The sequence below is a fragment of the Acipenser ruthenus genome, chromosome 17 (genome assembly GCF_902713425.1).
Source record: "Acipenser ruthenus chromosome 17, fAciRut3.2 maternal haplotype, whole genome shotgun sequence".
NCBI lineage: Eukaryota > Metazoa > Chordata > Actinopteri > Acipenseriformes > Acipenseridae > Acipenser > Acipenser ruthenus.
The window spans coordinates 3,340,952-3,629,309 of NC_081205.1; the positions used below are offsets into that span (position 1 = coordinate 3,340,952).

General features: G+C 41.5%; 7 protein-coding genes and 1 long non-coding RNA gene across 21 annotated transcripts in view; 5 read left to right on the forward strand and 3 right to left on the reverse strand.

Moving 5' to 3' along the window:
- Positions 1 to 69,854: 69,854 nt before the first annotated feature.
- LOC117423550 (protein sidekick-2-like) lies at positions 69,855 to 206,801 on the forward strand. 7 transcript variants are annotated; one of them, XM_058989809.1, is made up of 46 exons: positions 69,855 to 70,771; positions 158,010 to 158,169; positions 164,530 to 164,636; positions 165,644 to 165,791; positions 171,073 to 171,206; positions 173,461 to 173,572; positions 173,919 to 174,109; positions 174,432 to 174,515; positions 174,790 to 174,984; positions 175,086 to 175,202; positions 176,860 to 177,027; positions 177,475 to 177,577; positions 177,690 to 177,866; positions 178,132 to 178,268; positions 178,741 to 178,888; positions 179,262 to 179,402; positions 179,894 to 180,075; positions 180,535 to 180,650; positions 181,314 to 181,509; positions 181,806 to 181,904; positions 181,985 to 182,176; positions 184,209 to 184,330; positions 184,550 to 184,659; positions 185,060 to 185,210; positions 185,421 to 185,658; positions 186,558 to 186,673; positions 187,003 to 187,192; positions 187,384 to 187,482; positions 187,762 to 187,956; positions 188,325 to 188,526; positions 188,743 to 188,846; positions 188,941 to 189,011; positions 189,231 to 189,366; positions 189,741 to 189,797; positions 190,233 to 190,334; positions 190,478 to 190,593; positions 191,004 to 191,190; positions 191,950 to 192,087; positions 192,399 to 192,560; positions 192,679 to 192,861; positions 193,802 to 193,966; positions 194,218 to 194,358; positions 197,155 to 197,293; positions 198,704 to 198,833; positions 203,964 to 204,017; positions 204,864 to 206,801. In XM_058989809.1, the coding sequence occupies exons 1-46, from the start codon at positions 70,636 to 70,638 to the stop codon at positions 205,263 to 205,265; spliced, it is 6,753 nt and encodes a 2,250-aa protein (XP_058845792.1). In that variant the 5' UTR covers positions 69,855 to 70,635; the 3' UTR covers positions 205,266 to 206,801. The 7 variants fall into 7 exon arrangements, with proteins under 7 accessions (XP_058845792.1, XP_033895420.3, XP_058845793.1 ...); XM_034039529.3 differs by having other exon boundaries at positions 192,679 to 192,804; XM_058989810.1 differs by lacking the exon at positions 203,964 to 204,017.
- Positions 206,802 to 211,533: 4,732 nt separating this feature from the next.
- Positions 211,534 to 227,833, forward strand: LOC117423739 (cdc42 effector protein 4-like). Of its 2 annotated transcripts, none has more exons than XM_034039865.3 (2): positions 211,534 to 211,856; positions 223,710 to 227,833. In XM_034039865.3, exon 2 carries the CDS (start codon positions 223,907 to 223,909, stop codon positions 224,933 to 224,935), a length of 1,029 nt encoding a protein of 342 aa, XP_033895756.3. In that variant the 5' UTR covers positions 211,534 to 211,856; positions 223,710 to 223,906; the 3' UTR covers positions 224,936 to 227,833. The 2 variants fall into 2 exon arrangements, with proteins under 2 accessions (XP_033895756.3, XP_033895757.3); XM_034039866.3 differs by lacking the exon at positions 211,534 to 211,856 and adding an exon at positions 218,754 to 219,025.
- A 3,686-nt stretch (positions 227,834 to 231,519) lies between these two features.
- Positions 231,520 to 236,901, forward strand: LOC117423607 (cleavage and polyadenylation specificity factor subunit 4-like). Of its 2 annotated transcripts, XM_058989816.1 has the most exons (8): positions 231,522 to 231,807; positions 233,266 to 233,316; positions 233,928 to 234,080; positions 234,482 to 234,577; positions 234,904 to 234,997; positions 235,265 to 235,307; positions 235,919 to 236,134; positions 236,511 to 236,901. In XM_058989816.1, exons 1-8 carry the CDS (start codon positions 231,705 to 231,707, stop codon positions 236,577 to 236,579), a joined length of 825 nt encoding a protein of 274 aa, XP_058845799.1. In that variant the 5' UTR covers positions 231,522 to 231,704; the 3' UTR covers positions 236,580 to 236,901. The 2 variants fall into 2 exon arrangements, with proteins under 2 accessions (XP_058845800.1, XP_058845799.1); XM_058989817.1 differs by lacking the exon at positions 233,266 to 233,316 and having other exon boundaries at positions 231,520 to 231,807.
- LOC117423160 (uncharacterized protein C17orf80-like) lies at positions 236,856 to 240,949 on the reverse strand. Of its 3 annotated transcripts, XM_058989815.1 has the most exons (6): positions 240,675 to 240,949; positions 240,354 to 240,491; positions 238,638 to 239,825; positions 238,168 to 238,275; positions 237,521 to 237,637; positions 236,856 to 237,276 (listed from the first exon to the last, which is right to left on the reverse strand). In XM_058989815.1, exons 2-6 carry the CDS (start codon positions 240,361 to 240,363, stop codon positions 237,248 to 237,250), a joined length of 1,452 nt encoding a protein of 483 aa, XP_058845798.1. In that variant the 5' UTR covers positions 240,364 to 240,491; positions 240,675 to 240,949; the 3' UTR covers positions 236,856 to 237,247. The 3 variants fall into 3 exon arrangements, 2 of the variants coding, with proteins under 2 accessions (XP_058845798.1, XP_033894529.3); XM_034038638.3 differs by lacking the exons at positions 240,354 to 240,491; positions 240,675 to 240,949 and adding an exon at positions 240,008 to 240,343; XR_004547748.3 differs by lacking the exons at positions 236,856 to 237,276; positions 240,354 to 240,491; positions 240,675 to 240,949 and adding exons at positions 237,812 to 237,897; positions 240,008 to 240,343 and having other exon boundaries at positions 237,579 to 237,637.
- Positions 240,950 to 241,026: 77 nt separating this feature from the next.
- Positions 241,027 to 245,033, forward strand: LOC117423002 (protein FAM104A-like). Its single transcript, XM_034038312.3, has 3 exons — positions 241,027 to 241,867; positions 242,505 to 242,619; positions 243,228 to 245,033. The coding sequence occupies exons 1-3, from the start codon at positions 241,851 to 241,853 to the stop codon at positions 243,468 to 243,470; spliced, it is 375 nt and encodes a 124-aa protein (XP_033894203.1). The 5' UTR covers positions 241,027 to 241,850; the 3' UTR covers positions 243,471 to 245,033.
- A 1,127-nt stretch (positions 245,034 to 246,160) lies between these two features.
- LOC117423001 (AP-4 complex accessory subunit Tepsin-like) lies at positions 246,161 to 253,342 on the reverse strand. Of its 4 annotated transcripts, none has more exons than XM_058989814.1 (13): positions 252,962 to 253,342; positions 251,181 to 251,253; positions 250,561 to 250,652; positions 250,240 to 250,333; positions 249,929 to 249,996; positions 249,717 to 249,795; positions 249,283 to 249,354; positions 248,858 to 249,046; positions 248,596 to 248,776; positions 248,225 to 248,383; positions 248,045 to 248,123; positions 247,582 to 247,716; positions 246,161 to 247,400 (listed from the first exon to the last, which is right to left on the reverse strand). In XM_058989814.1, exons 2-13 carry the CDS (start codon positions 251,239 to 251,241, stop codon positions 246,744 to 246,746), a joined length of 1,866 nt encoding a protein of 621 aa, XP_058845797.1. In that variant the 5' UTR covers positions 251,242 to 251,253; positions 252,962 to 253,342; the 3' UTR covers positions 246,161 to 246,743. The 4 variants fall into 4 exon arrangements, with proteins under 4 accessions (XP_058845797.1, XP_058845796.1, XP_033894197.3 ...); XM_058989813.1 differs by lacking the exon at positions 252,962 to 253,342 and adding an exon at positions 251,875 to 251,964 and having other exon boundaries at positions 248,858 to 249,043; XM_034038306.3 differs by lacking the exon at positions 252,962 to 253,342 and adding an exon at positions 251,875 to 251,964 and having other exon boundaries at positions 248,270 to 248,383.
- Positions 252,150 to 253,912, forward strand: ndufaf8 (NADH:ubiquinone oxidoreductase complex assembly factor 8). The gene is made up of 3 exons (XM_034038313.3): positions 252,150 to 252,520; positions 252,701 to 252,811; positions 253,472 to 253,912. Exons 1-3 carry the CDS (start codon positions 252,440 to 252,442, stop codon positions 253,490 to 253,492), a joined length of 213 nt encoding a protein of 70 aa, XP_033894204.1. The 5' UTR covers positions 252,150 to 252,439; the 3' UTR covers positions 253,493 to 253,912.
- Positions 253,913 to 284,989: 31,077 nt separating this feature from the next.
- LOC117423551 (uncharacterized) overlaps positions 284,990 to 288,358 on the reverse strand; it is a 4,034-nt gene continuing 665 nt past the window's right edge. The window contains exons 1-2 of the long non-coding RNA XR_004547806.3: positions 288,045 to 288,358; positions 284,990 to 285,476 (exon numbers count right to left, since the gene is read on the reverse strand). The exon at positions 288,045 to 288,358 is cut by the window's right edge and continues 665 nt beyond it. This is a non-coding gene — a long non-coding RNA (uncharacterized LOC117423551). The remainder of the gene's footprint in view (positions 285,477 to 288,044) is intronic.

A 288,358-nucleotide genomic window follows, 5' to 3' on the forward strand; every position in this document is an offset into this window, starting at 1 on the left:
AAATATTTACAAGCGATTTAAAAAGGCATTGTGAAGAAGCCGTTTTTATGTTTGAAGGCAGTTAATTCCAAAGATGAGATGTCTGATGTACAAAGGCACGTTGACCCATATTGGAGCTCAATGTAGGGATTTTCATAGATACACATACAATAGCTTATACTCTCTACTCTGAGACACATGATTATTGGATTCATTCAAGATTCCACAGACCAGCAAAATATACAAACACAACAAACACTGTCCATGGCTGGAGAGGAAGTTTATGATACATTTGACTTTGAAAGTACCTATACTGCACTGTAGACTTGAACTAATCTTTTTCTCTATGTTAACTAAAGTTGACTGCAGAAACCTCCAATTATTTATTTTCTTCTGTTTTCTTTTTCCCTTGGACATCATCCTCTATCTCCTCCTGACAAGAACACAGAGCACAACGTGGAATGTTGCAGTAAAACATCCATAACATCCTGTTACATTAGGGAAACATAATCCTTTTATGTTGTACCAGTGTTCCCTTCACTGCTCTAATGACCCTCCTGGGGTATGTGTTTCTAACAAAAGAAAAACCATTAGTTATAAACTAAACAAATAAAGAACTAATTCCAGGAGTGTGTGTGTGTGTGTGTGTGTGTGTGTGTGTGTGTGTGTTTGTGTGTGCTTAGCGATAACCTTACAGCACCCTAGCAATGTGTGGGTGTGTATGAGTCTAGCTGCATGGTTTCTGTGTGTCTGTGTTGATCGAGGTATCAATTCAGTTCTCCCAATCTAATGCACTGACACCAGAATTAATGGTGCCCTTGATGTGGAATATGAAGAAGTATCCGTCAGGTGGATATATGGACCTGAGCTGAATTGAAATAAAATACAGGGGCTTTTTAATCATGGACAGCCTCTGCTGTATTGTGCAGTTATTCAATCCAGTGCTGTGGATTTATTCATAAACTTGGTAAGCAGGTGGCGAGCTGTGAGGGGTAGAAGAGAGGTAACTGGTAAGTGTTAATGACCAACGAATATGTACCCAGAAATGAACTGAAAGAATGAAACACAAGACAAGCTAACAGCACAATTCCAATAGTTTGTGTGGGTGGCCAATACAGTTCATGTTAGAATATACAAATGGTATGAGTGTTTGTTGGTACCACCGGAGTGCTGGCTGAATTTTTTTCTATTGTTCATGCAGGAAGAGATCAGTGAAAAAGAAAAAGAAAAAAAACGCATTGAGGAAAACAAACATTATATCAATAAAGATTTGACCGGAGGCCCTGTATTTCAGTGAGCTGATATTTCAAAGAGCCATTGCCGGGGGGTTTTGAGCTTCCTTTATAGTGATTTCAGCACCACTGCAGCTGGACAGCTCCTACTCCTCTGGGGGAAGTCAGCTTACAGTTCAGGCTGCGAAGAGCTTGCTGCTGGCAATCAGAGGAGAGACATGTTCCTGATTTTACAAGCAGTGGATTTTGAATTTAAACATTTTAAATATCTCAGATCAATGGGGAAGCATGCTGAGGAATACATATACATAGTATGATATTTATAGGATCTAAACCCAAAACGGGCGATTCAGAAAGTGACACTGTACAAATAAGTGGTAACAATGCTTTCATATAAGCATGTGTGGAACTGGTCATGAATTGAAATCCAATAGTAAATAATCATTAATAAGTTATAGCATTTTAATTTCTGCCGCTTTTAGTAATGTATAGTGTGCATACACATGATGATTACAAAGTAAGCCGGCGACAGGAAAAGCAAAAAATAGTTTGCAAACTATTTTATTTTTAAAGATCATTTTTATATGCATACTTATGATAACTTTCAATCCCAGTTAGGGTGTGCTTTTGTAGTTGTATGGGGGTGGGGCTGGGGAAAGGGGATTGGACAGATGAGCACAGGATCAGGTAGTTCAAAGATCTTAGCAGTTGTCAAAGAAGGGGGGGGGTGATGGCTGATGATGAGGGGATCATCTATGACTTAAAAATGCTCAATCAGTTTCAAAATGCTAATTTCTCAAGTCAGACAAAAGGAACTAAGTTACAAATACTAAGTGGCAATACAAAACACTCACATGTCCTTACCTTCTGAGACCTGACCTGACCTTACCAGATGGCAAGGCGCTTCCAATGCCATGAGATCCATTTCTGTATAGGAAGGGGCTGCTTCTATTCCTGCTAAATGCAGACTGCATGACTTCACAGATTTTAGCAGGGAATATCCCAGCAGCTGCTTTGACAAAGTGATAAGTGTAACGCCAACAGTCATTTGACAGCTTCACATTTGATTTGAAATTTGTATTTCTCGATAAAGAAACCCCAGCCAGTGTTTAAAGATTCTAATTGCCAGAGTATGCATGGCTCAGTACCTGCAGTTCCTTTCAAGCAGGGTTATCAAAACTGCTCGTCATGAAAAATGACTCAGGCTTAAAATATTAGCGTTACAACATTATCTTTCACAGTACTAAAGGAATATGAGCTGATAATAACGTTCAGTTTTAAACGTTATTCATCAAAGTATTAGAGGACTAAAGAGCTGACAAATGTGGTTTAATGGCAGTGCTACACTAGCAACAGTCAACGAATTCAAACGCCTCTGTAATAGGGTAAGAGTCACCTTCACAACACTAGGCAGGGCTCCAGCACTAGGCAGGGCTCCAGCCATTAGGGCTGTTTTTGGAAATTAACCAACAGCAATGAAAACACCACACCTTACACTACTGTTGACTTGTTATCTTATACATTATAGACATGCCATGTGTTTCACTGCTAACTGGTGGCATTTCAAATGCAAAAAAAGGGTTGGAGACAAATATGCTATTTGGTTCGGAGAAAATTATACAAAATACTAGTTCAAATTTTACTATTGTTACTTGTAACACTACACCATTGGAGAGAGTTGACACTTTTAAATATCTAGGTGTTTATATTGACACATCTCTTAAATTTGAAAAACAAATTAAAGATGTATGTAGTAAAATTGGAAGGAAGCTCAGAGTATTGTATGGTCAGCGACATTGTTTAAATTTTACAGCACGGTTTAAATCAGCTCAACAACTTTTATTCCCTATTATAGACTACAATGATGTGATCTACAGGAATGCTAGTAAGGAGTCTCTGAAGATCGATACAGTGTATAATAGGATCTGTAGATTTGTTCTTTGGTGCACTCCTCTAGAACATCATTGTACCTTGTACTCTAAATCTGTTATCACCTGCTAATAGAAGGAACTATCAATGGAACCAGATTATTTTTAAAGAGGCATATAGCACATTACCTGTTTACTTAAACAGTTTGTTTCAGCAGTGAGTATGTCTGTGACACAAAATATTTAATAACACCTGCTGTAAAAAGTGTCTCTGACTGGAACCGTTTACCTGCTGCACTTAGATCAGAGACCTCACAGTGTTATTTAAAAAAAACTCATTTTTCTTGATAATGCATTATATTCCCTAACGGCTAATAGATGACATTCATACAACCTACATTACCATACAGCCCCCTTTGACAAGTACCTGGCAGATAAAAACAGTTTCAATAAATAGAAAGTCTTTAGCTCACCTAATTTTCTTAGCTGTTTTAAAATGTGCTGCTATCCTTCGGTGAGCTTTAATTACAGGGAATGGTAAGTAGTTTTTTGTGTTTAAAAGGTGATGAATTGTATAATTAAAGAGCTAACAATGTAAATCAATGAGGTGGAAAGACAGTGGGTAATTAAACAAGAGTCATCTCAGAGAAATAAAATACAAATGCATAGGATTCAAATAAAAGAAAGTAATTATTAGAGAGAGCCAGGCAATGGGATCTAATCAAAGTCAGGCTGAAAAGCATTGCACCACATTCTTAAATCACAGAGCTGTGGGCGGTGGAATTAAAGCATTTCACAAGATCAAGAAAGCGCCCAGCGATCTAAATGAGTCGACAGATTGTTGTAGGCAAGGGTGCAGTTTAGTGGCTGCAAATGAAAGAATAAAAGAAATCAATTCGACACATTCTAATCCTATTACACTGTCAACCTTCGCCCCCAGCACAGCTAGTATTCTCATTGCTAGACCCATACAGAAATGAATGAAAATAGTAAATTAAGTTCTGTACTCAATTGACCAAACACTGCATCATATTTTTAACGTCACCTGACAAATGTTTTATCAAGACAACGACCTCCCAAGCAGACAAGTGTTCCAGCTAATGCCTTGCTAATCGGTGTTATGACTTGCTGTTAAGTGGCCTATGCGCTATACAAACCACAAAACAGACTGCAGATACAAGCCAAGCCGGTAGTCTCATAAGGGAAACTCACGCCCTATACATGTAACATAAAAATCACATTTATTTTTCTGATGCAAGTGATAGAATTAGCATGACATTGCTGCAGAAAATAACAGTTATTAGTATTGTAATGTTTTAATCCAGCCATGGGTTGGGTGTGGATCATAAGTACGATCACGTTAGTGTAACGGGCAGTGTTGTGTGATACACTGCCGTCACAGAGGTTAAAAAATGTTAAAAAAAACATGGATGCACATGAGCCCGCCTCTTTAAGTGGTTAAGACCCTCATGCCCAGTCTCCACCCTATTACATTAACCCTTGTGGGAAAGTGTATAAAAGAATAAGGTTTGGCCACAGTTTCAGCTCAGCTTTTATACCATGACCAATCAGTCCAACAAGCTACTCCCTAATGAGTAACTAGTGCTGCCTGTTCAAACTTTGCAATTAACTCCAGTTACCAGATCGAGTCCAGGCTATTCCTTTGTCGACCGAGGACGGGAGCTCCCAGGGGGCAGCACTCAATTGGCTCACCACGCACCAGCGACCCCTGTGGTCTGGCTGGGCGCCTGCGGGCTTGCCCGTAAGCTGCCCAGGGCTGCATTGTCCTCCGACGCTGTAGCTCTGTGTGGCTGCATGGTGAGTCTGCAGTGTGTAAAAAAACGGTCGGTTGATGGCACACGCTTCGGAGGACAGCGTGTGCTCGTCTTCACCCCTCCCGAGTCAGCGTAATAATTGGACATTACTAAATTGGGAAGAAAACAATAAAAATAATTGGCGACCACTACATTTTTATAAAAAAAAAACTTTGCAATTAACCAATGAAGTCTCCAGAAGACCTAATCCCTGTGATTTTATCATGGAACCCTAACCAGGACCTCTGCACCAGGCTGGGCTTGCTAAGCCAATTAAGTCTGAAGAGCTTGTAGAGAGAGGCATAGGGAAAAGCAACAGAAATCAGCACTACACATACAAATAGTACTGCTAGGGAGTCAGGGGACAGGGTCCTTTAGTTTAGAGGAGGTATCCTGGTGATACATTTAGGGGTGACACTGGAAGACACCTGCTGAAACGTTTGTCAAAGTACAATAAGAGGTTTCCTTAGATTTGCTCTGATTTTACGATTGTGTGTTTAAGTTGTGTTTTTTTTTTTTAACTTTGATAAACATGGGCACCAAAACAGAAGCAGCCCAAACTATAAATATAAAGGAGGTCTTCGAAAATCAATCCTGGAGGAAACTGTATCAAAGTGACGTTGAGATAGAAAGTATAGCCTGGGTAATGTGCAGGCTTGATTTAGTATGGGCTGAGACTACAGGCTGCTGCAATTTAGATAGCGAGCTAACAGATGGAAGGCCAGCAATCAGGGGATTGCAGTAATCCATTCAGCCAGACACAATGACATGAAGCAGTATCTCTCAGTCACAAAGAGCCAGGAAAGGCCAGTGCCTGGCAATATATCTAAGACAGTAATAGCAAACCTACTTCTTCACTGTCTAGCTAATATTCCTCTCTAACCCAGTCTGTGCACCCAGCAAACATTGTCTCTCCTTTTATCTCTTTCTTTCTTTTTTTTGGTTACTAATGAGCAAAGGTTGTACTGGCTATTCTTGTGATATGCATACTGATTCAAATCGAGAGCATTGTTACAAGAGGAATGTTACACCAGCTGGCGCCAAGCTCAAAGTAAAAAAAAAAAAAAAAAATCCATTAAAAAAGGTAAACAACATGACCTTAAAGTGGAATTGATTTATTTATACCAACGTTATCACAAACTTATTACTCACACTATGCCCAAACCTCCAACTTTCAGTGGGACATTTTTTCAACAAAATAATTTACTAAAAGATATATTACTTTCTCAGCTGACCCTCATTATGAAATATTTTACTTTGTAGATGCTTCCACTCTTTCATACGATAATGCAATCTGTGAGTACTGTACTGTAACACTCATACGCTCATGCACACTAACAGGCCCCTACTGCTAAACTTGCCATGACATGAATCAATTTCTTTGAAGAATATTCAGTTCCTTCAATGACAGAATGCACTGGCTTTTATGTGTTGAAATGGCATTATTATTTCATCATAGCTCTCAATGTATTTCTGCTGTGAGCTGAATGTGACGATGAATGCTGATATCTGTATGGTATTGTCCAGGCATATAAAGACAAAGCTTTCCAATGTGCCCTTACCAAATGATCTGCCGTGACAATGCAGTGACAGTAGCTATGTATTTGTACTAAGTAAATACACAACTTTAGTTTAAGGGTCTGTTATAAACAATCAACAATGCATTGCTACATGTGTTATAAAGGGTGTTATAAGCAGCATTAACAGTTATTACGAACAATAACAGAACATAGCAATACAATATAATTACTTGACAAAATGGTTTAGTAATGTGTCATTAAAATGTAATACTCCTTTTAAAAATATTATCATCAATGGTTTTAATCAGATTTAAAAAGTACCTAATGATGTTCTTATATGAGGCAAATGTCTAATAGACAAAATATTTGAAAGAGTGAGCAAGGGTGAACGCACAAGGAGACTGAGAGAAAGGGTGAACGCACAAGGAGACTGAGAGAGAAAGGATGAACGCACATGGACACTGAGTGAGAGAAAGGGTGAACGCACTAGGAGACTGAGAGAGCGAAAGGGTGAACGCACAAGGAGACTGAGAGAGAGAAAGGGTGAATGCACTAGGAGACTGAGAGAGAAAGGGTGAATGCACAAGGAGACTGAGAGAGAGAAAGGGTGAATGCACAAGGAGACTGAGAGAGAGAAAGGGTGAATGCACAAGGAGACTGAGAGAGAGAAAGGGTGAACGTACAAGGAGACTGGTGCCTGGGTCGACAGTGAATTATTAATGATATTCAGAGCATTTCTGTGCATTCATCATCCCAGCATTGTCCTGCCACCTCCATTCCCTTGCAGTGAAGAACGACACTGTCCTCGCAGGAGTGGATAAATCACCGCTGGTCAAGACATGCAGCGGCAGATGGACAATAATGAATTGAAATGCTATTTCACAGGTTCTTAGTGAATGGCTCTGGAGACTGCAGCCCCACAGTTACACACAAGATGTGTCTGGAGCTTGGGGCAGTGCTGGATTTATGCATAGGGTCTATCTCACTGCTGGAGCGCTATAGTGGTTCAGCATTAAATATCTCAAGAAGGGAGGGCACTTCTTTGCAACCATTTATCTCTGCATGACCCTCGTAAGAGCATCTGAATTGTTTTATGGGAAGAGAATATTTTGGCATATTTGCAATATTTCATACACAAATCCCCTTCAATTTTTTAACGATTGCAAATTTTGCTCTTTGAACTCCTTACAAATAAATAAACAAATTATTTTAGCTGTCCGGAAAATAAAGGATCTTCTGAAGTATTCGTTCTCTGGAGGAATTGTATGCTCAGTTATTCATATTAACTGTTCCTATTCCATGTTTTCCTGCATAAGTGCAAGTGTTGTTTCCAAATGTATGCATATACTATCTAAACATATGTTATTACATATTCTGATGTTTACTAACAAGGAACAACATTTAGTAAAATAATATTTTAAAATAATATAATATTTTAATGACACATTACTAGTGTAAATCTTCATGTCATGTTATCATTAGTAATCATTAGTAAGTTTTTTTTTTATTTTATTTTAATGTAAGATTCCATAACACTATATTGCTTTGGCCTGTTATAATTTATAATAATGTAATGTGTAACACATTTATTAATGCACTATTGATTTTTTTTTGTCATCAAACATTTTAACAAATCTGTCTTAAAACAAGGCATTGAAAATGTCTCTTTTGTCTAAATGTTTTTCTAAATTATTTTTTTGAAAAGTGAAGGAGACAAACATTTTGGCTACTGCCTTCATCATTCATTTTATTTTTACACGCTGTCCCCTCACAGCTGGGTGAAGCCCTTTGCCTTCCTCTTCCTCCATTTATCTCAATGCATTGACAGTGTTGCACTGCAGAGAGTAACCTGGGAGCACGAAGGCATGACTCTTTATTACTGCTCTTCCAAAGCGCTCAGATTCTCAAGCAGGCGCGGGAGACCAGTGGATTCACAATGTGAAGACACCAAAACAACCATGACAATTCCTTAGAGATGTCAAGCCCAAACCGTAGATGAAGTACCTGAGCAGACAATATGCAGCAGCACTTCATAGCCCCAGCAATACAAAACCAGGAGGACACACCTTGGAGCAGAGTGGGAGCCTAGTGCTTAGAGCTGTGGGACTAGGAGGGAAGCAGTTTGAGTAGAGCTGAGCGACTGGGAGAGAAGCAGGGTGTGAGTCAAGGGTCTGGAGGGTAAATTCTGTGGCCTTGTGGTTAGAATTGAGGGACTGGGAGGGAAGGCTTCGGGATAGGGTTAGGGCTAGTAATTCAAATCATTTACTGCAATAAATGGAGCTGACGTAGAGTCCCAGCTAATCTCCTGACAGTGCTGGTGTCTTCCTCTCCCTGTCCTGCGACTCATTACTATTCCAGTCCTGTAAAGTGGCAGCTGGTTGGTGCTGTATTGGATTGACAGCTGTTGACAGGCAGTGGTGGTTGGTGAGTTGGAATATCAGTGTGGGTTTGGGTGGCATGTAGAGAGGGGGGTTGTGGGAGTCAAGGAGAACGGTGGAGCTGGAATAACATTCCTATTTAACTGTTTCCTGTCTCCTGCCATTCCTCCAACAATAGGGCAAAGACCATTCTCAGATGACTCAGAGAGACATGGGGCTGGATTTTCATCCTCTAATGATTAGCATTATAGAACAGACAGGAGGAATAAAAACAAATACAACGACGTCTCGGATTTCAGTAATTTTTCAAGGTATGTGTCTGAGAGGGGTGGATAATGTGCAGAAATGTCTTTTTGTGTTTTTCTGTAGCATTTACAAACCGCTAAAAATACATTATTTTAAGTGACAAAGTCGGGTGTCTGAGTATAAAGACAGTGATTTAAAAAAATTTTTTTTTGCTGTCTTCCAGTTCGTTTGATTGTTCTTCATCCAAATCGGCATGTCTACTCACTACTTTGGGATTTTTTGCAGGAAATTGGTCACTCAGTTTCATAGTTACAGCTGTACATCTGTAACTGTAGAAGCAAGATGGCTACTGTCCGATACTTTAAATTCTGTGAAGCAGCGCAGTGATTTAGAATATTTGACAAGGCTCCAACTGTCCGTATCCATCCAATATACAGACAGCTGGAACGTCGCTCGACCAATCACATTGCTTGTTTCACGTTCTATTGCCAGCCCTGGATTATAAGACTGCATAACTACATTACAGCATTATTTTAAGCCCCTTACTGCATACCAATAAGTATTACCATTACTCGACTCCAAAGGTTTGTGGGGTTCCAAGAGAGGTTTTGGGGGGGTGTTAAGACCCCACTACCCCCCTGTGAGGGAGGTAGAAACACATCATTGAGGTCAAGTCTCCTGTGAGTGTCTTTGGCAGCGGGGGATTATGTAGAACAGCACACGCCTTGCAAATTCCATTGCGAGGCAATATTCACGAACCCCTACTGCTTCCTAGCGGAGTCAGACCCAGTATGATGCATTTAATCATCTTTCTTTTTGTTAAAGGTTGTGTGTAAATATGTGTGTGTGCATGCATTGGGAGTTTTAAATCAAGCCAGGCATATGCAATGAAGCAACACAAAAAAAAAGAAAGAAAAATGATGTTTCTTACAGCAAGCAAGCAAGCAGGCAAAGCAGTAGGTCCCATTGGAAACCATTATTTCTGACAGTGTAATAGTGTTAACATGTATGCATAGGATGAGGCTCAATTTCCTGGAAATGGAATGCGTGATGTGGCAGCTGCTGCTAGTGGAAAGGACTGGTAATGAATTCTCCCTGCCTGCCTGGCTGCCTGTTTTACATTTCTCTATGAATCTACATTTGATTATTAAATGGTGTCATACCCCGAGTTCACTACAATGAATCCTCTATGAATGTTAGGATGAATTATCTACAGGAGCCAGCCTAGGGATGGAAAGTTGAACTGACTGAAAAGAGAATTTGACTCCTGGCGAAACAAGGGAAGAGAGACAGAGCAAAAGTAACAAAAAAAAAAAAAAAAAGTTTTGCAATTACAATCCGGCTCCCCCAAGGCATCTGGGATCAAACTCGGAATTCAGGATTCTGTGACGACTGCAGGTGCTGTGTTTAAGCGCCTGATAAATCCCATTCTGTTTTCTGATTGTTGTCTGCTCCAGTTTAAGAAAAAAAATATTCAGGCTACATAAATAAAATAAAAAAACAGGGCTGGCAAATCATTCTTAAACAACACAGCCCTGATTCTAATATTTTTTTTATCTTTAAGTTATTTTTATCAGCATGGAAATTCAGGTTGCCAGAATGTTAGTGTTTCCACTAATGCCTTCATGTCCTTACACCTAAAATCAAATCAGAAAACAAACTTGTAACTGACCAAAGAACAGTCCCTGGAATGCTGTGGTATAATATGTTTTAAAAGCACCAGATATATCTCATACAGGTTTCATAGCGTATATCTGTAACTTAATCAAACACAGTAGCATACTACCCTGGTGTACTTATATTATAAGTATAACCCTAACCCTAACCTGTGTAAGTACACAGGTATTTACCAAGTAACTACTATGTAAATACACAGTAATTAGAGACACAAAGTGTTACTCTAATCCAAACCTTAAATCACAATTTTACCTCAAACCTTTAATTGAGCCACTTTAGAGTATGCTGTTAATTACAAAATGTTTCTGTGTTATTACACGTTTAAGTTTTAAAGAATTGTACAATCTATATCAAACAAAAATGAGAGAGAGAGAGAGAAGTTACAAAAAAGCCGGCTACAAAAAAGCCGGAAGAAAAGTCATTAGAATTGTTTAACTGCAGAAAGAGTTCTGTGTTTCTTTCAGTCAAAGCTAACTCACATACCTTCCCTATACTCTGGACAATAGATCGCCCAGCTGGAACAGCACTTAGAAGTGGCATGAGAGGATATGCTGTATCCAGCGGTACTGTTTGATTACAGAGAGATAAATGAGCAAACACAGAGATCTGGAATAGTTCTGGCCAGCTCATTAGCTGCAAAACAACAAAAAAAAAAAGAGGGTTCCATTTGGGTTTGACACAAACTCTCCCCCAAACCTCTGAGCAAGCCTGATAACCCTGAGCAAATGCGAAGCCTTGGTTCTATTCTAAAATAACAATGCATTATGGAGACAGACCCGGCCGGCTCCTCAGGTTACGTAGAAAAGGCTTGCTGGAGGAAAGGCAGTACAGTGGTAAACAAGTAGATGGACTTATTGGAAGATAGGTAGAAACAACTCTGTAATCATTAGCCTGCTGTGTGTCTGCGCTAATGCAGTGGCGGCCAAGCAGGCAACAGATCTTCAACGTGAGACCAGAGGCTGCATTCACAATCAGGCAAGCCAGGGAGAACAAGAAATTGGATGCTATTAAGAAAGAGGAGCATCACAAAAGGAGTTGTACATCGTTGCAGCTCGCATGCAAAAAGGCTGTGATCAGAAGACATTAACCGCTTGACTGCCGCTTGAATGCACCAGGTACTGCACGTGCTCAAATGAAAAGAGGATAATCTCCTCTACTGTAAAATGTATTGATTCCTTTGGAGGCACATGGGATGTTTTTAAATGTCTCTTTCAGAGGCAGTTAACTGCAATCTCAGATTACAGAGAGCCAGTTTCCCTTTACCTTGTCAGATCAGAGTATGATAATGAAGTGAAAGGGTCTCTCACTCCACCTGCCAATGGCGCAGCAGGTAACCGTAGCGTCAATAGAGAAACTGAGACGATGCTCTCTTTTGATTAATAAACCTCTCCCTGCCAGTGAGTGAGGAAATGATCAGAAGGGTCGCAGGCTCGTTTATCACTGTCGGCAGACACGGTGTGTGCTTTGTTAGCACTGCCGAGTCAGGCTAGCCCAGCACAGATAGCTCCCCCAGTCCCTGAGATAGGGGAGGGGAGGGTGGATGGGGAACAAAGAGGTTTCAATGCCTGTGCTGGTGTGTGTCAAGGTTCTCCTGCACAACTGTCTCTGAATATCCATTCCAGTCCAGGGAAGTCTTACATTAGGAAATGAGGAAGTTAATTGTTTTGAAATCCCCTTCATGAATCACATTTATAAATGGGTGTGATCTAATACCTGCTGCCGACAAACACTTCATAAAGGAATTTACTCCAGAAAATTCCTCTGAGCTCTTCATTTGTGAGTGTGACGATATCAGCTTCAAACAGATCCTCTTCTGCCTTCATACAGTTTCTGTTTGACAACAGAAAAAAATACTGTTCTGTTTCCTGAGAGATGAGCCCATAGGGCTTACAAATGACAGGCTTTCAGAAATTGCCTCCAACAAAGCCTTTAATGTTCAGATCCACAAGGGTGATGTCTTTGACAACCATCATCTTTATTTTCTTTCCTACAGATGAATCTATCTATCTATCTATCTATCTATCTATCTATCTATCTATCTATCTATCTATCTATCTATCTATCTATCTATCTACTGGCTTACTGCTGCCTTGCTGAACTGCATCAGTCTGGATGTACATCACTAGCACTGCTAACACCCAAATAGAAGAACTATATTTCTGGAGATGAAGAGACTGATCTAGCAGGTGGAGGGCATTGTCAGTCTCTGTGTGGTTCTGTCCAGATCAACATACTGTACACAAACACGCTCAATGCCTCTTGACCCATCGGCTATACACTGCTTCTGGCAAAACGCAGACACACCCAAGGCCAAACATTTAGGGCAAGCTAATTCAGCCAAATGTTCTCAAGCAAACAGATTTCTAGTGACAGAAGGCACTTGGCTACATCATTATAATAACCCAGGTTGGAGTTTATTGTACTAAGAGATGTCATCTTGTGCAGTCTGGGGTTCTATCTACTCAAACAGCAGAATGATTTCTGTTACAATAAGAGACACCTAAGCTACATATAAACTTATTATACATTTTGAACTATGATGTATCTTCTATGCACAGGATATATACTGGAATTTCATTGCCTAATTTGCTACCCCTCTTGGTATTTTTTATAAAGGCACAAATAGCTTTTCTGAAGCTGACTTGAACCCCTGACACCCCCCCCTGCCCTGTACAAGCGACTACAGCAAAAAAAAAAAAAACATTTTTAAACAAAGGTGTTCAAATGATAGTATTCTGTCAAGGTTTGGTAAAAGGGTTAGCTTTCGCTTCTTCAAAGTGAGACACACATACTTGGTTTTAATAAATCATCTTCTTTCAGCTGTGCAATAACCTGTAATTGCACAATGCTTTCCTAAGCATCCCAGTAGCAATCTGTCCACCATTATCATCAGCCCTGTTAGGAACAAAATATCTACCTGTCACACCCAGGGATAGGGAGAGCGAGATAGAGAGACAGGGTGGAGAGGAGAGCTCCTGTAATTGTGTGTCACACCGTCAACGGATCCCCTGCCACGCTGGGCCAGCTCATTCATTTTGAAGCAGTGCTTGAGTACTAATTTAGCTATTACCAATGGCAGCTCACTTTATCTTAGAAACCAGAAGTGTGGGGATGCAGTTACAGCAAGAGCTTAACGCAGGGAAACTGTGCTTAATAATATTGCAAGAAGACCTTCTCGTCTGGAGAAAACAAAAACGAAACATGGATCGATGCGTTAAAGAACAAGGCAGTTCTGCTGAGAAACCTTTATCAGACTTACTGTGGTGTTGCTGTAAACTGTAGTAAAGTATGAAAAACATATTTTCTCAATAATTCAGTGTGGCAAAGTGGTTTGTAGTATGCAGGTGCAGGAGTGATGCAGTGATCAATAACAGACAGACAACAATAATCTAGGTGCAATGGTTACTTGACAATGGTAAATAATAATGAATGGTAGTACACAAAGCTGTGTACTACCCAGTTTAACCCAGGGGTTCAGTCCCGAAACAATAAACACAGTCTTTAATACATCCACAATATAGTCCAAAGTGAGTGCTGTAGTGCAAAAATAGTGTATGTAAAAATAATGTGTAAAAAAATAATGTAATTGTATGTAAAAATAATGTGATATCTTGTAACAATTGTAAGTCGCCCTGGATAAGGGCGTCTGCTAAGAAATAAATAAATAAATAAATAAATAAATAAATAAATAAATAATAATAATAATAATAATAATAATAATAATAATAATAATAAATACAATTTATCATGATACAAGTGTAGTGCTGTCTGGGTTTTGTGCTGGCCTGTAGCGACAGCTCTGGATCATGTTAGCCATCTAAACAACAAACAAGTACAATTATTGTTATTTATTTCTTATCAGATGTCCTTATCCAGGGCGACTTACAACTGGTACAAGTTATCACATTATTTTGAGTTGGGTTTTTACTGGAGCAATCTAGGTAAAGTACCTTGCTCAAGGGTACAGCAGCAGTGTCCCCCACCTGGGATTGAACCCACGACCCTCCGATCAAGAGTCCAGAGCCCTAACAACTACTCCACACTGCTGCCCTCCCTAATCCCTTAGTTCTAATAATAGGCCAAATCGTTTTCTTCTTTCCCTGCCCCTCAGCTCAAAATCACTAGGCCACACTAATTTACATTCTCTACTTGTAATGTGGAATCAAATAAACACAATTAAAAGATCTGTCAAGCTGTGTAAACCAACTCTAATTCCATGGGTGTATCAGTAATGGGCAATGAAACGATAGTCACTGTTTGGCAAGTTACTTTAAAAAAGTAATCCTAAACACTGACTATGGTATACTGCAAGGCAAGCGGTAGTGATAATTAATGCACAACTGACTCTAACTATAATACTGTATACTGTATGGAACTATGTATATAAAAATGTTGGGTAATTGTGAATATGTTTTGGATGCACTCTATAACACTGTATAATGTCATCTTTTTGGTTCTGCTGTACAATATATAAGTACTGGCAGCCAAATAGTTAATATAGGATTTTGGTTACGTTGGTGAGGACATCTATAAACATTAAAGCAATAAAAAGATGATGTTTCTGTTGAGCTCAGCCTTTTCTCCCTCTTCACTTATAATTTAATGGATTCAAAACAAAAAGGAGCAAAAAACAAATTGCATTTGTAGGAAATGGCGTTTGAAAACAAATGCAATCAGAGGCTGCTCACAAAGTGAAAATGTGAGCTGGGAGTAAGGAAAAGAATGGGAATCCAATTAGTGACGGATTTCAAAAAGCGCTGATGTTGAGAGAGGCTGGAGTCAGGACGTGTTGAAAGGGTTATTAGTCATCTGCAGCACAGTTAGGTAAGGTCTAATACCTCTTTTCCACTGCAGAGCCCCAGCCACACTCATTGAACGCGTGGAGCCGCATGTAGGTGACGCTGTGTGTTCGAGTTGAGAATGGCGGATCCAGGGGTTATGGTTGTGTTTGTCTTCGTTTTCGTCATTTGTACTTTTCTCTCCTCTCACTCGCTGCACTCCATGTTGTTCCTCTTCTTTGAGTGCACTGACTGACACAACGTACTGACGAGAATCATTAAACCCGCCCCCTGGCTTTGCTCAGCTGCGAGACAGATTCAGGTGTTATGTGAGGCCAGAGTTTCATGGTTTGGTCCTTACTCGACTCGACAAATCGCCAGTGGAGAACCACCCGTATCAGGTGTCAGTGGAAAAGGGGTATACATGTCCTCTCATTGACCAGGAGGGGGAGATGTCTAGTCTAGGTGTCCCCCACTGATCAGGAGGGGGAGATGTCTAGTCTAGGTGTCCCCCACTGATCAGGAGTGGGAGAGAGGCAATGTCCCATGACTGAATCCATATGAATCTTACTGCAGAATTATAAGCATTTAAACACAAAAAGCCAGCCACCAAATAATCAGCCAATATTCATTTTTCAATAATAATATAAAATGTTATATTCGGTGTTGAATTTATTTTTTCTATTTTAGTTATAGTTAGTTGTAGTTATTAGTTCAATTTTATTTATAGTTATTATTACAGTTAACTAAATATAATTTTAGTTATTATTATAGTTTACAAGAGTGGTGATGAACTTGAAATCTGTCGAGGTAAAAATAACTAATAAAATTAATGCCAGGCTCTACACCTCTTCACAGTACACTCCTTAGGATAGCCAGCCACAAAAATGTATTGATCAGAGATTACCATTTACTAGCCAAGTCTTGCTGTACAGCCCTCCACACACTTTAATACTAGTCAAATAGTATTTCTAAATTATTATTTTTGGTAAGAAAATAAAAAATAGCGAGTGGTTTTACACACTTTTATCCAATATAAATGTATTTTTTAGTTACTAGTTTGTTATTGTTTTACATTATTATTAGTTATAGTGATAGTTACTATTAACACATTATTATATTAAATGGAATTAATGCAATGCAAGTATCCCCAATAACTTTGACAATAAATCATATTTCTTTGCTAATGAAAATATGTTAATTTTGGCCAGCTCGCTTCTAAACTGCCCTGCACATTGAAGGGTCCCAGTGCATGTATGTGTCCAATGAATCCTGTGTAATTTCCTGGAATCAGCTGCTATTAGCGGTTTGGTTCCTGAGATCCCAAGGTCCCCTGGCCCCTTGTACCTGTGCACTCGCAAAACTGATTGTGACAGACTCATTAAAATGCAAATTCCTGCCCTCTTCATTGCCATTTCGTCACTTTGCATTGTTGTGCAGTCTGGAGGAGAAATTAGAGAAATAGCCCTGAGGGTGAATATTTAAACAGGGCCATTGGTCGGAGACACAGATAGCCCACATGGGACATTCCCGCTTTCTTTCTTTCTTTCTTTCTTTCTTTCTTTCTTTCTTTCTTTCTTTATGCTTTTTTCTGAAATGATATCACCTTCGTTCAGTGCATGTATAATTGAACCACATACGTCTTGGCAAGATACCATAAGTCTTGACATGCCAGGACCCAGACCTCTGGAAATGACAGGCGTGGAAGGCTACTGTAGAATCCTGCATCACCAGCTAACCTCCTTGCAACAGTATTATAACCAGCTTAGTTTGCTCTCTCGGGGTCGGTAATGTTAGGCAAATGGGTACATCTCTCTTAACAACGAGATGTCACGAAATGCACATAATGTACAAGATATGGTGAATAGAATCTGACTGCTGTTCCATATCACTCCCCCCTCTATCCCCTCTCTCCTGCCCTCTCCCTCCCATCATATAGCTCTCTATTTTGAAGTGCAAAACAACTTAGTTGCATGAGGCTGCATTTGTTACTCGTCTAGGAGTTATTGGAGTAGTTTAGTGCTAGTCTTAGATGTTAAAACTGTTTTCTTCTTCTCTGAATATTTGCATTTTATTACAAACAGGGCCCTCTTTCTATTCCCGATTCCCTTTCTCCTTCTCTCTTTCCATCCCTCCTTCCTTCTTGGGAATGCATTCACACCTGGTAAAATGGATACATCCCCCATGTAACTCTCTTACCTGCTTTACGCACTGTACCATCAAATCCGTAAAAACACACACGCAGCACAAAGACATTCTCCCTGTGGGGGAGACGCACCGCTGACACTTGTCAACAGGATTTAAACTGCAGGCAAAAAACATTTGGTTTCAAGCTGGTGCCAGTGTACCAGCCTGAAAGAGTGGGCTCTGTCTCGGACTTGGCAGGGAGGGAAGCTGGCAGCTGGTGTGTGCCCGTTCCTTGCACCAGTAACAGCAGGGAGAGCTGCAGTGTTTAGCAAAAATCGAAACACAGGGAAGGTAAATTTTGAAATACAAAAAAACAAGCCTCTTCTGCTAGTAACAGTGTTTTCCACATTTGTAAGAAGCTCATAAACTATGTTCTATAGGTATTTTCAATATATTTATAGTATAAGAAAATAGTAAATCTCTCTGTTCATTTAGTTTTGATTTTGAATGTTTAATAAAACGTATTACATATAAAACGATCCTTGTGTGATGGCAAAATTATTGCCTTTAGGTTACAAAGTCACCTCAATTATGCAAAGATTTGCTTATTACAAGTGATTTTTGTAGCCCCAGAAGGAATAGATGACAGCTGTAATCAGTCTCAACAGCAGCTGCTATTTGTATAATATTTTCACATTTAAAGAACATTTTCAATTTTAATTTTGAAACAGAATATTTCTCCCATGTATTGAAATTGCAGTGCCAGTTTAATACCACAGACTGCCCTTCTTGAACTTACTGCTTAATGTATTTGAAAGAAGCCCCAAATCTGATTACTTTTAAACGGAGTCTAATGGGCTATCTAGACATGCATTATTAATGCACCCACATTGACTACCAAATGCCTGTTTATGCTTTTTGGTGCTATTTCTGTTCTTCATTGATTCGTTTTTAAGTAATCAGTTTTTCACTGATGACTTTGTTTTCAATCAGACTTCTGCTGCGCACTGTACCAATGAGTCACTGTTTCTCAGAGGAATTCCTTGGGAATTAGGACCCCCAGATAGAGAGACTGCACACTAACAAAAAAAAAATACCCTAATCGGCCCATCAACTGCGTATTGTCGTAGATATTGCATCCGTAACTTTAACACTTTCAGTTGTGATCAATTTAGAAACCCAAAAAGAAACACAACAAATGCAATGACTAACATTTCACCCAAAAGTCATGTGCAATGTCTTGAAGTCTATCTCATTGTCTTTAAACAACTGTGCAGTCGCAGAGTGATCCTCAAAGGGCTTATACAATCATCTATAATTTTCAATAATTTAAAAACATATACTTACATGCTGTTGTAAAACCATAAGAAACTATGTTGAGTAGAGAGCATGTTCATGTTTAACATTGCTTTAAATTACTTAAATATATGTTCACTATTTGTACAAAGTCCCCAACACACCACATATTGGCAGAAGGCAAAGTTTACATGTAACATGCAAAATCAATTCAAAGCATTCATTTGTAATGTTCTGGGGGTGACCCTGCTTCTGAGCCCAGTTTAATTGCAGTTCGTTTTCATTTGGAGACCCATGCTTCAGAGATTACAGACACTTCCATCCATTGATCAATCCATTAATCACTAGACTTTCTAATGAGCAAAGTCCTCTAGCTACACCACCTCACCCTCTTTTCCAAAGCTTTTCTTTTCCTGGAATAGTTAGTAAACCTGGCAAACAATGACCTAACGAACACAGCAGCAGAGAATCATGCAGAACACTCCTAGTAGGATATTAAACAGGGAAGAATTGAAATATCACAAACATGTGCATGATTTACATGGCTCTCAGCCCTGGTGAATATACATGCAGCACCCTGGAAAAAGAAACTTCAATCTTGGGGAAAATGAAAAAGATTGCTTTATTGAAGTACAAGGGAACAGCTTTCTTTTCTATTAAACATGAAGGGAGATCAAAGGCAGGTGGAGAGTGGAGGATATTCAGGTGTATTGGCTAACCTTAAATCGGGTCCTTTCAGGATAGGAGTCCTAGGGGCTTGCCTGTCTAGGAAAAGCAATTGATTAAATCAGTGGCCCGCTCTCTCTCTCTGTTTGTCTCGCTCTGCTTTCTCTGTTTCTTTATTTCACAGCAATTTTTTGCTGCGAGTGTGCAATCCAAATCGAATGGGAAGGTGGGAGGACGGGGACGGGGGACGGGGGACAGGGGACGGGGGATGCAGAGTGCAACAGATACAGAGAGGTAGAGAGAATCCTTATAGGAGCTGCTAATACAGGTGCCTCTTTGACTGGTTGAACTGGCTTGACCTTCAGCTGGCAAGACAATCTCTACATACTGATGCCTGGTACCAACTCCTTCCTGCTTCAGTAGATTCTCTATGGAAAACAACTACTGGAAAATTGTTGATTAGTCCAATGTTACACTATGACTTCAGTAGGCATCTACGACACTATAATGAGAATGTTATAACATAGTAACGACACATAGTCCTACACAACTACAGTGCTTGTTCAAGTGCCATTTTATTAATGGAATGATCTTAAAACGGGGAAAAAAAATGCTTTTGAAGTTAAATGCAGATCTGCAGATTTTTCAAGTTCCACTCTGTAGTTGTAGAACGCTACACAATCTGAAACAATGTCTCCAGCATAGAGATAAGGGAATCAGTAATAATGTTGCTTATGTTCCTTAAACTATTTTTCCTAGAGCTGGAAACCTCTAATTGGACACCCCTGCAGGGAACTAATTTGATGGAAAACCAACAACAAAAGAAAAGTTTGATAATCGGATTTCCTTTCTCTACAAATCCTCAGCACTAACCTTCAGTTCACCCTTGGTCCTTCACACAACACTCACACAATCCTGAAGAATAAGTGACAGAACACCACCGAGAAGCATTAGCGGACGTGATAGAGCTGCACAGCGGTTGTCCATCAAAAGAGTCCTGGTGTTTCATTTACAGAATAGAGAATGTATTGCAGCCAGATCATTAAAAAAGAGGAAGGAAAAAAAAGCTTGTCCTTGAAACTAGACTCTCTCTCTGTACCTCAGCCTCTCGGCAGCACATTGATTCATCTACTTTTTCATGCTGTTCTACGGTTGCCAAACTATGCTCTGGGAGCAGCTATACTAACTGGTGGGTTAGGCCTTACTGCTTGAGGCACACATCCCTGTATCTCTTTCTCTCTTTCTATGGTCCCTTATACTGTTGAAGGATCCTCTTCTCTCCCATACGAGAGCCCTATTCAGTGAACTTTGCTCCAGCAAAGGTTATACTATCTGCTAACACAGCCGGTTGGTTTAAAGCAGTCACAACTGTTCCAAAACAATAAATAAATACAAATTAAAATGAAAGCAAGGCTGTCAGCTCTGGGTTTTCTCTGCTCTGGGTGAAAGGGAATTAGATCAGTGTGACTCATTGTTTTAATCTGCCCTTTAATATGGAAGCTTTAATGGTAGCAAAATCTTCTGACAAAGCCGGAAGAGCTGTCTCCAGCGTCCCTGTCAGCCCCGATGCATCGCCTCTCTCCTGGCTTGTCTCGACTCTCAATCCCAGTTTGCTCTTACAAGATATGGCTGCCCAGCCACTAGGAGGGTTATACTTTTCCAATGTAGTTACAGGGCTTATCTGTATTATGAACTTGTTGTCTATCCCAAAGTGAAAGCTAGACGATTCCAATAATGGCTGCTGCTGTTATGTTTACTAACCTGTTGAATAAATGTTACTGCAACTCACCTTCCCAGAAGCGTATTACCTACTAAAACAACCTAGTAAACCTGCAGGAAAACCAAACCGTTTCTGATTCAGACACCTAAAGAATACGCCGGGTCTGGCTGCCATGCTTATGATAAATGTGTGCTAAGTAGTAAGATGGTCCTGAATTGTAATTGTCTATAAGTAACTTTTGCAGCTAAATGCACAACTATCACTTGCCAGTTAAGTGCCTAAGCTCTTTAAAGTACTCATTTTAAAATGTCATGCGATTCTACTACAGAGAGAATGTAAAATAAAATTCCAGCCATTACCAAATAATATTCACTTGCAATGCAGTGGCAGTACAATGGCAGAGTTACAGTTTTGTACTGCGGTATGTACTGGTAGAATTTGACCACAGTGGTAACACATGCTGGTAATCCATGGTAGCATCACAGTGCCATGTCAGAACCAGACATTATTGTTAGTATCAGGACCACTGTCCAATATCTGTTCAAATGTCTGGTGTGCTTCCATTGCTGTTCTGGGCTAAACTGGTATTGCAATGGTATCCCCTTCAGTGGCGGCTTGTCACAAGAGGCTACCTAGGCTAAGCCTACGTGTAATTTTGTAAAAGTAAAAAAAAATCTTTACTTACACCATGCTTTCCAAGGTCTACTGCATTGCTATTGTAGCCACAACATGGGTGGGATTCTGTGTGTCTTCAACCTGCAATCACCCTCTGTCTGTCAAGTTTTACTGTATTTGTATTGGCTACACGATGCAAGCTTGCGGCTAGCTTTTACCACTCATAATTAGACTTAATCTTGACGTATCTGTTGACAGGCAGGATTTGGGTCATGTGTGGTGACGCCCTTAAGTTTTCCTGAAGATTTCCATACAGTAAGTTTTTTGTTTTTAATTCATACGCCATTTTCCTCACTTTCAATTGAGGAAAAAATAAGAATGAAAAATAACAATAAAAGCATGTCCAAAGCCTGAATAGGACCTTCGTCAACATGGAGGACCAAAACAAAATTGCCTTTTTAATTGGGCGTGGTACAAAAAAAACAAAATAGTATTCGCAGTTTGGTTTTTCAAACGAAATATTCATCTTCCGAATATTTTTTCTACAAATCACTCAGTATTCATCAATCAAGTAAGTCCACAATGTTTTTGTTATAGTCAGTTGCTTGCCTTATGTGCTGCGTATACTATATTACTATATATTGCATTTCTTACTAAATTACGAAGTACCTTTTGAAACTTGCAACGTTTTTATTGCATATAATAAAACATATATATACGTATTAAAGTCAGGGGCCACTACTGATGCCCATAGTATTTCTCAAAACTATTGTCTTCCATTGCTATGTACTTGTGCGGCTAGTTTCTGAAGAAAGCAAGCCTGCTCCTCAATGCAGTGATTGCGAGCCCCCCTACTGAAGTTGCCCTGTCTGTCTCCAGTGAACAGCATCTATTTTCCTGTTGTTATCAGCCTGGGGAACATAAAACTGTCAGCCCAGGCTGCAATCCTGGAAGCGGGTCTCTGTAAAACCTGATGAACAGGAAATAAGCCTCTTTCAGTACCTGAGAGGTGAAAGGAGCAGAGGGAGAGAGGGAGAGGGATTGAGAGAAATGACCTACCTTCAAACTCTCACCTGTCTTCCTCTTCACACTACAGCTGCTACAGCACACCCTGCTCATGTAGCTTCTGAAACTCTCCACTGTGTCCACATGGGGGCATCATGAGAAATCTGGAAACGTGGCGGATGTTATACAGCCCAAGCCTGCAGAGATCTGGAAAAAAACAAAAAATAAAACTCGAGACTTGTTTTTATGTGTTTTTAGCCTGTGAGCGCACCTGAGCCCTTACCTGAACACCTCAATCCTGCCCTGCAGTTAGTGCCAAATTTTGTGCTGGCTTTGTGATGCTGACTGATGTTCACAAACTGATTACCGCTTCTATCCGATTTTCCACCTGCCTGAAGTACAAGTTTTACTTTCTTGAAAAAAGCCCATTAATTGATAAATGAAATGTTATGCTTTTCAATTGGTAGGGTTTAAAAAATATATGTATCTAAAAACACTATGTGGATCAATTAAGAAACCTCTGGGGATCCTTAATTGAATTCCACAGTATCGGTGTTGTAATTTTCAGAGCACACTGCCATTATGTCTCATTTGCATACAATCTATTACTTGAATTGGTGCAGAAATAAATGAATCCAATCTCTCAGGACGAGCAGGAGGTGGCTCCTAGGATTACTGACTCAGACACTGGCAATGTTTTACCTTCTAGGCTTCACAAGGCGATATTCAAGGATAATTCTCTTATCTTTAGGCGGTAGTAACTTATTCAAAGACCATCTAATCCACAGTAATGAACAGCCTTCAGTATGCAGGAAAGTCTGCCTTCCTCGCCTTTACCTCTCAGCTTAGTGGGTTAATGCCCACAACTGGCATTGTATGCTGCCAAAACTCATAAGGTGGATTTCAAGTTTCCTTAATGAGCAAACCTTTTTGAGATACAAGCACATTTTCCCTGGCTTGTTCCTTGTCATTACCAAAATGCTGCACTATTTGTCAGCAAGATAAGCCACACAGCATGTGTTGATGTACCTCAAGCCAAGTGACCTCCAGCCTGGAGTATATTTACATTTTATGCAAATCCCTCAGATCTGTATTAGCAATTTTCTTTTTAATAAGAGCATCTTGGTTTAATCATTTCCTCAAGCCTTGCTTTGGCTAATGAAGATGTTGGAAGCAGATATGAAATGACAAGGATGTAATTACTTGCAAAACTAAGAGAAGAACGCAGTGCAAACTCTACCAGTATCCTCAAAGAGGCTGAACATTACCCTTCAGAATCAGTGAACCAGGAAGCCCTGTGTCTATAGAGATCTGTATGCAAGCGAGGAATGTGGTAGAAAAACTCTGACCAAGAAGGTATTCCTTTGAGCTAAGAGTTATTTGTGAGCTCAAGATATCCAGGCAGTGATTTATTATCTTATACAGGAAATAATTATAAAATAACCTTTTGTGTCATTCCATATTTATTCCTCTTGGGAGTCTGGTTTTTCATAAATAATACTCTGTGAGTGACTTGGTATTTCTTGGGGACGAGCAGCTTGACGCTCTTATCAGACCAGAAAACAGATGTTAATGCAGTTCTGCTCCGAAAGGTGAACTTTTGTGTTTCACTGCGGCGATGAAAGGACCCCTTAATGAGGTATTCTCACTAATCAAATGGAGAGTGCAGAGAGAGCTGTGTGTGTGTGTGCTCTGTGTGTCTTTAGATGAATGTCTTTTCAGGTTGTTGCTGATAAGACGTGTCTGTCTGAGGGGAGCAGGTGCTTGAGACTCATTTGTGCAGAAATGTATTTGATTTTCTTTCTGTGGGACCCCACAACCCCCCCATTAACACCCACATGAAGTTTTATTTATACATTCTTTATAAACTCTTTATAGATCAACTTCAAGCAAAATGCATGAAAACAGAATTGCAAAGCAAGTTAGGAACTGTGGTAGCATGGGGTCACATTGGACAGATTTTACAAAGCTTTACAGTAGCGTTTTGGCACCTCTGAAATCGCCATGACTATTTTTGCTCCTCTATATACTGTATTGATGTAGATTTGATTTATATATGAACACCATGTTGGGTCATTAGTTACGGTCTGCTCCACACAAAATATGTCCCTTACTGAGCAACCAGTATTACTGCAAATAAAGTCAGTAGCTGACTTAATATATAGAGGTGTCTGTCTGCTCCACTAAATGACCTACCTGTATGTGATGTTAAGGACCTGAAAGTACTTTCCCAGCACATCATTAAACACTGTAAACTTTTATAGTGGCAGTCATCAGAGTTGTGCCCAGGTCTTCTTTATAAACACCATCTGACTTTCCCATTAAAATCTGAAAGACCTCAGTACTTTTTGAGAAGCTTATTCACAGAGTGCAACAGATGTACCTGACCCTGGAACAGCAGAACACAAGATGCTTTCCAAGAGGAACAGCTTGAGATCCTGCTGTCTGGAACGCTGGCGGCCACATAGGGAAGATTCAGATGTTTCCTGGCTTGTGAGCTGCTCTGTATGCCTCTCATCCCCATGTATACCACCTGCCCTGCTCCCATACCGTGCCAGTACTCACCAGCATCGTATCCCACAAGCCGCGCTGGTGCTTTTCAGCCACTGAAACTAATACATCTCCTTCGTTTATCTAGATGGTTTGTTTAATAGACTCTGCATGTGGGTTCAATTTTAGACCAGTGGGGAGCTTATTATAATTCAGTTAGAGTCGCATCATTGCCAAATGTACAGATCATAACTTCCAGCTCCAACTACTTTTTACAAAGTAGTCCTGGGACTAAGCAACAAAAATCAATCTGCCAAGCCTCCTGCTCCTTCACTGCATTTTGTAAATATTAATGACGTGCATATATTACAGAGGTTTCAAAGGGACAAGATATCAGAAACACCTGATTCCTTTGCTACACACTTTCTTGAGCCAGGGAAACATACCACACAGTGTCCAAGCCTCTCAACCCTAACTACTGTAGGCCACACTGCTTCCCCACTAGTCCATCAGTTCTTACCACTTGGCCACACTGTATCCCTCCCAGTCCCTTAGCTCTAACCACTTGACCACACTGCCTCTCTCCCAGTCCCTTAGCTCTAACCACTTGACCACACTGCCTTTCTCCCAGTCCCTCAGCTCTAACCACTAGGCCACACTGGTTCTCTCCCAGTCCCTCAGCTCTAACCACTAGGCCACACTGCTACCCTCCCAGTCCGTCAGCTCTAACCACTAGGCCACAATGCCTGTCTCCCAGTCATTCAGCTTTGAACACTGGGCTGTACCTCTTAACAGAGCTGTAAAGTAGTTAAAAAGTTCATATAAATTAATTGAAAATGCAGATGGTGGTCTCGCGGATCACAGATCTCAGATTGTCTTGCCCTGCCCTGTCACCAAGTCAGTGCTGGGTTAACATATTGGCATTTCTGAACTGGTTTGTGCTAATCGTCACCCACGTGTTGGCATCTCTTTGGTTTTGCTGACATTTGCTTCATTTGAGTGTGTATTTAACAAGCAAACCAAAATTAATTGGAGCAAGGCCCAATCTATCTGAAATGTCACCCTACTATCACAGCTGCACATTAACAGAGAGGGGGAGGGAAAGACTAGGGGTTTCTTTCTTTCTTTCTTTCTTTCTTTCTTTCTTTCTTTCTTTCTTTCTTTCTTTCTGTTGAAAATCAGTTTGGTTGTCAAATCATAGACAGATATTTTTCTAGTTCATTTTCAAATGAATAAATAGCAGCAGCAGCAGCAGCTCCTAATCTTTTTGCTATGCTGCTCAGCATCACTGCAGGGAGAAAGTATGCAAACAGGACAGATCACGGTCCTGCTTCAGGCTATTTATTCTGTTGTCTGTCTGTCCTGAAGGGAGCCTTTGGCCCCTGGTGAGGAGAAGGGGAGACAGTTCGAATAGTTCCTCAGTAATGAGTGCTAGCTGTTCTTCCAAAACCAATTTGTACGGCAGGGAGCGTGGCTGGGTAAACTGTAGTGGCTGGGGGTGATCGGGTCTCTGCCAGCTCCAGAGACGCTTGGCTACCCTCTCGTTAATTACTCCTGCCATAGAGCAAAGAGAGGGGCACCTCTGCCTGTCAGCCTCTGGGCTTACCCAGCGTGCTGCCCCTGCAGGTCAACATGGGAAGTGCTGCTGAGGGGAAAACTGGCTCCAGCTTTGCATAATTAATTTCATGTCATACCTGTATTCAGGATTAAATGTTAAGAATTTCTTGGTCAACATGTAATTCCAAAGTAAAATGTTATACTCGATGGAAATAAAAATGAGAATGTATTAAAATGTTCCTGGCATGGGACTGCACATTTTTTTGCTCAATGTATTCTTATTTTATAGCTCATTCAGTAACATGACTGATAACTACTGTTACTTATGTAAAAGAAACACACGATTCTATGTAGTAAAGAGCAGACATTTTAGCTGCCTGGGAAATGTGTGCTGTACTGTAAACCACTCCCAAAACCAGAAGCAAAAGTGAAATCTAACTTGTGTAAGTACAGTCACAGCAAGAAGGACACAAAGAGGACAGTCAGGCAGTATGGCTGCTGAAAGCACAAAGAGCTTACATACCCAGTCTTTCGTGAACTGTTTAAGGAGCCAGTTATTTTGGACTCTGGTCTCCAGTTCTGTCAGTCCAGCTGTCTCTCCAATAACTCTGGATCTAGATTATTATTATTATTTATTTCTTAGCAGACTACCTTATCCAGGGCGACTTACAATTGTTACAAGATATCACATTATTTTTACATACAATTACCCATTTATACAGTTGGGTTTTTACTGGAGCAATCTAGGTAAAGTACCTTGCTCATGGGTACAGCAGCAGTGTCCCCCACCTGGGATTGAACCCACGACCCTCCGGTCACGAGTCCAGAGCCCTAACCACTACACCACACTGCTGCCCTGGATACTGCAAACACACAGTGTGAGAGAGGAAGGAATCAAACAGGATCTCCCTGACAATCCAGAGGGGTTTGAACCAGTCCTGTCTGTTCCGGGCTCTGAGGGGTTCACCTTAGGGAAGCACTACTGGGAGGTGGAGGTGGGGACATGGCTGATTACAACTTAGTGTGGGTGGAATCTCTCAACAGAAAAGGTCTGATGAAATACTTACAGTACCTTACTGTATGTGGACTCTGATTCTGAAGAATGGGGATGGGTCTTAGCTCATACCTAATGGCACTGAAAGTTAAACCTATGAAAATTGGAGAGTACTTGGAAGATGAGATAGGTTCTAGCCTTACTTTTCTGCATGCAATGATATGCTTTTCGTTTGGTGAATTCCTTGGAATTATTTATAAATTAGAATAAATTCAACAATTTGCCTCTGCTGCATGTCTGCAGATAATAGCGGCTACTGCTGAGCTGGGAGACAGCTGAAACCTAGAAAAAATAAAGAGATGTCATCCTAATGGACTTTCTCATAATGCTTCTTGTTGAATGCAGTGCCATCAACACACCTTAATAAACTATTGAAAGAGAAAGCGAGGGAAAGAGAGAAAGAGTTGAGCTAGGGCTGCATTCAAAAGAAAAAATATCTATCTCCACCATTTATTTTTTACAAAAATCTATATTTTTTGTTGCAGCTGAGCACCAGACTGTTGTATATCTGTTTGTACAATTATATCTAAATAGATAGAGAGAGAGGGAGGGAGGTCACACTGCAGTTCCTGCATGAAGTCCAGGTCTCTACTTAAGCTGTGGAAATAATGGCTTTCCCACATCTCCAGGAGGGCTTTGTCAGCTGCTACTGTGACAAAAGGGTGATTTTGAGCCATGGCTGTATCCCACTCAGCAAAAAAATGATGGGACTGGAAAGTAAGCAGTGTGGTGGATATGAGGGGCTGGGAGGGAGGCAGTGTGGCCTAATAGTTAGGACTGAAGGACTGGGAGAGAAGCACTGTGGTCTAGTGGTTAGCGCTGAGGAACAGTGAGCAGTGTTGTCTATGTTTTTTAATGGATAACTGGGATTGGGGAGACTGAGAATGCCCTATGCCCTCCCAGCATCTTTTTTTTATCTTGCTCTTCATCTCTCACTCTCAAGTCAATGATAACTAGGAAAGACTGTATAGGCATGGCAATTGGTCATCATTATTCAAATTTTGCTGAGGCAAACCCTTTAACAAATAACTCTCTGCTCATCACAGAGATGCACTTAAACCTGTGGGATGACAGGGAGGCTGGCCTAAGGCGCTGGAGTTTCATAGAGACACACATACACAATATTTTATTTTTGTGAATGTGTGTAAATGTGTCTCTATATGTTTGTAAGTGTGATATGTGTCTTAATTTGTTAGTGGTAGAGAGATTGCATGGATTGTCTATCATGAAAACAAGAACAGGGTAAGCTAACTTTTTATAAATTGAAGGCAATTAAGTTTAATTCGTTACAAGCTAATGAAGTCACATGTGTCAATTAACTTTCATTCATCTCAGTAATAAAGTCTTTGGGGATTCTAAACTAAAAGATACTTCACACCAAAGTTAATTGAACACAACAATATTGTCGTGTTATTGGGTTTAAAAGTTAAAATCTCATTTAAAACTACTGGCAATATTTCTATCAAACAATGATACCATATTGTTAGAACTGAATTTAGCTAAAGCTTAACCATAAGCATACTGCAGCATTGCCTGCAATGGCAACACCATGCATTTGGAAAAATGATCACCTAGTACTAGCTCCCTTTCAGCCAGCTTCTATAGTGGAACCTTCATGGTGTATTCGCTCGTTATACCATTGAGATAGCATTGGTACATTATAGCACTGTTGTACCACCCCATTGTAGCTGCCCAATATACCTTGGTGCACAAACATTGCATTGCCATTGTAGTGCCATGCAGCAATGGTAAAAACATGTATGTGCAAAATGTGTCTGGGGGAAATAAAATCTGACCAGCAGTGTAATAAGACCATTAAACATCCAGCTTTGATTCCTCGACTCATTGATTATACTGTCTCATAAAGAGAGATTTTTTTTATTTCTGTGATTTTTCTGTCAATGTCACCTCTGTTGCTATCTTCCCTTCTTCAAGATCTGACACATGACAGCAATATTGATTAGACCTATGTACAGTTCAAGTCTCATTTATGTGTTAGATATAAATAATACAGTTTGCATGTGGTTTACATACAGTACAGAGCCTCTGGTATGTATTTATAGGAGTGCAAGGCCCTTATCCCCGCTTACCCAATGAATAACAGTTTATACTATAAAAGAGCACAAGATTTACCACTCCTGCCTCCATGAGTACAGGACTCTAGGTGAAATATGGCAGTGGGGAGGGTTCAGTGTTACAAGCCACTCTAACTTTTAATTTGGAGTGGCAACAGCCTGCCAAGAGGCTGATATTTTATAGTTTATTTCTGAGGCTTTTCACTTCTGTGCTGAGTGGCTTTCAATCATTCACTTTGGAGAGCTCTGACAAATCATTAGAGAGAAAGGGGGGGAGGAGGGGGCCCTTCGAAGGGGTTGGACACCATAGAGATTTATAGCGATGTTGCATATTTTTCGATGGGCTGCTCAGAATGGAAGCTTAATGCTCAGGCCGGGTTCTGCTTTTAGAGTTGAACTCTGTTATGGGAGGTTATCAGGGGGCACTCATTACATGTGGCTGAACGATGACTTGACGTGACTGATGATGACGTGGATGCGTATTTGCTGCTTGATTGACAGGAGACGGACACTCGAAGGTTGGGATTGACACGGCACGCAGGTTTATTTACGTATGAACATACAAGAACCCCATGTGATGCTACCAGCAATGGTAGCTTACGTGGGACATACTAAACACTGTACAAAAACTACAAACAAAAGGTGCTGTGAAGACGGCTCACGTTACTCTGCTAACAAATGGAGGTCCCGCTTCCACACCTGTCTGCTATACTGGATGGGATCAACTATCCCAAAACTAACTCCCTGTCCCTCGGGCAGTGCACCCAACAATATATACATGGGGTCGTTGGTTCATTGCATTTTCCTTCTCCTGGGACAAACCCAGACCACCTCGGAATGTACACACGATCGCCATGAGGGGGTCGCTTTGTTTCTTGAACCCAGTCGTTCAGCAGCACAGATGGACCGATGCTTTGCCAGCAGCAGTGCTCTGACCCCTATGGCTTACAGCAGCCCTGATCTGTGTAATCGGGCCCCTTTCATTCCGGGCACTTTGCTGCACCACGCCCACCTGCTGATTAATAGCTCGTAGCTGGTAAACACACACACACGCTGCTCGTTCCCGCAAACACAGCAGGCAGGCTGCTACACTCAGAGCGTCAGGTTCCCCATTAAAACCAATCCCATTCTTACTTATACGTTCACAACACTCGTATTTACAAAAACCTGTCACAGAAGCCCCCTCTTTATGCGCATGGCCCCAGTCCTGCTACAGAGGCAATACAATGTTTCTGAGGTCTTGATTTTGATCCATTTAACCTTTTCAGTGCCTATGATGATATTTCTTGTCTCTTATGTAGCCACCAGTGACAAACAGCATTGGAATGATTATATTGTTAAACAATCACACACTGTTACAGGGAGCATTGGGTCCCATTTTGATCTTAAAATCTCATGATATGTTACAGGAAATCGGAGCCAATGGAGGCAGAAGGGAACTGTAATGGCTCATCTCAGGATGATTTATCAGTGACCTGCTTCAGAAACAGACGGTTATAATTGAAGTTAAAGATGCATTTTTAAAATGATTTTTCTAACGATATATTTACTGTAAGTATACTAACTAATAGTACATATATTAACTGACAAAACTCTATGATTTCCCATATGAAATATATAGTTCATCATAAGTGTTTTCTCGAGGTTTATAACAGTAATTTAATGTTATGTGGCAGCCGTAAGGGTAATGTAGGATTGCATAGTAGGTCGAAATGAACAGGTATGTGTTAAATGCATTCAAATGAACAAGTATGTGTTAAATGCATTAAAATGAACAGGTTTGTGTTAAATGCATTCAAATGATCTTAATACATGTAATTCATTCTTAATTTGATACTTATTCAACAGCACCTTTTGTGAAGTGCTGACCCATTATTATGTAAGCCTGATTACATCATTGAAACGTGTGTTCTCATTAACAATGCCCATTATAAAGATCCCTCATCTTTAATGATCTTTATTGTGAAGCTTTTGAGTGTCAGAATCTCACAGTACATTACCTGTAGTACGTTCAGTGCAATTTCCCAGTAATCGCTAGGCAACGATAACATCTGTTCTGATAGAATTAATCAGCTGCAGAATATATATGGAGCTGCCACTTAAAATAAAAAGCTACACAGACTCTGGATCGACAAAAGCTATCTTGCCCCGCCATGGCAGTTCACAAAATGTTCCAGTCATTTGTAACTGTTCTTCCCCCCTGTGTAAACCATCTATTCCTTCCCTGGCTTTTCACTTTGTGGCACAGCGGGTCTGCAATTGTTTAACAAGCCAGTTTCTCCTCAGGGCAGAAGTAGGAGTAAACTGAGGACAGCAATCTGCATGGGCTTATTTCAGGCTGGCATGTTGAGCTGAAACGTATTTGCTTAATTGGTGCCAGGTACACTAATTAGCGTACCGGTGTGTGCAAATCCAAATTGTTTGTTAATGCTGACAGCTGGCACACATACCATTTACAAGTAACCCTTTTCAGGTTCTTAGACTGGCTTCCAAACTCAGATGCCTTCATCTACCCCTCACACTTCTGCCCTACTCCCTCTCTCACTCCATCCTGCTCTGTGAGCTTCTCCAACACCAGAGGGGAGTGGGTTCAACTATAACACCTACAAGGATCAGATTAACATTGGGGTTCATCTAAGCAATATGGCATGGTGCGTTATGAGCCAAGTGCCCTCAACCTCCCGAGAAGCTGTTTTCCTCAATGCCACACACTACTGTGCCATATTGCGATTATACTAGTAAGTTTTTATTTATTTTTTACGGTTATTATGGATTACATAATGCTGCGTTACCCAATGTTGCGTAATATATATTTCCATGTGAAAATCCCCATTTCGGTAAGAATAGTGTTTTTATACACATATTTGTTAGCACAGCAAACATTTGTTTTACTGACGCATTGCCTGTCACATTCAGCATCCTGGCAGCCAGTTTAGTTTCCATAGTTTCCACATTGCATGGAACTGCTTGATTTCTTTAAAATGTCTTCAACGAAAAAGGCACCAGCTGCATCTAAGATCGGAAATATTTCTGATAAAGATCGCTCTGTCCAGAACAAGAACGGGACATGTCACATGTCTGGTGAAATTCGCATTAGTATTGAAGTTTATTTTTTATTTTGTTTGATAATTTGGTGAAAAAGTCTTTAAAAGGTAGACATACAAATGAAATATTCTGGAATTTAGCATTTCCTGTTGTTCAAGTCAGTATTTGTGAATATTTGTGGAATAACAGTTGTAAAGAAAAATAGTCAAATTTGAATTTTACATATAATCTATTTTTAAACTGTGAAGCGCCGTAAAATAAGGAACTGGTTACAGTGAAAAAAATACAGCCCAGGCTATGAATTTGAAATTGTGATGGCATTGTGGTTCTGTACCATGGCTATGACATGACATAGCTCATTGAAATGAATGGGAGGACGATCTCAGACATTGTATAACATAGCTTTTCAAACTGAATTGGAAAGAAAAAGCTCAACTGCACAATGCAATGGAAGCAGGGAAAACTGCCCAGAGGACAACAAATGGGAGGAAAATACATTGTATCACGTTTAGGGGCTACCTACAGTAAAACTAGTATTAACAGAACCCTTAAACTAAGCAGTCCCCTTCCCAGACAGCCAATGTTCAGTCCCCTTTGCCAAGGTTTTCCTGTAGAGACAACAGAATGTAAACTTAATAGCAGAGCAAAAGAATACAGAACGACTAAGAACAGCAGCAAATCATTTCAAGAACAACTAACTACAGGTAAATAAATGTCTTTTTACAGTAGGGTCTCACTCACGCACACACACACTCGCACACACACACACACACACACACACACACACTAGTCTATCAGCTCTCCATCTGTTCCCTGATTACATGTATTGGCGAGCTCTCTCAGCACCACCTGCCTGGACAATCTCCAGCACTCTGATTGTATCAGCGACTGGAACATCAAACCTGCTGCACAAATGTTCCTATCGATCACAGCCTCCCTCTCAGGGCGCTTTTCAATTGCTGTTTTCTGGCGATTGGAAGCCTTCTTCTTTAACATGACTGATGTTTGCCTGGGTAACTGACTGGTGTGGGTTAGTGTGAGCTGTGCAGGGTGTGATGGACTGGACTGGAAGCTCGGGGGCCCAGTATGGAGTCTCTTGAGTAACATCAAGCCCTGGTTTTGTGATTCTGGAGACCTTTGTTTCTTACAAGCCTGCGAGAGAGAGAGAGAGAGAGAGAGAGAGAGAGAGAGAGAGAGAGAGAGAGAGAGAGAGAGAGAGAGAGAGAGAGAGAAAACACTTATATGATGCACTAGATGCACAAGGTAATAGCACAAATTCCATGAATATATTCACAAGCCCTGCTGGCCTAAAGACTCCTGTATCGGTGAGGCTTTAGTAGTGAGTGAATGGAATAATTAGTGACATCATTGCATACTTGGCAGCCTTTGGATATCAAAGAGTGAAATAAGCAAAATCATTTAAGGGAGGGCTGAGGCAGGTGGTCCATTATGAAAAGTGGTGTCAAACGGGATGCAAAATACGACGCACAGATGTTGTTGAACAGCAGCAACGCACAAGCACGCACACACCCACGCACATGAACACAGGAACCCCCACCCCTGCAATGATCTAGAAAGGGTATAGTCCAATTATTTACAGCTACAGTGCCCGCTAACAAAATGAGTTCATCCTTCTGCTCATTCTGAAGACCTGACTGGTTTTCCAAACTCACCAAGTTAGCACTACATCCTATTGACAAGGCTGCTGTTTCTACCTTTCTGTGCCACCATTTATCATCAACCTCTTAGTTTTAATCAAACCTCCACATACAAAGCAAGCACTAATTGTTGTTATTAGAGCCGGCTGAAGAATTCTCTTGTGGGGGGAAGTGTTTAAGAGTGGAAACAGTTTGTTATCAGTAAGGATGGCAGTCCCCAGGCAAAGTAATTTTTCTAATTGTTGATGAGGATATGGAACATGACAGGAGCTGGCAGCTCAGTCTCTGAGGCTGCTCTGTCCTCAGGCACCACTACACACTCTGTGATAGAAAAAAGGATGTTCTCATCAAGTATTAGAATGCTAGGACATGCATAGGACTTTAACTGCAATACACTCTCTGAAACAATGAACCCTTTTATCCTGGACGCCCCTAGAGCTGAAGCTGAAGTACCTTCATCTTCCCAAATATAGCAGCAGCCTCATCTTGAGTTGGAGTGGAACTACTCAAGTGGAACCAGACATTCCGGAACTCTCAAGCTACAGCTGATTCAGCATCCAGGGCCAAAAGAGTTATTATAAATGGTTTGCTCTTTAGGGTAACCCCCTGCAGTGTTAAAGCATCAAACCAAAGCAACTCGGCATGAAGTATCCAAGCATTTTAATTACACAGCAGCTTTCATTACCGTGAGTGCAACGCTCACCGATTAATGAATAATTACATGCTAAGTAATGGACACTTCAAAATCAAGTGTCACCTTTTTAATGAAGCTGCTCTTCTTCATCAAAGCTCTGGTCAAAGATTGAGCTGTTAATTCAGTGGCCACAGATGCGTTTCCAAACTTAAAATGAAAACCCTTAGAAGCTGTCTGACTGTGGTACTGTGATTTTTATGAGCAATCCCTCTCATAAGTGCAAAATAACTAGAATAATCTTTTCCTTATTTTAGACTTCCCCTTGCTTTCTAAATATTGTGGCATCCATGCTTGGATAATCATCCTCTCTTCAAATGCAAAACAGTTAAATGAACCAGCCATCCAACAAGTGCAATGCAGAATAAATGGGTTTTCATTTCAAACAACAAAAATAGCGTTCTCTGTTGAATACCATTTGAAGTGGCCTCATTTCTAATAGATTTAAATTAGATCAACTCATAAAAGTGTTTATCAGCTTCACTTTGTGTAGGAGTTGTGCAATCCTAGCACAGCGACTTCTCACCTGCACAGATGCGCCTTGCAGAAATCCCTGAAGTTGTAATTGCTGTGGAGAGAACAGGCAAGGCAAACACAAGAACATTTATCATCCACAAGCCAAGTTGGCTGTTGTAGATTTTTTTAGAGGGCTCTGCGTTTGACAGCAAACAGCGCCTAATGATCACTCACAGTTTGTTTATAACCAGACTCTTCCTACAGCCAGCTAACCCTCCCCACTAACCTTCAGCAAAATCTCAGGCAGGCAGAATTTGTGATTTGTGAGCACAGTTCCAAAAGCAGAATTCACAAACTTATTGAAAACAGAGGCTGCAGTTTGCCTGTTCAGTATATAACAGTAGATTCATCTCCTGCTGATCTTTAGTCCTTCTGATTGGTGAGTGGTTTGCAGCAGCCATGTGGTGTTCAAATTAGGCATATATATATATATATATATATATATATATATATATATATATATATATATATATATATAGACACAGTCTCGTGACTTGTGTTACTAATTTGCTCTTTGTCCAGAACAATTGTATAACAGCAGAATAACATCTGTTAAATTTACAAACTGCTGCAAAGCCCAAAACCATTTTGTCACAGTGAAGATAAATACTTAAATGCATATAAGTGCCATTGTTTTTTTTTTTTTTTAAATAGCATCTCCGACATCGCTGATTTCAGCAGAGTGATGGACGGGAGCAGAGTTGGAAGTGGATTTTCTCCTGGTAAATATCACCTGCCGATCTTTAATCTGTCGCTGGTATTAATAGCAGCCATTCCTGATTATTGTATTCCTGTCAACAAATTCCTCAGCCATCGAGGCTGCTCGCAGACGTGTTTCTGCGAGCAGAATGTGGGATGTCATCAAGATCAGACAGTGATTCACTCCAGGTTTGTGAAAAATACATTACAGACACTACTTTTTTTAAAATGCTGTCAATAAAGCAGTTTGGTGATTTACGGCCTGGATGCTGTGCTGACTGCATGGAGTTGCATTGTATACTCGGGCGCTTTCTGAGCAGTGGCTGCTGTATAAGAAGTCTCATTTCTCCGTTACACAGTCGCTCACTTGTTGCCGGTATTATTGAACAATGTACAATATGCTCTGTTCATTCATACATAAAGGTGGCAGAGCTGTATGAGTTATCGCAGCACCATCACTGCAGTTAGAGTATCGTTTTAGTTTAGGTTCATTCTGTGACTGCTAAAGTACAGCATTTTCAAACTTCCCACTGGAAACGGTTGAGGTCTTTTGTTAATGATTCTAAACAGTGGCAGATCTAAGTTTATTGGGATTTATTGACCAAGTTATTATAATTTCCCTAAAAACAAAAAATACAGTCAAACAGTCTGCGAAAAACAGGAGGTTTGAATATTTTAAGATACACCATGGAATATCATTAGTCTTTTACAAATTATTAAGTGATCTACAAGAGCTGACTCCTGGTCTCCCCCTATGCATACGGTAAGGTAAGAGAGAAGCTCTTCAGTAATCATGGAAATTAGAAGAGACATCGCCAACAAGGGCTGTGACTGGCATCACAGCTTCATCAGGAAACAGCTGATTATTATTGCAGCTCATCAGCAATTACAAAGCACTGGGTTTCAAACTTCATTAAAGAATGCATTCGACCTGCTCTTAATCACGTCCCTTGCCCTCCTTTCCCACGCGATGGCATGTTAATGCAGTGTTCTTCCCGGACTCTAAACCGCTTTAAAACAGATTCGCTCCATCAACAGCAGCTGCACGCGTTGCATTGTGAACAGAGTGAGGCCAAACATGCTTTGTTTGTTTGTTTGTTTGTTTGTTCTTTTAATACATGTTAACTTAACTAGATGCTTTTATTACTCAGGTATGTCTTTCATTTATTATTGATACAGCAGTGATTAATGATTCTCAAACTGTTTCCAATAAAACCTTTTGGGTTTCAGCCCCTCAGGAGTCAAGTACCCGAAACGGTTAAATATTCCTGCTTGCTTTCTACCCTCTGTTGTCTGTGATGCTGCATTAGGTCAGAGCATAAGGTGATTTTAAGAGACGTCAGAGAAAAGTGAAAAAGCAGGAAGTTGTATTGTTTTAGGTCCCAAAGCTGCTGAAGACTAAACCTATCAGAACCAAGATCCTTAAACCCAAAGACCCAATGCACTTTTTGAAGAAGTGTTGTATTGGGGAGAGCTGATGTGATGTGCGCCGGATCCATTATATCCGCCTGCTCGTTGATTGGGAAGCACTATGAGGCACTATGTGGTTTCTGAGAAACGTCGTATACAAATGTATGTACCTCTCCTGAGGCTTATAAAAATGTATTAAAATACATATTTGAAATTCCTTTGAAACGTTGCACACTCTTTCCTCTATATCTACAGCTGTGCAGCAGAGAAAGCTGCAGTTGCTAGATCAATATAGAGCTTACACAGTGAGTCAACAGGATTGTTGATAGAGCTGATCTGAGGTGTATAGACAAGACTTTGCACTCTGTCTTCAAGCATTTCCATCATTGTATCTGCACCTAACAGACTTGTTTAACTAACAAGAAATGCTGCCCATCAAGGGGCTGTTCATTTAGGACACTGAATGGCTAATTCCAAGGTATGCAACAAAATGCACTAAGAATAGTGTAGGGGGCTATGCTGTGCTAGATAGGGCTAATGGTTAGATCTGAGCTACTGGGAGGGAAGCAGTGTGGCTTGGTGATTAGAGCATATGGACTGGGAGGGAGGCAGTGTGGCCTGGGGGTTAGAGGTGAGGGACTGGGAGGGAGGGAAGCAGTGAGGTGAAGGGGTTGCAAAGGGGGGAGGGTCAGTGTGGAAAATGAATAGCAGCCCTTTGAAACTAAAGGACTCCATTGTCCTTTGAGATGGAAAATTGCTATTCCCTGAGTTTAGGAGTTTGGCAAAGCATTCGCTGTGCAGTGAGCTGGGGAGCTGGGTAATGGGACATTTGCATGGCAGAACAAGGGTAGTTGTATGCAGTGTTCATCTTACAAACAAGAATCTGAGTAATTCCAGCCTATCATGATTAGAAGCTCTTTGGCAGGGCAAAAGGAGGTTACAATTAACACAACATCCTCACTAAGCTTCACATCGGAGAGCAGAAAATGGGACAAGAAGTTGTGTTAATTAAAAAATCTCTGCATAATGATGGTGGCATCAGGCATCCAACTAAATCACTTGTAATGTTTTCCTTCCATGGCCATTAGTAGTTAGGGCAGAGTACTGGAATTCAGGGGATACCATTTCCAAACTATTCTAATTAAAGTGCGCGGGTCTCTTCTGTTTGCATTATACACATACAGTAATATCAACATTGAGCCACTGGGTGGCACTGTGTGCTGTGCAAAAATCCCATACATCAGCATTCTCTAAAACTAGACTGCTGCAGGTGTGTTCAAAATGTTTGTAATATTGCCATAACCCTTTATGAGGTAACACTAAATTCAGACACTTAATTTCCCAGGGCTGAGGTCATTTGTAAATGGAAAATAAGACCAACACAGACTGTGAATCTCCAAACAGAACTAGTTGCTGTTGAAGTGAGCAGCTCCCCCATCCCTCTGACCATACAACAGGCAGCATGATCTTTATTATTTTTAACAAGCTTATTGAAACATATGGCTGTGCTAATTTTTCGGAACTTTGTCTCTTTGTAAAACTTTTTTTTTGCTGTTATTTAAAATGCATTTGCTGCCAACCCACCTCTGGGTGCCAACTGCAGTCTGTGCCAACGTAAATGGGATTTGCTTCTCTAATCAGATGCTCAAAGTGTATAAATGCATCATTCATGAGAGTGGGAGCATGCAATGAAGGTGGTAGCAAGATTAAATTAGACTGTACAACTTATTTCTAGCAATCTCCTTGGGAGAGAAGGTGTGGGTGAGGCTGGAGGAGGGGATTGTAGTAGCCTCTTGTTATGTGAGTGTTTGAGGGATGTCAGGTGCCTGCTCAATGTACAGTAAATGTTTGGTAGGTTGCTGTTTTAACTGGTTGAAAAGGGTTGGGATGAAAGGTTAGGGTTCGGGTTGGGGTGAAAGGTTAGTGTTCAGGTTAGGGTTAGAGTTGGCTGGTGTAAAGCTGCTGCAAAGAGATGAAAGTGTTTCATGTGGGATGTGTACATCTCTGATTATTAAATCAGTTCAAATCTAGGTAGGTAAACTAGGATTATATCTGGGATATAAATGTTTCTAAGACTTTGTTTTCTCCTGCTCATTGGTAAAAAGCTTTGTGAAAAGTCAACTCACACATATTTCTTTGTCATGAAGATTTATATTATAACAGTGTACTTTTCAGTTTACCAGAGATTATTATGGTTTAGCTTGCTTTGTCACATACACTGTACACAGTAAACTTATGTTGGCAGGTATGGTTTAGTGGTCTGGCACCAGCATTGTAGACACCTGCGGCTTGTCCTTGTCAGCGTGTTCCGAAATGTCAGGCTGCGGAGGGCGAGCGCGCTGCTCAAATTAGCATTTTTATCCGGCTAATGTGCAAACGCAGCAATTGGCATTCTGAGAGGCAGTGGACCCGGTGTGACGAGACTGACGCCTCACTCCTACCTCCACGCTCGCCTGTGTCACAGCACAGCATCGTTAGCATTGAAATGTGTCACCCTGCTCCCGCTACCTGCTCTGGCTTTTCTCGTTCATATTTTCATTATTTTTTTTCTGAGATACAGGTTAAGTGGCTGATGTCTCAATTCAAGAATAAAAGTTGTTTTGCACATATATATCATTTTCCCTTTTTTCTTTTCTTTTCATACAGTCCCTTTACATTTTTAGGATGTTTCTCCGGGGCTTTGACCTGAGATCGGAAGCTGCTCTTCAATTTCCAGCCACAAGCATATGTAACATAGGCTCGATCTGTCAAAGTGTCTTTATAAAAGTAGTAGTCTTCTAGTGCACAGCTAGGAGTTTTGCCAGCAGTAAAAAAATGACTCTTGATCTGCAGTAGCTGTTCACAAGATGGAGCTGTTGCTTAATGTCTGTCACTGATCCAGCCCTTGTTACATGCGTGTTTGGTTGGTTAGCATCAGAACCCAAAGGCACACACTGCAATTAATTTGGTGCAATGCTAGTGCAATGGTATTCAAATGGCTATGGAATGTAAAACCATTCCACTGATTGCTCCTACTACTAGAAAGAGAGAGAGAGAGAGGGAGAGAGCAAGAGAGAGAGAAAGAGAAAGAGAGAGCAAGAGAGAGAGAGGGAGAGAGAGAGAGCAAGAGAGAGAGAGGGAGAGAGAGAGAAAGAGAAAGAGAGAGGGAGAGAGAGAGGCTGGGGTGGAGTGAGAGATAAGAACAAGAGAGCAGTTTTCTTTTCTTCTGTGAGTCTCTCAGGGTTTGCTTCCACCCAGGATTCTATGATACAAAAGTATTACAGGCTAATCCTTAAATCCAAGCCTAGTAAAATATGGATGGATTTGTAAATGGTGCCCTGTACAAATCTGCTTGAACTTGTTTTTTTCTTTCCTTTCTCCCTCTCTCTCTCTCTCTCTCTCTCTCTCTCTCTCTCTCTCTCTCTCTCTCTCTCTCTCTCTCTCTCTCTGTTCCTTTTCACCTTCTGGTGCATAGTTTATCATTGTTTATGTTTGTGCTTTAAAAGCAGAAATTATTGTCTTCATTTTAATTATAAAAAAAAAAAGGTCTGGGATTATTTTAATTCCCTCGAATTCTGCCAACCCCACCCCCCGTTTTTTTTAAAAGGTTTCTGGATAGGATTAGACCCCAGTACATGCAAGAGCTGAAGGGTTTTGACACCTCCACGTCTGTCTCTGTTAATCCCTCAATTGTTTGCCAGTAGCTGTGTTCAGGAGCCCTGGCGTGCTGTAGAACAGCAGAGGTTGTACCGATAAGCAGCTTTTCTTTAATATTACTAATTCATTTTCTCTGCAGGTGTTTCCTGTACTATTCAAGCATAATCACAGGACATTGAAGGTACTCAATTAAAGAAGGTGCCATTACAGCATGTGGCCACCGGGTGGCACTATCTTTGTGTGAAACGCATCATAATTAAAATTTTGGAAATATATTGTGGCCCAGTTGTTGCATGTTTATTTATTTATTTATTTTTTTTAACAGTGTCCTCAGTGAATACATTAAAATAAAATATCCTGAAAGAAAGACGTATTAGTCGACAGGAATGCTTCCTGCCTAAGTAAATGTGTCTTGCTTGGGTATTGATTGGGTAGATTAGCTGGTCGAAAGGTAATTAATGTTGAAATCAGCTCTTGTTTAAAGAACGAGCCCAGCGCTGTGACGTTTTAGTTTTTTTTAACCCAAGTATTTAACCAAAGTAAGTATTTCCACGCTGTCTAGACCAGGGGTTTGTACTTGCCAACCCCTTGGCACAAAGTCACCACAATCAGGGACCCCCACTCAAAGGGGTTAATGTCTGACCTGGAAAAGTTATTATTGGTAACTACTGTATATCATATAAAAAAACACACCTGACAAATAAGTAAAAAAAAAAAATACTTAAATGACTGTTACTACTACACACTTTCCACAGCAATTATATCATAAAAAATCATTAACTTACATTAACGTGATGATTGAGGTATGTTGAGCATAAATCTCCAATCCTCGGAGATACAACTTAGAGACTCAGTCTGAGGTTCCTTTCTGGTTGAAGTTGTGAATGGTCCATGGTCAATTTAGAACTTTTCATTTTTGCAAGCCTCCTGGTTGCTGCCTAATCATAACTGTGCATGGTGCGAATTCTGTTTCCCTGGCAACGGCCATTTCCTTAGTTTTAACTATTATTTAACCTATTAAAAGTAAATGAACACAATGTTTTGCTATTCATGTTATGTTTTTTGAACTTGCTTTGCAGACCCCCAGTAACGTGGTCACGGACCCCCAAGGTTTTGCAGACCCCCTGTTGAAAAATGCTGTTCTAGACTATTCCACACACCACAACACCCCCTTACAAAAACACTACCAGAATAGGAAATCATCCATTGACCGGAGAATCACAAACAATGTCATTTTTCTCATTTGAAAAATGCCTGAGACTTTTTGTAATGGAGATTTTATTGGCTCTAGATTAATTTTGCTCCAGCGAGGGCTGATATAGCTGTATTTCTAATCAACTGCTGTCTGGGGAGCAGCCTGAGTCTGAGCTGGATTAATGTTTACTTGGGAGTCTCTTTTATCCCAGAGAACCCTATTTCAATTAGTTCCGATTGCTTCATACGACACTAGTAATTTGACCTCATAGTGAAGGACAAAGACCGGATCTCTCACAGACTCTACCTCGCCCCCTCCTGGTCAGTATGGGACACACACACAGACTGGACCTCTCTCAAGCTGAGACTGTCACATTATGTGGTGGTTTTGTGATGACCCTGGGCTGAGACCACCTTACTCGTTTCACTTGTGATCTGAGCTGGATATAAACCCAGGACAATGGCTTGGGTATCAACCGATAACAGTTTTATCTTAAAGGATGGCATGAAAGAACAAACCTAAGCCTAGGCCACACTCCATCCCTCCCTGTCCCTCAGCTCAACCACTAGGCCAAACTGCATCTCTCCCTGGACGTTTAAATCTGTGTTTTTTCTACACTGCTCAGCCAATCACCTCTTCTCATCTAATCCTAAACAGCGGATGTTGCCAAGCTACAGAAGCTACCTGAGAGGAGAGAGTTCACCGTGTCTGGCACCTTGGTTTACTTCACTATGTTTCCTATTGCTTTCCCTGCGAGCAGTGCCCGGAAAGACCTCTATCTGCAGGTGTGTCTATACATACATGTCCTAAATCTAAACACACACGAGGAAAGAAAAATCGTCTTGCAAATGCACTTAAATACACAAGTAAGGCTTTTAGTCTTGATCGAGGAGGGAAAAACATCAAAGCAGATATTACTGGTTAAAAAAAAAGGAGTACAACTGCATGCTGGCTTTGATGGCACGTTGGCACCCACTCCGAGGCAGTAGGTGTTGTGAGGAGCACTTTGCATATTGTCTTAATTGGATTGAGCTGGGAGTGCTCTCTGAGAGCTCTCTTATTGTTTTTGAAAGGTGGGTAAATTCAGTTAGTGCTGTGGACTGACAGTGCTGGAGATTGAATGCGCAGGGCAGTATTCACAGGGCACGAGCAGGAATAAATCAATGTGGAGGAATGACAGAATCGGTGTGTCTGTCTCTGTCTAGCTCACTATTGAAAAGCCAGGTAGGCAGGAGCTGACAGCATGCTTTGGATCAATACTGTGGCACAGCGGCACTGAGTATTGAGGCTTTTACCTTAACTGCCATGATACTGTCAATGCTGGACTAGCATTAGCTGGCAGGAGCCCTGAGACCTTTAGTGGAGGAGGAAATCTGCAGCAATGTCTGGTCTCTGCCTCTATTAACCCTCTCTGCAAATGTGTCAGGTTGTGACTGGAGCGGACTTGCAACAGGGAGATGCAGCTTTTATATATTGCAGCCTATCAGTGACAAATACGTCTTGTGAGGGATAGAAGCTGAGAAGTGCTTTTTTTTTAGCTTGGTAAAGTCAACAGCTAAAACATTCCCATGCAGTGGGACGTACCGGTAATATTCTGACAGAGCCAGTAATTACCTTGGGGATCAGTCAGTACCAACTCATTTTGGTCTACATAACACAGCACATAATGACACATAAACTGAGCTGACCCTGCCAAACAAGGGCTACTGGTTCCCCTTTAAAGAGAGAGCAACCAATTAGCACGGCCATGCTGTCATAAAGAATCCTCTAATTACAGTGTGACTATCAAGATTATGGAAATGAAAGGGGGGGGGGGGGGGAGTTGTTGTGACCTTTTATGGAATGGTAGGCAATCGGCTTACAGTAAACAGACATTCTGTCTCAAAAGCAATCTCTCCATCTCTCCCCTTCTCTCTCCCCCCTTTCTCTCTCTGGTTCGAGACTGTGAGAAAATTCTTCAAAGACGAGTAACAATAATGCCTGGCCTTCTGAAGGCTGTTTGCCGTCTATTAGCCCAGTCTTGTGCTTTCAGGCTGGAGTGTTATTGAACCCACTGACGACAGCACCATATTATTATCCACAATAAAAGCAGAACATCTACATATCTTACATTGGTTTGGACCAGCACTCATTATGAAAGACCAAGGAAACCCAAAATGTGCATTGCAGACGGGTGAGATGCAGATGTACGGCATTCAGAGACATTCAAAAAGTGTATTCTTTTTAAAATGTTGGTTAGGTAGGTAAGTTTAATGAATGCACGGTTTGAATTATATATTGTGATGTACATTAGGTCTTTATGTTTGTATACAACAGCATAACATGCATTAAAACACAAACCAGCGCCATGTGACTTGAGCAAAGTGCCTATTTTACAAGCCTGTGTGGAATAACCTAGGAAGCGCTGAGTCATTTTAACGCCTGCTTTCTATTTCCAACAGCAGCTCCTACAAAACCTGAGCACGCTCTGAAATGCCTTTATAACGACAAGGCATGCTTTGATTCGAGCAATCCAGCCCAATGAGCTCACATAGACACAATTAACAAACAGAAATCCGTGCTGCAGCTTTGCTGTCTTGTTTTGGCTTTTGATATTGCATTCTCAAATATCATCCAAAATCCCGCGCTGCACTGAAATGGTGTGTAACGGGCTCCCAGAGGCATGCTGATGGTTAATTATAGCCTAATCACTTCAATAACTGGGGTCAGGGAGGTTCTTGGCGTGGGACTGGAGGTGGAAGCTGTTTGGGGATCACAGGGGATGGAACCCGTGCAGGCATGCATAGAATATACATCAGCCAGGGAGCCAAGACAAGCCTTTAAATGAGTTTAAACTAAGGGGAGGAAAGTTAAAAACGTGGTTAGCACTCCTCTTACTACAGGTGCTATTACAGGCAGGTATGTTAGTTGTAGTAGTAGTAGCAGTTGTCATAGTAGTATTTATTTATTAACAAGGCTATTGAAAACAGAGTTTAAAAACCATTTCAGTAATTCGGTTCACGGTAACACCATTATCGATAACACTTTATATTAAGGTGATGCTTATTAACGTTTTTTAAATATATAATAGATACTTAATAACTATGCTATAGAGTGTTAATACAGCATTGTAGATGGCTTATAACCATGCAATAGCCATAGACAGAATTACGTATAAACATCCCAAAATAGAATAGGTGGCTAGAAACTGTCCCCTTTATAAAACAGTTAAATAAAACAGTTAAAGTAGTTTAACTGACAAAGAGCATAATTGGTCTCATTAACAACAAACACAAAACAAAATGTAGCAGTTTAAACAAACACACTGTAGTATATTGTAAAAATACAACCATAATTAGTTACGCCTCTCTATATGTGTCAATATTAAGAATACATGTGTTCTATTGGTTAATAACTAAATCACATTGATGCTGACTGGACTGCAGGTAAGTCTGTCAAAGCATAAGCAGAGCGGTTTGTGGCAGTTTAGCAGGGTTACTAAAATGTACAAAACCTGTAACAGTTCTATGGAGCTAACTGTTTTTAAAGAGACAGTTGTGTTAAAGCACTTCCATCTCCAGCCCTAGATAGAAAGCTGCAGATCTTTTTAAGAACAACTACATAGCCTGGAGCCAACACACACACACACACACACACACACACACACACACACACACACACACGCATTACGCACAAGTACACGCACACACACATAACCACACAGACACACACACACACTTCAAATGTACAGGCTTGCAGTCCTACAGAAGATGGCACAGTGAGGTAATTCGGTAAACTAACTGCTAGTTACTTGTTGGACAATCATTCTCATGCCTTTAAGCATACTTGATTCCATCTAATAAAAGTCAATAATCGTCATCTGTACCATCTGCATTTTTTCTACCTGACAAGTCAAAGAGCAAGCTGCATTTGTTAGGTGACTTACTGCCAGCATATTCACTAATGGTGTTTGGAGCCCTGAGGTGAGATACATCAGTGTGAATCAAACAGAAGTGGGACTTTAACACCTAAAGACTGAATATTGTGACAGATATTACCCCCAGTGCCGTGTACAGTACGATACAGTATGATGGGTTTACAAACTGACACCGTACCGCACTGTCAGAAGAAAGTCTGTCCAGCCCCGCTCTGCAGTCCATCCAGCACTGTCCTTTCCACTTGTCTGACTCATGCTTTTTAAGCTGGCACAGAAACCTCAGTCCAGTCCGTGGGGGGCTGGCAGAGGGCGGGAGGGTGAGTAAACTGAATGGAAGAGAATTTTCTAAATGAAGGAGCTCAGAACTTTTTAAAGGCCTCAGGGAGCTTTGTGTTTAATAAACACAGGGAGGAACTTGACACAGTTTTAACAGCCTCGATTCCTCACTGTGGTTACCTCTTTAAATACCAGTGCGGAGAAAATGCTTTATAGTAACTCAAGGCAACAAAGCTATGAAGAAACAAGAAACACAACAAACAAACTGACATGGCAATAGAGTGCTGTAGAGAGCCACTTAATACCTGCAGTACAGGTTGGAGAGAAACTGTGTTGAATGCTCCTGGCACTGATCCCTGGACAAGGAAACCCCAAGGATGACTTTGTCTCCAGGTACAACAGATCAGAACACTTTTGTCATTAATACGATAGTAATTACCCATTTATTACAATGTAATTACATAGCTGTTCATGACCTGTAAATTAAATTGCCACTAAAGTGTCTTTAAGCTTTATTAGATTTTTAAATGAAATTGTCTTTGTAATAGAAAAAAACAAAATAGTACATCAATACATTCCCCTTTCAAACATTCTGCAGAACAGACAATACAATTGATACGCTGCAATGTATGATGGATTGCTTAAAAGCTTATCAGCATTATCAAGTCATTTTGATTTTGTTTTGACTGCCTAGGGTCAGACATTAACCTGGTTTTATCGTTTGATACATTTCACATGTTGCAAGGGCTCTTTATTCAGGTGAATTTTCCTTATCATTGATCCCAATCCCAAGGGGCTTAAAGGTATGGATAAACTGCTACCATGCTTTGAGTGTGCTGTACATAACAACCCACTTAGCTGCAGGTTAACTGTCATGCAAGCACACATAAATTATTTATGCTGGGAATCATGGACATGCATGAGTCCATGAATGGGCTGCATTGTATATCCTGTGCTCTGTTTTTGGTCGCTGATGAAGGGGGGGGGGGGGGAGGGGGGGGCGTTTTTATTAGTGTGGGGATTGAGAGTGTCCAAGGACCCTGCAGTAAAATGTTGAACCCCACAGTAGGTTTGGCCAGATGTGATTGTGTCACGTAATAAGAGAAACAAACACTTTGTCAGGTTTGTTTTCAACACAGCCTTTGCTTACATTGTTCAAAAGTGTCTCTTTGGCACATGCCTTTCCAGTAACAAGCTTCAACACCACGCAGTTTGGCCCTGGGGAAAGCAGTGGAAACTATTCATAGAAGTTGAGTGATTAATTAGAGTATTTTAGGCACTGCTCAATAATAAAACCCGAAAATCACAACACTTATTTATAATTCAAATTCCAGCTCTTTTCTCTCTTGGTGGTACTCAAGTGGGAATTTCAATGTAGTTTAGCGGCCTCTTGTTTTGAAAAGGAAGCTGCTGTTTGCCTGTGTTCAGTTTGAGTCATGCCCCAGGCTCTGAGTCTCAGATTAAAGATGTCTGTTGGGTACTGGCATCCAAACAAGAGCCTGCTGGGGGGCACAAACCTGATAAATAGAATCTAAATGAGGTTAGCACTGCACCCCCGAGACACAGCGACCTCGCTGGAGACCCTCGCTGCCAGGGCAGATCACGTCCAGTCTTAGCCAGTCTTGACAGTGGCCTTATGTTCTGACAGCCCTCCATCCACACACGTCCCATTTTATCAGACAGAACGCTGGAATTCATTCCCCTGGTGTGTTAGATATGGCCTCCTTCAGGCACAATGAACAACTGAATGCACCTCTTGAACAAAATCTGCCTGCCAGCATATGCTTATTTCTGTTTACTGACATTCAGCCATCTAGTTTTGCAGAGCGTCATCACTCACGTGTAACATTAGGTATAGGTAAGCGAAAGCCCGGAGAAAAGAAAATGCAAAAGAACAGAAAAGTATTCACCCATTCAGGACTGGGATTCAATACACTACCTTCCAGCAGTATTGGGACAGCTGCAAGATATGTTTAGTGGAGGTTTACTCACAAACTGGGAAGGAACGCAAAGGCTAATGTAGTGACCCCTGTGAGTCCCTGCACATGCATGAATCAGAGCCAGGGGAGTCCAATCCCGGTGATTAAACTCCTTAAACTCCAGTCCTCAATTTTATTATTATTATTATTATTATTATTATTATTATTATTATTATTATTATTATTATTAGTGGTAGTATAGTATGATTATCATTATCATTATTACTATTAGTAGTAGTAGTAGTAGTAGTAGTAGTAGTAGTAGTAGTAGTAGTAGTAGTAGTATTGTTATAAAAATAATAGCTTACTGCCCTAGGCATTATATACATTTTGATATGATAAGTGATTATGGATGAGATGTAAAACCAAGGTCCTATTGTAGGACTCTGCAGCAGTTGTTGATGCATAGTTCACCCCCTAATCTCTGTAAATTGCTATGGATAAAAGCGTCTGCTAAATGACTAATTAAAATATATATATATATATATATATATTTTAAGGTTTGCAAGTAAACTTATAACTTGTTTGGTATATACATGTGGGGTTTTAAAAAAAAAAGAAAGAAATACTAACATATAAAAGTTTCCAATTTTGTTGAGTAGTAGAAAACTAGTTTCTTGTGATTTACTTTTGAAAAGTGCACCTGCTCTAGCCTCCAGTCCATGCTGACAGATTGGAATGGGAGGGAGACTTGCTCCATCACTGCTACTGGAGCTCTGCTGCTTTTCAACAGCCACCAAGGTGTCAAATAAAATGGTATGCTTTTAAAAAATAACATTCATTTTCTCTTTCAGAAATGAGGAACAGAAAAAATTGAAAGAAGGAACACTCTCTCTCCTGCTGTAATCTTGCCGGAGCAGATTTTCCATTTATAAAGATTTTCTTGTCAGAACTCAGTAACTGGAATGATTCTGGGCAGGAAATAACAAGCGCTGTGATGGTGGGAGGATCTGTTTCATCACTGAATTACTGCAATCTGATTCCCAGGGACACTCCGTCACTGTCACCAACAGCCAGCTAACAACATTGACAGGGACTTGGAGCATTGGTTTAACCAGTGCAGCACTAGTTTAATCCCAGTTCATTACCCCAAAGAAACTGAAGCAGAACTGCTGGCAGAGTGATGGCAGCACATTGGCTTTGGAACACAGTGGCTTTGATACAGTAGCATTGTGGATTGGGTTTGGAACACAGTGGCCATGATACAGTAGCATTGTGGATTGGATTTGGAACACAGTGGCTGTGATACAGTAGCATTGTGGATTGGGTTTGGAACACAGTGGCTGTGATACAGTAGCATTGTGGATTGGATTTGGAACACAGTGGCTGTGATACAGTAGCATTGTGGATTGGGTTTGGAACACAGTGGCCATGATACAGTAGCATTGTGGATTGGATTTGGAACACAGTGGCTGTGATACAGTAGCATTGTGGATTGGGTTTGGAACACAGTGGCTGTGATACTGTAGCATTGTGGATTGGATTTGGAACACAGTGGCTGTGATACAGTAGCACTGCAGTACTGATATGGTACTATAATGGTGTGTAGTGGTTTTTACCACTGGGATACCATTTAAATGTCAAAATAAAAAAGACATAAGCAGAAACATAAGCATTATCATTGCTCCATTTTGCATGTTTCATTGCTATATGCTTTGTAAAAGTTTCCCATAGTAAATCCTATTACAAAACATGGCAAACCAGGTTCATCTATGGTCATTTTATGAGTCTATTTCTACCTGCTTTTCAAAAGCATAGTATACCATGGGAAAAGCATGACAGAAGTGCAAAAATACTGTGCAGAAATACCGTGGTAAACTTTTCTAAGGGATCTTTTAGACTTTTCCATGTGTTTCCCTAAGGTTCATTTTTTCCTGTAAGGAGGATCCCCTGAACTTGAATCAATGTGAGGGTTTTGATTTACTAAGTTTGTCTGAACTTGCAGGGAGCTCCCCAGGCGAATATTAGAACTGCGAGTGTAGCCATGTATAATTCATGCACATTTCCACGGATTTTCAGCATAAATGAAGAGGGACTTATGTACTTACTGTACTGTTAAATGTTTCCGTTTACTGTGACATGAACCACAGTGCTGAGTTGCCCCTGCTGTGGAACAGCAGGTTTTGGAGAGCCATTGTCGCCACCCTTGTGTTACCATTGCCTCATAGCACAGAACAATGTTATTGCCATCCCAAAAAGGACATTGTGTGCCTGGAGCAACGAGCATAATCCCAGGGTTAAAAGGGATGAGTTGTGAAGAAATGTGGAGGGAACTGAATCTAGCATTTGGTAAGGGTTCAGGGAGACTTTAATCAAAGTCTTTCAATCCTAGAAGGAGTTGACAAGTGCAGCATAGAGACCAAAGGACAATTGCAATCTGAGTAGAACAGGGTGTCGGAGACTCACTTACAAGGAGCGGTGAGTGTACGGAATGGGTAACTTTAAAAACCGCCTATACGAAGCTCTGGGATCAATCAACAACTAGGAACTCGATGAGCACTGATGGGCACTGACCAAATCGAAATGCAAAATGAAACATGCAATATTCCCAGCCACGATTATATAAAATATAGCAGCCACTCAATTACAGAACCCTATCCACATTTAAATAAGAGCTTTAATAATGTAATTGCCAGTGAACCCTGTTCTGTCTGTATTGTTCTCAGAAGTTTGCATCCTAGTGACGCTTGATGAGATTTTAATTGTGCAGGCTCTTCAGACCTTAATTACTGTTTTACACCCTAACTGTCTCTCCGTTGAGCAGCACCTTAGTCACCGCTCCAAGGAGATTCTGCTCTCATCTGTCTGTTGAAGATTCTGATAAGAAGTGGGTCTGGGTGCCGCAGTGTGCTAATGCACTAACCGTTCATCCCTATTGTCTGGGTATGGATCCAGCCAAGCTCTCTGGTTTGGTAGTGTCAACGCAGCCCTTGGAAATGTCATGAACACACAAATAAAGGATACACCGTTCAGCCCAATTGTCTGGGTTGCTTGGGAGAAACCAGGAAGGCTTGGTTCATTCAGGTCAGGGTAGAGGCTAGTCCCCATAAGAGAAAAGGAGCTAGGGGAGAGATGAGGGTGTGGTTGGATAAAATGAATCACATTCTGGAATCTTTTTAGACTCCTCGGCTTGTCGTTTAAAGTCCCTAGGACCTAGGTGGACCAGAGAAGTCAATGTTGTCTCAGGGTTGGTTATATTAAGTATGGGGGGTTGGGAGGTTGTTTGGGTGGGAGGGGATATGTTTAAAAAAACATAAATCGCTGGTATCACAGTAAGGAATCTTTCATGAATTAAGTTTGAGGATTAGGACTATAATATTTATGCAAAAACTGAGACTGACACATTCCTTTGTTAATATACTTCATCAATGCAACAAAAAAATCCTAAAACATTACACTGAAAGCACTTTTACTCTATATACTGTATTATTGCTTGCAAATATCTGCATCGGCAAATACTGTACCATAACTTTTTTTTCCGACATAAGATTCTGGCAAATGGCAAAGTTTAATAAAAAACAGTAGTTCAAGCAGAAACCTATTAAAAGAGAACAGGACAAACTTCTGAAGCTGTGATGCTGGAGGTACTGCTAAAACCTAAAGTGATTAAAAAGTCCTCATCACAAATGCTGTAGAAATGAATCCCCTGGTATGGTCTAGTAATTTACAAACCAGAATTCTCCAGGAAAAAAAAAAAAAAAAGATTTGTGTTGAGTGTTTATACTCCTGTATGATTTTTAAAATTACTAAAACAAGAAAAAAAAAAGATGAATTATCTTAGTTCGCATATCATTTCCTTAAACAATTTGATTTAAAGACAATATTCTGGGATACAGCACCTATACGAGCAAACCTTGCATAATTATAAAGGATATTAAAGAATTTCTATGGCAAAACAAATCACACAATTACCATTCCCAGTTTCACCTCAGTTCCCTTGGTGAACGGTAACACGCAGCCTCTTAAACATCATTTTATACAGAACATGGTGATTTAAAAGATCTTTTAGCGTCTTTGAACAGACTAAACTAAAGTATTAAATAATTGTGATTTGTTAAATTGTTCACTTGGATTCCCCAGTTTTTGCCCCTTTTTTAAACGTAGTGGAGAAAGAGGTTTTGAAATGCATTCATTTAAATAATTATCATCATTAGCTATTTTTGCAGTTCCCCCGATATGCACATCATTTTCTTACAAAACTGTTTTCCAGAAAAGAAAAGAAAAGCCTTAATTTTCAGAATATATATTTTTTAATTCTCTGCAGGATTCAGACCTTTTATATCCTGATTTGGTGTTAAGGAACCCTAGCGAGTGGCACTGGCTTGGGTTATGCTGCCCATCTTTAACTATTATTTTATTATTATTTATTTCTTAGCTGACGCCCTTATCCAGGGCGACTTACAATTGTAACAAGATATCACATTATTTTTACATACAATTACCCATTTATACAGTTGGGTTTTTTTTTTACTGGAGCAATCTAGGTAAAGTACCTTGCTCAAGGGTACAGCAGCAGTGTCCCCACCGGGATATGAACCCACGACCCTCCGGTCAAGAGTCCAGAGCCCTAACCACTACTCCACACTGCTGCCCCAGTGTGGAGTAGTGGTTAGGGGAAAAACGTCTCTTAGTATTTTAGGGGAAAAACGTCTTTCCCCTAAAATACAGATACTTGAGCAAGTTCAGTTTTGTAATAAAATTCAATCTTCTGTTGTTGTACATTTATAAGATCTTCAGTACTTTGCCCTGTTCCATTAAACAGAATGAAGACGTAGACTGTCCAGTGTGTGTATGTTCCTGCTTACCACTGAGAACTAACATCTGCAGTAGTAGAAGTAAGGAATGTCATCTACACCTTTGGATACACTGTAACTAAGGAAACACAACAGAAATGAATGAAACATAATTCAAAGCCACCGCATAGTAAAGGTTACATAAGTTACATACACATTGCTTCCCTCCCAATCCCCAAGCTCTAAACATCAGGACACACTGCTTCACTCCCTGTCCCATAGCTCAAACCATTAAGTCTCACTGCCTCCCTCCCAGTCCATCAGCTCTAACCACTAGGCCACACTGCCTCTCTCCCAGTCTCTCATCTCTAACCACTAGGCCACACTGCTTGCCTCCCAGTCCCTCAGCTTAAGCCACTAGGCCCCGCTGCGTCCCTCCCAGTCCCACAGCTCTAACCACTAGGCCCCGCTGCGTCCCTCCCAGTCCTTCAGCTCTAACCATTAGGTCTCACTGCCTGCCTCCCAGGCCCTCAGCTCTAACCATTAGGTCTTACTGCCTTCCCCACAATCCCTCAGACATTGAATTTCACTGAGGCAGATTTTCAAGGAGGTAGGAACACTGGGTCAGACGGAATGAGCAACACAGCAGGGTGCAGTGAACTGATGAAAGAGTTTCTGCTACAGCATCCCAGAGGGTAATAGAACTGTGTGAAGTGGGGAGAATTATTTCTCCCAGCAGGGAATGTATTCAGAGGTAGACTGGCACTGCCAGGGCAGCCTGTCTTGTTCGTTACAATGCTGAGTCGCTGCCTTATTTGACTTTATTTTATTTTATTTATTTATTTAGTTATTTATTTTTGAAGCTCAAATACCTTTTGATTCCCCTGAAGCCACCAAGAGGCGGGTTTCTGCACTTGAGATAAGGGAATCAAACCTTTTGTACTTCAAAACCTGTCAAAAAAAACATCTCAGCTAGAAGCACACCGTTTGATTTTCAATGGGAGAGGAAAGACTTTTCCAAAGACGGAAAGTAAACTTCTTTTTTTTTTAAACCTGAGCTGTGAATTATCATTTAAGTTGCTTGTACACGGTGCAGGTTCTGGAAATGTAAATTCAGGAAGCTTTGTTACCGGTACTGTACTCAAATAGCCCTTCTTTAGCTGAGCTCGTAGATTCTCTTTTCACCCTTAACTCCAAACACTATTATTCATTCTATAAGCTGAGAAAATAAAAAAAATAAATCTAAGAAAAAAGTTCCAGCTACTGCCTTATTCATTTGCATTGGTTTTTTTAGGCCCACTTGTGCAATTTTGCAAATTTTAAGGTCATACTATAAATCCATTTTGTAATGTGAGTGCCATATTTCAACAATATAATCTTTTAATATTCATCACATCTCATGATTCTAAACAACACCAATTAAAAATATTATGTGAAGTAGGAAAAAAAGACCTTAAACTGAGCAACATTGCCTGCACAGAATGTAATACACATGGGAAGAATAAGAATGTGTCAAAGTGTAATAAAGCATAGTGAAAGCATGGTAAAGATGCCGTAGTAGAAGTTATAGAAAGTCTAGTTTCTGCAGATACACCCTATGGTAGTCCAAAGGGGAAACGACAAGCAGTTCATTGTTGGGGGTCAATTGTAACATTCCATTCCTATAGCGCCTTGTCCTTCGCCACCCCAAGTCTTTCTGCACTCCTAGAAACTGGATAACATTTTGGGGTACCATGCATACTGCTTGCACAATAACATCTTTTTGGAGCGGGCTACTGATACTTCTCAGGGATACTGAATAAGGGGGCAAAAAAGGGAAACAACTGTGCCACCCCCACATCTGAAAAGACGAGTGAGCCTCTTGAATCAATCTGAATGATTTATTCAGTCTCTACGTAGAGATGAAGGTATCACCACTTACATACAAAATGCAATTAGTCAGAGGATCCCGTTTGCGCCAAGGGGATAAATTCACAGCAGGGCCTCGCGACTGCAGGCCACAAAAGTTAAAGGAACTAATAAAAATAATTAAGAAATTATAAAAAAGGACAGCTTAATTAATAAAAAAAAAAACTAATTAAAATACTTTTGATTCAGCTAATGATTAAATTTACAGGCACTTAAAAAAATTAGTGGCAGCAGCAGCAGCAGAAGCAAATGAAGCCCAGAAACAGCCGTGCTCCCCTGTGATTTAATACTGCAGGGAGCCGAGCACAATTGGCAGCAGAGAATAACTAGGAATGTTTCCGTCAGAAACTTATCCCTGTTGGCTTTCATCATATTTTGTCCAGGGCCATTCAATGTGGTGAAAATAAGCAGAGAGCAACATTGGCATGCCCCGTCCACCATGAGAGAAGCTGGCCTGCAATGGGGAGATGCAGCTTGTATGTAGGACACATAATCAAGGAGTTATCCACTATGTGATCTGTATAAAAACCAGCCAGAATGGAGCAGAGAACATATTACAGTACAGTATTTAGGGTGTGAGAGAGAATGACTGATAATTCCAGTATCAATAAAAATGCCACTAAAATCCTTCATGTTATTTTAATGACTTTCATTAAACACAGATAGATTTCCCCCGTCATACAGCCTTCCGATTTATAGCGCGTCGCTTATATTTCTATTGATCATTCTTGAACACCCTCCCCCTACACGCACACCGGTCTAATGACCTGTCAATAATGAAACTATAGTAGTACAAGTTCAGAATTTCAGAAAAACAACACACAGAATCAGAAGCAAACAGAAACAGGCTTTTTTTTCTTCTTCCTGGAAAACAGAATGTATGACTATGAGTTGGCTTCCCGGTGAAGCTGCCAGCAAGGAATCTCTTTATTCACATGTCAATTACTGCACTGCGTCTTCACTTTGGCTTTTATGTTGTCTGTGAGTTTCTCCCCATGAGCCAGCCTTTAATTAAGAGCTTTCTGCTGACATTTCGGGGTCGAGCAATGCACAGAGCTCACACACTCTTCAATTAGTCAACAGAGAGGCATGGAGATGAAGAGGTCATCCCATTGTGGAGGCACCCCCTGCCTAATGCTGTGACCTCCAGGGCACTCGCTCTCAAAGTCGGGGGCCACTTACTGTACTGTGCTTTTATAGTTGCAATGCCTTGCATCATTCTTTCAGAGTTAAGCCTTGTCCTGCACTCTCTTTTCTACCAGGATGATAACAAAGCAATCTCCTCAAGTCCCCTCAAGTCCTTCACTTGGTGCCCAAGCTTGTAGAATATGTAGTCAGGATCACGAGAAAGGTGAAAAACAGATAGCTGATATCACTTCTGCACTATTAGTGTAACGTCACTGGGAATCTAACCTTACAGGATTTTATAGTTACTCAAGAGCTAGAAGAAGAAGAAAAAAAACATCCAGTAAAATTCAGTGGGAAAAAGTTGTTTCCCAAAGGTTTCCAAAATATAGCTTTCAAAAGTGAAACCCATGTGGTGCCACCACTAAAATGAATCATCACGTGTAATTATCATGAAAAGTGTCATTAAATGAATAGGTTAATATACCAAGCCTACAGGTGTGAACCACCCTGCTGCCTGAGTTTGTGGAGGCTCTGTTGAGAAACACAGCTCTACATCAGTGACTTGTTTGTTTGCGTTGGCAAGAAGCGGCAATTAGGGCTTCAAAGCAGTTCGGAGCAGGACTTTCTCTTTCTCTCCTCTCTGCCAGTCCCCCAAAGAAGGGGCATTGTACTCTACAGAGATCTGAGCTAGCAGGAGAGCACAATATCTACCGTATAAGAAAATGAAATACAAACAGTGAGATCTCAGCAAAAGAACGGAGCCAAAGACTGAGAACTACTCTAAATCTATCATGCGTCTATTTGTGACAGAATGCCATTATCTGTTATGAAGTGAAAAAAAATCTCTCTCCACATGCCATTAAATATGACAGGGGCAGAGCATAAATTAATTTAAAAAGGTAATATACTCTTATTGGTAAACCCGGCACACACACACACCACAGCTGCCACCTCCAGAGAATATTAGTCTTGGAGATGCACTGAGATGGAATGGCGACGTTTACAATTTTAAACTGTAAATATGTGGTGCTTTATTTTTTTTAATGTGTCTTAGCTTGCTTTCTGTTGAGATCACATGGCAGGAATGGGTGGCAAGGGTTGAGGCCCAGTTAGTTAAAATCGATATTGGCACAATTCAGTGCCATTAAACATGTATAGGGATGACATTAAAAGCTTTAGTGCAGAGATACCCGTTTTAATCGAATTAAAAGCCAGAAAGGATCAATCTTCTTCTTTTCCTGTTCTATCTATTTATTTGCAGACAGTTGTTGGGGTGGGGGTTGGATCTGATAGCATATTTATGTCACCTCTAAAGGTGTGGTTTTGACCTTCTCCCTGCAAGAGCGCTGGGTCAAGACCCTAAAACATGTGAGAGTTAAGCTCTTAATGCCTGTTGTAGCCACTCCCATTATCTGGTACAAAACTCTCTGGTACCAAAAAAAATCAGGGACCTCAGAATGGAAGGGGGGGGGGGGGGGTTGGTAAAAGTTTAAACTCTCTTTAGAAATCCTCTACTCATCCAATAGGAAACACTGATAATATGACTACTATAGTATTGACAACCAATTCATATTGTGTGTCTATTGCAGTAATATTGTATCCTGATTGATCTAACACTTATGGACAGAGTGCTCTATTCATAAGCTGGCAGAGGCTATAGCCCATTCCTCAGCACCGCACAGGGAGAGTGTTTGCTGGAATAAGACTGCTCCATGCAGGATGACAATCCGAAATCACCCACACAAAGCTTATTGCACTCATTTCAATCAGTTCCAAAATAAGATGCTCAATTTCAGCTTTAAGGGAGAGCTGTATTTGTTTTCTCTTGCCGCTGTGGATATATCAGTACATGCTGGTGCTGTAGCTTGTGCAGCAGGTAATTGTGTAGTGGACCTGTTTGCAAGTGGGAATACATGTGGACGGTGAATGACACGTATGTATCTGGCTGTATGTACACATATGAATGTGTATGTGTGTCATGTCTGATATGGAGGTGTAAGGAATCATTCTTGCTTTTTATTTTGCTTTTTATTGTGTTGTCTACCACTTACAGAGGTTGTTATAAACTGTAACAATAGCATTTCACTGTTGGGTCACATTTGTCGACTGTGGGGTTCAATATTTAACAGTGATGGTTTTTTACCCCAGAACCCCATGCTGATGGAGTCCCTGGTCTCGGCAATCACACTTACTGGCAGATTCTTCTCTTTCCATTCCAGAACCTGCTTTCTTTCTACACTTTTGCACAGCGTTCTCCCTTTCTTTATTCAGATGTTGAATGGAAGCAGGGGTTCTTTTATATCACCTACTGTTTGCACTTAATAAGTCAGGTGACATTTACCAGACAAAAGGACCGGATGGATATCTTTTATCCCAACACTTTTTGTACTCACGGCAGTTTTCAGCAGTTATATTGCAGACTGATTCTTTAAGATTTATATTTAGATCCAGATTTTTTCTAGCCCATACGTATTAGGTGTTTCCCTATGTAAGCTATAATCACACATTAGGGCTGTGCGGATGCTTATTTGGAATTGCCTTTAAGAAGTATTTCTCGGCAGGTATTCAATAAATCCATTCATTAACATGCTGTCCTTCCCTCACGTTTACAATTGAGTACCAAGCACAAGTAACAGCACACCCCTATCAGATGGAGCAGCAAGCAGCATGTTTGAAATGGAGGGGGTTGTCTTTACAGCTAAAGCAACCTTTAGGGAACATAAACCACATCGGGCGTCTACAAGGCCTGTTGAAAGGGAATGGACAGGTGGCTTAGTGTATACAGGACAACACAAGCTAACGGACAGGGAGGGATCATATTATAATACATAATGTTGAGCACAACTGTGAAACGCCGCAGTTTAAAAAGGACATTTTCACTAACACGTTGCACCACAACCTGCTTTGTGCACCGTGAGCAGCATGTCTATGCAAATATGTGGGTATGTGGGTGCTTGCATGTTTGTGTTTCTTGCATGTGTAGGTTGGTGGAGGGAGTCACCATTGTTTGTCTTATGAATAGAAGCAGTTACCTTTTGAGAAACACATCTTTGCACTCTCTGCACATCTCTTTTAAATGGGGTTCATATAATCCTGTGCCACAGACCAATACATCCAGGGGATCACAAAAGAGCTTAAACAACACTTCTATTCTTATCCAGGCTATATATTTATGCCAGAGAGAGACATTCAGCAGACGTGTGCCACATAATTGTAGAACATTATTATCTGGGAAGAAAATCCTGCACAAGCATAAAAAAGATGAAAACATTTTATCATGGGGTTTAGTGGAACGCTGTACTGCACACAAAGAGAATGACAGGGTATTGTGACATCAGATGACACGTAATTGATTATATTTTACTGTAGATGAAATACCCATATACAGCACGGCATATATCCCTAAAAATGCTGAACTCTGATCTTGCATAATTCATGCAAACTTACTATAGTTCCCCTATTAATAGATGCAGGAAGCAGTGAAAAATGATTCCAATTCAATACTGAGCAAGAAAACTCAGAACAACCACTCAGAATGGCTGGAAACATAACGGATGAAGAAACAAACAGAAGAACATTTGAAGTTAGTTATACAGCTCAGAGTAGATATTTTCCATAGCATGAGTGTAGCAATATACATACTGTATATATACATAGATACACTGAACATCAATGTATAACTTATATTTGAGCATCAAAAGAAACGTAGCACTTATATTTGGATAAAATTCACTAGATGTGATCGAAAAATGACAAACTCTGTTTTTTGAGCAGGTGCACTGACTTTTTATTGTGTTGATAACAATTGACATCACGAAGATGCTGCAAAATGATCTGTCGATCTTGGGCAGGTGTTGTGACTCTTAGTCTCCCAGTTCGTGGCCTGCCATTGACAGAGTGTGTCTGGTTATACTGTCTCGCCAGGATTGCTGGCTGTGAGCACCCAAGACGGCGAGCCACAGTACGCTGCCCTAGTCCAGCCTCCAACATGCCGATTGCACAAAGGCGCTGCTCTCTCGACAGATGTGGCATATTGGGGTTTTTTTCTGTGATTTTTTTTATTGCTTGCAATTCAACAGCTGAAATCACTCCATATCCAGCGTCCAATCAACTGTCTCACTAATGAGGTGATTAAGTGCATATGCTTCAGTCATAGTCACTCAAGCGTGTCATGGTCAAGGATGAATGATCGAGTCATTAAAAAGGAACCAAAAACATTTCGTCAATGTCCATCATTTATATACCTTATTTTTTCCTGAAAATAAATGTGTTAAAATAGTGATAAGTTTATTTTGATGCTCGGTATATATAGGATTTCAAAAGCAGATGCAAAGCTTCATAAAAACTATTCTTCAAAATACTCAGGTAACACTTTACATTAAGCATCTCTCATTACTGTGTATTTACTTAGCATGTGTATTCATAATGTCACAAAGACGGCCAGAGTGGGTGGCGTCAGACCAGAAGCAGGAAGTAAATAAACAGAGAGATGGGGTTTTGGTAAAGCTGAGCGCGTGATTGCGCTCAGCATTTAATAACAGACAGAAAATAAAAGGTTTGAACAATGGAATACAAAACACAGGACACGGCACTACACGCCAAAATAAAAAGACAAACAAAACGGACTAACATTAAACAAACGGTGCACGGAGACAAACAAACACGGTGAGTACACACACTTATCTTTACGTTTAATGATTTTACGTTCTAGTTTCTCCTCTCTCTCTCACCCGTTCTCCTCTTCCGAACACCCAACCCTCACTGAGTGAAAATGTGCATCTATATATACTGTTGTGCTGGGATTCAATTACTAATTAATTATTCACTTGAATCCCAGCACGTGAATTAATTCTGTGCAACCCCGTGCTCACATATTACATTTAACCAGCACGTGAAGTGATTTGTGCTCTCCTCGTGCCTAAATACAAATCTACACTTTAAATATACGTGAAACACAGACCCGTTTATATCCCGTGTACCAATCTATACACCAACATTAATACACGCAACATACACACAAATGCACACAGGGACGGGGCACATTGCCACATATACCCCCCCTTGTGCGCAGCACACATGGCCTCAACGGCCACCTCCCCCCTTAAAAACCCAGCAGTCCAGGACAAAGTCTCGGGCTGGGAAGGGAGGCTTCAGTGGGCCCATGGCTGGCCATGCTGTCAGCACCCCTGCCGGTAGTGGCACGGCTGACAGCCTGTTGGTCCCGTCCTGCAGCGAAAAAGCTGCGGGGGCAGGTGGTCCCCCGACCTCCCCCTTCTTCGTAGCCGGCAGCTCCCTCCTGTGGGGCTCCGGCCACAAGAACTCCTGCAGCGAAAAAGCTGCAGTGGGAGCAGGTCTCCGGACCTCCCCCACGATCTCCGGCAGCGAAACTGCTGCTGGGGTTGGTGGTCTCCAGACCTCCTCCCCCTTCGTGGCCGGCAGCTCCCCTTTCTGGGGCTCCGGCCACCGTACTCCCTGCGGAGGTACGGGCAGCAGAGGCAGCTCCTGCTCCTCTGCTCCGGGCGGTGGTGGGGGCAGAGGCAGCTCCTGCTCCTCTGCTCCTTGCGGTGGTGGTGGCGGAGGCAGAGGCAGCTCCTGCTCCTCGCGGTGATGGTGGCGGAGGCAGAGGCAGCTCCTGCTCCTCTGCTCCTTGCGGTGGTGGTGGCGGAGGCAGAGGCAGCTCCTGCTCCTCTGCTCCTGGAGGTGGTGGAGGCAGAGGCAGCTCCAGCTCCTCTGCTCCTGGCGGTGCTGGCTCCCTCTGCTGTGGCGGCTGGGCATGTGCACGCCGTGCTGCCTTCAGCAGCATAGCGAGAGGCTGCTGGGGGACACCAGCATCCTGCCCTTCTCCCCCCCAAAAATTTTCAGGGGGTTGAGCCTGTAACCCCTCCCCTTCCGGCTCTTGGGGCTGAACCAGCAGGCATTTCCCCTCTGCTGGTGGCTTGGGTCCCAGAGCTGTGGAAGCCCCGACTTGCCTCCCTTTGGGCTGTGGACGCACCGACTCCTCCCTTTTGGGCTGTGGACGCACCGACTCCTCCCTTTTGGGCTGTGGACGCACCGACTCCTCCCTTTTGGGCTGTGGACGCACCGACTCCTCCCTTTTGGGCTGTGGACGCACCGGCTCCCCCCTCTTGGGCTGTGGACGTTCGGGCTCCTCCCACTCAGGCGTAGGACGTTCGGGCTCCTCCCACTCAGGCGTAGGACGTTCGGGCTCCTCCCACTCAGGCGTAGGACGTTCGGGCTCCTCCCACTCAGGCGTAGGACGTTCGGGCTCCTCCCACTCAGGCGTAGGACGTTCGGGCTCCTCCCACTCAGGCGTAGGACGTTCGGGCTCCTCCCACTCAGGCGTAGGACGTTCGGGCTCCTCCCACTCAGGCGTAGGACGTTCGGGCTCCTTCCGCTTGGGCTGTGGACGCTCAGGCTCCTCCCATTTGGGCTGTGGACGCTCAGGCTCCTCCCATTTGGGCTGTGGACGCTCAGGCTCCTCCCATTTGGGCTGTGGACGCTCAGGCTCCTCCCATTTGGGCTGTGGACGCTCAGGCTCCTCCCGCTCGGGCTGTGGACGCTCAGGCTCCTCCCGCTCGGGCTGTGGAGGCAAAACCAGCAGGCATTCACCCTCTGCTGGTGGAGATGGGGACAGCAGGTACTCACCCTCTGCTGGTGGAGATGGGGACAGCAGGTACTCCTCTGCTGGTGGTCCTGCTACCTGGGCTGCTGTTCCATTTATGGTTGCCTCCAGGTAGCTGAGGACAAACTCCACACCTTCCTCCAAGGTGTTTGGGGTGTGTTCCTCCTGATATGCCTCCCATCTCTCACAGTCCATCATCCACAGAGCCCGGACGACCATGGGCAGAGACTGGGCCTCCAGCCCAGCATTCTCCAGGAACCAGCCCCGCAGTTTGATGGCGTCTTCTGCCATTGACTCTCTTTTTTTTCCCCCAAAAACAATATTTGTAATCCTTTTTTTTTTTTTTTTTTTTTTTTTTTTTTTTTAAACAAAACCCCTCCTGGTCTGACGCTTGGAGGCGCGGCTATCCCACGATGACACCACGTGTCACAAAGACGGCCAGAGTGGGTGGCGTCAGACCAGAAGCAGGAAGTAAATAAACAGAGAGATGGGGTTTTGGTAAAGCTGAGCGCGTGATTGCGCTCAGCATTTAATAACAGACAGAAAATAAAAGGTTTGAACAATGGAATACAAAACACAGGACACGGCACTACACGCCAAAATAAAAAGACAAACAAAACGGACTAACATTAAACAAACGGTGCACGGAGACAAACAAACACGGTGAGTACACACACTTATCTTTACGTTTAATGATTTTACGTTCTAGTTTCGCCTCTCTCTCTCACCCGTTCTCCTCTTCCGAACACCCAACCCTCACTGAGTGAAAATGTGCATCTATATATACTGTTGTGCTGGGATTCAATTACTAATTAATTATTCACTTGAATCCCAGCACGTGAATTAATTCTGTGCAACCCCGTGCTCACATATTACATTTAACCAGCACGTGAAGTGATTTGTGCTCTCCTCGTGCCTAAATACAAATCTACACTTTAAATATACGTGAAACACAGACCCGTTTATATCCCGTGTACCAATCTATACACCAACATTAATACACGCAACATACACACAAATGCACACAGGGACGGGGCACATTGCCACAATAATTACAATGTTATTATGCATAGTTACAATGTACTTAATGTGTACATCTTTTTGCACGATATATGTAAGTGAACAATTGTATCAGAAAAGGGTTGGGGTTAGAGTTAGAGTTAGGGTTAGGGTTAGAGTTAGGATTAAGGTTATGGTTATATCGTGCAAAAAGATTTACACATTAAGTACATTGTAACTATGCATAATAACATTGTAATTATGTGTAAGTACACATTTATTTACTAAGTATCTACTTTGTAAATACACAATAATTAGAGACACTTAATGTAAAGTGTTACCAATACTCAAACAACTACAAATAATAATAATAATAATAATAATAATAATAATAATAATAATAATACAAGCAACTACAGTATTATGAGTTTATTCCTATACAGTATACTTGTAGAACTGCGGACCACTGTACTCTCAGGCTGAGAACTACAACAATCAATTTACTTGTTAGTTTCCTAGGCAGATTTAATCCAGGGCCCAAATATAATGGCAGACATTGTCTGAGGAAAGCAAGGCCAGGCCACTGTGCCATCCAGTCACTGGCATGCTTTACACTCACACACACACACACACACACACACACACACACACACACACACACACACACACAACACACACACAACACACGCACACACACACACACACACACACTCCCTGAAGCTCACAGAATTAGAGCTGAAAGCTTCTGAAAGTGACACCTGTCTGCTGTCACTGTTCATTTTTGTCAGAACCCATTTCTCCTCTGGAGCTCTCACTGAATGAACTCTTTGGTTTTTCCTCACCTGCCAAAACAGGCCGCGATTAAAGAATCTTACGCAAATTGAACTGCCTATCAGCCTTTTACAACCTTCACTTTGCTAATTTGTGCCTAGAAGGAGATGGCTGACATTGCAGTGCCCTGCTCTGCTGAAAGTGAGCTGGCTTCTTCACAGGGATGCAAACCTACCTCACCCACACCTTCCCACCTCGCCTCTTCCCAGGCTGGGGGCATGCTCATAATTGCCTTTAAGAAGTATTTATGGGAAGGTATTAAATAAATCTATGAATGAATGAGTTGATTTCAAATCAAAAAAAGCCTCAGAGCGGCAGTACGACAATAAAAATGTCTGCGCCCCGGAAATTTGGCTTCCAATTGGCTTTTAAACACTCTGTGAGGAGAGTTATTACAGTTGCTTTTACACTGGATTGTAAAGGTGAGGGAAGGACGGCTTTTCTTGTCTTGAAATCAACACATTAATGAATAATTTATTTAATACCTGACAATAAACACGTCTTCAAGACAATTCAGAGTGTGAGTATCAGCACACCCCTCCATACCTTTTACAGTAAGAGAATAATGGAAACACTTACCAATAAGCTGCCTTGTTCTGACCATGAGGCTACAGACATATACAGCTGTTAAGAATTCAATGATCACTTTACTGTATGCGGCGGGCATGTAGTGCAGCTATCAGTGCAATGCCATCACTGTACACACCTGTTTAGTACCCACTCTTCACATAAACTATGGGCCAAAGCAAGCTTACCGTTTAAGTCCTTCCTCTAAAATCAATGTGTTTTTCCCCTTCATTTTATTAAGTAGCTACTGTGAAACCGTGTTTTTTTTTTTGCCTAATTGATAGTGGAATGTGAAAGATGTTTAATAAATAGCAGGAGGTTTCACCTAATTAAAATTAGGGCTTTGCTTTGTTCATAAAATTCTCCACAAGGTGTAATTAGAAAGGATTTACGCAGGATAGCTAACTGAGTTACAGCTTCTCATGTATAGCGAGAGAGGGACTCTGCTTTGACTCAGTCCTCCTATAGCAGGAGTGGGATGGAGGACAGGTGTCTGCTAAAACTCAGAGTTGACTTTTCCCTTAAGATCACCTCAGTAATTACAACAGTTAGCCACCAGGTGGCAGTGTGTGACATGCAAAAATCTATCCATAACTAAAATCTACCCATAACTCAATACTGAAAGGATCTAAATAAATGGTCTATTGGTTCAAACCATTGTAATACCATAGTACCCATTCTCACCAGTACTGTCTCAATAGTTGTTGGTGGGTAGTGCGCATTTAATAATAATAATAATAATAATAATAATAATAATAATAATAATAATAATAATAATAATAATAATGCATATACTGTGTCTAATTGCCAGTGCATATAATGCAAAGACATTTTTCAAAAACACAGCTGATAAACAAACCATATGCTGTGACTTTCTGCTTAGCCTCCCCCTCTTCATGCATGCAGGTGCGTTTTCACTGTGCTGTACTGTGTGAAATACACAAGCTATGTTTTAAGAGCGGAGAGTGTTCCCGGCTATTGATCAGCCTGCTGTCAGCGAGTGTCTCCACTGATTTCCCAGACTGATGCCCTTTGTTGTACAAAGCAGAGGGGTTTTATTTTATTTTTTTCTGCCTCAAGAGCTTTTCCTGTGAATGCTGTGCCTCAAAGCAGTTCACAGAGCTCATTCATTTTAATAGCAGGAAGACAGGAGCCAGTTCAGAGTGTTTCAGCTTAAGACAATGGACAGCTTTTAGGAGCTGGGTGAGTGTAGACTCAGGCAAACTTGTTTAATCACCCAGGTAGGGCTGCGCTGATTCTCGTAATTGCCTTTAAGAAGTATTTATCAGCAGGTATGAAATAAATCCATTCTTCAATGCATTGATTTCAGTACGACAGTAAAAAATGTCAGGCTCCAGATGACAGGGAAATATGCTTCTAATCGGCTTTTAAAACACTCAGTGCGGAAGCTGGTGGGCATTGATTGTTACTAAATTGTAAAGGTGGGGGAAGGACAGATTCAGAGTATTAGCACACCCCTACACCCAAGCATGAAAGCACGGTCTACCCAGGTGACATCGTTTTACTTTTACAAACACGATCTTAAAGGTTGAGGCTAGATGCAATGCTTCTGCATTCAAAGGGTGAATTTACACCAGTACCTTTATTTCAAAACTGGTGAGTACCTCATTTTGCAGGTATATTTACATCAATATGAGAAGTGAGATCCTACAGTACTTAACCTCTCACAATATTACAGGTTGTAGCACTGCTCAACAGAAATCACATAATAAAGATTTTTAAAAAAAACAGTAATTGTGTTTGGCCACGCGGTGGCACTGTCTGCTATATATATAAAAAAAAAGTTGAGTCCCCCCCCCCCCCCCACACACACTTTTTTTTAATCTGCATTAGCTTTTCTTCTATATTGTGGTCACTGGTAATACCGTTCCCTTCTTTCATCCGTTATGCTTTCAGAGATCCGAAGTTTGAAATATTTCTAAGTTTGTTTATTTGTTTGTTTTTAACGACCAGGAAAAAAAAAAAGCTTCATAAATCAAATACCGGTACTTGTTTCCCTTCGGGGTGGGAAACTCCACGATTTGTCTACATTTCCTTGACGTTAACTCGCTTATTATAAACGTGTTTGCGAGTTACTGTTCAAATGTAGGGCTTACACTCGAGAAAAAAACAGACATCAGAATTGTAATACTGTAACAATTACGGAGTCCTGCCTGTGTGGATGTGTTCAACACGGAGCGGGGGTGGGAGAGGGGTACGGATGAGATATATGGGGATGCGTTCACACAATGCTGGGGCCGCCGCTCAGGGAAGGCATGTTAATTAAGCACTAGGGTATTTCTCGCTATACTCACTGCCTAGCACAATTATGATAGAACAAAGGTACTCTGAATTTACACTTACAGGGTCTAGTTTGTCAGCCTAAGATTAAAATCATATATTTAATTATTTTGCCACAGGCTACCGGTATTTCAATCTCCTCTCTTGCATGTGCGCTCTGAGCTGTTTGCATATTTAAAGCAATCTGTGTATGTCATCACTTGTAATATGCGTGTGGTTTTAAATGGGATCGAACGGTTTTATTAAGATGAACCATGTGAGGACTAATATTAATCTGCGTTGTAATCGTGAAGTTTGCCATAGGTTTCCCATGCCTGTAGTTTGCATGCACTCTTATTAACATGGTTATCTATAGGTTTTACAATGTTCGTCATGCTTCATGATTAGCTATGTATCCCTGTGCTACATGCAATGCTAAATGTTTTAGATTAGGCTACAGTATAATAATAATAATAATAATAATAATAATAATAATAATAATAATAATAATAATAATAAACGAAATAAGCAATGCATTCAGTTGTATCGTTTTTTGTGAAATATAATGCACATATATCCCATATCAAACGAAAGCACTGTTGATGGGGAAACGAACTGACTACTCGAACGTTTTTTAATACTTATTTTGTTTCTTTGTCCTGATGTGTTTATTACATTTTATGGATGCATTTGTGCACTTTATCAGAAGCCAGACGTTATCTGTTATCCAGCTGGGTTACATTTCCCTAAAGACAAAGATTTATCTGCATATACAAAACCAGCTTGTATCTACCCACTCACTTACTACTACTACTATTATTATTATTATTATTATTATTATTATTATTATTATTATTATTATTATTACTATTATTATTATTATTATTATTATTATTATTATTATTATTATTACTATTATTATTATTATTATTATTATTATTATTATTATTATTATTATTATTATTATTCCAGAACTAAATTACTCGTCTATTTTGCCATTGATTTGTATAATGTTATTTCTTGCCGCTTTCTCCTGCTAGGATCCCATTGAAATGTGATGTATATCCTGGCTAAATAAATACATTTGAAATGTAAAGTGTTTGAATTAATCGATTGCTTTGTGAAACATGAAAAAATAAATACACACGCACATTTATAAAGCTGGCGCAGAGTGTAGTTAAAACGAGGAGGACGATTATAAACCATCCAGATTCTTCCGCGTGGTGGCACCATGCTACTCTCCGTCAAACCGCTTCCACTCTCGCAGTTACCGTTCAAAACTGGCTGCGATACTTTGAACACACTCGTAAGGGCTAGCTCTGCTGCAACCACCCGGTGACAGCTTGATTCTCTCCCGCCTCTTTTTTTTTTTTTTTTTGCAAAGTCCGATTACACGATTTCATAGGCGGAGCATCCGTGGATGTGAAACTTACCAACACTCGGACAGTGTTCTATAGTCAGCCAGAAATGCGTTTAGGGTCCTGGTGTGTGCTGGACTGAAGCGAAGAGGATCATTTCTGTACCAACGGGCTCTTGTTTTGGATCCAGACAACAAAAACCCGGCGCTAAAATAATAAAAAAATTATAAAATAATATATATATATATATATATATATATATATATATATATATATATATATATATATATATATATATATAATAAGAACACACACACAAAACGAATGCTGCCTAAAACTGAAGAAAAATAAACTTTTGCAACTGGATTTAATAAGTACTATTATTATCAGCTAGGTTTGAATTAAACACCATAACTGAAAACAAACAACTTGTTGCGTGTCTTTGCTTTGGATTGTGGAAAATTAAAAAAGGGACCTAAATGACTTGACATGCAGACATGATGCATATTGCTCTTGCTTGGGGAGATTTAATAATGTTTCTGCTTTGGTGTTGAGAATTTTAATCGCCAGAATAATTACTCGACGTAAAGCGGCGTGCTTCGGCAGAATTCAGATCAATTCAGTGCAATTAATAGGGGGGAAATATATGTTTGGGTGAGGAAAAAAAACAAACATAATGCTTGTTAAAATTCGATACAAACATTCCTGAAGCTGATTGTGTGTTTCTTTAGTTCAAATCAAAGGAAACATCCATATGCACAGATGGACTCTACAAACCGTTTGGAATAAATTGGAAAGTTATTACGATTGTGCTCTTTTGGTTTTATGGTGGTGCTTTGTTTTCAATACAGATAGCTCTGAAGTTTAACATACCATACGAAGTAGTTCTATTAGCTTTTTATTCGCGGCGACAGAAAGAAAACCTCACATAGAAATCACCCCCAGCACCGACTCATCTGTTCAACGGAGCAGGGTTCGCTCGTCTGCCTAGTTGGTGGATCTGTAACCCCGCAGAAGCGCTCAGAGACTCGCCGGCGAGCTACAGCACTACGTTCCCCCTACTAATCCAGTGGGGACCGAGGCAGTGCAACATGTCTCCAGCGTGCCGGACACATGCTGCTGGCTTCGCCCGGCTCTGGGCAGTGTTTGGGTATTCTGCCTGGCTGAAGTCGAGTACGAACTGGATTCTGTGGTTTTCCTTGCTGTTCTCCACCACAAGCGCTCAAGGTAGGAAAATGACAACAAGCATTTATATTTTGCATGCTAGTTACATTTTCTTGTGTTGAAACCAACACCTCAATGATGGTGTCTTCGTATGGGGTTTTGATTTGCTTTGGATATTTTATTTTTATTTTTCTGTGTGCGTTATAGTGCCGGCTGGGGTTATACAGAAGCGTAATTATGCGTCTGTATTGCTTGGCTATTCTGTTTTCAGATATTTTGAAAAGATTTGCGTCGGGTTTTGTCTTACCCTGTGTTATCTGGATAAAATTATATATATATATATATATATATATATATATATATATATATATATATATATATACATTAGATAATGGTTTGCTATTGCCAAGGGGAGTCATGGACACCAATGAGGCAGAGGAAGACTGGCACAGCCTATGAACTATTTGAAGTAAACGGGTTTTTGAAAGGTTCATATGCTAGGTGGCAGTGCCCGACCGATGCTAACCACGACACAAAGTCCTAACATCACGCACTGTATATAGTTTGAATAGAAATCTCCCCAGTTCACTCGTCCTCGTTTAGTTTATCTACCTAACTGGATTATTGTCAGTGACCTGTAAGTTATTAATACACTGCACGAGCCCTTCGCTACACTGGGCTCGTCGAATGTGAGTGCATTACACACGTCCACTTGACTGAGCGTTGGTTTTTATTATTGTTATTATTTTTATTTAGTGAAATAAAATCAAAAATCACTTTATAAGCCTCAATTTAACCTCCAAGTTAACTTCAACATGGACTGCATTTGTTTGACAACTAATGAACTGCAGTCGTTGAGAATTGCGTCTTAATGATATATTGTATTAGCATTTGAAGTACAGCGTTATTTAGAATTGGTATTTGTTAAAGGGTTTTTAATTAGGCCGATCATGCATTTGTATTGTGTTTACCCCTGAAATTTGCCATCACAGCCGAAGTGTTCACGGTTCATAGTGATTGAAATTCATTTGGACTTGCCAGCAGTTGCAGGGAGTATGTAAAATGTGTTCTGGTGGTCTTAGCCACAGGACTCAAAATCAAGGTTGCTGGTAATTGTCAGTCTCCGTCTGCATAGGTAACTACCTCCTATCAAACTAGGCAGGTATACCCTTCAGAGCATGCTTGTTAGGCACAGACAGCTATTTTCACTGCTGGGATAAACACTTATTTGAATACTCTTTCATTTAGTTGCTAAACAAAAGTCTAAATCTACCATGTTATGCACTGAAATTCTCTCGGGAGTAAAACAAACCTGCATACACACTCTTCCGTACAGTAGAATGTGTGTTCTCTATTTCAGATGTCATTTATGCATTGGTTCCCTTTGCATGATATATTTTTCATTGTCATTTATAAATACTGTTTAAACGAACGTGGTCATTCGAATACGTTGCCAGCGAATACATTTCAAGCAGCGTCGGTTTGAATATTTTAATAAGTCAATGCATGCTCAGAAAAGGGTGAAAAAAACCCACATTTGATCAGGATTTGTGATGAGCCATATTTTTGGCATAGGTCCTCATCAAGACAGACAGACAGACAGACTTACTGTCAGGAAAGATATAAGTTGCGTAATAATATCTTACTTCACATCTAACTCCACTCCACTTACATCTAACTCCACTGGCATAGTGGCCAGGCAGGAAATATACTGTAAATGACATTGAAACAATTACAGTGCTTATAAGAAAGACATTACAATCTGTTGTTTATACTGGTTTAAAAGAAGATGACAGATGAGTACCAGGAGATAAAATACTACTGTCAGAAAGAAGTATCTTTGAAAGCAGGAGATGTTCCAGTGAAGTCATTCTTCATTTGAGGATTCTGTACATTAGGAGAATGCAATTTGGTAGGCTCAATTGTTGTAAATATACCTGTCATTCATGTACAGCCTGCTTTATAAGGTTAAATCAATCTGATAAGTCCTTTCTGTCCATGATACAAAGTCAAAAGCCTGATCAGGCATAACTTGTCAAATCATGCTCAACTTTACAGAAAAAATGGGAAGGTCAGTCAATGAGAATCCTCCATCAGTGGTCTTTCTCTCTGTAAGATTAGTCTGATAAGAGTCACGTCTCACTGATCAGACATGACGTATCAGAGTAATCTGATTGGGCAAGCCTGGCTTGGATAACCATTTTGTGTTAAATTAACATGGCCCACAAAATAAATAGCTGTCACGTCATGTGAATATTGTTGTTTGTAACTGTTTCTTTATATCGATTGAATTTTGGTTCTGTCAGCCTGCTTGCATTCTTTGTATCGCACCCTGAATGCACTTGAAAAGGGGCACTTTTTTCCACCTTTCATAAGAAGATGTCTTTTTGATAAATGCTCTGTTTGTGCAGACTTGAAGACTTTGACGTGGGTTAATCAGATAAGCAGAGTTTTTTTTTTCTTCAGTTTTTCCCTGTTTGATCCTAGCTGTCACACAAACACCAGAAATGTCACGGCTTGGTGGAGCGAATCCACAAACTGAGTCATGAGAAAGCGGCTGATGGAATTCATTGGGAGTTCTGTTAAACCAGGTCTGTTCCTGGAAAACTGTTAAAAGGATTCACACACACTCGTTAACTCCCTCACCCACTCACTCACACATACACACAGCTTCTACATAACCATCGCCTGGACTAGATCTGGCATGCTTTTGGTCGGTTGGCAGTTATCAGCTGTGCCAAGCAAGCAGAAAAAAAAAACTAATACAGAAATATCAGCACTTTTATGCTGATGTATATAGCATATAAAGTGTAGCATTTTCAAAATTCATTTTAATTCATTTTCTTATATTTTTGCCTGTATATGCAATCAGTGGGACTAATCTCTATATAGTATCAAGCTGCCGAAGCTGCATTTTCTTCATCTTAAGCTGTAATATACAGCCTTGCAATATGCAGCCCTTTCCCTATCTGTATGTTGTATGATTATAATGGATAATCTTCTCGCTTACCAAAAAAGACCCCTTGTTAAAAATGAACAGATCAATCCCTTTATGATTAAAACTCCCAGATCCTCAAGCATAAGTGATATACTAATTGCATGTACAGTATTAGCATGCCGAACACTCAGGCAGGTAATGCACTTACACTGAGATGACAGTGGCTGGGCTGTATTACTGAAGTCGCTGTGTGGGCTGATGCCTTCACATGCATTATAAAGTACCGCCTGCCAAGTCATGGAATCTACAGCAGTGGCTTAACATATGGTTTAAAGTGGAAGCACTCCAACAGTCTCTGCTCCTGCACTGTGTAGGCTGTGCAGCCAGTCTGCACAGAGATGTCTTTATCCCAGCAACGTACACATTTAAATGTTCCTTGGAGGGACGGTCAGATACTTTATTCATTTAACTAAACACTAACCCAACACAATGTCGTAATGATCCGGCCAGCAACACGAAACATGAAACACATGCTGCACTGTGCAGTATACTAGGGGAGGTGTAAACACTGAAGTCTGCAGAAGGCTACAAGGAGATGCATTTGTTGCAGGAGCATAGCGTTTTATGAAGTAGATAGCAATTTAAAGGTGGGCTTTTATTATTTAATTTTTTTAAAGTTTTTTTTTGCTTGTTAATTTAGAGTTTCTGGAAGGTACGGGCAATGGTACAGGTTACTTTTAAGCACAGTGGCGGGCAGTCACACCTCAATACTGACATAGCCTTAAGCTCTGGGTTTCTCTAAAGCAAAGTCTGCCCATAATAGTGCCACGTTTTATTTAATTATGAACTGGTTCTGTGATGTAGACCAACCAAGTCTTGTCACGATCACAACTTTTCTGAAGATAAAGACCAGAAGGTAGCTGTGATTTAATGCTGACAACATTAGAGCTCATTGGACCTAACTCTCACAACTCCTACTCTGTAATCATTCTCTTGAGAAGCAGAAGAAGAAGAAAAAAAAGCATGAATACTATTTTATCAATCTTCTTGTAAAGCTTGGTGCTGGTGGTCTGAATGCTGGCAGGGAACAGCAGGGTATTCCCTGGAGGTCAAGGTCAATGCTGGCAGGGCTGACCACACATCACATGCTGTTCTGGGCTTCTGGAGAGAGAGAGGCCAGATGCTGTCTTAGCAGGAGTCTGGTCCTGACCTTCTGAGCGGTAAGGTAAGCTGACCACCCACTGAGAGCATTGTAACAGGATTTCATTGCTTAGTCTGCCGGTCTGTGCTACGGACAATTTACATATAATAAACACTAAAGTGATGTCTGTAAGTCTTTAAATCTGATGTGTTTGGGTGGACCGTCACTACAAAGAAAGCGTCTCTATTAAGTACTGGCGTAGTGTCTGCATCTCTTTAGATTTTCAGTTTTGAAACGTGGTGCAAAGTTTGCACTGAAGCAAAGAAAATGAGACCAGAATTTTTTTTGCACAAGAAGTTCATACTGTGCTTTGCAATTCTGCTGGCTGTAAATGTACTCTGAACCAGACAGCTGCAGATTAGTATTCACAAGGGCAGTCAGGCTGAATGGCGTTATGGGAATGCAATCTGATTGCCGGGGAATTTGGTAGCCTGTCTCCAACTCGGAGCCCTCTAATGGGAGCCTTTTAAGGGACTGGTAATGAGGCAGTGGAGGACAGGAGGTGTGGAATGTCATTCTTACCAAGAACCCTAACAATGGAACTTTTCCATGTGCTAACGCAGCATCACTAAGCCTTTGGCATTCAAAGCCTTAAAAAAGACTTGAGAGCCATTTACTTGTGTGGCTTAGAGAGCACTTGAAAAGTGCTCATAGTAAAATCTGGAATGGGTGAAACTGCTATGCAATAGGAGCCTTATTTCCATCCCTGCCCAGAACCCTTTTCTCCATCACTTGTGATGAATGCGTCATGAACCACAAGTGGTGGAAACACACCCCCAGGATTTGGTTCACTTAAACAGGGCCTTATTTAAACAAGTCTACCACTGTACAAGGTGCCTGGGCCAATGAGAGATCTGGCAATATTTGTTTTGTTAGATTTAATAAGATGTAAAAAAAAATGGCAATGTTGGATACAGTATCACGAACATTTTAATTCATACGGTAAAATTGAATTAAAAGCTTATCTAATGTAGCATGAAAAAAGAAGAATGGTTTAACCTTGAACTCATTTTAAAGAGATTTCCGTCCCATGCAATTTAATAGCCAGTCACGCTCTTGCACCCTTAAAATCTGATTTTATTTTCTTCTTCACTGGTGAGTACATTGTTAATGCAGCTCGATATTTCTGTGGGGATAGCTGGGGAACTTGAAAAAAAAAAAGCTAATTGTGAGATTAGTATATTTTAATAGGGAGATTTTTTCTTTATGTTTTAATTAGAAGTCAATTGAACTTTTATCTGAACAGAAGCTATGGCTTGGAATAATGCCTTTTAAATCTTTAAATTATTCATAATACTGCACTGTAGGCAGATTTGTATATATATACAAAAGATCGATGGGGGACACAATACAGTGTAGGAAACTGTGGGAAAGAGATTAGGTTAAAGCCCACGGCTTGTCATTTGGATATATATATATATATATATATATATATATATATATATATATATATATATAATTAACAGTTGTTTTCACAGATTCCAATCAGCACTGATCTCGGACTGCCTCACCTAAAGTAACATTGGATAGTCCAAGATTAGTGCTAGCCGACGGTCTTTGAAACCAGCTGTAAAACTTTTAAGTAGGCAAGAAACATCATTAAGAAGCTGTCATTTTGTGAATTGACCTGTCTATATCAACAGAATCAACTAAAAGGTAACGTTGGGTCACATTTTAAAATACTGGCTTCAGATTCATATGGAATATGGAACATCATAACATTATATTGTAGGAATACTATGGCATTGCCTGCAGGTTCAATTAAGCCCGGAATGGCTCAAACTCCCATGTAATGCGTTCTGTGTGAGTTATTTTTCAAAATGCTATGTATTTTTTATGATTCATGATATGTAAAGTTATGCAAAAAAAACCTCATAACTCACATGTGTAACATTTGTGTACATAATTCTAGTTTCCTGGTAGCTGGTGTATGTAGCTTGACATAACTGACTGCTCTGTAACGTATGCTTATTGGCAGCGGACCAGAGACCTTCAAACTTCACTTGTTTGTATCTGGGTTTTTTTTTTGTTGTTTTTTATGGATGGGAAAACAAAACTAAACATGTGTAATACCCTGGACTGTGAGAGATAAAGAAAGATACAGCAGACCATACCGGCCAGGTGTCTAGTACGCTCGAGTGGACACCGGCAGGGCTGACCTTTGTCCTCCAGAGGCCGGTAGTTGGCTGACATCTACTGTCAAGTTCCTGGGTATAAGATTTCAGGTTAGTCCTGGAATCTTCCGTTCTCCTGAGCTATGTGGGGAATTGTTGTGGTGGGCGGGGGGGGGGGGGGACATTCTAAGAAAAAAAAGGAAAGATATAATAAATATAACTAAAGAAGAAATTAGAGATGTAAATAAAGAGCAATATTGAAAATAAACATAAAGGAAGAATGAAAAACCTTTATTTTGGTAAAAACAAATAAAGATACACACATGTTTTTGTTGACACAAGTGTAAAACTATTTTAACAGTGGAATGTGGTAATGGAGGTGATTAACACATTCCCTCACCTCCCTGGCAGGCTTGGCCATTAGTGGCCCTTTCCAGACAGAACCAGCCCCAGCGTAGCCCTGAGAGGTCCTGGGGGACCACAGAGCCCAGCGCAAGCCCCCCTCCCATCCCTCATTCCAGGTAGAAAGAGAGAGAGAGACAGAGAGACACATACACATTCATCTTGATTTGCCGATAGTTACAATTTTAATTACACCTGAGCTCTGTCGGCCTGTCACATTGGGTGGGGGGTGGGGGGGGTGGGGGTTATTGATTGGCTGCAGCGAATTGATTAATTGCCAAGTTTATGGGAGCCGACTTGTTTTCCTGGCCCCTTTCAGGACTAATGAGCTGCCCAGTCACCATGGCAATCAAGAGGAGATTTAAAGGGAAAGGGAAACCTTATATTTTCCTTCTGACAGCAAGGTGTTATTTAAAGGGATGGGAAATAGACAGGCCCTTTGTTTATTTATTGTGTCAGAAAAGAGGATGTTGTTCTGAATATTGAACTTCGATAACAAGGGGACATTTAAAAGGACCTACAAACTTCACTGTAAGGACAAGCAGACGTGTAATTTAACAGGAATTTAACCCTTTCAGACTTTATGTTAACATATGCTATCGGAAATCACATTGCTCTTTAAGGTTATCTGGGAGGTAACACTTCAATGTTCAGTAACAATATTCCTCTGAATTCACTGTGGAGGTTCGATACAGAGGAGACAAGATGTAAAGCCACAGAGTGCTTCATCATTTACCAACCGTAAGTCACCTTAACAGCCAGTCCTTTCATAATTTAAAGCAGAGGCCAGATTGTCATTACCCTTGTTTACAACCAGGAATGGAAGGCCTTGGTATAGGAAAGGTGGGCCTGGGTTTAATGGTCAAAACTAAGGGGGGGTTGAAAATACTTTCATTAACTCAGGGCCTTTGTGTACCAATGAAAACTAGGATCTACATCCAACTCTAGTCATGAAGGCATTCTACCCCAGGTTAACCAGATTGAATTCAATAACTGCTTTTGGTCCTGGATTGACTTAAACCATTAAGAACGTGGATGGAACACAGTCCTGGTCTGGAAGCGGCAGAGATGCCCATCCCAGATCTATAGATATCTAAATATCTGTCTGTGATGTTTAAGTCGCATCTGTCAAGCTGCTGTATGTATTAATCTACCATAGTACATTGAAACTGATTGAAATGAAGAATAAACATTTACAAGATTTCTAACCTGGGCATGTACGTCTCTTTGGTGTGTTTTAATGTGTAAAACACAAGGCTCTATTCAGAACCGTATCTGTTAGACAGTAAGCAGAGTGCTCAGGTTCCCTGCATGTGTATGGGCTGTCGATGCCCCAGGTAGGCAAAGTGGTTAAATTTGTTAAAAGCATTAGATTTGTGAAGCCTATCGTTTTATTAAACTCTTTACACTGAACACACATTTCTCCTGGAGGAAAAATCCAATCCAGGCTAATACACTTTAAATTCATCCAGATCATTTCAGGAACATAGCACTTCAAAGGGAATTTCCTATGGAACTTGTTTTTTTTATCGTTAATGTGGCTTCATATGTTATATTTGCAGAAATGAACATATTAAAAGATTATATTGTTTAAAGAGGAGTAACCTACTAGTCTCCTCATGGTTGAGGGCTGGACATACCAACCTGTGTTACTGAATGGATCAAATTAATCTGTTAGAAATCTGAGCAATCTGCCTGGCGCTGAAGAAAGAGGTTGTTTTTCTATGCTGATCTTCATGCACGGTCAAGTATGTTGTGTACAAAAGCCTACCCATTCTAAAAGGTATAACTACTTTAATTTAAGATCTTTGTTAGAGGACCTGTGCACCCCCTAGGAACCCCCGGTCGGCAATGACATAGCCTGGATTTAAACCTGTGATCTCCAGGTTATAGGGTGCATCCTATACTCCACGGGGAGCGCCTTTACTGGATGCGCCACTTGGGAGCCCGGTATTGCCCTTTTAACTGTACAGTGTCAGTTGAGATGAGTTTTTCCAGAAGGGTGACCTTCAGAATGTAACAGTAGTGTGAGGTCTTAAAGGGGCAATGACCCTGAGTCTGTAGCAGTGGGAACATGAGCTGTATTGACTGGACGTTAACTTCTATGCTAACAACTAGCATTCCTTAAATCTAGCATTCCTTAAATGCCACCCATGTTAGCCACAACAGTTAGTAATGGGCTTGTAAATGCATGTTTTAGTCAACTAAATATTTAAACATTTGGATTAAATATTAAAAATACAAAACAACACTGTCAACTTGTATTTATATTTAACTTTTATATTCATAACACATTTTGCATTTCACATCTAGTGTACAGTATACACTTATGATTACACCTATGCAATATGAACAGCAATGTCAAAATCACAAAACGGTTTAACATTAATAACATCTTGGAACTAGAGTAGGGATGCATAAAAAGTTGAATGATTGGTAAAATCCATTCTGTTTATTTATTTATTTGTCCTTCTAATGGGATTTTTGTGTTGAACACAGTGCCACCTGGTGCCCCGATGTTGTAATTCACCCCTCTTTCCACATATCTTTACGTACCTGTCAACACTAATTTGTGGTTAATGTGAGCCTCATCCCAGGAATGGCAAGCCTGTTATTAACACTGGCAGTGACTCAGATAATGGAAGTGTTTGGACCAGATAATGGAAGTGAGATTTACAGCACTTCCAAAAGAGACCTTGACTTCTCTGTATTCAATATAAATCAATCAATAATAATAATAATACAAAAAAATGAAGAGCAGGAGATACATTTTCTACTGCAATCTGTTCTGTTTTGCTTGTTGTTGAGAATGAAAAGTTAACCCCAAAGCTTCCATTTCAGTTCCATTTAAATGTAATGCATTCTCCCTTCAGGTAATGCATTTATATAGGAAAATGAATAGAGTGGAATTGCCGTACATATAAATACATGTGTCACATTATGTTTATATCTTGTGAACCTCGCGTCTAATTGTGATGAAACCTGGTACAGGCAGTCGTTAAAATAAGCTCCTTAAAATAATGGCATCTTGGTCATGATGACCCCGTTTTGCAGGATTCTGGATTGCTTGTGTTACGCAGCGTTTGCAGAACTGCTGTCCCATATTTGATGGAGCCTTGCAGGGGTATTTGCTGTGTCATATCTTGGGAACGGCTCTCTAGAATTGGAAGAAGATCTGCATGACATTTGTTATGAGACTCCACGTGCTGTGACTGATCGTTAACTCTTGATTGACAAGAAAGAAGACGTGTGCCAGGCGTATTGAACTTTACCTGTCACAGGCATTGAACAGACAGACAGACTGACAGATTACTTCTGGGCAGGGAGAGGTAGGACACATCACAGCAAAACAGGAGATGAATCCGGCCTATTTATATGTAACTCGATTTCAACTAAAGTACGTTTCTAAGATTTCTGTTTCGCACAAACTCCCCAGCCGATTTCCACCTGCACTGGGGAAGATTGCTGTGTATAATTCTAATCTGCGAATCCAGTATTACACATAGCTGGCAGCGTGCCCGCATCACTTGGGCCTCCCTGGCACTGCGCTTCTCAGTGCCTGGTGTTCAATATTGATTAGGATGGCAGCTCAACCCAGCCCTGCTCAGCTGCGGCCGAGATTCTGTTTGATGTCAATTCTGTTTTGTGTGATACTCTTCTCCAGGCTTCTCATTTGAAAGTTTGAAGGCTGAAGGAGCCTCCCTCATGTTCCCCTCTTTTCTCTTCAGTAGCTGTACTAGGGGAATTCGCTCTTGGAACAGTTTTTGGAGACGGATCTCTATTGAAATTTCAATCGTGTGCACACGTGTGTGTGTGTGTGTGTTTATTTTGCTAGCGCCTGTCTGTTTGCGTGGGACACTCTCCTGGGGAAACGTGCTGTTCTGTGCTTCACTGTACATGGCGACACAAGGTCGGACCAAAAACTAGAAAACTCTGCGGTACGTCCCTCAGATATATGAAAGCAGACAATTGTATCAGAAATGGGTTAAGATTAGGGTCATATCGTGCAAAAATGCAAATAGTACATTAATTACACATTGTAATTATGTGTAAGTACACATGTGTTTACTAACTACTATGTAAATACACAGTAATTCGAGACACTTAATGTAAAATGTTACCTGCTTCTGTATACAAAACTGCACAAATTACAGCGAACAAAATTCACAGCACATTTCCACACCTAACTTCCTTGAAGGAGTTGGTAATCATTGGGGAATATCCAGGTAACCCTCCAGAAAGAAAAGTAAATTCCATGCAGACTCTATGAAACACCCATGAACACCAATAGGGTGTAGGGCTACCATGGACAGACAGACAGTACCATAGCCCTACACCCTATCGAAAGTGTTCATGGGTGTTGCTGACAGAGGGCAGTTTGGATAATACATCTTCTCACAGCTGCTACAGCTCTTGGCTGTCTAATAAAAGTTATATGTACAGTCTGAACTGCAGAGCACCCTGAAGATGACTAAAATAGCACCAACTAATCTGTGTCTCTGTTTGGAAAGAAGTGTCCATTCTCAATGTGAGAAGTGTGAGTGTGTGTGAATTGTATACATTACTGTATGCGACATGGGTTTGGAATGTAACTATATTGGGCTTACGTGTAAGTATTTATAGTGAGTCTGTAAAAGGAAATTGGTTGGTTTATTAAAACCCCCATTTTTTAACCCATTGATTTAACCCCACCCTAACATTTTTTTGATGAAAAAAATTTATTTTTATTCAATCAAAGAAACGGTAATTAAAGATGCAAGCAGAAACAGCAATGCTAGAGAACACATAATAGGATAAGAAACAGAATATTAAGATATTGTAGATGGTATGTTATCAGTTTTAGTAGCATATTGTCTGTTAATACTGCTGGTTATTATCAAGTTTATCACTGTTTCATTTTAGCTCATTAATTGCCTTTTCAGTGTTTTACCTTCGGAGTGTTGGTAGTACTTGGATCTGCAGAGAAGCTGAAACTAAGCAGTAATTTAGTGGCGTATTTTTTCTTGGGGTGGAGTCATTCAAAGGCTAGAAAAGAGACGGTATGAATCACAGTGTCTCTTTTTCTTCTTAATGACTACCAGCAATGTCAGACTGCTCTGAGAAAGGTATTTCTCTAGTTGGCACTGGTGTTTGGATGGCTGTTTAACTGCGTCACCCTTTATGTTAAGTGTCTCTAATTACTGTGTTTGTATTTACATGGTAAATATGTTGTTATGCATAGTTGCAATGTACTTCATGTGTAAATCTTTTTGCACGATTAACCCGAACTCCCCTAACCATATCATGCAAAAAAGATTTACACATTCAGTACATTGTAACTAGGCATAATAACATTGTAATGATATAATGACGTGCACATGTAAGTACACAGTGATTAGAGACACTTAATGTAAAGTGTTACCCTAGCTGGTCATGGTGTTTTAAAGTTGAGGTGGGCACGGTCTGAAAATCTCAAACTGCCTTGAAAAATTATACTGTACCATGCAATCTGAAGAAGCCAGAAGCGGAAGCTTTGTAGCTAATTATTGAAATAGTGAGTTTTCAGTTTATCGATTACTTTTCTTTTTCAACAAGTATTTCTAGTGATTGATGAGTATGCTGTTGGAATCTCCTTTGCTATAGAGCTGTTGGCTGATTTTGAATATATATATATATATATATATATATATATATATATATATATATATATATATATATATATATATATATATATATTTTATTTTTTTTTCTCAAGTGCTGTTTTACAAATATATATGTATTCTATATGTGGGTACTGATGCTGTGCAGTAATTGATTCTTTTCACTCCTTGGAGTAGGATACATAGTTATTGCATTAGCGTAGGTACAGTATTCCCATCCATCTGGAGTTGCTAGTTTACAAAAGCAAGCCGTAGAGTAAAAATGTAATTATCCAATTTGTGTTGTATTGTAGCGGCTGCTAAGTGCTGCTGCAGTAAGCTGTTTCTTACTATACGTAACAAGGTTTTGTAACATTATTGGATTGTTTTCCTTTCAAAAACTAAATGTGATGAAAGCATCTCCCTGTTGGTGCAAAAGCTTTGTTAAGGTCTAAGATCATTTAGTGGAGCTGAGATATAGATTTCAGTTGGCTGGAAGAGATAATACTTGTTTTCTGTATAAGGTAGATGAAAATAACTAAACTCTTCTGGGAGCAGATTCTTGCTTGACGGAAATATACTTTACACATCCATTTTTTCAGTTGAGCTGCATATATGTAGATTGACTGATTAATTGATCAACTTATTGATTATAAATAGATTCCTCAAGCTGATCGCTGGTAATTGATGTATGGTAATTGTGATGGCAGTGCCCCACACAATCTGCCTCGATCCTCAGTTCTGCCTTCAGAGACCTAACCTCAGTGGGAGTCATTCCGACAGACCCACCCACAAGTGTAGTTGATCGATGGATACTCTGAAAGCTGTTTTGTGTTATGGTGGCAGTCTGGGTTCAAAGGTCACCAGAAAGCACGTCTCCTGCTCACCAGCTGTGAAACAGCTGGTCATTAACAATGATGTGTCCCTCACCATCTCCTCCCCATCGCTGTGTTCTCATGGTTAACTGTTTGTGACCGGGATAGAAAGAGCTCTATTCCAGCTTGGTTTGTTCAGGACTCTGCAGTGAATAATAAGAATTGAGGTAACTCATCCCTGTCAGGATACCCCTGCTTCTTTCAGCAAACCCATGAGGTTAGCGCTTCGGAGCACACAGTGCCAGCAGATAGACATCTTGTTTTGGTTGCTTAATGTCATTAAGGATACACACTGACTCCCAGTCCCTTAGCTTTAGCCACTAGGCCACACAGCTTCTCCCTAAACTCTTCTTACTCCCATGTCTAACCCTAGGCCTTCTGAATTCCTCCCAATCCCTTTGTTCTAACCACTAGGCCATCTGCATTCCTCCCAGTCCCTTTGCTCTAACCACTAGGCCCCTTTGCACCCTCCCAGTCTCTGCTAGAACTACAAGGCCACACTGCTCACCCCCTGCATCCCCCTCAGTCCCTCGTTTGTAACCACTAGGCCGTTCTGCCTCAATGTCACTGTTAATGTCATGTTACTCCTTGTGGGAGAGGTTGCTGCTTTTTTACGGTTATCTGAGCCTGTTGTTTACTGCTTGCTAGTTTTTCAGTAACAGCAAATTTGTCACCTCATAAAAAGGGCATCACCGCCAAATTGCACCGCAGAGAGAGAGAGGAGGCAAGTGACCGACGTTGGCAGAAAAATGGAAAGAGAAACGGTTCTTGGGTCGACCCGGAGGATGAGCTAAGAGATCGGAGAGTGTGAAGACAGCAGACAATGCAAAAACGCGCCTCAGTTTTAACTTCCTTGCTTGTTTGTTTTTCTGTAGTGTTTCTCTGTTTACATGGTCCACCGTCACTCGAGGGGGGTGGGGTGTGTGGATTGAGTCCTCATTAGTGGTCCTTTGGGCTTATTAAGAAGCCTTGCATGGTTGGGTTTATAAAGGTCAGCAATTGGACTGCAATAAATATGCTTCTATCAGACTGTGATGAAATCGCAGTAATGAAGGAGGGCTCTCAGAAAGGGGTATTTTATAATGCTTGGTGGAGCTAAAGTGTGTAGCGTGATTTAATTTCTGTTCATAGAGAACCCTCTCAAGTAATTGCTTTTAAGATTACTCTGCTTTTGGGTTTTGTTCCAATCTGTTCGACTAAAAGGTAGAAGCAGGGTGTGAGTCTGAAAAGAATGAGCTGCAGGTTAGCTGGGGAGCTTCTATTGTCACTCTGTAGTTTATTTGCTTTTCCAAGGCAGTGTACTTCAGTATAAAGGCCATATTGATTCACCACAACATGGCAGAAAGGGAATGTACAACCAAATATTTTTTTTTAAAGAAAGAAAAGACAAAGAAATAAAAGCAAGCAAGATATATATAAAGGCCCTTTTAGTATTTAATCAATTGACCAGGATTGAATTCAAGAAACTGCATCTGTTAAAACTCATGTGTTGTTAATTGAAATCAGAGACCACTGGCAGAACCGAGGAGGGATTTTAATGAACCAGACAGGCGGTTTACCATACACTTTCTCTGAGAACAATGGCACAGAACAATATGGGGGTCTAGAGCATTTTTCTAAATCCTATGTTCATTTATTTGATGTCATTTAACAGAGAGAACAATCTGTGTTTGAAGTATTCTTGTGCTTAATTAATAGAAGAGCTTTAATAAATATTAAGCGGTTCCTTGTAAGTAAAGCCTTTTTTTTTTTGTTCATGCATTTAACTCCTTCTGCTTCAGATCTGTCTACTGTTAAACTGTTAAACCAACTTCAATTACTAACAGAATCAAAGGTGCAATTTAAAGCCAATTCAAAATCAATACATTTATTTTTACAAATAGTAACACCTGTGGCACACCTTGTGTGTAAACCGTCTGGCTCTGACATGAATACTTTATTCTAGGAATTGAGATGAGGTCTATTCTGTAATGTATAAATGCTGCATCTCCCTGCTGCAGATCCGTTTTAGCTGATCTGACGGACCTTGATTAAAGTTTGGCTGATAGTTGGAGTTCAGTTAGAAGGCCCCTCTGCACCCAAGACAAACTAACTTCTTTAAATGCCTCTTTTCCGCTGTACAACCGAGCCACTCCAGAGCCGTACCGAGCCCTCACGGTGCCTGGGTTGTTTTTCCACTGCAGAGCCGAGCCCTGCTACTCAATTTGCCAAAAGTTGCGCAAACAAATGGTGTTCAAAAATTAATAGACCAACGCTACAGCTGTATCTGGTATCGCTGTATTTTGTAAATATATTTCGGAATGTCTTTATAATCCACACATTTTACTGATTATATTGACTTACTATAGTTCAGTTTAGTTTTGTTGAAGGGGAAAAAGGTTTTAAAAATATGATTTGCCAAAGATATCCCGTTTAAGAATCGTTGTTGTGTTTTGTACACAAGAAGAAGCGACGCGAACGCAACGAGAGCCGTAGTTGTATGTATGGTACAGCTGTACAGTATTTTGTTTTTACTATATTTTTGTAAATAAGTTTAGAATTGTTTTATTTTCCGCATTCTTTTTCTTTATATTAATATAATAAAGGTCAAGGATGGGAAATTTGATAAAATGTTGCATTAACTTTCTCATTTCTGACGCACGACTCCAGATCTTCCTGAACACTTCTATCTGCCCACAGAGAAACTAGAGCCTGCACTTCATCAGCGTCCCAAGGCTGGACTTTTCTCTCATCACACTCGCTGCCTGCCATGTTCGTTGTTTTTCTTTGTGGAGCGTACTGACTGATGAACGTAATGACGAAAATCCTTAACCCCGCCCTGGCTCGGCTCGCATATGTCTTGCGAGGCTAGAGTTTCACTGGATGGTTCTCACTCGGCTCAACAAATAGCCAGTGGAGAACAACCACCCGTACCCGTACCGTACCGAGCCCTCATGGGTTGGATGTGCCAGTGGATAAGGGGTATTAGTCGGACTAAAACATCAATACATACGCCAATAAGGCTCCCATTGCGCTGCAGTTTGAGCCATTCCCGATTTTGCTATGAGCTGAGGTTGTTAGCTATCAATAAGCTGATAGTAAAAGCTGGAATTGCTAAATCTGCTATGCAATAGTGGTCCTATTATACTGGCCCTATTTTCATCCCTCTAGTACTGACTTCACTGCTGCCTATTACACTCTGCAGTTTACTGTAAAATAAATAAAAGTTCACAAATAATAATAATGATGACACTGAAGCAAATCCCTGCGCCTCTGAGGAGGAAGGAGGGAGGGAGCTGCATGGCACTGTGCCTGCTGTGCCTGTCGTCATCTCTGCTCATCCTGGTTGGTGGCTGTCCAGCTGCTTCTTCGCTGCCTATTAAAGCATGGCCCGTGGACTTCCTCCTGGCTTCCACTCTCCACCTCTGTTTGCTTCCTTCTCTCTCTTTTCCACCTCTCTCCTTTGCCGGGACTTCTCTCTCTTTTTCCACCTTTTCCAACCCCTTCCTTCTGTAATATTTTTCTCACCACTGTTTTTTCTTTCTGAGACCAAACTTTACACATAATTATTGATAGTGCCATATTCACAAATAAGCACAGCCTGTAGGAGACTAATCTTCCAAATCATTTTTAAAAATATTTTTGACAGTAAATTTACACAGCAAAAAGGTAAATCTATCATACTCTAAAGCAGCTTTCAAACAACAAAAAAATGTCCTTTAAAGTGTTGTGAATAGGCCCTTTGTCTCTCCCCGTCTCTCAGTCGAAGCCTGGATATTAACCCTAATACCTTGCAATAGCCCTGGAGTGTGAGCGATATCACCAGCTAATTGGCCTTATCTTGAGCTGCTCTCCTCCTGAAGCTCGTCAGAGATGGATTTGTACCAGCTTTTGTGCATTCCGGTCATGTGCGACGGATTATCAGAGACATTGAGCTGTGTTCCCAGGTGGGTGCACAGAGTTACCTCAAATCTGGATGTTTTGTAGGGTCGCTCGGGGTGAGCAAGACTAGTGCTTAAAAAGACAAAAACTATTGATGCATTTAACTCTAAATATGTGTCCCCTGAATAGCATTCAATAGTGTTGATTTTGATTTGTAACACAGAGGTTACTGATTATCTCTTAGTTCTGAATATACCCCAAGTGAAGAGAAACACACAGTCTTTGTATTTGTTGAGAATGGTAAACACCTGTACAACTTATGAAAGGTGTTTTTTATTTTATAAAGATATGCTGTGCTAAGCGTAATATGGTTATTTTTTTTTGTATTTTTAATAACTAATAAAAGTGCTTTTGGATAGCTAAATTATTTGATATGTCCATATTCAGAAATCACAATTGATCCTCACTTGAGTGTGCTCATATCAATAAATCTCTTAAAGCATCACTCAAGTGAAACTGCGGGGTGTCATTTTTATGGGCACCACGTTAGCTAGTCAACAATAGTTTTTTTAAATTCAAGTTCTATTTGTAGTACCGCTGCTAATCAGACTCACCCTGAAGGCCAAAGCTGTCTGGTGCTTGAAGGGTTAAGAGCGCAGTGTCGGAGCAGCAGCTGGTGGTGCTCAGAGTCTGACGGAGACCACCTGTCCCCCCAGATCGGAGGAATGCTGCTTCTCCAAAACTGCCTCCCACTGCCAGAGAGACCCAGGGGGCAGAGCAAGAGACGCTGTGTGTGTGTGTGTGTGTGTGTGTGTGCATGTCTCTGTGTGTATCTCTCTTTGGGTGTGTGTCTCTGTGTGTCTCTTTTGTTAAATAAACTGTGGGACACTGCAGCTTTAAGGGATGCTAGTTTCATTGTAATTCTAATACTATGGGTTTCTATGGCAGGTCATTGCTATTTGTGTGTGAGTGCATGTCTATGTGTGTGGCTTGCTGTCTGGCTGGTGGAGCGTTTATAGAGGAGCTCCAGACATTCAGCAATCACCCCGCCCCCCCCCCCCCCGCCCCCCCCCGCCCCCCTCGCCCCCCCCGCCCCCCTCGCCAGGCAGAGAAAATCTCTGAAGGTTTCTGTTGAAGATTTTATGTATTTATTGCCACCTAATTTTTTTTGTGTGACAGTAAGAGCGATGGGACTGGGAGAGAAGCAGTGTGGCCTAGTGGTTAGCCAAGGGACTGGGGAAAAAGTGGTTAGAGCTGAAAGACTGGGAGGGATGCAGTGCAGCATAATGGTTAGAGCTGAGGGACTGGGAAGAGGCAGTTTGGCATAGTGGTCAGAGATGAGGACTGGGAGAGAGACAGTGTGGCCTGGTAGTTAGAGAGAGGGCTGGGAGAGAGGGAGAGGGAGAGGGAGGGGAGAGTCATCACAGTTTGTGATTGAGAGCAGGGGGTGTGCTGAGACAGGGGGGGATAAAGCCTTGCCTCTATCTGACTGCGCTGATCCTGTCAGGGAAACAGCTGACAGCTCTGAAAAAGGGGGATCAGCGGGATTAGGGGGCTTTTTTAGTGTGGAGAATGGAGTCAGACAGGCTACAATACAGAGCCACCACATCACCTACTAGACTGTGGAAAACAGCTATGTGTTTAATTGTTAGAAATGCTTACTCCTGTTTACAACATCTGTCTATGTGTCGATTTTTATTTATTTGATCAGGAGAGACCTGTTTCCAAAGGTGTCAAGGGGGCAGTGCTGAGCCTCCTTTAAATAATGTGATTTTCATGAATTTATGAATAGAAAATAAGTTTAATATTCATGAAACCATCTGCAATCTGATCCATTCATAATATCCATATCTATATCTACAAAATATCAATAAATCATTCTGTCTATAAATGTCTAGCTGCTTCTCGTCAATATTTATAAGCCCATAAATCCTCTGATACGCAGGGGAGTAGTCTCGCTGCACTATAAAGATGACTAAAGATATCAGTGTCAGTGTTGTTTTGAAAACTTTCGTCCTGGAGGTTCAGAAATCTGACATGGTGTCTGTCCATTTACTTGTGGTTAAAAAAAAAAAATTGTCTGATGGATTTAGCTTATAGAGAAGTGTGTGCAATGTATAGATCGGAAGAAGTCGTCTAGACAAGTTTTCACCTGCTACTTGTTTTAGCAAAGGATTTACTGTTAGATGTTGGATAAAAACCACAAGGATTGTTTACTGGAATGAGAGTGTGGGAGAATCATAAGAGGGCTCCCCTAGGACTGTCAATAACATTCTTTATCCAGGCTTGACATTTAAGAGACTGCCATCTCAATAGGCAGCTCACTGTAGAAGGCAGCTACTTTGGAAAAGTGCAGGGCTGAAGCGAGGAAGGTAGCTGGTTTGAAGAATTCAGTTTCGGTGTGGAATACAGCAGGAGTAAATTAGCTCATTTGGGTATGGAACAGGGTATTAGATTTTACGTATTCCTGCAGTGATGTTTGTCAATGCAGTGACCTCGCTGGTCACTGGTTCTGCAGTTCCAGCCACCCCCCCAGCAGGGGTCCCTATAACGGCGAGTGTACAGAGCACCCCCTGGTGGAAGCTCATGGGATTACAGGGGGCGGTCCAAGTTTACATTTGTTTTAATTAAAACAAAGAGATTAGTCTGCAGCAGATCCTGGGGATTTCCACTGATGGGAGGTTATAATCCTATTTAATGAAACACACACATGCTAAATTGAAGGGGGCAGGGAGGGGTCAGACCTGAGAGATGAATTAAGGAGCTGGAGCGATGCAGGGAGGAGGATCTGAGCTCAGAGCAGGTAATCAATGGGTGCAGATTTCCGATACCCTTTACAAAAACACATCTGCATTATTTAGTTACTTTGCGGTAAATGCCCATACTGTACGTAGTGTGTAAAAAGTGTCAATTACTGCATTATTCAGCACGTCAATAACACTAAAGCACAAACAAAACATCTTCCTAGTCTGGTAGGTAAAGCGCAGTCCAGTAAGTGCCTTGTCTTATACTTTCCTTAAGAATCAATGAATACATTACTGGACAGGAAATGCATCAATATAACTCTTGTATTGTTAGTTTGTGTTGGAATTAAGACATGTTTAGGGTACAGATAAGGCTACACACACATGTTTGTTTATAGTGTTAATGGGAACTTTGTAATTAACTCACATAAACGAGCCCACTGTCTCCATGAGGCCTTTGTAAGGATCCCGATTGCACCAGCCTCTGTAATCCCCTGTCCTCAGGATCTCAAGCTTCTTAAGACACTGAAGAGGGATATTTCTCAGGGAAAATAATTGGTCCTCTAATTGCTGGGGGCGTGGCTTAAGGGTTGACTAACAGCAGGGTTCTTCTCAAGCCCTGCCTCCTTTCACCTCGGTGACCTAGCAACAGAGTGAGCTCCACTGAGAAACCAACACATCTACACTTCATTGGAGCCTCCCGCCAGCACGGATTTATAAAATTACTGGAGTTTCAAAGTGGAGCCTTTGGTAGAATGGTACCACAGCTGGAGTGCTTTGACATATCAATGGTATCCCAATGATAGGAACCAACACTGGTTGTTCATTGCAGTACCATGTTAACATATGGGTACCGGACAGAGTGCGCGACAGGATCACTGTGTAATTGGTTCCAAAACCCATTGTGTAGTCACTTGTTTCAAACTATGGGTACTGTTTATTTCCCCCAGTTTATTTATTCATAGTTGGAAATCATTAGTTGCTAGAGCAAATGTTTGATATGCGTTAGAAACAATTCAGCAGAATCTTCTTTAAATCTTTTTTTGTCCTTTGCACTTTTTTTTTAATGAAACGAATAGAACGATGATGTTGTCTTTTTTTATTGTTATTTATTGTTGTGAAGAGGCCCTGCCCCTATGCTCAGGTGTGGAAATGAATATATTTATCTGGGATAACTCTTGTGAGCTTTCGCTTGGATTGTCTACAAAGCTAAGGCTGGGTAACGACGTTGAGCGATTGCACAGCTTCTCAAACTAAACATCTTGTACAGTACCACTGTGCACCACAGATTAGTCAGAGCTCTGCACAACAAGGCAACGTGTGAACCCTGGGCCCCGCAATTAGTGAGAGCTTTGGAGCTGAGAATTAAAGATAACGAGTCCCTAAACGCCACAATTAATGAGGCTAAATATACAAAGATCTAAGCACCAAAGCACTGAGCTTTTGCTTTGTAGTTAAAACCTGACGCTCTAGCCTCTGGCCTCCAGATCACTGGGTTAGGGTCAAGACTTTAGTACGACTGGTCAGGATTGCCTGGTAGAACTTGCCTCACAGACAATGTGCCTTTGAAAGTCCTTTAGGATAGCATTATAATTGCAAAGTATTCCCTAGCAACCATCAGCAGTTCACAGCCAAGTCAGCACTTCAATCAAACACCTTACTGTAAATTGGTTTTAAAATTCTGAATGCATTTTCTTGAAACAGATGCCTATCCTGGTATATTAGGAGCTTGATTTAAATGTAAAAGTTTCTCATTTTCTTAAATGTTTTGGAGGTGGGTAGGCTGTTACTACCAATCACTTACTTAATAGATTGAAAAGAAAAAACGTCAAGCTTTCAAATCGACTGTCAAATCGACTATAAAGCACTTCACTGTAATTGTGCGACAGTGTTAGAGAGGAGGTGTGAGGGTCTACACCCCCCTCCTCTAAGCTAAGGTCAGCAGAGCAGAGAGTGTGACGAGAGAGAGTACCCCAGGAGCTCTGAATGTGGGTTTAATGAAGCCTCCTGAGCTAGCTGCTCAGCTAGCCTCTCTCCTCTGCTCACTCGCTCTCCCAGGACCTTGTCAGGGAGACAGGCAGCTGTTTGTTTACAAGAAACAAGACACAAGGCTTCATTTCTCACTCCGGCACTGACAGCTTCCAGCCTGACTACACCTCAGAAAAAGGGTTCCTCTACCTTTTTCCTGTCCTTATTTTTTCTCTGGAACCCTAGTTTTGTTTAGACTCTCTAAAGAGAACTATTCTTATATTGTAAACAACAGCCGCTTCCATATATTCAATATGGAACAAAGGATTTTGAATAGAGCAATTCCAAAATTCTGAATGCCTAATAGGTTTGCGTTGGATGTAAATGTTCCATTTGGAACCCACTGAATAGGTTCTAGAGAAAGACTGATTGAACCGTTTGATTCTAGAACACCCAGGCCCCCACTTTTCTCAGAGGAAATACTATGTTTAACTTGAACTTTTAACCATTAGCAAAGACATTCACATACAGTTGAAAAACATGTGACCTTTTTATTTCATCCTGGGTCGTTTTCATTTTTTTCACTTGTTAAATTTCCAAGCATTTTGATGATCAGTTTGCGGTATCATGTAAACGGTTGGCAAATCTTCTTATATAGGAATTCATACACCTATCTCGGACACAGATGTGGAGTGACAAGCACATTTGCCAAACTCTGTTAATGTTAAGAACCCCCCCCCCTTTGGCATGTTGCAGCAGAGAGAGAGAGCGAGAGAGAGAAGGGTCATGAGAGAGAGGAGCCTGTCTGTATGTTGATTGAGTGTGTTCAGGGGACACGGTCTGTCTGAGCCCCAGAGAACTGAACCAGCTGTTAGAGATGGAGAGTGCGAGAGAAAGACGGGAGAGAACGTAATATGCTAGATGAATGCAAAACCTCTTCAAATCTGATCCAGCGTTGCGAGTTCCCAAGTCGGTTCTGTCAATGTAGGTATATTTTCTGAGTGTAAGGTAAGTGTCCCAAAGAGGTTTTACAAAGTCAGTAGTTTAAGAAGTTTGAATCTCTGTATGTTTTGGATTATGGCAAAAGGTTTTGCTTTGCAGACTACAACAGAGAGGGATGATATCCCCTACAGCTAAACCACCTCTAGGTTGTACTATGGAAAATGTAGGCCGTGTCCGATGCTGGAGCCAACAGAAGTTGGACAAGCTTCATATAATGGAACAAAAAACATCATGTCTCTAATGCTTCCAATTTTCTTGGACTACCCTGTAGAGAGATTGGAGCCAAGGTGATGAAACACACTTACAACTTCTAGACGCAGTTTCCCAGCCTCCTCGGGTTTGCTGCATAAACATTGCTAGCGGCTGATGTTCTGCATGTCTGGCCAGGGAGACGAAGGACATTGATATCCTTGAGGTGGGGTGTCAGTGTTTTGGGTGAGGGACTGAAGAACAGCTTGAATGGCTCAGATCAACAGCTTCTGTACTGGCGACAGCTGGCCAGAATTCAATGTTTGTGTTTCCAGGGAGTGTGTGAGTAATTTCCCCTGATGTTTTGACGTGGTCTCTGTGTATAAAACATGGCTTTCATGAGACACACAGTACAGATCGCTGTTCCACTCCCCACCAGGCTTCTGTAATCTTCAATGGCTCAATGTCAAACATTTACTATAAAGGTACTGTATTGTACACAAACTCAACCCACAGCTTTTTACCCCTACATGGTTTGGATATGATTTTAAATTGGACATTCACCATGCCTGGAAGAAAGCGCCCATTGAACCCTGCCTGATGAACAGGGTGTATAGTTTATATTAATAGAAGTTGTGCTCTTACATTTTGCAGTATGAGTCAATGCACACTGGCAGTCTATAGTTGTACCATTGAACCACATTCTATCAGTCTAATCTACTGTATAAGGAGATTGTATTCCAAATCCAGTATGTTGCCAATGCTGTGGTCAGCTAATGATTCTGATTGGGTTTATTCTGGCTAATACACTGGGATTAAAGGGCATCCACTTTTTCTGACATTAACAAATGTGTATTTCTATGGAAACGATATGAATTTGACCTCTTTACAGTACCTTAATTTTATGAAAATAAATGCCTAGACTTAAATTATTCTCCTTTGCTAATTTATTTTCCATACGTGTTTTAAATAAAAACGACTCTCAGAGTTCAAAATTCCTAGCTGTAAAAGGAATTGGTTTACTTCATTTCAGATTCTGTGAGCACTTTATGAAGTTGCGTGATTTCATGATCGATGTGCTTTAGAGACAGCTCTGCAGCAATTAATACGTTCACGTAAATTAGTACATCCCGTGCAAATGAGAAGGATTTATCATGCTGACGGTTTCCTAATTAAATCGTTTTAATTGATACAACATTTTAAGAGACAATTACAAGAACAACATATTCCATTTTAAGTGTCTTTTGTGTGTATTGTATACATCTCAAGACACACCACTGTAGCATAAAGGCATATCTACAATACATGGCTCATTCTAATATGAATGATAGCTTCAAGCTGTAGTTTTGAGGCTAGGGACGGCTCAATTCTCAAAACCAACACACAGCTCAGCTCAGTTTGCAATGTGTGCTTCAGAGAGACACAGGGCTGAATGGGGTTGTGTCGGACTGTAGCCCCTCCCTTTCACCAAGTCCTAATATTCATCTGTCTGGCATTTTTAGTAGCTGGCGGTTGCTGTTCTGTAAACAAAAACAACATTCTTTCTGGGGTTTATGAGCAAACAGGCTGAAGTGACTGTAAAGATGTGGATTTTTCTCTATATGTAAGTCCGTCTTTCCATCTGTCTGTCATTTTTCCTTGGAGTGAGTCATTGCTTTGCACTGGGTGTGGCGCCGACCAGGCTGTAGGTTCTCAAAGTATCATTTCTATCTCTCTCTGCAAAGGATAACTGTTTCTTTATTGTCTTTGTTTTCCGTGTTTTGATTGCTTTAGAAAAAAACACATTTAGCTTTCAGAAGAGAGAGAGAGAGTGTGCAGTCTGGTTTTCTAAGACTCGGCGCTAGCAAAACTAATAGCAACGTGGGGCTGGGAGTAATTAGACACAAACTGTCTTAATTATCGGGCTCAGAGAAAATGCTTGAATTTAATTAGTGCAGGACACTGTTCTCTCCATGCTCACGATACTGTCTAGGTGCGCAGGTTCTGGGAGGAAAATAGCTGAAATTTGAAGATCCTCTTATTTGTTTTCCAAGTTATCTAATCAGGTCCCAAGTACACCAAAAAGGCTGCACAGAAGTGATTAGGCATAACTACAAATTATGGATTTGAATGGGTTTTACCAACCATAGACCAATAACACACCCTGGTTTTCAAATCCTAAAATCTTTGTGCGTTACTAACGCACCACCCCACCCCACCAACGGAGAGTGTGTACTACACCCCCCACCCCCTGTGTTCGCTGTTAAAGAAAATAAAGCCTAGTTATTTTATCCTCCCCTCCTGTCACCATATTTTCCTGTCTAAGCCATCAGCAGTAGCTGCCGCAGTCCTGTGAGTCTAGCTGTGCGAGTGATTGCAGTCTGAAGTGCTTTTAATATATAAATAATAAATAATATATAAATATATTGAGTCGGTGTTGGGTTGCATTAGCATAAAGGACGTTAATAAAGGGCAGAGCTTGTTCCCAGTAATTCAGTCTATATGTAAAACACCGACTCCTACAATGAAGGACACAAGGCAGACAGGAGATACTTTGCACCTGTGCACCCATAATTAAAATTGCCTTTTCTTCCTTTGGGCTGCTGTGTAAATCGTTCACCTCTGCATAAGGTACATGTTGTATAATGTAGTGCTTTAAAAAGCAACTACAACAGCACTGGAATTGAAATGCGCTACCTTTTCTAATCCCTCAGTCATGGTGTCTGCATTAGGCTTCTATCCAAGGGTATGTCCCTGCTGCCACAATGAACTGGAATAAAACTATTTCTTTTTTTCTTGTAGAGGTCTCTTCAAATAAATCATCCCCATTGGGGAATGCATAGCCCTTGCGACAGAGATCTAGGGGAAATGTTTGCGGGTTAGATTTATCTAGAACATCTGACTGCGATCTAAACTAGGCGTATACTTAGCACATTTCTTCCAAGAAGTTATTGAACATACTGTGAATGCACTTACTTTTGCCTGTATGCTTTATTGCCCCCCTGCTGGGGATTCATTTCCCAAGCGACAGGGATATTCTGGAGACGCCAATAGTGAGGACATTATTTAGAAACCTATGGAGGAGGAACCTGTTATTTTATAACATGTGTCTGTCCATATCTCCCGGTTCTACTTTTAAATAGATTTTAATGTTCGTCTGTATTTTATTCTAGGTGTTCTTTTCTTTTATGGGTGTGGTGGATCACTATTCTTTTTTCTGAATACTAATCATTTAGCGTTTAGAGTTTTTTGCTCTAATTCTCCTGTAACTCTATATAGAACTATGCTGCTTGGAAATTGTTATGCTAGGTTTAGGACAAAGCACCTCTTATGCTGTAGTTCTTCAGAGAGGGATGACTTAGTCAACAATACTATTCATTCTCAGATTCCTAAGTAGAGGACTGGACCTTTCCCAACCCCTTCCCAGCATTCACTGTGAGAATCCCAGCTCCAACTGCAGTCCAGTGGGGGGGGGGGGGGGGGCATGTGACCTGCTGATTGACCACTGACCGGTGCTCGTTGACCTTGAAGAGGAGGACAATGAGAGAACCCCCACCTCCCTTACTCTGGGCCGTTTCAGGCATTTCAGGAATCTCACACCTGGGGAGGGGGAAGCTAGTGATCAATCAGACAGGACTTGGTGCAAGACACATTCGTTTCTGAGATCAGAATCCAAGGTGGCAAGCCGCAAGCTTTTGAATACATTGTACTGACTGTTTTCTTCTGTGAGTTATTGTGAAAAAGAAAACACTGGGAATCCTACTGGGACCATATTGTCATCTTCCAGGACTCCTAATGAAATGATGTGCAAATCCCAAAAGAATATCTCAGAGTGTTTTATTTAAATCACAGGGTATCTGGTGTGTATTCGAAAGACGATTTTGCTTTGTTTTGTCTGTTCTGACAAATTATAATGATGTTTCTGCTGGCTTCTTTAACAACAGACTAGATTAACAAACATTATTTTCTTTCACCAAAGCAGAAGTGTGATAGAGTTAAGTTTGTGAAGCAACCCTACTGTGTCACGGTACTGTATATGGAGCATGAAGCATGCGGTGCAGATGACAGTGTGTGCCCGATTCAGACTGCTATTGTGAGGGTAGCGGACGCCTCGTGCCTCGTCAAGGCTGAGTGGAGAGGAGTGATTGGAGCACGATGCTCAAAGCTTTCTAAGTCACCCCATTAGGAGTGTCAGCTCAGCTTATATAACATAAGACCCGAGGAGCCCTGATCTCCGTTCCTGTTTGCTTTAGTTAATACTGCATTATGCATGTTGGGGGTTAAAAGAAGACAGTTGGAATTGATTTCTACAACCCTTACATATCTGCACACACAATTGAATTATGTTATTCATCAGTCAGGTGATAGGATGGGTTGAACCGGTGTGAATCCGTGTGTCTCATGATTTCTCTGGAATCAAGAAGCACAGACACATGGGCGAGCAACAAGGCATGGGTGAAAATATAAAGGAAAATGAATGCTGGTAAATCTTGATCGCAACTGATCTAGTGCAAACATCATAAAATAGAAACATGACATTTACCAACTCCATACCCTTTAGGTATTCAAATGCAGGTTGAAAGATGGTGTCATTCATTGCTAATAAGATTTCCCACGGGTGAGATGTATAATCAATTATTACCTAAACAATACCCTTGCCGCGTGTGGTTTGAGTAATACTAACCAACCTAGATGCACTCATTCTTGTTGGCTCCGTCTCTAATTAAAAATGGGAATGTCATCTTTTATTAATGGCGTTGTTAATGAAACAGAGACTTCCTTTCCTTTTATCAGTGCCAATGTCTCCTGCAATTAATTCTCCCTAATTTAGTTTTCTAAGCCTCTTTGTAAAATCCTTTGTTTTTCTGGCACTCTTTGTTTTTTTTTTTTCTTCCATGTACATTTCTTCACAAATCACACCTTAGCTCAGCAACATTTTCCCCTTTTGATACTGCATTTTCCATTGATATCACTTTACCACCATCATGCAATACCAATACATTCCTACTGTGATCTTATACATTCCTGTACACACGCTGCAGAGCTGAGAATGGAATGTTTTATTGCTTATCATTAAGGTGCAGGATAATGACAGCCCTAGAGAGATCCGAGATTAGTGTGGATTATATATAACAGTGCTGGAGAGCTGGCGATGGAGTGTTTTGGTGCAAAAGGTTTGACTGCATGTGGTGTTGTAGTTAATCTATTAAAGGCACAGTGGTCTAGAGGTTGGACTCAAGCCTGCAGGAAATCCTGGGTTCAAATCTCCTCTCAGAGAGGTGCTCTCAAAGAGTCAGCATGGGTGTCCCAGGTTCAATGCATTTCCAAAGGGGGAGAGGGGACAGCTAGATAACTAACTTGACCTCTTTGATGCTCCATCACAATAAGCTCTGAAACTAGACTGACCTGCATGACCCCCGGCTGTAAGAGAATAAAATAGTAGAATAAATGAAAAGCGAAATCAATCAATGGAAGCATATCCGCTGGTGATGAATGCATTGGTGTTTGTGTGAAAGCAGACAGCCCGAAAAAATAGGCAAGTTGCCCCTAAGGAAGGTAATAGCCTGGGGCCCCACAGAAAAAAAAATCATTGGACCTCTGCAATTGAATTATTAACAATCTAAAATCCCATGCTTGTGGGTGGAAGCATACACAACTAGTGTGAGGGTAAACTCTGCGTTCTTTCAGCTCAGAAGTGATTTTCTGTGAAGGTCCTGGGTCAAAAATAAATGTCTGTTCCCTGCCCAATTTGGGGGTATTCATTATGAATTTAAAAAAGTGTCACCTCAAAGTCCCACTCTCTATGAAACGTGAGCAGTTAAAATAGCATTTTCATATCTGTATGCCAACTACCTTTCAGCTCTGTTCGCCCAGGGTATAGTATAGAAGCAGATAGACCAACAAAATTAACAAAATGTCAGGTGATGACCCCTTAAACATGGGTGATGCAATTCCCACTCCGAAAAAGCCCGTTCCAGGTGCCCTTATACGTGCCTGATTTAGAGATCTGCTTCTTTCAGTCTGGCAAGACATGGAGTAAAAATCCTTTTTAAATTCTCCTAGCATATTGCCAGTGAATTTGAAAATCCTTCCTTAAATAACTTGCTTATTTCTGTTGGCTCTTTGTAAGAGGTACTTTACTTCACCACCCCCAGAAACCTTCTGTGTAATCCTGTTAAAGCCACAATCAGATTACGAGATGTAAGGGAAAAATAAAATAAATAAATAGATAAACACCCTGGGACTATACCATGCTGAAGTATCACAAAGGGGTGTAGGATAAACCCTGGGACTATACCATGCTGAAGTTTCACAAAGGGGGTGCAGGGTGTATGGGACACAAAAATAGTTTTAAATACATATCTATCAATTCCTTTAAATGCCAATCTATCCATTCCTTTCAATGCATATCTATCAATTCCTTTAAATGCATATCTATCAATTCCTTTAAATGCCTATCAATCAATTCCTTTCCTTTACATTTGTATGGCACAATGGTGAAGTTCATCAAATACATTTTTTTCAAAGGGCTTTGCTTTTTCTTTTTCTTCACTTAGTTACCTCCTTGAGGTTCTAACAGAGCAGTTTGGTGTTTTCCTCAACCTTACCTGTTAGCAGTAAATATCACTGCAGCTGCTGAACTGGTTCTCCAGAAGCATCTGGAAATTGTTTGAAATGTTCATTCTTCACGGTGTCAGAAGCAGTTTGTGTTTGAAGCTTGTCTTATTTTCCCTGATTGGAAGCGCTTGCTTGGATGAGCAGTATGGTTTTGGAGGAGGGGGTTCTTTTGTTTAGAACCGTTTATAATGTTCAGTGATTTCTGATGTTGACTCATAATCTTCAGAAAAAAAAAAAACAAGATTGAAGCTCATATTATTAGTGTGGTCTAGTGGTCAGAGCTGAGGGACTGGGAGGGAGGCAGCGTGGTCTAGTTTTAAAAATACAGTAATTGTAATCAGTAAAAAATTACAAAAACCACTCGTTTCAGTACAACAGATACTAACGAGCAATAATATCACTCCAGTCAGAGTAAAATTGCAGCAGAGAAAAAATTATAATTACAGGAGAGTGAGAACAGAGAAAACAGCATGAAGCTTACACATATATGAGAAAACTGTGAAAAACTGGAAAACGATAATAAAAAAGTAAGCATAATACTTCGGTCTCACTTTGATGTAGTAGTTGTAATAATTGAGCTGTGTGCGATGACCTACCTTTTGATGATTTTGATGATGCTAAACGATGGTGTCGGCCTTTGCTGTGTGTCTTTTTGTTGTGGGCAAATATTGTTGGCATCACGTCAGGTTTTAGCCTGGTCTTGCTTTCATACCCCAGATGCTCTGCCTGCATGTTCCTTTCATAGGATTCAGGTTCAAAGTGGTCCTCACACACGAAAGAATTTCGACCAAATGGAAAGGTTTTCAGGGTATGCCTCGTTCTCAAATAATGTAGTCATTTTTTTTTTGCTATGATCGCCCGTTCTGAATTAATAGGCTTTGGCACACAAAATAACTTTTTCGTCTTGTTTTTACACTTATTATTCAAGCACCTGAAAGTTTTGCACTCCCCATGTTGCACGTTATGGGTTTTCACCGATGTATCCCATAAACCCATGTGCGCAACTTTTGGCCTATCAGGGAAATCAATGACTTGACGTCAAGTCGCTGCCTGAAAGGCTCCAATATGTCAGCTGCCTCAAGTGTTACTTGACCCAGAAAGTGGACAAAGAAATTGAAAACATCGCTAAACACGCAACTTGTTGACCAAATTGGTGCAGCAAGAAGCATTTATTGGATATGGAGAGCACAAAGAGAGCTTTGTTAAGGTGCAGGATAATGACTGTTTTTGGGTACAGGTACCCTTTAAGGACTGTGCTGGGATTTGAACCCAAGACCACAAACCACAAGATCACATTACCTTCAGGTCATGCTGTTTTGAGCACAGGATATTCTAGCCCAACTACTTGAGCCTGCTGCCTCCCTCGATATAGCAGCATTTAATTGAAATGTTACCGAGGACTGGAAGCACACACTAACAGTGGCTGTTTCTAACTCCCAGTCGTCACAATGGGAGCTGTAGCCTCCGTTTGGAGGACTGGCATTCCAATTTGCTTCTGCCAGGGTGTTGGGAATGTAAGCGAGCCGGGGTGAAAGCTGTGATAACCAAAGGGAGCTGGTTAACCCCTGCAGGACTCTAGCAAAAAGCTGGCTTGTGTGTTTGTGGTTCAGAAAGCAAGGTCTAACCTTGAAAAGTTTTTTTTTTTTTGTATTTGTTTTATTACCTTGTATAAGATGGATTTGTATTTTTCAATGTGTAGGAATAGTTTTTCAATGTATTGTATTCATGCATTGTGAAATGAACAGATTTTTTTTTCTCCTTGAGTGAAAAATATGAATGAGTAATAGTATTTAATGCTTTCAGAATAGGACTTCCTATTGTCAACACTTTATATAACGCAAGAGCAAGGTTTAAGTAGGGTCATGTTACTGGAAACGCAGGAAGTAAACATATTGCATAGTTAGAAAGCTTTTAAATAATGGCTGCAAATTCACAATAAATGTTGGCTGAATACCACAGGAATAACACCTGACTATCATATGCATTCATTTTGACTAAAGCCCTGTTAATTCATGCAGATTTAATTATGCATATTCATTCCATGTTTCTTTGTAACAATTGATGTTGATCACATAAGGCATGCATTCACGCATGAATTAGCACTTCTCACAATCCCTTGAATGCATGCCTTAAACATGTGATCAACGTCATTTGTTACAAAGAAACATGGAATTAATCTGGGTAATTAAATTCACATGAATTTACTGGGACTGAATTCAAAGTGGATTCAGAACTCGGAGGAAGTGCATGAGATATTCAGGTGTCATTCCTTTGGTATTCAGCCGGAATTCATTTTGAATTTGCAGCCATTGTTTTAAAGTGTTACCGTTACCTTTTAATTTGTTTTCTCTTTCACTGCCTTCCTCATCATTGTTTAGTTCAAATGTATACAGCGACTAAATAAGTTAAAGACAGCGGCATTTTCTGTTCCTGTCTGCAGAAACAAATCAAGATTGTAGCGCCTGTAAGCCCTGCTGATGATGTTGTGTCATTTTTCATTTCCTGTTCCGCTAACTTTAAATAAGATATTGTGATTATAAATGGCTAGTTTGGCAAGAAACATATTCCTATTGTAATTTGAAATATTTAATAAGCAAAGATTGTTTAGTTTGCATGCTGCAAAGGTTCACGTAAAGCACGCACAAGCTTATGACATGAGCTACTGAATACAACAGTGCAAAATACAAATGTAATACAGCATTTATTAGTTGGCTAAGATTTACTAGGCTTTCGCTCGTTTAAAAAAAAAAGAAAAAAACTGCTTTTTTATGCATAGCACTTATTGTTGGTTATGGAATCTGCAAGTTATTATTGATCAAGGCTATTCATTCCTGGTCATCTTCTTAAATAGTGCACAGTTATTTGTTCATATATTCTCTATCTAGGCGAACGCAGACTGCATGTGTGTGCACAGGAGCTGACATTAATGGCATGATATGAATTTTACATGGCAGTCTATAAAAATGGCTATTATTATCCTTTTGGAGTATGCTAAATATTTATCATGGAAAATTTCAACTTATCTATGCATCATCTAATGCCTTCCCATGTGGTAGTTAATCTGTATTGTTCAATGCAAGACGGCCATGCCTTACTAAACATTTATGAGGCATTATAATGGAAGTAAGTTTTATCTGCTCCCTGGAATCTATTTTATTTATATACCCTCTTATTCCACAGCTAAAATTGAAAAGCACTTACAAAAGATCCTCACATAACTTTTGCAGAGGCTTAGATTAGTATCTATGAAACCATTTAGGGCCACATGGTGATGATATAAACAATTTTTATTTCCTATTACAGAAATCACTGACTGTTGCCTGAAACCACTCCTAGAGCAGTCACTTAGGTCATAAATGCTTCCAATTTTGTAGTCTGGTCAAGTGGCTGCTGTTGTGGCACACTGAAACTACAGCAAGTGTACTTGGGGATAGCAGGGGACCACACCCTGGGTCCCCAAGGGACACCTACAGTAGTGTACTTTGAGGACCATAGTAGCTCTTAGTATTAGTGTTTTGGTGCATGACTCAATATAATGAAGCTAGACTCCTATAGTATCTTACTATATTATAGTAAATCCATAGGAGGTTAAGTCCTTTATGATTATTAGTTAGTCATGCACAAAAAAGTACACCTCTTAAACATTGATCACAGTTGAAGCTGGGCTCATGTAGTCACATTGATAAAGGGCAGCATTTTTAACTCTATCGTTGCATATAAAAGGTTACTGTGGTATACCATGGTAAATGCTTAGCAAAGTGATGTCAAGCACATTAAAAACATATTCAAGTGTGGCCAACCATACAAAAAGCACAGTGGAACTACAGTGGTAAACTATCGCTGCAGTGTGAGCAGGGTTGCCCTCATATTCAGTAGGAAGCCCCTGGCAAGTGCTGCTGCCTGGTACCTAAACCTGTGAAGTAAAGTCACCAGCCTTGGAGATCCCTACCAGCCAGGGTCAGTGAGTCAGCCAGCCTTTACTGATCAAGCCTGCCAGACTCCAGCGTGTTTTGTTGTGTGTGTATATGTGTGTGTTTATTCCTTTCCTTCCAGCTTCTGAGAAGAGTTTTCTTGAGTTCTAAATCCTTCAGGCTATTAATTAAAAGCAAGCCTTTCACTTATCAGGAGAGCACTTTGCCATAAATTAATAGCGGCCCCCTTAATCAAATCTCATCTTCTTCTCTTGGCTAGGAGCACGTTGTGCAGTTTGTATCTGATACCCGACAGCGCATAAAATTTAATTAAACACGCCTCACTACGTTTCGCAGGTTTTTCTTCTCCTTTTTGATTCTCCCCCCCACCATTCTCCTTGTTACTGTACCTTGATTCATTTTGTTTTTGTAGAAAAAAGAAATATTATAACTAAGCTTAGTGCCTGTTGGGGTTGCAGTGCCTTTGTTTACCCGTGCTCATGTACTGTGAAATCACTCTTAAATGCAGGCTACTCCAGGGACTGCAGGGTGATTGGTGGGCTTTTCAAGCCTGGGAACGGCAGCCAGCCAGCGGTAGGTTACAGTAATGGAAGGAGCTGGCTCAATCACAACAGCTGCAGGAGGGTTGAGAAAGACCATCACTGTGGAGCTGAATGATCGCTATCTATCTATCTATCTATCTATCTATCTATCTATCTATCTATCTATCTATCTATCTATCTATACAGGGGTGCCCATAAGTGTTGATACACTGTATGTACTGCAATATTATTTCCATTTAAATTTTGGTTAAATGCTATGGGGTCAAGGATTTTGGTCCTAAGCCCACCTCCAGTTCGGAATCAAATCAAACATTACTGCATCAGTATAGCAGGGACCCTTTTGACTAAACTGAATGTAAGGACCGTCGAATATAAAACACATATAGTAAACCCCTTTTAGAGCCCTCTCTTTTTTAACTTCTAGAATTGCTTGCTACTTGTTAGGGCACGTTAACAATGCATGTTCACATATGCATCAGGGATGGAAATAAGACTCCCATTGCATAGCAATTTGATCTGTTCCTGGTTTTACTATGAGTTTAATCAGAAACACCTGAGATTGTTACCTATACACACTGTGGCTAATCAAGCTCATAGTAAAACCTGGAATGGGGGAAACTGCTATGCAATAGGAGCCTTATTTCCATCCCTGACATGCATCATACATTGTGTGAAATACATATACTATGAATGCCATACCGTCTTGCATGCATGTTCTGCACTAAAAATCTGTGTCATGAATGCTATGTTTTAAAAACCCAGCTCATCCTGTCAATCCAGTCATTTGCTGTTTTTTGCACATGTAAGAAGCCTGATCTTATTGGGAGGACAGTATTCCTCACCCACCACCACCTCCTCCCCTCCGCACTTGAACATGTGATAAGATTTAAAATCGCTCAGTTTGATAGCTTTGACATCCCAGTGTGCCCCCTCTTCAGACCTTGCCCTTTATTATGCTTCTATCATCAGCTGCCTTTGACACTGTTGATCACTCTATTCTACTATCATCTCTTGCTGACCTGGGGATCTCTGGCACTGCTCTGGCCTGGTTCTCCTCCTACCTCTCCAACCGCACTTACCAGGTAACCTGGCGTGGAGCAACCTCCACACCTCACCCTCTCTTGACTGGAGTCCCCCAAGGGTCAGTCTTGGGTCCTCTCCTGTTCTCTCTCTACACCCGCTCCCTGGGCCCCCTCATCGCATCCTATGGTTTCTCATACCATTTCTATGCTGATGATGCTCAGATTTTCCTCTCCTTCCCCACCTCTGACTCCACCATCTCCTCCCGTATCTCTACCTGTCTGTCTGCTATTTCCTCCTGGATGCACTCGCATCACCTCAAACTCAACCTCTCTAAATCTGACCTCCTTTTCTTTCCCTCCTCCTCCCCCTCCTCTGATCTCTCTATCTCTGTTCCTCTGGAATCTACCACACTCTCTCCCTCTTCCTCAGCTAAAAACCTTGGAGTCACCCTGGACCCCTGCCTCTCTTATTCCCAGCACATCTCCACTCTGGCACGCACTTGCAGATTCTTCCTGAGCAACATCCGAAGAATCCGACCCTTCCTCACCAACTATGCTACCCAGCTCCTGGTCCAGGCCCTGGTACTCTCCCGCCTAGACTACTGCAACTCCCTCCTGGCTGGCCTCCCTGCGTCCGCCACCCGTCCGCTCCAGCTCATCCAGAACTCTGCTGCTCGCCTGGTGTTCTCTCTACCTCGCTTCGCCCACGCTACTCCACTACTCCGCTCGCTCCACTGGCTCCCGATCACCGCTCGCATCCAGTTCAAGACTCTTGTACTAGCCTACAGATGCCTTGATCAGACTGCACCCAGCTACCTCCAGACCCTCATCTCTCCCTACACCCCCACTCGACCTCTCCGCTCCGCCTGCACTAGAAGACTGGCTCTACCTCCGCTACGCTCCCCTGCCTCCCGAGCCCGCTCCTTCTCCACCCTTGCTCCGCAGTGGTGGAACGACCTTCCTACAGATGTCAGGACTGCCCAGTCCCTGACCACATTCCGGCGCCTCCTTAAGACTCACCTCTTCAAACAGCACCTGTAGAACTCCTCTGTTGTATCCTGGGACACTATCACCCTTCATTTAAATATGCTTTATTTTGCTCTTATCTGCCCCCTATTTTACTGCATTTAATCCTGTACCTCAGAATATTGTAATCTCCCAAGTGTTTAATCTGTAGTATTTTGTACTTAATCATATCCTGATGTAACTATCACTACTTAATCATATCCTGATGTAACTTTCACTATTATCTGCTGTATTATTGAATTGTGGTTTGTCACACTTGAGAATTATTGTATTTCTTGTTCTTATTGTATGACTTATATTGTAACACTTGAATGTATTTGTATTTGCTTGCGATTGTAAGTCGCCCTGGATAAGGGCGTCTGCTAAGAAATAAATAATAATAATAATAATAATTGCCTTCCTACTGTGCGCGAGTAAGCTGCTTACCTCTCAAACACACCAATGCATTCACAGTGGCGCTCCAAGCTAGGGAGTTCACCCGCCTCAGATAGGCTGTGCTCTGTTAGTCCTGCCCGCTAGCAAGTCTTTAAAATACTATTGAAGAAACAGACCCCAGAAACATCCACTGCAAACACCATAAAATAGTCGGGGGAAATGTATCATACTTCATCTTTAAGCTGCTACTTCCTGTTCGCAACAAGAGTGAGTCTGGGACCATGGAGTGAGATTGACCTACAGTACAGGAAGTTATACCATGTGTCTTAAGAATCCACACATGTCCCTGAGGTTTCACTTTGTGAATGAAAACAATATCCTTGAGCTGTAACTTGTTGTCCAGTAGTACTATAATGAAACATGGTTGCAAAGGTCAATTCTGTTCCGATTTTGAATTATAGCATGTTAAGTTTCTTGTAGGTACTGCTAAATATCTTGAGAGTAAATGATAATTGTTATAATGTCGACTCCCTACAGCAGAACTTGTGTGATGTCTATAATGACAAGAAGATAATCCTTCAGGTCTATGAGGGGGCGAGGGACACTGGTACATAAACATCAATGGCATTCAAGGTCCAACTTTATTTGCAGTCTTTGGTTTTCCTAGTTATTTTCTTATACAGTTACTTGCTTTCAAGCGATGGCTTCTTTGTCATGAAAGTAAATTCAAGTAAGTCCATTGTAGTTCGCTCCATTCTCTCTGCTTTGCTTTGTTGCAATTTTATCCACGATGGAACATGCTGCAGATCACTTTGCTCAGCTCTGTAATCCGGTTTATATATAGGTCACTTGTTAGAAGTCATTAATCCACCCTCTCCAAAATAAAACCAGATTGTGTCAACCACGATTTGCTTACACAGCACCACGCTGCACCATGGTCTTGGAACAAGTTACTGGATATCTACAAGACTGAGAGGTCTTCAAACGATCCCTCATAAAATATTCAAGCCTGCTTTGCAAATGTTTTTTTGGGTTTGTTTTTAAGTGATGTGGGCATGACGCTGTTTTATCCTTTGTTGTTGCATCCTGTGGCCTTTTGCCTGGAGAAAAAAAAATAATTTAATATGTAATCTATAAAAAAAATAAAAAAACGCATTCAATTACAGAGATAGACACAAGGACTGGCCTTTGAGACATTACAAATAAAAATAATCCCATTCGTCTTTTCCAATTTCTGGAGGTTTGAGAATAACACTCTTTATGGAAGACACATGTTTAAAACTTAAATGGTATTGATCAAGTGAACTCAAGCCACTGTATCACAAGTAGGAAGAGAGGGTACAAATGGAAGCTGAGTAAGAGCAAGTTCAGAAGGTACAGTAGGAGGCATTTTTTTGTAAGTAGATTCCATTAAATACAATTCTCTGTCATTATAAGATGGCCAGAGAACAGGTTATAATGGCATTATGGTCAGGGCTCCCCTTTGCCCCATAATGCATCACAGTAGCACTTGTATTGTTATTATAAGGCGGAACACAAATTGCATGATCTCTTATGTATGGCTCTCGACTACAGCATTATAAAGAGGAAGCACTGTAGCGTGTTGGAAAGGGACAAGCTCTGATGGGCAGAACAGCCGCTTCTCATTTCCAACACTTCTTAGGAAACTTGAGGGCATTGTTGCGTTCCATTAAGAAAGTGGAACCCAATACGTCCAAGTCTGCTTAGAAACACATAAAGGGTTTTGTTAGTAACTTATTCCTATATTTCTTTAATGCATGAAGTAACCCTGCCCCTTTTTATCCAATTGTCAGTCAAACAATGTCACTGAATGAAAGAGGAGCCCATAAATAACTTTATTCAGGTCGTGAGAAATAGGAGTTTTATAGGAAAGGAAAAAGGATTGGACAATACGCCTTCAGATATCGCCTGTGCCTCTCATAAAGAGTCAAAGCACAGCTCCTTGAGCTGATCGTGAGATATGAAATTGAAGCGTGTCATTGTTTCTGGGAACTTCGCTGTTAAGCCACATTAGTGAGGACGGCAAGGAACTAGAAACATCTGGAAGCTTCTATATGGTGACGATAACTTTCATGGTGAGAGGCGAGGGGTATTTCAGGAATTCAGAAAAAAACAAGTGTTTTGTGAAGATTGATATCTGATAATTTGTGACTGGAGGGGAGTGAAAAGAAGGAGCAGCTGGTGTAGAGGACGGAGAAGGGCTGCTTGGTGGCAGTAGCGCGAGAGGAAGGAGGGGGGCTGGCTGGACCTGGCCAGCTGGCCCTCGGCATGGATCTCTGTCTCTCCCTCTCTTTCCCTCTCTGTCTATCAGCGTGTGCCCTGTGTCACACTACCTGCCTGGAGGGATGAGCCAAGCCAACATCACAAACACATACACACCAGCACAGGGCATTGCTGGTGCCAATAGATTTCTTAATTCTTAATATAATTCTCAGCAGGAGGGTGAAAGTCTACTTTTTCTAAATAATTGGAAGTGCAAAGACACATTGTCGGACAGGAAAAAAATGACTGTATAAATCTAAAAAGAAAAACATTAGTGATTCATCGTTTATTTGCCCAAAACAAGCCAGTGTCTTAACCACAATGCAAAAGAGCTGGGCAGAACAGAATCTGTAACGGCAGCGTATCACACGCTTGTGTACACGTCTGTAGTTTCTCTGATGTTCCGGAGCTGCCGATGGCTAAGAGGGAATTATATAAAACATATCTTTTATATATCTATTTTTTTCTTGTATACATTTCTTATTTTCTTTTGTTGTTTTTTTGTTTTTTTATTAACCCAGTTTTGCCCTTCCCAGGAGTCCACATTAAAGCAGCTTTGTGCTTCAGGAGCTAATCGTGGAAGTTAGTGTGCTGATCGATGGGGATTTGAGTCCCCTAATAAACATCTCTCATTGCTATCAGGACGCTTATCGCTTGTGTTCTTTATTTCATATGTATTTTAATAAAAACAACAAGTGGGTTGGGGGATGCTTGAAAGCGATTTTGCATTGTAGCATTTAACGGCCAAACATGATTCACTGGCAAAAGTGTATTAGAATTTGTGAAAAATGTGATATAGGCTCAGTGACTGGGCTTAGTAGTTAGAGACGATGGACTGGGAGGGTGGAAATGTGACCTAGTGATTAGAGCTGAGAGACTAGGAGGGAGGCACTGTGGCCTAGTGATTAGGACTGCTGAGCTTCTAATGTGGTCTGTCTGTTGGACATTTAGAGATTGTAACACACATACATACATACATGCACACATACGTACATACAGGATTACATGATCATTAGGTACACCTGTAGGTTAGGCGATATTTGTGAAAGAAAAATGATTGCTGCCTTCAACCAAACTTCCACTACAATTCTCCTCATGCTAAATTTGTCAGGAACATAAATGTATTTAAGCAGATTGAGCTGTGAAAAGCACTGGGGGGTTTTCTAAAGCATGAAACTTTATTCTTTCTCTGTTTTTCAATAAAGCCGCTGTGCGGGTGGCAGGCAGGCAGGCAGGTATCTGTATGGCATGCAGCCGGCTCCCTGCCCCAGGCTCAGAGCACGCTTGTCGACAGCGCTTGCTACTAATAAATTAATATTGATTACAGGGAACATTTAAAAATGCCACCCGTATTTATGAAGGCAGAAAAGGAAAATGGATGATGGCAAAGCACGCACGCAAAGAACAAGAGGAAATCTCTGCTCTCAGTCTTGTGCTGTGATTTTTTTTACATTTGGTGTTTGTTTTTTTTTAACTAATTTATAGATCCCAGTTTTAATATAAACCTGTACTGAATGTCTCTGCATTGGAAATGTTGAGTTCCATTCAGGTCTTTGATTGGCCTATCTGTCTGTCTATATATTTAATGAAAGAAAAAACACACAGGACCATACAGTATAAGAACGATAAATGTTGTAACTGCTTTTAGAAGGTTGCCTTTGTTGTCTCTAAGTTGCTGCAGTGACATTGTAGGTGCTATACCTGTAAATGAGATACTGTTTTAGAAGACAGATTTCATTCAGTAAACATGTATTTGAATGTTTTTTTAAATTAAAAGTATAAATGCAAAAATGTGAGGCATTTTAATTTGTGAACATGCTAAATGAAAAAACACCAATTCAAGTCAAAATCCACTAAGATAACAAATCTGAGAAATTTAATACCAGCCAACATTTCCCTTCATACGGGTATTTGATATTGGTTTTGTTAATGGTTTCATTTCAGAAAACGTGGCTTTAATGATGTTTCTCATTTTAACTTGAGTTAGTACGGTAAGTCTTCTACTTAGTCTAAAGAGCTTGGTGGTTTAATTTAGTGCCATATATCAGGAACATCTAGAGGGCTGCAGTCATCATCTGGAGTTCTGCAATTGGGAACATTTTTAATCTGCATCTGGGGACTAACTGGAAGTTCTTGGTTCGTTGCAATTGGTGCTAATTAACTGATAAATAATTAAGGTTTTATTTTAATGGGGGGGGGGGGGGTGCAGGTATACATTTATGGATTTATAATTATTTTTATAATATATTTTACACATACTTTTTTTAGCGTGCCATCATATAAAAGCTTTTTTTCAATAAAAGCTGCTAAAATTGTTTCTTGATTATTAAGTTTTATACAAATAAACGAGTTACTTATAAGGTTGCAATTTTCCAGCTAAAAAGTTGTTCATTGCATAATCTGCCATATTGTTCATACAAAAATATTTTATCACCGTTATAGTTAACTGATGCAACAGCTGTTACTAATCTTCAGTACAATAAAAAAACGACACACATCGACTATGCTGAAGTATGCATTACTATAATATAGGAAACATTTCCCATGGTACACACATCGACTATGCTGAAATATTCATTACTATGGTAAATAACATTATATTACAATATTTACCACATTTCAAAAAGAAGCACATTGTACCATAGATCAGATTACCATAGTAAACTATATTAAATACCATGGTATTCTATATAACCATTATATTTACCACAAAAGCAAACATTTTCTGTGGTAAAGTGGTGAGCGCCAGGATAAACCATGGTAAAATACCATGAAAATTGTCCAGTACCACCATGGTGTTTACTGTAATATACCCGAGTTTACCATCGTTTACTACAGTTTATTATAGTATACCATGGTGATTGCTGTAGTGCTTTTTCACCTGGCCACAGACCGATGCCCAGTACTTTGCATATACTTTTTTACAGCACAATTCATTTTACAACATCTTCTACAAATCAATGCAGACACTTTACAGGTTTGTTTTTTTTTTAAACTTTTTTTTTCTGTTTGACCAATCAGGTGACAGCAAATAAGTGACAGTGCTGAAGTTGCCCATGAAGCAAGACAATATTTTTTTTCTTTTCCTTTATTTATTTTTTATTTTTTTACTGCTGAGTATTATAGAGTTTTTTTTAGTTTCAGTCTTTAAATGCATGGGGAAAACATGGTCATCTGAAAATTGCTGTTTCTTCAATTGTTTCATATGTAATGGTCAATTGACCCAATCAACACCAATGGCCCTCAGCTGTGCAGAGCTTCATGCAGCTCTAGTTATACTGAATACCATAATGTACCCAATGTATTGAGTGCTCTCCTAGAGCAGCCATTAAGGACTGTGTGCTGTCAATGCTGTTGGCTGTTATGCTGATAAAGACCGCGCACAAATATTATACACTGTACATCCTGCTCATTGGGAGCAGCAGCAGTGTGCACCAGGGACTGACAACACAAACATTTTTATGAAGACTGAAATGCCACTTGGTATTGATTAGGCAGCAGCAGTGGGGTATGGAAGTAATTTGTCTCCTGCTTGATAGCAGCACATCAGGAGAGTGACAGGTCCCCGTGCAAAGGGGCCCTGGCATGATTAGTGACTGCTGTTCGATACAAACTGAGAAGAAGAGACAAACCAGCTAGTGAGATCAGATTAGAGTGACCCACTCTGCCTCTCGGGGCCACTCTTGGCATGACTCACTGAGAGGGGTTAGACAAAAAATCAGAAACACGATCTTTACAGACGCATGTCCTTTTTCTGAGTAAAAGACAATTCCTCACATGACTGAAACTGAAAAATAACCTGTGTGGGACAGCCGATTTTACATAATAGTGTGTGCTACATATTGCAAGTGTTCAGCAATACTAATAGAAAATAACTTATGGTATGTGGTTTTATATAAACTGGGGTCTTAAAAGTGTTGTTAAAGAGTGGATTGGGATGGGCACCACTGGGTTTATACAGAGCTCAGCCACTATTTAGATCATTTAAACAGATCCTGCTATAGCATCCTGCTGACAGCTGAATGACTGTGGTTTGTGTTTCTATTTCTAGTCAGATTACAGGCAAAGTGCTCCCGGAAGACAGAGCATCTCCTGCTGTAGTCCAGTGTGAGGGAGTGTGAGTGAATGGATGAATGGATGTAGGGAGGAGGAGGAGGAGGAGGAGGAGGAGGAGGGGAGGGGGGATGTTTTTGTTGTTGTTTCCCGTAAAGCGATACCTTTGCCGGGCAGCGCACAGTGGGGCTGTAATGCCATCCTGCTGGTGGTGTTTACACTAAGTGACCTGTAATGGCTCGGAATGGGCATTGTGGTGCGCCAGAGAGAGAGAGTACATTAACCAGGGCTAGGCTGGGCATCAGGGATAACGGTATCGATCAATCCAGCGAAGACAGACCGGAGGCGGGCAGCAGGAACCGAACTCCAGGCCAGAGAAGGATTAAATTAACCTGGGATTCTCACACACATGCACACGTGTGTGTGTGTGAGCATGTGCATGTGCGTGTGCATGTGCGTGCACACGTGTGTGTTGTGTGTATGCTTGTATGTGTGTTGCGGATACGTCTTGTTTCGTGAATGGCACTCATAGTGGGCTGCCCTATTTATGTTGTGATTTAGTTGAAACCGTCTGGTTTCCAAACGCGGTACTGTTAACACACCTTGAGACATTTAGTAAAGGTACCGCGCTTAAGTGAATATGGTTAGTATAACAAACACCTCCCCCGCGGTCTAAGGGGAAACCATTTAAATACATGTCCATGCATTAACATTATTCACTGTATTTAAGTGACTCGCACGCGGTACCTTTTTCCACGCGATTCATTGTGTGTGCAAGGTTGCCTGCTACTCCTTAGAGATTCCAGCAAATGTACAAAGCATGCAGTAAAGGGGCTTACTGCATGGAAAACACATTACCGCTGTTGAGGCCCTTAGTTTAGCCAAACCCATGACGGAAGTTTAGCTACAATAACATAATATTTGAGGTTGCTGACATCAGTCAATACAGTATATAGACCTAGATTACACAATAAACACTGGAACATTCTCTGCTCTCATTACCCTTATGTTGGATCATGAGAACTAGTCTTAAACACTCATCAGCGATGTCGCCGAATGAGAACAAGGAAAAACGACTGGAAAGTACCACAACTAGGTTGCTCCTTAGTTTTCCCATTCTTTTGACTAATGTAATTTATGCAATGCAGAAAAAAAATTATTAATAGCATATCAATACCAGGAAACTATTCCTGGCTCACATTTAATGCTGCTTAGCTGTCAGCCTAAGTAGGTCGCCTATGTACAAGGTGCTGGTGAGAAAGCCTGTCTGTGAAACAAGGACAGTGTCTCAGAGCACTGCCCCACACAGACTGCAGCACACAACTTCCTTTCTGTAATTCTTCCTACTGTATGAAACTCATTTCTTTAACGCACTTTGCATGCTGTGTTCCCTCGCCCATGTGTTACATTCATTGTTTTTTCAAACAGCATAAATAAATCTGTGCTCACATGAGTGGGTTATAGTATCATATACCTCGGAACATATTGGCTGATGATATACCTGGGCTTGCTGCATCGTGGGTCCCATGGACTTTCCTGTGTGATATGGGGTCCATGTGACTCATGCACAAAGAGCATTTGTCTGTACAGTATATTATTATTTGTTTATTTAGCATTTATACTTCAGTATATATGTCATATTACTATATATCTAGGGGGCGCAGTATAGATAAATAATACACATGCCACTAACTGACTTTTAACAAACACTGAATCTTTTTATGAATGTGACTCACAGCATTTGAAGCGTATGCTTGTTCTGTTATAATCAAGCCTGTGTTTGTTTGTTTGTTTCAGTGTGTCTGGTGTACTGTCTTGACATGGCTCGTCAAACACTAGTTCCAATAGAGAGGGTCAGGAAGTACTTTTATTAACAACAAGAAAATCCCTACGGACTTGTCTATTCATGATTACTACGACTAGGATTATTCTTCTTATTATTCTGACTGTTGTGTTGTTTACTCTGGGAGCTTAGCTTAATCCCTTATATAATTAGGCAGGTAATGTAATGTAATGTGCGAGGGTTCCAGGCTACCTTCGAGCCCTTTCCAATTAAGCCCCAGCTTAGTGAGAAGATCAGAGATCCAACATGAAATGGCAAGCTGTGTAAATAAAGCGACTTCTTTCAGTAGCTTTTTAAGAAAAGAAAGAGGGGTCTTGAGGCTGTTGGTATTGAAGTCCCGCAGGGCTGGTGCTTGTTAATGTGCAGTGGCACTACAATAGAACAACACAAGGCATTCAGGATTCCTTAGCTGGTGGATGGGTTTCTGGGGTCACGGGAAGCTGAGTGGTGGCGTAGTTAACCCCTTATGTGCTGGGCATGGATTTAATACAGATCGATCCTGTATACAGCATTTAGATCTTAGAAAAGGATGAGTACAGATGTGTAAAAAACAACATAACCATTGAGTAACAGAACCTGATTTTTTTTTTTTTTTACTTTTTCAACACTGCAGACCTGTATACATAGTCAAGGAATGATAACTCAAAACTTCAGGCTGCTCCATATGCAAATGTGTAAATCTATGCCCTTGATTAGTTTGATCTTTAAAATTACTTGGTGCGAAAAAGAGTTAAAAAAAAAAAAAAAAAAGTACTTCCAACCTAACTTTACATGGTCTGAGAGTCGTGTGACTCTGTCAGCGGGTTTGTAATGAGTTGGTGGCGGGTCTTTTCCGGGTGACTGAGCCCATTAATACAGTCAAAGCCAGGGGCTGGCCTCAGAACCTTCTTTGTGTGTTAGGGAGGGGGTATAGTGAGGGAATGGGGGCTGGAATTCGCTGAGTCGGGGGGGGGCTGTGACTCTCCCTGCCCGCTCAAACATTGGCATCCCCAAGGCTCCACTAGGAGAGGTCTTAAAGTTCCAGGCTAAGCTCTATTTCTATAAGGTACACTTAAATAAGCAATCCACAAGGCTTTAAAATAATTTTTCTTATGTCCAAATAGCAAACCAGGATCCCGGTAACTCAAAGTGTGTGAAAAATTAACAATCTGCATTATAGCAAAAAAAAAAAAACAGCACTTTTCTTACAGTTTTTCAGTGCTGTGATTTCCCCATGCAAAGCTCAGATTTTACATTTTTTGGTTTCAGGTAGAAATGCAAGGCACTAATGTTTCAGGCTTCATGTCCACCACAACAGTACACATCTCACTCCAATACTAATTTACACCAGTAACTCCAGGTAAGTCCAGGTAACTCAAAGTGTGTGAAATGCCTCTTCAAACCAGAACTGAATTTAGCCATGAATCCTGAAAGCTTAGCCTCAAGCACATCTCTGTTATACTATAAGTGCTAAAAATGGACTTGCCTTTTAAATATAATAAGTTTATGTAATGATCTTTTGAATGCAGATTGTCCTGTGCTTTTCCCATACTATAAACTCCTTTATACAGTCCTTGTTTCCCATTGTAATCCATTTTTTTAAAGATGCGCCGTCTCTTTAAGAGTGTGTGTGATTGATGTCAGCTGGTTTGCGGAGTGCGGTTGCCGTGGGAGGTTGCCGATGCTGGAATGTGCTGAGTCGAGGCTCTGTGTAGCCTGTCTCAGAAAGACATCAATCCATTCTCAGTCGATTTTAGTCAATGGATTTTTATACACCCCAACCAGGGGTCAATGTACCAGCTGTTTACTATGTCCTTCAGCCATCATACAGGTGTCAGGTTAGTTTATATATCACATTAAAACCAGAGCTTTATTTGACACAACCTGTTAAGTTTGATTTATGAACTCTGGTCAGAATTAATACCGGCTTGGATGGAACAGTCAATAGGAGTTTGTTGGCTTTGACTAGGTAGCCCTCAGTGGATCACAGAACATCACTAAACCACCTCACTCAGCTTGGAATTGACACAGGAGGGAAAGAATAGCAAGGTCAGGATAATCAAGTAACATTAGAGCCGTGTGGGAAAGATCACATTGAAAGATAATAGAGAAGGCACTAGAAAGGAGCAGTGTGCTGCTTAGAGAGGCGTTATTTGTTTTGCATGGGGTGCTGGTTAGTGGTTTACTCAATCTGTTCCCGACACAGCAAGACAACACCAGCCGTCGTGATACCATCACCGCACCTCCTCCAAGGCCACAATTAAAGCACTGAGTTAATGTATCCAGACACAGCTACTGCCCCTGCCTGCTCATACTTCCAGGGATGAATAATTAATAAAGTAATCTACATTACATTGTCTGTAGCCACCCCTTAATTATCCTCTTTCTGGAGTTTTGTTAGGCACCGTCTGCAAAGCCTCCTGCATGTGGGAAGAAGGAAGAGACAATGAAAGGACAAAGCAACTGATATTTAACTTCATGGGAAATACAATGAAAGTTAGAAAATAAGGGTGTGCATACATACTTACTGTGGATAACTTATTTAAAAGTCGGTTTGCTTGGTTTTTTTCATTTAACGTTTTTTTTACTGTTTCCCCTAAGTCAAACCCAATTTGTGTTTTCATTGGAATAGTTTTTCACACTGACTGAACTGTAAGTGTTAAAGTGTGATGAAATGGCTGAATGGGGGGGTTGGTTCATGTTTACTGTGGTGGACTCACTGCAGTACCGCAGTATTCCTGTAGTAGTTCCTTATCGCCGCTCGGCATTGCCTTAAATTGAGCAGTTTGAGATATTTTGTAGAGGGGCCAACAATCTCTAAACTGACACCTGTGTGAATGAAGAACTTACAAAGAAGTCATCTTATAAAAAAATGTATTTCAAAAGAGACGCTTAGGGAAAGAGAAGAAGGAGAGTGCGGTAGCTTTCATTGGAGGCTCCCCTATCCAAGAACTAACTATTATTATTACTATTATTTATTTATTTATTTCTTAGCAGACTGTGCCCAGCCTTAGCTTTTGAGAGCTGATGAGACCAAAGCCAAGCTGGTTATGCCCATAGTTTGGCCCCAGATAAAGGGACAGTGTCCAGTTTGGTGCCCGTGCTGTCGGAGTGTGCCTGGTGACAGAGGGAGTGATTTCGTGAGCAGCTCGCTGACAGACAAGTATAATCATTGCGATATTTGCATCTATTTTATTATTTCTTTTTTGTGGTGCATTTTGAATGGCGTGGGGTTTTCGTTCTTTTCTTTTTGAAAGGGAGGCTTTTAGGAGAGGAAAAGGGCTGATCTCTAATGAAGTTCTTTTTGTGTGCGCTTCGGCTAAGAGCTGTGTGTTTATGGAGCGCTCAGATCTCACTCTTTGAATATCCCCAGGTGCATTTCAAATCAGCTGAGAGGTTTTGTACAAAGAGAGAGATGGAGAGAGATTGGTTATAAGGGATGGAGAGAGGGAGAGGGGCAGAGGTGTAGGGATACAAAGAAGGGAATGGAGAGATGGGATAATGAGGGGTACATGGAGAAGGGTAGAGACAGAGAAGGATAGCGCAGCAGAGATAAAGGGCTATAAAGAGGCAGAGGAAGAGATGGAGTGAAAAAAGCTGATGGAGGGGAAAATAGAGAGGGGAAGAGTGATAGGTGGAGAGAGATGGAGAGGATGATGGAAAGATGGTGGAGGGACAATATATTTATAAACAGAGGAAGATGTAGCTGGAGAAATGAGGATATATAGTTGGGAAGGAAAGACAGATGGAAAATGATGAGAGAATGGAATAGAGAGAATAAAGGAAAGGCGAAAGAAGAGAGGAAAAGTTTACCAGGGAATGATGGAGACATAATTTGATGCAAAGGGGATGTAAAGAGAGAGAGAGTGGGAGGGAGGGAGCAGAAAGAGAGATGGGTCTCCGCTCCTGTGGAGTCACTAATTCCCTCCACCTGCTGTACAGATCGCATGCTGAGCACACTCAGGTGTCTACCACAGGGTCGGGATGGAAAACAGCCTTTCTAATGTTTTTGTGTTCCACTGAATGCACGCTGAATACAATAAAGGGCAGGTGTAAATATAATCAGAAGCCGACTACCTCAATCACATCGGTAGAACCTGGTGTGAAAACATATCTATTAATCTACCCACTGCATTTCTACAGGTCTCTCTTTGTTTGTGTATAAGTGTCTATCTGTTGAGTGTTGTGTCCCTAGAGCTGTCTTAACCCTGACCTCTTTAGTGCTGCCAAGACCTCATTCCACACAGCTCTCTCTATGAAATCCTCGTGTTTATTTTCTCTCTCCCACTTCACTATCTCTTTACCTCCCTCTCTTTCTCTCTTCCTCTCTCTTCCCTCTCTCAATCCTTCTGCTTATCTTCTCCCTCCCATCACCTTTCCTTCTCTCTCGCCCTCTTTTTCATTCTGTCCTCCCTCCCACCTTCTTTCTCTCCCTTCTTTCTCTTTCTGATCTATTCTCCCTCCCTCATTTTCTCTTTCTCTCTCTGTCTCTCCCCTCTCTCAGTTGAAACCCCACACCCAGCTGCAGTCTGTTTCTCCCTCTCTATCCATCCTTGCTACATGGCCAGCATTTAATCAGAGCGATTATCTTACCAACAGGCAATGAAAAATTAATGCATTCTAACCACATTCTGACATTTAACAAGCACAAAATGTAACTTACACAACGCAGAGCCTCTCTTTTTTTCTGCTGCAGAGCCTGGTGAAAACACCCCTAATCAGCTCCTATCTGCTCTCTTTCCGACATTCCCAGAGCCACACTTTCACACACGACAGGCAGCTGACAGATGACCCCTAAACCCACAAAAAGCCTTGGTTCCTTGATCAACTACTGTGCCCCTGTGTAGGCAAGATAGCAGTGATGTGCAGAAAAGCATTAGAGAGTCGTAGTTCATGTAAAGAAAGGCTGGTAGAAGTCCATCCATATGAATCACTCATAACTGTTTACACTCAATGAGAACGTCAAGGGAAAACTAGAAGTCAAGTCAACAAATGACTGGACCCAATGTCTTTGTCAGTCTATTTCTACCTGTGTGTTGTTGTTTTTTTTTGTTGTTGTTGTTGACATACATAAGGTAGTTTTACATTTTAAAATTGAACTGTCTTATTTTCAGCTGCAGGCTTCGATATGTTTTTTGTTTCTTTTCTGAAATACGAAATGAGTGGACTTATTAAAGAAATAATGATGAACTGGGAGGGAAGCAGTGTAGCCTAGTGGTTAGAGCTGATGGATGGAGGGAAGGGCTACAAGCATTACCTTAAAATAGAAATAATAATAATAATAATAATAATAATAATAATAATAATAATAATAATAATAATAATAATAATAATAATGTTCTATATGCTGTGCAGCTGGGGGCTGAGCTCAACGCAATGCCGCAGTCTGATAAATCCCATTTTCTTTTCTTGTGGGTCTCTGCCTAGGATAAGATTTCCACTCCGTTGAAACTCAATGCTTTTGTATTCTGTTATTTCAATAAAACCTATTTCAGGCCTGGCAATCTGAGGGCTCTCTCTTTGAAAACAAAATCCTGTGAACGGTGGGGAGAGCGAGTGGTTAAGTGGAGGAGAGGCAGCGTTGTTTCCCCCCTGGGGTGCCTGAGAGAGGAAATATGCAGACCTTCATATTCTCAGCAATGATCCATAATCTGATTTCTCGTGGAAAGGCACCTCCAGGGACAGACCTGGACCAAACGTAGCTTAAACAATGTATTTAAAAACGCAGTGCCATCCATGCTCGAGTGTATTTATTGTCGTTGTTATGTTGATTTTTGTATTATACTTTGCAGACAGGCTGAAAGATTAAAATAGGTACATAAAGCACATTAAAAAATATCTGAATATTATAGCTGACAAATATATACATACAGTGCCATCAGGTGGTGGAAAGTTGTGTTTCCTTTAAATAAATGAAAGGCAAGTCACACGCTATTTTTTGTTCAACCCATCTGACTGCAGTAAATCCATACATTTGCAGTGAGGCACAGACAGACAGACAGACTGACTGACTGGCAGGGGGCTCCACAGTCCCTCTTGCGGTAATCACAGCTAGATCACAGACAGAGAGCTCTCTCATTCAGGGCCAGAGTGTTTAAGCACTGTCACTCTGGGAGCTGCTATCATTTTTCACCCGGGTGAAACTGATTACAGCAGTGTGATTCTGGACAGCTTGCAGTGATCAGCTCCCTTCACCCAATTACCTCGCTCCCCAAAGAACCTCCCAGTGATTAATGAAGAGGGACCAGGAGGTCCTGAGGCTGGTAAAGGCTGCAGAAGGGACAGGCAGAAAGACAAGCAGACAGGTACAATACAGAAGGACTGAGATACAGGCACACTTGAGTACTCAGATCAGCAAGGTTAATACATCGGGAAGACCAGGGTTCACATTCAGCTGATGTAGTGACAAAAAAACATTTGTTCATGGAATCCCTCGGTCATTATAAGTCCACACCACTAAACCGACACATGACTCGGGACATTTCAAGGCATCAGATCAAGTGAAAGCCATCTTGAGTTATCAAAGTTGGTAAATGGCTTAAACGTTAGGCACACAACTGTCGTTACAGTACATGTGTTAGTGCAGTATTTATGGTACTGTTTATGTTGTCAAAGGAAGAACCTGTTCAGTCCCATTACAGTCACAAGCTGTCTGGGTTTCATGTACAGGACATGTAAGATTTCAGATTTCTTATTAAACATCACATTTAGGAAGCATGGTTCTTGTCTGACCAAGAAATTGAGAAATGACGAGCGAATAGCACTGCATTAAAGGTATGGTTTGCTTAATTCATTTGTTGGATTGAAGTCCTTTCAAGTTTCTGTTTTGGTGACACTCTCATCTTCTCCCTTTGGTCGATCTGACTTCTACAGTAACTTTATTTTATTTTTTTCAAAATGAAATTTCCAGTCTATCCGCGACTAAAACTCGCTTTCAAGTCTCTCTTGTCAAATCGCGCGCTTCCAGTTTTTGGTTTCAGATTGCATTATTTATTTTTACTCTTCCACCCTGTATTTTCAGCTGATACTTCTGTTCCAATATTTCAACAGACAGATTTGATTTTTTTTAACCCAATTCTAATACTTGGACACTGCCATCAAAAATACTATCATCATATTATTCTATTCAATACCCTGAATGCTTAGAGGTTCACTATATTATAATACTTATATAAATATCGCTGTATAGCCTATGAGAGCTGTTAGAAGGGGTGTACTAAAATAACTAGGTGGAAAAAGAAGGTGGCTACCAAACCAACAGAATACATAACACTTCCCAGCTAATTCAGAATATAAGCTATTTACAAATTATCCGGGAATCATCGAGGCAGTGTTATTATGCAAAGGAGGCTTGACAAGTGATCGGCTGTCTTGAGCAGTTAGACGCTTTTTATTTGTTAAATGGGTGTGGCAAAGTGGCTAGTGAAGGGGAACAGGTGTAGCGGTGATGCGATGCAGGAGTGACAGGCAGACAACGGTATACAGTGGAAAAGGTGCTTTATTTATAATCCAGGTCTGGTGACCGTCAAATAATAAACCCCCGGCTATACACACCAATGTGTAAAGCACGGGGATAACGAAACAGGGCACAGTCCCGAACAAAAATGAACACACGGTCACTGGTCCTGGGTGAGTGCAGTCGTGCTGGTGCTTAGTGCAAACACAAGTATTTTTTGTGACGGTAGTGCAGTGGTGTTCCGGATTGTGCTGACCCTCTGCGACAGCTCCGGAGATGTGTTCTAACTGTCTGGTGATGTAAAAACACAAACAATTACAACACAGACAAACACAACACAAAAACACATAACACGTCTCTATCTCTTTATTATTGAGAGCTCCTCTCTCAGTCCTTCTCTCTCTCGAGCTTTACCCAAACGAAGGAAAAGATCAGCGTTACCCTGGCCCCTATATGTAATCCCGCATGATATCTAGGTAAACGGTTGCAGCTGCCTTATTACTTGCAGCTGCCCCTCGTTTACCTGTCAAATTAATACGGTCTTACAACAGAGTCTCGCTTCTTTCCAGGCTGACCCACTTCCTGGTCCCGGAAACAAACTGTCAGGCCAGCCCTTCCAGATACTTCTCCTCCCGTTCTTTAGCGCCCTCACAGGTCGGGAGGAAGATTTATCACCAGAACTCATTGTATTTCTGTCACAATGGGTGAACAGAGATTTACTGCAACTGCAAACAGGAAAGCGCGAGGAGGTCCTGAGTGCAACTAACGAATGGCCAGTAAGAAGACAGCTACAGAGGCAGCGCTGGCCAAAGTTGGCCCTTCCACACCTGGTCTTTGTTCCAAAGATCATGAACTACTTTTACCTGTGAAACCTGGAGTGGATTGGCTCTCCAGGACCACGATTGGACACCCCTGATCTGGTGCACAAAGACCCAGTCACTGACTGCAGGTGTTGAGCAAGCTGTAGTAACAAGAACAGCAAACTCACTCAGGATGGACTTCACCAAGGACTAAAGATTACCCCCTGCTCTGACTCACTCCACAAAACAATACCCCATCCCATGCCCTCCCCTACACAGACAGAGGGGGTTCCCAGCCCCCCACGCCCACTCCTGTGCTTCTCGTCCTCCCTCTGTCCACATGAAACGCGGTAATGATAATGGGGCCCATATTGAAGCCATTTGCGCTACACCAGGAAATTGTATAATTTGTTCATCTGTTTTGATTTAAAGGTAGCAATTTTCTATTTCTGTAGTTATGTATTGTATAATTATGGACTCCACATAGTTGATGGCTCAACTACTGGGCAGCGGGACTGTGAGTGCTGGCGGAGTTAACCCTTTCCTGTTCAAAAGATAAGAGAGGGGCAGAAAAGTCTTTCAGGTATTTTTTAACATCCCCTATAACTACCTTCAACCGAAAACACCCTAAAACTGGTAACCCTGACGCTTTTTATGGCATTATTAGTGAACCCTTTGGCTCTAAGATGGATGAAACCACACATACTGTAGCACGCTGGCACTCCTAGGCTGTGGTTACTGTCTTTTTGGGCAGTGGAAAGAAATTCAGATTTAATATTAATATTTAGGGATCTGGGTAGAAGAAAAACACTGGATCATTTACAGGCCATCAGGAACTGAAGAGAAGAGAGAGAAAGAAGAGAGAAGGAGCTTAGAATTAACTTTCTGTTCGTTCAGAGGGGCAATAGTCTAGGAGGGCTGGAGGAAATTAGTCGTTTTATAGTCTCATATTAAACTCAGCCAAAATGTGCTGTAAAAGTTCATCTGGAGCACAAACTTAGTAAATCAAGCCCATATGAGGAGGCCCGTTGAATGGTAAAGGACTTTGCTAAATTAGCCGTGTTTTTGCATAGAGAGATGGTCCTCCCTAATGTGTAATACAGGAGAGCACGGTTAATAAGTCTTTAGTTTAATCTCACGTGCAGCTGTGCACCACAAGGCATCCTCTGTCGATCATTACAGCAGACCCAATCTTTGTTGTTTAGCAAGCTCCATTAAATTATTAGAATGTATGATAGAAACTCCCAGTAATGTATACCTGTCATTGCACAGCATTTTTCTCTCATTCATGTAAGGGTAGATTTACAGTTCCAAACCCAGCATGGATCGTCACAATCTCAAAAGCTGGGACTAAATGAAATAGGCTGTCATTGAAAGATTTCAAAGGAATAGTACATTTTGATTTCTCACATACAGTACTGTAGGTAATGCTCACACACACATGCACACACACATACGCACAAACACACGCACACACACACACAATATCACAGAGCAGGTGAAATTCAAACTCTGTGCTGGCAGGTTTATTAATTCCCCCCTTTTCCTTGCTGGATCACTGCCTCTCATTCCTGCTAACTTAATTTAACCAGGGAACGAATAAAGAAAAAAACAATAACAAGCCGGAAAAGCATGTCACTAAATTGATTAGCCTTCATTAAAATTCCACATGAATTACAAACATCACCTCCTGCAAGCAACAGGAACTAGACTGTGGGATGGGAGCGTTCAGGACTGGAGAGGGGTGGCACTCTTAAAAGCGCCTGTCAATAGCAATGAGTGAAAATGCTAGGGCTTAAAACAATCTAGAGTGGCAGGGGGGTGTAATGCCCACAGTCCTCCCCCCCCATACAGACCTTGTCATTGGAAAATCAATGTGCCCTGTTTTTTAATTCCAACCGTCTCTTCCACTTAATTAGAGAGTGTGTGTGTGGGGGGGGCTGTCTGTTTGTTTTTATGTTGCAGTTGACTTTGTGTGGTAATTACATCTTTTCACTCAGCCTGCACCAATCGACTCACTATCCAGAGGTAAATACATCTCGTTAAAAAGCTATCACCTGCCTCGATGACAGTAATTTGGAGTGGCAGTAATGGGGTACCCCCCCCCCCCCCCCCCCTTCGCTGACTTTCAAAGACTAAAATAGACAGTCTAGTAAAGAAAGTCCTGATCATGAGCACCGACCCCCATTTACCCATCTTTCTCTATATACTGTGCATGTATTTGGTATGACCTCTGTTAGGTTTGACACAGCTTCTGGTCAACGTGTCATATTATGTGCATGCTTTTTGTGCAAGTCTGAGGGATGTCTTTGCCTCTCTTCTCAATGGTTCAATACATGAAGGCTGTCATTTTGGTCACCTGCAAATCTTTTCACCCCGATCCAACACTACTCGATTGGATTCAGGACAAAGAGCCTTGATGTCTCCACTCCAGTGTTAAATCTACATGTATTGCTACACTACTGAGAGGAATCACCCTGAAATGAATAGAGGGCTTCAGCACTTACACCACTGTATACAGCAAGGCTATATTTGCCAAAGTCTTTACAGTACTTCGAAATGCAATTCACACCATTTGTTGTAAAAGGAACATAAAAAAAAAACTGATAAGGAATGTCACAAAATTTAATTTAAGAATTTGTCCATAAGATCAAAAACACTACTTCATAAATTAAAAGGTAAAGCTCTGTTTTTTTCCAGTACTGTTTTCCTTTCACGAATAAGGTGTGACCTCGATCGTACCAGCCCGCAGACCCCTATTTATCAAATCTGTTGACACCACCATGCGATTTTCCACCTTTATTTTGTGAAAGAAATGCAGACTAAGATACCAAACGTTGGGATACTTCTTTTTTGTTGTGTTATTTTGCTTTCCACAAAAACATTGTGCAGATTTCAAAGCTAGAGTAAACAGCTTCATTGAAACTAGGCCACAATACAGTAGCTCCTAAATGAGCCCTGAGGGGAGGTGAGTCCTGCTGGATCAGAGTACTGGCATGTGGAGCACAGCGAGCAGCACGGCTCTCTATTCCAGTCCAAACATAGATGTACTAGGATATTGCTCCAAAGCGACCTTACCCTCCAAATGGATCACTGTAATGAAAACATGAAACTCCTTTACAGCTCACTGCGTGATTCGAAGTTGTTTGTTGCTGTTTACTTGTCACATTAACGGAAGCAACATGAAGCCGAAAACTGAGTCGAGAATCGAATTAATCTAAATAAATGAAATGTCAGGGTTTCTAATAGGGATTGACTGACACTTGTGTTTCTAATAGGGATTGGAACCAGATTCCCATTGCAAAACAGTTTGAGCCACCCCAGTTTGCTTCTGCACACCTCAGCTTGACCCCTGTAAAACATCTCTAATTAATGGCACACCCAAAAGGTATCAAAGGTGAAGCACAGGATGACTGTAAAAAGTGAGGGACTGACAGTTCTTTAGACGCAAGCCGTGATGAGGCTAGAGGGGCAGAGTTTCATAGAAATGAACAGCCAGCCTCTAAAGGGTTAACCCCCATGTTAAATAGCTTCACTCCTTCTTCTGAAATAAGTGATCCAGATCAATGGGCTTCCCTGTGTTAATATCCTCAGATCATTGTAATCTGTGGGATTTAGACACCTGGGCTGTCTAGCACCTTGACTAATGACAACAGGGCTGTCCTAATGCCGTGTTCATTTCCATGTAAAATGTAGAGATTACAGCCATTCAACCTGGCAGCAGTGGATTAGAGGGAGTCCAGTAATCCTCCTGTGACAGGTGACCTGGATAATACTGAGGAGGAGGAGCAGCAGAGTCCAGTCCCAGCCTGTTTTCTACAGGCAGCAGTAGTGTAGTCAAGCCAGGACTCGCATAACAGGCAAGCTGAGTCACATGGCTCTCATCTCCCACACAACTGTCTGATTCAGTAAGTCAATAGTCCTCATGATGCAATGAAACGAGCATTATCATATGTGGTAAATGTGTTTGCCCTTATTAAAAATACACAGGGAGCTTCACAAGAAAAAAAAAAAACACGTATAATTTGTGCTTCATTGTGCATTTATATCACAGCCTTATATCACAGATTTACTATTTTTTCTGTCCTGAAACTATAACTTACGGCTTTTACACTAATGATCTACTACAGTACAGTGAGCTACAAAGTACTACCTATCCTACTTGAAATGTCAAACATTATAGTGCAGAATTGAGACTGAAAACCACACATTCTGCTACAGTACTCTAATAAATTGCTCTGCTTTTACAATCGCTGGCAATCCCTCTCCTAAATCCCAGCCCTACTGTTTAACACTCTTAAAGGTGAGGCTCTAGGGTTGGGTTTACAGGCCAAGGAGCTCCTGACAGACCGCATGTCCATGAGGTGTCTTAACCCCAGATTACGGTGATCGGAGGACATTACACTGTGGAGCCCCGTTAATCCTGAGCACTCATTTCCAGATAGGGTGGACAGGGATTTAAACAGTTTAGTTCAGCCCCTTTCATACAGAGATCACACATGGCTAATTACACAACCGAGCTTCAAGCAGACCTCGACACTGCTTCCCCAGGTTGTATTTGTATGTCTTATTACTTTAACATGATACAGGACAGCTTTATTGAAACAGGGCCATGGTAAATGAACAGTTAAGGGTATGGTAGAGTATATTATATATTAATTCAAATGTTCAAATGTAATTATGTATGAACTATGAACCATCATATTTCCCATCAGATTCATATGAGGTAAGCATAAATTCTGGACACATTCAATGCCATTTTGTTTTTAGATATGTGCTTATTTATGATTAAATGTTGGTGTCAGTGTTATAGTTATTGTTTGCATTTGCATTTTAATAGTAAATGATATGCTTTTTAATAGCAAATGATATGCTTTTTCATATAATTTAATTACATTTGAATTAAAAACACTTATTATAAAGTGTTGCCCAATTGAAAACAAAGGTTAACACTTAGAAGGAACTATAAGTAGACAAACTGTAGTGTTTTCCATAAAGATCATTTCTCATAGAATAATACATACAGCACAGTATGTTTTGTTGATTTTAGTGTATTCATGTATTTGAGTGTTGTGTGTGTAGGGGGAGTTGAGCAATTTCAAATTATATTTATTCAAATGGATTTTTAAAAAATCTTAAAACATAAGTTTTTTGTCTGTTTTAAAAAGCAAATAGAGGTACCTATATTTTGGACGAGCACTGAGTGGGATGGGTGCGAGTGGTATGGGTGCAATTTACAAGTGGGATGGGTGCAATTTCAATTGATGTTAGTTTATGCTGAAGCGCAGATACCCACATCGGATGGTAACACAGTCAGGTGGCCCCACTCTGTCTCTGGAAACCTTTCCACAGGCAGCAGTCGTTTAATGAAACAGAGCTGCCAGCTCGTCGTGGTGATTGATTAGGGATGCATTGTAGCGCAGAAGTATTTTTTTGATACCCACTCAGTATGTAAATAAGAATCTAGATTTATCTCACTCATGGGGAAAGACCATTATATTAGAACCCCTTGAAAGTCATACAGCTTTTTTTGAGTTCAGTAATAAATCTTTATAACACAAATTCACAGCCCAAAGCTAAGAGAAGAGTCAAGTTTTCTAACATTTAAATTGTCTTATTATAACATGCTTTTTAAACCTTTTTTCTAGTGGAGTGTGACTTAAAAAAGGCGGGGGTAGTTAATTCTGCTAGTTATAGTAATTCCACAATTCAGAGAGGGGGGGGAGCACGACCATCAGTGCCGGGGGGGGGGGGGGGCAGGTCAGTCTGCTTTACTAATGAGCAGCAATTAGTGACTGCTAATCAGGACATGCAAACCCTTCTGCCCTCGCCCCCACCTGCCCTGTAGCCATGGAGACGGCAGTGCAGGGCGCAGTCACAGGGTCACAGAGCTGTGTGGGTAGCATTGGACTCAGACCTCGCTGGCACAGCAGTGTCATGAGCCACCTGTCAGTGTGTGTGCTTGTGTCAAGAGAGCCACGAAAATTACAAATCTTTAAAAAAAAACACGCTCCCTGCAGGTCTCTGCGTGGTAATCACAATGTTAATGGACTTCTGTTCTTTCCTGCAGCACCCCTACGTCTCTTGCTGCATTGCTTATGAAGTTAATTACCAGGCACCCTCACCCTCCTCTCTCCCACTCCAAAGACCTGTCAAGGAATCCCTAAATACCAGTCCCCCGCCCCCCCACTCGCATGTCCTGAAAACCGCTAAAGACAGACATATATCTATATACCCTGCTTCAAATTTACTTAGGATTATAATAAGGATTTAGTCCTCTATACTTCTCTGAGCATCACCTACACTTTTTTTTTTATTTAGTGTTCATGAAAGGAGAGGGACAATAGTGCTAGCTACATTCACAAGAATCCTATTTGAACTGTCCCTGACATTCAGTCCTGGGCCTCTCTAGCTATACCACTAACCCATTCATCAACATTTATGTCTAACAATTGATTTACAAATTGAACATGTGTAATACACATCTGAGCTGCTGACATAACTGTTTGAAAATACACACACACACAGACACACACACACACACACACACACACAAACAGGCCCACACACAATTAAACAGGGCTGTGTGGTGGGTTCTGTGAATTATTGATGGCAAATTGAAAAACCTTTTTTTCACAAAGTGAATCAGCCTATTAAAAATCCATTTCACTGAGTAAAAAATAAAGAAAAAATAGGTTAAATCGATTTTGAAAAGGAGCAACTGGAAATTGGAACATTAATGACTGGCAATCTGGTATTTTTAACTATTACACCCCGTGGTCCAATGACGACAAGCACACCAATAGCATTCAATTAGCAGGACTGCAGCTGCTGTCTCTACAAGGACAATTCTCTCAAAGTCTCACTCACCTCTGGCTACCAGGAAGACAAATTGAAGTCTTCTAGCTGGTCATCATTAACTTTATCTGAAGACCAACAGTATTCGCTATAACACTTTACATTGTGTCTCTAATTACTGTGTATTTACATAGAAGTTACTTAGTAAGTACACATGTACCTACACATCATTACAATGTTATTATGCAGAGTTACAATGTACTTAATGTGTAAATCTTTTTGCACAATATATGTAAGTACACAATGGCATCAGAAAAAAAGGTTAGGGATAGGGAAAGGGTTTGGGTTATATCATGCTACAAAATGTACACATTAAGTGCATTGTAACTGCATAATACCATTGTAATAGTGTGTAAGTACACATATATTTACTAAGTAGCTACTATGTAAATATATAGTAATTAGAGACACTTAATGTAAAGTGTTACCCAGTGTTCCTTAGGGTACCTATAAAACATATGTCAGTGTTTGTGAAGATTAGAGTTTGTTATGCAGTAGATCAGAAATGTTTACTGAGAGAATGTCTCTCATATTTTCAGATTTTCTTAAGTCTTTAGACCCTACCAACATACGGTGTACAAAGTGACGTTCAGCGATTTTGTGACATGCAGCCTCAATATGATTTGCTGGAGGTCTAATGCACGCAATATTGTATTCTGATTGGCTGACACTGTCCTGCACTGACCTCCGATTGGCTGAACACATAAGTATATAATCAATGGGTCTATTTTCTCATGAAAATATGTCTGACCAAAAAAAAAGTTTTTTAAGGTGTGGCTTTGCAGGATTCAACAGAAATACAAAAAAATACAAAAAAAGACAAAATGCTATTTTATAAATTCTTGCTCAATATTTCTGTGGTCTTTTGTAGCTCTGTGTACAAAGCTTTTTTTTAAAGGAAAATCAGAGTCTTTTCTGTAGTTTTTTGGGTGATCTACATTTTTTGTGACCATTCTAAAATGAAATATGGTAGTGGTGTGTTTTTTTATGTAGCTTTTTCAAGTGCTTTTGCTTGAGATGAACCGTTTTGGGGATGGAAATACAATGGTAGTTGGACGACAGATTGAGTATGTCAGTACTCTTCTTTTCCACAATTCAACTGAGATTCTCCAGACCATGTTCTGCAAACTGCAGTTCATATTAGGCAATGTCAGGTCAACTTGATGTTTACCTCTGCTTGTGCAACTGCGTTAATTTCAGTGGTTTTGCATAAGACTCGAAAAGAATGACATATTTACAAGGACGGATTGCAAAATTGTTTTGAAAAACAAATGATAAACTCACCAGTAAACTCAAGTCGAATGGCTCAAAGCCAAATTCAGTGGGATTATTATTTGCAGTACACCAGGTCCAAAGTTTAGTTTGAATGCAGTGGGCTTTCGTGAGTCAAGAGTTTTATATCAGCTTTTAAAAACGCAATAAATTGCTGATATTCATTCACATTAACAATTGATATTGGTATTTATTACTTTTAACACTTTGTTTTTACATACACTTGTGATTTATGCATAGCACACGTTGCAACAAGGTGGTCGATGGATTTAATTGCAGTTTCTTTCATTGCTTTTGTTGTTTTTTTAACTTCCACTGTTTTGAGTAGGAATAGGAAGTAGAAAATATTGACACAGTGTCAGTTTATGAAGCTTTTTTAAGTTCTTGGGGGAAATCAAACATTTTGAAAATGAATTATTTATTGCACAGTGTATTGAATTGTGTTAACAACACTGACATTAAGTTTAAAGCTGGGAATTCAGATCATTTTGTAATTCAAAAGAGCAAAGATTGATGCAAACATTTGAGACATCCCTCTGATGTTAATTGAGCTGGTCTTTGCACTGAGGTGGTCACAAATAGGGAGTCTCACTGGTGTGGGTTTTCATTTGCAGTTTGCTGTGTGCTTTGTACAAATAGGAAACATCCAAAGTGGTTCTGGAAGGTTACACTTCCTATTGTGATATTATTATATGTGTTAATTAGGGTGTTTCGCATTCAATTAAAATATTAAACACTAACGTCAAAGTAGATCAAAGACAGGCTTGGTGGAGAACAGGACATTACTGTACATTACAGCCCCCGCAGGCCATGCAGTGAACTGCGCCCTGGCTCAAAATTCCACAGAATTATCCTCCCTTGTTTAACATTCCAACGATGAATGACCTTTGTCTTCAGTTAGACAAAAACCTGCAAGATTCTTAAAACACATTGAAAAAGACAATAACCCTTGTCAACAGGCTGGTACGGAAGGAAGTGATATCAACACTTTAGTCACTGGCATGGTCCTTTTGTAGCTTTGTAACCCCCACACGGAAAACCAGTAAATGTGCATTCCAAATCCCAGTGATTATTGCATCAAACAGCAGCTGTCAGGATATATCCAGAAGGGTCTGCTATACTTGTTGTTTTTTGTGTTTGTTTGTTAATGGATTTTCTTTTTTTGATCTCAGTCTAATGAAGTCAGATTACAATGAGCAGTGCACATATGGTTGCAATGGGGTCCCATTCTGTTGTTTTTAATAACTGGGGACTAATCCCTTCCTCATCTGTTCAGTGCTAATGAAAGCCAGCCTGGGATTCCTCTGCTTTAGCCCATTCAATGAATTTGCATCACCCATGGTGTGTAGAGCTACACTAAATCCCATATGGAAAAAATATATATACAAAAAAATAAATGTGAATATATATGAGACATACTGCAAATGGATTTGATTCCTGTATGGGACATAGTTATTCGTTTTACCCCCTGCAACATAGAAAGATTTGAGTGATACTGCATTGATTGGTATACCAGTAATCCCATTGTATTTTTAAGGAAGAACACAAATAATGATGCATTTATTAATCTAACACAGATAAAAGAAATTGCAGATGCCATGTATTCTTGACCCCACACACACATCAGGAATTACACAATATATGGAACTTCTGCGGCCGGGGCGTGATTTGCTTTTTTAAATAATGTTTAAATATCGAAATATGCACCCAAGCATTCAGCAATGATCGTTTGTCTTTAAATCACCCCTATCTTAACACAAATGAAATATACAAGTTTTTATTCCAGGTTTGTCAGCATCCCCCAGCGTTTGAGTTGCTAACTGACAAGGACGGTCGTTAATTTACTGACAAAGCAAAAGTGCTTCTGAATCTGCAGAGCGCTGGCTTTCTTAACAGCTCTGTGCTGGGAGATTCACAATGGCACGGCTTCTATTCATTCTCCAAGTCTCCAGTGTGGGAGCATGTGATTGATCGAACTGTTTACTTGGCTTCACTTGTTGCAAAGGTGATGAAACACAAGGCAACTGTTGAAGAAATTGTTCCACAAAACCATAATCCCGGCACCTGTCTAATCTGTCAACATTACAGACCTCGCTTTATCAAAGATAAGCCTTCTAATCAGGCTCGGGTGACAAGAGAAAAGAGTTTGGCAGCCCAGCCCCCAGTGGACATTAGTTACAAACCTGCAACACAATTCAACACAATTGGCAGTCCCTACTTGAGAGAGGCCCAGGATTAATGACAGGCAGGCAGGCAGGGGGTGTTTACAAAACCAAACATCTGATTTCTGATGGTTAAATTCCTCCTGCATTTGCTAATCAACACTGATAAATCACAATCCTTTATTAATACCCTGTATCAATCTCCTCAAAGAAAAAAGACTGAGAAATGGCAGTCTGTCCATATTTCCTCGCTGCCTGCTTACAGCGACAGCCCCTCGGTTATAGATGTTCTTGACCGATGTGTGTTATCGGGGTCCTGCTGGGAAGTCCCAGGGCAGTTTGGTTGGTTATTCTGGGTGTCTGTCTCTAGCTGGCACAGTGCCCGGGCCTTGCGGATCAGTGTCTGCGTGGTGGCAGCTGTTGCCTTGTACCCCCCTACTGCTCCGTTCACAGGGCTGCAGGGACCAGCTGTGTAAGGCACCTGTGCCAGCGCTGGGGTGAGGTGACAGATAGCCAATCCTGCCATGGAGGGATCCCGTTGCGGATGGTTGCTTTCCTCTCTGTTAAAAACCACAGGAATGCTGTGTTTTCTTCTTCAATCGTCATTTCAAGTATGTGCAGTATGTCATCTCAATGCCTTTAGTGGCAGGCCCTGATCCTTCCCTCTGTCAAAATATCTCTCCAAGGATCATCGTACCTTGTCCCATGGAGAACCTGCTCACCACTAATACAGTAACAGGATGGCAGAAACTTCAGTTGCAGTTTTTAGGTTTAAAAATACTAACCAAGTTTAGTGATGGCTTCAATTGTCTGTCAGGGCGATCCTGCACAATATCTACAGTGTCTGAGTCTGAATGCTGATAGGTCAGTATCTTCAAAGATGTTGAACGTTTCAATTTAAAAGACTACTTCAGGCAAAGCCATTGTTTTTGGAGCAGCTACATCATGGAATCAACTGGACAAGGTTGCAGAAAACATCTTTTTAATAACCTATTGGAAATTCGAAGTCTTGCTGAACCTCAGCACTGTTTAAATTAATTCATCAATAATATTTGTTTTCCCACTGCCTGTAAGCTTAATTAATTAATCAGAAAGCAGAACAGTGGTAAACGTGAAGCCATTTGATTATTGGATTGCTCTGTATAATTGGATTGCTTGCACAATTAGCCCTCCACCGTTCAGGGCAGCAGTATGGGGTAGTGGTTAGGGCTCTGGACTCTTGACTCGGTGGGTCATGGGTTCAATCCCAGGTGGGGGACACTTCTGCTGTACCCTTGAGCAAGGTACTTTACCTAGATTGCTCCAGTAAAAACCCAACTCTGTATAAATGGGTAATTGTGTGTAAAAATAATGTGTAAAAAATAATGTAATTGTATGTAAAAATAATGTGATATCTTGTAAAAATTGTAAGTCACCCTGGATAAGGGTCTGCTAAGAAATAATAATATATAAATGGAATAAGACCCTTCTTAGCGTTCTTAAATTTATACAGGAAAAAATACATTAAAGAGACGCTCACACATTTTGAGGTAAAAGTATTTTTGTGGAGTCAAATTATGTGGTGTCAAACTATGTAAAAAATCATGAGCCCATTACCTGTGTCTGATTGCTTCACAGCTCCACTAACTTCACAGCCAATTCTCACATTGCGTTCTGTAGGTCCTGCCTCTTTCATCTCTCTCCTCGTTTTTTTCTCTTTCACTTTCACTCTCTGCTTAATTAGTTTTGCATCGTTCTCTTGCTCTCCGTTCTCATTCTGTCTCTATTCCTTTTCACCTTTTTTCTCTCTGTAACAGGGCGGAGGCTGGGCTTGAACTGGCAACCTTGCGCATCGCAAGCAAGTGTCTTACCCACAATGCAAAAGAGCTGGGCTTTTAGAGCTTTTAACCTCATCTCTCTAACAGGAGACAGGACAGAATCCCTTACAGCAGTGTATCACACAACACTGCCCATTACATCTCTCTACCCCAATACCTGTCCATCTCTCTCTTTCTCTAGCTGTCTCCCCATCTATCTTTCCCCTTTTCTCCACACCCCTTCTTCTTGTCCCCTTTTCCCTCTCTGCTGCCAAAAACAAACATATTTTAGGTTAAAATAAAGTCTGGAAAACCTTAGTAAAATGGTTCAGGGCTTGTTTGTACAGTGTGCTGTTTTACTAATCCTGGACAATGACTCATATTTGTTTTATAACATTAACAGTATCTTTTTGATTTAGGAAAAATCAGAGCAAGCATGTCTGATCCTTTAAGTTGTTTGTGCAACTTAAAACATTTCTACTGAATTAAAATCCCATTAGAAATCACTGTGCTGCCCTTAACTGAACATCAAAAATAGCCTGCAACTTTAATGGACTGTCTTCCTGCTGGAAAACATTTAATTAAACCGTTGGCTACAGTGGATTGGACTACTGTGGTTTCTGTGGCGAAGCTGCAGTTTTCTCCCTATCTCTCTCTCCAAATCAGGAATGCCTTTTAAAAGCATTGTAAAGTAGCATCTGATTCTCCACTGTTTTGTTTCCCAGTTCTGGCACCTGTCTGTGTAGAGCACAAGTGTGAGCGTTTCCAATCACTGCACGACTGAGCCCCTTTATTCCCAAACACTGCAAATCACTCGCTCGCCCACTCACACACATACACACACACACTGGTCCACTGATTACTGCAATTCCACCATGGTATGGCGCAGTGTGGGGAGTGTATACTGGCTGGCATCTTATTTATAGATGCAACCTTTGAACTAATTCCTTGAGAGACAACCAACATCTGCTGACTACACGAGGGAAATAACAGCCGAAATCCTGTAGAAAATTGATTACAGCTGACATTAATTCCCCTTTAGCTTTGATTTCACTGACATTCACTTCTACTTTCAGCACACTGCGCCCCCTGTGGCTGACGGTGGTAATTGCTTTGATTGAGGGGATAGCATATCAGATAATGGCGATGCAATGGATCTGTACTAGGTGGCGAGAGGCGGTTACAATGGTTTGAGGCATTTGTGGAATAGGACCACAGTAGTAGCTGACCACAGCAATGCCAAAAGCAATTGGTTTCACGCTGGCAATCCATTGTAGTACCAGTATAAGTACCAACTTGATCAGGACCGCTGTGCAACATATGATCCAAATCCATCGCGTGTTCTGGGAATGGTTCTGGGTGCAGAGATAGATAACTCGGCAGCTGGAGGAAGAGGGATTGCGCTGTTAGTTTCTCTCCAATTCCAGTGGGCTCCTGGGATGCAGAAGGATCTCTGATGAAAGGCGCCGCTCTGAGCAATTAAATTTCACGCAACACTTGCCGATTGTGACCATGACGTCCCCTTCGAGCTGTAACCAGGCAAAGGCAGGGTTTACAACAGCATGCCCAGATACAGGGTTTACAGGCAGCACGCTCACTCAGATCACTACAGCGCCATGATCAAATGCAGCAGTGCTCACAATGCCATGCTCAAGCAATAATTTGATTATTTATTGATCTATAAGCATTGGCAATACTTGTCAGTAAAGACCTTCTGAATTGAATTGAGAGAAAGGGAAATATGAGATCAGAGGCTGTTCTAAAACGCTGCTCAGTTGTATTTTGTTTGAACTTGTGTTATGGCTATGTACTGTGTATAGTGTGTCGTCTTGTATGTTTATTTCTGTCTATCTAATGTTTTTACTTTGAAAATACTTGTATAAATTGTCAAGTCAATTAAGAACCTATTGAATTTAATATTGAGAGAATGAGAATAGAAGGACAGTGTAAATGACACTGCCAAAATGTGTTTCTTGCTTAGAAAAAAAATAAAAATACTCCTATAAGAAAAATTAAAGAATAATTCTCTTAAGATATATTAAAATAAAATATAATTTCTTACATGACTCCGAAGCCAAGATAATCCTTTACTTAGGGCAAGGTAAGATTGTACGTTCGTTTATATATTTGTTCGGTGTGAAATTCTCATTGCTATTGAAAATGTTTTCTTAATGAGAAAAGCAGTTTGGGATGTGAGGTGGACAGTAGGAAGAAGAGGCTGTCGAGGTAGAAAGGGTGAACAAAAAGCAGCATGAGGGGATTAGAGAGTCTGAGAGAATGACAGGTCAGGAGACGGCCACTCATTAACAGTCTGCTATTCGGAGCTGAATTTATTTTATTTTTTTGTGCAGCGTGTGAACAGGGAGCACATCTGCTGTTAGCCAGGGTGCGCAGTCGTCAGTGCCCGTGTACTCTGTTATTCCCTGGCGCGCGGAGACCAGCTGCTACATGCTAAACCAGTCTACGCCAACACTGTTACCAAGGGCATGGACACTTCTCAATCTCACTTTATGATTTGTTCCAGTTTTTTTTTTTTATTATTATTATTATTATTATTTCATAGCAGCTGAATTTGTAGATCACAGCGATGGAACCACTCCAGAATGTCCCCATGCTGGATGGTAGATGGGGCAGGTAGATTGAACAAATCCTGCCTAGCAGTGCTTATTAAACACAAAAATCTCTGTCAATCTGAAAGGTCCTTGTTTGTACAGGGCTGAGCCAGGTTATCCTAGGTAACACTGTCAATGTTGCCGCAGGATAACCTGTCAGTTAAAAAGAAAAAATAATAGCTAGCTTCAGGCTAAAACCACTTGGCTGTTGTTGAACTTCCATTCACTTTGTCTCAGACTCCCTGCTTGGCCATGTCCAGAGGTCAGGAGATATATTCTAATGTTTGTTAATGATGAGGGTCAGTAGCTATAGACTGATGTAGTGTGGGTGGCCAGAACTATCTTTGTTTCCCCACTAATATCTAATCAATCTGAATACTCCTGTTCTGAACAACCATCCCTCCCTGCCATTCTGCCCTGGCTGTGTCTCAAACGGGCTGTCAAGCTTTCACTTGTGACCCAAACTGGAGTTGAACCAGAGGTGTTTTACTTCAGTAGGCAGAGCTCGTTAAACACTTATCCAAGTTGCCACATGTAACTAAAGTGGGGGCTTGTGTTTCACCGTGTGTTGGAGGGATTGTTTTGTGGCACTACGATCTCAGTTCAGTAGAAATTAATGAAAAACCGTGTGATTAAAGAAAGTGCAGAGAATAGTCAAACTAGTGGTGTCACCTGTCTATCTATTATTTTTCATTTGCTACACAAATAATGAATGCAATGTGAAAAGGTTCTCGGATTGATACATGCCTGCACAATGTGTGAGGCAAGCTGTCACATTGATAGGTGCACGAGTGTCCTTGTGTGTGTGTGTGCGTCAGTGTGCATGCGTGCGTGTGTGTGTGCATGCGAGTGCATGCGTGTGTGCATGTGAGTGCATGCATGCGTGTGTGTGTGAGTGTGTGTGCGTGCGGGGGTGCGTGCGTGTGTGTGTGAGTGTGTGTGTGTGCGTACGTGCGTGCTTGTGTGTTGATAAGCAGCCACACCCTGAACTGGATCCCCTGTTCCCTAGCAGTGTAAATGTGGTTAAGTATGGATGGTAAGGGTGGGATACAGCAGCCCTCAGAGACAGAGGGAGGCTTTTAGGAGGGAGTGTACAGTCAAGATAATGGGTTTTATTGTCTGGAGGTTGCCCCATATAGTCGTTAGCTGAGCTCCCAACTTCTCCACCTCCCCTCCAAAATGTACATGCGATGTGAGCTATTGTCATCTTCCGTGCTTTCAATAGCCAGACCTGTCACTATTAATATCTCTGGCAGATCTTTGGAGAAATACCTTTCCTTACTTTTTTTGTATCTTTCTTTTTTTCTGCTCTTCTTCATAAAAGACAATTAAATAAAGAGGTATGTTATGCTCTGGAGCAGACTGCTGCTCCCCAGAGCTGTGCTGACGCAGCAGGCTTGAGCGGCACATTGTGAATAACTTTACCCTCCATTTCTAATGAACTGATTATCCTAGAACAGACAGATGCCTCTTTCTAGCACCAGCTAGAGTCAGTGGTTTTACTCTAAGGGCAAATATGGTTTTATTAATTTCAAAGAAAATACAATAAATACATTATATATAAAATCTAAACAAGACTACATTAGTTAATTTAACCCTGATAACTTTGTTCTTATACAGAATGGCCCTCAACTGATCTTCCACCACTTCTATGCACTCTATACAAGTCCACCACAATGCTTTTGCGCCTTTATCATGCTTTTTCACCATAGAAAAACACTGGGCGTTCACTTATGTTATTACCATGGTACACCGCAGTAACTATTTAGGAAAGGAACCAGGGTTCCTCCCATCCAAATCCTTCCCCAGCCAAACCCTGCTTCGCATCTTAGAGCTGCAGTCCATGTTGTTGTGGTTGCAATCAATCCTCTGAATATTCTCTTGTTCTGGTTTGGCTGAGCTCTTGTCTTCTCAGGCAGTTTTTGCTGGGCTGTGCGGAATGTCTTCTGGGGTCAGCAAAGACATTGCAACTTTCCAATTGAAGCCAGTACTGAGAATACTTTTCAGAAGCAGTATTGAAACAGTCACCACCGCACTATTGTTTTAGAAGGGGAAAGCTATTTTCAGAAAGAATCCGCTGTGGATTTTGAAGTGGAAGTGCATTTAAGAGCCCTTATTATTTTCTCATCAGATGTGGTGTAGTCGAGTTTTTAGATATAGTGGACTGATCCAGGAGATTTGACCCCTGGATGGGAATGGGAACCCCATTTTGTGCATAAATCCTGTCCGTCTATAAAATGATTGAAGTGGTTTTGAAGACGATAACCCTTACAGAAAGGTCAGATAAACCCCATTGAGATACCTTCATAATACCAGTGTATTACCCTATGGAGACTGCTGCAGTACCATTATCAGAGTGGAAACAATGGATTTGGAGCAAAGATTGAACAGGTGATGTACAAGTAAGACCCGTATTGAGGGATTGAGTCGTCTTGTTTTAAAAAGACAGTAATTGCATTGCAAAGGCCTGCAAAAAGCATGAGAAATCGCAAAAAAATAACTTGGCAAACTTGGCTTTCTAAACTCGTGTGGGGGTTAATACGCCCAGAGATTTAAAAAAAGGTCATTAATAGTTCTGTTTTTTGCCTTCTCTGACAGAAGTTTGAGTCTGCTTTTAAAAAGCTCTCTCTCTCTCTCTCTCTCTCTCTCTCTCTCTCTCTCTCTCTCTCTCTCTCTCTCTCTCTCTCTCTCTCTCTCTCTCTCTCTCTCTCTTGTTTTTTTTAATTCCCTGTTTGATTTCCACCCCCTCTGCCTTTACTTAAAATAAAAGCTGTCACTTCCAGCAGTTACCAAATGCAGAAGATTATTTAGCAATAACTCCAGTTGTAAGCCCATGCATTATCTCTGTATTAGGCCCCATTACTTACAGCTGTGCTACCATGTTTAAGTGCTTATAATACAATTCTTAAGTGCTGAGGGGCGTTTTTAAAACTCTAAAGGCACTCAGAATGAAACATCCCCTAATGCCTGCTATGTAAATAACACTTTTCTTACAGTTTTATCTAACTGCGTATATAAGGATAAGGATTAACATCAACTCAGAACACACTGACAGTCCCAGTCAGAGACATAGTGGGCAGCACTATAAAATAAACCTCCCTTCTGTACATGCATTATAATAATAATCCGACCTGATGAGATTTTATCCTAGTATAGTAGCATCTGATTGATTTTCTTTTGCCCTATGCAAAAAATTCAAATGAATTGGAATATCAGAATATGGCATTGTCGTATTAATTTAGTTGGCTGTGACCTCAATTGAAAATGAGGCTTGACATGTGTAGTGCAGCAATGTGCAACAGTGTACCAAATTCTGACATGTACAATACCAGAAGACAACGGTACTGAGCCTTGCATAGTCACTTCTGCGTTGGCATCAGTGATGATGGAGATCACTCAATAAGGAACGAGTAGTTAGTAGGCTGTAGTTTAGCTGCACCAAAGCCTTTGAGATTATTTAAATTAAATTGCAGTCGCTGTAGCTGTTTTTTTTATTTATTTTTGTTATGTGGGTATAGTAAATCCCCTGTGATTTCTAGCTTAGTGTTTATGTTTTATCTAATTATATGAAACTCTTCTGTTAAGCTTCTGTTTTATCCTTCACTGAAACCCCTTAAGCCCAGAGGCTTTTGTCAGGATCCTTGGTTTAAGTTCTCCCATTTTTCTTGTGGTTTTTTTTTTTGCAATCCCGTACACTCGAAAAGTGAGAGATTGTTAAGCTGAGGGAAGACGAAGCCGCTTGGTATCAGGAGACTAGTTTCAGGCCACTGCATGGCACACCACCTCCTCATGAAAATAAAACATCAATACATACTTGGTGATTTTTATTTACTTGAAATAAATGCTCAGAAATATGAATCCATATCTTTGTTACCGTTCAAAGGACACCTGATTTGCAGTGTTGTTTTGTCATGTTTCCATGAATGCCACAGAGGTCGATGGAAATGAAATCATCTTCTGATGGTATGCTGTTCTTTTGTAATTGTAAAATAAATGTGTAATGTCTTATTAAAATTATTCGATTGTAATTCATCAGCCCAGATATACTGCATGTGGATTCCGCCCTGAATACTAATCATTCCTTTTGAAATATTTAACTTAACGGATCATGTAGGTGTTTAAGCCAATTTGTACTTGGGGACTGGGGGAGTTGAAATGAAACGCAGGAGCAAGCAAGTAAACTGAATCACATATCAAAAGCACACTGCAGGAAATTGGTACAAACAACACTGGTGTAGTTTATTTTTATTTTTGCAATTCTCTTTCAATAACTACAGGTACATCGCAAGTGACATGTAATTGTTGCAACATTGCTATTGTTAATACATTTACACAGAAGCCTGGGGCAATGCATTGTTCAAATAGGAAACCAGATATTTTCTATAAAAACAGTCCAAGCTGTGTGTAAGCTAATTACTTTAGTACAATTACCAATTTGGTGTATTAATGATTTAGGACGAGTGTGTGTATATATATACATATATTATATGTGTTACGTATTACACACTGTTATAACAGTTCATTGAGGACAGTAGGTAGCAAGTCACACTACACTATGGGCTTGATTCAACCTAAACTACAGTGGTTGCAATCAAGCTTCTGGCACCTATATATTCACAGACAATGGACCCTTTTAGGATTGGAACTCCACCTCAGAACTGTCACAGTGTTCTCAGAACATTATTATGTAAGTCACTGTGCAGCTTTCAAACTTTCAAACCTTCAGCTTCGGGTCTTATAGGCCCATTTCAGAAAGACTGATTGAATAGCGCCAAATAACAATATGGCGCCTGCTGTATTTTTATAGCGGGAGCCATAGAGCACAACTGTATTTTTTGATTATTATCTCTTAGTAGATTAGTTGTTTGCAGTGCCTGGTACAGTGTACTTCACTACAGGATCTAGGCTTTCTTGCTACATGCTTGTTTTGCTACAGGGATGCACAACAGACCCAGTGATCAGCCCTGAAACAAGGCTTATGGTACGATGAGATATGTTTACTCACTCCGATGCCAGCTGTAATCTATTATCTCAAGGCTACATCTTCTCTTAAAGTCCCCAAGATTAAAGCACCCATGTCCTTATCAGATCCCCTCGAAATAACTGCCTGCAGACTGCCAACACTCAATATAAACTCCACCCCCACCTCTCTGCAATGCTCTGAGTCTGAGAAATCAGGTTAATCAGGAGTTCTGGCTGATGCATTGATAATTGCTTCTTTTGAGTTTGGATTGTGTTTTTGAATGAGAGAGAGAGAGATGAATCTGGCTAGGAGAGTGACAAAATAGAGCAGAAATCACAGATCAATATGTAGCTATACCTGTCTCAGTCTAAAAGTTAAAATACACGTTTAAATTTATTATTATTATTATTATTATTATTATTATTATTATTATTATTATTATAGATGGTGAAGGATAATTTTCCTGTGTAATTACATGTTTTAGAGGCAGAGACGTAAAAGTGTCACCATTCATTAATGTTATAATTGTTGAAATATCAGAATGAATTCTTGCATTGTTAAAGTTAACCAGCCTTGTGTGCCCAAGAATTTGCAATTAAAAGGCTTTATATATTTCTTACTTCTTCTCATTTTATTTTAACAATGACCTATAGTTTACAGTTGAGCAAAATATTGTTTTCCTTTTTGTATTATAAAATCCATGTCTAAGGGATGCACTTAGAAGACACAGGAATAGAAATAAGCCTCCCAGTGCATAGCAGTTTGATCTATTCCTGAACTTGTTACCTATACACTGTAGCTAATCAAGCTCATAGTACAGTAAAACCTGGAATGGGTGAAACTGCTATGCAATAGGAGTCTTATTTCCACCCCTGAGACAGCAGTGTAATCCAAAACATGTTGTACACCACACAATGCAGCAGAATTGGCATCGAGAAGGCAGTCTGCAAAAGAGCAGGCAATTACTTCCTCATTTTTACTGCCATACTGCAGTAAAAATGTCAGTGCCATGGATGAGAGGAAAATTCACTTCCAATCAGCTTTTAATACTTAATGCCGAAGTTGCCATTGATTGGTACTTAGATATAAAGGTGAGCGAAGGATAATTAGAATAACAAATACCCCCAACAGGAAGGGTGTTTGAGACACATTGACAGGGGGGAAAGCCGTGTGGGGAGCTCCCATAGTCTCTTTCTGCGACTTGTGGTTAAATCAAAGACCAGCGTTATCATGTCTTTCACGGCCACTAAAATTCATCACAAATGAGGAAAAAAAAAAGACTCCTGGCCAGCGATAATTGACCTTGTCAGCTCATTAACTTCCCATCGTTTCACCTCAGGACGTTAACTCCTCACTGCAGTCAATTATAAGCTCATAATGCCCACTTCGGCAGGTCTTATTGCTCAATTCTCTTTCACTGGCTCCCTGGGAAGAGTTAGCTGCATCTGCTAAGACAGCCTTGTAATTGAGGTAGCAAACACAAAGGTTACCCTTACAGAAATGTGTGTTTGCTTGCAGCTAGTTTAACTCCTATATTATAGGGGTTGAGGCTGTTGCTTGTTGTAGTTATAACGATGTCTTCTACTGTCTGAATGATATCCGAATCCAGGCTGACATCTCTGAGAAATGATGCACTGGCTGAGTTGTAACTTGAAGTTATATCCCTGGTATAACTGTAATCACTGTGTTGTAAAATTCGTTTTTCATCATGTTATATCACAGCTCCAGAGCTGGGCTACACAGGGAGTCCTAATACCTGTTGGAGGGTTGCAGTGATTTCAAATTTATATTCATATGATGGGATTCTAATAAATACAATGTTTTTTAAATATGGTCTAAATAATAAAGAGAAGTTTGTGGGTGACTTTGTGTGAAGGACGAGATCCAAGTAGGTTTTTACAACAGAAAGAGAGAGGCAAGGAGCAGACAGCTTGCTTGCCACAAGCTTGTCACACAAATGGATAGCTGCGATTGATGTACCCCGTCTTCATTGTACTCCATTCCATTGTGTTCCAGTCACTGAACTGGCTCGGCTGAAAGCCTTGGCACAGAGGCTGGGCATGTGATCCCTGTGAGAGAGACCGAGTGAGAGGGAGAGAGAGAGAGAGAGAGGTCCTAGGGGGTGGGAAAGGGCACGCGGCTCGGCAGAGCGTCGCGTCCAGAGGTCACATTGCTATAGAGTCATTTTACACTGCAGCACACAACTTGCTCCGGTGGGAAAGGGCTGTTAACAAACTGCTGTGAATGTGCAATCATATGGGAAAAGTGCAGCTAGTTAGACTGCAGCAGATATCAGCTGTACAACCGGTACTACAGTAATAATAATTTCTCTTGCGAATGACAGCGAATGAAGCTTGCCTTACTGTCTGCCACACCAGGTCATCTCCAGCCTCACTTCCACCATCTGCTTGCTGTATTTGGCGGCTCTGTTCCTGGCTCAGCAGCGAGCTAATAAAACACAAATGAAATAGTGGTGTGAGCTAGCTGCAGCATCGTCGGGAGCGCCTCCCTCTGCCAGCTGTGCAGATGTTCGGATAATGCACCTCTTGCACCGGTATGTGTCTGGAAAGCTGAGAATTCTTCAGCGTCAACTAATTAGAAACAAACTAGCTAGCGGAGTGTAAACAATCACAGCTGGCAAAAAGCGATGAATTAATGATAATGACCTTCAGCTCGGGCCGCTGGGATTGCATTGCAGATGTGTTTCTTTTATAACATGTTTTCTCATACCATGAGCGTACCTCTTGCAATCCATATGGGGTCAGGGTATGGAGCTTCTCTTTCTTCCTCTATTAGAATTGCAGATTCCAGGGAAAAATAAACAGAACATGTTTTGCTGGAAGCTGCCAAACAACAGTGTGGATTTGAAGGCAGAGGTCATTCTTTTTTTTTTTTTTTTTTAATTCTCTGCTGGTTTGCTAGCTGACTACAAACGTACCTGCATAAAAAGCTTGTCAGCACTGTATGAGATGAAGTACAGAAAATTTGAGTAAACAGACTTTAGTCTGCAGCGTATCTGAATTGGGACTGAAAGTGAGCTGCTGCTCTTGCACTGATCTCACTTTCCAGGTGCTGTGTAGTTATTCAGTGAGTAGCTAAACTGCATTCCCTATCCATCAGTTAAACAGCAGTCTCAATACACTACTCATACTGCTGTCTTTAACGTTTAGCTGCAATTGTTCAATATATTGTCAAACAGATGTGAATGCTTGTTTCATGATCAAACTAGGGATGCCAGTCTTTCTGCCACTATCCATCTATCTAACTATCCATCTATCCATCTATCTATTTATATATTTTTTCTAACCATCTAAAAATGAGAGGTTGTAGTGGCCCCATTTATTTCTTAGCAGACGCCCTTATCCAGGGCAAAGATATCACATTATTTTTACATACAATTACCCATTTATACAGTTGGGTTTTTACTGGAGCAATCTAGGTAAAGTACCTTGCTCAAGGGTACAGCAGCAGTGTCCCCCACCTAGGATTGAACCCACAACCCTCCGCTCAAGAGTCCAGAGCCCCATGTTGAAGAATGGAAATAGAGTCAACCCTATTTTATGAATGTATGCAGTGTTGCAATCATTAGTAAATAAAAACAAGAGTTCTTTGTGTAGGTGTGTGTGTGTGTGTGTGTGTGTGTGTGTTCCTAATTAACTCCAGCGCTGCTCCCAGAACAATCCTCCAGGTGCTGATAATTCAGTCCGGAGGCTAATGGCTCCCTGCGCACTCTTCACTCCAGATTCATTTCTTCATTTGTTGGCTCATTGATGCCTTTAATTGTTTTTAAGTTATTGTATTGGCTGCCCACAAATCAGCAGTGGTGGAGGCGGCAGAACGATTCCTCTTGGGTCTTTTTTTTTCTCCATTCTTGCAATGCCTTTTTCTCCAATAAATCCTTGCATGTGATTAGTCTTCTCAAGCAGAAGGGCTCTTCAAAGACTAGCCGTGCTCTCAGGCAGCGCTTCCTGGAGTCACACTTAAGGAGGCAGCTTTCTACAACTGTCTACAAGAGACAAGCCCAACTTCTGATCATTCAAGCCCAAAACATGGTGATTCAAGACTAAGTCCCAATGACTGGAAACCTGGTCTACCTGATTCAAACTCAAGTCTGCATTAGTCAAGGCAAGTCTACATCATTCAACCCCATGTGCTAATAAACTGAGCCATCAAGAGCAACACAATGGATCAGTAAACCCATACCAAGGATTCATATTATTATTAGTTTATTTTGCAGATGCCTTTATCCAAGGCAACTTACAGAGACTAGGGTGTGTGAACTATGCATCAGCTGCAGAGTCACTTACAATTACGTCTCACCCAAAAGACGGAGCACAAGGAGGTTAAGTGACTTGCTCAGGGTCACACAATGAGTCAGTGGCTGAGGTGGGATTTGAACCGGGGACCTCCTAGTTACAAGCCCTTGTCTTTAACCACTCGACCACACAGCCTCCTTAATCTTATGAATCCCCTTCCCTCTCCAGAAGTCTCTGATTCCTACCAGTATCACAGTAATACACGAGACAAACCTTGAACTTCACACTATTGCTTTAGAAACACATTCTTGATTGGGTACCACTTTACATTAAGTGTCTCTAAATACTGTGTATTTGCATATTAGTTACGTAGAAAATGCATGTGTACTTACACATTATAATTACAATGTTATTATGCATAGTTATAATGTACTTAATGTGTAAATATTTTTGACCGATATATATATATATATATATATATATATATAAGTACACAATTTGTATCAGAAAAGGGTTAGGGTTAGGTTTAGAGTTAGGGTTAGGGCTAGGGTTAGGGTTATATGGTGCAAAAATATTTATACATTAAGTACATTGTAACAATGCATAATAGCATTGTAATTATGTGTAAGCACACATATTTACTAAGTAACTATATAGATACACAGTAATTAGAGACACTTAATGTAAAGTGTTACTCGTGATTACTCACACAAGTCCAGCTAAATCCATAAACAGCTGATCTGCATTCTTAAAAAACTCCCTAACTCCAGACAGCTGAAACGGTCTGAGGTTTCAAGTCTGCGCTGAAGACGTGCTTGTTTAGCAGAGCGTGTTTTTAGCAGTAGCGTGTTCTCGCAGTGCTGTGAAGCTCCCAGGGAAGCATGTACTGCACTCTCCAACTCTGTGGAAATCAAAAGTGCTATGTTCCCTTGCAATCCAACAGTGCTGCTGGCACTTTGAAATCCAAAGACGGGTTTGTGGAGGGTCAGTAGATACCAAATAAGGGTTATGGACTAGATTCTCAAAGCCATTTGCTCCTAATTGTCGTTAGCACAATTTTTATATAGTAGAAACGTACCCACTACAGTTCCCAACTAAACAACTCCAATATGAATTTAGGGGCTTGTGAGTAGTTTAGAAGTGCTGATTATTAATTTTTGAAAAGCAATTGAGAATGTAGCACTATATGTTAATATTAAGAATTCAGTTATGGCTCCATTTTTACACTGGATAGTCTTCAGTTGACAAGCACCTATGGGTTCATTTTTGCAGTTTTCAAATCCTTCACATTAATATTGGGTTCTGCTGTTTTTTTTAGTTCTATTCTTGGGTCAAGTGTGAAAATCTTCAGATGCAAACATAAGCAAAATAACTGTCAAAGATCTTAAAAGATATGCAGATATTTAATTTCGCCCAACCCCCACCGGTAATCATTAAGGGGTGGCTACATAAAACATTCAGACTTTGTCCCATCTATGCTGTGCCATCCTGGCTGCAATGTTAGTCCTACACCTTGTAGGAAGAATTAACAAGTACATAAATGTGCAATCAAGAGCAACTAGCTGATACGTGTAATGATTTTAATTAATTAGCACTCTTAATTATTAATTACTTCCAACCACACTCAAGATCCAGAAAACGAAACCCAGTCAAACAATAACAACACAGCACGGTTATACAGTCTATACATTTTAACAAAGTGAGTTCAGTAATACGGTGCAACAGTAAGAAAGTTAATTAGCGTCAAAATAATCAGTTCATTAAGTTTAGCACTGGATAATATTCAATGTGACATGTCAATTAGAAGTAAAAACATTTATATTTGTCTTTCTATAATAATAGCAAGGTTCTTACATCAGTAATCAAGTAGCATGAATATAAAATGTAAATCAGAGAACTGTTTGAATATATATATATATATATATATATATATATATATATATATATATATATATATATATATATATATATATATAGGAAAATGATCTAAATACAAACTCATTAAATCCTAACTAACAGGATATTACAAAACTTAATCAATCATTAGCAATCTGTTGTGTATATATACTGTATACGACACCAGAATGTAACATCTATTATATTTATTCTTATTCATTCTATATTTATTCTAGCATTAATTTCAATTAAGTAGATCGCTTCAATTAATTTCACTCTGTAATTGTTACATTATTTCCATCAGCTATTACACTGGCCCCTGGCTTATACAGTACAGTGACACATGGCCACACTTTGTTATACTTTATAACTCTCTCTCTCTCTCTGCTTATACATTTATTACATTCCCACATATCACTTCTGTCTAATCTCTTTTAGTTGAACTGGGAATGCTCAATGTTTGTCTTGCCGAGTCAATACAGGGTATGATTCAGTTGTCTGTGGTTTTACTTGCGTCAGAGGTGGGCTTGCTGTAAGATTGCCTGTGCTCCTGGTTAGGCAACCCAGTCTCGCTCAGTATATAGGAAATCTTGCTGTAATCGACCAGTGCCAGCAGGCCAAGTCAGTTTATTAATTTATTAGTTTAACGTTCGTGGACCTTTCTTCTGTCTTCGATGGCGATCCAGTTGCTCAAGTTCTCTTTATGTCCTTTTTGTATGATTTTAGTTTCAAATTCTGGGCTGTTCTTTTTGAGTATTGCGAAGGGCTAATAGTCGCGCTCTTCTTTCCTGACTTTACTTGCTAGATGCTGATAGCACGCTTCTTTTTTTCTGACATTCATTGCTTGATGTTGAAAGCAGCGTTGCAGTTCAACATGTTACACCTGCTCTTACCTTTCTCTGACTTTCAAAAACTAGACAAAGGCTGTCTCCCAGCGCACAGCACTATTCTCACAGAACATTCAACCTTGAGAACCAGGTGCACGCAGGCTCGGCTAAATCTTGCTTATTCAGGGCACTTTTAAGGTTAAGGAATCCGTGAGTCTGTCTCCCCCAAAACTTATTGGATGTTACTATGGTGACCAGGGACCTATTTCTTTCCAAGCTACACATACAAATTGTGCATTACAGCAAATGGTTGATTTTTCTAATTTTGTGTTGAAACACCTGTAACTAACTACCTAAACAATGAGTAGCCCATGTCAAAGCAATGTCTTTCCTGGGCATTGCTATGCCACCTCTGCATGTAAATATCTACTAAACTCAGTAATGAGTTTATTTTAAAAAAGGACACGATGTTCCGTCTCTAATCTGTAATCACGTTGAAATTATGACGCCTATTAGAAAGTGTCAGAGGTACCAGCAACACTTTTTAATAAGTGTTATTAAGCCACCAACCTTTCATAGGCAGTCTGCATGTATTGCAATGTATTGGCCCTCCATCCCTCCAACTGACTGTGCTGTTGGAGGCTGGAGGACTGGCGCAGTGTCTCCTGTCCCATGGGGCCGAGGGGCTGATTGAGTGCCGGGGCGGCGGTTGTCGTGGAGACGATTGTGGTGACAGGGTGACTGATTCGCTGCTCCACGAGCCTGAAAGCTTTGACCTTCAGGTGGAGTGGAGAATTGAGAACAAGATTAGTGTGGCCAGTCAGAGAAGGCAAAGATTGATCTGTCACCCTCGCGCTCTGCGGATCTCAAAGAGCTAGGGCAGAGGGGGGCCCAGAGGAGGCAGAGTGAGCTAGGAGGGGATCTTCAAATACCCAGGTACCAACCAGGCCCTGTAAAGTGACTCTTATTGTTCAGTGATGTGCAAAATAAATACATACCATTGATGAGCAGATTCATAAATAACAAATTAAACAAAGTGCAGTTACATCATCTGGCCATTTGGTGGCACTGTGTGTGAGAAAATCACGATCCAAGACACTGCAGTTACTTCATTTGACCTTCTTGTGTTATGCAACAAATAAATATTTTAGCCGTAATGAACATTAAAATAAGGTGCCCCTAATAACAATACATCTTAGTAATTGGAGGTAATTTAATAGAAATGCCTTTAATTTCTAAATGTAAACTAATTACTTTCCTCATTTCCACTAAGTAATTCAATTGGTAGAATTCGTTGTTAGTAATGTTTCGTAATTTGTTGAATTCATTACAAATTCAGGTAATTTCATGTAATTGGTATTTGTTTTGGGATTTTATTTCAGTACGCATGTTGGTATAAACGTACACTTCATTAGGTTACTAGAGTGGTTTTGAATGTATATAGTGTGCCTCTGAATGGAGTTCTTCCCTAGTCTGATTATAGAAACAATTGAAAATCCACACTCCATAACCATTTTTCACTCAACATCGCAGCATGCGTGCAGACCTCATTCACAGTAAAGTTGGATTCCGAAATTGATTTGGATTTCTGTGGAAATGATTTTGCAGACCTGAGACCTCCTGAAAACTAGTAATACACAGTCAGAACAAAGTCCATCACAGAATGGAGTGGAATAAAACTCCATTGGAGTTAACCCCTCCTTTCACTCGCCTGTCCTTCATTTCACCTCTGGAGGCCTGGGTTTGAATACTGTAATTTAAGCTGTAAAACAGCACTGATGTGCGCAGACTAATTGCCTGCTTAGTGATGACCGGGCACCCTGCTGTGGCACGTTCATTTACACTGTGTCGTTTCTACAGGGTCTGGGGTGATGTGAGCATTACAAAATCACACTATAGATAATCTTCATTTACAGCTGAGAGATGGGAGAAGAGGGAGGAGGGAGTGAGAGATTGTGGCTTCAGGGCTCCTGCCGCCCTCCTAATTGTATTCCATTCCTACCTTATCTGCTGTATATAGTTGGATTTTCCAAACTTGGGTTATTAGCACTTAGGAAATGATTTGGAAATTCTTTAGGAAATACTTTTCATTCATATCACAGTAAATGCAGCAATTCTTTTTTGGCTGCAAAAAAGAAAGAAAGAAAGAAAGCTAGACGGAATGAATGAATGAAAAAAGAATGAAACGTTTTTTGAAAAAGAAAAGTAAGAAAGAGAGAAGCTGTTTTCAAAAAGTAAGAACATTAAAACAGAAACTGCTTCAGAGAAGGAAAGAAAGAACTTTGACATTTGGCTGTAGAAAGAAATAAGTAAGTGTGTTCGAGAAGAAAGAAACATCCCTCCATCTTCAGACGCTGAAGAAGAATTTAAGTTTCTTTTAGTAGTGAAAGAAAGAAATAAAGATAAAGAAAGAAAGCATTATATTTATTTCTTAAAAGAAGAAAATATACTCGGAAAAACTGCCACTCCAGGCCTCTTCAATGGCTAAGGGTTTGATCCTGGACTCTGATCAGTTAATAAAGTCCATTACTGAGGACCCAGTCAGCTCCATGGACAGACGAGCTGCCAATCAGCCACGGCGCTCTCGCGCCTGCAAATAATGACATCGTCAGTCAGCGATCGTCAGCCCCTCGAAACCAGGGATGTGAAGGGGGACACCTATCGCTGAGATAACAAGTCATTTCAATGACCAGCGCTGGTAATATATAAACAATGTGATGCTTGTGAGGGATGAAAGGTAGCTTGAGTGGAAACATTTCACAATCAGGGATTCTTCATCATCATCGGCTTGCCATTGGCAGTCAATCCAGCACTGCAGTTGATTGCTCAAAGCAGGCAGGGAGACGTGGAGGGTATGTTGCTATTGCATTCTAATTTTGCAGTCTCCTGTGCATCATCACCACAATAAGTAATTATGCTGTCTAATGCTCCGTGCTTTCTTTGTTAGTCCCTCGTAGTGGTTTGTATTTTTTTGTTGCTCCAAGCAAATAAGCCATTGATCTTCAGTGTAACTAGAAGGAGAGCCAGTGCATGATAATATTGCTTATGCTAATAAGTGGATTGGAAAGCCTGGGTTATATCACTCCTTTTTGAAGAAACCATTGCAGATTACGTTGGCTGGAATTTCAAAGTGAGCTTGCCCTTTCCTACTGGAGCTTTGCTCCCCTGAGAAGATTCACCAGGCGATGAGCTCCCCTGATCGCTCCAGTCTTGGAGCTTTGCCCTCCTGAGAAGACTCACCAGTGAATCAGCTCCCCTGATCTCTCCAATCTTGTGGCCCCAGTGTGCCAGCTGCATTGTTGCATTGTTGCTTTGGAGAAGATTTCTATTCAGATCTTTTCAGAACTAAATCATTGTTACTTTAGTTTCTAAGCAGCAGGTGAGAGTACAGTACCATCACAGTGGCTAGCTTTGTTCTGAGTTACTGTAGTGCTTATACAGCAAAGGGTACTAGTCTCACTCTGACATGTGATTGGTTCACATTACTGTCAGTCCCTCCTCTTTTCAAAGGAACGCCCTTCATTTTCATTCCTCACAACAAGAGAAGATGGCTGGATGTGAAAAAACTGCTGAACAGCGATTCTGTGATTTAACATAAATTTAATTACAAAACATACTACAAAAATAAAGATGCTCCAAACACTAAAATGGTGGTTAAAACTTCACTGTGACTGTTTTCTGACTTTCTGAAATTCAAACAAATTCAACTTGACCATGTAAACAAATATGACAGCCAGGATTTAGTCAGCAAGCCAGACGGAGAGCTGTACGCCAAAAACACTTCGATAACTATGCAGTATGAACTTCAAAAACATTTTCTGTTGTTTATTTATGTTGTATATTTATTTATGGATGCTGTATCAGCTATATTTAAACACAATATATAAAGTCATATTTACTATCCAGCTTATATACCACAGGAGACACGGGTATTCACAGGAGTTTGTGAAAAGAAAAAGTTTACTTCAGTCCCACTAATAATAATAATAATAATAATATATAATTAGAATTAGAATTAATGATGTCTTGAAAATAGGGATGTGCTGATAATGATAATGCTAAACAAAAACTCCCCTTTAACTTATCACCACTTAGCAGCTGAATGTAGTAATTGTGTATCCAGGGATGGAAACAAGACTCCTATTGCATGGCAGTTTCACCCAGTTTCCTGGTTTTACTACAAACTTGATTAACCCCAGTGTATAGGTAGCAAGCTCAGGTATGTCTTATTAAACTCGAAGTAAAACCAGGAAAGGAGAATCTATTATGCAATGGGAGTCTTGTTTCCAACCCTGGTTTTCTTTGAATGTGATTTTTGCATGGCACACAGTGCAACCCTGTGTCTAAATAGTGCAATTACAGAGAGGGTGAATTCTTAAGTAAAAAAAAAAAAAACACATCTTGCTATGAACACTTTTTAAAACGTGTGCTGAAATGTATTTCTGGCTTCCTGGATTGTTCAGTACGCTGGATGAAATTAAACAAAGGGTCAACACTGCCGTCCTTTAACTGGAATAGACCTGCTGGTATTTTTCCCCAAGCTGATTATTTTAGCCCCAAGGGGATGATGAAGCATGGTTATATTCAGTTTAGATCAGGGCTGGCCAAAGTTGGCTCTTCCACCCCTGGTCTTTGTTCCAACCCTGTTCTAAATTGTTTAATTAAACTAATTAAACCACCATCCAGATCCTGAAGTAGTTCATTGTATAATTGTACCTGTTAAACCTGGAGTGGAATGGCCCTCCAGGACTGTGATTGGACCCCCCTGATTTAGATGAGCAGAATGGATCTTTCATCCCTTTTCTGTATACTTAAAGGTTTTCTGTTCATTTCAAAATTTTGACTGAAAGGCTGAAACAGAACAAAGCGACTTTGAAATGTGATCGTACCACAGCGTGTACACAGGCACTGGAAAGATTAAACACACAAGACTCAAATCAGGATGGCTCATTTTTCAAAGACGCTCAACATGTTAAAGGTCAGGCTGGCAGTAAGTTTGCTCTAAGTAGGCTCTTCATAAAGATAGGTCTTACAGTTTGAGCTCATTGATAGCTACAGCAAAGACAGCGTCTGTGTTTAGTATTTATGCCAGGAGGGACTGGCACAGGGCCTGTGGGCGAGTTGAGCCTGTGGATATTTAGAAAGCTTTCAATGAAAATATATATGTAGGAGCAGTCCGGGTGGCAGGACAAGCCATTTGTTTCAGGAGGATGGCTGTGTGTGTACTGGGCTGTACAGAGCCCTCACTCCTTCAGCAGTGACACTAACCCGAAAGCACTCCACAGAGAGGGGGGCAATCACTCTTGATTCCCGCTACACAGACAGCTCTTTGTTTCTAGATCATTAACCACAGGACCCCCGCTCTCGTCCCTCTTTCTCCCTCTCTGTGTTTGTTTGCTGTACCGGATTTCTCTCCCGAGTTGTTTTTGTTTAGTCTTGATCTCTTTAACTCGTAATATTTATTTTACTTCTAGATGTGCCTGTCTGCCTGGGCCTGTTACATTTGCCACCCCCTTCACATTTCCCATAGAGAGAGAGAGAAAGTTGCCCATGGTAAATGTGCACAGGAATTCTGTGCATTTACCATAGTTTATCATGGTTTGATTTTAATATGCTTTACCAAAACCTCTCTGGGCTTTACCATGCTTGCCTATGCCTAGGGGCTTTGTTTTCAGTTTTTATTTTTGGTCATGTGATGTCCCTTTAAAGTTATACTGAACCGACTCTGTTTCTTAATTAAACTCTTGGAAAAGCGTGGATTGTGGAACCAGATCACTTTTGTTTTTTCTCCCGTAACTTGAATGAGGCGATGATTCTGTTACATTGATAGTGTTTTTAAAAAAAAAGGCAGCTCCTTATTTTTTATTTAAACCGAACACAAAAATGCGAGTTCAGTTAAATAGTTTTTTCCGGATTTAAAACCTTAATGACTCGTTGCAAAAATGTTATAACCTGTTTTGCAAATATTAGTTTCCTCTTAATTACGATTTAATGAAATCAGTTTAACTTCACTCGCTGTTGGCGTTCGGTTTGAATTAAAAATAAGGAGCTGCCTTTTTTTTTTTTACATTATCAATGAAACAGAATCATAATCTCAATCAAGTTACGGGATTAAAAACTAAAGGAAACAAAGAGCCATACCTATGCTTTATTATACTTTGCTGTGCTGTTACTATGGTAAACCTTTATAGGGGGTGTTAGAAGACAGTATACCATGGAATTCATCACTCACTATTATAATGTACTGTATGCTGACATGTGCATGACATCACGAGTTATTGTAAGTTATTAAGTTTATCTGTTTTTGCGCAAAACAGTTCTTGGTTTTCACAGCAGTCTCGATCAGTTATTAACTTTATTAAATCCATCAGAGCAGACTTTAAAAAGACATTCACAAAGCTCTGTGGATAGGACCCTACAATGCAGCAAGAAACCTTTGCTGCACTTAACATGATGTGTCTCTTTTCACAATGATATCTGAAAATACCAGTATTATATATAAGGTTGTAATATAGAGAATTCAAAAACAGCAAACAGCTCTATATCCAAGGAAAATCAGGAACAGGATACTCATCAATCACTAGAAATAGTTCATGAAGAAGAACAGTCATTGCTAAAACTAAAAACGCTCTATTTTATACTACATCCTTAATGAATAATTATTAAATATATCCAACGCCCTCCAGAAAGTATTGGGACAGTATCCCTGAACTGACCCTCCAAGTTGCCGTTTCTCAGCACTAACCATTTAGAGAACAGCTTCCCAGGATTCTGTGTGTGTGTTGCCCTCGGGGCACCAAGACTCCCGTATGAAATATAAATGGAATTCCTTCAAGCACATTGCTCCCAGGCTTCTGCGCTCAGCCTTGCCCATTGGCAGAGTATTTAGGCGTAGAGAATTCAATTGGTCTCTGGGGGGCGACTGCACATCATGCTGTGGTTGCTGGGTGACTGAGTGGGTTAATACACTCACTAAGCTTTCGCTTCTGTGGGTTCAAATCTGGCTTAGGTCACAAGTGGGATCTGAAAGAGTGTTTTAGTGCTCATTTTTAAGGTCGGCAGTGCTGGAGAGCTGAAAGGGGGCTATTGCAGGGTAACGACAATATTGGAGTGCTTAGACTAGTGCTCATTATTGAGGTGCAGGGGGGCAGTGCTGGAGAGCTGAGAATGGAGTGTTTATACTGGAGCTCATTGCTCAGGTACAGGTTAATGACCCTGTTGGAGAGCTGACAATGGAGTGTTTCGCTCTCAATACAGAGCCGGAGGGAAGAAACCTTTAAAACGAGACAGAGTTTAATAATTTAAGCAAACCGAAAGGTTAGTATTTATACCTGGCTGATGAAGACATGATTTAATAAAAAGATGTAATTGACTGCATAGTATGTGTTTAAGAATAGACTGCTTTACTGGAGGTATTTTCCATGGAATTGAATAGGTGAATTAGTAATAGAAAATGCTTCTTCAGCTGGTAATTGCAGCGTACATTTTTTGGCGCGTACCGGTAAATGTACTGCAGGGCCCATTGCTTCCAGCCATTTTTATAGCAGTGTTGAGATGTAATTAGAGAGAATTACATGAAAGTGGACGGAGCATTTGGGAACACAACCAGTGCACGATACTGCGTGCCGTGGCAGACTGGGGTTCCAGCCTTTTTAGTGCAGCTGTTTTTGAGGTGAAAATTACCTGACATTAAAATGGGGCTTTCTGCAGAGCAAATTGTGAGTGATCTATTGTTTTAAGAAGCTGGCATTCGTTACCCCACAAGAATCAGGGGTATTATTAAGTCCTCATTGCCGTTGTTGTTTTCTCTAACCCGCGCCCCTCTCTTCTCTCTTCCAGATGACGTGCCTCCCTATTTCAAGACGGAGCCTGTGCGCGCTCAGCTGCACTTGGAGAGAAACAGGCTGGTCCTCACCTGCATGGCGGAGGGCAGCTGGCCGCTGGAGTTCAAGTGGATCCACAACAACACAGAGATCACCCGCTTCTCCCTGGAGTACAGGTGCACGGAGGGGTCCTATTAGCAAAGCTAGAACACTGTCACTCATGCATTACTATCGCGTCACCTTACATTTTACACACTGCAGTATATATTTATATAAGCAAGAAAACTACCTCCTCAATCGGCCTCTCTGGTCTGTCTCTGCCAGAGGTCTGCTTTCCATTCCACCATCAGCCGGTATATGCTGTTGGATGTTTGAAATAAGGCTAATGTTTGTTTTTGATTTGATTTTTGTACTATTTGCTCCTGACTAAATCGTACTGACGTGTGTTATCTGAGATCAATTGCTAAACTTGAGAGCTCAGATAAGGCTGTTTAACTCAAAGGGGGAAGATTTAATCTCCCTGCTAATGTTGCATGAAATGGCTTTATCTTGCATTGGTATTAAAATGTGTCAACCGAAGGATCTGCCCTGGAGCACTGTGCCTAACGGTTTCATTCATTGTTTTTGATTGAAAGGCTATAGCGTTGCGCTGTAGTGTCCCAACCCTGGGGTCTCAATTAAAAGCCTTGTCTCCATTAGAACCTGCAGGGATTGGACAATAAACACCTGCACTCTGTAATGCAGCTGGGCTGTCCTGCATATATGACTGGATAATGTATATATTTTGTAATATATGTAACAAGGCTGGGCAGAACTGGTGATCCCGTGCTCTTCAAGCAAACATCTAAAGCACAATGCATTCATGGTTTTAGAGCTTTTAACCTCATCTCATCTCACCGACAGGGGACAGAATCCGTACCGGTGGTGTATCACACAACACTGCACGTTACATATAGAACAGCAGCATCTCTCGGTTTCAGTTATAAATCTTAGATCTTAGTAGACATTTGGCAGGTGCTTCCTTGTTCGAGACTTCCTTTTAGAGGAATGGTGATGCATCACTCCATATCAATTTAAACGTTTTCACATGGAATCAGTGCTGTCCTGGCTGCCCATGGTAGCCCTATTAACAGTGTTATGGCAGGTTTTCATATGTGTTTATCCAGCCCTGTACAGACTCAGAAATCCAACTTCACACCCCATTACCGACACAGTTCCTAAAACTTCGGTGTCAGCATCTTCAATTATTAACATTAATTTGCAAGCACTTAAATCGCGACTTTTAATACATTTATACAACCTCCCTGCCTGCCTCTATTGCTTGCAGAACGCACAAGGAGCCACTCTCATAATGATGAGGCAGGTGGCGAGCGTGTATAAGCTGACGTTACATTGACACACATTAGATTCCTATACAGAAGTGTTCAGAATGCAGTTCGCCTTGAGCTATTCATTCAGATAGCTGAGCTGAGGAACAAGGTCTATTCACAAAGAAATATTCAATTCTTTCAGTCTAATAGAGAAACCCCCTCCAGTGGCTCAGCAGCACTGGCTGCAGACCACCTGACACTGTCTGGAGACTACACTGAGACCATCAAGCTCATTTCACTAGCTCCAGATTCAAACCTAGTTCTCCAAAGTTGAAAGACAAGAAAGCCTAGTGAATTAGCCTGCTATTTCTCTGCTAGTGCCTCAGACCGGTGTAAAGCAGCAGTTGTATAAGATTGCTGTCTATCTGTAATGCTGCTCCACTGTTCTTTTCAATTCCACTGCACTCTTACAGCAGGAAGCAAAACTACTCCAGGTCATTTTCATTGAGGTCATTCCTCTTAATATATAATCACAAGTTATAAGAAGCTCTCTAATACCTCTTGTCAGGCAGGCCTGAGATCTGACTTAAACAAATAACAGACTTTGAAAGTGGTCTCGGTATTAAGTACTTGCAATTGTTTTTATTAGCAGATATAATTTCATGCTGGCTCTGTACAAATTATCACAATCCACTAATCTTCGTTGTCGACAGAATGATGACAGTGGACTCACTTGCAAACTAGATTTGCTATCAATTCTTACATAATTTATTATTTTTTTTTAATTTAAGCGTCTTGATGTTATCTTATCCATTAGTCATGCTAGGGATTAGGACTGGGAGGGAGGCAGTGTGGCCTAGTGGTTAGAGATGAGGGACTGGGAGAGAAGCAGTGGTTAGAGTTGAGGGACTGGGAGGGAAGCAGTGTGGCCTAGTGGTTAGAGATAAGGGACTGGGAGGGAAGCAGTGTGGCCTAGTGGTTAGAGCTAAGGGACTGGGAGGGAGGCAGTGTGGCTTAGTGGTTAGAGCTGAGAGGTAGGCAAGCTGTGTGTCCTGTACTGGTTAGAGGACTTGGTGGGAAACAGTATGTCAGTAAGAAAAGGTGAAGAATATCCTTTATAATAATTCAAACAATGTGCTCTATTTGCAGTATACTGACGGCATGCTTGGATACACTGTGTTGTTTCTCGATCCAGTCGAAGAGCTTTCACTTACACTTGCCACAGAGATTCGCATGCTGGCCTGGCTTGTCAAAAAAGCCCTAGGATGCTATTCTGCCACAGTTTCAAGCAGCCGTATGTGTTTGAGATGCATCCCTGACACATATATGCTGCTCTCTGTTTTTAACTACTGACAATCCAAGCGATTCACTTTTTTTGTTTGTTTTCTTACTCTCCCTCACTAAAACTCAGCAGGGTTTTGTTACCTGTGGGTCCAACAAACCAATTAGCCCACTGCTCCCCAGTGAGACTGAGGCCTGTCTACAGACTTGTGTTTTTACTGAAAATCCATTTGCAGGCCTTAGAGGCGCCCTTCTCATCACTACTGTCTGTGTGTCTGCGTATGTCAAAATGTACATCATGTTTTCTAAAAGAAGGAAAGAAATGGGTGGGTGGTGACTGGCTGGAAATGAAACATAAAGGTTTACAGCATAGAATAGAGTCAAGACAACAGTTGACTCAGAACATTACAGTAAATAGATTACTAAAACCAGCAATCCAGTAATGACCACCAGGACCTTTCCCCCTCGAATCTGAAAATCCCATGAGCATCGTACCCCCTCCCCGCAGACAAACACCATTCCTTCCCATCAAGTCATTCAGGCGAACGTCAGGGATGCAGAGCAGCAGCTGACAGCAGCTGTGGGTGCCAGGCTGAGGCCACCACACAGGCCTATCATCTCCATAGCAACAGCAGGGACTTGCTCTGCCTTGGCAGCACTGAGGACCAGGCCTGGCAGACAGACAGACAGACAGACAGACAGACAGACAGGCAGCATTCCAGCCAGCATTTATATCCCAATCAATGTGAGATGCATATCCCTGGCAGCAGACAAATCGTCTTCCCCCTTCCTTCTAGTTATGTCATACATTTTTGGATACATCTAGAGAGTCGGTGATCAAACTGTGATTTTGCTTGAGGTGAGGGCGATATCTTGGGAGCCTTCCTCTTGAATTTGATCAAAAGTGGCATAGACATTTGTTCCAATAAGTTACTGTCCACGTACAGTGGATCTCCCTGTATGAGAATACCATTCATGGAATTGAATATTTGTAATGTGTACACATGTACACACGTATGTCACTATGTATAAGTGTGCAAATTTGGAGCCATGCTGGCAAAATCACAGAGCCCACACATTCCGGTGCTGTTAATTATGCCATTAACACTAATCGACTTCACACAAGAAGTAATTTACCACACTTGGCTGCCTGTGTAGCCTGCTAACCCTCTGCTAATATTATTTGATACTTCATTATCAGGTTGTTAATGGCAGTATCATGGGAATTCCACTCGGAACAAGACTGCACAATTCCAGACCGCCCATCGACCAGGACTGATCTCCTTCAGCCCCCCCCCCCCCCCCCCACCCCGTTCACTTCATTCTTCTCTCCCCTCTGCATCTTCCACGATCTGTCTGGATCCACTTTAGTTTCAGTCTACAGGGTGAAAGAATAAACCTCTTCAGCAAGTGCCACTCTAATGGCTGAAATAGTTTCATTCATTTACCTTCTAAACCGCCTTTCAGGTCAATTCAGTGCTGCTGTGGCATGCTAGCTTGCCCGTTGATTAGATTCCTTCATTCCAAAGGTCACAGTAGACTGATGTTAAGAGCTGGACGGAACCTGAGACCAGCATCCCGTCTCCTTCCTTACCCTCCAAACCAGCCCCCCTCCCGTATCTCTCTCCCTTGGTCCCTATTGATCTCTCAGTCTGAGGTCAATAGCTATTTAAAACAACTGGGATCGAACCTGAGACCGGAGCGCCGCAGGCCTGAGTGAATTCTCATATCAGTGACCTTGTCATCCAAGACAGGAGGGAGGAGGAGAGAGGACAGTGTTGAATAGTCATTAACCCAGCTGTCTTTCTGGAATGAGGAAACAAAAGCATTCCACAGCACTGATGCACTACTTCACAGTCAGCTGTAGGGGGCGAAATGGATAAAACGCAATTTGTGCAACAGAACTCGGGAAGATTGCAAACATAATGAAAAGTGCAAGGGAAATGTCAAGTAAAAACGTTTACTTTACACGTCAGTATTTTCAGCACACCTCTATCAATTTTCATGTTTTTTGTTTTTTTTTTGTCAGATCCTTCCTGTGTGAGAATTCTCTGTTGCTATAGCACGGCCCCTTCTCTTCATCTGACTCATAAGCACTTGAAAGCGATAATGAAGTGTTCCTGCAGCACGCAGGAAACAAAGACCATGTAGAACGGCGCCGATCAGCTTCAGAGATAAGCAAATGGACTTTGTCACGGGCCGAGTGTTCTGACAGCTATTTCAAATCCCCTCTCCCTTCGTTCTCATTGCATGTTCTATAATTGCCTTAACCTGGTGAGCTTTGATGCATCTGGAAGGTGCTGCTGGATTGACAGCTAATGTTGCAAGACATTGACACCTGGGTAGCTGAAAGCCCTCCTCTATATATATATATATATATATATATATATATATATATATATATATATATATATATATATATATATACACACAATGTGGTGCCTAAAAATATCTTTTAAATGCAAAATGATCTAATTCACGTTTGTATTATTACCACTTACTGTGACGTTATTTCAAATTTTAAAATGAAATAAAATGTGAAAAGATTAAGACAAATGAACATGATTCTCTAGGCACTACACAGTCCGTACATACGGTATATCAGCCCCATGTATAATTTAACATGAAGTTAAATATATTCACCTTGTAAAATGGTCAAATATATAAATGCATTATAAAGCAAACAATTAGAATCAAATAATATGAATACAAATTAAAAGAAATCAATGATAAATATATTAAAGTCAGAGTGTAGGCTATAACATACATTAATGTATAATCACTCATTATGTATTATGGAATCATTCAAAGTAATTACTGAACCGTTTTATTAAATAATCAATAAAGTAGCCAAGGGCAAGGGATTTTAGCGAGACCAAGCTATTTCTTTTAGCTAGGTTGACTAGAATTGAACTGACATTCTCCATCCACTTTAATAAAGAAGACAAAGATGGGGGCTTTTTTCCTGCAAGAAAGGGTTTAATCTTCGTAACCGGTGGTAACCTTTTTCTTCAGGCACAGAAGTTTTGACCCGGTCCCTAAAAATAATCACTTATAGTGGCTGTACAGTGATAGAGTGTCTTCGACTGCCACCTAGGGGAGAAAAGTGGAGCTGCAGGCTTTATTGTGAGTGTTGGAGCTGCTTCTGCTGCTGTATTCGCTACAGGAATTTCAAGGTCGTAGCCGGAGAGGGAGGGGGGTATTTGAGAAACAACAAGACTGATTTTTTGGGAGAGCTGTAGAATTATTTTTCTGGCAGACAATGTTTGATAGGATTACATTCAAGTTTTATAAAGACCTAAAGTGCAAATACTGGAGTGGTAGGACAAGGTGCTTGAAAGAATTTCAGTTGGGAGATTTGAGCCCATTCCTTTTCATGCGTCACAGTCTTGTTAATATCCGCAGAGTGTACTAAAGAACAGCATTTGTAACAACACACCACACTGGGGGCAATGCTGGGAACACATTTTAAGGAATAGGTTTGAGATATGGTTGAATCTCTGAAGTCATTGGATACTAATGGATAACAAATACAACATAACATATCACTTGTCTTTATATGTATAAGATCCCTTATAAAAGAGGTAAGACACTGTAACATCCAGCACATAAACAAATATGGCAAACCATGGTCAAATATGCTAAATGCACAGAATAACCAAGGGAAAGGCATGGGAAAACGGCTAAAGTAAGATGAATACAAATGTGCTTGAACTTTAGTATCAGATCTCAATACCACCACCACTAAGTCATTGAGAACAAGTCACTCAGACAGTGCAAGTGAGTGGGTTTTGTATTGATTTGAATGGTATTAAGAGTTGCTACTGTTCAAATCAGCTCAATAGACCCAAGGTTGTCTGAGCTTCCCGTTGATATACTCAGATTCACAATGTCCCTCTCCCCTCCTACCCCTCTCTCCTCTCCCTTCTCTGTCTCCTCTCTCAGGTATATGATCCCCTCGCTGGACCGCGCACATGCCGGCTTCTACCGATGCATCGTACGAAACCGCGTGGGCGCCCTCATGCAGAGGAGGACTGAAGTGCAGGTGGCTTGTGAGTACCGCTGTCTATAACAAATCATAGATGTGTGTGTCATGCATACTGCATATACTTTATAGGGGTTCTCAAAGTAACAAGTGCAAGGAAAATATAGGTGTTAGTTATCTACATCAGGGATTGAAATAAGACCCCAATTGCGTAGCAATTTGATCCACTCCTGGTTTTACTATGAGTCTATATATTTAACACCTACATACAGTGTGTGTATATATATATATATATATATATATATATATATATATATATATATATATATATATATATATATATATATATATATAGGGTACTCATAATGGGGCTACAGTACTCTCCACATGATAACTTCAAAAAGTTGAAATGTGATTCTAAGTTCTAATTCCAAGTTCTGGGTTCTAAGTAAAAGCAGGTTAAGTGATTTCAGACACTGCAGTGGATTGTGATGCCTTACTGTTGAGAAAAGGCATTTTCTTTATTCAGTCTGGAATCAATAGTGTATGCTAATCATAAAAAAAGCCCATGCCTGTAGATTTAAAGCTACTGGTCACACATCATACCTACATATCCCTGGCTGGTAATCCCAGCAACGGGTGTCTTTGTCAGGGGAATGTGTGTGTGGCAGGCTTGTTCTCTGGTCCCTGTTGTACTAGGTATTGAATTTGGGGGGGGCGGGGGGGGATAAGAATGTGAGCAGCCATCAGATTGAAAGCTCTTAATTAAGTAGGTAATGAGAAATTAATAAGGCTGAACCTTTAATGACTAGCAATAACAGGGAGAGTTATTAATGATTCTGTCTGTGTTTTAATTACTGTAGTTAAAAGCAGTCAATTAGAAATAGACTTTTTTTCCTTTTCCCTTTCTTTTTAACAGATTTAGAAAGTTTCACTGTACTGAAAACCGGGAGCCAGTTTGTTTTTTTATTCCTGATTAAACGTCTCATGGTTTCTAGAGATCTGGTATTAATGTGGAGTGATGTGATGAATGAATGTTGACCGTTTCCGCTGCTCTTGTTTTAAATGTTTCAGACATGGGTAACTTTGAGGATGGGGAGCGATCTCAGAGCGTGTCCCAGGGGGAGGGTGCGGTCATCCCTGCCCCGCGGATACAAAGCCTCCCCCAACCGCAGGTCACCTGGTTCCGGGACGGACGCAAGATACCGCCCAGCAGCCGCATGTAAGTGCAGTCCACCTACAGGATCAGAGGAGCTCTATGCGTGTGTTTATCAGTATGTATGTATGTATGTGTGTGTTTTTATTCATTTCAAAGACAATACAACAAATACATTATATATATATATATATATATATATATATATATATATATATATATATATATATATATATATATACAGTACTGTGCAAAAGTTTTAGACAGGTGTGAAAAAATGCTGTAAAGTAAGAATGCTTTCAAAAATAGACATATTAATAGATTATATTTATCAATTAACTAAATGCAAAGTGAGTGAACAGAAGAAAAATCTAAATCAAATCCATATTTGGTGTGACCACCCTTTGCCTTCAAAGCACCATTAAATACAATGCATAAATAAATAAATTAAAAATGTAGACATTACATCCAATTGAATTCATATTGGCCCACCTTTTACTTGAACGCATTACAATTCATGGCAATATCGAGTTACTATCTTTATATTTATGCTGTCTGTATATTTGTATTTACTTGTAATAAACCATCTACAATTTAAAACATTAATCCTAATATCTGTCTAGTAGACGAACATTGCAACAAAAAAGGCCTTTTTCAACAACCTTATACTGTATCTGTTGTCTCTTTATCAGGAATTTACACTGTGTAAATTTTAACACTGAAGGACAAACAGTAGATTGATTGCATGGTGTAAAATGAAGCATGCTGGGCAACCAGCCCCAAATTAGCAATAAAATGATAATCTCTGATCTGGCTCAAATGTCTGGCACACAAAGAGAACAGAGGTGTACAGTAATCACTACCAGTGTTTAGCATGCTGTCCTGTGGCTGGGAGGCTAGCAGCGTTAACACCGTACATTGAACATAGTTAATCTCAGTCACTGCACCTGCATTGTGAAGTGTGTCCAGACTAGGAGAGTGAAGCAGGAGCGGCTACACAGGCGCTGTGCTCTGATAGCACAGGGTCCCTCAGGGGCAGGGAATCCCAGGTTGCTAATTGATCGCTGTGCCTCTGCTGCTCCTGCTATCTCTAATGCTCCATAAAGGGCATATCAAATGGTTTTCTCCCCACTCAGTTTTACTGCTCTCATCACAGCCATTAGAGTGCATTAATATTAATTGGTGAGGGAGGTAGTGAGTGAGCCGGGGCTGGGCAGCGAGGTGAAATGCTCCGTCTGTCCCTGTCTGTCTGTCTGTCTGTCTGTCTGTGTGTCTGCCTGCCTGCCTGTGTGTCTGTCTGTCTGTCTGCCTGTCTGCCTGCCTGTCTGTCTGTCTGTCTGTCTGTCTGTGTCTGTCTTAACCATTCTGCCCTGGTATTGACCTCCAGAGACTGACCTCTCAGTTAAATCGAGCTGCATACATATCCTTTCGCTGACATACTTACAGTGAACCTCTGGAATATACCTGAACTATGTAGGTCACAAATACTCAAATAAGTAGCAAAGTAGCAAAATCAGTGCAAAGTCATTAGGCGTTTTACTTGAAGTGGGGCCGTGATTTCAAAGCGACTACTAAAATTTAGTAATTTTACTAAACGAAAGTAACTTAGGGTGGTGCACCGCGTGAATTCACACGCCTCTTGTGACTTTCACCTCTGGAATGAAGTCATATAATTTGAGGTCTAGTAGTTATAACTGCAGTTCATTAACGACTGGAGTGAATTTCTTCATATAACTGTGAAGACACTTGGTTTATAAGGAGGTTTTTTCAAGGAGATGTGTTAATGTCTTCTGATGCTAATAGGTTTGCGGCTAGCCTCATAACGGCACTATAATGGCGGAAGACGCATAGGATCCTGTCACCCTAATACTTCTGCTTGTGTCTATATTGCCCCCCCCCCCCCCAGTCACTAACTCTCAGTTTAGCAAAAAGCAGCAGCTTTTGTGCGTGTGTGCGTGCGTGCGTGTGTGTGTGCGTGTGTTGGGGAAGGGGGTTGTGTGTGTGTGTGTGTGTGTGTGGTGGGGTGTGTGTTGGGTTGTGTGTGTGTGCGTGTGTGTGTGTGTGTGTGTTGGGGTGTGTGTGTGTGTGTGTGCGTGTGTGTGTATGTTGGGGTGTGTGTTGGGTTGTGTGTGTGTGTGTGTGTGTGTGTGTTGGGGTGTGTGTTGGGTTGTGTGTGTGTGCATGTGTGTGTGTGTGTGTTGGGTTGTGTGTGTGTGTGTGTGCATGTGCGTGTGCATGTGTGTGTGTGTGTGTACGAGGGGGTCTATATTACGAGCCTCAGCTCTTTATCAGGGATATGCAGGAGCAGCAGAGATCTCTGCCTCAGTGCGCTGATATATTTATCCCTCATTCAGACCGTCTCTCTCTGTTAGCGCTTTGCCTCTCTCATCCACTCCGGGGGCTGTGTGCGGAGGCTTGGTTTCGTTCTCCTCGGGGGGAATTATTGAGTGTTGTCATATTTTCACAGGGGGACCCTTGCTTTAAGTAAGTAAGCAAGCATGTCGGTTGACAGATTCTTCTCTGCTGTTTGGGGGGTGAGGGATTTAAAGCTACTGTGTTTGCACAGGATAGGTCTTTTAACATCAAATGCCAAACGGTGCATAGTTAAACAAGTGTTGTGCAAGCAAGGTGACCTGACAGTGTCTGTACTATACTCTCACCTCAAACACAGAAACTCCAGCAGCTCCACTACCAAGTACATACTGTACCCACAATGCTAAGAGATGCAATGTTCAAACCTCCACATGGTCATGGATCACCAGGGACCGCTACCATAAGCTTAATATTCGTTCATTAAAAGCTATTCCCCCAGGTACAATGTAACACTGTATTACATAGCTTTGGTTCTTACTGTTGCTAAGCCGATTCACCCTGTGAAGGCTTTGCTCAAATGGGATTGTTCCAGCTACTAGCAAAAAGTACCCAGTCTCTCTTTCAATAATGGAGTTTACTGTGCTTGAGAGAGTGCAATAAATGGATGAATAAATCTGAGAGACCAGAGGCTTCAAGATGCAGTACTAGATGACTGCATAGGGGACTAGATGACTGCATAGGGGTCTAGATGACTGCATAGGGGACTAGGTGACTGGTGGATAGAACCAGAAGAAACCCAAGCTTTGAACCACGTTGAGCTTACTATGGTCTGACCCGATGACAGTAATGAAATATGCTGACTAGATTTCTTACTTTAACTTGATTAAACCTGCTACTTTAAACTTTGTGAAAACAGTCTGGGTTCACAATATAAAAAGTATTAATCAATCCTCCTGACCTTGTTGCTTAGCTATTGAGTTCTGACCAGCTGACAATCCAATAAGCACTGACCAGCCTTGAGACTGCTGTTTACTTTTGAGGTTTGAGAAGATCAAACGTGAAGCAGTGATAGACAGGCTCTCAGTGTGTGTGCTGACTGGGGGAGAGACAGAGGCCAAGTTCTGGTAAACTCTGTATGTTTTTATGTTTTGTAGGCTAACCAATTACCATTATCTTAAATCATGGTTCCCATTAATTGCACATTTCTCCTTAGTTACTTTTTTCTCTCTGGATCGTTTTATCAGTCTGCATTTTGCTCGTTGGCTTTTTAAAATGAAGCCTCACCACTGTTTTCTGCCACAATAGAGGGTTAACTGATTTCAAGTATTTATTTTCCAATTCCCAGTTGATTTACATGACACTAACAACCCTCTTCCTAGCATTTCTTTATGGACAAATCAGATCTACAGAAAGAGGAATAAAATGGCTTAGCAATGGTGCCGATCCTTTTTAGCTTTAGATGAACTATGATTTATTGTTGATAAGATTCTTGCTAATCATATTTCAGTGCAATAAGAAATCAAGACTAAGTAATTATCACTACTATCACAATAATCAATTATTATTATTATTATTTTATTATTTATTTCTTAGCAGACGCCCTTATCCAGGGCGACTTACAATTGTTACAAGATATCACATTATACATTATTTCACATTATACAGATATCACACTATTTTTACATACAATTACCCATTTATACAGTTGGGTTTTTACTGGAGCAATCTAGGTAAAGCACCTTGCTCAAGGGTACAACAGCAGTGTCCCCCACTGTGGATTGAACCCACAACCCTCCGGTCAGGAGTCCAGAGCCCTAACCACTACTCCACACTGCTGCCCACAGTGCTGCCCACACTGCCCCATTATTCCATCCGTCCACCTGAATCCCTCTATAGCCACTGTAATAGTCAGGAAACTATGTCTCAGGTGACACTAATGGAAACATATGTAAAGATTCTAAAGCAAACATATGTAGACAATTCTGTTTCTTCTCCCCAGATGACGATTCCAAAAAGCTTTACACTTCATAAAATTGGTCCAAAAAATAAATAAACCTGGCATTCAGTACTGAAAAGTGGGCCAGCGGGACATATTCTCAAATCATTTTGCTCAGTGTGGAGACACTGAAAGATAGAAAGTGTTTACTCATTGACGCATGAAAGATCAAATGAACAGTTAGCAGCATCACACGTCTATTGATGGTTATTATGGAGCAATGAACCATCAAGCAATTGAAGGCTGATGCAGTGAAATCACCATGAAATCATTACAATGGACAACTCGAATAACCTAGAATCTGGATACATCTTTTGCAGTGATTTTATCATGAAAAAACGAGTTATGTTTTGGGCCACTGTATCTGTGCCAGCCCCACATGCTGTACACCCTCCTAAACCAGCCCCTGCATGTTTAATTGGTATTCTTCACCAACCTGGAGTTGCTGGAGATTTGCATCTCATTTCCATGCGGCAGCATCTCTCGGGCAGCCAGTGGGAAAGACCGGGGCATCCATTCAGAACACACGATCGAAATCCAGATTGTTAAACACACGGTAATAATAATACATTGATTGGAAACACAGCCAATCTCTCAATGCTGACATCCTGTTTGGAGTTCCGCTCCACTGCTCTCGAGAGGAGAAGCAGGGCTCTCTCTGTGGCTGCTGGCTTGCGCTTGAGCTTTGACCTGCCCTCGCGGAGCCATCGAAGATGTTAGAGGAGGCTGTAATCTGAGGGTCACTTCTGGGCATTATTTAAGAACCCTTTCCTTCTAGGCAGCATGGTACACAAACACTGAAACGTAATATGAATCATCCTTAACTTAAACAGTCAGTTGCCTGAAAGACTTTTTATCCTGAGGGAGTTAACCTTTGTGCCAGTTGTCCTTTGTCAAAAAGGGTTTTCAGACTAACCCCAAGATTGCATTTGATTTATGGTGGTGCTGTGAAACACTAACCGTGATCAACATAACGCATAGGTCCACGGCACCTACTGTAAAACTTAACTGTTACTGATGCCCCTCTTCTCTCCTCAGAGCGATCACGCTGGACAACACGCTGGTCATCCTGTCCACAGTGGCTCCGGACGCCGGTCGCTACTACGTTCAAGCAGTCAACGACAAGAATGGAGAGAACAAGACAAGCCAGCCAATCACGCTCTCCGTGGAGAGTAAGACACGCCTCCTAGTGGTTCTGTATTGTCTGTACCTTGTAGAAAGCTGCCATTCTGAGCAGTCCAGTGCTGTTTGTGAGCTTACTTGGAGAAAGCCTTGGACTTGACCTTGTGTCTTTTCTTCCTGATTCCCAGAATAATCGTTAGACGGTGTGACCTTTGAAACGTTGGCTCCACTTGAAGTCAAGAGGTTAAATCTCACAATGTCACACATTATTTCTCTGGAATCAGGAAGCACAGATAAATTCCCAGGCAACAGGGAGAAAATGGAATACATTTTAATATTTGAGCATCAGAACACTCCAACTGCACATGTCATAAAAAGGGCATGTGATTATGCTATATATCCTTCTCGGAACACCATGCAATTCACTGAACTATACAAAATGCACACCAGAGGGTCCTCAGCTTATATGAGCCTCTGTCTTTACCCACCCCTTGCCTGCTCTGCACCTCCTCACCCTGCTGATCATTGCTGATTCAGTGCACTTGGGCAGCTGGTGGCTGGTTCCTTAGTTTAAGACCTGCCAGAGCCAGCATTCTGCTGGTCACAGGCGACAAATGGCTTTTTAATACACTCCCCGCAGCCCTTCTCAAGGTGAATTGTACCAGCGGCAGCCCTAATCCGATTGCTTGCCCTGTCACAGCTCTGTCCACTTAGGGCTAAACGCGGCTCTATGAAGCAGCCATTTGTTACGCACGCAGACATTTCTTATTTGCTTGAAGATAATTGAATTGCTTATTATTTCGTTTATTGGAAACCATTTGTTCAGAGGCTGCGTCCTTTTAGCGGGCAGGGAGACAAGCAGACTCCATTCCAGAGAGAGGACCCGTCCCTGCGCTGGGGAATTAAAGATATTTATCAAGAGAGGCTTTAATCTACAGAGAGAGGCCCCTGTGCTGCAGAACTCAAGGTGCTGATACAGTAAGGGATGGGTAGAAAAGGACCCTTCCCTTGTCTATTTGAGAAATAATTAAAATTATAATTATTATTATATTTGAATTAGGCATATGCACAAAGAAACCAGAAATTCCCCTTCCTGGTGATTTTGTACCTTTGTGATTTTTTTTTATTTTTTGAGAGGGGGGCAATTGAAATCCTGCTATATGTAGCGCCCACTTTTGTTATGCAAATGAAATTGATGACATGCATTTTGTGCTGTATGAAAGCTGCATCTCCCATTTGCACTTTAACAGAATGCTGAGGTTTAGAATCATCTCAAAACTAGCCAATCTGAACAACAGGCTTTGCTATCAAATTGCCACCAATTTCTCCTGGTCAGTTTTAAGATTTTGCATGCTTCAGATTGAATCAGTACCATCCTGGCTGCCTGTGGTGTTACAGCAGCTGTTGGTTAAAAAAAAAGGCATCAGTAGGTGATGTTGTGAACAAGAGGGGACTAACTCATCGATGTCTGCAGGAAGCAATGCAGTTTCTTCTACAGTCCCTTCTTATTAATCCATTAAGAAGCGGAGGCGCTGATAAACCCCAAGCTGGGCTGTCGATGTAAGCTTGCTGTGAAAGGTGACTCCTGTCTACAAGACGGGGAGTGTGTAATCAAAGTCTCTCTCTCCCTCCCCGCTGCGGCGTCGCCCACAGACTTATTAGGACAAGCAGAGGGCAATGCAGTCAGGGACCAGGGAGGGAGAGACAGATACGGGCCACAGTGTGAGAAGGCAAGGGTGCCAGGGAGATAGAAGGATCCCCCCACCCGCCCTCCTTCTATGTGCGTCTTGAGTCACAGCACCAGACATGAGATTATAAACTGCTAAGTGCCTCTATAAAGTTAGCACCTTTGTGACTGTACATTCCAATCCCTGTTGCACACCACAGTAAAAGCACAGAAGCATTGTAAATGCGTGGTCAAGGGTAGGTGAGCATGTTAAAGAGAGATGTGATAATAAACCACAGTAAATGCGTATTGTAAAGACTACCACACATACGTTTGGAGTATCCAGAGTTCAACCCTGTCTCTGCTGGAATTGTCTGTTTCTCAAGGCTTCAGTGTGTCAGGAACCATCTGTTTCAATAACACAGTATAGAGTAGGGTGGTACAGATCATGGTGATGCAGAATAAGCAGCACTGTAACTAAGTAATCTGAGGAATACTTGTCCAATGGAACAAATCACATACAGGGGAGCCCTCTAGTGGCCCTTTTGTTCCTTATTCTCTGTGATATAAATGCTAAGGTATTGAAGTGCTGGTGATCCTCTCAGTGTCTGATCCCTGTGCTTGTTTCTCTCTGTTAGACGTGGGCGGCCCTGCTGATCCCATCGCCCCAACCATCATCATTCCCCCCCGCAACACCAGCGTGGCCTCGGGGACCTCAGAGGTGACCATGGAGTGCGTCGCTAATGCCAGGTCAGGAATCCCTCCTCTGCTCCATTCTGACTGGACTGAAACAGCAGGAGAGAGCAGTGTAGAGATTGCAGCTGAGACACTGGGGGGGAGACAGTGGCTTAGAGATTACAGCTGAGGGACTTTGAGGGAGACAGTGGCTTAGAGATTGGAGCAGAGAGACTGGGAGGGAGACAGTGGCTTAGTGGTTAGAGCTGAGGGATTGGGAGGGAGAGAGTGTGACCTAGAGATTAGAGGAGAGGGCCTTGGAGGGAGGCAGTGTGGCCTAATATTTAGTTGAGGATCTGGAAGGGAAGCAGCGTGGCCTAGTTAGAAATTCTGTCCCACTTAAGATATTATTTTCCCCCAGGCCCCTTATCAAGCTGAGTATCGTATGGCGGAAGGATGGAGTCCTGGTGACCAATGGTCTGAGTGACTTTAACCGCCGGCTGACCATCCTGAACCCAACAGTGCACCAGTCTGGACGCTACGAGTGCGAGGCTGTCCTGCGCAGCAGCAGCGTGCCCTCGGTCAGCGCCGGAGCCTACCTCCACGTTCTAGGTACTGTCACTTTCGGTTCTGTTTCTTTTTTAACTCATTTTATTTGCCTACATTATTGCTAGTGTACCATTTCTATGTATCTTTGCTGTTCTAGGTAATAGGCTTCCTCTGTCCTAGGCAATTCACCCTTTCTAGTCTAGATAAAATACCATCTGTTTTAGGTCATTTATTTCTCTATGTGTTCTAGGTAATGAGCTGTCTTCAATTATATAATCAGAAGAAGTCTGTTGTCCTCTTTGTTCCATTTCCTCTGTCCAAGAGGAAGGATAAATCAGCTGTTTCTCACCTCCACTGACTGCCTGTCTTGTCTCCCCTCCTCCAGAGCCGCCCCAGTTTGTGAAGGAGCCTGAGAGACACATCACTGCAGAGATGGAGAAGGTGGTGGACATCCCCTGCCAGGCCCGAGGTGAGGCCTTCACGCTCCTGACAGACCATTACCTCTGGCTCTCACTACCAGAGACACACTGACATTGTTTTTTAGAAATAAAGAAGACCCAATGTAAACACAAAATCCCATTGCAAAAGGTTTTAGCCACAGTATTCACAATAAAATAAAAACAATAGATCAGGAAAATGTTATCCGACTGTTTCTTTCTCTTCTATCTCCCTCTCCCTTTTCTCTCTCTCCACCTCTCTCCCCCCTCTCTCCTCTCTCCTCTCTCTACTCTCTCTCTCTGTAGGTGTGCCGAAACCAGAGATCCTCTGGTTCAAGGACGCGGTCCCTATCAGCTCATTGAAGATTCCTCGATACCGCGTGTTGCCGGGCGGCACTCTGCAGGTGAACGGGCTCCTGCCTGACGACACCGGAATGTTCCAGTGCTTCGCGAGTAACCAGGCCGGAGAATTGCAGACCAACACCTACCTCGCCGTCACCAGTACGTGGAAACTTTACTTATTTCAGTGTTGACGTCACTTTTCTGTCTGACCGGCGGGTTCAATACTAAGGGCTGCGGTAACGTTGTGCTTTCCCATGCAGGCATCTCCCCGAACATCACGGCGGGTCCTGCTGACAGCACAGTGATCGATGGCATGTCAGTGATTCTGCACTGCGAGACCTCGGGAGCACCCCGGCCAGCCATCACCTGGCAGAAAGGTGAGGAGCATCTCAGCATACTATGTGTGTGCAGTACAACCCGTCACCTCCGAGTTCATCGGACATGAGAAAATATCGTTACACTACAGTGTAGTTGCTTTATTAACATTAGGGCATTAGAATTGAACACTGTCAGGCACATCAGTCTAAAACACTCAAGTACGGCACTGCGTGTGTGCTATACAAAGAAAATCGGTACAAATTATTGCAAAACACTGTTATACATTCATTTACAAAGCAGCACCGTGTATGTTAACCTGACAGAAAAGGCATTTAAAAAAAAAACTAGAACACAAGCACAAACTAGTTTTGGAGGTCGAAAAAAATCTTATTTCAGCTTATTTCAGAAAATAGGAGGCACTATTTTACACAGAGAATTGTGAGGGTCTGGAACCAACTCCCCAGTAATGTTGTTGAAGCTGACACCCTGGGATCCTTCAAGAAGCTGCTTGATGAGATTCTGGGATCAATAAGCTACTAACAACCAAACAAGCAAGATGGGCTGAATGGCCTCCTCTCGTTTGTAAACTTTCTTATGTTCTTATGTTTTAAATTTCAGCTTTATAGTAATTGTATCAACCCCTTGCTGTCTTGTTATCTTTCTGTTGCTATTGAACATGTTTAAACAGGGAATTTTTTTTTTTACGTGAAGTTACAACAGGTAAAAAGTGAAGCTGAATTCCCGAAACACTCGTTTCTTTTTTTTTTATTTATCTGCAAATTTTTCTGTCCTAAATGTACCGTTTTAGACCAATGATAAAAAATGTTCATTGATCAGTTTCCATCTGTACTGTTCATTTGGTACAAGCATGTGTAAATGGCACAAGCTAGAGGTCTTTAGGTTAGGCTATTGTATCTTACAGGATCGGATATGACAGGTTCTACTGTACATATAAGGACACCCACATGACATTTTTATTAGGGGTAGCTCAGTTTTCAAGAGGGTTCATTAGTGCTTACCACCTGAAATTCCTTCAGCAATCTGGTTGAAAACGTTACTAGCTAATAGCTCTAAACGCTTTCTTTCTGAGGATTTTATATGCGATTGCCAGCTAAATCATAAAAGAATGCAATCTTTTTTTTTTTTTTACCGGACTGGCAGCCTGTATCAAAATGCACATACGCTTTGATGATGTTTGATGATGATGAAGATGTAACAAGTTTCACACTTGGAAGGAGGTCTCATGCTCTGAGCGGCAGTGCAGATTCTGCTTTTGAAATCGTCTCAGTCTGATGAAAGTTTCACTCCTTTCATTGTTTTTCCAGTGACAATCTTATTTCAGAAGTGTCAATAGAAGTGAGAAGCACATTTCCAGAGTGTGTTTTGTGTGTGCATACAGTACCGGTGTATACATATATAAACACTTGTCTTCAAGTTGTATTGGGACAGTGCAGAGAAGAACCCCTTGCTTAACACATGTCTTGGTATCCCTGAATTAGGTCATTGTGGAACCATTTTACCCAGACCCCTTGCTTCCTAAATATCTTCAAATCCATGCAAAATATTTTGATGAGCAATTCATAATGCAAGTGCAGTAATAGGTACCCCAAATATAATCCATTCACTGAGGGGCATTTTGTCTTGTTTTTATCCCTCTGCAATGGGGGTGGCCAGGACTACCTGTTTATTTTTCTCTTCTTGACCCTCCCCCCGCAGGAGAGAGGATCCTTGCCAGTGGTTCAGTCCAGCTCCCCCGCTTCACTCTGCTGGAGTCGGGCAGTCTGCTCATTAGCCCCTCCCACATCTCCGATGCTGGCACCTACAGCTGCCTAGCAACCAACTCGCGAGGCATCGACGAGGCGAACGCTGACCTCATCGTCTGGGGTAAGACCCGCACAGGGAGAGCGTAAGAGCTTGATAACCAAGCCTTGGTGCAAATACATGCAATGGACTCCAAGTGTTATCCATTAAACCCCATTTACTATACCAGATGACTGAGCACACCACAATTCAGTTGATAGCATGTTTTTTACCAAAGGAAAATAAAACAAATGGGGCTCTGTGCATTGTAACTGTAAAAATATGCTTTGAAATTTAAGTTTAAGGACTCAAAAGTGCATCCAAGCTGTTTTTTACTTGCTTTGGAACATTAACAGTTTTTTTCTCTTTAACCTGTTGGAATTGATAAGCCTGCATGTCAGGTGATAGCATTACAAGCTTGATTTTGTGCAGGCTTGTCTCTGGTAAAGCCCTCAGTATAGACTGTAGTTAAGCAGGGCAACATTCCCATGGTTCAGCTATTCCTGTTGTAACCAGTTTATTTTTTTTCAGCACGAACCCGGATCACGAGCCCCCCCCAGGACCAGAGTGTCATCAAGGGAACCAAAGCCACCATGGCGTGCGGAGTGACCCACGACCCCAGCATCACTGTCAGGTGCGCAGATTTGAACCAATGTTCTTGTCATTCCGTCACTGTTGAGCCGTGCATGAATGTGAATGGCAGATCAGCCTCCTGCAGCGTGTGCGACTGTGTTTTCTCTACGCAGGTACGTGTGGGAGAAGGAAGGCTCAGTGCTCCACACCAACTCCAACCCACGCATCCGCCTGGACCCCGACGGGACCCTGCACATCTCCCAGACCTGGTCCGGAGACATCGGCACCTACACCTGCCACGTCACCTCCGTGGGAGGCAACGACTCCCGCAGTGCACACCTCCGAGTCAGGTCAGCCCCTCCCTCACTCCCCTCTCTCCCAGTCTCTCCCATGCTCTTATTTGAGGGTGTGTTAGCAAGGGCAGCACGGCCTCTTCAACAAGGCTTCTAAATCCGGTCTTTCAATCTCCCTTTTCCCACTCTCTCTGTGCTCTCTCTTTGTTCTCCCTCCCATTCTCTCTGTATTACAAGGAGTAGCCCTGTACCAGTGCAGCAGAGTGCGATCGACCCCCTTGGCCTCTCTCACTCCTCTCCCCCTCCCTCTCGTGTGTTTCAGGCAGCTCCCTCACGCTCCTGAGAACCCTGTAGCAGTGCTGAGCTTGGTGGAGCGGAGAGCCATCAACCTGACCTGGGCCAAGCCCTTTGACGGGAACAGCCCCCTCATCCGCTACATCCTGGAGGTGTCCGAGAATAGTGAGTGCCCCCAGACGGGGGGGGGGGGGAATCATTACAGTAAAGCTAATGACGTCTATTCAATTGATCTAAACAGTTGCAGAGCTAAACACTGTTATTGTTTAAGCATTAAAAATAGAAGCAAACCTGCCATAGGAATAGAACTGAAGTCTTATGTGTCAAGATAGCAAATTCCTTTTACACTCACAGCTGGTTTCAAAAAGTGCTACTTATCAAGCATTTGCATTATATCCCTCTCTCTAACTCTCTCCTCCGAAGAGTCTTTGATCACGTAGAGGGTTACTTGGTAAGTGGGTGTTGAATATACTCTTTATCCTTCTTGCTTTTTTTACAGTATTATGTTCTGTGTTTCTGGGTTTATGATTGTTTATGTTCCTGGATTTCATCTCAAGGTGTAGCTCCCCCCTGCGCAGGGGCGCGGGACAAACTCATTCTGAACTATTCCCTGAGTCTCTGTCTGTTTGCTCTTCAGATGCTCCCTGGACTGTGCTGCTGGCCAATATCGAACCCGAGTCCTCTGCAGTAACGGTCAGCGGCCTCATCCCGGCCCGCTCGTACCAGTTCAGGATCTGTGCGGTCAACGACGTGGGGAAGGGTCAGTTCAGCAAGGAGACCGAAAGGTGGGGCTTCACATAGTGAATTGATTCAGCTGCTGTGTTCCAGTGCTTGGTAAGGACAGGCAGGAGAGTCAGCATGTTAAACACGTAGCCTTGTGGTTCACAAAAACACATTTATTTTTCACATAAAAGTATTTAACGAATGTAAAGCCAAGGGATGTATGCTGTAGGAGCTACTAACCTTGGTAGAGCTTATTGATACTACAACTTAGTAGCTCTTCCTTGGTATAAAGGTCTGTATTTTCGCGTGCTTGACCTATTGCTTTTGAAAAACCCAGATAAATCTAAATAAAATGTAAAGTTATATATCCCCTCCACCGCCCTCACTCTCAGGCTCTCTGATCTAATATAAGGCTGTTGTCGAATCTCTTTCCAGACTGTCCCTCCCGGAGGAGCCCCCCAGCGCCCCCCCGCAGAACGTCATCGCCAGCGGACGCACCAACCAGTCCATCATGATCCAGTGGCAGCCGCCGGCCGAGAGCCACCAGAACGGCATTATCCGTGGATACGTGATACGGTAGGGAGGCAGCCGTGGCACCGAACACACACTACACTGAAACCTGGATTAGTCTGTCTATGTGAGGTGCTTCAAACGTCATTCATGTGTAAGGAAAGAAAAGAAGAACTCTTAATTCAATTGACTGAAAATATCGGTTCTACTGGACTACAAATTTTGTACCATTTTTCTGTAGTGCTTTTTTATACAGAGTGTGTCAGGGGGTGCAAAGCCTGTACTAATTCCTTACCCTCATTTTACGCATCCTTTGACAAATTTTTACGTGTTAGATACAGGGTGCATGTTGTACCCAACAGTTTGGGTATTATCAAGATCATTAGACCAAAAAGTACATGACATTTTTGGAAGAAAAATAAGACTAGCATTGTTGAATAACTAGCTATAGTGTTGTTGGCGATTGCCAGTGAACTATAGTCGTGTCTGTGCCTCTTCTAGTATCCTGCCCAATCCAGTATGCTCACCCATCTCTCCCTCCCTCCCTCCCTCCTCAGGTACTGTCTGTCTGGGTTGCCGGTGGGCTATCAGTATAAGAACATCACCAACCCTGATGTGAACAACCTGCTGCTGGAGGATCTGATCATCTGGACCAACTACGAGATTGAGGTTGCAGCCTACAACGAGGCTGGACTGGGGGTCCACAGCCACACTGTGACCGAGTGGACCCTGCAGGGAGGTGAGACTCAGGGCAGCGCTGCTTTCCAACTCTGCTAAAGCTGCGGTGAAGGGGCACGTACACTGATACAGTGACTACTAGATAATACACTGAGTGTAGGGTAGCGTGTCTCTTATTGATATAAGAAATGTCATCTTCAAAATGTTATAAGAGACATATTATACACTTATCATCAGAGGGACACTAATCAGACTGCCAGGAACTACTGGTAAGCATAAAATAAGTGTAAGATGTAATGGAATTTTGACAGATCCTTAACTGTGATTGGTTGATTTATCATATAATGCTGTTTAAATTCAGAAAGCAATGTCTCCTTTTGTTTTTTTACAGTACTATAACCTCTGCATAGACAACATATATTTTCCCAGTCTACATTCTGTACGCTGTATTAGGTGGCACTGAAAGGGTGGTAGGAAGATCAGATCTTTGTCATTTTACCTTTGTTTCTGTGACTGGCAGTGCCCACAGTGGCCCCGGGGAACGTCCATGCCGAGGCTGTGAATTCCACCACCATCCGCTTCAGCTGGACTGCGCCCAGCCCGCAGTTCATCAACGGTATCAACCAGGGCTACAAGGTGAGCGCCAGCCTGGACACCAAGGCAACGCACGCACGCACACACATACTGGCACACACACACACACCCACACACAGCGAGGTGCCCTCTGGTCGCTGGAATTAGGACTGCGCAGTAAAATAAAAACTTTAGCAATACAGAAACAATAAATCCAATGTTCAGCCACCAGGTCTCATTTCCTGCTTCCTACTGCCACAAATCCTAACCCGAAGCCTGAACCTGAACCCTAACCATAACTTTTCACAGCCTGCTGTGTGTCGCCACACCACTAGATGGCACACACCCCTTCCCCTTTCCACTTCCGTTTCCTAGTGACTCCCTCCCAGTGCGAGCTTGACTGAGTGTCAATGTTTGTGTGTGTGTTATTTTCTGCTCAGGGAGGATGGAAAACTGTCAGGGACAAATGCAAGGCTCATACACAAAGCTCATTGGATGTCACAATAGACAAGGAAAATAATAGTGTAAATTGTCACGCTTTATAACCATATAGATAAATACTATTAGAAATATGTCAAAGCATGTTAAGTCTGTTTGCACAGATAAATAGTAGAGAAAAAAGTATCTTACCGGAAGGACCAAAAATCAGGTCCCTGCATGCTGTCTTGTGTGATTGTGGACTGTCTTCAACTACTCCTCTGCTCTGTTTGCTCCTCCCCCTTGCAGCTGTTGGCATGGGAACCAGGTCAGGAGGAGGAGGTTACCGTGGTGACAGTGAGGCCTAACTTCCAGGACAGCATCCACGTGGGGTACATCAAAGGGCTGAAGAAGTTCACCGAGTATTCCACCTCCGTGCTGTGCTTCACCACTCCGGGGGACGGGCCTCGCAGCACTGCCCAGGTCCTGCGCACGCACGAGGACAGTAAGTCACCCCAGTGCAACACACTGAAGCTAGGGGGGTAGCCTCATGGTGTGCAATAAAACACATGGATTTTCCTGATATAAAGATCTGTATTACCAATGCTAGACCTAATGTTTTTGGATTTAAAAATACAGTTCTCCCAAAGTTATTCAGGGGTAAAATAATTGCATCAAAACATTCAATCAATGCATAAGAAACTTTTCATCCAGTGCCTTCATCGTTGCACAGTAAGTGCTGCTGCATTCTGCTGGTGATTGAAGGCGAGGTTCTTGAAGAGTGTGTTTTTATTTTTGCAGTCCCTGGTCCGGTCGGTCACCTGAGCTTCACTGAGATTCTGGACACTTCTCTGAAAGTGAGCTGGAGGGAGCCAATCGAGAAGAACGGCATCCTCACAGGTATGGAGCTCCCAGCTCTATCGGCACAGACAGATATGATCTCCATCCCTGCACCCTCACCTTCTCTGTTTGAATTGCAGGATACCGCATCTCCTGGGAGGAGTACAACCGCACCAACACGCGCGTGACACACTACCTGCCCAACGTGACGCTGCAGTACCGCGTGACGGGCCTCACCGCCCTCACCACCTACACCATCGAGGTGGCAGCCATGACCTCCCAGGGCCAGGGGCAGCTCTCCTCCTCCACCATCTCCTCAGGGGTCCCTCCGGGTGAGTCCCGCTCCCACAGACACGCCACCTGCCTGAGTCCAATTTATTATGATCCTCTCCTCTAGCGAAGGGGAAGATAGCTGAGGCACCATTGTGTGTCGTTATTACGTATGCAGAACCGAATATCCAATAAGGATAATACTTAGGTTGTGCATTCTTTAGTATTTCAATTTGATGTTAGAAGGCGCCTCACCGACCTCCTTTAAGTACATACAGTATTCATGTCACACATGCATTTTTACACATATCTTGTCGCTTTGATTTATTTGTTTGATGTAATGTCTTTTATTTAATTGTTATTTCCTGGTTTCAAATGTTTTCCATGGACCTCTGTTTTATTCTATCTGCTCTGTCTGCTGATATTTTCTCTACTCTCTTCTCTGCCTAGTATCCTTAATTTCCATTCATCCACCGTCCACCTTGCATCTGTGTTATATTAAATGACAGTAACATCATTGACTCTAGTGACACAATCCTTACTCCTGCCAGTAGTGCTTTGCGAGGAACTCCCTTATAAACCTCACATTAAAACACACAATGTTTCCCCTTAGAAAGTCTCATAGGTTCCAAACACTTCCTTTAAGGGGTGACAATCGAATATGATGGTTTAGGATCCTTGTTATTTGTTATTTATTTAATGTCAATTAAGTTCCGTGACACTTTACTGCAGAACTATATATTTACACACACATGCTATTTATTAAGAGTATTGAACATGCAAGAAGTGACAAGGTAAGCATGAGGGATCTTTGGGAACTATGAGACGTTTCAACCAGAATACTAAGTTATGAAGTCGTAATTTGCAGATGCTCCCTTAACAAGCTGCGTTGTTTTCTCCCTGCTCTCTGATTGTATTTCTTTTTAGCTTTTTGCTTTTGCTGTGCTGTTCACACAGGTAATGAGCGCAGCTTTTCTTCCTAAATCTACTAAAATTAGTTTTCCAATAGATCACTAAGTGGGAGCTGACCTCTAGTAGTTACACAGTACAGCACCTTGTTTGGTTTCAATGCAAATTCCACTGGAGACTGTACATTTAGATTAAGGGGAGGAAGAGTACTGGGGGTGTATTGCACACTCTTAAGGGCGGTACATTGTGACAGCTAACTTTGTCTACACACGGGCAGATTCACATTTACAATGCTCAAAGGTTGAGCTGATTTTCCTAATAAAGTGGCCACTCTATCCATGCTTGGTTAAAATCCCTTCTGCCCAGCTCCCTGCGTGCTGTCCCGGTAGATACACTTCACTTGCAACCTTCAGTCTGTGTTTTTTTCTGTACCAATTGATGCCTTCCAGATGTATCAGTCCTCTGCAGCCATCATCTTCCCCCTGAGTAACCATCAGTCCTGTGTGTTGGCTATAAACAAGCTGTCCCAATGCACCCCACTCTCCCCTGTGTATTTTAGAATTGTTCTGGTGTTTGTTTGTCCAGTGTGGCAGCCTAAGTGAATTCCTCGGTGTTGATGTAATCTGTGCGAAACGCATTGATGTTGGACACTGGTCTGGGTTGTGATCTCTGAGTAGGGGCCATTCAGCCAGTGCACAGCATGGTGTTGCTATAGGGGGCGCTGTGCTGCATGAGGGGATACTTTAAAAATGGGGAAAAGGCATCACTCAAAAATAAATATCTGCCAAAATGCACAACACCTTTAATATAATAACTGAAACCATTAGTCAAGTATGTGTCATCTGAAAGTCTGGCTAATACAAACGCTATAGTATTCTATAGTAGCAACCAAAACACTGTAGAATGCTATTACAGTCCATACGGTATACTGTGATAAACTGTGTACTGAGTGTTTTTTTTTTTTCAGATGGGTTAAATAATAGGCATAGAACTAGTCAGAGCAAGAAGCCGTGTTTTTCTTGTCAAGACTTTTGACTGCTTACTTGCGGGTGTGCATTGCAGTAGTGTACTTTGTTTCGGACTGCAGTACCACATTTTGAACACCAGGGGGCTGTACAACATTAAACCAGTCTGGGAGAACCCAGCCAGATCTTTAGTTCTGTCCCGTGTGTTTTCTCTCCACAGAGCTGCCGGGCCCCCCCACCAACATGGCAATCTCCAACATCGGCCCCCGATCGGTCACCCTGCAGTTCAAACCGGGCTACGACGGCAAGACCTCTATCTCCAGGTGGCAGGTTGAGGCTCAGGTACGCTACTCTGTACCTGCACTGTGAATACACAGAGCCTTCACTGCTCTTAACTGCACAGCAACTACACTGCATACTTCAGAATGTTATTATTACCTCACCTGACTAATACTGTGCAACAATACCATGTAAACATTAGAAGGGATATTATATTTGTGTTCTCTCTCTCTCTCACTCTCGCTCTCTCTCTCTGTCTCTCTCGCTCTCTCTCTCTCTCAGATCGGTGTCATCGGTGAGAATGAAGAATGGGTCTTGCTGCACCAGCTTCCCAATGAGCCGGACGCCCGCTCCCTCGAGGTGCCGAACCTCAACCCGTACACCTTCTACAGGTGAGCAGACAGCAGGAGCCCCAGCCCTCCGCTCCCTCACTCCCCTTCCAGGATTCCAGTACTCGAGAGCTGAGAGACTGGCAGGGCGTCTTGTATTTCACTGTGTTATTAACCATATCCCCAGCCATCGAGGCACCTGTAAATGCTGGATGGCTGTATGTATGTCACGCAGCATTTGTTAGGTATCTCTAGAGAATTGCCCATCCAGCTGTGATGAAACATCTTAAGGATGCTCTTTAGCACAAGTTATTGAGAGTAGCAGAATCTGGGGTTATCTGAAGGTCTTTTCTGTCAGCCTGACTCTTAGTACATCACGTTTGGCACCCTCACATTGTTACATAGATGTAGGTCATGGCCATCAGTGCTGTAACAGCCCCCCTTTCCCCCCCCTTCCCGACAGGTTTCGAATGCGGCAGGTGAACATCGTGGGCACCAGCCCCTCCAGCCAGCCCTCCCGCAAGATCCAGACCCTGCAGGCTCCCCCTGATATTGCCCCTGCCAACGTGACCCTGCGCACGGCCAGTGAGACCAGCCTCTGGCTCCGATGGGTGGTGAGTCCCTGAGTCAATTTTTCATGCATGAAAGGGTTCGTTTAAACTCTAATCCTAATACATATTTAGCAAAACATATAAGAAGCAAATCTGTGTGCCCCTTAGGCACTGTGACAGAAAGATGCTCCTAGATGCACACTGCAGTGCAGTGGAGCTAGCAGAGGAGTCTGGTGTCGCTGACCTCCTCTACCCTCTCTCTCCTCTACCCAGCCCCTGCCGGAGTGGGAGTACAACGGGAACCCCGAGTTTGTTGGGTACCGGGTGCAGTACTCCCGCACGGGGACTGAGGGCCGAGCGCTGACCCACGGGATCCCAGACCGGCTGGAGAGGGAGTTCACCATCGAGGACCTGGAGGAGTGGGCGGAGTACGAGGTGCGCGTGCAGGCGGTCAACGGCATTGGAGCGGGGCCCTGGAGCCAGCCAGTGCGGGGCCGCACTCGGGAGTCTGGTAATGACACGCTCTTCACTCTGGCTCTCAGCAGCCCAAGAGCCATGCCTGATTCAATATGCTTTCCAGTGCTTTAATAGACAGGCTGCTCCAAAGCTAAATCATTTTCCATGAATCGTTATCCATTTATAAAACGGCTGTTACCTGAAAACGATATGAGGAGGCAGCAGGCAGTCTTGTTTTAGTCTATCTCTCCCTGAAATGAAGCCAACACATTTATCCCTGGAACCTTTCCATTATCTGCTGTTTGGCTAGTCTGGTTTCCAAGGTAACTAGATTAAAATGAAGGTAACAGGAAATCTGAAACACATGTCTATTAAGATGGTTACATGTGCTTTTGATTATTTTTTGTCAATTTCTCAAATTCCTGGAATTTAGCTCAGGAGTTCTATGCCAGCGATACCCTTTCTGTAATGTAATGGATCTGTGTATCCTGTTAAATTGAATTGAACAAAAAAAAAAGTCAGCATTTAACAGCAGCATTCATTTTCTGCCCTCAGCTCACACTGATTCCCTCACCTCTAACCAGTATGCCACACTCCTACTGAATCCTTCAGCTATAACCAAAGACCACACTGCCAACCTCCCAGTCCCTTAGCTCTAACCACTAGGCCACACTGCCTCCCTCCCAGTCCCTTAACTCTAACCTCTAGGCCACACTGCCTCCCTCCCAGTTTCCCAGCTCTAACCACTAGGCCACACTGCCTCCCTCCCAGTCCCTTAACTCTAACCACTAGGCCACACTGCTTCCCAGTCCCTCAGCTCTAATCACAAAGACCACACAGCATCCCAATACTATTTTACCAACCTGAAGTTATTTGAGAAACAGCAAACACCTGAAAGCTTTTGTTCAATGGTATTGACTCCTTTGTCATGTATATACTTGATCTTTTTTAAAGTTCCCTCCTCTGGCCCCACCAACATCTCTGCCTTCGCCACCACCTCCAGCAGCATCCTGGTTCGCTGGTCTGAGGTCCCGGAACCCGACAGGAACGGACTCGTTCTCGGATACAAGGTACCAGGCACATCTGGCACACATTTGTAGACACAGTTGAGAGAAGCTTTTGTTACTGCGCTGTTACAGTGGGGCTGATGTAACTACACGTGTGATGTGCAGAGACCAGCTACACTGCTTCCCCCCCAGCCTCTCAGTCCTCTAACCACTAGAGCACACTGATCCCAACCCCTCAGGGCTAACCCTGGACTGCATTGCCTCCTAGACCCTCAGCTTGTTGGTGTGCAGTTGCAATGTATCTGTGTGACTGCAGTGTTTTGTACACCGCCCACATGGTCTGATCTCTGTGCTGATCTGTAGTGACCGGTGTCTGATCTGCTTGCTGCCAGGTTGTGTACAAGGAGAAGGACTCTGACTCGGCTCTGCAGTTCTGGACAGCCGAGGGGAACGCCACCCACAGCCTCCTGCTCAGCGACCTGGGGAAGTACGTCCTGTACGAGATCAAGGTGCTGGCGTTCACGCGGATAGGAGACGGGGTACCCAGCAACCCGCCCATACTGGAGAGGACCCTGGACGACGGTACAGCGACACAATTTAAAACTGCTAAAAATCAATCCAGAAATGAGACAAACGTTTCAGCGCCAAGTCAATGTCCAACAAAAGCTGGACCGCAAAAAAAAAGTATTTGCAGTATTTAAGCTAAGCTAATTCCCGTTACAGTCACAAACTGGTGGGTGAGGATTTGACTCGGATTTCCTGTCTCCCCGCAGTGCCCGGTCCCCCAGTGGGGATTCTGTTCCCCGAGGTCCGGACCACCTCTGTGAGGCTCATCTGGCAGTCCCCGGCCCAGCCCAACGGCATCATCCTGGGTGAGTGTCCCTTCTCCTACCCCTCTCCCCAAACCAGGGAGCCTTCACAGCAAACCATCCCTCTTCAGCTGGTAAACAACAAAAGCAGCTCAATTGTTGTTCTGCTAGTTTTAGGAAGTTTAAATTATTCCATTGTTGAATAACACATTTGAATTAATACTGTTTATTAGATTAACGATGATGTACAAACACTTTACGTGTATTCCTTCGGGTGATATTAAACCTGCTTTTAACCATGTCTCTTCATTCTTCTCATTCTCTGTTCATCCTTTCATTTAGCCTACCAGATAACTTACCGGCTAAATTCAACCAATAGCAACACAGCAACAGTGGATGTGCTGAACCCCAGTGCGCGGCAGTACACAGCGACCGGGCTCAAACCAGAGCTGGTGTATGTGTTCCGCATCACAGCTCAGACGCGGAAAGGCTGGGGGGAGGCGGCTGAGGCACTGGTAGTCACCACTGAGAAGAGAGGTACTGTACTGATCCCTGATGATCCCACTCAGTCTCCCAGTCCCACCTGACCACACTGCTTCCAATCCCCTCTAACAAGTTTACCATGGTACATTTTTTGTTGGCTCTTGTAAATGTACACATTACAATTTGCCCATGGTTTGTCATTTTTTTAATATGTTTTACCATATCTCTCTGGACTTTACAATGCTTATCTATGCTTTAGCATGCTTTTACTATACTTTATAACATTTTGCCTCCTAGTCCCTTGGCTTGTTGTGCGGTTACAGTGTGAGATACAATGTAACTGATCACACTGTCCTTCTCTGCAGCTTGCCCCTGTCCTGTGTTTGTGCTGCTCAGCTAACCCCCCAGCCATTTCTCCTCAGACCGGCCCCAGCCCACCAGCTTGCCCACAGTCAGACAGGAGGATGTGCAGGCCCGAAAGGTGCTGTTGTCGTGGGAACCAGGCAGCGACGGCCTCTCCCCGGTCCGCTACTACACCGTCCAGTACCGAGAGCTGCCGGACAGCAACTGGACTGTCCACTCAGCCTCAGTTAACCATGAGGCCAGCTCTTACATCGTGGACAGGTAATCCAGGAGCAAACCGTGCTGTAACGGTTTCCTGTGACTATGATCTCTTCATCACCGTACAACCTTTGACAATCAAAATAGTTGAAGTACAAAGCTGAGTAATGGACGATACCGTATTGTAAATACCAGACAGAGGGCTTTTTGTTTTCAGTGTGTAAGAGTATTGCAAACAGCATGACAGCAATTTCATCCTCCCTCTGTCGCCTCCTGCAGGCTGAAGCCCTTCACTTCATACCAGTTCCGGGTGAAATCGACCAATGACATCGGAGACAGCGAGTTCAGCGAGGAGAGCGAGGCAATCACCACGCTACAGGACGGTGAGTCTGGGCTCTCCTGAATTCAGTGTGTTTGAAGTTCTGGATTATGCAGTGCAATTATATTTACCCCTCGTTGTATTCTCTTTTTCTTTAGCCCCGGATGAAGCCCCAGTAATACTGTCTGTGACACCGCACACTACAACCTCCGTGCTGATTCGCTGGCAGGTAAAACTCACTGAATTACACCAATTATTAAATGCAATGATTACCTGGGGGAAAGAAATGGCGATAATAATAATAATAATAATAATAATAATAATAATAATAATAATAATAATAATAATAATAATAGCGTTTCTTGTGTTCAGCCCCAGTGAGCATATAGAGCAGAGCTGGGTATCCGTTTCCAGAATAACTTTGTGTGTGCCCACCCTTCCCCCCCAGCCTCCCTCGGAGGAGCACGTCAACGGGATCCTGCTGGGGTTCCAGATCCGATACCGTGAGCTGCTGTACGATGGCCTGCGCAGCTTCACCGTGAGGACGGTGAACAGCCCCACCGCGACCTGGGCGGAGCTGACCTGTGAGTGACCCGCTTTGTACCTCACTTCAAGCTGTCTGTCTCTCCACACTGCTGCGCTTTGTACCCTTTATACCTCACCTCGTGCCCTCTCTCTTACTGATCACTACCTAGCCTCCCCTCTTTAACACCGGGGGTCCATTGATTCTCCCCTGACAGCCTGTAACTAAACCCCCTCCCTCCCCCCTCCACGGTAACCAAGAAACCAGAGATTTGACAGCCCTGATACCTTGTAACCAGATGGTGTGTGTGTGTGCAGTGATTTGCGCACTAACTCACTAACTACTCTCTCTATCTCTCTTCCCCTATCTCCTTCCCTCCCCCCTTCAATCTCTCTCTCTCCTCTCCTCTCGGCTGTCTCTTCCCTCCTCTTGCAGCCCCTTACAGTGTGCGGAACCTGACCGAATCCTCACTCACACAATACGAGCTGGACAGTAAGTCCTCCAGATCTGTATTTGTTCAGTACTATTATGGATGATTAGGATATGACTGGGTCGAAGGTTACAAACTCAGTATGCCAAGGATTCAAAAGAGTTGATCATTATGGAAATAATACATAACTACCCTTGAACAAGAACTGAAACAGCAGGGATGGAAATAAGACTCCTATTGCAGAGCCCCAGTGTATAGGTAACAAGCTCAGGTGGATCTTATTTCTATCTCTGCTGTTCTAGTACTTGTTCAAAGATAGTGATGTATTATGTAGATTAGCATGCAATAGTCTCTGGGAATTGGTCAGAAGTTATGCATTGGCTGTGGGATATAATGTTAAATCTGCCACACTGTATAGCACATGTGGGCTGTGGTGTTAGAGCAGATACAGGTGAAGTGTAGCGGCTCACCTGACCTGCTTGTGTTGTGTTCGGCAGACCTGAGTAAACACAAGCGCTACGAGATCCGACTGAGCGTGTACAACGCCGTGGGGGAGGGTCCGACCAGCGCACCGCAGGAAGTCTTCGTGGGAGAGGCGGGTACGTGAAACCGACTGTGTTTTATCGCTTTGTACTTCCATGGTACTGGAAGAAAGGCTCCCCAGCCATCTCCAGCATCTCCATCTGCAGGGCTCTGGCTGTGATGAAGGTCCAATGTGATCTTGATTTTTTTTCCCATTCAGTTCCCACTGGTCCACCGCAGAATGTAGCCATCCAATCGGCAACCGCGACCCAGCTTGACGTCACCTGGGACCCGCCCCCTGTTGAGGCGCAGAACGGAGATATCCAGGGGTACAAGGTAGGTCACCCCTACAGACTATTGGCACATAACCCTGAGTTACATATCCAGCAGCCAAACCATTTTTGCAATCTTCTCTTCTAGCTGTGCTGTGGGTAATTGTATTGGTTCTCTATATGGCAATCCAGGGATGAAACATTTCTGCAAAGGTACATTTTGCATTGCCTACTCTGTGATACACAGTGCTGATGTGACTTTTTGCACACCAGCAAAGTTTTGCTTTCGGTGCTAAATTGAAACTGCCTCTGCTGTCCTAAGACTCCCAACTACATCTCTACAATAAAGGGGTAGTAGTGTGCAGCATCCTGGACATTTTGTCAGTGAAGATCCTACGACAGGACAATGAAGTAATACCCTTGCAATACTAAGAGCTCTCCTTGTAGACTCTGCCGATTTCCTCTTCCTGTCAGATCTTCTACTGGGAGTTCCAGCGGCAGAATGAGACGGAGCGTCTGCGGACCCTCTTCCTGCCGGAGGGCGGGGTGAAGCTGAAGAACCTGACAGGGTACACCACCTACATGATCAGCGTGGGGGCCTTCAACGCGGCAGGGGACGGCCCGCGCAGCCCGGCCACACGGGGGCGCACTCAGCAAGCAGGTGAGAATAGAGAGCACGTATCTGCGGGGGCCTCAGTGGAAGGCTTGTCCAGCTCATTCGGAAGACGCAAAGGTCAGGCCCGCTCTCCAGGCCCATTATCTGCCAGCTGAATGACCCTTTGGTCAGTTTTCTTTAATTGTGCTCACACTGTGAGTCCATAGACTCTGCTAGGACTGGAAATGGTAAAACAAAAGATTTAAAAAAAATGGTTTTGAAGAAATCTGTTTTTCATTTCTTATAATAAAAAAAAGGTTTTTTTTATATTTTGGGATGGCGGATGTTCCCAGTGTTATATTGGCACCTATCTAAGCTGGGTTGCCTGGGCAACGGAAGCATATGACAGCCTCACAGAGGGAAAGGGAAGATGTGCCGAACACATTTTTGGCCAAGAAGGACAATGGAGGCTCTGTTCTGCAGCTGAGCCCTCCTCAATATCTACAAAAAAAATAAGATTTTCTTTAAAAAAAAATCATTTTGAGCACAAATGTTCTTTGTGCAGCCTGATTTTTTTTTGAACACCAAAACTGTGAAATAGAATACCGACAGGAAAGGTAACTCGCTGGTATTGATGAAAGCCTGCCTTCCCACTCCTCCAGCCTCTCTCTCAGGATCAATGTTCCAAGACAACCTCTCATACCTGGGAATAATATCAATCCAGACATCCTTTACTAAGCCTTGCCAGCGAGGCCACTATGAACGGCAGTGGCAAACCTGTACGCCCACACTGACTCCCCCTCTCCCCCTCTCCCCCTCGTTTAGCTCCCAGTGCTTCCAGTTTCATCCACTTCGGAGAGCTCACCACCACCTCGGTCAACGTGTCCTGGGGGGAGCCCGTCTACCCCAACGGCATCATCGAGGGTTATCGACTCATCTACGAACCCTGCACCCCCGTCGATGGTACGTTCCTCCAGTGAGCATCAACAATAAGCCATATAGTCCTGGGCAAAATATTGTGGTGCTTTTTTCCTGCTAGAATGCTGTGTTTTAGACTTGCTAATCCAAACATCAGTAGTCTATACCAACCTGTAATCTGAAAAGCACTATGCATGCTGAAATTAGCTGTGGAAAGCAACAAGGAATTTTCAGTATGATGAATGATACGATCTGTACTCCCATCATAAGATTTATGGTTTAGATTAACATATCTCTACTGTCATTCCTGGCTGGTAGTAGGCTGTGGTCCTGATGAACTCCTCTTTCCCCTCTAGGAGTCAGTAAGATCGTGACGGTGGATGTCAAGGGGAACTCTCCCCGGTGGATGAAGATCAAGGACCTGGCGGACGGGGTAACCTACAACTTCCGCATCCGGGCCAAGACCTTCGCATATGGACCAGAGGTGGAGGCCAACATCACCACTGGACCAGGAGAGGGTGTGTCTTCTGCCCTCCTGTCTGCCTGTCTGTCTGTGTCTCTATGAATTTATTTCAATAAACTGTTTATCTGCTCATCTGCCCTATTTCCACTCACCTCTCTCCCCTTCCCCCCCAGGTGCCCCTGGCCCTCCCGGGGAGCCCTTCATCTCTCGCTACGGCTCGGCTCTCACTATCCACTGGGCGAGCGGAGACCCCGGAAGAGGCCCCATCAGCCGCTACGTCATTGAGGCCAGACCCTCAGGTACCACCCCCAGGGACCACTCACAACCAGAAACACTTAGAAACAGCATTATAGAAGGTATGGGGCCCTATTCTTACATGCGTTTTTATATCACTAAACTCGCTCATCTACAGGAGAGAGTTCATTTCAACCAGTAGTAGCCAACTTCTAGCCACTGTCCATTCCCAACCCATCATCAGGTACCAGGAACAACTAGTAAGCGCTTACAAACAGATAGAGATATAGTGGCAACTTACTGGTAATCAGCCATGATACCAGCAGTACCAGACCAGTGAATAGCAAATAACTATACTGGTTCCAATAGCGTATATAGACCATGTTCTTTAAAACCTGTCATTTGATCAGAAAAGAAATTGGCATCTGGAGTTTGATGGAAGATCAGTCTCGAAAGGATAATGCCTTCATGGATGATCGCAGGTGAGATATTCATTGTAGAGAGCAAAGGTGATTCCCTGCAGTGCCATCACTCACAGTGCTCCATTCTGCTGCACAGCTCAGCCATCTGTCTGCTCACATGGAGTATTGATTGGCACCCAACAGGGGAGAACAGAGCTTCACCAGGTTTCACAGGTTGGCCGAAAGAAAGTGACAGGGAGGATAGAGAGACTTGAGTATCACCAGTTATAGACAGGGGATAAGTCGCCCAGAAGGAAGAGAGCAGAAGAAAGAAAGGGGGGTAGAGAAGCGATCAGTGACTGACAGGTCTGCTGAATGTGTAAGTGGGAGTGGAAGAGAGAGACTTGGGATCAATACACATTTACTGTGACTGTGTTGGGGGGAGTGTAGCATGGTAACAGATTTTGAGACTGAAACATCAGACACCAGGGCTAGACTGCCAAAGCTTCATACTCCAAATGCGAATTATTTCAGAAAGGAATACCACACCCAATAAAGTCATAGCACTCAGACATTTGATTAAGGGGGCTTACGGTAGTGATACTAAAAGAAACTTAGTAAAAGGTTTTTCTCAATGCCTTCAAACTCTACCTCCATTCAGATGAGGGACTGTGGGATATCCTGATCAAGGACATCCCGAAGGAAGTGACATCATACACCTTCAGCATGGACATTCTGAAGCAGGGGGTGAGCTACGACTTCCGGGTCATTGGGGTCAACGACTATGGCTACGGCTCCCCCAGCGCCCCCTCCCCCTCCATCTCCGGTGAGCCTGTCTGTCTTTCTGTGTGTCAGTCTGCGCGTCAGTAAGTCCTTCTGTGTGTTTGTTTGTCTTTTTGCGTCTATCCACTATTCTGTCTTGCAGTCCCCTCCACCTCCTGTGTCTCTTCACAGCCGTCTGTCTGTCTGTCCACTTGTCTGCATCTGTTTGTCAGTCTATGGTGAAAGTTTGTACGACCAAATAAATCATAATACTTTTGTGTTCTAATCTTATTTGTTTGCTTATTTACCCTCCAGCCCAGAAGGTGGCACCCTTCTATGAGGAGTGGTGGTTCCTGGTGGTGGTGGCTCTGGTGGGGCTCATCTTTATCCTGCTGCTCGTATTCATCCTGATCATCCGCGGGCAGAGCAAGAAGTACGCCAAGAAATCGGACTCAGGTGGGCTGGGGGCTTTGCTGTGAGTCTGAGCAATCACACCTGAGCATAGGAAAAGATTGCAGATTATGATGTCTGTAATGATGTAATGCATTACACATTATTATTCAGACTCTTCCCACTTCTTTACAACTCCTCCAGTCTAACCAGAGAGATTGCATATAACAACCCAGGATCTATCTCCTGTCTGAGAGAACTGCAGTCATTCTACCAGGGAATCAAAACAGTCTTTGTAAAATATCACAGTGAAAGCGAATTATAGAAATGAATCCAACGTTAGGACTAAAAGCATGTAAGTTAATTTTAGTAAATGCTGGTTGTAATATTGCAATTATTGGTCATTAAATAGTAACAGGAAATGCATGGTTTCGTTCTGATCTCCTTGATGGTCTTGCTATAATACCATAATCACTTTACTACTAGGAGACACAGCGATTGGAGCTTCAAAAGCTGCTGTTATCTCTGGCTCTGCTTCTGTTTGGGGACCTGTATCGATTATAACTAGGGGTCCATCTGTGTGCTGAACATTTCCATATCCATAAAGAAAAGAGCCTGAATGAATCAAGCAGCTTTCTTTCTCCTTTACTGTAATCTGCTGCTCAGAACACAGTGGTGATTTCTCCCGTTTGCCAGAGTAACAGATAACGTGACGCAAACCAACACACAGGCACCGACGGAGCAAAGAGGATACAGTACAATTGTTATTGCATTGAGATTAAGAAAAAGCACGAGCTGTACTGCAAAACAATCCTCAATGCACACAGAGTACAGTTAAGAAGCAGCGGACAGCTGTCTGGGTTGGCAGGCCGGTTCGCACAATCTGCACCCAGTATATATGCCAGACGGGACAGGGCAACCTGATTTCAAAAAGGGGGCTTGTAGTGGCAGGTACTGGCGTCCTTATATCAGAGAGGAGTTAGAGTGTAATATTATACATAGGTTTTAGTGTTTTTCACAATAAATTCCTGCTTTTTTTAAATTATCCTTACCAGATATTTACAGATTTTTCTACCGAATTTGACCTGGCTTAAACTTGGTCCTCCATATGTAGTACCACTTAAAAATGCTAGTAGTGCAATGCATTTCTGATGCAGGTTGTAAACAGGTGGGAGCTTAAAAACGTACTAAATTAATTCCGATCGCTTCATCATGTTCTGTGATTCTGTGCTTTGCAGCTGTTTTTATAATGGCTCAAACTAAAGCTGTCACAATTTCTCTTCATGTTACGTCTATGTATGATGAGTATTACAGTGGTGATAATATAAATTAACATTAAGTGTGTTTTAATATAATATATTGATCAGCTGTTGCATACACATTCATAATAAATAACATTGAACAGTATGTTGCCTTTTTATTTGCCTTTTAACAACGTACAGTACCAAAACAGCCTCTTTGTTGATAATTACAATGATGACTTGTGAGGTCCATGCTGGTATACATATAGTAAATAAGACTGCCACATTTACTTCTAAACTAGCAGCACAGTTTGAACGCTGGGCAGCCCTGAAAAGATGTGCACAGTGTATTCTAATAGGGTTAAGGTTAGCTGAGCCTGATCTGATGTCAGTGAGTCCTCCTGCTGCAGTCAGCACTTTTTAACAAGGCTGAGGCTCAAGCAGTAAACATGTTTCTAGTTGAGGTGGAAAACACAAGAGGGATGTTTGTTTGGGAAACAAAGCCGTGCTTTCAGCCTCCCAAGAATACAGCCGCTGGAAGACTAGAGCACTGATTGTAGCTTGTTTAACCCCTGTCTCCACTTGGGCCTGAATACTGAATAATGTGGTCTCATGTGCTGTGGGTGATGAAGAGGACAAAACTACAGAATACCTGCCTACATTATAATGCTTATTGCAGCAGTTTAATTCACATGTAATCCAGGCCTTTTTTTTAAAGCATTTCTTAGAATATGGGAACATGTACAATGGCTGTTATTGTTGTGTTGAGTGTTTTGGCTCACATGGCTGCTGCGTTCCTACACTTGAGTGGCTGCTTATGATTCAGTTGTCCAGTGTTTGTAAAGAAAGCTCTGGGATCCTGTGTGGATGAGAGGCGCTATGTAGATGAAAGTTTCATTCCGTGGGGGCGATAGCTCAAACTCAATTGGCTTCTTCTAGAACATTCACAAAAGCAATGCCCAGGGTTTGGTACGATTTGAGTGTCTGAGTAGAAGCTGCCCTTCAGGTGCTGCCAGACATCATACTGCACACATAATAACAGACCCTTCTTGGTCTTCTGCTTGTGTGAAAAGTGAAGGGTTGGCATTGGCATTAAATACTCTCTGTCAGCCTGCCTCTTCCTTATTTCTTTTTCTCTCCCTCTTCTTCCCTCTCTGCCAAATCCTCCATTTTCTTCTCCTTTCCTTTCCCTAGCTCCCTCTTTTTTCCTCCCTCCTCTCCTCCTTCTTCCTACAAGACAGGTACACAAAACAAGGATGAACTTAAAGGTGTGAAAGGGTTGGGAGTGACAGTGTCATTAGAGCAGGGAGAGCCTGGGGTGGATTAAAGAAACTACAATGGTAAAATTAAACAAGGACATAATGGAATCTCAGCCCATTGAATTGAATAGACAGGCAAGGACTGGACATGAACTGCAAACCATACGGGTTCAAAGACTTACCATTCCATTAAAGAGCAAGCTCTTTAGCTGAGGTAGGCACAGGTCTTATGCTGATGTCAGTATTATCAGCCGCTAGGAGGAGATTCATTACAAGTTTATCATTAATAGGGCTCCCTGTTTCGTTTTGCTTCAGGGTTCTTAAAGAGAATTGTCACGTGATGTGTTGGTTTCCTTGTCCAGGGAATAACTCGAACTGCAACGCCCTGAGTCACGGAGAGATGGTGAGTCTGGATGAGGGACGGTTCCCAGCACTGGAGCTCAACAACCGGAAGCTGTCTGTGAAGAACTCCTTCTGCCGCAAGAACGGAGTCTACACCAGGTAACACCCACAAGCACAGCGAAAAGAGCAACGCGATCACAGAATAACACAGCATTCCGAAAACTTTAACAACCCTACCACAATAGAATCCCATTGGAATCCCAGCGCCTTCCCCTGAGGAAATCCTAGAAGAAGCATTATGTATCAGGATAGACCACTCCATTCATAAAGGGCTTCAATAGTTCTGTAGCTCCTGTTGCGTTTCTCTCAGCTTTTGCTAAGGGACATCAATGCATGAGTAAATAAATAAAGAAATCAATAAATAACTACATCAGTCCCCGGTCTATCAGGGAAGCCCCTGAACCATACATTGCTGAACCGTTAGTTAAGAGCAGTTCTGAGCTCCCCCTGAATTTTACAAAGAGGGGGTTTCATATACACTCCATATGGTGTGGATGTTTCTAAGTAAAAGGATTTTCCATTAACCAATGGTCAGCTTGTGGAAAGAAAACAGTAGCTTGTTGAGAAGAGATTTGGCTGTTTGCAAATCAAGTCAAAACATTTTAGTCTCTTTGGCATAACCCTTGCAGTTTCACAGTTTTTTTAATGTATTAATTTTTAAGTGGGATAAGAAAACATGGTGATTCTGTGTAAACTAAGAAAGAATTTCAGGCATGCTATTATTTAAGAAAAAAAACTGCCTCCTTTGATTAATATAAAAGGGGTATTTTCAAGGGGCCTCCAGGGATCCCCCTGCAGCAGATTAGTCACTGTCGACTGCTGTGATACTCCCAGGAGCCACAAGAAACAGACCCAACAATCCATCCAACACATTGATATTAATCAGCTGGAAGAACTGTGTTTTAGAGATGATCCTTGTGACAGTCCCATGAGTGTCTCATGATTTTTATAAAGTTGACATCACCCCCTTTCTCTAAACAAGAGACAGTGGATGGCATCTGGGGTCAAAGGTTATGTTAAAAAAAAGAAAAACGTCTGGCTCAAAGATAAAGAGGCTGCTTGTTTGTCTGAGCTGGGTTACTCACATTACTCAAGATTTTCAAATGTTTTTTTTAAGATATGATATGAATGATATTTCCTTTAATTGCGGTTTTTGGTTGCTTATATTAATACATTGATTAGCAATGATTATGGATCTAAGTAACATTAAGTAAAATTAGGGTCTGTGAAAACAGGCATTTGTGATAAAATACCAAGAATTACTTGACAAATTGCTAAACCTAGGTCACTTGATTATATGATTACAATGAACCTTTATTTTACTATTTCCGATAATGTATTTTAAGTACTGTGTTTTTAATTGGGATTATTTCGGCCCCAGATAGGGTCTGGCCAAACTCTCTCCAATGGATGGGATTGTAGACTGCAGCCCAAGTTGGGTATTGCAAGTGGAGACCAGGCGTCCTGCATGCTGAAGTGTGCTGACCGCGGTCTGGTTTTTCCTCTCAGGTCTCCTCCTCGGCCCAGCCCTGGCAGCCTGCACTACTCGGACGAGGACGTCAGCACCAAATACAACGACCTGATCCCAGCGGAGAGCAGCAGCTTGACAGAGAAACCCTCGGAGATCTCAGAGTCTCAGGTACACAGCTCACAAGCAGGGTCTCTCTGAAACAAAGCACACAGCGTAGTGCAGGCACTCGGGAGAGATCTGCTCTAAATATACTGCATCTCTGTATGACTCCTTGTTGCTTGTCTAAAGGTGCGATAACGTGTGCTAACAGTCTTCATTTTAAACACGTACAGTACATACCACACTTCTAGAAATTATTTGTCTGCGTCACATTGGTGTGATGTGGAAGCTAGTTTTGATCAATCAGGTAAAGCTTGGCATGAAACCAGGGTATCAATGTTTCAACCTCAACCTTCAGCATTTTGCATCATGAAGTGAATGGTGCCCAGTTGCTGCTCAATGATGGCAGGGATGGAAATAAGACTCCTATTGCATAGCAGTTTCAGATTTTAATACAAGCTTGATTAGCCCTGGTAACAAGCTCAGGTGTGTCTTCTTAAACTCATAGTAAAACCAGGAATGGATCTAACTGCTTTGCAAGGGGAATCTTATTTCTATCCCTGCATCAGATTTGGCTTTAAGTAAAAGAAAGAGAACCTTTTAAAATCCTATTAGGAGGTACATAGATGTATTAATAAGTTAGTGCAGGGCCTTTATTCTCTCACTTTGAGTGTGTTTATCCTGCTTTTGCCTGCAATCTGTTTTATAAAAGCAGACTCACAACCCAACAAGGGCCGATGTGAGCAATGCAAACAGGAGATGTGAGCCCTACTGCCTGGTCTAGGGACTTTTAATAAACCAGTAGGGAATGGGAACTAGTCCCAGATAGAGAGAGAGTGAGGGGAAAGAGACAGGGAGCCTATTAAACTTCCACACAATGACTCAAGTGTCTCTGAGATTGTGAAGCTGGATTCCTTCCACTGCTTCAGCCCCAGCTTGGGCAACGCTCCCCTCTATTCACTCTGTTAATGCCTTCACAGCCGCATCCAATCTGCTCTCAGGACAGGATTTGCATTCTGGCGCCGTTGAATCAATCAGACAGGACAGTTTCTAGAACATAGCAGTTTGGCAGGCTCCCTCTCCTCTCCTTTCCTCTCCTCCCCTCTCCTCCCCCACTCGCCCGTTCCTGCACTCATGTTACTGCAGTTCTGGGAATGCTGCCTTGGCCCGGCTACAGACTTTGCTGCTGTTTTGTGGATCCAGCCAGCATGACGTGCTGTGGCAAGACCAGGGTTTAAAGAAGGGGCTTTGTGAAGACTCAAGAGAAATAAATAGATATTCTATGTGGAATGTCAGGTTTATTTTAAAATATAGTTCCTCTGAAAATAAGTCTATCACAGAAAGCATTAGGAGGAGAGGGGTGTTATACAGTGTTGTACCTTCAGTTAAGAAAGCCTTGGGCAGTAAAAGGTCATTCACATTTTAAAACTGTAGTTACCACATATTCAAGAGCAAGTTAATTTTCAACCGTCCTAATTCAAAAGGAGTTAAGCGGTGGAACCGTTCATGAAATATCTCTTCATAAAAAGGATGTTTTGAACATGACAAGAACTTCCTTTGAAGATGAACCAAGCAAGTATCTTCTAGCCCCCCCCCCCCCCCCCTCCTCCAGAGTATCTCATTTCTATGATTTACGGAAGCAGAATGAGCTAGGCATTGTTCTCTAAAGAAGGGGTTTTGAGCAGGTAATGCTGTCGCCATGGTGATCTGGCCACAGTGAGACCTATACAGGTAAACAGCCGCACCTGGTGTTGCTACAGCAACGGGCCTATAGGATTAGAGGCCTCAGAATTCTCTGAAAGGAGCCGTCCCGGTGATTTATTTGTTTATTATTTGATTTTTGAATTTTTTTTTTAAATGCAGAAGTCTTAAAGAGATTGTTTTTGTATCGCTTCCTGTTCGTTTACGGATGAGTAAGACACTAAAATATGTGGGCTGGGCGAGACCAGGTGAAGGATGAGATTACTGGGTTTCAGTATGAATAAGAGAGCACATCCCCGCCATGAATCATTCATGGGCAGTTCCCTGCCTTGTCGCTTTTGTTTTTTTATAGAATCTGGAAAACTTCTTTTGCCCTCCTTATTTTTTAATTTTATTTGGAGCAGTCGTTCAGTTCCTGGCATGCACTGCGGAGTTGAGAATCAGTGACACTGAAGCGAAAGGTAACCTGACACTGAGATTAGATCAGTGTACACTGGCCTCTCTCTGATTGATCTCTCTTTCATTTTGTCTCGGATTCAGATTCAAGAGTTCAATGCCATGACTAGTTTTACAGGTACTGCCACAGTTCGCACATTACAAAAAAACTGAATCGTAACAAAAAGAACTCCGGTCCCTGCTTCTTTCTTTCTTTCTTTCTTTTTTTCTTTCTTTCTGTCTTTCTTTCTTTCTTTCTTTCTTTTTTTCTCTAAAGCCATAAAGGAAGTGTGACACTCACTGTACTTTGGCAAAGTCAACACAATGGTTTTCTTCACTGAACCCCATTCCAGTCCAATTAGGCAGTGTTCTGAAGCGTTTCTTCAAATCTTCTTTGACGTTTGCTGTTCCTTAAAGACCATCACCTCTTTCCATCCAACTAATAAGCAGCTAACTTCTCTAGGTCGTATATACTACCCCTGGTTCAGTGGCTTTGCATTGGCCACAACCAGTAGTAACAAGTAACTTCTCTTCTATTCAGAGTCTATCTAATAACCATTAGATATTTTTTTCAGCAGTCTAAGTGCTTGGCTCTGCTTCCTTCTTTAGTAGCTTAGCTGGTAGACACCCTGTAATGTAAGCTGGGGACTTGGGTTCAACACCAGAGATGTAAAGTATTTTTAGAGAGGGCTGCGAAAGTGTGCTTTGCTGGAAATACAGCTGTGTGAGAACTGCAAGGGGGGTGGGGTCCCGAGTCTCTACCCAGACCAGCTGCATGACTGATCAAGGTTTACTCGTGAAACTCACGTTTTTTCACAATGTTGAGAGTCTCATGGCCGTGCAATGGATTCTCACGTTTGTGCATAAGTTTGTTATTTTTTGCAAGGCTGCGGAACCCTTTATACATGATACAGCGGTAAATCCAGTACAACTATCCAAGCGTATTATTTCACTTTGGGGAGGTGGGGTCACCATGAAGAGGTGTACATTACCATTCTATATTCCTGTAGCTGCTACGCAAACTCCCCCCTTACTCCAAAGATAGAATTGCCTTGTTGTCTCAAACTGACGGCTCGTCAGAGCGACCCTTCTATGTTTCTGTATGTCATTACGAGTCGAAGGAGAGGCTGTCAGACTGTCACTGTCTCGTTCATGCAGAAACTACCACAGAAATAAAAGAGATTGTGGTTATAAAGTCAATAAAAAGAAAGATGCCATATGGTAAGAAATTTTAGTCAGATGGGGAGCGCCACACACTGGTTTCGTATTTCTGTAAAATGACGCTTCTTTGTTTTAATAATGTTGGCCAATAATAACAATCACATTAACTGAAGATTTTATTAAAACTGAAAATCAATTTAAAAAAAAAAAAGTATATTAAACTAATTTTCTCAGTATTTACAAGAATGTTTATTCATAACCTTCTGATTGCCATTTCAATGCCTTCAGAGACACACAGCATTCAGTGAAACTTGTGTGAACCAATACAGGAGTACTGAACAATTTACATAGCAATAATATATAATGGAGCCCACTGAGTTGATCAAAAACCAAAACCGCCCTTGTAAACTGGAAATGAAGCATTTCTTTAGTGTCTGTATAAATATATTAAACACAGCCAAGGGTCTGATTTCAGTGATGCGAATGTTTAGATTAGACAGGCCCTGATATGCCTGCTTTATTCTGTAATTGTTCCTAATAAAGTGGCCAGGCATGCAGTTAAGGGAGGTGCATATTTTGCAGAAGGTTAGGAAAACCTGCAGTTCAGTCTGGTAAGTGTGCAATCCGAGAGTGGATTGCTGCAGTGCGGAGGTCAGGATGTATTTATTTTCAGTGAGGGAAGGGACGGGTTTGCCTCTGAATAGCTTCTTTGTCTCAGTGCTGAAAAGAGACGGCTTTGGAAAGGGAGCAAGAGAGAGAGAGAGTGTGAGGGAGATAAGCAAGGTAGTTGAGCATCGACAGGGGGTTGAACCAGGAGTACCTGTGCACTGTAGTTGCAAAAGCAGTCTTATACACTGACTGGCACACTATTGCCTTCTGGATATAGGCAGTGGAAGAGACAATATTCTTACAATCGGTCACTGCTGCACACCATGGTAAAAGCAAGTCAAAGACTAGTATAGCAGAAGTCTTGTAAAGTATGATAAAGGATAGACCGGAATGGTGAAGATGGATACATGCATTGTATAAGTGGATAATGGTTAAATTCACCATGGTAAACCTGTTTGTGTTGACAGTCAGCCCAGCCTCTCACTCTTTCTCAGATCCGTTTATTTTAAAGTGGGAAGGATGATTTTCAGTGCCAAAGCTTATAAAACTTCTATCTGGCATGCAAAGGTTTTAGTTGTGAACAACAGATTCAGAGAGCAGCATTTTCAAGCTAAATCCAGGGTGTGTCTGAATGACAAATCTTTTGAGTTCACTCATAAAATTAGGTTTGGTTAGCTACCGTTTTCTACGTCCTGCGACTTCTCTGCGTGCTTCATCTGTGAGCTGATTTTTAAGAAGATTGCTGCTTGCATATGCTGTCAAGTGCAATGTTTGTCATGGAATGCTCAGCAGAAATAGAATCCTATTACACACTAGGCCCTGGGATCTACTGTGCAAAGTTTTCTTCCACTGAAAGTTCAGACTGGAATGAGCAAATGATTAGTTTCTCATATTTCCTTGTTTTGTACAGTGCTCCATCATCATCATTTATTACATCTGTGCTTAATGGAAGTTAGGGGGGGTGGGATGTTGTTGCCCTAAATGCCTCCCTTTTGTCTCATATCATATTCCTCTCGGGCTAAAGTTGCAGATCTTACCATTCTCTCGGTTTGATCAAATGCCAAACGCAGCCTTTGATGAAGATCAGAGATGGTCTAGTGAAAGGAGCTGATTGAATGAGCCATATATAACCCCTTGAGCTGGTAGCAGGTGTGCAATGGGTAGGAACGCTGTTGTAGAGCTCCAATGGGCAGGAGAAATTGATTGGCAGAAGGGAAAGTACAGTGTTGAATTCCTGGAGAGGGGGATTCCAGTTTCTCTTGAAACAATGGTGTTTCCTTTGTCCTCCTGCAGGAAGCGCTGTTCTATGTAAAGAATGCTGGTCTCCATGTTCTTCCACTACACTGGGTGAGATCTCTGGTAGTTTTAATAAGTTCAGTAGTTCTAGACAGTTGTTTTTTCTTCCCTAGTATTGTTGCTTAGTATTGTGTTGTGTAGGGATATTAGTTTTTAGCTCCCAGTCCTAAAGTGTCTTGCAGGTTTAAAGAGCTGGTTTCATTTGGAAAACCTACTGAAGGTTCTGTCCAGTCGAAAAAGATTTAGAAGGTCTCTTTAGCTGTGTTTCCATCTGCCACTTGAAAGTGATTTGAAATCAAACTCAATCCTTTCAATTAACAGCAGATCGTGATCAAACCCATTTGAATTGAGACTCGGCCAGCCCTAATTAGGATAATGGGCTGGCAGAACTTGATCTCTCTAACGAAGGACGCTAGTGGCGAGTTTTTCTGACAGCAGAAAAAACAATATGTAGGCAAATGAATTAATTTAGTCCAGACCACATGGCTAATATCGGACTATTTTATAATACAATTATTTGAATTACTGGGTGCTAACTCCGGGATCCCAAATACCCCAACACTGATCACAGTTGATGAATGTAGAGGTGCAACACCATAGTAATAATTTGTAAATCACATTTCCATTCTTTATTATTTCAAAGAACAAAGTTAAAAACGAAGCAACATTTCAGCCAGACGGCCTTTGTTGCTATAAAGAGCAGTTGTATAAAAAACCTTGCTGCATGGAGGTGATGTTTTGACCTTTGTGTAATGTTGCAGCTTGTATATTGCAGAACCGGCTACAGTCCCTGTTTGATATTGGAACGAGATGAGATTGAGTTGGTGGTAGATGTAAACGTGTCACTATAAGCAGGATTGACTGTAACAGAGTGTGTCTGTTTGCTTGTGTCTGCAGGGCAGCGACAGTGAGTATGAGGTGGATCAAGACAGACCGAAGACGCATTCCTTTGTGAATCACTACATCAGCGACCCCACCTACTACAACTCCTGGCGCCGCCAGCAGAAGGGCATCTCCCGAGTGCAGGCCTACAGCTACACAGAGAGCGATTCTGGGGAGCCTGAGCCCTCCGCCCTTCCTCCACCCCTCCCCCCACTGCCTCCCCTCCCCCCGCAGCTCAACAGTGTCCCCAAGGGCCAGGGGCAGGGCAGTCTGTACAGACCCAAGGGCAGCCGGACTCCCACCCCCCAGCAGCAGCCCTCCATCCCTCCCAGCCAGAACAGCACCCTCTACAGGCCACCCAGCAGCCTTGCGCCTGGATCCAGGGCCCCCATTGCCGGATTCTCGTCTTTTGTTTGATGGCATCTAGAAACAGAACTATCCCCTCTTCCTCCTTTTGATTTTTATTATGAATTCATTTTCCAGTAATTTTTTCTTCTTTTTTTTTTTTTTTTTTTAAGTATTAACAACAGCAAAAATGATGGCAAGACACCCCCTTTTTTCTCTCTTGCGTGTGTGTGTGTGCTTGTGCATGTGTGTGTTTTTTTGAAAGACAATCATTTAAAAATTGAAAGCATCTATAATATTGTTGCTGCTTGGGCGAGTTTGCATGGTTTTTGCTTTTTTTATATATATTTTCATTTTTATTTTCTGTTTGTTCACACAACAATTCTTTCAAAAATATATAATGTTAAAAATACAAAGAAAGATGAAGAAAATATGGAAAGAAAGAAAGAAAGAAAGAAAGAAAGAAAGAAAGAAAGAAAGAAAGAAAGATGGCGAGAAAGAAAGCTGTAGCTACAGTTGCCCAAAGTTAATATGGCCACCCTCCAAAACTTGCGCTGTGAATGGTTGTTTGTTAGAGAAAGTGGTTTGTGAATATATTTAGAGTGTTTGTGAGAATTGAGAGATGTTCAGGACTGTTGGGAAAGCTGTGCAGAATGTTAGTGTGCTGCTGGTCTGTCAAACCTACTCCGCTGTTCACTGGGATAGGAGCCCAAGACATTGTAGTGGGGAACGACCTGGAAACAAAAGTCACAACTGCAATTAAACAACACAGACCAGTCATACAATACTGGTTAAATCACCTAGGTCTGGTGTCTGTGTGTTAGGGGTTGTGCAGGAAATTAGAATCTGCCTTTTCCTTTAAGAGCAGCCATCTTTTATAAATGGTGATGTAATCCTGATGATAGCTCAAGGTGCTGTTTGCTACAGACATCTGCAACTGGGTTTTTATTATGGACTGGGAGCCAAAGCCCCAATGTTTTGCCATGTTTTATAGTTAAGAACCACCAGCTTTTTTTTCAAAGAGATATTTGAAATGATCAGATCATTGATTTTTTTTTTTTTTAACAGCATGCATTACTTTGGCCCACTGTATGTGTCCTTTCCCTCTTCAAACCGTTCATAATGATTGGGTACAGGCTAGGGGAGATTATAATGACAGAAGGATAACAAGTCACCTGATCGTTAACTTTGACAGCTTGGTGGTTCTTTACTGTAGAGTGATTGACAGAATGTATGGGCCTGGAGGTAGTCTTTGTAACCATGACAACAGAGACACAGCACAGATGCACCGTCTGTATCTCAGCGTTTATGAGAACTGGGTTGGACTTGCACTCGACACAGGTACAACAAACAAAAAGTGCCCTGTTTCTATAGCAGTTTAGGCATTACAGCAGGGAGCTCGACTTTTTCCATTTGAATACATATTCACTAATAAATTCCTTCCATGGTAGCGTTATGTTTTTTATGCCATAGAAATGAACTGAGCCATGTTGTGTTGCTATGACGTCAGCACCCCACTACTGCAGAAGCAGCTCCTGCAATTTATTTACACTGGTGACACTTTTGTCCATGGATCACCTTATGTGAACAAGACTCATTACCGGGTCGGGTGGGGTGGGGTGGGTGGGGGGGGAGGAACCCTATATAATTAGCACACTAACACAGCATTGAAGACCCCCCTACCCTGCTCGCGAGGGGGTCGGCCTGTTTGGGTTAATCCCTTTAGTAAAAGCCAGGAGACTGAAGTGGGGGGAGATTACTGGCATGGTGGTGCAGCCAGTGCCAGGGATAGTTTATATGACATTTATCTAGCGTTTATTGTGTCCACTGAAGACTCTTTACAAATGTGCTGTCTGGAGTGTTCCCCATACAAAGGGTTATCATGTGCTGTGTGTCTGCAGCCAATGCGATGCTGTATCAGTGTTGCTCAGTCTCAGCGTGACAACGATCACAAGGGAGATGACTTCCTTTTTCCTTTTCTATAGTGTTGTGTCAATCATAATACTCTTCTTAGCATTATACATAAAGCTGGTTGTAGGTTTCAGCAACTATTTTTTTTTAAATTTCTTTTAGCAGTTGCAGTTGAAAATAAGTTTTGCAGTTATTTTTATCTTCCTATTAAGCAAGTTGCTGACGAGTGTATATATAAGGAAATATTTGATTGACCGTTTTGTATGGCATGTATTTGATCTGCAAGCCCTCTACTGCAGGCTTTATGGTGCCTCTGCTTGTTTTTAATAATAATGCCCAGTAAAGGACCTGTCTAAATGCTGAACATGTGTAGCATTATTCTGTCCTCAAGGTAATCTGCAGAGGCAATACACTGTCTATACCAAGTTCCATTGCAGATCTAACTTTAAAGAATACAGTTTCCTGTATTTCAATATGCTGACACTTGCCGAAAACTTCAGAGTGAAGATGACAGATTTACAAGATCAGAAGAAAGGGGAAATAAATAAATACAAATGAAATAAAAAAAAAGTAAAAATGCACTGGAAAAAAACAGGGATGTATTTAAATAACGAAGAGCTTGGTAGTGTGTTTACAACTGTGTAGCTCATCCGGGAAGCAGTTGAACTGTACCTGATTTTAGGGGTTTAAAGCCGGATGAACAACATACAAAACAAAGGGAGTGGAGTCATTTTATTTTATCAGTTAAAATCATTTTCAACCAAAATATTACAGTGGGGGCTAGTGCCCACCATAGTCACCTTATTAATGGGACTGTAATGAATGCATTGCACACCCCAGTATATCACTCAGGCATAACACTCTTTTCTTGACCACTTTTGGTGAGTGTGGGATTCTGTGTCTCAAAGTTTGAGCGAAAAGATTAATCAGGCAACTACCAGGTCCCAGCCAATATTCTCCTGTACTGTAAATGGAGGATATGTGACATTCTCACTAGGAAAAATGACAGAAAAGGGGATTATGGGAGCTGTAGTTTAATGGCCTAAAAGTAAGTAGACTACAGTTACCACAGTGCATTTCGTCTTTAATCATGACATCATTACATTAGTATGGTTTTTAATATATATATATATATATATATATATATATATATATATATATATATATATATATATATAAGTATTTCTAAAATGTTTCATTTTTTTTGATGTAGTCGTTATTTGGTGTTATTTTCTTTGCGATGTTCTTTTATTTTATCATTCATTTTTTAATGCCAAATTTTCCCGGGGGTAGGGCGTGCGAGTGTGCTTTTCTTATTCCTTATTTTTTATGTTGTGTTTGTCGGTGCCTGTTTGGCACACACGTGTACCACTTTGTTCCGTGGCATGTCTTAGACTGACCAAATCGTGAGGGCTTCCTGCACAGGGCAATGTTCATCAGACTTGTTTAGGTAATCAACGTTTACCATACACACCATCTACTTACTACTTGCTTATGTGTGGATCCAAAATATATATATATATATATATATATATATATATATATATATATATATTTAAAAAAGGAAAAAAATGAACAAATCTTTATTTTTGATTAAAATTTTAAAAAAAAAAATACGAAAAACAAGAATTGATCAGCTGCCGTATGATCCGGTTTCAGCTGGTAATGCCTCATGAAATATGTTTGTGAGAATGAAGCAACCGACAAGACAACAATCCTTCTAATACAGGGGTGTGAATTTGAAATGAATTAACTAATCCATTTCTGCCAGGCTTGACCCTGCTAAAAGTTGCCCATAGTAAAAATATAGCAAAGTGTAATGAAGCACAGTGAAAGCTGGTAAAGAAACCAGGGTTAACTACGGAACATGCATAATATAATCATGGGGAAAGCATGGGGGGCAACTGCAAAAATACTGTGCAGAGATACCATGGGAAACTTTTAGAAAGACACGCTGTCACCATTGTATGATACCACTGCAGACACTGAAGACAGAATGTTCTGAACCCTTCTGCATTGCTCCGAAATATATTATTTAATGGGACAGACTGCCCATTCAAATGCACATAGAGGAAGCCATTCTGCATTTGTTTATCTGTGGTTATTTAATTAAATGTACTGAATACTCAGTTGAAAGATAACGATGAAAGCCCCTGCATAATATAAAGGGTCATGTTGCTTCATTTTTTTTCCTATTTCTTTTTCTTCTGAGATGAGGTGTCACCAGTCCTGACAACAGGCTCCAGGCTGCCAGTGCTGGACAAGAGAGCCGATAGCAAACCGAGAAATCCAGCTCTCCTCCAGAAACATTGTAATATATTGAGTGTTTAGTGCCAAGGGTGTAATGTGTGTGCTACAATATATTCTTCATTAGGTAATAAATCACTTAAAGGTGTTTTGAAGTTACTAGTTGCTCCACTGCTGGGAAACGAAGACTCTGAGTCCAACAGGAATTGAAAATAATTAAAAAAAACAAACAAAAATGGAGAAACAAAAAATAAATCTGTTTTTTTAAAAAATAAAGATAAAGAAAATAAATTGTGACTTGTTTATTATTATGCATTTTCATTTCGTTTATTAGTCAGTATCAGGGGACAGAACTCGTCACACAGCACTGTCCGTTACACTAATGACAAATTACACAAATCTAAAAGTCTTAGTTATTCCTCCTTCACCAGGGTCAGTGAATCCGTGTGTCAGAGACTGAGCGGGGAGTGTTAGCCTGAAACTCCTAGTTTTCAATCCTCTGCTTGCCCCCACTTCCATCCTAATTAAAATGCTTATTTCCAACTAGAAACATGATGGGACGTCAGCCCTGGTGTAATAATAATAATAATACTAATGACTAAGAAAGTCTTACACAAGATCTAACCCATATGGTTTATTAGTAATCCTGAGCAGGAAAACCCTTCCTAGGTCTGTGTTAAAACAGAACAGCCAATTTGTGTTTTGGTCAGACGGCCCTTTGCTATTACCAGTACAGGCAGAGTTTTTGGTAAGCATAAGTGACCTCTAGCCTGCTCTTGGATCCCCTAGTGGTCGAAGCTTGTAATATATCCTGGATAAGCACTTAGATCAGACTGCTTCTTTTCCTAAGAAGATAGAACTGGAACTACGGAAAGGGAATCAGTCATACAAACAAAGTTTCTAAGAGGGGAGGCTACGGGGTTAAATTTAAAAAATAAAATCGGATTTGACGATTAAAACGGAAAAGTATGTTAATATGAATCTAAACAACAAATACATTACCTGAGATAATGTTTATATTTCATTCTAGTATACAAATCACACCGAAAACCAGAGACTGGGATTTGAAAATCTCTTGAATCGAATTCCTTTTCTCTGATCTGATTTAAATAAAACAATGCTGTCACTTCCAAATCTCCAGGATTTCTTTCTGAGCTGCAGTTTGGTGGTCACTCAAAAGGGATTAGGATTATGAGCGAGAATTAGAGTCGCGTTAAATCCATCAGGGTGCGATGCCTTTAAACAATAAAGATCGTGCACTCCAATTTATTCAGCATGGGGCGGAAAAACAGGCTAGCTATCGACTTCAGAAATTACATTTTAGGAGTCAATCAAAGATCGGAACAGACAAACAGAGAACACAGTTGAAAAGACAGCGTATACGGCCAGTTTAATATGTGGTGCTTCAAATGGCACGGTTTGCAGAGTCTTTGCAAAGGTGTACTAGACCGCCGTAGCTTTTGCAGCGCGCTTTGAAAATAACTACCGACGTCATAAGTAAGAAGCCCACACAAGACTGCTGCTAGTAACATCTGGGCTGAGAAAGAGAAATACTTCTGTTTGATTGACTTTAAGTTTGGAATAAAGTGAAATGGGTGGTTTTATTAAGAATTTGATTTGTGCAGCTACTGGCAACAGCAGAATCAGTTGCCTTAGTGCCAGTAAACACCCTACTGGTAGTAACATCTGCTTTAAAATTGCATTAAAATATATGATCAATTCAAAACTCCAACATGGAGTGCTGTTGAATGTTAAATTTACCTTACAATATATGCTTTTTTTCTGGTCTCTAAATGTGATGCCAATAATCTGTATATTGAAGCAGCTGCATAGTAGACTACACATGAATTTCACATCAAAAACGTTGATTTACTGTATCAATGCGCGCCACACCGATAGCATTTATGATTTCCATTACATGAGAGTAGGTGTTAAAATTTCATGCTGGTACTGATGGACTCAGCTCTCGCCAAGAACAAATAAGCTTCTTGTACTGTAAACTAATGTGCTCCATCTGTGTTTCCCTACCATCGGATGATGTATATAAACGAGACACCAGTTGGAGGCGAGGTGAGATTTGAATCAGATACGAGGTTTGTAGATAGAGTCGCCTGGGGTTAAATTGGTTTTGTCTCTTTAAATATATGCCGGGGGGGTTGTAACTTTGCTGCGGAGGGAGGGGGTAGTTTGAGTGAGCGAGCAGCAAAGTGGAGGGAGTGTGCTGTCATATACACAGCAAACAAAGATCCGTGCACGACAAAGCATTTGGACTGTAACAAAAACGAGTTCGGTGTATTCAGAAAAAGAAAACAACACTGTCTGAAAAAAGCACATTCCTGTTCGCTTTGAAACTGTTGTGTAGCGTATAAACACCAGTGCAATAAAGAAGTGAACTCTGGATGTACAAAGCTGTGAACTTCAAGTTGGTGTTTTCTGGAGGACAGGAGTAAGCAGTCCATTCGGTGATTAGAGGACAAATAATCGGCTGAGCGCTTTGAACTGCACGTGAGTTGAAAACTACGGCTTTACGGCAACAATTCATATAAACAAACATTGTGTTTGTATGTTGCTATACAGTAACTGTTACAATTTGATAACAATGGCACTTGTGAGCCAATGTTTAGAATTCTTATTTTGTATGTGTTTTGTGATTTTTAAACTTCCCATATGTTATTGTGTGTGTGTGTGTTTATTTTAACAGATGGAAGTTCATCCATTTTTTTTTTCATTTTATTTAAAATCTAAATAAATGTAAAATAAATAGAGATTGATGCAGGGTGGTGTTTACGAATATTTTAGTTTTAATGTATTTAGGAAAGGTACGGTATTGTACTTCCATGCAAGTTGCATTGTTTATTGCGGTGCAGTAAGGACAGTCTACTCGCTGATATAGTGACAGCAGCTTGCAGTACTTTGCACAGGGTGTGTCTGGACTATGGCCCGTCGGTTATAATAATTCGCTTTACAAATTACTAAAGCCTGCTACAGTCTCCTGGACCTTTTTAATGTAGTTATTATGTGTTTGTTGTACCATTGTGATATCCGACAACTGCAGTCGATTTACGTTGTTTATATTTTCGTCCATAACAAAGGACGGCCACCAGCAAAGCACTTTGGTGGATGTGAATACGCTACGTATTTGTAAGGAACGTTCCTGACTGTACGTACTGACTTAATGTTTAAAAAAACAAACAAACTGTGAACCTAAATTATTTATATAAACATGAATAGAGTACAGTAGGACTCAGGAGAAAATAATCTAATTTACCTTCAGTGTTCTAAATATGTCATGCCTGAAACACTCTTTAAACTACGCAGTGCTGCCCTTCATTTAATCACAACTGGTTATTAACATTTTGAGGTGCCTGCCTTGTCAGATAACGTCTTCTCTGGAGACCGTTTAGCACACCTGAATTTTGGTTGTCGTAAATTGAAAGCGTCACATTCTTAATCCCGTGTGTGGCTGGTCAGGTCTGGAGAGAGCGGCTCTGGGAGGTAATTCCACACAAGCGTGATCCAATCTGATCGGCGCACTATTATTTTTAATGCGGGAGAAACCGTTTGTGACAAATATCCATTTTGACATTTTCTCTCGAGTTGTTATTGATCATAACAATGACACACTGTCAAACCCGTGCCAGGTTATTGCTTTTGTATAGGCTGTTTATTGATTAGGACTGCTTTTGAACTGGGGAAATAATATGAGAAAAAAATACTGGGTCCGTATGCCAAGCTTTCTCAACTTTCTTAGCTCAATGCATGAGGCATCCTGACTGAAGACGCCACCCACCCAATCCATTTCCTTACAATAACCCCCTTTATAGTGTATTACTGTGCACTGTTAGTGGGGGCATTTTAAATGAACAGGGCTGAACCGACTGAGTATGGAGAAACTTACTCATGCTGTGATAAGTGTAATGAGTTCAGACCTAAAATAGTCCTGTAGAACCAGGTGCAGAACTAGTGTGAGTTACTTACCTGCACTGGCTTTATAACCAACATATAGACTGCATGAACAACAGCTGTGCATCTGGATGTCCCAAAAACAGAAACATGTGGTGACTTTATTATTATTATTATTATTATTATTATTATTTATTTCTTAGCAGACGCCCTTATCCAGGGCGACTTACAATTGTTACAAGATATCACATTATACATTATTTCACATTATACAGATATCACATTATTTTTGTGAACCACTTAAATAATTTTGTTTACCACTTAAATACCGGCTGCTGAACTGTGTTAATTGGGAGGGGATTAAACTGCGATCACTTAAAAGCTGTCTGTCGCTCCAGGAAAGGTCCTGGTTAACCTTAGCTAATCCTGTCTCTGCACTTTGATGTTTGCTGGAATCATGCCATTCAATTTGAAGAGATTATCCAATTTATTATCAGTATCAGTTTAGCTTAATTACAGGTTTCCCCTTTAAACGATACGTGCTATCAGAGTTTCATTCGTCTGCGCTGTTTCTTCTCATAGACAACCTTTCTTACTAGAAAACGTCAATAAAGGTTTAAATATTGTACTTTGTTAGTAGCTATAAAAACAAAAAAAACCTGTTCAACATGAATCGAGGTTACAGCAAACCAACAATTTGAGGGCAGCCCTGGAGTGTCATAGGACTGTTAGTGCTGAGTGGTGGATGAGAGGCTTCTAAAGATAATGGATTGAATGCACTCATTTATAATCCCTACTCCTATAAGTGGTCTCTACATGAATAGAGTAACCCATACAACTGGTTCAATGCTGTTTTTTCTTGGAGTTCCCTGGGGCATTGGTGCAGTTCTGAGAGTCCCCTGCAGAGCTATACGTACCCCTACCTTTAGCACAGCTGTTCCATGGCAATCTCCCATCCATGATGGTAAAGTATGGCAGCTGCAAGCAGAATATGACTATCTTATTTGGCTTGCGTAGCTTGTGAGATTTGCCAGAACAGTGACAGTCTGTGAACATCTCATCGCTGCGTTTTCTTCTCCAGCAGTAAGACTGTGATTTGGGTTCAGCATCTTGAACTGAGCATTGAGGTTATCCAGGCTCACGTTGTCTCAATGCCAAGTCAGACATGTGGTCTTTTGTACTGCGTTCTTCTGTAGCTTAGACAAACCAAACGCGTTATCAGGAAGCAGGCATGTGCTTTCAAAGGGATAGTTGCTTAGGCATTGCAATGATTAGCCACAATAAGCTGTACGTTAGCTATGGCTGTTATGTATTATTATTTTTTTTTTACCCAAGGTATTGCAATACAAATATTTATTTCCATGGTTTACATGTACACAGATCCTGGAAACTCCTGCATAAACAATTTGTTTTTGTGGAATTTGTGTAGCTGCTAGATTATAAGACAGTGAGTGAATGCTGGTACATTTGTTCAGGCCCTCTTGCAGGATTCAGCATGCCTGTTCTGGTGGGGTGTTTAGACTGGAAGGGAGCAAGAATCTAGATGCCAGATTACCTTTGACCTTACAAACACTGATGGATGACCTCTTTCTCTGTGTGACCCTGCAGACGGCTACACTAGGGCTCTTCATGTCATTACAGGGGCAGAACAAGTTGAGTGGTCAGTACTGTCCACACGTAGCACCATGAAAAAGAGAAACATACTTGAATTGATTCCCAATAAGCTTTCTTTCTATAGAACGATGGGCCCAAAAGGCGTGACTACAGTGCTGTTTTGGTGCATTTGATTTTGATCAAGTCTTCTGATCAGTGATGCAATGTTCACAACTACTGGTTTGTTTCTCATTTTGCAGACTTGTTTATCAATACCATGAGAAGTACTCCACCTTCTGTACACTCAGGTGCGGATTCAGTTCAAGGGGCGTTATAAAAATGTTTTTGTGGCTCTGTAGTCTGTTTGTTTAATGCACTTTTATTTTTGTTTTTGTTCATTGGCAAACGGATCAAATGCAGGAGACGTCAAAAATGTTGGTGCCAGACATGAGGTTAATCTTCAGTTCTCCTGATTGGTTAATAGGTCATTTTGATGTTAAGAATAAATTAAGATAATTATTAAACCCATGATTAAAACTAGATACTTTTTTGGGGGCAGTTAGCAGAGCTTGACATGGGCTACCAAGTTCCTTCTCTTTCTAAAACTTGGCAGTGGGGATGCGCAAGTTTTCCTACCTCTTCTAGGAGCTTTCCAGTAATCGCCTGCTGACAATGAATAACCCTTAACTCAGGAACCTCGTCCGAGACTCCGGGCTATTGCCAAGAGCCCGGTGCAGCTGAGTAATGTGTTGGCTGCTTAGCAATCAATGGCAGTTTTACATTAATTGGCTCCACTTAAGGCTGCACTTACAACATGGCACTGAAGTAGTCCCAGTTCAGCCCCATTGTTCTCTTCATAATAGTTTTCATTCTGCATGGCTGGGTACAGGAGGTCCTGTAGCAGTGTGCAAATAGGATGGTGAACCACGTGCACAAGATCTGTTATCTAAGCTCCCCGGGAGGCAACGTTAAGCACATTCAGCTTGTAGACACTTCTGTATTCCTTTATTTCAGCCCGTATACATACATATGCTTTGACAAGAACCTCTGTTAACCAATTCTCTTGTGTGAAATGCTCTGAAAGTGTGCTAACCAGGCCTCTATCCAATGACAATTACTACAGTACTGTGCTGTGCGCTATATAGGTTTAATGGTAAATAAGCTGTATTATAATCTGCAGGATACAGACATGCTTATTCATAGTAACACATAAAGCAACTTGGAGTAGTGACATAACTATTGCTACATGTTGTAGCACCAAGTGTATTATAATTGTGGATGAACAAGTCTGATCGTAGTGATCTTTAATTCCTAATGAAAAGAAGAACTAAGTGGATGTGCCCTTTGTTTAGCGTTATGCTTTTTACTGCTGTAGTCTTTAAAGAGGACACCGTTCTTGTATTTGTATGACTTGACTGTTCTGATGGAACCCAGATGGAATAACCCATTTAAGTATTCAGGGGGGTGGGGGGGAACATCTGTCTCTCGGTGTTTCCATTGTATACAATGGGGGCATCTGTGTTTTTTCACTGCCCTTATTCAATTTGTTATGTAGCACTGAGGGTCTTTTTTTTGTTTTCTGGGAGGGAATGTTTTCAAGGAATCTTTTATATATTCTCCCACGCTGCTGTAGAATGTAACCTCAGCGTGTCTGTTCTGTATAGCGACTGAAAGGCTTGTTCTGCAATTTGAACTGGCTCTCAACAGTCTCAAGTGCTGGGAGTGGAGGATTCAGTGCAGATGGGCCCCAACTGGGTTACAACAAACAGGAAGAGCCTTGTGGTATGGGAGTGATTAATTAGAAAACAATAGAACAGGCGTGATCAAACTTCTGTTAGGGTGTGAGTTACATTATAAATAAAATAATTCTGCTACTTGATTTTATATATATATATATATATATACTACCTTTCCCCGGTCTCTCCTCCACAATCCCACAGTCCTCTCTGCCTTTCCCATGCGCTCGCTGGTTGACCTTGTGTGTGAATGTGTGTGCTGGGCTCTTTGTATGAAAAGTGCTGTGTTTGTTGAACCGAAGCTGCTGTCTGCAGTACTGTTATCATTGGCACACAGCCGTACTGCAGTTCTAGCAGCAATCAAACGCTGGTTTGGTGAATTTAAAACTCCTTATTAACGAACATCTATTGTACATGAAATGAGATGTAAAGGTAAGGGTCTTGCCCTTTTCAAAAGCCCGCATACAGTACATAGTTAATTCATTGCCTCACTCAATATGAGTAGATATTGATATGATCCAACCTGCTGAAATTAAAAATGTTTTATATAAGATAGTTTATATCCAATGGATGTTACATCACATTTAGATTAGCTATAATGTTAAATATATTATATATAGTAAAGGGTGCTGTGTAAAAAACCATGCTGATTTGAACCCCTTCTGCTCTGTCCTCTCTATGCATATTTCCAAACAGTAGCAGTAATTCCTTTTCAATGGGTACAACATGCCCTCTTTCTGGTTATTTTAAAAGGTTCGGTTGCATTCCAAGCAGCTTAGGTCATGAGTTCCGTATTCCAGGAGCACAATGCTGCTGGAATGTCATTTCCAGCTCCACTGCATCGCCTGCCTCCCTGTGTCTGTGTCAAACCATTTACATGAAGTGTGCTTTTATTTATTGTTATAGTTTTAGTTAAATCTGCAGTTTGTAGATTTTACTCTGACACAGAAACTAGCAATTGAGACTCCTCTTCCTGCTATACAAAAAACATTGTGAGATAGTTTTGATTTCAAATAGGTAGCATTCAAATGAACCAGGTGTTCATATGTCATAGATTCCCATGACTGAGTGAATGGCAAGGTGTGTTGGGGACCATTCTTCAAAACGTGACTGGACCTGTTTCTTACTCACCCAGTGTTGTCACTGTTGTGACATTTTGCGATGGAATCTTGATTAGCGATTAGTACATTGAGACTCAAAACACAGCCCTAATATCTTGGTGTGTACAGTAGGTGAGGTGATTGGTTTGTGTACAGGCAGCGTGTCTCTGTGGCAACTTTTCTACTGATTGGGTCAATGGCTCGGGTTCGAGCGGTGAAAGGTTATGGCACGGACACAGATCCACACATCTGAGCCGAGGTCGGTTCGAAATTGTCTGTGGGAGACCTGGACACAAGCAGGGGGGGCTGGAATTAAAACGAAATCCAGTGTCAAATTTGGGATGTTGGGGGATTTAACCCTTTATCGTCCCGTTCCCTTTGTGCTTTTCATCAACTTTACATCCTAAATTGTTCAGTTGTTTTCATACCTGGAGCAAGGGCAATCAGTCTGACTTGACAGACCCCTTGTCCCACAGGACACCTTACTGTATTGTGTTACTGAACAATGTTCTTTGATGCAAAGCAGAACAAGTGATTAGCTCAGTTACATAAAGGCTACCTTTTTTTATAGTGAAAAATATTTAATAAACCCATAAAAAGTATTAAATAAACAAAATGGCCTTCCATGTATTCACAGTACTATCACTTGTTCTATATATATAACTTGATGGATTCTTTAAATTAGTTTTACCGTGTAGAATTATGAAGGCCTCGGGTTCAACATTGACGTTTCACATAAAGTGGGCTGACACCTTGAAGGGTAGTTTTACTGCTTTGATCCATGAACATGTTTTTGGTCAGTCTGCCAGTTTTCTGTATGTGACTTTGAACCGTCTTTGTCTTTGATTAGTTTTGAAGATACGATTAGCATAATATAGTGTGTTTCACAAGAGCCCTTTCAGTTACCTTTAATCAAGCCACTTCAGTACCTGTTTTGTCAGTGGCATGCAGACTCAGAACATTAGCATGCAGACAGCCGTCTCCTTCTCCCAGGTAATCAACAGTGTGGGCATGATCTCATTTGCATAACTGTGAATAAAAAGGCTTTTCTGTGAGCAGAGCAATCTCATTTCCTGGTTTCTGAGGTTCAGTGCAAACCGAGAGCTGCTGGACAGAGTAATATGGAGTGTCTCTACACTGAAACCGTTCAAACTCAACAATAAGCTGCGTGCTGTGTCGTGCTGTGTCTTCACGCTGCTTGCCAGGGTTTATAGCTTGGCAGGAATTGGAATACAGTAATTAGTTCTAAAAGTAAACTGAGGATTCCATGCCAGCCTGAGTGAAAGCAGTTGACAGGTCATGTTCAGCTTGGTGTTTGTGGGCAAGTGCAAGCAAAGCAAAGGTGAGTCGTTGCAGAATTTGCAGAATTTGCAGAATTGTGAATTACAAGTTTGGCTGTTTAGATTTGTAAGTACAATAAAGTTCCTATTTAGAAATGTCACTACTGTCTTGATTGCATTCTCTTTATACTAATTATACAGTTGGGAAAAACGAGGCGGCTTCTGTGGTGATCCTTAATGTGTTTTAATTCTAGGGCAATCGGTTGGTCTTATAATTGTTTTAAGTCTTCCATTATAAAACTTTTGACTGTAAGCAGCTTGGGCTCAATGGATATTTTTTATAGAAACCAGCTGCCTTGCAACAGCCAGACTTGTACAGTAAGGTTACACCGGACCTGTAGACAGGGCTGCTTAAAATGGAATAGCTGACAGCACACCACGTGATTTACACTTAGGAAAATGTGTGGATTTACAGTAAAAGAGTAGTAATGTTCATGCACAACACAGCAGCATGTTCAGTGTGCAAATGTAAAGTGGTATTAACGGCATTCTACTGTATGGTTCGGTAGTTAGTACATTATAAAAACTGCTTGTTGGGTCTCCAAGGTAATACTATGTGAAACAGCCCTTTTATTGCAGAGGGCTGCACTCAGTATTTCCAGTGTGGTCAATTTTAAATAAGTAGCCAAACTGCATGGTAATGAAATATTGAACACCGTCATAAAACACCAAGTGCTTCTACGCATTATCAACAGGAGTTTCCCTTGCAGCCAGAACCATACACATAACCATAGCAGGGCTTGTTGGCAGTCCATAGTCTTGTTTTCCATTTCACATTTATCGCGACCAATTGGGGCTGTTAAAGAGACAGGGCTGTGCGGGTTATTAATGATGGTTTGCTGTGAGCGATCAGGATGGCAGCAGGCTGGTATCAGTGTCTGCATTAAGAAGCCTACCTGATGACATACAGCACAGGGCTCAGAACTTGATTTGTGCCTGTAGCTGACACAGCATCTCTGTAAACCCTGGCTGTGCTGTGAGGCTAGGATTGTTTCCTGCATTAGGTTGAAAGCTGTATAATAAATGATGGCAGTCTCTTAAAAAGTCAATTAAGGCCACAGGGAGACCTAAATGTACAGTGGTGGAAAAATACTGGACAGAAATGTCTTGAGATGTTCAGTACAGCAGACAGATAAAGGTCTGTGTTATATGTTGTTAAATTGCATGCTTGTTCCTAGGGAATCCGTACTGTACTGTGGCAATTGTCAAGACTATAGGAACTGGCTCCGATTCTGGCCAATTCGTCCATTTACTTACGTTGGATTTTGAGTTGAATATGTCTAAATAATGATCAGAGCCTTAGCGTACCAAAGTTATGAAAATCAAACACTGTCTTTAAGGTGATCATTAATGTTGCATTATTTTGTTATGAGGCAAAACTAGAGTTTAATGAGAATTGCTGGCACATATGTATTGCTGCAGTGTGGTAGTGACCTGGGTTCTAGACTAGCGTTACTTGTTTTAAACGGGCCTCTAGTTACTGGGGAAACCTGTCAAATCAATCTTGAACTTGGCATGTGGAGTGGTGTGAGGTGCACAATAGGCTGAAAAATAGGTACAGTATTTTATGCAGCAGTATAGAATGTGCATTTCAAAAAGAAAGCCATGCCTGCAGTCCCCTGGGACCCTCCTGTAAAGGAACCTGTATCGTTATTGACACAAATGAGTGTTAAACCGTTGCTGTATGAGTTTTCAGCATTGTGCATGCTACAGCCCATTCATTTCCCTTTTCTAAGCAGCTCGGCTGCTGGGTGTTGGCTGGAAAGGTGTCCAATCAGGTGGCGCAGAACAGTGTGACTGACAAGACAAGCGCTTGATTGCACAATATAAGGGGAGGGAGGGGGGAGTGGTTTACAGGCATAACGATGTGGTAAACTGCAATATTTACATGTGTGAAAGCTTGAGGCTGGAAACCTGAACTGTGAGACAGGGACAAGAGAAAGAGAGAAAGAAAAGGCTTTGTATTGTAAAGGAAAACAAAACATCCTGATAACAATAAAGTCTTTTTCAATAAATGGAGTAAATCCCAGCATATCAGTCAGGTTCACGTGCTTCCTGTGTCTTTGTGTTTTAATAGCCAGTCTTAAGGGTTTGCAATCCATTTGTGTCTTTTTTTTCTGTCTTAAATTCTCTGGTGGTATTCGGTTAGTTTTCTTTTTGTTTTGTGTTGGTGTGTCCGTCGTAGACTTGGAGCTGTCTTTTCAAAACATGCACATTCATAGTCACATGGGCAGGCCCTTCTGTGTTTCCAAAGCCTGCGGCACTCAGGAAAGGTTGTTTGTGCAAAGCAATGCCATAGTTCAGGTCTGGGTTACTATGGAGACCCAAGCAGGTAGAGGGGGGGGGGGGGGGGGGGGAGAGAGAGTGTGCTGCAGAGCAATGGAACAGAGCCATCATAGCAGTGAATGATGGTTCAGAGGGAGAGTTTCGGCAGTATTTTGACCTGTGAATAATCATGAGCTCTTTATTATTAAATAGCACTCCAGAATCTCCTGGTCCAGTTGATTTCAGATTTAAACGATGGCGTGTTTGGAAGTTATAATGCCACTCTGTACCATGTATATCTTGTGATGTCAATGCAGGATCATCTCTCTCAGTATTCCATCCAGCTTAATTCAACATGTCCTGCTGTTCGGATGACCTCGGATCCAATGCCTCAATCACATTCAAGGTTCCTGAGTTAAAAACCTCGCCTGGCCAGCATGTGTCTGCTTCCACGAATTCCACAGCTTGGAATGCTCGGAATAGTCTAATTTTAGACCAGAACCTTGCTTGAATGGTGGTGTTTATGTGTATCGTTTTAAAGAACATCTGTTTTGAAAAACAGGACTTTGGTTAGTGCTGTAGTGCAAACAGCACATTACCCCTCCCTCCCTCAGGCCCTTCGTTTAACTATTTTCTTAGCACCAAGTAAGTTTTTAGAGAATAAATCATTTGTATAACAGTGGTATTGTCTTTCCTGTACTGCTAGAGAGGTCTTCAATTTCAAGTGCATTTAACACTCCTGTACCTGCATGCAGGTCTGCAGTTTTGATTTGAATAGAAATGGCTTTTATAGACCGACAGAGAGAGAGACGGGGACTGAGAGAGGTGGAGAGGGGCACAGACGCAAGCAGAGACAAGGGAAAGACAGGCAAAGCCACAGAGACAGACAGGCCCATCTTTAAGAAACGACCATGCATATCAGTCGCTTGACTGCGGATGTGTGTAGTGAGCAGACAAGGCTTGAAGCCAGTTCACTCTGCTGTGACAGCAGGGTACGCATGAGGTTTTGTACTTCCTTGAAGGGTGTTTCCTCTTCAAACAGCGACGCTGTGCTAATCCTGATAGGCAGGGTGACTAAATGACACTGGTGAGGAACGTACTGCACTTCTCCCTGAGGAAACCACTGTCAGAAAATTCAAATGTAGTGCTCGACCATAGGGCGTGGCTAGTCGTGGTGTTGTGTGTACTAAGGTGGTCATTTGAGCAAAAGTGGAGACCAGGCTTATGTTTTATTGTACTGGACCCAGGCAAATAATAATCATGTATTCTGGATAGAGGAGTGTGTTGCGAAGCAGGTATTAGGAATGTGTACATGACAACACGGGAGCAAAACAAGCATTCCGTTTAATGTCTCCGTGAAAAATAGCGTTCACTTGACAGAGCATTCCTATTGTGTTCTAGTCAAAGTCCGTTTTTACACAACTCTCCTTCGCTCTTTGAAATACTTGTATCTGGAATACTGCCAACCTTTTTCAGAATCTGGTTTTACAAGACTGGAGTACATATTTTTTTTATTAGATGAAATAAACCTTCAGTTCCAGGAATGGAAAAATAGCTTTTGTTTCAATCTCTTCGGTGGTTTGTGTTTTGAACTCCGATCCAGTCCGGTAAGTGTACCCAGTGCCTAATTGATAAACGGCAGCCAAGACTGGAGTGGAGTGGAGTGGGGGTTGGGGGGCTCAAGAAATCACTGCAGCCGAAGAGATCTGTTTGCAAGCCCAGATCCGAAATGCACCCTGAACAGAGGGATGTGCAGTAATCATCTGGACTGCTGCCAAGAGGGGATTTCAAGAGGATTAGGGAGACTGCTTGAGCGGTGGTACAAAGGGGGAGTGTCTCTCCTTTACTTTCTCTTATCCTGTCTGCTTGTCATTTTTATTAAATGAACCGTTTCGGGTGAACTGCCTGGGAAACTTCCCGAGAACAAAGCGCAGAACAGCCAGTGCGTTCTTCACTTCGGTTCTCATGAGACCCCACCCTTTCTCCATCCTTCTCTCTTTCTCGTGCCCATATATACTTCACTTTTTTTTGCTCTTGCGAAGAGGAACAGCATTTGATGTTTGGAAAGCTGCCCACAAAAGGCAGGGAAAAGTTTTAATTTATATTCTCTAGCACTGTTAACTGTACAGGGTCAGATTAGAAGTCTTGCTTAGTGATGATTAGACCTGGGGGGCTTATTGGGAATGCTGTGCGGTCTAATCAGAGTTCCTGTTGGGGAGTCAGAAAGATGTTTTTTTCTGTTTTCTCCTGTGCTATCCTTATACTGTATCTAAAGATTGTGCTTTTTCAGTTTAACACATACTTGGATTACACACTGGCCGCTGTTCAGCACATGTCTTATGAGTGGCATAAGCATGCAGGGGATGCATTGTTTTTGTTCACTGGAACCCTAATACTCCTTTTCTTTTCTTTGTTTTGCAGAGTTGAAGAGTGGAAACCGGAATGCCTAATCCAACAGCCTGTGTTCAGCGTCTAACAGGACTGCGATGGATGTGATGCGAAAATATCTGGAAATACTTGTACCACCGCTAGTCTTTGGTTACTGACTGACTCTCTTGTTTTTCCTATACATTTATTATAATAGATATAATATATATTAATCCGCTGAAAGCTTCAAGATGCCGATCTTAAAGCAGCTGGTTTCGAACACCTCCCAGTCAAAGCGTCGTTCCCGGGCTGACCTGACTGCGGGGATGATCAGCGCTCCCCTGGGCGATTTCCGCCACACCATGCACGTGGGGCGAGGTGGGGATGAGTTTGGGGACACCTCGTTCCTCAGCACCCGCTCCGGAGAGCCCCCGCGGCAAACAGAGGACCAGCCACCGTGCCCGCAGCAAACGTCCCACCCTCCCAGCTCCAAACCGGGGTTCCTGTCCCGTACATTCAGACACAGCAAGAGGTCCTCGTCCGTGACGCGGGTAGACAAACGGGAGTCCACTCTGGCACCGGCCAGCGGCTCCCCCGCCTTCGTGAAGGCCGCGGTGTCCCTCCCATATCTCAACGACGACACCGAGGCGGGGCAAGGGGGCGGCAGCCTCAGCAGTGTTCGCAAAAGCCTCTCCTCCAGCCCTCTCAAGAAGCTGCCGTCCTACGAGAAGCCTGTCAACGGTGCCGCAGCCTCCAAGCCGTGCGAGCAGGAGATCCAAGACGAGCGAGACTTCGGGGAGCTCACAGATCTGCCCCCTGCGTCGCTCCCCCGGGCGGGAGGAGGGATGAAACACGCCGAATCCATCATGTCCTTCCACATCGACCTGGGCCCGTCCATGCTGGGCGATATCCTAAGCGTCATGGATAATAAGGCCTGGGAAGAGGACGATCTAGGGTTCGAGGAAGGTAAGAGCAGCGAGGGGAGGGGGTCGCCAGCTCCCGCCACCCTGGAGCAGCTCCCAGCGAAACCTGCCATGGTTTCAGAAAGCGAGAACCACACTGCCCCCTTCAGTCCAGAGGTCAGGCTGCGGCTCCCTCGCCAGCATCTGGACAGCTGCTCTGTGTCCAGCTCCGGGTCTGCAGCTCTGGAGGAGAAGCCTCCCACTGGGGAGTTCCAAGTGCAGGGGGAGACGGACAGTGCCAAGTTCAGCTCCCCACGGGGGGAGGAAGACAAGGATTTATCATTTATGGATGAGGACGACGACGAAATAACAGTATAAACAAAACAAAAAATGTGTAGCTTATTAAATAAATTAATTAATTCCAATAAATAAAAAAAAAGTAATCAGACGCCTAAAAAGTCATTTGGGTGTTTTAGGACTGGACTTTCAAAGAAAAGAAACATATAGCAATATTGTCTCCTGGATTGGTTATTCTCTAGGATTCTGGGAAGCTAGTATTTAACTTTCGTTGGAAGGGAAAAGTCTCCTTAAACTTTAACATGATAGAACATATTTTGCTGTATTTTGAATTAATTTAAACGTTGTAATTTGGATCCAATACTAGAAACTAGATTAACTGCAATGGGAAAAAAAGAATTCCATTTTAGATCTTTTAGGTCTTTGCAGTAGCAAGTTTATTACAGAGATCTAATCGGGGGGGGGGGGTCCATTATGAAAACTAGCTGCAGCTGATCTGTGTGAAGATTGCAGATAAGAAGATACAGAAAGCAGCAGCTGTGTGGTTAAACTGCATACAATGCTGCGTGTAGTTCCAGCACAGATCAGCTGGTCAGTCTAGTCGGTACGCTGCAATATAATCTGTGATAATTCAGAAGTACCATTTAGGAACATGAAGGATGACACTAATGATACAGAATTACAAAGCTTAAATTAGCAGTTCCCTGAATGGACATGCACAATGTAGAGAAAGTTAGATCCCAAACTAAATACATTTATTAACAGAACAGGACAAAGTGCAACAGTGCCCAGCTGAGAATGTGCAAAACAGATGTTAAAGTCGCTCATGCAAAGACACTATTTCAACATGGCCGAGCGAGCAATGCAGATCCCTGCAGCTAAAAACCTCACTGAATTGGTTCTAATAAACCGTGGTAATGAAATCCAGCTTCCCTCCTTCCTAATGAAAAACACTTAGTGGGGGAAAAGAACTTGCTAATCCTTTAACTGATGCTGTATATTTCCCTGCAGTTAAGAGAGATGACAGCAGCCAAGGACCATTTTGAGAAAAAAAAATAATAATGCTGGTATAGAAAGAATTTACAGTAGCTCATCTGTTCTTTCCTTGTGTCTTACTGAGATTATGCTTAAGAGGATAATGAACAGTTTTCCATTATTATTATTATTATTTTTTTTTTTTTATTAATTAGAGGACCTCTAGAGAATTAATGTAGAATGAGAACTTGTATTGGCTACTCCTGAAAATTTAAAGAGAGATAGACTGTGCGGTAGAGGAGGAGGATAATGCTTCTTCTGGGAAATGTAGTCTTTACCACAAGGACTTGCTATACATGGGCCAGCTATTGCCTACAGGTTGAACAGGGTGGGAATATTGTGATGGAGATTGGAAGACGTCATGTCTGTTTTGTTTTGTTGATTTTGGGGGATGGGGTGGGCATGCAGTGAATTGGTGCAGAGCACAGATTTGAACCCAGGACGTCCTGTGGACAAGGCCAAAGACACTAAACTGAAAGGTACTGTTCTTCAGACTGTCGACCAATCGCACTGCAGAGGAGTAGCAGATTTACACGTGATGGAACAGACTTTTTTTTTATCAAAACTTATTTGCCAAGTAGGGGAGAACAAAACAACCACCAACTTGTAAAACACTAACTTTTTTTTTTAATAAATTTAAAAAAAAAAAAAAAAAAAAAAGGACTGTGGAACTAATTGTTTTTTTGTATTTCAGCTGAAAACAACACTTTCAATAGGAAAAAATTACTCCTGTCTTATTAATCTGCAGAGTGGCCTTTCCTTGAAGCTGAAAGGTTTAGAACAAAACTATACTGTGTAAGACAAATCTGGGTACTGTTCTATTTTTGGGAAAGAGAAGCAGATGCAATTGATGGTTCTTGTAAGCAAAATATGGATCATTTATTTTTGAAAAGGAAGAAATAACTAATTATGCTTATTATTTATAAATAACATTAAACAAAGAATGGTGCATGCTTTACTGTGAAGTACAAGCAATGAACACTAGCATGAAAACGTGCTGCAATCCCTTTAGGTGACCAATCGATACTTTTAACATAGTGGCACAATTATACAATTACAGTAATTAAAATCATGTCTAAATCCTTCAGGGGGAGTGATTTAAATGTCTTATGTATGCCCTTTTGTGCCCCATTGCCTTCAGAGTGATGATAATGATAAAAAGCAATACAAATCAAGTATTAAAGGGTTAATTAAGAACAGCCATTCAAATCTCATGATTTTATATTTCTTTCAAAACAAATCGAAAAAAAAAAAAACACTGGCATTTGAACTCCAGTGAAATGTAGCATGATAAAAATAAAAATGACAATATACAGTACATATAACGCTCACTAACCCCTCTCTCTGTGTATCCGTCTGGTGGTACTGTTGACGATGAATGGGTTGTCTGTGTCAGAACGGTTTGTTTGTGGAGAGAAAAAAAGAAAAGAAAATGCAGATGTGGTTTGGACGTTTTAACTGAAACCACAACATTGGCAACTTGAAGCAGACTTCCTTTTTTTAAATATGTCTGTAAGCGATGCAACATGCACCCAACATGCAGAGATGGTTGCAGCCAGCCTACAGTACCCTGGGAACCTGTCTGAGGTAAAACTACAGCAAACCAAATCGAGTCGACCAAAATGTAGGCTAATGCCTTCATCAGCGTCAAGAGATGAAAGCCTTTGTTTCTTATAGTTTTCCATTACAATTGAGTTTAATATGGATGGAAAAAAAGCCCTCTAATGAGATAATGAACAAGAAGTATATTTGTGAAGAAAATAATAACAAACAATGTTCGACCTTAGTCTATTTTTGAGTAGCTCTCTTGATAATGTTGAGTGGACAATGTTTAAAAATGTATGATTCGCTGTTCCTGCCCTTTCTTCTCAATATTGACCTCCTCCTCTGTTCTTATATAAAATAACAAGTATATTTTTCAATAAAAGAAAACTGGGAATCTGCCTTTTGCTGTCTTTTTGAATGGGAATATTGGTTTGTAGTTATAGGGTTGATAACCCAGGCTTTAAAAAAAAAAAAAAAAAAATTCTTACCTTTCATTAACTAACAGCTTACTTTCAATGACCTCGCTTTCCTTTAGATGGTTTCATTTTCATGTGAAGCCCATTTTATCCTGCAGCGATACTGTAGATCCACTGTCTGTGTTAGGAGCCCACCTGACGCCAGCTACAGTCAGTCCCATGAGCAGCAAAGGAAGTTTACAGGTTCAGGTGTGTGCCAGTGTTCTTTGCAGACCTCGGTGATATTACGAGGGAGCAACCTTCTTGACAAATCCATCATCTTCTAAGCACACGTTGATCGGTTTATCTCAGGGCTGACCATAGTAAGTGCAAAGACGGGATCTCCAATCATCCTGGAAAGTGTCGGGGGCCTCATGACCAGGAATTAGCCAGCTAAGTTAATTAATAAAAGGTATTGTACACCTTGCTGTCCCTTAGTTGTAGGCCTTACATCAGATGTAACTACTGGCCAACACTGCCCCCCCCCCCCTTGCCTGCCCCAGTCCCTTAGCCCAATCACGTAGCCACACTGCTTCCTTCTGTACTAGTCCCTCGGCTCTAACAAAGAGGCCACACTACGGGGTTCTACTTACACAAGACTAGTGGGAGCTCTAAACCTTGTGAGCACAAAAATAATGGTGCATCCAGGGAGAGTATTAAAGGTTGCTTTTGTTCAAGGTGAATGTTAGGTTAGTTGGTTCTGCTTTTGGTTGCTTCAAACAGTCACACAATTTCCTAGGCCAGAATTCACAATTTCTCCTTTGGCTCTTCCCAGGCCACATGGCCTCTCAGTTCCTCAGTTTTAACCACATGGGAAAGATTTGAGCACTGGGAGCCCTAAACGCGCCCAGCCAAGGTCTCCAGGCTCAGCGACTTGTGACTATTTCAGCCCGAGGGAAGTGGACACACACGGAAGGTCACCTGGAGGTCAGACATGTGACCGGGTAGGCCTTGTCTGTTTTACCTGGGGGCGGCAATCATGGGCATGTTTACAATGGTGTTTTGTGTCAATAAATGACAGCTGAGAGAGGCTGTTCAGTTGCTTGAGCACAACACGGATGAATGAGGTCTTGTTTCTGGACTTTTGTTAAGGCGGGGAAATGGAGCTACCAACCAGACTACTGGTGATGCAAATACTGATTTTGCTTACTGTAAGTGTAGTCATATTAATAAAAAAAACACCATTTGTATCATTTCACTGCTTTCCATATCATTGTGCTGTTCAACTTGTCATAAAGTATATTTCAAAACTGAAACTGGAAGAGGTGAAGCAACAGTTCAGCACTTCCTCTGAAAGTGACATGCTGCCCAGCACAGGGAGCACTGGAGAGGTGGAGAGACTCAAAGTGAAACGCCATGTCTCAGGAGCTAACTAGCCCTGTAAGCTAATGTAAGAAGGATAGGTTGATAACAATAAATATAACAACATTAAAAGGCAAGTAATTTAAGATGACTGCATATCCTTTCTAGAAACTTAATTGGCAAATAGGCATGGCAACAGTTTCACTATTGGAATGAATATATATATATATATATATATATATATATATATATATATATATAGACACACACACACACACAGAGTAATATATTTGCACTCCAGCCTCCAAACATGTCCAACCTGTTTCAAACAGGAGGGTGAAAATACTCATTCCAGCAGCTCTGGAGTGTGAGCGCAGCTGCAGCCAGAGTGGGAGGTATTTAGAGTGAAGAGCGGCTATGCAATATTCAATATGCAACACGCTGTGGGTTTAGATCTATTGTCCAGCTTGGCCTTAACGAATGCAAATCAAATGCACCATGAGGCACAGGCAGGCCTGGGACACAGTGGTATTTGCTGGGGCCAGCGAGGGGACCATTGTCTTTCCACTGTGAAAAACAATAGCAGCTGTTGAAGAGAAGCCAATATACGATACACCAATACATGAGGGCTACTTGGGATCCAATCCTTCAGCACAATAACATATGGCTTGTGCTGTAAAACCCAGCCAGCCAAAGTTAGGGGTTTCAGGGTTTTGAGATGTTTAAACAAACCTTAATGAACAAATATTCATGAAATAAAGTGAATTACACCTAATAATTTTATATATATATATAGTCTTGCTTAGGAAACCAGGGTTAACGGGATCTTGCACTAACTAGGATCTTGAACTAGAATCCTGGAGGTTCCTGGCCCCTTGACACATGAAACCTCAGTTCTGTGCCGACCATTTAAGCCACTTTCTTGCGGGACGCAGTTGCTTGAGATGACACGTACTGGCTCTGACGGCTTCGGGTGCAAGCAGTGCCTGTGAACTAATGATCTTTCAGTATCGCCGCCTCCCTGCTCCCCCTCCCTCCAACACCAGTGTCTTACTGACTCAATCTGGGCTCTCTCTCTCAGTCCAGCTCACAGATGGGCACCAGTTTCAGATGGCAGGCCCCTGAATGGTTATAAAAGCAAGCATTGCTGCGGGCAATGCTGCGCCACACAGCTGCTAGGAGCTGGGTCGTGTTGCACTGCCCTGGGCAAAACAAACAGCTATTCAAGAGGACTGCAATTTCAACAAGATAACAACAATCATCCAGCTCTCTGTCATACCTGTGTGTGTGTGTGTGCCTGTCAAAGCAGTCAAATAACCTACACATGAATACACAGGGTTTGAAAAAAACCATTTGCCCATGTAATGCATGTGTATTCTTTAAAGAATTCCAATCAGGACTTCCAGCATCTAAAAATGATGAGTCCAGGAATTTCAATTCGGAAACAAATCTTCCTAAAGCCTTTCGTGCAATATCCAGACCAAGCCATTCCAATAGCCTGCATTATTCTTGTACATGACATCAGCGTGATCAGTTATTGGTGACACGGCGTGCTAGGCCAGCTGGGAGCTATTAGTGCAATTCAAGAGTGCTCTGTCTGCAAAAAAAAAGCCAAGCCTTAGCTTCATCTTTCTGCATGGCCTTCATTAAAGGCTGTGTTCTGCACAGTCTCACTTATTCAGGAGCTCACTTGCTCCAGTATTTATGTCCCAGTAAAAGCTCTCTAGCCCTATACTGTGTGTATATAAATAAACTGATATCCATACCCACACTATGCTGATGTATTCAAATGTATTCTGCAGGATGACATCATAGTTAAATTCACTGTCAATCTTAAACATTTTTACTCCACTATCAAATCTGAGTCTGTTGGGACTAATCTGATTACGACAAAAGCATAACAAGAAACACATAGAAAGAGAGATGTACAAACTACATGGGGGAAACTAAATTAATTATCATGAAAGAATGACCAGTGGGGGTCTTGAAATTTGAAAAAACGAATAAGCTGATCATGATGACCACGATGTTCATTGGGAGACACCGCCCCCTGGTGGCGAAGGAGTACAATTGAAAATCGAAAGTTTACAAGCAATGCCTGTAACTGTTCATACTTTACATGACTTGATGCACTGCGGTCATGGATTATCTACCCTCCTGCAAGATATTACACCATTTTCACTAAATGTTTATAAACATCCTGTATATTATTTGCCCTATATTATTATTTGAGGTATCTAACCATATGTTCGTGCAATGTACATATTTTGCTATATGGCATGACTTTTCTTTACCTTGAGCACCCGAGGATCCACGACGTTTAAATGTCACAGATCTCGATTCATGAAAGTTAACGCACCTGTGACTAATTAGTAGAGGCAGCTCAATGCAGGGGAACGGTCGGTGGTGTTCCCGCATTGTTTGTTTAGTCTGTCTCTCAGCGTGATTGGGGTTCACTACATTGTCTGTTTTATTCCCCGGGTTCGGGCACTTGCATTCCCGTGTCTGGCATCATGCAGGATCTCATAGCGGGAGTCCAGAAGATTCGGTTCGATCTGGAAGTGGACGTGCTTATGCAGAAAGGGGCCCGGCCGCTCCCGTTCCCGGGAATGGACAGTAAGTTAAACGATTGGAAGAAAAAAAAAAAACGTGTAATTATATGTTCTTTTCAAACAACACACACAAAGCGTCCCAGTTTAGAAGTATAGGTATATACTGCACATAATCGTATCGTTTATATACAGATGGAATTGTGTCTGAAATGCAGCAATAGAATTTTGCACAAAAAAAAAAAAAATGAGTGAGTTTCTGGGGAAACTTAGTCCCCTATTAAGGGATTTTAATTCTAACAAACACAGAAAACACTGTGATTTGGGAGCCTGAACAGGAGTATAAGAACATAAGAAAGTTTACAAACGAGAGGAGGCCATTCGGCCCATCTTGCTCGTCTGGTTGTTAGTAGTTTATTGATCCCAGAATCTCATCAAGCAGCTTCTTGAAGGATCCCAGGGTGTCAGCTTCAACAACATTACTGGGGAGTGAATCCTATTTTCTGTTCTGAATGCCCCTTTATCTAATCTCCATTTGTGACCCCTGGTTCTTGTTTCATTTTTCAGGTCGGAAAAGTCCCCTGGGTTTAAAAGGCATATGACATGCCTTTTAAATCAGGAATAATTCTGGTTGCTCTTCTTTGCACTCTTTCTAGAGCAGCAATATCCTTTTTGTAACGAGGTGACCAGAACTGAACACTGTATTCTAGATGAGGTCTTACTAATGCATTGTAAAGTTTTAACATTACTTCCCTTGATTTAAATTCAACACTTCTCATAATATATCCGAGCATCTTGTTGGCATTTTTTATAGCTTCCCCACATTGTCTAGATGAAGACATTTCTGAGTCAACATAAACTCTTAGATCTTTTTCATAGATTCCTTCTTCAATTTCAGTATCTCCCATATGATATTTATAATGCACATTTTTATTGCTGCCTGCAGTACCTTACACTTTTCTCTATTAAATGTCATTTGCCATGTGTCTGCCCAGTTCTGAATGCTGTCTAGATCATTTTGGATGACCTTTGCTGTTACATCAGTGTTTGCCACTCCTCCTATTTTTGTGTCGTCTGCAAATTTAACAAGTTTGCTTACTATACCAGAATCTAAATCGTTAATGTAGATTAGGAATAGTAGAGGACCTAATACTGATCCCTGTGGTACTCCACTGGCTACCTCGCTCCATTTTGAGGTTTCTCCTCTAATCAGTACTTTCTGTTTTCTACATAGGAACTAGACACATGTGATCTGAGAGCCAGCTACTAATTCATCCCAGTAGTTCCAGTATCTGAGAGATAGCAGATAACTGTATAGAGAACTGAATAGCTGTGCTGGAGGATTTGAGAGCCAGCTTGTACTTTACAGAATAGGGAACTGAAAACAGGAGATACATTCTAGAGACAGAGTGTGGCAGGTTGCGCAAGTCTTTTCTCCTGAAGATAGAGGAGTCTATTCTCAGAATGTGTGAAGGAGGACGTCCGGGTTAAGGTCGAAACCTCACAGCTGTTCCCTTCTCCACAGAGTCGGGCTCGGCAGTGTGTGAGTTCTTCAGCCGGGGACTCTGTAAAAGAGGTGTGTAGAAACAGGATGCACTGGGGCTGCACCTCTGCTAGGCTGGGTTCAAAACCAGTTCAGGTAAACAAGTGAGATGCGTCTCAGCTTAGTTCCCATTCGATTAATCCACCACACCACACAGCGCAGTGGGACAGAGTCTCTGCTTGTGAGTGACTCAGGAAGGCGGTGAGTGGGGAGGAGGGGTCCTGGGCAAGTCACCTAAAATTCACGATTTTAAAGAAAAGGAAAAACATAATTGGGTGTCCTCTTGTAGCTAGGGTGCAAGCAGCCTGTCCATTCTAGGGGTGGAAATAAGGCCCCCCCCATTGCATAGCAGTTTGATCCATTCCTGGTTTTACCATGAGTTTAATACCTGAGCTTGTTACCTGTACATGGTGGCTAATCAAGCTAGTAGTAAAACCTGGAATGGGTGGAACTGCTATGCAGCAGGAGTCTCCTTTCCATCCCTGCATTCATTTAGAGGGGTTCTGAATGTGGGTTTTCATTTAGGAAGCATGACCGTGCACACACAGTACCGCCGACGGCACACGAATTTACAGCGAATGATACGTTGAAATGCTCCTTCTCCTCTGGGACGCGCTGCCTGACTCTGTGTGTTTGTGATTCAGGAGCCATGTGTCCCTTCCGTCACCTGCGTGGAGAGAAGTCCATCGTGTGCAAGCACTGGCTGCGCGGGCTGTGCAAGAAGGGGGACCAGTGCGAGTTCCTGCATGAGTACGACATGAGCAGAATGCCAGAGTGCTTCTTCTACTCCAAATTCAGTGAGTACGGCGGGGAGGTGAAAGGCTTTGGAAACGACTCCTTCACCCGCTGTTTAACTGAGTGCATCCATTTGCACCCCTCTCGTAAAATGGGTCACCCCATTTGTTTAAAAAAAAAAAAAAAAGTTATGTAGCATGTTTCTGTATTTGTACCTGTGATTATTGCTTGATTATTTAGAATACAGAAATATGTTAAATATGTTGATGTTCTTCTATAGCGTAATTGCAATTCTAATTGTAATTACTGCAGCATAATTCTAACTGATCACATAGCATTGTAAAAGCTGCTGTAGTTGTAATTATGACTGGCCTCGGGTCTGCAGTCCGAGTTTGCTGCTGAATGGACTTGCTTGAGGTCCATTGCTGTTAACCTGCCGCCTCCCCTCCTCCTCCTCCTGCAGGCGAGTGCAGTAACAAGGAGTGCCCGTTTCTTCACATCGACCCTGCCAGTAAGGTCAAGGACTGCCCCTGGTATGATAGGGGCTTCTGTAAGCACGGTAGGGGCATTGTCCTATTCTCACTTCTACACACCCCTTTCACAAACACCAAACTCATTCGTTAGCTAACTGTTTGCAAAGTCCTGCTATAAATACGAGGTGAACATGACTGCCTTTTGTGTCTTCATTGGTGTACGTGAACAAAGAAAATGCAAGTGTGTAAGCTATGGAGGAGCAGCCCTCCTTGTCAGTGGCTCGCTCTCATGTGTTTCATTGAACTCCCTTGTCCTCAGTATAAATCCGTGGGCTCTCCAGGCATGATTTACCTGGTGGAGAGTTGAGGAGGGAAGGGAAGGGAAGGCTGACTTTTCTCTCGTCTCTTGCAGGTCCCCTCTGCAAACACAGGCACACCAGGAGAGTGATCTGCCCCAATTATTCAGTGGGGTTCTGCCCAAAGGGAGCCCACTGCAAGTTTGTCCAGTAAGTCATGTTACCTCCTCTTCTGGCAAAACTCTGTATCAACTGGCTGTATTAGCAAACATTTCTCAATGTGTGGAGGAATAGCTCTAACCCTCAGGGGTCTGCGTTTAGGGTTAACCACTTGAGATGCAATTTGGAAGGGGCATCTGGCTGGCCACTTTGCATAATACAAAAGTCTTACGCTACCATTTTGAAAAGCTTTATTCAAAATCACCAACATACCCCTGTTTTTATGCTCTGTGTGTTCTTTTGTCATTACTCTTTCAGTCCCAAAGCAGACTTGCCGACATGCCCCTCAGAGCAGCACAAGGTAGGCAGCTGTCTGCTGAAGAGTCTAATTGAAGACCCTTTTCTCCCCATTGTGTGTGGCGCTAGGTTTAGTTTACAGCAAACTGGAGTAGTCAGGACTGATTCTATTGAAGTCCTTTCCACCTGAGCACCTGCTGTCTTTATGAATGTTTAACACTTTCATGCACGAAGTATTGAAAATAGCTGAAAAAAGTAGCTTTGGACACATAATAAATACATTTTTCATTCAATTAAAAAAATAAATAAATCCATTGCTTTATATAAGGAAAATATGGTATCCTCATATATGAGGTTATCATGTATTTGTGTCTTCCATGTGTCCCCATATGAGGTCGCCATGCATGAGAAGGTTGAATCCTATTGTCATATCTGGACTAAATGGCCAACTTGTAGGCAAGAGAGAAAGTTTAAGATCAATGGTTTAAATATATTAAAAATATATATATTTTAAACTTTCATGGCTGATTCATAGTTCAGTCTTGCGACCACTGGGACACAGTCCTGCGAAAAATATATCTCTGGTAACCAGTTTTTCTTGGGTCACTGACAGCGAGTCGTACGACTTGTAAAATGAACAGTACAATCCTCTCTCGCTCTCTTGTATCTCCCCAGCATTCCAGCCAGCCTATGGAGCTGGCTCCAGCCCCAGTGATGATTGACATGGCACTCCTGGCCAGGCACCAGAACCTGCTGCTGCAGGAGATCACTCCCTTCCCACACCTCTCCACTACCATGAGCATCGTCCACTACCAGCTGAGCCGGCTGCAGGAGGCAGGCACGTCAACACGAGGCTCCGCCCGGCCCATCCACCTTGTCACCTGCTACAAGGTGAGAGAGAGGGCCAAGGAGCTGCACCCGTTCTGCAGAACTACTGTGGTCTCTCCCAGTGTCCATAGAGGCTGTTCAACAGTTCACTGCATACAAAGTTAGATAAGGGCATGTCTATATCAAAGCCAGAGGTACAGCCAATGGGAGGCAGCAGTTAAATGGGATTTTTGGATTGATTTTGTAATTGGTTATCACTAATCAATTAAATGAATGTTTTAGAAAGTTGTCGATCAACAGAATAGAACTGATTTTGTTACCGGTGTTTTAAAACAGATATTGCAGCCGGAATGATCGTTTGGCTCTTTTGGTTAAATGTTTCTTAGCGAGACCAGCTCTGCTGTCCTTGACTGTGCTGTCCGGCTCTGTTTCACTGCAGTGTGGAGAGAAGGGTCATTACGCCAACAAGTGTGGAAGGAGGCACCAGGGCCTGCTGGCTGAGCACTGAGAGAAGGGCATTGCTCTGGACCGTCCTCAAGGGGCTTCAACAGCCAGGGTCCATTGAGGAGAAACATTACAACAAGCAATGTGATTGGCTGACGCACTTTGAAGTCCAAGGATTAACTGTTCAAATGCATTGGTTTACACGGTTAATCAGGCAATTTTAAAGTGAAGTTCTACATTGTTTCTTTGTATTGTTTAAATGGAAAAGTTTGGTCGCAAGTGATATAAATTTGAAGATCTGTAAACGATCTGGTAAAAGTAAATACGTATTCAATTCAAATAATTTAATAAAGTTGTTAATTTTCTAAATAAAGTTTATATTTGCAGTACTGATGAGGTTTGCGTTCATCTTTCCTTACAGTACATGTGACAGGTGTTATTACTGTTGAAAAAATAAATAAGTATTCAAGTATTTCTCAGAGAAGAGACCACAGGGTGTAAAATAGATCCCTTATATAATACAGACTGAGAGCCTGCATTTAAAAAAACTGTTTCGATAGTAAATGGTTTGATATAGATATTATACTACAACATATAAATACTATACATAAATAAGTTCATTTAAATACATCTCATTTTGCAGAGAATCTTCACTAATCCAGCGATGGCTCCAGTTCTCATAATTCAGAGAGCTGCGCTCAGTCGAACTGGCAGGCCAGAACAGCCAGCCCCTCAATGGTACTTCCTCCAGCGATCCTGCTCTGGAAACAAAGGAGAGACGCAGTGTAAAAGATGGGCTACATACCTGATAGTATTATATTAACACAATATGATTTGTGTATTATTCTTCATCTTGGCCAGGAGATATGTATCAGTCTATACTGTTGTTCATAATAAAGTAATAGGAAAACTTCTTAGTCAAGATAATAGGTAACCATTTCGCCAGGTCAAACACACTAGTCTATGAGGCTGAGAAGTTTCTTTGCCTCTCGTCAGAAAACTTACTGAGGTGCTGGTAGTTCCAGCTGTAGCTCAGCACACAGTATGCAGCCAGCAGCATCGCCACACCGCCAGCCCCACCCTTCTTCACATCTATATACTTGCTGTAATACCTCTGCCAGCCTGTGGATATCATTCAAAGTGATTAGGCAGGACAGCATGGGAAGGAGACAGCAGAACTGCACACTGCAATGACGACCTACAATGGAAACTAATGTTTATGCAAGCCAGTTAAATTAATGCAAGCGATTCACATTCTGAATGATGTACATCTGGTGTTGGTGCCGTGAAAGTTACCATGATCTACATTCACAGCATGGGAAGCAACTTCTTGCACAAAGCATTGCCCATTCAAATTTCCAACAGCTTTGGGATGAATGGTTCTAAAGATATAACAACAAAAAAGGGTGTATGATTTACACACTGTGAAGGATAATAAATAATTCCTGATTCTATGACTACCCGTCCTTCTGAACTGGCTGCACATCGCACTCCCCTCCCCAGCTCTGTCCAGACCCCGGACCCACATCCCACTCCCCTCCCCAGCTCTGTCCAGACCCCGGACCCACATCCCACTCCCCTCCCCAGCTCTGTCCAGACCCCGGACCCACATCCCACTCCCCTCCCCAGCTCAGTCCAGACCCCAGACCCACCTCTGCGCATCGCTGCTAGTCCGGTGGCGGGCTGCAGCTCCCGAGACCCCAGCCAGGCGGGCAGCTCCCCCAGCCTCACCTCCATCAGCCGTCTCTCTGCAAGAGGAACTGCACATCGCAGGCCCGTTAACACCTGCTGAATCAGTGGCACGCCGCTCATCTTCCAGTCAATGTGCTAAAAGAGCCAGCTTGTTTTTTTTTTTTGCTGCAGATTATTTAGTTTTCCAGATTATACTTTGCTTTCAGTTTGACTCCAGCAAAGTCGTTTTATTGTGCCACCGCACTTCAGATTGACTTGCTGTGCAGCAGGTATTTGGACCTCTCACCTTTTCACAGGAGGTGACTCTCTAGTGTGGTGGCAACACTCCCTTTTCTCAATACGCAGAGGCTCACACTATAGTAAATGAACTAAATGCTGTGTAATAATGTCAAATCAACAATCAACTGTGAGCCCAAACTCCAGACTGTACCTTGTCTAGTGTCCTGTTCAGGCAGGCATGGCCTATCCTCTACGCGCCAGGGGGAGGGTTTCACTGGGAGCATGGAGAATCCTATTCCCTGGTACCCAGGGTGGAGCTCTGGGAGCCACTCCAAGCCTCTGGGTGTTAAATCTGAGCCAGCTGATTTGCTGAGGGACTGGGAGAGTACTGGGACGGCTTTTTCACTGGTCTCTGCGCTGCCCTTCCTGGAGATTACATCATAATTCCTGCTGCAAAAGTTCTCCCTGATGTGATCCCACACATTGGTTTTCGTGAACTGCTTGCTGTCCCTACTGTGATCCAGTAACACATTCTGTCCCCTACATGTATTCTGCTGTTGGTACAATCCAGCAGTATTTTTGTTGCCCATCAAAGCGTACTTAGTGTGGTCCCAAACACTGGTTTTGCTTCTGCTTTCGCTTGTTTTAACTTCCAGCACTCTCTTCCCGGGGGAAACGGCAGGCACTCTGGTCTGTTCTGCCAAACTCTGCCCTGCTACAGAATCAGTACTGCGGGATTCTGAACCCTGAAGGGGTGCTAACTCCAAAGCCTGGAGTTTTGACGTGGTTTGCTTGCTTCTAAGTTTCGGAACAGCCTGGTTTTGCATTACTTGTTCTAAACCATGCTTATCCACCTTTGTCAGAACAGCAGTTTGGTTGAGGTGCAATAATGGTGTGTCAGCCGGTGTATTGTGTGTGGCTTGAGCATCTCCTTGTGCCGATGACAATGCAGGGCTGCTTTTCTTGTCTTTGAGTGACGATATCATACTGGTCTGCTCTTTGCTGTTCTGTTGCTTTTTAAGCCCTTTACTCCACATTTTCTGAAGCCCTGCTTTGCCGACTTTATCCCCTGCCTTGGTATTCTCTGTCTTTACTTTAGGGGCTGGAATTTCTGAAGTCTGGAGAGTGGAGATGTCCTGTGTTTTTGCTTTCTTGCTTTTCAGAATGGTTGAAGGCTCTTTGAGATTTAATTTGCTGTCTTTTTCTTTCTTTTTAGCAGCTGCTTGTTGTTTTCTGCCTGCCTTCGAGCTGTCAGACAGTGGTACCCCATTGGAGCCTGCTGTTACCCCGGCAACTGACGCCATTTTGCAGTGAGGTAAGTGGGACTTAAGCCTCTTGAACGGCTTTCCACAAAATGGACACAACTCCGTCCCGGGAGCAGCAGCTCCTGTCTTCTTGGCTGAGAAAAACAAAGAAACAAACAGCCAATAAAAATGTAGGGGTGTGCCGAGATTTCGGATTAACACTGCCCCCCCTTTCTTCTGTTCAATACATAGTGACATGCAAAAAGATCTCATTGCCTGCATGCAAATGTCTTAGATATAGTTATAATGTCAAAACCTCTTCATTTCTTATACTTACATCTGATTGCAGCATTAACACTTGTATTTCTGCAAATGGGATTGCAAATCCATTCATTTGTTACCATCTATTATAATTTGAACTCCTTATACTTCCTTGCAACAGTTCTGCTAATAAGGCATGATATTCTGAGTCTGTAATTATTAATAGCAAACGACACTTAGCACTGAAATGACCTAGTACTATAATAACTAGTAGAACACATTACTGTAGTTAAAGTACCGGCACGTACAAAATACGGAGTAACGTTACTGTTCATTCTAAAAGTTAATGAGCATAGAAGTTAAGGCTTGCATTTACATATTTATTCTACGTGTAACGTTATTCTGTTTAAATTTCAACTCACCCGCACTCATGTGCCCGACTTTTACACGCGTTGACCTCAAACTCTTTGAAGATCAACCAATCAGAAGACTTCATGAAACTATAGCCACGTCCGATTGGTGGAAACCTCCCAAATTATTGTAAAATGTTAACATATTACCTGAAAATGAAAAAAAGCTACGAGTCATAACGATATTTTTGGATTTATTTATTTATTTTTAACTTTGTCAGATCTGTAAAACTTGTAGGAAACAATAAGACACGCTGCATGCAAGATGTATTATTATATATACAATATTGTTACAACAAAAAAAAATAATAAGATGAATTTTGACATGCATACCGGTATATCATCTGCAGAGGCATATCACAGTACAGCATGAGTAAAACTAGCGCTCCAAAAAAGAAGCAAAATATTCAGTAAGAACGGACCCTGGTAAAGGTAGCGTTGCAAATGCCTGCGTGTTATATATATTTAAAAAATCCTCTATACTATTTAGTTAGCTCCTTATGAAAACAATACAGTTTTAATGAAGGGATTTATTTATTTGTTTTACATTCCTCCCACGTCCCTACGAGGACCCATATTCGTCGCTATGTTGGTATTTTCTCGGTGGTTTAGGTGTCCTGATCTCGCCTGCGTGTCCGGCAGGTGGGTCCCCTTCTTTATTGCGCAGCCGCGCTGTCATGTAAACAGCGATACTAGACACGGAAATAAGGGTGGGTGAAAACGGGAACAAGTCCTCCTAAAATACCGCATTTAAATTATAGGGGTGGGAGTATTTTAATAGAGGGGTTGCTGATGTTGTGTAAAATCAACGCACATATAGAGCAGAAAGAATACAACCGGGGGGTACAGTCAGTCGTGGTAAGATTTGGGGTATATAAAGCGACTGGTGTTTGACTTCGGGAGGCGTGCTGTTAATACACAAAAGGGGGCAACAAAGACGGGTTTAAAATGATTGTTTTAGTTGGGTGATTCTGCTATAACGTCGATCCAGTATTATCAAGGGCTGAAACGTATGTATATGACTTGACAGTAATATATTACTAACTAAGCCGGTGTGGAGTTCTTTGTGATCGGCTCCGCTTGCTCTTAGTAAAAATAGTACTTCCATTATTGACGTTTGCCTGATATAAAGAAAAGGGGTTGGATTATAATTTCACATGTTATCCATTAAAATTAAAGACACGTCAAAACGTCGCTAGAGGAGGAGCATTACTAGGCCTCGATTAGTCGAAATGAAAGTGAAGGCCGATGTGTTTTTATTTTATTGAGCTCTTACTAGCTGCCGGCGCCACAGTGAAAGTCCTTTACCACGACAGCCCGATTGTAAACTTGACACGGAATAACCCCGTCTATTCAAGTTCAATGTGGAAATGCGAGGTTGCAGCAGAGTGACTGAGAAGCGGATTGAACCGGGACGGGGTAACTAAGCGAACACCTCTTGTTTCTATTGAGCGTTTGTGATAGGAATTCAAAGGGATTTCATTTGAACATTGGACCACGATCTGTTAGATGTTATCAGAAAGCAGGTGAGTCGTTCTTTTGGTATATCCTCTGTTATTTACACTTTCCACGCGTATTCTTCTGAATCGTTTGAAAACGTGTTTACGAGAAACAACATGTCATACAAGAATGGCCATTTTGGGTTTTGATATGCGACATTTTATCCCCATACATTACCAGGTTTATTTATGTTTCTATAAGGACATGGCATCACCCATAGGTATAGGTGTTGGTTTATTGTTAATGTTATTTATTACATTTATAGTGATGGGTCGAATTAATAATTTGAGTAACAGAAATGTGAAATATTCAGCTGCAGTACTAAAGCTTTACTCTTTTGGTACTGTACGCATGTAGTGGTATATCAAAACAACTGAGAACGTCGTTTGCACCACCAGCAATATTTATTTTTTTTTGTCAACGTTTTATTACTTTTTTTTTTTTTTTTTTAAATAAACTTTGGGCACTGTGTTTGAAGAATGCCAGCAATGGATTCCACATATATTACTCTTCTAGTTTATGTAGCCTAGTCCAGTGATGACAACACAACTAGGACTGATAACCACCTGGCTTAGAAGAAAGGCTCTGTGTAACTGAAAACCCCACCTGCAGATCTGAAAGGGCTGACACAGTGTCATAATGCAGTGTCTGTGCCCCTCACAGGAAGCGCCCTCGGAGCTGTGACAACGATGACAGCCAGCTTCTCCCACAGCCCAAACGTGGAGGTAGCAGCAACCCCCTCTTCCCAGAGCTGGGCCGGGACATCTGGGATTTAGAGGTGAGGCCCACTGCCACATGGGTAAAACAAAACCGCTGTACTGTGGGCCGTGTTCACAAAGCATTTACCATGCTGAGTTAACACCAAAAAGGAAACGAAACGTAGCTGTTATGAGGGTCAGGTCAATTTCTGTTTTTAAAATCAATAACAATTCCAGTTACCATTCGCTTTTAATCAGTTCCAGCACACCATTGATCAAAATTGAAATTAGCAGTATTCTCACAGTGCCAACAGATTACTTGCATTGAAGTCCATTGGAAATGGAAGTGGAATTCAAAAAACAGGAATAGATCCCAACCCTAAATGATATAAAATGCTTCAGAAAATAACTCCAGGTTGATTTAACTTCTGTTGTTCCTTGCTAGTTCTGTAACATTAGCATTCTTACAATTAATCAGCATTTGTTTATCTTAAGAACTACTTTAGGGAGTAGTGTTAATATTTTTGTTGCTATGTGTACACTCTGTCGATCTGTCGCCAAACCTACAACAAAGGCTTGCAAAAGAAAAAACTAAACGCGACGATAGTGATTAGATTGATTTCACTGCTAGTGATTATTTCATAATCACGCGTACCTGTATTGATGCAGAACCACTCTGTCTCTCCAGTCCTCCAGCAGCGACAGCAGTGCAATCAGCAGCCCGGAGCGTGCTGGGAGCAGCAACCAGCCTGCCGAGGCAGGAGGAGGCTACTTGAACCCGGGGACTTTCAGCTCCGCTACCTCGTCCTCTGTGCACTTCAACGAGGAGTCTGCCTCTCTGAGCCAGGACTCCTACCAGCGAATCAACCGCATCCTGCGAGAGGCGCACTTCCACAGCCTGCAGAGCCGCGGGCCCCCAGGAGACACGTGATTCCTGCCTCTCTTCCCCCCCCCAGCGCCTCTAACACCTTCTGTGAAGGACGGAGGGGGCAGGACCCCTCGCGGTGGCGGGGAAGAAGAAACACGGATTCCCGTTTGGAGAGAGAGCCCCAAGAGAGTGGATTTCAATTCTTGCACAACCTTTGTCGGGTTGACTTCTTCATTATTATTATCACCAACATCATCTTCAGTTTGCATTTTAATTTAAATCTTTTTCTCTCTCGATTTCCTTGTAATAATAGGTGGGTGTCTTCAATAAGTGCTTCACTTTAGCAGCCCGTATGTCTCTTCTTTTGGTTTTGCCAGTTATCCCACTAGCAGGCCAGGTGTTTTTCAAATTATCAGATCATTTTTGTAGGGGGGTAAAAGGAAAAACATATCCTTACCATGTCTTGTGTACTTGAATGTGACAATCAGGCATCCTCGTAGCTGGGGTTAAATGAAAGGCTCTTTATGGACAGAAGATAGCATGCTATTACCTGCTGCTGCTGCTGTGTTGAAGTTTGGTTCTGATGGGAGAGAGCTGTATCTTTGATTCTCAGCGTGTTTCTTGTTCAGTGGCTGGCAGCTACCACACTTTGTTGGCTGTTGCAGATTTTATTTCCAATCTACAATAAAATCAGGACAGTATTCTTTTTGGATGACACGAATGTTGATCACTACCTTTCTGTTCTACTTTGAAGTGACAGTGGGGTGTAATTACGGATCTAAACAGAACTAAATATAGCCAGCCTTTTATTCCCAAAGAAGGTAATTTAGGTAAGTATGAGATTCCAGAAAAGCACTTCATTTTTAGTTTAGTTTTTTTGCAATGAATGCTGGAAATGTAATGCAAGCCACAGTAAGGAGGCTGGCAACTTGCTGCAACCTAACATGTATATAACAGATCACCCTGAGGGCTTGCACCAAAATCAGCTTCCCACTAATTATAGACGATAGCATTAGTAGTAACTGCTAAAGATGGTTTGCTGGTCTAGAGAGCTAAAATAAGCAAAGTGTAATACTCAAGAGAATGTATACACTGTTTAGACCATCATTTTAACCCTGCAAAAAATATTTTTTATGCATTCTATAAGGTTCATTTTCTTTTATTGGAATTGTTTCATTTTAGTTTCTCCCAGTAGATATGAGAATCTTGTACCAACGCAGAACTTCGATTTGCTCAGATTAAATCAATAGTTGTTTTGGATGCACCGAGCAACACAGGGTTAAAATGCTGCTGTAGCTTTTTAGTCAACTTTTTTTATTTTTGAACCAGACACCCAGGCTTGGTGACTGGTGAGTCAGATGACCTTTAACGTGGTTTCCACGGCAACCCAAAAAGAGAGGCAGGGGCTGCTGGGGGGGGGGGGAATCTCGGGGCAGCATATTCAGAGGATTCCCGAGAGTTCGCTACACATGCCTGCTTGTCAGAGTCACTTTCAGAGGGTCAGGTCTGCCTTTTTGCAGTTATTGCTACTAATTATTATAGAAAGATTTAGAGGTCGTGTTGAAGACTAAGTTCACTTGTTTATTCTTAGTGTAAAAAAAAAAAAAAAAAAAATCCAGGGACAAATGCATAGGACTTACTCGCTGAATTCCAGTTGTTTGCAATCGCATTGGGAGTGGAACTCTACCCACAAAGCCATTGCAGAATTGTGTGACCATGTGGTCAAGTTCAGCTATGGGCACTTTCTCAAGAGCTCAGTTTCAGGGATGGTGGATGCGTGATACGGGCACTACTTCTTAGGAACTGGGCAGCATTGTGCACTTTTTTTTTTGTACCCCAGTCCCCTTAAAAAATCATGTTGCTTTGATCCAGCCGAAAGGAGACTGTAGGTCACCATGATCAGAGTTGGAACTGAAGCTTAGTGAAGATGAGCTCTTAGTTTATTAGCGAATCACAGTGTTACCTCCCAGTTCCACTGGCTTCCATTTTCATTATGCATTGGAAACTTGGACTTTTTGAACTGTATTGTCTGCAGTCCTACCCAGAAATGTGGGTCTTCTTTAGTTACAAGACCATGCGGAAGTTGGATTTAAATTTAGAATTGTACATTAGATTTATGCATACATTTGAGTTTGAAATTGTTTTTTTTTTTAATCCACCTCTTAAAGATTTGAAATAAAGCTGATGGTTTATAAACTGGACTCCCATGGTTCATTCTTTTCAGGTAGATGTTTTCTAGGGTTCAAATTCAATTTACATTTATTCATCACTGCCTCTTTAAAAATGATTTTGTCAAACTGCTACTAGATGGCAGTAAATTGAGCACCTATTAACCACACATTTGGCTTTACTTAATTGCAGTTCTATGTATAAGGATGCTGTACTTGCTTGGAGTCTGCGACCAACACAGAAGGGCTTTTGCTAATCCTGCAGACCTGTACACAGGTCTAGGAACAATAACGCAAGTCCAGTAAACTAATCGGGTGTAGACCTATTTGTATTTCTTTTTCAGTATAAGACACAGCCTTTTTTTATTGTCTGATTAGCATTATTCTTGGACACATGTTGCTTTTGGCAAGGCAGTACAAGACTGTTGCTAATCCGGACTGGTGAACCAGCTGTTTGATGTGTGGTATCACAGACCCCATTAGCACTATGCAGTCAAAGATTAGTGATAATCAGAGTCTGAAATCTGCCATACATTACTCAATCATCCTGTCAAGTTACTTTGTGCTGAGAGAGTTATTTATCAGTTGCATTATCACAGGGAGTTACTTTATTTTCAGTGTGGAATTACAGTTCTTTGCATTGTTACACAGGAGAGGGGGGGTGTAAAACCTGCACTTGAATGGTCTTGTTACCTGATGATGAGATACAGCTTTTACCCACATCAAAGCATTGTGTAGGTTTTTACAGGGATTTGCTTTACTTACCTATGGTTAGTCAGTAACAGTAATATGATTTGACTACTAGATTCAGTTTTAGTACATTATCCCAAATGGGAATTAAATTCCACTTTGTAAACTGGGTATTCAGAATGCCAGTATTGGGTGAATTCAAGACACTGTGTTCTGAATACTGGACTCCACTATGCCCTAGCACAGCGATCTGTTCCATACTTCACTTCAATATGAATAGGGACTTGGATTTAAATACAGAACATTTCAATTCAGTATGAGTCAGCCTCTCTAGGTGTACTTGATTTAAATTAAAAAAAAAAAAAAAAAAAAAAAAGTTTTAATCATAGAAAACAGTGTCAAAAAATAAACAATAATTGCTTTAATGAAGTAGGTTTTTGGTTATTTAACTTTGTTGGCAGACGTCGGACTTGGCATTTTAAACGTTGAGGAAGGTGAAGGCAGACAGGTGCTTGTGTTCAGTGTCAGGCTGTGGAGACCCAGTGACGCTGTTTGTGGTACAGTCTGTAGAATCTGCAGCACCTGCAGTTTTTTTATTTTGTTTTGTAGTGCAGTTTAAAGGCTGTGTGGTCGTCCCTCCGTTGGAACTGGCAGTCACTAGCTTTCCTCTAGTAACAAGCTCCATCCCGCTAAACAGACAGAGATTACCAGCAACAGGTTCAAGGGGCGGCTCAACTGAACCAGAACTTGAATCAGAATTGGCATCTGAAGGGTCCCTCTGCTGTTTGTGTGAACAGTTTGTGTTTTCACTGTCCTGGGAGTCCCTGCTGTCTGTCAAACAAGTGTCTTCGAATCGCTGCGGGCAGCAGGAGTCACTACATGTGTCTGTTTCCACGCTGGAACTGTGCAGAGCTGACTCAGTTTGCAAGATCTGGCTGTCTGTTTTTGACCCTGAATTTGAGGCGGAGGCCCCTGACCCCTGCGAGGATGTGTGAGAGAGCAGTAAGAGGGCTCCACTGGCCCTCGAGTCGGGAGACCTGTCTCGGAGCTGGGGCAACATCGCGGGGAGAGAAGAGGAGGAGGTGCTGCTGTTCAGTCTCCCACCTGCTGTCAGCGCCTCGAACTGCCGCAGGAGCTGAAGCACATGCAGACACAAATCAAAGTCCATTTAAAATTATACACGGGGGATATGAGAGGTCTTGAATCTCATTCATGAACTGCCCCTAGGAGAATACCCATTAGCTAACACATGGGACAGGGAGGAAACTGGCATCCAGTTCATATGAACCCACCTCACTACCCTGTAAATCACTTACCTTTGTTGCTTTGTTAGCCACAGGTCCTGCAGAACCTTTGCTCAGCTGCAGCAAGGGCTTCTGGGCCACTGCAAAAATCCGGTCAAGGGAGAGCAGGTCTGATGACATCAAGCAGGCCAGGGCACATAGACACCTCTGCGGATGGGACGGAGAAAGAGAGTTGTTGTTTCCAGCTACATTTAATACAACTCTGGAGTCAATGCCACTGTCTGTGAACGAGGGGTCACTATTAGAATTGGATCTGCCACAATAAATGTGAGAATTATTTTGTTTATCCAATATTTTCAAACACAGAAACGTACATTTAAAAAAAAAAAAAAACTAACCATCAAAAAAGGTGATGTTCCTGTTTTAGTACTCAGTAGACCAAAAAAAAAAGTCCATAACTGTTGCCGCAGGCATTTAATGTTGTACAGTATTCATACCTGGAGAGATTCAAATTGACAAAGCTATAAGAAAGTACCATTGAGACGGTTTCTGCAGGGTCCTGAAGCTTCTTGCTGAGCAGCTGCACCACCACCTCACAGTTCAGGATTGCACACCTGGGGGAGAGAACCATAGCCAACAAGCCTACTTTAATAATAAAGAACTGTTGAACACAGTGCCATACGATGCTGCATGAGGACATAGCATGCAATACCACCTGGTGGACAAATCTTGTAATTGCCACCACATATTCTGCACATACTCCTTGATGAAGTGCTGTGTCTCGTCTCTGGACAGGAAGACCTTTGAGCCCTGGGACAGGGTGCTGATCAGCATCATTTCCTGGGCACAGTCCCCCAATTGCATGGCCTCCACCCTGGGATAAAGCAGACTGGCATTACCAGCTAAGCCAACAGCCAGGGGAAAGAAATTGGGGCTTGCATCACGGCTGAGATCTCGACTTTATGAAAATCTAACTTGGTAGTCAGGGCAACAAGGTCATAATGACTTTTTGAATCAGCCACCAAGTTTTACATGGTGGCTTTTACAATTTTTACAAACACCTGAATAACACAACAGCATATTAACCTTTCAGAGAGATCCCCGCTCTCTCTGCTGGCTCCTGATTGGCTATCAGTCCCTGACTTGCTGCTTCCGCCCACAGACGCCCTGCCGAGATCCCCATTCTCCAGAGAGGAGTTCTGGGAGCTGTGTCCACTGTCGCTCTCCTCCCAGCCTCCCCCGGCCAGGCCAGGACGCCTCTGTTGAGCTAATGGGGGAGAGGGAGAGTAAGACACTACACCTGTAACCACTTTGAAATAAAAACGAAAGCCTGCAAGCATTCTGTCACCTTTCATGCTGTGGGAGGGCAGGGGGGTAGTCGACAGTTGCACCGAGGCCTCCACAGCAGCAGAGGGCGCCATCACAGGCTGGTAGCTGATGTCGTGGAGGCAGGAGGTGGGAAGCTCCATGGGAGGAAGGATGGCATTGACCACCACTTCTGCAGCTTTCTGGATCCTGTCCAGAAGAGTGCCCTCTGCTGAAGACAGAGAAGAGTTGGGGTATACTGTGACACAAAACAACAGAATTTCTATGTGAATAAAATCCTATCTAAAAATAAATGAGTACACGTGAGTCTTTAAAATGTTGCTTTTTTCATGTTATTCTGATGGTGTTGATACCATTGCACCAGCTGTACTATTTACTCTCTGCTTCGATTATACAGAGGAAACAAGACCCTGTGCGCAAGGAAGACTGTGATAAAAACAAACTTACTGGAGACGTTTCTGCCGGGGCTGTATCCAAAGCCTTGCATTCCAGAGTTCAGCCCCGTCCCTGAGCCCATTCCTGCAGGAGAATTAAAAGAACATCTGTCACTTATCACGCAAGGGCCCTATGTACAGAGCTCCCTGTCTCTTGAATCCTCCCGGAGGGGTTGAAATGACGCACCACAGGCACACACACGACTAAAGCAACAACTGCTTGGTCTGCACTACCTATTCGTTCCACAAAGGTGCTTCATTTCATCAGATTTGAATGGTTTGCAGTATTTAGATCTAATGCTTTTTTATCATTGAAATAGATCCTAGCATGTGAAATAACCTCTGGCTCAGAGATGACAGCTCAGCACACAGGCTGGCCAGTCTTAGGAAACCCACGTGCAGACATCCCCATTAAATCCTCCTTGCTTTTTCTTTCAGCCAGTTTACCTGCGGGCACAGAGGCTTTGCAGGGAGACAGAGCAGGAGGGGGCAGCACCGAGTCAGAGAACAACACACTGGCCAGCTCCTGCAGAAACACAAGCAGGAAGAGACGAGAGGGAATGAGACAATACAGACCAACCTGCTTACAAACTGACGAGTTAGCAATGTGGTAGAAACACACAAGCACAGCTTATTGGGCTGAATGGACAGAGCTGTACCTGGGCTGCAGCCCGCACTCTCTGGTACAATGCGATTCCATGGACCGGGTCGGGAGGGCCACTGAACACTAAGAGACAAGAAAATCTTCGTTTCAAACACTAGGGGGCAGTGTCAAGTACCCGAAACACACCACAAACAAAACAAACGTGTACAGTGTTAAATCTAGAGAGAGATTTAAATTGAAATAAGTGAGTGTAGTTTCCATGGCATTAAAGGCCTCCACTGTTTGTTTTCAAACACGCTTTCCCTTGACAAAGGTATGTTAAACACACCGAAACATTAGGAAGCTGAATTCATAGCATCAGCTCACCAGTCACTTCCTGGACGAAGGTGGCGTTTCTGCGGAGCTCAGACAGGAAGTGATGCGAGCCATGATTGCAGAGGTAGAGAAGGATCTTCAGCACCTGGGCAGGAGGGAGATGTGGAGAGATCACTGTTAGAGCAGCATTGCTATTTTAATATATATACAGTGGCAAAAAAATACTCTTCTGGTTATCCTCAGGGTATATTATCTAGTTTTAATTAAAGAAACGTAGTACAAATGATTTGACACATCTTTCTCAATGTATATTCAGTACAGGTAATGCTAGTGAGAGAATGCATGAGGTAGTGTAAGCGCTGCAGTGCTCACCTTCAGTTTAACATGGCAGGACTCACTCTGCAGCCTCTCCAGGAGATACTGCAGCAGACACTGACAGCCTCCCACGGACTCATGGGACACCTCTGCAGTGCCACACCGTTAGGGAGCAGAACAGCACCTTCATCCGTTTAACAAACCACTTCCTACACCTGCTCGGTCTCCCAGGCAACTCGGTTCAGAAGGAGGATCGGTTCTGTTTCTTACCATTATTATTATTATTATTATTATTATTATTATTATTATTATTATTATTATAGTAGAACATGTCATACCAATCTTGTGATGCTGGTTGTCTGCTCTGGATCCTTACTCCTGCTGAAATGGATCAGCCCATATTAATATCTACACAGAGAAACCTGAATTAGCTGCTCACCTATGAGTTGCTGTGGTGGATTACGCTAGTTCAATGTGGACCATATAAGGCTTTACTGTGTTTGAGCCAAATGATATAGGCCCTATATTCTAAAGATGAATTGAATGATACAGCATATCCGGGTCAAGGGTGTGGCCCAGAACTGTACGATTCTATGTGTAAATTACATAAGCTTCTGATTGTTTCTTTACTTATGTGTTTATTTGCTTTTACAAAGACAGATCAGATAAAAGGATACTGCCAATTTCTTCAAACAGGTACCCGGGACATGCAGTATCATCATCAGAGGTGGCTTTCATCAGAGTGGGCACCTGTGAAGAGGGGGGGGAGGGAGAGACACAGAGAAGAGTCAGTCCATCTCATTTCAGACAGGCCCCTAGATCTACACTGCCTGCAACAGAATCCGATGCCTTCCACAGTGCAGCCCACCACCGTTACCATTCAAACCCACCGCCTTCCACAGTGCAGCCCACCACCGTTACCACTCAAACCCACCGCCTTCCACAGTGCAGCCCACCACCGTTACCACTCAAACCCACTGCAGCTCTACCACTAAAACAACTCCAGTCCTATAGCTTCCACACTGCACAACATAAGAAACGACATATAAGCATTGCCGAAGCTACAATTCTATACGCCAAAGGCTGACCTAACGCACACCAATAAACAGACCAATGCAACAGGGCTATTTCCCTTTTAGTCCGAAATGATCAGGTGAAGGTCGTATCAAGTCGGCTAAATTTTAAAGCACTTTCAGAACGTCAGAACACAAACACAACAATGACCAATCACGACACGACACACCCGGTGAACACTTTAAATGGGACACTAGCGTTACGTGAACGGCTTGTTGAACTGGCATACGGTTTGTAAACAATCAATCGATGCTACAATATGAAGAAACGCTACGCTTCTAGTCTATCGTTACCTACTTTTTGAAGGAACCCCAGCCTATCAACCAGGGATGCCATGATGTTGCACAGTCAGAGTCAGCTGATCGTCCACACCAACGTAGGGCGGGACTAATAGCGACGATCAACCAACCACTGCGTTCTGATTAACTATTCTCCCTAACCATTGGCTCTCTGTAGTGACTGGTTCCGCCCTTTCATCTAACGAAAACACAATAGGGCAATTAAGTGACTGACAGCAGGCTTTACCAATTATAAATGCTCTAAAAAAAAAAAAAAGCGAGATCCAATAGGCTCACAATCAACACGGTATACAGGTCAACAACATGGTGGCGGCCAGAGGACTCTAATTAAATACAGAACTGATTTTAAAGGACTTTCTTATTTGATTAAATATCCATTTTTATGAAAAACCTTCTAGCATATCAATTGCATCTAATATTGTGTCACAATTGCATAACGCCTTAACTAACACTACCAGTCAAGTACTGTATGTTTCCACGCCTTCTATTTGTCAGATATTAACATCGAGTTGTTAATTTATTTAACGTTAAAGGTTGAGGTGTTACAGGCTGCCGTGAGGGCGATGTCGGGGACAAATGTGTGGAACCGCAGCCGGGAGAGAATGCGGCGCTTCCCGGAGTTGTTAGCTCAGTGCGCCGAGGAGGTGAGGCTGTCGACTCGGGGGAAGTGTTAACATATTTTCTGGTTTATATTAACTGTTGTGACTATTTTACAAACACAAAACATTTTTGGTGTAGCTAATATTAATTGCTGGAGCCGCTTGATAACTATTACCTGACGCAGACTTTTCTTAAATGTCGCGTAACGTTTGTTTTCAACGCAGGCTGCTGTTTACGGGAAATGTGTGTCCGTCACGACTACAGGCAAGCAGGAACTGACCAGGAATCACTGTGCCAAGGAATTTCACGCCCTGAAGAACTGCTTCATGTCTGCGGTGAGTTACTTTACTCGACCATACCCGCACTGCAAAGGGAGCAGAGCCCAATTCTGCGTTTCAAAACGACACTATATAGTACATATGCGTATTGATCCATTTTTCAGCAGTTTTGTAAGATGGTTAATACTGTAGGTATGCATGTCTTACCTTTTTTACCTGTCCAGTCAGCCACAGCGAGGTATGATTTGTGTAACCAATCCCGAGGAGATTTTAGCATGTTTTTGCTCAAATTCCTGCCAGCTAAGCGAGGGTGTTCCTGAATGCCAGGACTGTGATCAGGTCCACTCACTGCTTGTTACGAAACCAGCTGGCATTATTCCCTTGGTAAAATACAGTCTGCTTGATATTAATGCTGGCTATTGTCTATCATATGAAGTGTAATGCATCCACGAGTAAATGTCACTATTGAACATACTTAAATTCTTGGTGTAAATTGGAGAGGAAGAAATCAATGCATGGTCTTCTGGGGACACACTGCAGCTACAGCTTTCAGAAGTTCAGTATGGATCAGGGCTAATCAGGAATCTGTTTCAGGTTTACTGTAGCGATTGATTGTGAAGCGCCTAATGAGGCGTGCACAAATGATGTTCTTTACATGCTTTCCAGAGGTTTCTTCTGAGAGGACACATTTAACTATTTTATTATTTTTCCCTGCAGGCCAAGAAGAGTGCAAAGTAGATTTTCTTTACTTCATTGGAAGATAACAATGCTAACGCAGTTAAAGCCGGCAGACTCTGAGTCGGGATCCTCACACAATGCCAGATGTGATGCTACAGGAGAACAGCTGCATAGTGTTGGACAGTGTGTTTTGTGCAACGACTCTGCACTGAGGAATACAGAAAGCTATGGTCCAAGACTTTACCCCCTGCACAAGCCTTAGTCACCATCCGGAGTGCTACTCTATTACAGATTTTATAGGTTTGAATGAATTAGTATTTATTTTCAGACCAAATTTCATTTAACAGTACATGACTGAAACAAAGACCCTGGACTGGAAGAGAAAGGTTAATTAACCCTGGTCTAAGCTATGGTCAAAAATGTTTTTCAGATAAATCAACTAAAAATCCTGGCTCAATTAATAAATGTTAACATAATGAATGTGTTTTTTTTTGTTGTGTTAAACAGTGAAAGGAATCTTTTTCAATATATTTGTAACCTGAACCTTAGGAAGGCTAATCCTATCAAGTTTCAGTCTGAGATAAGTAACGTTAGTTCTGTTTATATGTCCTTCTTCATGTACTGGTCCAAGTCTGACAGAACTCTCACAGTTCAAATTCAGATTGCATCACCATAGCTGCTTAATTCCAACTCTCTTAAGACTTTCCAAGAGCTAGGAAGATTGTGAAGAAAACAACTCATTAACAACACAGCCCAATCTCTCCTTATACAGTCTAACACATTCACCCATTACTCCAGGGTGCAGCTTTGTTGTGCGAAAGGAAAACATACCAATCATGTTTCAAACCAAGTGAGGTGAAATTCAGAGGTCTTGTTAGCGCTTTCTCACTACTTTATAATATTTCCAGGTTTGTTTTCCTTTCACAAAAGTAATGCAAATTGCACCCAGGAGTAAAAAGCTTTGATTAATAGGGTGCATTATGTTTATAATACATCACACATTGCCATAAAATCATGGCCCTAATTATTAGGTCCCTGTAGCCCATATTTAAAGGTGTGCGTCGCTCATTAGAGAAAGGGAGAACTGTGTGCAGGACTAAAGGCTGTAAAACTCACCTCTAATGATGGGATCAGCTCGCTTGCCAAGGAGGTTTGTAATTAGAAGCATGTTGTTAACGCATGAAATTACCACTAGGGCCAAAAGGTTTGCTTTTGAAAAGTTGAAATCATGGCAAAGTTATTCAGCTGTTCTCTTGCTAAATCACTGGCCTCAAGTCAGGTTTCTGACCTTTAGGGGGGGTTACTAACATCAAACGTTTTGTTTTAGCCGCTCCTCCTAATTAAGTCACTAACCTGTCTTTCAAGACTGTTATCAAGGTTAGTCTTTAGAAGAAAAACAAATGGAGAACAGAAGTTTTTGTTGTTTCTTTAAAAAAAAAAAAAAATAAACTCGACTGCAGGAGAACAAACTCGAACCTTCAGCCAGGGATACTGTGGGGTCTGTTCAATTCATCTAAACCCCATTGATTAAACTGTTACAACAAGAACATAGCCTCGGTGTTGTTTTACATGTATTAGTACAGACAGAAATACATGAGAGGCTTAACACTGTTGCAGGTTTCATTTTCATAATCTAGGAAAGTGCTGAGAATTTACTCTGTATTCGTAGGTAATGGATTAAGAAACAAAAAAATTCGAAGAACAATGCTTTGAGCACTAGATGGCAGCATAAACACAAACTTTATTCAAATCAAAGAATATTTTGGACTTAAACCAGAACAAAAAACAGCACTTTCAATTTAGTACAAACACATCTAAAACAACCTTTGTCAATGTATTGCTTTAATATTTAATGTTAATTGTGTCCATTGGTCACAAAACAATTGCGCTAGGCCTGCACCTTCTTTTATAACCCGACGACAGCACATAGCCAACAGGATCAAAAACATTTTTTTTAAGAGGTTTGACTACATATAAACACACACACACACACACACACACACAATTTGATTAAACAAGTATCTGGGGCACCATGGTGCTCAAGAGATTAAAATAAATAAAAGGATCAGTTTAAAATATGTATAAACTCTGCCCCACAGCCGGATGCCTCCCTCTCGGTCTCGGAGCAGTCATCAGCCCAGCAGGGATGGAAATTAAATTCAATCACAGGGACAGACATTAACAGCCACGCTCGCTCTTTACAGCTCAGCACGGGGGCTGTGTTCAGCTGATATTAAACCATTTCACTGGGGATGCAAAATAATCAACTGCAATCTCAGGGTCATTCGGGGAGAGCGTAAGAGAAGCGCTTTACCTCTTTTATTGCAACTTACTGTGGCGTTCATCAGCCAGCGAGTCAAACACAAAGAAACAGCGAACAAGGCTAGAAAGAGGAGGGACTGGCAGATTACTGGAAAGGAAGCACAGAGGCCGATAAAGGATATTCACTTCTAGCTGACTTATGCCCATAGTCTAGTCCCTGTAAACTGTCCAGTGCATAGGGTTCAGTCTTAGACCCATACATATGAAAGTGGTAAACTTGAGACTAACGTGCATTCTGATCTTAAAAGGAATTTTTTTTTTTTTTTTTTACTGAAACTGACATGACTTCTAGATTTGTCTCAGCTGCATCAGTTAAAAGACTCTCCCAAAAAGAGTTCCAGTAAAAGATATGGCATGATTTCTGACGCCAGGTACTCTCCAGGATGATGAAATCTATCGTCACATTCTCTTCCAAGAAACATGGCACAAGTTTCATAATAACCGTGTGCAACAAATACCAGTTCTATTAATTGCAATCCTACACACATATGCGGAACATACTAACATACAGTGTTGCCACTTTATTAGGGGAGAGTTGTTTGCGAGACATGGGACACTGTCACTACAGACTTTGCATTTGTGCCTCCTATATAACATTACAAGACACTGACAGACAAAGAGATGGATAGAGGGAGGGCTGTCCCCACCCACCCTCAATGGTTTCCACACAGCTGCCACACAGACAGCGGCGTAAACAGGAAACAGGTGTGGAAGTGGGCCGTCCCTGGTGGAACCTCTCTTGCAAAGTCATACAGAGGTGCGCGACCCAGAAACAAACAGCCAGCAGGGGGCACCTTTATTTTTATTAACATTTACATCCTGGAGACACTTGCAGGTGTAGTTTCATAGAGAAAATGATTTATTTTTGTGGTGATTAGGATTGCTTTGCCCCAAATAGACCCACTTCATTCGAAGATGCAGTCAGAATAATGAACTGAGCACCCACTGGCACCTCCTGTTCAGGTCTGCAGCCAGCAGCCTCTTTACAGTATTAAACTGAACCCATTAAAGCCTTCACCGGGTCCTACAGCACTTAATCATGTATTAAACCTGTAGTGAAACAGCTGGCATTGGAGTAATGGCAATGGACACAGAACACACCAGTTTGTCACACTAGTGGGCTTTGTAGTATGCTTGTAAACACAGCTTTTCTTATTCAGCCTCTCGCTCGCCACAAGTAGCCACGCCCAAGTCCCGGACCTCGCCCCTTACCGGAGATCTTGCCTTGTTCCTTCACTGGCAGGACTTCCAGCTTAACCGGCATGCTTGCGAACATGGACAGCGTTGTGACCATGGGATCCCCAGCCCTACCCACAGCACAAGCTGCAAAACACACACAGACAGGGACATGTTGACGCATGCAGTGCCACACTTAGGCATTGATAGACTGCCCCGACATGCACAAGCAATCCAGGGTGCAGAGAATAAAAATAAAACTGAGACTGAAGAATGTATGTCAGTCACACATGAGCACCAAGAATAAAAACAGATACAATCTGATACAACATTCTTGCTATAGCAAATATTTCCCGGTTCACAGCTACAAAAAACTTATGTCTAAATGAAATCTATACAAGCACATGGGATACAAAAAAATGCAGAAGGTGCTCTCCCGCTCAAGGGTTTACATGGTCAGGTTACTCTGATGCGTCACGTCTGATCCAATCATCTGCAAGAAATGACTTCTCAGATTCAGTCAAAACATTTTACATGGTCTGACACATGTTAACAAAAAATATGTCAAGTATGTGGCTTAATTATTCTGGAAAGCAGCACTGAGAGAAATGACTGATACTGAATTCTCATTGCTGCTTTTACATTTATTTGTCTGAAAAGCACAGTCCAACTTTTCAGACATCTGACAAATCAGTTCTGATCAGACATCAGTCATCTGATTTTTCACTGTCAGGTGGGTCAGATTTAGTCTGATCAGGCACAGCTCATAGTAACATGACAGGCTTGCGATAGAATGAATGATCGGGCTGCACAGGCTTTGTTGAGTTCAATCGAGAAAACCACATTTTAGGCCAGGTTTCCGTGTACCTGTCAAAAAGGATCAGGGTTCAAAGGAGGATCAAGAGGGTAAAAAACATATATATTTTGGATCAGCAGCCAGTCACTGACTGAAAGTCAGAGCAGCTGTCTGGCAAGAGTAGCCTCGCACTGGCAGAGAGGCAGCCCTTCTGGAAACATCTGGTCAACCCCTGGAAGCATTCCAGCCCCTCCCACACCACCCCAAAAAACATACAAATAAAAACCAGACCCTCTGAATAAACTCCGCTGCCCCTCCCATCATTCTCCAACACAAAACGTGTTGCACACAGATTTAGCAATGTATTTATTCTTTTGAAATAAAGTTTATCAAGTGTCACTTCCCTGTGTGTTTACCGGTATTCCAAACCCTTTAGATCTCTACAAATCATTCCTAGACAAAGTGACTATCCATTCCAGATCTCTGCCAGTCTGGCTATGCCCTTATCTTGAAATAAAAGATCTAAAAAAAATGTAGCCTTTTTTTTTTTTTTTTTTTTTTTTTTAAACACACGCTTAAAAATAAATTCAAGATGCTTTCCTTTTCTACCGAAGAAAGAAATGTCTGGCAAGCCCCCCCACCCCCCGCCCCAGGCTAGATAACAGTAACCTCTGGCAAGATCACAGCAGGCAGGTTGCGAAAAAAAGGAGTATCAGTGAATCAGCAGGAAGCCCTTCCTGTAATTACACCCCTCACTTTTTCCTTTCAAAACAAACCTCTTTCCATTATTTCTGCTCTGGTGGCGAGCGACAGGATGCCTGTTCAAGGCTCTGAGTGTGTCCTGTCTATCTGGGGGATCGCCAGGCTGCCAGCGTAGGAAATCGGAGCGCTCGCATCGTACAAGTCAGGGGATTTTTCTATTACCTTACTGTTCAGAAGTAGTGAAAAGGCTATTTATTTTATTTTTTTTCGTTTAACTTCACCCATCCTGAAACCCCATGGTATCAGTCCATTCTGCTCATATGTTTGAGGTTTCTAGCTGTTTAACCCAGCAGTCTAGTTTCAAATCGCACTGCCTTCTCAGATCCCAGTATTGAGCGAGGCTTGAACATTCCCCATTACTAAGTTATCTGTACTGCACATGCTGGGTCTAAGATATCCAGGACTACAGGACTGTGCTGGATCTAGATCCTCAATTCTCTGCACTATAGTGAATTTGCTATTTTACATTTATATGTTTACAGTATTTCTGGTTGAATGAGCCTCAATTCCCTTACTGACCTGAGCAGACAGCCCATTCTTGTGAATCTTTTTCTAGATGAGGGCTGGGCAGATGAAGCAGATGAGGCTGCCCATGGTGGCTCCAGTCAGCCCCAGGATTGTCTCCACTGGAAATCAGTGAAAATAAAAACACACACACACACACACACACACACACACACACACACACACACACACACACACACACAAACCATTCACATTCATATTTCTAAAGCTTAACCAATTGGGATGCAATTCCTCATCTTCACGGACTATTACACATGTTTTGGGTGGTGTGTGTGTGTGTGTGTGTGTGTGTGTGTGTGTGTGTGTGTGTGTGTGTGTGTGTGTGTGTGTAGGGGGTTGGTCACTGTATTATATTGCACAAAAAGACAAACAAAACCAGGGAAACATATTTTCCACACTTTGCTCCTGCAGTTCCGGCTGTCTCATACCTGCTGCTCAAGAGCATGGTGCTATGGCTTGTTGGCAGGGCAGGATCATCATGAGGAAGACCACAGCCACTCGGATCATCTCTGTCACCACATTGGAGGGGAAATTCATCAGCACATTCCCCGCAACGTCCTCTGTGAAACTCACATCGCACCTGGGGAAGGGATACAAAATCAATATGTTTATCAGCACATGCATTACTATTACTACATTAAACATATACCAGAAGCACTATTGGACCTTTTTTTTAGCAGAAACTCCACAGAAGTCATTACCTGCTAGATAATTACCATGTAGCTACCCCAAACCACATGGGCACTTAAAGACAAGGTCACATAATAATGATCAATTAATTTAAAAAAATCAGCATATAATTTAAGTATTGAACTATTATCTCCAGGCAGTGCTTTGTTGCTGACCTGGTCCTAAACTGCACAATATTGTAAAAGCAATCTTGTTAATACTCATGCATGCCGAAATGGATTAACCCTCATAGCAGGCATGTTTGATTCCTAAACTCACACAGCAGGTAAAGAAGTTATGTTTCTTGCACAGAACTTGGCTGCCCTTGGTTCTAATTGGTAAAAGCTATTGGCACTAAAGAGAATACAGAGAGACATCACACTGGAAATGATCTGTACCAGAGGCACAAAGCAATTAAGAGCACTAAAGGCCAAACTAAAAACTGTACATTAAAAAGAAAACAATTAAAGTAATGCATTTAGAGAAACATTAAACATTTCCACCATTCCTCCTTGTACAAACTGATTTAACAAAAGATAGGTCTTGCCTCTTGCATTTACAGTTTAGTGCACCCTTGTGTGTTACTGAACTGCATTAGCTATTTTCCATGTTCTAGAATTCTCACAAGGACCAAGACTGCATGTTAAATACAGTTCATATACTTAGAAAGTTTACTGCATGTGAAGTACAGTTCATATACTTAGAAAGTTTACTGCATGTTAAATACAGTGCAAATCAAAAAGATGCAGCATCTCATTTCAAAGATGAACTAGATTAAGCCACGCGAGAGAAAAACAAATTGCACGCTTCCATGTGTACTTTTGAGAATAACACTTCTAAATTTGACAAGAGACTGCCAGTTCATTGGGAACCACAAGACTAATTGATTCTCCTCCCTCCCCCTCCCCCCTTAAATTAGCCTTTACATTCTCATCCCTGTTGTCTATAATTAAAGAGCTTGATGGGAAGGCAGTATAGCCTAGATGTTAAAAGACCATTACAAGTCATTTAGTATGTAAGGGTCTCATGGTGTCTTGTGTACTAAATATCAACAAGTCAAGGAGGCTGTGTGGTCCAGTGGTTAAAGAAAAGGGCTTGTAACCAGGAGGTCCCCGGTTCAAATCCCACCTCAGCCACTGACGCATTGTGTGACCCTGAGCAAGTCACTTCACCTCCTTGTGCTCCGTCTTTCGGGTGAGACGTAGTTGTAAGTGACTCTGATGCATAGTTCACACACCTAGTCTCTGTAAGTCGCCTTGGATAAAGGCGTCTGCTAAATAAATAAATAAATAAAATAAACGCTACACCAGTCATTTAAAATCTGATACGTGCCACTGCAACAGGATTGTTTTACACATCTCACAAGAGCACCGTCACTAACAAGACCAAAACATGAGCATAAAAAGGCTTGTTACTGAAACCACTGCAAGCTCGCTGCCACCTTTTACTGTCTAGCAATGTCCAGGCTCTGGAAGCATGCAAAGGTTTGTCGTCATGGGCACTTTGGAAGACTAGAAAATGAACGAAAAGGTCATAGAAAAATCAACGGCAGGGCTTGAAACACTCACAGTGATGTAGAAGGTGGTGACGACATTCAGATAGGAAGTTGGTGCTCATTCTTTTAACAGACGGCTCATCCAGGCTGTTGTAGGTAGGAAGCACTTGCCTTGAATCAGACAAGCAAGCTTCAGTTAAAGACGATTAACCCCGGCCGTCAAGGTATGCTCTTTGAACTGCGAGCAATGAAAAGCATAATCGATCAGTCACGCGAGTTTAGATTTAGATTAGGAATACTGTTAATTTTCCAGTTTTGTTACGGTTTTATTTAAATACATTATTTTTTAAAAATCGCCTTTGGTGCATACTAAACAGGACTAATAAGATACAATGGTGATTAATTGATTGCTTAAAATGCTCACGTGTACTGAATTCATTAATCAAAAGAAAATATGATTAAATCCCCCACCAAAAGCTTTATTTTAAAAAGCTGTAGGTGATTTTGTTTATTTAAAAAAATAAAAATGCAATTACTGTATTAGTAAATAAAAATAATAAACCCAAAAGAAAACATTTCATTTTTAAAAAAATCATGTAATTTTTGGAAACAAGTAGCGACAAAAGTCACTGTCAAGGCAGCAACTTCTAAAAATTCTACCCAATTGAAAATTTAAAGCTGCAGTATTTTTTTTAAAGTGAGGATTAAACGTTTTAGAAGCTTATAAAGTTTCTTTGGCGCTTAATGTTTTTGTTGAAAGAGGATATGGCAAGATCCTACCATCCTGCCACTCTGAAACAGCAGTAAAAACTGAGCTTTTAATAATAAAAGAGAGAAAGACAGGGGGCTGCTGCACCTATTGCATGTGTAAATGGAAATTCAAAACGAGCTTGTTGACAGAGTGTATACATTCATGTGTGCCTTTATAACATAAAACACGTTGATAATACTTGCTAGCTGGGTTGCTATGGGCTGTTAAGGTACTTGAGACAACTGCGTCCAAGTGAAAACTGTTTCATTCATTTAAAATATTAATGCAAAGCAACCCTCAGAGATGCAACATTTCACTTACAGGGGCTTCCTGCCCACACTGGCTGAGAGGTTACAAGAAAACATGATAAAAACAAAATGATGAATAACTTATGAGGTGAGGAACGAGTACCGTACAGGATTTCTTTGATCACTTTTAAAAGCTTTTCAAGCCTTGCTGGCTAGAAATATCTGATGAGAAATACTAGTTGCTCTGCATTAGAGAGCCTCGAAATGGAGACATTAAACTTAATGGGAGTGGTTTTCTTTCTCTTTCCTTTTTAAATTGCAGCCAATTAAAAGTTTGCTGTGTGCCTTTAGCATTTCCATTTCCGCATCCAAACATTCGAAGACACAAATCCCAAGGTTTAGGTACAATGCTTTAGGTAAAAGAGTTTCAATAATTTCCACAGCAAGCGAACACAAATGAGATGCACGATTGGGTGGAGTTGGATGGGGAGGAGAGGTATTTTCCTTCTCTGTTATACTCAAGGAGATAAGGGACCAGGCAACAAGGTCACATTAACTTCAGGATCCCTGTGCGCATCCAAGATTTGATTATTTTTGGCCTCAATGAAGATCTCTAGTTCCCAAGAACCAACAGGGTGGACAGTCTCCATCTATAATAAAAGTACATTCAGGGTGAAGAAAACGCCTTAGAAATATGAATTTAAACCACGCAATAAGAAGGGGCAGTCTGAATAGTACTACTATTAAAAGGGCAGGAAGTTGTATTATAAAACCTTACAAATTCAAGAGGCAGTACTGTCAGTTACAATGGTGCTTTCATGGTGGAAGTAGTTCCTGGGATGAGACAACTCAAATACGAGTGAAGCCACATATTGTACATGTGGTTTGTTATGCGATTCAGTTTGATGTAGGAACCACACCTCGCAGTTACTGAGGATAAACTTTTTAACACCAAACTTCGGCACCACTTGGGGATCGAAAGGCGTAGCAGTTTCTTCCAAACTCCAAAATTAAACAAGCAAATAAATCAGTTTTGTCCTTCGCTTTCTTTAATGTGTTGCGTTATTTTTGTGCAGGCCAAACACCCCCACACTTTAGTGTTAAACGGCAGACGAGTCTGTATGCTGTGCTTGACTCGGCAGATACTCACCACAAACATGAAGAGTGTGTAGAACGTGAGGGCCATGGCAGAGAAGGACTGGATGGAGGACAACATGTTTCTCTGCAGACTCAGAGGCAGGACGATGAAGAGGGACACTACAATGAGCAGGACCACAAGGTTATAAAAGAAACACATAAATGTTCATTTTAGAGGAGACTCTCCCTTTAGTTGCCTCAACTGTTATCACTTGCACTTCCTGGGTCATGTCAGTTAATAGGGGAAGCAGCTGATTGGTTACTGACAGGCATGAACACAGTGAAGAAGGCAGGACATTTTCACTCTGGGTGACATGATCCAAGGACAAGCCAGTCAAAATACATTTTTAACCTAACCCAATATTCTTTCAAAACCGCACACACATTTTAAACTATTTTGTTAGTTACAGACACTAAGTCTAATCGGAAGCCCAACAGAAAGGATGGAGTTTTATTTAACTTTCAGCTATTGTGATTAAGGGCGGCCTCGAGTTACAACACATGAAAGCAATGCAGGTGCCCAACATCAGCCCGATCATGCTGAACAATACAGAAAAGTCACACACTGTTTGATCATAGCAAACACAGTTTATCATACTGGTGGACTACAGTATGCATTCCAATAGCGTGCCACACGATCTGACAGACCATTAGTTATATATATTTAAAAAAAACAGAACCGCTTACCTCATTTGGACAAGCATTTTTCCAGCTTTTCCATATGCAAGGAAAAATAATAAAATATGAATAAACTTTACATTTTGCACAGAGTGGTTTTCCAGTTTCTGGTTTGGTTGCAAGGCTCGGGTTGCAAGGCTCGGGTTGACAAAAACTGTGTACAATCCTGCTGGGTTAAGGGGAATGATAAATTAGCAGCTCATTTCCTTGCAATCACAGCAGGTTTAGTTTTCAAAGCGTCTCATCTGGTAATGCGTTTACTGAAAGCTCCGATTTCTTAAAGCGTAAATGCATTTGTGATGTTTCTCGTAATCGTGTTTTGATCCTAGAAGTCCTTTGATTTCTTACCTGTGTTTACCAGGAAGTGCCAAGCATACTAAACAACAAGCCACGTCAAGGCAAGAGGGTCTGCAAAACATTCTCTGCGACTTCCACCAGCGCGGAGGACCTGTCCCTAAATTAATCACGTGTATCCACATCCAGCTACGTACACGCTTCTTAACCCATTAAATACCAAATACATGCACTTAGTTGTGGTAAAACTATGGTAAATGCATACTAAAAGAATAGGAAAACTGCAGAATTACCATGCAACCTTACTGTGGTAAACTTTTAGAAAGGTGGTGTCTCCCCCATCCAATAGATGTAATTATTTTGTTACGAATGTGCTACTTGCTAATTGGCTAAGCAATGATATATCCGACCTGTTAAGAGGGGCTCTTTCTTGAAAGCTGAACTGCTTCCCTGCATTTCTAAGATCCCCCACTTGACGGCACTGAAAAGCTCAATGTCCGGTCAGTGTGAACGGCCCTTGCTCTACAGAAAGGGGATGAAAATACCATTGCCACTGAGTGAACGAGAGCAGAGCTGTTATCAGACAGACCACAGCATTCCCAGCAGTAGATATTGTACTGGTGCTGATGCTGTGGAACACTGTCTGGCGTGTTCTGCAATAGGTTACTGGTTCATAGCATTGTCATCACATTGTGGTACTATTGTAATGACCTTTGTGATGGAAGTGTTTTTTTTTCATCGTATTGCTATAGGATTGTTTTTTTTAACCTCCATTCAAAATAATGGTAAAATGGTATAATAACACGAACCAGTAAAAAAAAACCCACTGGGAGAATTCACGTCACAGTACTTTTGCAGAATTTCGTTATAATTCGTTAGCAATTGAATTTGACAATGCGATAACAGACATGAGGGTAGATCAGAGGAACACATGACAGAATGCCCAACATGCTAAATGCTGTTGATCAGCTCCTGTGAAAAGTGACCCGAGAACAGAGAGACAGTGTCCACACGCTGCATTGCCTGTCTTGTGGAGATCAGCCACTGCTTATGTTATATATATACATCACTGGACTTCCTGGGATGCACTGAGCAAAACGGAGCTACAACGCCGCAGTGCTGTAGCCATCATAACGTATAGCCGTGGCGGACGCTATACACGTTAATTCAGTCCCCATTGAATTTGAAGTCGGAAGTATCGGACAGTTTAAACATTAACCCCTGTGGTGTACAGAACCATGTGACAGTGTAAAATAGTTACATCACACTTTATTCAATACATCAAGAGAGACTTTTAAAACGTAGTCTTTCAATAAGTTCGGTTTTGCGAATAGCCCCTGATTTCAACGGATTTTGTTTTGAAATTAAGTTTGTATTAGTTGTAGAAAGTAGAACAATAGGATAGCTGGTCTGGAAAGTACGATTCCCAGCTTTCCTAAGCAGGGCTCCTGGGACTGTGCAGAGCAGATTGGAATAAGTGTGCTAGTCCATTGTGAGGAGGGGCTGCCCTGCGGACCGTGATGCCAGGCTTGATTGGCCAGAGGTCAGCCAGTAAAGGGCAGATCAGAAAGGAGATTTCTAAAGAAAAGAATCGCCGCGAGGACAGAGATTCCGGCTCGAGTGACCTGAGCTCGGGCGCTGAGCGACCTTTCGAACTGCGGGTGACCTGTGGTCAGTGTCGCGGTCAGCGGGGAACAAAACCGCGCCGTGAACTGGGAAAGGTCAAGCAGGCAGGGGCTGAAAGGGTCTTTTAGCGAGCGCAGGCATCAACGAAATTCCCATCAGCAGCACCTCAACGACAGTCTATTTAGCACAGAACAGGGGGTGGGGGGTGGGGGGCAGTGCTGAGAGGATCAGCAACGTGTACGCTTGGGAAACAACTTCAATAGTGGCCCCAAATTCACAGGATACACACGGTAACATTACGCTGGACCAGCCACAGCTTTAATCAGCAGTATGTGGTAACACTTTACTTTGCATGGAATTAATTATTTAATTGATGTGAAATTATTAACATTTTAAATGTTAACATATAACCAGTAGCTGTACATTAGCATTGTGCTAATATACCAGAGGTATACGTTGAATTTATTTATTTAAATATTACTGGTTCTCTTTAAAAAAAAAAAAAAAAAAACACCATATAAAAATACATTGTTAAGCTTTGGAACAATACTTATTTCCATATAGCAGATTTCTTTCCTTGAAACTGCACTTCAATAAATGGTTCGTTGCATAGACCTACTAACTATGCTGTCGTTCTTACGCATCATTTGGTTTTATCATTCTCCTCATCCTGTTGCTGTAAACTTGTGTTAAGAAGAATGTTTAAATAGTTTAACAAACCAAAGTAAAATAATAAGGAAACATACCCATAAATACTGCAGGACAGCGTCACAATGCACCGAGGTGACAGTATCACATGACCTAGAGTCGAGTGCTTCGCTGGTACTAACTGAGCTCACTCGCGTGTTGCCCACGGCGATCCTGTGACATCCACAGCTTTGCTGGAGGCAGGAGCGCAGCGCAGCTCTCCCGAGGAGGGGAGGGGAACACTGCTTATTCACGCCGCACTTCTCAAAGCCCCGGATCCGGATTGCATTCGGGGGGACGCTTGTTTTTTTTTTTTTGTTTTGTTTCTGTGATCATATTTTTTAATTGAAATATGAATATTTAAGGGAGAGCACATAATATGAACTGTACAAAACCAAAACAAGAAGACAAATAATAATTATAGAACTCACACAAAAAAGTTTTTCATTATTACAAAAGAAAGCATATTTCATACCTCTATCACTGTTTATACATACATATATACAAACACATTTAGTAAAACTAAAAGAAAGTTTCATACACCTGTAGTTATGCGTGAATACATCCATACATACATATATGCAAGCATGCATACATACATACATACATACATACATGTGGATAAACACATCAAGACTATCATAACCGTTTTTATTTTGTATTTTTTTTCTCATAAAAACAGACTTTGAAAAAGCATTCTTGAAATATCTCAGGAGGGGGCTTAGCCTAATTGAGGATGATATCAGGATGGGTGGGGACGCTCTTTGATCTAGGTCACAGCTGGAGAACTAATAAAACTGATATAGAGAGAAGAGGGGCAGGGCACATCTGTACATCAATCTTTCACTTCCCTCCAGATCCATTAAGCCAGACCACAGAATCAGGACCGGTAAACAATAACACCTTAAAGGAGTGGCAACCAGTGTTTTGCAATCATTGTCCTTACCTCTTATTAGCACACAGGACATTATCATTAACATCATCGCCTGTTTCTTCTGTTGACTACCTAGAAGTTCTTTGCTTATTTTAAATGTAACTTCCTGGTAACTAATCCCTTCTTGTGCTCTATTCCAATTTCATGGTCTAGCGACAGTCAGACCTTGTGATCTACAGGAGTTAGTATCATGAAGAAACATCATATATTTAGATTTGCTTGATCTTGGAAACATTAAAAAGTAGAAGGAATTACACAGAACCAAAAGATGTGCGTCACAATGCAAGAGGGACCTGCGATAAGGAGGTTTCCTCTAATCTCGACCCCATGTCCTCTCTCCCTCTCCCCAGCTGGACAGAAGCATGCAGCTGCGCCGAGTGAGAGCTTATAAAACAGATGAAGAGCAGCGATCATGTCAGCAGGCAGTTACAGTGCTTTATATTCATTTCCCTTTTGATATTATTTCCAGCCCTGGCTTTACGGCTTCCTTGAACTGAGGCGCTAGCCTTTGCGTGACCCACGCTCAGCAGTGGAGCACAAAGTATCTCTGCGCTTAACTGATGACAACAGATGGGCTTCAGGAATTCTCCAAAACTACCTCTCAAAGATGTGCCACCCCCCCCCCCCCCCCATCTATATCTCTGCCTCTCTCTTTCTATCTCAAAAGTAGCACAGTTCAGCCACACCAAAGCCCTTTTGCAGACTCACTCACTCACTGTTCCTTTCTTACAGGTCCATTCCGCTTCTAGAATTCCTATTCGAACATCTTTTCCAAGGAGTTTCAATCTCTCTTTATTATTAAACACAAAACAAGACCAACAAAGCCCTCCCACAGCCTCGCACACACACACACACACACACACACACAGCGTGTTGGTATTTGACACAACCTGTTCACAATTACTCAAAAATAACCCAGCATGGTCATTAGCAGAAGTGAGCCCCTGTTATCAGAGTGCAGGTCATTCGGCTCTGCTGAATTAGGAAGTTATGCCCCACAGGATGTGCAGATCATCAGGCTGTTGCGGTCGGATGCTTTAGTCATATTTCAGGGGCTCATTCAAAACCTGGACCCATTATGCACAGATCACGTCCGTCTGTGTCTGTCAGTCCATCTGTACGCCTGGCTTCTCCATACTGCACTGTCAGGGGTCCACCTCAACAACTTGTTCTCTGCTCGGATAAACCACAGATGGATTTTATTCCAGCAGTTTTTTAGCACTGGTGAATCTTCTTGGATCCCTTCAACCTCCTATTTTAATGGATAATCCCGGGATAACCACAGCTGGTTGATTCAATTCTGGGTGATTCCCCAGAGCTGTAAAAGGCTTTGAATTCTCCTTGCCTTCAGTGGACCCTTTACAAAGAATGTTGGTATAATATGATCAACTGCCGATTTTAAACACATTTTATATATATTTATAAGATTATGAGGACTCTTCTCATATGCTGCTTATCAAAGGGCTTGACAAACAAGCTGGGAAGGCAGGCAGTAAATGCTTAACCAGTAAGCCAGCACTTTCTGAAGTTTCCAGTGGGGTGAGGCTGGAACCGACTGTGCTGAGACATGCATTGCTTTGGTAAACACTGACCTGCCCTGCTCCGATGTGGAATTCCACAACAGCCAAAAGTACAATAAAAATGAAAAGCTAAAATGATTTATTTAGTGCAATTGAGCACAAATGAAACCACTGGCATCAGATGATACGAATTCTGGCTAGCCTAATTAGTAGTCAGAGTAAATCACTGGCACTGCTGAGCCCAGTACTAAAATAGGAACGGGTTTGGTGTTGTGAAAAGTGTAACAGACAGCCCTAGCCCTCCCCCTCCCCCTCTCTCCTATTTAAATTCAAATGCATTGGCATGACAAGATTATGCAAGTCTTACTTACACATGTAACATAGAACTGTGTCATTTCAATTTAAATAATAAACAGGGCTGTGAGTTGCAGCTGCAATAAATCTCCCTCTTTCTCTCGTCTCCCCCTCCCTTGATTTTCTGACAGGGAAATAAAAAGCTGGAAGCATATACTGAACTCTTTGTGCTTCTTTAAAATGGATCAATCTTTGCGCTCAATTTCTATTGTCCCTAGATGTGGTTTCTGTTGTCTTTATATATACCCTGTAATAGCAACTTTTATTTCGTTTTTATTTCAAGTTTTGCCAAAGCCTTACCATGTGCAGCTTGCAGTGTTTAAACCCACACAGCTAAACCCCAGCATGAGTAAATATGCAGAGGCTGTGCTTTTGTTCAAATAATTAAAAAAATGGTTGATGGTCATGATGGATACATCAACAGGATGTACAAAAACAGTACAGAATTACCAATGAAAGTTGTGAACACAGTTTGATTAGTGACAGACAGACAGACAGACAGACAGACGGACAGACACTCCTGTTTATCTCCAGCATCTGAAAATCTCAAAACACACGCACAGCGTGTTGGTATTTGACACAACCTGTTCACAATTACTGTACAGAAAAACTACAGAGATCTGTACTGAAACATGATTTAGAAATGCAATCCAGGCCTGGCTCTTTTATACATGGTCTGGTATGATATATTACCGTTAATAAACAAATGTATTACAGTAACTTAAATCAGAAGTGACCTCAATAGAGCTGTCTGAATCATGTCTGACCTCAGCACCTGGTACGGCAAAGTGTAACCATTAAACCTGCCCTTCTGCAACACTGCCCCTAGTGGATGTACGAAATAGCACATCGTCTTGCTGATGTGTATATCTTCCATCCACTGCAATACCAAGTTGCTCTATGAGAGCTGCGCAGTTACTAAGTTTGCACCCAGTCCTGTCCTGGGCATTCAGAACACATCAATATACAGCTCCCACAGTAGCACAAAGGAAGCAGTCTTCCTTGCTTTACTTGTCGTCCTGAAAGGCATGACTTGCTTGTTTCACTACATCCATCGCAGTGCTTGAAGTGCTTCCAACACGCTGTTGTTTTGGGTCTATTTTATTTCAATTATGGTTAGATTTTTTTTTCCATGTCTTTTATATGTTGCCCATTTTAGCAATTTGCTGCCCAAGCAATTATTTCATTTCCATGCAATAAATCTGAAATAATAATAAAAAAAAAATGCAAACGTGTGCGAGGTCCAGGGCTTGAACCCGTGGGTGGGACATTCGGTTCTAATTGTAGGCGTTGAGGCTCTGCTCACAATCAAAAGCACATGGTTCTGACTCCACCTGCAACTAATCAGGGCCAGAGCTACTGACTAACAAGCGACGTGTGGTTTGAGCAAAACAAGAAAGACACAAAGGAAGGAAGGGAAGAGAAAGGAATGCGCTGCGATCGCTTGCTTGGAACACCTGTGCAGCATGAATACAATTACAGTTTGAGACTGAGCGTGATCAATACTGCACTGCAGGGAAATCAAGAGAAAGAGACTGCGAGGCTCAGTTTAGGGGTTATTTTTGCATAATGGTGTCTTAAATTAAGTTTTATTTGTCATGACCCCACTCTGCGTTAGAAGCGCTCTCTGCAGGTAACACTGAATACAGATCCACAATGAACTGATGCCCATTGATTGCTTCCTGTTGCAGTTACAAGCATGCTGCAGAGGGGGCACCAGAGAGCGTGCCTATCAGACCTGTCTGTCTCTGGCTGTAATTGAGAACGGCTGGGAGCTGTTGGCAGCCCTGGCCCGAAACGCACTGATTGGAAACACATGCAGGCCCCTTGAAAAGCCTCTTCTGTGTGTTTTTGTTGGCAAAGGCGAGAATGTAAACAAGTTGATTCAACTCTGTCAAAGTATGTAAATCACACAAACTATGCTGAACTGAAGTGACTTCGAAAATAAACCGCTTTGTCATGTTTAAGTCTCTCCTGCTATCCTTCCTCTGAAGGTTGAGACCACAGAGGACAAAACCTGATCCATGCCCTACTGCCAGTCGCTAGATACAAATTTCATATCTAAAGATATTGTGATCAGCTATGCACAATGTGAAGGAAACTGACGGGCACATGGAGCAGGTCTTAATCCAGACTGCCAGCTATCACAGGTATCGCAGATATCACATGTATGAAAGCGTCCATATATTTCACTGTATATTGCACAGATCCAATGTGACACTCACCGTAACCACCTAAATAATATGTGATGAACACACGCTGAAACCATGTGACTGTCAATCTCTTCATTCACGATTTCAAAACATGACGATCATGCACATCATTTGAAGGGGTAATCTTGTTATGTGTGTGTGCATATATATATATATATATATATATATATATATATATATATATATATATATATATATATATATATATATATATATATAACATTGTACTGTATTGTTAAAACTACAATGTAAGCATGCAAAATACACGTCAGGCCAGAATGAATAGAACAGTCCGGAGCCTTGCTTTACGCAGCTCTTTGTTTGTGTTTAATTGAAGCGAGATGTTCAATTAGGTAATTGAGGTCCTGGATCGGAGCGGAGTGAAGGAGCCGCCAGGCATGATGAATGAATGGTAGAGAGCGTGGGAGCCCAGCTCAAACCTCCCCTCTGCTGGTTCAATGCTCACTTTATTTACCATGAAGCAGAGCTCTGCTGAACGAAGTTAAAATGAGGTTCAGTCTTTCAAAGTGACGAGGAGCGTTCCCTCAGCATGACTGTAGATCTGAAACAGTACAGTAAGTAGTATGTGGATTCCCAGGTTACAATAACTATGCTCTGGCTGACATGTCAAGTCATTCGTTTGGCGTTCTTTGTATAACAAAATGCCAAAATAAAGGATAGCATGTTTATTTGGCAATTGAAATATGTAGAGCCCCTTTCATCTGTCATATACAGCATGATTTATTTGCACTTAATTGCGGTGTTGCTTTCTGATCTTTAGCAGAGCTTGATATCTCTTATATCTTCCAGTTGCTGCAAGTTGCCCACCTATTTGATTAGCAGGGCAGCACATCGGTAGGCTGGTTTCAAGAAGGCGGGGAAGCTTGTAAAACAACTGGACTGTCAACAAGGTCTGATAAACGAGTGTGTCCAGGTGGCTAAACGTGGGAGGAGTTGAAGCCCAGTTTAAATTTGAACTCAATCGTGGGAAACGACACTTACCCAACAGGTTCTCAGACAGATGTAATGCTTCACTTAATATTTGTTTGTTCCGAAACCAGACAGAATGAATGAATTGTTGAGTCATAGCCAACCAAACTGACACAGCATGCTGCGTTTTAAAAAACACGTTACTTTGGCAAATGAAAAACTCATGCTAGTGAATCAATGTGCACAGTATGTAATACTGCTACTGCCCATCAGAACGAAGGAGTGAAGAGTTTCAATGCCATTTCTATTGAAACATTTCCTTAGTATGTTATGACATTTGAGCTCATTCAGAATTGCTCCAGTATGTAGGCGTTTCACGTCATGCTCTGTAAACGTCTTGAGCTGCATTTGAGCTGGCAAGGAGAGTTGAATTTTTCAGCTTGTCTTGATATTGTCTTTGCTTCCTGATTCCTGAGGGGGGAAAGAAACAGGTGAGACTTTGACCTTTCCACTTTGTTGGCTGACCTCTACCTGCTGCTACACTACACCATAGTCCTGATTTTAAAGCCCCTTAAGATTAATTCAGTCAAGCTTCCAGTTCAAGGACAGTTTGTCTTGCGTAACAATCTTTACAGTCTCACTGAAAGCAGTTTGGTCACATTTTTTAAATGATTTATTGTGTTTATGTGTTTGTTATATTAAGTGTAAGGTGTTCTGTGTTGATCTTTAAGCCAGACTGTGTCAGACAGACCTGACCAGAGCAAAACAAAGCAAATGCCTATGTGGGGCCGGTGAGACAGAAAGTTGTTCAGTGAACGTCATTAAATGAGAACACAACCTTATCACTTTTGCTCCCTGAGCTACAATGAAACGTAGCCTATACATTACTGTAAAACTATTTTTTGTACAACAATTAAGGGAGAGATTAGTATCATCTACTTACTAAAGTATCTATTTGAAGATGCCACATAATCACCGGTGCTGGTGGAGAAGGACACTATAAACTCTGAGGTGCTTGCTAACGTAAGGCGTTATATAAAATGTGTGCTGTGCAGTATTGAACTGTAAGAGCCTTAAGGAACAGCAGCAGGAAGTAAGGGCTGCACCAGAGGACTGTGGGATCTGTAGTTGTTAACATCCCTGGGCGCTGAAGAATGCATGTCCATCTGAACAGCAGTCTATAAACTGACAGACAGTGGTTATTTCTTGCAAGTTGATGTGATCACAGGAAGGGGTGGAGCCAGAGGATGATGCAAGCAGAACACATTTGTAGCACCGTGGGGGGAATAAGCTAGCTGTGCTGGGAGTTAATTGCCAAATGGCCGCAGTCAGAATTATGCTCCAATGTAGGTACACTGTAACAAAATGGAAGATGGCAATGAATTTTGTTACACTTCCAGTGCTTGGCCACCAGGTGGGGCCAAGCACTAGCTACACACCCTATTGGAATTCATTGTACGGGATAACATGTCAAATCCCCATTAACAACACATTTAATTGCTGTGTTTGGCAGAGAAATGAGAATGCTGCTAACGAAGATCCTGTGATCCCTCTCCCTGCTATCTCTCTCCCACGTAGTCCACCCCACCCGTCCCTCCCCGCAGACGCTGGGCTGAATGGAGCGTGTTATGTAGCCGAGGGAGAGGGGGGTGGGGTTATCGCTTTAAAAACCCTGACCTCTCAATGACCTCACTCTCCCGAAACATCTGCTTTCTCCATCCAACACCTCATCCATCTCCCCTCCCTCCAAACTCTCATCAATCCTTTTTGTCATCGTTCCTACTTTCGACGGCATCCACAATGTAAATGGGAGATGCGAAAAAGATAAATGGGCCACTGCAGACCGGAAAAGAGAATTTGGGACCCCCCTCCGTCTGCCTCCCACCCGCGTTTCTTCTGCCCAGCCTGTCACAACAGTTCAGCCGCAGGTATTTTTCACTCCTTTATTAGTGCAGGAACTTCCTCATTTTCACAGACTAGCATGGCTAGCAGGCTAGGGACCTGTTCAGCCTCTGTAGTGCCTCCTAGTGGACGTCAAAGAAACCTAAATGGTTGCTGCGTTTTTATATTTATAGCTGTGACTTGAAGCCCTAAGTACTTACTATTAAAGGCCCACTTATTGGACACCGGGTGAAAGTATTTGAAGTTTCAAGATGGCAGTGATTGTAATGAGTAGTGCTAGCCAATGCTTTCAAATCTATTTTATTACCTCGCATTAAGGACATGCTCATTTTTCAAACACAGTGCTCCAGATACATCCTGGTACCTGTGATTATAACCAAATGCAGTCAGACCCTTGGAGTAGGAAAAGGGGGCCAATGATTGGTAGCCCATCCTTTTTTCTGCATAGCCCACATTGCCTCCAGGTGGATGAATATTGTAACTGCAGCAGGGATCTAAATTCCCTTTAACTGGAGACTGCTGTTGGGCTAATGGAAGAACTGTGCCAGCGCGAGGCATCTGAGCCTCTATTCCCTCTCTCTATAATGTTTACGACCGGCGTTGTGGATGAGATGAAAGCTGCAGCCCCACCTGCTCCTTTCACAGGCATTAAAGCGAGCACACAGGGAGCCTCTGATGAGATGTATTTGAGAAACTTTAAAGCTCATAAAACACAGTGATAAAGATGACATCAACCTTCCTTTAACATCCATTTAAGTTTTTTTTTTTAAGAGAATCAACCCCTTTGTTTGAAAACTTAAAATGTGCTTTCCAATCCTCCGTTTAAATCACACTGACACACTGCTCTCAGCCCCTCAGTTTTAAAAACTGGGTCGAACTAGCCTCCACTGCCAGTCCCTGGACTCTAACCACTGGGCCACACTTCCTTCCTCCCAGTCCCTTAATTCTAACCACTAGGCCATCCTACCTTCCTACCCAATCCCTCATCTCTGACCATTACGCAGAACTGGCTCCCAGTCCCTCAACCCTAACTACAAAGCCACTCTAATGTACTCCCAGTCTGTTAGCTTTAACCACAGGGCCACGCTTTATTCTTTCCATTTAAAAGCCCCCTGACTGAATTTCAAGCTGCTGTTTACGGTGGTAGTGTTTTCTCCATTTGGCCATTAAAGGAATTTGGATTTGACAGAGGCCTGCAGGGGTTAACATTCTGTTTTCAGAGATTTGTTTCTTAAAGAGTCGGGATAATGCGGCGTGATGCGGAGCCAGGGATTTTGTAGCGGTTTTAATTAGAAGAGGTGGTGGCGGTGCGCCTCAGCCTATTTCATGGAAACGCTCGAACTCCGGGAGGCCTGGAGCCAATTAAACGCAGGCTGATTAAACCTTCCGCCCCTCAGGAAAATCCCTTCTTTATTTGTGCAGGAGCACTGAGCACTCGCTGGGAGAGGCCGGTGCTATGGGCTCCAGTTTTCAAAGGGGACTAGGCAGTGCGACGGCACTACCCTACTGGGTTACACATTCGAGCAGGTGCCTGTGGAGCTTACAGGAGCAGTGGAATGTGTAGGAGCCTGTTCAGCACCTCGCTGCACCCCGACGTCTGGCTCCTGGTTCAACATACAGTCAGGCTGCAGGTGAGGGAGTCTCTAACCGCTTCCCTTATGAAGGTTTACCACAGAACAGGGATTTTGAATTCCCTTTGTTTTATTACACCTCCCCCCATAGCTCTAAGTGATTCACAATTGCTTGACTGTGGTGTACCATGCTTTCATTGTGCTTTTACAACAGTAAACTTTTCTACCCTGATTGTGGAACTCCCTGATGTAAAAAACAAGCTTCTTTTTTACCCTTCATTCAACATTCTTGGAGACCTTCTAGTATGATGTCATTATTACATCATCATATTTTCCTGTGAGGGTACCATTGGATTGATGATGTAATAGCCGGGGGGGAGGGATTAAGCCGATGATGATGAGGGAGATGGCCATACACTAACGTTGCAAAGAGGACATCTAAGAAACTATGGTGACCATGTTTAAATGTATCACAGCTTCTTCCCTATGTCTGGGAGGGGGGTATCATTTACCGCTCATCTTCTCAACAGAACAGTTTCAAGAATCTTTTCACCTTCCTCTTCTTGATCAAGCAGGGCTTGACTGGACCAAGAACCTTCACGTTGCAACACTGAATCAAAAATCAGCATTTATTACTACCCAAGGGAATAATATTGCATTTTATTTTACAGAGCGTAGCTAGTTCTTACCGAAAGGTGGTGTTTAAAAAATATAGACCCCTGGATTTTATAGTTACTTACTTCAGTGTCTTTCACTGCAATATCTTTTCAACATGTTAATATTCATGAGGCTTGGGTCATGATTAATCAACTAAGGCACCAAAGCGAACAGTCGGACAGCTCTGCGTGAACCCCCATTGGAACCCCACTTCAAATGCAGGTCAACTGACAGCGGAAATCAAGGAGCGGCAGGGAGGATGAGCGATCGCTACCGAATACTCACAGTAGCGTTCCTGTTTTAAAATGCTTGTGGATACCCAACAAGAACCATCGAACCCCCATTCTATGTGGTTCCCTGTAGGGGATGATATGATCATAATTTGATACCCCAACCCCCAAATCCCAACAAACAAAAATAAATGCATGCGCACCGTGCTCACAACAGAGGACTTTAATAGCATTCTTGTGACTGGTAAGAGCGGAGTGGTAAGAGGCTTGCAGTCTCTGCAGATTCCCGGCACTGATCTTTTCTAAATAACTTTATTGCTGTCAAAACATTTGTACTGGGATTAAACTCAGCCTCTGTGGGATGCAGCTCGGAATAAATTAGAAATGTATAAAAAACGATTCTTTTGCAAGAAAAAAAAAAAGCTGATTTCTCTCTCGCTCTCCCTCGCTCCTCTGGTTAAACTGTGTTTTACTTCTTGGATTGTTCAGCAGAGATGCAAATATTTGATTGTGGCCATAATAGAGTGGCCATACAAAGCTTGTGGAGCTACTGTAAGTACACTAATGTGTCTGCCAAAGCTTGTTATAAATCAGGACTTTTACATTTTAACCCAATGTGTCCCACAAGCAGAAAATATTTGAACTTTCTTCTTTTCGCAATGAGGTGCATGAAACTGGGTTTAAAATGTACTGACAGGTTGGATCTGGTCATCCACATGGTCAGTTCCCTCAACGCGAGACTTTTCACTCTCAAATGCATTTTAAGAAAGAAACCGTTTGAACAACCGCTCAATTCCTAGTGGACCTTAAAGGCTTAAGAGGGCCCAATTGAAGCTTCTAGAAATGTTACTGTAAAAAAATCAATAAATAAAGGGGATTGAAGATAAATACATGACGTCTTCGGTCTACTCGTCCACCACCACTGCTGGGATTTCTGCTCCAACACATCTCCCTGCTCTTTCCAGTCACATCGCAGGACACTCAGGCCCCCTCAATGGCTTTAATATGGACCTACTCAACACTCCAGTGTCATTATTGAAGTCCTTTGTTACAGCACGGTTCTTGAGTTCATAATGAGATGAACAGTCTGCTCGGATCCCAAGGACAACACTATTAAGGCTATGGTAAGTGAGTGAATAATCAAGCACAGAAGGTCTGAAACTCCTCCGCAATAAAAGACGGAAGGCGGAAGCCGCATCACACATTGGAGTGTGCAGACGCTGCCTTGCTCAGCTGTGTCTTATCAAAACTCATACTTAAACCAGGAATGGATCCAACTGTTGTGCAATGGGAGTCTTATTTCTAGCCCTGCAGTATTTTTTGAAAATTTGATAGATATCTATTTTTTGAGGGAAGCATAGTTTGTATAACGCTGCATGCTTCTGAGTGCATGTGTGAGTACAGTAACCCCCCCCCCAGGGTTCTTTGTCCTTCTACTCCTTAGTCTTACCATCTCCAGTTCCAATGCAATCAAGCATGTTGTGCTTTACACTGAGCGAGCATTATTCTTGTATTTTCAACCACTTTTAATGACCCCATTTGTTTGAAAAAAATAAAAGTAATATAGCATGTTACTGTATTTGTACCTGTGATTATTGCATGGTAGAAAAAATAGTGTAAACTTGTTAATGTGTATAGCTATTGTAATTATAACTGTAATCACTGCAGCATCATTGAAACTAAAATTGTAACTGAACAAAAAATATAATTGTAAATATAATTCCAGCAAACAATGCAACTGCAATATTAATTGTAAGTATAATTGATCCCAGGTCTGGCACGAGGTCACCTTTAACCTTTATTGGGATTTCACCTTAGTGTATGGTGCCACCTGGTGGCCATAAGCTATAACACATTTTTTATGTGATTATAATAGGCCACAGTGCCATCTAGTGGTCATAAAAAAAAACTATGAGGACATTAAAAAATATACCTTTAAATGAGAGCTTGCCCATCTGAACCAGATAGGTTTGCTCATTGGAAGCAAAGTAAACTTGTGATCTAAAAGCATCTGTACAGATACTTGTGTGGAATATGTTGCAATCTGCCTTACCAGCAACAAAGCAGTTTTAATGTGAGAATGGATCACTTGTAGATCCGGTTTGTTCTTTTAAGTATTGTACTGGTGTACCTCCATAGGAGGTGCTGTAGTGTCGTTTGTAAAGATGTCCAGGGGGCAACCAGTAACCAGTGAGAATGTCTATAGCAGCAGAATGCTAAACCATCACCATGCATCTGCAACACACAGAGAATGGCTACTGAAAACTTCATTCATGCAGGTGTAAAACAAGGGCATTTTAAATGCAGCGCTTATAAGTACACATGTGAGTCTAGGCAGGGGCGTGGGGACACTCTTGTTTAAAAGTAAAAAAGTTAAAATCGTACAGGCACGGTGTGATCGTGAATGTTGGGAGCTGTAATTCATTTTATATCACAAGGTGCAAACTTTTATAGTTTTTTCTTCCTAATATCACAATGCATTTAAGCAGTAATGAGATTATATGGAATACAGCACTGAAACACATGTGAACAGGACAATCATGCATGTGTCGCAGATGTTTATCAAAGTGTCTTTTATTTTGAATTCAGGTGGGATTTGAACATGATATTACATGAGAAACCCGGTCTAAAACAGAATGCATTATTTTATTCTTTGAGTCCTTTGGTGGTCTTGATATTGCAGCTTTCTGATCCGACAGAAAAAAAAAGTCAAACTGAGAATACAAAGAAAACCTGAATTATGGAGATCCTAGGGAAATAGGTTCCTCTGCAGATTCACTTCAACAGTAACAGCTGAAAGTCGCTTCTACACATACGGTGCGGAATCCTGGTACTGGCATGGGAAACACTGTGAAAGTAATATAAATATCCATGTGACACTGAGGAAGCCTTTATATGCAGATCACCTCGTTTATTCATTGCTGGTCCCAGGATCATAGTAGCATTGCATGATATTAGCTTTGATCTGAATTCTATTGTCTCAGTTTTAAAACCTGATTTCGCTGTATTTGTATGGTATGCAGTAATGTGAGTGAATAGATCACGCCTGGTGGAAAACACAGACAGAATGAATACAGGGTTTAATAGCGTCGCATTTACTTTGCTTTAGTTCATTTCATAAATATAGTCTGATATGCAGTGTGTTCTGCCTGTGCAGTACAGAGTGGAAGCAAGTCAGGTCATGGCTACAAGACATTGTGTCTTTCTTACAGCAGAGGAAATTGAACACCTTTGGGTGGGTGGGATCCATTGCTCATTACACTAAACATGTTCAATAATTCTTACAAGTCTAATAATGGATTCTGTTCAGCAATATATATATACAAAACGGCACCAGCTGGTTTATATGTCATTGTTTATATATATATATATATATATATATATATATATATATATATATATATATATATATATATAAAATGACATCAATACCAGGTGGTAACGTTTTGTCTTTTTTTTGTCGTTTGTTTATTCAAAGAGGGTGGTGCGACCCAAATAATACACGTGGCATTGTTAGGCATAATAAATCAAAGACCAACATAGGGTGTAGTTCAGGTAACAAAAGACGGCTAATTAAAAGGCTTTATACAATTGCAACGCCAATCAAAAGATTTCAATCTAGCTTTTCCTGTTTCAGGTAAACTGAAATCTATGTGTGCGCGCGTGTGTGTGTTTGGTTTGTTTTCTTTAGGTGAAAAAGATGCTTTTACAATCTCGAGCTAATTAATGCAAGGTTACAATACCGTCAAAATAACCCAAATAATAAAAAGTACAGCATTTGGCAGGCTACTAACTTCATTTGAGTATTCAGTATTGTTTTCCTTTTTGGTTCTTGCTTAAACTCCTAACTACGCTGGTTTACATGTAGGCTACTGTGCCATTTCAGTTAGAATCCAAAATAAAAAGCATGCGGATAATTCTGCTCTCAATATAATACGTTCGGCATGCGTCACAACAGGTCAGATTCGAACCCCATATTTGACCGATATACGATATCATATACTCTCAATTTAGCATTGTATATCAGTCCTAGAACTCTCAATTTAGCATTGTATATCAGTCCTAGAACTCTCAATTTAGCATTGTATATCAGTCCTAGAACTCTCAATTTAGCATTGTATATCAGTCCTAGAACTCTCAATTTAGCATTGTATATCAGTCCTAGAACTCTCAATTTAGCATTGTATATCAGTCCTAGAACTCTCAATTTAGCATTGTATATCAGTCCTAGAACTCTCAATTTAGCATTGTATATCAGTCCTAGAACTCTCAATTTAGCATTGTATATCAGTCCTAGAACTCTCAATTTAGCATTGTATATCAGTCCTAGAACTCTCAATTTAGCAGTGTATATCAGTCCTAGAACTCTCAATGTAGGCCTATTCATCGATACACTCTGAGAATCAAACCAGTCCATTCCATAATGGCCGCCTTTTTCTCCCGGGTGGAGATCCCCTCTTGCCCAGCTGTGGCTAAAGGGGGTGGGGGGTCGGAATAGTCCCAGCCCCCAGCCCCCAGCCCCCAGCCCCCAGCCCCCAGCCCCCGATCTGCATTTTACAAACCACCAGACAATCAACGGCAGCAGGAATCACAAGGCGGGCCGCGACGCTAACAAGGACTGACAGCTACATGAAGCTTTTAAAAAAAACGAACAAAATACTACTGAATGGAGCAGTTGGAGGCTCCTCGTCATTAGCACTGTACCAAGTTTATTTCCAACTGCAGACCTTCGTGCCAGTACGCGCCGTGTTGGTCCTATATTATTGTACTAGACATATCTGTGTAATTATACAATAATAATAATAATATTCAATTGTAACACGTTTAATAATATTTTATTGGCGATCTATCGATACACCTCATTATACAACATAAATTGCAATAGTGCAAAAGTAGGATGTATCGAAGCAATTTGAAGAAACAGTAATTCTGATATTAATTATTCATTAATAATAATAGTCATACTTCAGGTAATTAAGATACTTTAAAAGATTTCTGAACATGTTAGAAAATGAAATAACTTTCAGACCAATAAGCCCGCTCCCTCCAAATAAATAGTTCATAAGATATTAATAGCCTATTTTATTTATTTATTTAATTACGGTAAAGGTTGTTCACTATTAGTGTAAAACACTTCTTTAAAAAAAAGATGTACTTTTAATAAGGAAAATAGAACTAATCTACAAATAGTTTTATTAAGTCAATATTAACGTCACTTACGTCAAATACTATCTATCTATCTATATCTATATATCTCTCTCTCTCTCTCTCTCTCTCTCTCTCTCTCTCTCTCTCTCTCTCTCTCTCTATATATATATATATATATTTATATAAACCATTGTACATAAAGAAAAGCGATTATACTTAACAAAGGGCAATGCCGCAATACAATCTGTTCGTATAATTGTAGTGGAAATGTTTATTTCAAATAACCTGAAAATAATACACGATTGTTCTGTCCCGCCCTTACCTTATTCCGTGCAGGAAATAAATACAAAAAAGGACTAACAATTAGTTTTGTCTACAGCGTGTAAAACAATAACGTGTGTTTAAATGGGTTTCCCGCACACAAAAGAAATGATGGCATATCGTCTAATGTCGTCATAATTATTCACTTTAGAGAGTTGCTCTCAAAGATAACACAATAAAATGAACGATCTCGTGATTGCAGCCCTCGTTTCGAAGCTCATTAAATATATCTACAGAAACCAAGTAAAAAGGGAGAACGCTGCCAAATGTTAAACTTTGTATTATTAACAACATCTGCTAGACCACCTTCTTTCTACTTGTAATACTATCCAGTCCTGTGGAATTAAGGATATGGTGAATCTTGGAATTACTATTCGAAGAATGATCGCTTTGCACCGTTTAAGGAGTCTGCTGGACTGCAGTCCCACATTTCCGCGCGATTCCGATTGTCTGGTGAAGGACATTTTTAGGTTGAGCTAACAACCAAGTTTCTTAGCTGACGACTTAAAGAAAAAAAAATAAAATAAATGCTGATCACTGTCTTTATACTTCGGTCATTATTACTGCAACTATCAAATATTCTGTTTTATTTGTTTTGGTTTTTGCGGCTATGCCAAATGTATGTTTGCCCAAGTTATCATCACTTGTTTATCTACCAAAACCACATTATATGATATACAACAGACCAGAAAATTATTTAAAAAAATAATACTATCAGGCAACTTTTTCTCTTTACTGTTGTAATTACACTTATTTTCCACTTCGAAAAGTATCGTACAAAAAATGATAATAATATTAATAATAGCAAGTAATAAACGCCAGTGTTTAATAATCGTGTACCCTTTATTTCATTACAAAATATAAAATACCCGACTTCCAAAAATGGATTCTGCAAGACGACTACAATCCAAGTCACATGGTTATCTGACTCTCGTGATCTGTATCTGTGGGATGGGTCGAGAACCCATCTTTGGTTCGTGTCACAGCATAAAGAAAGACCGGAATGAAATGTCCCCTGCGCAGCATGTGTGTAGGGTTAATGTAAACTTGCGGAAAAACTTAAGACGCCACTTCAAATACAATACCCATCTATTGTTGTGGGACGGTTGAAGATGTACCAAACAGACCTAGGTCGAAAGTCCTTGGTCGACTTCTAGATTACCCATGGCAATTTGTTTTAGATATGCACGCACGTTAGAGACACAGAAAACATCACAGGTTCTCAATTACCCAGTAAATGAATAATGTGCGTGGCTTGCACTTATCGTAGACCACAGTGTATTTCGAGATATATATATATATATATATATATATATATATATATATATAATGCCACTTATAGCACTCTGTTAGTTCTTAGAATAAAAAAGTTCCTTGGAGTTCTACATGGCTTTTAGGCAACACTTGCTCGTTAAGATTATAGGATATAACATTCGACTTCACATTATAATGGGTTAAGACATGAAGCAAGGCGACGGGAACCCATGGTTCTAGTTCAATAGTTGTATCGAACTCATTATATACACAGCCATATGTTGTTCCGTCTATAAACTGTTCTTTACAGAACTCACATGATAAGGATTGGTTGCAGAAAAAATTCAATTTTATGGAAAACGCCCATGGAGCTTACTGTGTTACTGTGCGCTCTCCACAACAGTATAAATGTAAATGTCATCATTCTCAACGATACGGAGAGATTCATACAGAAAGGAAGGCGAGCGAAAAGACATTATGTAGCCATTGATTTAATTTGTCTCCCACAGGTATTTTAAATCAATTAGGATCTAAATTGCATGCTATTACATTTTCATTTCAAGACACAGTCCCACGATTTTGCAACCAGTAAGAGACTGTCGACCAAAGCAAGCAAGTCCTTCTAAAGAATATTTAGGGTTAGTGTAACGACGAGTCGCTACAGAACACCTCTCTAATAAAAGCAAACCAAATGAACAACTTGGTACGACTTTTGTAAACCAACAGATGTGCTAAAGAAAAAAAAACGGAATTAATGTATTAAATACCAGAGTAAACGCTTTCAAAACATGCTTGAAGTATGTGCAGTTCACTTTCACCAAGTCGAAAAACCGAAGAGGGAGATGTTTATTATAATACAAAATGAATGCGGACTGTTTATCTAAATTGGCAGCTGACGCTCTACTGCCTTTCAATGTTATTGTTTCGGGGGTTCGTAATGTCTCTGTGCATTAATTGCGCATACAAATATCAATGCACGTCTGTTTAGACGTTGGCAAATCATACTGCTCAATACAAAGCATATACGCTACCGCGCATTGGCTATACTAGACACTGCGAATTGTTTTATCAATCACATGGAATTTGGAGTAAACGCCTGAAATGGGACGTCTTTTGATGTCAAAAAACACAGAACAGACAGAAAAATAAATGCCAGAGATACACGCGGAAGGACAAACACCGTCACCAAAACTGGAAATGAGCGATTCTAACTCAGAACAAATCCACGTGCATTTAGTGATCATAAACATTTGGAACATGAAGTAAATACAAAATATCGAATTGTGATGCGAATTATTTAGAACACACGTTTCAGAGACGCAACCTCACCCCGGACACACAATAAAACACTTGAAATAAAAAAAATGCTACGAATTTATTGTCGCCTACATTTTTTGAAATACACTTCGTTTTAAACACGCCACTAAAATCGTCACGGAAGAAAAGAAATACATACTCCCTGAAATAAATACATAAAGCACTGGAGTAAAGACTGTCATTTAATATTAAGCAAGTATGCATGCCATACTGGTAAATACACACATTGGAAATATAGATAGATAGATAAATAAATAAATAAATAAATACACACACACACGTGTTATATGAACACAAAATAGTCTTTGCCGTAAATGTCTGATTATAAACAGTTTGTAACACAATCTTAATAACAGTAGCTCATCCCCCAACCCCCATCACCCCTCTCCAAAAAATATAAATTATTGGAAAAGAAAAATAAGGGGAACAATTCAGTCGCTGTACTGAAGTTGCTTGTAGATGCCAGGTTGAGCGAAGGAACATCCACATTCAATCTGCAATCCGCCACTAAATGCTGGATCTAAAATCTTGGACAAAAAATACAAAATCAGAATAAGTAACTACACACAGCAATGCTACCTCACATGCAAGAAACACACCTTGCCGATATACATTCATAGAGCGACAGCTTATATTTGCACATTCCTTTTGTAGAATGTTAGATATAACAATACCGTATAACGCAAACCCAAATCTCACATGCTGTACACAAGTCATTAATGTTTCAATATGGAATTATGAAATAATACCACTTAAAATAATAATAATAATAATAATAATAATACATGTTAAAGGAATCAACTTGAAATATTCTTCAGAGAGTTTAATTGAATTGTATTAGCACATTCGTTTAAATAATTCAACAACAATAGCCCAACACCGAATATAAAATTGTGAAATAATGTATTTATATCGCTTTGCACCAATCCACACACTTAGTAACCATTGCATAATATAACTAATGCGATACAATGGAGTTTCTTACTTTTAATAATAATAATAATAATAATAATAATAATAATAATAATAATTGTACTGTGTTTTTTAAAGGAAAACAAGTATGCAGAAACAAGAGGTTGTATTGCCGCGATGTTAACTGTATATTTTAAAAGTTTATATAAACGTATTATTGTTTAAAGTTTTACACTCAAAAGCAATAGATGCATATGTATTTAAAAATATACAAATAGAAAAACACAGCCTGATTAAAAAAAAAAAAAGTGAAGTGCGATATTAACATTTGGTTTTAAAACGTATATAAAAAGGTTAAACTTAAAAATGAAAACGTATAAAAGCGAACAAGTGGTTTTAATGAATCGTATAAGCGCACAAGATGAGCACAATTGCCAAAAAAATACGCTTGTTTATTTACTTGGAACTTCTGGCGCGCGAGTAAAACTGCAAAGCGACGCGCTAAATTGTGCGGGTTAATTTATCCGGACCCAGGTTTGCAAAACAAAGTACAATTGTGGGCAAAAAAAAAATAATGAACTATGAATGTAAAATGAGAAGAAACTGAAAAAAATGAAAGAGAAGCTGGCTTGTGTTAAAAGAAGTAGAATGTACATTATATGCGGTACAGATATATTTTGTATTTTATAAATACAGACGGCCAGCCTACTGACTTTGTATTTGCAGTTATTCCGAGCATTGCTCGGTTAATGCATTTTTCAAAACACAAATCCAATGATCTCTGTACGTTGCAGTTCTGATTAAATATTTAATCTCAAAACACAAAACCGTATTTGTAGTCGGATATGTTTTTTTTTTACTTCCAAAGGCGGTCTGTTGCTCGTGGCTTTATATGTAATTTTCATTTAAATTCTTAAGGGAGTTTTGCTCCTACGCGAAACTTGATACAACTTTAATTTTAAAAGACTTTTTGATACAATGTTTTTTTTACGTGTTTCAACACGCCAAGATCTGGCATTGTTTAAAAACGTCCTTCTGGGATCACTGAGCACGTTTAAAATAATAAAGGTTAATGTAAAAATGAGTGCAGAAATCCAAACTAATCTCTATAATAAAAAACGACTAGCTAATTTTACAACAAAAGACTGGAAACATAAATTGCACACGTGCTGTTCCGCAGCTCTCTAAAACTAAAAGCATGTATGTATTAAATGTTCTTAAACATATTAGGCACTGTGTAAAAAAAAAAAAAGTTAAGACGTGTTTTAATTATTTAAGAAATAAATAATAATTTAAAATATTGTTAAATGCATGTTAAAAAAAACACGTTTGTATACAAAATAAATAAATGGTATGCTCTAAAAAGGGAAAACAAGAAATTATATATTATATATATATATATATATATATATATATATATATATATATATATATAATGTAAACGGTGTTACATGCATGTCGCAAGCACGTAACACGGCTATAAATCTTATAGCCTAACACGCACGCAGAAAATAAAAAACACACTTGGAATCCTTTGCTGTCACATTAGTGGTGTTTCTCTCTCTTCTCACGTAGGTATATAAACCAGCCAAAGAATCTACAGTGTATGTGTGGTGAGACTTTCAGCAAGAAATCTGGGAGGTCAACCGAGGGCCGAATAATGCGAGGACGCCATACAATCATCCTGATCAAATGCACAAGCTGAATTTGTTACATTGTGGACATCATATAGACCAAATGTACAGTAGTTTGTCTCCCAGTGAACAGCCCCCTGCTTATTGGAGAAAACCGGGGGGGTTGCGATGATGCAAATCGGGCCCTCCATCTTAACGAGATTTTAACTAAATAGTTCCAGTCGTGCGTGTGTATATTACATAAAGTAAGCTACAGTCCGACAGGCCATTTAACAAATTTAGCAAGCATGGCGGACCGAGCTTTGGGGTTTGTCTTTAAATACACTAACAAAATTGCTATTAATTATTATTATTATTTTAAATCTGAGACTGAACCTAGTTTTGTCGCACATTCCTAATTTAAAAACAAACTAAGCAATTGAAAACTACATGATAATATTTCAAACGAATTCAACATTATCTGTCAGTGTTCACTGTAATTTACACGTGTAGAATATGGAGTGTAGCCACGCATGTAGAGTATAAAAATCCTGTAAAGAAAGTACCTACGTGTCAGCGCTTGACCTTTGCATATTTGTAGTCTTGACTGGTGTCCTCCTTCGGGGGGGGGGGATAAATGCAATCTTCCCTTTCCAATAACGCTTCAGTTTCAAGCGTGCATGCACCTTGGTCATCATACTATCTCTTTAAAAACGCCTTTGTTTTGTGCATCGCTTCGGGTTATCTTTGTTTTGTGGTGTTGTTTTTGTTAAGCATCACCCACAATCCATGTGATTTTTTCCCCCCAAAATGAAAAGGGGTCTCCATTCGATCAAGCAGCTTTTCCTTTCATCATGGATTTCGCATTGGTCCTGCAAAATAAG

What these genes read in the sequence shown, in the direction of transcription:
- LOC117423550 (XM_058989809.1), top strand. Translation starts at nt 70,636, where the DNA reads ATGTCTCCAGCGTGCCGGACACATGCTGCTGGCTTCGCCCGGCTCTGG. An exon ending in GAGTGCGTCGCTAATGCCAG is followed by an intron (nt 173,573 to 173,918) that starts GTCAGGAATCCC and finishes ATTTTCCCCCAG; the next exon opens with GCCCCTTATCAAGCTGAGTA. An exon ending in AAGAACGGAGTCTACACCAG is followed by an intron (nt 197,294 to 198,703) that starts GTAACACCCACA and finishes TTTTCCTCTCAG; the next exon opens with GTCTCCTCCTCGGCCCAGCC.
- LOC117423739 (XM_034039865.3), top strand. Translation starts at nt 223,907, where the DNA reads ATGCCGATCTTAAAGCAGCTGGTTTCGAACACCTCCCAGTCAAAGCGT.
- LOC117423607 (XM_058989816.1), top strand. Translation starts at nt 231,705, where the DNA reads ATGCAGGATCTCATAGCGGGAGTCCAGAAGATTCGGTTCGATCTGGAA. An exon ending in CCGGGGACTCTGTAAAAGAG is followed by an intron (nt 233,317 to 233,927) that starts GTGTGTAGAAAC and finishes TTTGTGATTCAG; the next exon opens with GAGCCATGTGTCCCTTCCGT. An exon ending in GCCCACTGCAAGTTTGTCCA is followed by an intron (nt 234,998 to 235,264) that starts GTAAGTCATGTT and finishes TTACTCTTTCAG; the next exon opens with TCCCAAAGCAGACTTGCCGA.
- LOC117423160 (XM_034038638.3), bottom strand. Translation starts at nt 240,074, where the DNA reads ATGGTAACAAATGAATGGATTTGCAATCCCATTTGCAGAAATACAAGT. An exon ending in TGAACAGGACACTAGACAAG is followed by an intron (nt 238,276 to 238,637) that starts GTACAGTCTGGA and finishes TGCGATGTGCAG; the next exon opens with TTCCTCTTGCAGAGAGACGG. An exon ending in CTGGAACTACCAGCACCTCA is followed by an intron (nt 237,277 to 237,520) that starts GTAAGTTTTCTG and finishes CTTTGTTTCCAG; the next exon opens with AGCAGGATCGCTGGAGGAAG.
- LOC117423002 (XM_034038312.3), top strand. An exon ending in GGGACATCTGGGATTTAGAG is followed by an intron (nt 242,620 to 243,227) that starts GTGAGGCCCACT and finishes CTGTCTCTCCAG; the next exon opens with TCCTCCAGCAGCGACAGCAG.
- LOC117423001 (XM_058989812.1), bottom strand. Translation starts at nt 251,913, where the DNA reads ATGGCATCCCTGGTTGATAGGCTGGGGTTCCTTCAAAAA. An exon ending in CTGCAGAAACCGTCTCAATG is followed by an intron (nt 247,717 to 248,044) that starts GTACTTTCTTAT and finishes TCCCATCCGCAG; the next exon opens with AGGTGTCTATGTGCCCTGGC. An exon ending in TGGCTAACAAAGCAACAAAG is followed by an intron (nt 247,401 to 247,581) that starts GTAAGTGATTTA and finishes CATGTGCTTCAG; the next exon opens with CTCCTGCGGCAGTTCGAGGC.
- ndufaf8 (XM_034038313.3), top strand. Translation starts at nt 252,440, where the DNA reads ATGTCGGGGACAAATGTGTGGAACCGCAGCCGGGAGAGAATGCGGCGC. An exon ending in TAGCTCAGTGCGCCGAGGAG is followed by an intron (nt 252,521 to 252,700) that starts GTGAGGCTGTCG and finishes TTTTCAACGCAG; the next exon opens with GCTGCTGTTTACGGGAAATG. An exon ending in AGAACTGCTTCATGTCTGCG is followed by an intron (nt 252,812 to 253,471) that starts GTGAGTTACTTT and finishes TTTTCCCTGCAG; the next exon opens with GCCAAGAAGAGTGCAAAGTA.